The sequence below is a fragment of the Molothrus ater genome, chromosome 5 (genome assembly GCF_012460135.2).
Source record: "Molothrus ater isolate BHLD 08-10-18 breed brown headed cowbird chromosome 5, BPBGC_Mater_1.1, whole genome shotgun sequence".
In the NCBI taxonomy this organism is placed as follows: Eukaryota; Metazoa; Chordata; class Aves; order Passeriformes; family Icteridae; genus Molothrus; species Molothrus ater.
Window position 1 is genome coordinate 24,217,603 of NC_050482.2, and position 262,809 is coordinate 24,480,411.

Genomic DNA, 262,809 nt, shown 5'->3' on the forward strand with positions numbered 1-262,809 from the left:
TCAATGTGAAAAATATTTCATTACCAAGCCCCTATATAGATGTTCTATCTAAGTGCTAAGGTAGTTACCACCTTCCTGAGAGTCACCCTTCTTGGCAATGAGTTGATTAACCTCCCTTGCAGTTTTATTTCTACAATTACAGAGTAAAGGTCCTCCTGAAGCTGTTTCATGTGCTGCAACCCTGAACATGGCACTGAGCTCGCAGTGAGATCTCAGAACAACAGGAGGGTTTGGCAGGGAGGACAACCTCCACTATGTGCACTGGCATTCCGATTCCAGGTGAGTTTTGGCAAGGATACAGTGGTCCATTTTTTAGTGGTACAGCTTCATCTACAGAGGAGGGTATTTAGTGGTCCAATTTTATTCATAAGATGTCAGCACCATAAGGCAATTTCAAAATTAACCTTTTGTATAATGAAAATAAGCAAAAGCTAAAACAGTAGGCTTAGCAATCAATGGATTCATTATTTTTAAAAAAGAAGAGAAAAAAAAAGAAAAAAAGATGAGAGATTCTGTAATAAAGTGATGTAGTAGTCTCTGAAAATATTAATTTCATGGTGTGGTGATTTGTGGGCAAAGAGTTAAATTCCAAAATGAGGTAGTGCACTTCCCAGCACTGCAGATCACTGCACAAATCCTGCCAGTAAAGGAACAGACTCTTCCACCTCTGGCAATTGCAGCATGAATTCTCCTGCCTCCTGCCACTACAGCCAATATGATCACAGCAACAAGCATTTCTCCCATGTCCAGAAAAAAATAGTGGGGTTTTTGCTTGGAAGTGCTGATGCCTGTAGAAGTATATTAGTCATCATGCTTCTCAGGGAAACTGGTTCTGAGAATTCTTGATTCCTGTACCTTTATTGCTCCAGTTAAAAAACTTTTCTGCATTTCCTTCACATTCCTTACTGGTACGCACCAGTAAGAGAAGATGAATGAAAGAGAGAAATAAGATATAGATTTTACCTTTTCTGAATATTTTAATACATTTCCAGTTTGATAATTTTAACTGTTCTATACCTTTCTGGTATTTAGAAAGCTGTACACACTCCTTTTTTGTCTTGACAGCAAATGAGTTATTGTTTTTTTTCTTCCTCATAGGAAAGCTTATGTATTTCAACTCCAAGAAAATCAGTGTATGATCTTTTTGCATAACATAGGCTTGAAGACTTCTCTAAAATAAATGTTTCAAATTCATAAGCTGTACCCATTTTTAGTTTCCAGATTCCATTCTGGGCTCTGATTTCCAGAACTTAGGCACAGCAAACACTAAAATTTTAGATTCCATTTGGAGTGAGCTTCTCCTCTTCTTGTGTTAAAAGGATGTCTCATTTAGACTCCTTCTGCTCAAGGTTAACTTTTTGAATTGACACCCATAATTTTTAGATATTTACAGGATATTACAGTAATGGCAAAATGATGTTATTCAAGGCAAAGCCTCAGTGATAGCAGCTGTCTCTTCTTTTGTAAAAGATACTTGAGGATATTGCCATTTTGTTCTTTAGTATGATGTGAGGTTTGCAGTAGGCACTAAATACTTCATGTTATTTAAACTATTTACTTCATGTTTTAAACATTAAAACACAGCACATAAACATTCAAATAACCTTTCCTGAAATGTCAGTAATGCTGACACTCAGAACATTCTATTTTGATAGTTTTTCCCTTTTTTGTGCACTTGTCCCTTTCTAAGCAGATTGTAGACAGTTTTCAACACTCCAGACAGGTGAATCACATCACTAGCTTATACTAATATTCAGCACTGTTGAATTTATGCTCACAAATCAATCAGTCCAACACTTTCTTTATTAATTGTGCTCCTTCTGCATAGACAATTAAAGCCTCTCTTCTTTGAATGCCTACTGGAGATTCTATTTTGTTCTCAGTGTTTGGACTTTGCCTCCTTTTCACTTTTCTTTTTAATGTTACTTTAAGATCCCCAGAAGCAGCCAACATGCCCTCTAGAATATTGTCTCTTTTGCTATTGAATTTCACCTGGACAGTGGTGTGCTATCTTCCAGAGAAAGCAAGCTCTTTTTCACAAAACCCAAATCAATGGCTCAGAGTTATCCATGTGCTCTGTATTGCATATAGGTCACCAAACCCAAAGTTTCCTGAGGGAATCAGTGCAGTATTTGAATTATGTTGTTTGGCTTGGCTTGATGAGTCCTAGATGAGGGTGATGGAAGAAATGTCTTTAAGTTTTCACTGGTATGACCTTTGGGAAGATTTTGGTGATATAGTGATTAATTACTTTTTTCTCAGAAATCTAATATTCTGCAAAAATTTATCTTGGACTTCAACATCTCCTCCTTGCTTTAAATTCAGACGCAGGCTTTTTGTTTGTTTGTTTATAAAGGAAAATAAAATACTATTTTACACTTTTTTGTTTGTTTTCCCATACAAATGGTTAGTTGCAAGGCAGGAAATCCACAATACATTGTACAACTGAGACCCACAATTTGCTTCCCTGTCAATAGAAAACCAAGGGAGGCATTTTCTGTCACTGCAGTTGTGTGCCAATGGAGGGAATAAGCACCACTCAGTTCAGCAGCTGCATCCTGTAAGGTGTGGACACATTCCACTGCTTTGTGCCAGCTCTCTAATCCTAGGAAAGAAATACACTTAAGGCCTGTTCCTAGGCTTGGGCTTTTCTTTATGTTACTCAGGCCAAATAAAACTGGAACAGCAGAAAAATAGTTAATTGTATTCAGTTTGCCAGCTACATGCTAATAGTAATACAGTGAGCACCTTCCTCTGAGAGAAGCAACTCCTTTGCCTTACTGTAGTGATAAAATTGTCTGTAAAAGCAAAGGCAGTTTCTTCTCCTAGAAGGGCTCTGACTTAGACATGCATTAAAGAGCTGGTTTGCCCTGTACAATGAAGGCATTGAAATGACTGTGCACTATGACAGCAGTCATGAAGTCATGCTGTCCCTCACTTTGAAGTCATTCATAATGTGTGTAGATGCTGTGTTACTGTGGGTTTAGAGCCAGTTTGGGCGAGGATGCCAGTAGCATAAGAAAAATAACCAGAGAATAACTAAGACCTTGTCCAGTGATGTAGTAACAATCAAGGAAAAAAACATCTTCTGCTTTGAAGATGATCCCCAGTGTGAAAGTGTTTTTTGTGTAGCAAAACCTCAAAGACATTTGGACCTACCACCACCACTGATGACACAGTGGTTACTGTGCAGCACAAGAATCTACTCCCAGTAGTGATTGGCAATATCTAATTTGGATTTTAGTGCTCTCATGCCAACCATCAGCCTTGTTGCTGTCATTAGGGGAAAGATGGAAGAAAACACAAACATGCAGTATAGTCTCATATGATTACAAACATCAGTAATATTTTCAAAATGTTGTGATGATTCATTTCATGACATAAAGAAGAAACATAGATCACTCCTCCTTCAAAAGCATGTCTGTGATCTTTTTGACCATAACAGCAGATTAAACTACTTCCAGCACTTGGATATGTGCTGGATATTAGTTGTCTGGAGAGAGGCTTTTAACTGAAGTGTTGCTGGTCCATCTATTCTATTAATTTTTTGCTGGCTGAGATTGAACACTCCCATCTCTCTCAGAATTCATCCTAAATTTATCTTCAGATGAGGAAAGAGAGATCAGTTCTCAAGTCTGCAATGGCAAGCTATGACTAATATGATATTCATTGTTGTTTTGATAAATGTACACTTGGTAATTGATAAAATATCAGCTAAACCAGTTTATGATCTCAGCAGAGCAAGAGATAAATGGTGCAGTCTTTGCTACATCATTGCTCTGACATATGGCATTAAAAAACAGTATTTGCACAGTATGTTGTGTTCATGCTTTGCACCAACTCAGAGACACATAAGTAACTGTGAGGGACAGCAGATGATTCTAATGCAATAGGGAAATACTGGTTATGATAATAGTAGACAGGAATCACTAGGAGAAAAGATATTCTCAGGCAATTTTAAAAACTTTAGTATTTTAATCCATTTTAGAGAGGAGTATGACAGAGTTCATAGGAAACAAATTACTCTTGTTGCATTTCTTGAAGGCAAAGCACCAAATAATTTTCCAAATTTATATAAATAATAATAATGAGTAATGTGTGTTACTTTGCTTTCAGTAAAGAAGGCAAGCAACAATTTGTCCTAAACAAGTTAAATGGTATTAGAGTGCTGAGAACTGAGAAAAACAAGTTTTTTTAGGCTATGTGTCATCAGTGTAGCTTAGCTTCAGTGATAGAAGGGATGTGAGCACTCACTATAGTTATAAAAATGTAAAACTTGAGCAGGAGAGCTCATTTTCAAGGAGAAAGAAAAAACAAGCCCTAAACCAGAAAACATTTGTTTAACTGAATTTTATGTACTCTGTAGTGGATCCTATAAACTGCCTTCTTCTTGCTCTGTTCAGTGTGCATTTACCTTACAACTGGATTTTATTCTACTAATCACAGTTCCCCTTCTGGTGAAGTAAAGGAGAAAAATTTCATATATGGGTACATCCATCCTTAGGTACAGCATGCATAGAAGAACATGCTGACTTTGATCAAGGCATCAGCCCATTTCTGGTGCTGGTGTCAGGGGATTTAGTTCAGTGGACTTGAGGCAGCCTTGTGAAAGCAGGAGCCTGGCAAGGCTCAAAGGAGCCTGCTGTTGGTGGAAGTTCTATGTGGCTGCAGAGTAAACAGTGTTGCAAATTCAGCTTATATTAGATAAGTAGGTTCCACAGGGCAGTACATTTAGATTTGTTTTGGTGTAGGTCCCCCCATTGCTGGGGCAAAGCAGTACAGCAAGACCGTGAGGAACATCCTCTGGAGGGGGGCAGTGCAGGATGCTCCTGGGCAGGGAACATTAAGCTCAATTGCCAAAACCTTCCTCTGGAAGGAATCCTGAACAGAATTTGGCTTCAGTACCCACCTGGAATGGCAAAGGGCAGCCCCAGGTCAGGATGGGCTCCAGCACCGCATCTGAGAGGTGCCAAAACACTGGGCCTGGCTGAGTGTCCACCCTCACACAAGGTCTGAAAACATGCCTTGAAAATAAGGCAGTCAAGCAATGGCTGGCAGTAGAATGTTCCCCCAAACCTCTCCACAGGGGAGGGGGAGGGAGAGGTGACTCCTCCAGTCAGCACCCCAGCAAGGAAGAGACATCGTTGCCCTTCCCTCAAAGACTTCAGTTGGTTTAAAGGTCTCAGGGATCAGGTAAGCCAACCCACTGCAACTCCCTATTTTTTCGTCCCATCCACAACCTTTCCTTCCTTCTTCTGCTGCTAAACCACGGGGGTGGATAGGGAGGAGAGCGATGCGTGCGTGGGGCCCGGGTAGCGGTAGCGGGGACACTCCCCTCCGCCACCATTGCGCGCCGGCCGCCCGCGGCGAGGTCCCGCTCCCCCTCCGCCTGTCTCCGGGCCGCCGTATGGAGGACGGGGAGCGGGTGGGTGGGGAAGCCGGAGCGCCCGGCGGCGGGACTCGCTCGCCTCTGCCGGCGCACGGGGCGGCTCGGCTCGGCTCGGCAGCCCCGCCTGCGCGGCGCCGCAGGGGTTAAGCGCCCTCGCTGCCGGCGGGATCGCTGCCGGCGGGGAGCGGGTTAAGCGCCTGGCGGCGGCGGCTCCGCCACTCGGCTCCGCACCGCGCTCCGCGCCGGAGCCGATACAGCGGGAAGATGGCGACGGAGGGAGCGAGCGGCGAGCCCGGCTCTGGCGGGCGGGAGGACTCGGCGGCCACGGCAGTGGTAATCGGCCTGGAGGGAGAGGGGGGTGCGATCCAGCCGCGGCGAGGAGGGTTTCGCCATGGCGTTGGGACGAAGCGGTGCCCGGAGACCTGCCTCCGCCGCTCCGTCCCTCCGCCCTCCTTGTCCCCCGGGGCGGGACGGGGTTCGCTGTGGGACCCGCCGCCGCCGAGCCCCGTCCCGCCCCGGGCAAGAACAGAGAGAGGCGCGGGGTCTGCCTCGCTGCGGCTCTCCCTCTTCCCTCAGCGGGGGCGGTGGGTTCTCGCCCCCATTGTTCCTTCCGCTGCTCCGGCGCGGGGAACGGCGTGCGGCGCCCGTGAGGGGCATGGAGGGGGCTCCGCTCCCCGTCTCGCCTCTCCCGCACCCACCGCCCTTTTCCCGCTGTTTGGCACGGCAAGGGGGCTGTGCCCCGGCTCTCCGGGAGGGCTGAGGTGCTGACAGCGGCCGGGGCGGCGGGACCTGTCAGACCGGGGCGGGGGGAAATGTTGCTCTTTAACCCTTTGCCAGGCCCTCAAGGCGCTTGGCTTTCGCCTGCCTCTCGTGAGGCGTTTTCGGCGCAGAGGCACCGTCCTATTTCCCCGCCCCAAGTCCCTGTCCCAAGCCCCGGGTGTGTGGAGACCTCTCGGCTCCCAGGGCCCGAGCCCCAGGGGCAGGATCTGGCTCCCCGCTTCAGATATCCTCAGAAGCGGAGCAGAACGCCCTCCCTGCTGGCGTGTCCTCTCTGCGGGTGGGTGAGGCGGCTGGGAGGGAGACGGAGGGATGCGGTGCGGTGCCAGCCGATGGTTAAAGCGGTGTCGGGGGAGGCTGCGCTCCCCTGGGCCGGCCCTGGGCTCCTCTCTCCTGCTCCACACGCCCCCAGGCAAGGCTGCAAGGCTCGTCTTCTCGGGCGGTCTGCGCCTCTGCTGGGCCACGGCTCCTTCTCGCCCGTGCTCTGGCAGCCCGGCGGCTCTCCCTCTCCCGCTGCATCCCAGACCTGCCGTGGTCCAGCCTGTCTGGGGACTTCCCGGGCGAGCCAGCCCTAGGTACTCGCCTGGCCGACTGCCGCAGGTCCCGAGTCAGGCTGGAGCTGCTCGGTCTCCTAGCCACATGCGAAGTTCAGGGCAGTAAAACCGCGGTGGTGCCCGTTCTGATTGGGATCGTTCCTGAAGGCGATGACTCCCGAAGCTAGGGGCACTAGTTTCTCTGAAATTTAGGTTATTGCCAGCATTTTATTTGTTATTATCCACAGGCACTAGTTCTTACTGAAATCTTGTTCCAACTGTGTACATAATTGTCCTTGTGTGTCTTAAAATCTGCAGTGTTGTGGAAATGCAGTTTTCCTTTAAAAAAGCAAATCTTACACAGTGCATATTTATAACGTCACTGTCTATTAAAACAACGATATAACGATAAAATTAATATTAAGGTAAGAATTACTAAAAACAAGGTTAAATACTTTAAAGCCCAGGTTTTCATCAAAATTATTTATACTAAATTCTTTACTATATTCATATTAATACTGCCTTAATTTTCAGTTTTTAAATATCAAACAAGTAGCCTGTAATCAAATAACACTTCAATATTGCACTGTGAGGCAATGGAGTATAAGCCACTCATGCAATTTGGTGTTCTCGTTGTGAAAGGTAGGAGGGCTAGTTCTCTACTGCACACTAATTTTAAAATATGCTTTTAAAAGTGAAGAGATGCTAGGATGTAAACTGTGTGTTTCTCCCTAACAAAAATAATAGCTATACTTGAGCAATAACAAAATATTTTTAAATACTGCTTTCCTTTTTAACTTATCTTCAGTTATTAATTTTATGGTTTTTTCCTTACCAATATAAACATTTTATTGTTGATTAATTTTCTCTTGGAAAATAAAAAGAAAACCTCTGTGCAATGAATTTTTTAAAAAACAATACATTTATAATACCTAAATATTTATTCTGAAGGGTTAGTATAAACAGCTTTTATTTTCTGTCTTTAAACTAGAGATACAGAATTATTAATTGGATCATCTGGCTTACTTTTTGGATGACCATAATCATTCAGATGATTGTTTTATAAGTCACACTAAACTTCAACTTATAACAAAATATTGTTTTAAGTACAGTTTTAGGTTAGGGCTTTTTTTGGGGTTTTAGTTTTGTTCTGTTTTATAATTTTTTTTCTTCTAGTTCTCAGAATTCTGATTGCACAAATGGTGCAGTAAAAAGCTGTGAGCTTTCCTAAGCTTTTTCTGAAGAAACAGTATTTGTATTAGTAATGTGTTAATGTGTAAGTTTTATGCTGTAAGCAGAAGGACAGTACAATAGGGTTTCTTGATACTAAATACTGTTCTTCTGTCTTGATACACTATCAATAGCATCACTGAAAAGTAAAGAGTTTTTCTGCTCTTTTTAGAAGCACTGTAGAAAAGGAAGTGCTTTACATTCACCAGGGAATTTGACTGGAAAAGCCTAGACTGTTCTATAGTGTGTTGCATTTAGGAGCAAAGCTGATAATCTTGTTATTCTGAGTTTCCTAGGATAAAGCACAGCATTTGGTGAGCCCATCCCTTCTTTCCCACAGAATACTGGTATTTTTATGGTGGTAAGGATGACAGGAAGAAATGGCAGGGGAGTGGTTCTGGTCCTTTTTCATACCTGTTCAGCATGATTGCACTGAAGTCACTGAAATTGTGTTGATGCAGCTTGGACTAGAATTGAGAGAAAACATACGTGTGTGTTTTAAAAAATCTTTGAATGACTTCCATCTGCCTAATGTCTACCAATAATGATTATATAATAGCAAGAAATAATCCAATTTGACAGTCTTTTTGTTGAAACATTGAACATCAGCCTGCTGTGCAGAGAGGGTTGGCTTGTCACACACTTTAGCTTCAGTGTAGGTTCAACAAAGCCTATGAAAAGCCTGTTACATCAAACATGAAGTCTGTTGAAATTATTCAGTAAAATTTTTGGGTTTGATTTTGCTTGACCAGTGATCAAAAGCATAAATGTTATTTTCCCCTCAAAGACAGTACCTTCAGCTGTCTGTAAAGCTGTACATGTAGTGGATATTGATAGAGTGCAATCTTGACTCCACTAGAGTGAGTTAGGATATTGCTACAAAATTGCACTGAGAATGTGTGCATACCCCAGAGGATCACTCTGGGTTGCTGTGGGTCATGTAACAGTACAAAAAAGTTACACTACATTAAAAACCATCAATACTAAAAATGTAAACTGAGAGAAATTCCATGATACTTTGTGGTGACATTGTGGGGTATTTTATGCCTAGCTTGGTGTATTTACTATTTATCAATCCATAAGAATATTATTAGTAGAACTGCCATTCTGGTCAATATAGTGAAATGCTAAATTATGTCTTGATCATACCAATTATATAGGCTGATTTAGATCACTTGGAGAGATTCTTATCTGAAAACTACTGCAAGTAGTAGAAAATGAGACCATAGCCTTGAAAAGCAAAGACTATATCTCTTACAAGAGATTACATCATAGAAAATGGTCACTTACAAAAGGACCATTAGCAACCCTGTTATCATCTGAATACAAGTTTTCAGTGTTGCATTATCATTCAGAGGAGTTATTTTCTTCTAGTCAGATGTGTGATGCCATTGTGTTTCAGCAGGTAGGTGACATGCAGAGACAGCACAGTTCTGTCTGTTCTAGTTCTCCTGCTTCTCTGTGGTGAGACATTGGTCTTGATCCATCTTGCAGTGACACTTCAAACCTCCTTTCTTCCTCTCCTCCCCTTTCTCCAAACTACAGCACTGCCTTTTCTATGCCTTCTACTCCAAAACCTGCAGCACAACTTCTCTTCCTGTGTTGTGAAGATCTTTGAGGATGAGAAAAGAAAGCCACTGAATGCAGTCCACTTTGTAAATGTTCCTTTCTCTTCCAAGTGTGGACTGTCACACTGTCTGTCATTAGAGGTGAAGTGCAGAGGTGAAAATTCTGAGCCAGATATGTGAAAGTGACATGGGAGGTGTAAAGCTGATGGATGCAGTAAGTTCTGTTGTTTTCCCTACTGCTTTGACTTCATTTGTGTGAGCATTGTTTTGGCCTTAGAGATGATATACCAAGATAGGAATAGAGTTGGAAACTGGGACAGGAAGAAAAGATCTCAGGAAGACAGCAGTTTGCAGTCTGGTTGTGCCCCTACTCTAACCCAAGAAAAGGAACAATTGATTTAAAACACCTGTATAATCCTTGAACATATAAACCAGCTGTCAAGTAGGCTTAGGGGAGATGTACTGGTATGTACAAGTGATATATGAGTTAAAGCTTTCTTGGGCATTGTGTTTTGGTTCTCTCATAGCACAAAGTAAGGTGTAAAATTCTGGAAAACAGAGATAGCTTCAACAGTGTGTACCCATATCTGTATTTAACCATTTACTAATTGCCTTACAAGTGACTTATTTGGAAGCAATTGCTGAACAGAAATTGCCCATTAAATCTAAGAATTTAAACATGATTGTAGAGGATTTTTCAGCCTTGATCTTCATAGAAGCCTAACTTGCACTGAACTAAAAAATGGCAAAGTATCTTTGTGGCTTTTAATAGGTTGCAGAAATGTTTTAACAGCTGTGACAATATCTGGGTATGTATAAAGGTCAGTGTCTTAGTAATTTCGTAGGGGTTGGGGGCTGGTTGGTTGGGGTTTTTTTTGTTGTTGTTTCCAAAACAAATTTCCCAGCTCTGAGGTATATTTGTGGTTAATGTTGAAACTGTTAAAAGTTTTGCTGTTGGCTGAAGCCAAGAAAGCCCACAATAGCTAACCAAAACCTCCCCCACACCGTTTAAAGAAAACCTTCTGATAAACCCAGAAAGCTGGGGAGATGTGCTTGAGGAGGGCAGAATAAGTGGGTAACTTCTTGTGGTGAACAATCCAATAAAAATCATTGAGCTAATGGATGTTATAATTAAATGCATATACAGTACCCTCATGATCCCTTAGGTATGACTATGAAATTTTATGAGTCTTGAATGTTAACATCAGATGATATTCTCTTCAGCAAAAAATTCCATATTAGTTGGGGAGCAAATTCAATGACATTGCTTTTCCTTGGACGATATTTCTCTGCTTTCATACCTGTTTCTGTTACTAAGAAAATTTCCTAAAGGTTGTATCTTCTGAAGTTCATCTTGGATGTGGTGGGAAACGGACACATATTTTTGCAACAGATAATTTCTGGTGAAGCAGGGGATCACAGATTCTTACCCTAGTTTCAGACTAAAGAACAAGCCTTCCACAGGCAAAGCAATAAACTGTGGTTTTCCCTGAAGTATTCATGAGTACTATGTGGATATTATAACCACTTCTTTTAGCAGTCTCTCTGTTTGCAGTTTTCTTTATTAGAAAAGGGCTATGATTCATTTGACCACATACCCACTTCCTTTTATAGCTGGTGGAGTGAAGTAAGTGGCTAAAAGGAATAACCTGTTTTAGAAACAGGTTTGTGAACTTCACTGGTTTTGAGTGAAGTGACTTAGGCAGCTGGCTCTTGAAGGTATGGGTAGAGGTGTGAATGGGTTCAAAACACTTAAATTTAGGTGTCTATGTGTATGCACAATATTTAATATCCTATTAGAGTCAGTGGAGCCATGAGCAAATAGTTTTGCTGGTGGTTAGCTGAATAGCTTTTTTGTTTGTTTGACTGGGCTGATTCTACTCCATTGAAAATAAAGGGACATCAGGTACCTGGCTTGCATAGCTGGTACCTTTAGGTACCTCACTTACATACATGTGTACAAGACACACCTTTAGATTTTCACCTTTAGTGGCCTGTATGGGGTACTCTGGGGCAAACCAGCTGGACTTGTGCTACTAGTCCAGTTGGCATGGATGACTCTCCTAAGTTCTGCATCAAATCTGCCTGTCCCAGAAAAGCTGTCTCTAAGTCCTGGGACATTTCAAATCATAATAAGTAGTTCTCTATAGGAAACCAAAGAGAATTAGTGAAACCAGATATTCATACTTGATCAGATGAGTTGTACCTGGGAAACATACTTGGTGTTGTAAAGCATACAAACCAGGGTAGAATTTCTCTGGTGCAGTTGTTTCATGGGTCTGGCAGATGTGGGGTCATCACTATACTAGAAGTTGATTTTGTGTAGCCTAATGAGTAATAGGAAACCTTTTTAATTTTTAGAACCTTATCTGGGAAGTCTGCTATGTGAATCCTTAAGAGGATTCTGCTGTGTGTTGATGAGAACTCAAGTTAAAATATGTAATAAATGTAGATATGTACCTTTCCCTTCCCTTCTGAGAATACTTCCTTTTTTTACTTTTGACAGCTTTTCCCTATGTGTTTTCTTGTACACCATTTTTATTCTTCTCCCTGCCCCACTCCTGCCCTTCCAGCCCTCGGTTATGTTCCACAGGTTTCTTCCCCAGGTCTTGGATTATTACCCAGCTCCATCTTTTTAAAAGCTTTCTGAGCAAGAAGGAGCTTGTTTCCTATGGTCATTTGTGATTAATTCACAGTAATTTGTTTTTGCCTTTGTTATGTTTAGGGAAAGTACAAAGTTGTGGCTTTTACACTTTACCTATCTCTTCCAGCTTCTGCTGAAGGCAGCAGAGTTTTTAAACAGTTGCTGCGATAGCAGAATGAACAGCGCTTTTAGTTCCTCAGGTTGCCAGTACTATCCATGGGGTTATGTCAGCAAAACCAGACTATTAGCACTACCAATCTCTCACAATTTTTGGGGGCATTTTTTTGTTTCGTTTTGGTTTTTGGTCTTTGTGGGGTTTTGGTTTCTTTTTGAGAGTGGGGTGATGCATTTAACTGTAAAGACTTTTACCATTTCTACTCTAAATTGCTTTGCATGTGAGAAAGATGCCATTCTTTTCCTGTGCCTCATGGTGACCTTCCAATTTCATCTTCTTTCTATCTTTTCCAAAGGCAATGGAGGCTGGAAAATGCCTTTCCAGTTTGATCACTGCTCTTCTGAGTGGTCCTTCTCTTGTTCAGAATTGATGGATTTTTCTTCTTTTTGGCTTGGCAGAGCTCATTTTAGTCTTTAGCAATGCTGGTATCATTTTGCCTGTATGGTTTAAGTGATGTGCATGCAGGTAGTTGGATGAGTTTTAGCTAATTAGCAGTTTGCTCTATTGTTGGTGCAGGCAACATACACCCCTGACAAAACTAATCTGGAAGAATAACGTGGAGTTTTGGAGACAGAGAGAACTGAAGTAGTGTTTTACAGGTACTTTATTCTTATAGATCAAATAAACCAAACATTTTGAAAAATAAAGAGGTAGAGGAAAAAGTTCTATTGTGTTTTCGTTGTATATATGAAATATCTTTTAGGGCAACGTATTCCCATATCTCTGTTATAAAACCAATACAATGGCTGGCTTGGTTACATAGCTGTTAAGTTGATGGTTAAATTTTTACAACCTGGCACTCTGCCACAAGTGTTCTAGCAAAACCCCAGGTGACACATAAGCCATGAGCTACTAATGCAGTCTTTATTTTCTGGAGTTCTAAGACTTAGTGCTTCACTGGAAGATGTTAGGAAGATTACTTCTCTAGATCTAACCAGCAGTTTTTTCTATGACTTGGCCAAACAGTGCTGCATCTGAATAAGAACTTGTGGCAAGCCTGCTCTGACTGACATCTTGTTCCCCAGAAGATGGCATGGAGTGTTTAAGAGAGAAGATAGTTTTATTTCATCATATGCTTTATCTATTCAGGTCTTTAAGATGTTTTTACAACTGTTCTTGAGAATATTTCAGATGTTTAAACTATGCATTTTGGTCCAGTTGGGGTATGTTGCAGCTCTGTGAGTGCTGATTCAGGGATTTGTATGGGGAGAAGACATGGTAACATCTTCATGACTGCCATGCACCCTCTTATCCTGTGTGAATGGATTCGATGTTCTTATCCATAGTGAACAAGTTGAAGATTACATTAAAGTACTGGAAAAAAGTAGTCATTCCAATTTCAGAATTTGTCAAATAAAGTTGGGAGGAAAAAAAGCTTCAGTGAGCATAAAATTATTAATAAACAAGACCAGAAAAAATGATGTGATTCTCTTTCATCCTAAAAAGAATTTTTCTGTTTGTGTGTCTCTTCTGGTTGATTGTGGACAGTTTCATACCTTAAAATGAGAAGGCATCAGACAGAAGTAACTGACAATAAAGGTGGTGATTCTACACAAAATGTGTAGTTGTGCTATGGAATGCTGTGGATGCTAAAATTACATAAAGATTCAAAGAGGAAGGGGGCAGGTTCACAACAGATATGTCAGCTGAGGACTGCTATATACAAAATGACAATTTCTGGCTCAGAAGGTGAACAAGCTGAAAATTGCTGGAGGTTGAGAGACTATTTCTGGGAAGTATCATTATGGGCTTGTTTTGTTCTAGTCCTGATCTCAAGGCATCCCTTATTGGCTGCTTTTGGAGACAAGATGCTTGGGTAAGTGGGTTTTTAGCCTCATATGCTAGAGTCGTTTAGATATGAAGTGGTTTTGCTAGTTCTTATTTCATGTCTTTAAAATTAAAAATATAAAAATAATGTGAATATCTTATTGGAATATCTTTCTGTTAAAGTTTCTTTGTGTTTATTTATATCTAACCATAAATTACCAAAGAGCACATTTAACTGTTAGGTTTTGCTGTCTTTTTATGTTCTAGTTCAAGGTGTACACTTGAACAAAATTTATGTAATTGCTTAATCAGATGCTTAATTAAAAATCTCATCACTGCACCACAGTATGTTGAAGAATGTCTATGTTTTTTTTTAAGAATGTTTTCATTTATGTCTCAGGAAAGACTGCAGATATTAGATGTATCACCTGTGATGGAGAGTCTTTTGACAAAGATCTGCCTTTATACATGTGCTGTACTTTTGTGGGTGCCCCTCTATTACTTGCTTTCTATTAAAAAAAATATCCTGTATTAGTTTTCCATCTGAAAAATGGAGACTTTCTGTATGAAGAAACCAATTCCTATCCCTGAAGTATTAGGTTTTGTGAAGTGGTTTGCAGAAGAAGGATGGTAGATAAGTGGTCCTTGTATCTGACCAAATTAAATTTAGTAATTAGAAGTGCCACGTGTGAAAACTGCTGCAGCCAGTAAGGTAAAATCTACTCTACTGACACTAGATTACATGAGGAGCTGTAAAAGTTTAGTGACTTCACATTTTATATGTGTCCTTAGATCAGTGAGCATTGTATAGAACTGTGAGAGGCTGCTGCAGCATATATTGGAAAAAAGCCTTCAGAGAAAGCAGTTGTTTCTCATGATCCATTGGCATGGAGAGTAAGAGCTATTCTTTGGATTGCCGGAATAGTTGACCCAGGCAGCAAAAATAGAAGATAACTGTTGTTCAGGCTAAAGTTCTGGTTAGAATGGATGGCCCCATCTTCAAAACATTTATGCTTAATAGAAATAGGGTGACTGGAGCATTTCTTATGAGGACAAACTGAGGGAATTTTTCAGCCTTCAGAAGAGATGCTGAGAGGGGACTCCTCCATGTTTATCAGTATCTGAAGGGAGGGTGCAAGGGGATGGAGCCCAGGCTGTGCTGAGTGGTACCAAGCGGTCATAGGAGAGGCAATGGGCAGAACCTGATGCACAGGAAGTTCCACCTGGATATGAGAAAGAACTTTATTACTGTGCTAGTGACTGAGCACTGGAACAGGTTGCCCAGAGAGGCTGTGGGATCCCCCTCACTGGAGATATTCAGGATGCATCTGGACATAATCCTGTGCCGTGTGCTCTGGGATGGCCCCACTTGTGCAGGGAGGTTGATCCATGTTACTCACCTAAATGAGGAAACTCAAGCCAACATAAAGTGCATGTAAATAGCTAAAGCTCTGGCACAGAGTTCTAGCCATTTGTGCACCTCTGCGTGTTTTAACTGCAAAGTAAAAGTGTAACACAGTAATACTAACTCAGATCCAACTTTTTGGGTATTTTAGATCTATGGCCTTCTAGCCTAAGGGAAGAACAACTGTTCTGCCATCCACTAGCCTTGAAAAAGTAGAAATGGTATTGCCTTAATCCTTACTGGATTTTTCTCTACTGAAGTTATGTTCTGAGTAGCTGAATGTTAAGATTGTATGTGCTTTGGAGAAAATACAGTATATCCACATATATTGCCTAATCACCTAATTTGGTGACTACTTCACAGTAACAGCAACAGATTACTTCACACTGAAGATAGCTGAGTGTTTGCTTTGCAGGGCTTTCTAGTAAACACATCTACATCATAGCTAGGAGTCCAGTGTTTACCTTACAGGAAATAATAGCATATTGAAAATCAATCTGGGCAGCTGAATCTAGCACATGAAATAATTTTTTTTCTCTCCCTGAAAGTAATCCCCTTCTAAATTCATTAAGTGCCTACTTGTGTTAGCATTGTGGATGGTGAAAAACAGATTTGTATTAATTTTATCTACCTTTGTGATTTTGTGAATATTATAAAATTTTCCTCACCACACCTCCAAAATCAAGACTTCCAGCTTTGTAGTGTTTTCCCATATAGTACTTACTCCTTTTCATTCTTTTAGTTAGCCAATTCCACGCTTTTTAGATAAGACTTTATGCAGCAGTCCTTGAGATGTGGGTTTACCAGGGGTTTATATAGCAGTAAAAGGAGGTTGTTCACCTGTAAGTGAAGAATTATGTGCCAGCTTCCACATGAAATAGCTGTATCTGCCACTTCTCTGTCCTTTTTCCAGGCTATTTATGAAGAACTTGAACTGATCCCAGAGGTGCCCCCTGCTTACCTATTTCCATCTTGGAGTGTGGTTGTTACCCATGATGTTTGCTTCCTATCCATTACGTGTCTTTTATTCTTACACATTTGGAAAGGAGTTTCTGTATAATATTGGATGCAGAACCTTGTCCAAAGCTTCTGGAAAATTCAAATTCATTAGTGTCCAGTGGATTTACTTTACCATGTGCCTGTTGACATTGTTACAGAACTGCAGCAGTTTGTGAATTTGTTTTTACAGAGGCCGTGCTGATATTCCCAGTGTACGCTGAGTATGTGCTCAGTGATTTTATTCATCAGTATAAACCCATTCTCCTGTCTTGCTCAGGGTGGCAGTCAGACCTACACTGTTCTTAGCAACTGTGGAATGAAAAGACACTGCTGCTAAGAATGTTAGTGCCTCTTAAACCTGAACTGTTCCCTCCAGCCAAACAAATGAGACTGCAAATAAAGCATGCACATAAGACTTCATGTCTTTTCACAAATTATTCTTCAGAAGTTCACATTCAGCCCAGTGTGTGGTGGTAACTTGGTAGCTGTTTGCGCAGGTGCCTTAGGTGTGCTGTGGTTAAGATCCTTTCCCCCTTTCTTGCCTTCCTCCCTGTAGTGCTATTTCACATCTGTTCAATTGTTTCAACCTCTGTGAAACTGCACAAGGGAACAAAGTCACAAAGTTAGCTGCTTTACCATTTCACCTTCATCATTCACAAGACATTGCAGGACTGATCCCTTGCAACAATTTGAAACAATATAATATGGGAGAGCTTTAATTTCTTTACTTAAAAAAATAATCAGATTATCTGCTATTAATTTTGACTTTATATAGTACAAATAAAGACACCAACTTTTGACAACTGTAGATAAATGCTGACACATCTGTGTTTTACAGTAAATTACAGTAACTATTGTAGTCATTGTGCTCATCAGTGTTTTATTTCTTACAGACAAGAGAGTTTGATGTGGATAACCTGAGCAAGCCAGAACTGAGAATGCTTTTGAGCGTAATGGAAGGAGAACTAGAAGCACGAGACCTTGTGATCGAAGCCTTGCGGGTAAGTTACTTGGTTGTGGTTTTCTTTTAGGCTTTTTTTTGAAATTCTCTTTTGCCTCTTCCTTTACACTGTACATAGAATATTGTTAGTGGAGGAGTAAATTGTGATTTTTAAAGTTTTGGTTTACTAAATCTCAGTAATCACAAAATACGTTCTTGTTTAGTTGTAGCCATTTGATAATTCTGTGTAATTTTGGTCTAAAACACCAACAAAATTTCAAACAAATAAGTGAAAAACCTATGATATTGCTTGCTCTTTAAATTATTTTATATTCTAAAGTCTGTTATTTGTGAAAGAAAGGAATAACTTCAAAGAAAAATTCAGTGCATTTGTAATTTGTTCTGATGGGCTATATTCATTCATACACTCTATTCAGTGCTCTCATTTTCAGTGAGATGGAAGTAGGGACAAATATTTTTGTGGCTTTTTTTGTTTGCTTGCCTTTTTTAATATAAGAAATACAAGATAGATGCTCTTAACAGCTCTTGCAAGTATTTGGTTAGATTTTTATTGTTAGGCACATGTGAAGGTTAGTTTTCTGCTTCAAAAGATTCCAGTCTGAAAGGCAACTTAGTTGGAACTAAGATTGGAAATGTACAAACAAAACTAATTGAAATAGGATTTTTTTTAAATGACCGTATTGATTTTAATGTTGATCTGGAACAAAATAAAATTTAACAGAGCTGCCAAACAGACTGCAGGTTTGGGTGAAAAACATTATTCTATGGTTTAAAAATATTTATAACTTCATGCTTGAATAAGGAGAAATTGTACTCTTCAAGGTATTGAAAGTATTGTAAAGCTAAACATTAATGTAATGAAATACATCTAGTGCTAATTTTTAGTCATATGCATAATGATTATCAAGTAGTGTGGGAACATTTCCCACTTGAAATATCACAGTAACAATTTTAAATGCATTTTTATTCAGTTTTAAGTTGTTTTGTGATGGCTTCAGATCACCTGTTGCAAATGGAGCTTTAAAGTAGCTGACATTGATGTACATGAATTAATAACTGAAGGCTTTATAGGTATAAATCTCTCTTACAAAATGTAATTATCATTTTGTAATGACAATAAGACACTAGCAGCAATATTTTTCTGGTGTATTACTGCACTTTGAAGTTATTTTGTGTTTGGCCTTCAGTTATATGCTTATGTTGAAATGTGCTCCCTTTTCATCTAGCTGTTTCACAATTTCACAGTTCAGTTTCCTGGACAAGGAATTTTATTTTCCCTGTCTGCCAGGTAAAGTTTTGTAAAGTGAAAATGATGTGCACAGCACATCCAAAATCTCTTTTTTTTCTCTTCTAACTTTGAAGGAATGCAAATAGAATATTCAGTCCATTTTTTCTAGTAAATATTCAGGAACAAGCTACTATGCTACATATAAAAAAGTATATATTGAAATGGATCAAAATGGAGAAAAAAAAGGGGGGAAAATGCAGTAAACATTTAATGATAGTGAACATTAAATATTCAGAACAGTGCAGTCCCAGGAGAAAAAAGTCTATATCAAATTCAGATGCACCTGCTGAAATGGCTAGTATGTATATAGTGGGTCTTGATGATGAACACAGATAAATATGAAAAGTAGTTCAATTTCACATAAGGTATTTAAATGTTGAAAGTGGTGGGGTGGGATATTTTTGTTTGGTTGTTTTTTGTGGTTCTTTTCTCCTGCTTCTCAATTTCTAGTTTCTCTAAACAAACTCTGTGTATAACTCAAATCTTCCTGGCAGCTTGCCTGGTTAGCAGTATCAGTACTGGGAAGCTTGGAAGCCATACCTGCTGAAGAACTGTAGGCTGATATGTTGTAGCATGATACTTTTGGATCTTCTTGGGAAGCCACAAGTCAGCAGCATTAGTAGCTGGATTCTCTGAGCAGCACACAAAAACAACTAGCTAGCCAAATACAAAAGTGTACAACAAGAAAATTCCAGTGGAATTGTGTCAGATTTAATACTTTGATTTGCTGCAACAAACAGGTATACATAGTTTGCATATCCTTAAAGCAAGAAGGAAATTGTTTTCATATAAGGAAAAAGACTAACATTTCAAAAAGAGATGATGGTCTGTTTGAAAATTAGTAAAAGTTTGTGAGTGTGTTTTTGTGTGATGGAGAAGTTGGCCTGTTGTTGGGTTTCTGTAATCCTAGTAGTAGCTCAGGGCTGTTTCAAAGCCCAATTTCTGTGATAGATCAGAGCCTGATAATTTCCAACAGTATAGTAGAGAATGTATTTTTCCTTCCTCTTAAGTGAAAGGCCAGCAGTTTGAGATTATGTGAAGAAATTAAACATCCTGGGGGCTGGGATGGGGAGGGAAGATAAGTTTAGTAGAGTGTTGATTTTTATTAAGGTAATGGAATTTGTACCACATGATAAATTAGAAAGAATCAAACCCAGTGTCACGTATAACAATTAACGCTTTTTATTATGCCTTTTATTCATCATGTGCTGTAGAGTTTCCATTGGATTTTATATAAATTTTAGATACCTTGATGATCACTTTTGAAACAAAACCAAAACTTCAAGAAGAAATTGGTAACAAATATGCAGATGTCATCTGTTTACAAATGATTCCTGTGTGAAATAGTTACAGTAATTATCAATCAGGGCAGTTTAAGTTGCTGGACAAGTTCAACCCTTTGAAAACTAACAGACTTGGAAAAATAATGCTTAGAGTCAAATTTCCACGTTTATTCTCCAAGTCATAACTTAATTTACTGTGGAGAAGAGCATCAGGATTCACCTCAAAGGATCTTTGTGTAAATCTTTCTCACTAGCGCTCTGATTTTGTATAACCACTACACCAAGTGATGAACATGATTTCTCTTTTTTTGAATCTGTATTTTCTGTATTTTAGTAGCTTCATGATCATGGTTGTTGCTACAATTAAAATTAGATTACCATTTAAATCATTAAAATTATTCCATTACTGAGAAATAACTTGCTGATTAATTGCTATTGAGTGTCCATATAGTTAAAGATGGAGGGAGACTTAACTATAGCTGCTGCCTCCATCTGTCTCAATTATCCAAATAAACTGTCTGCCTGTAATAAGGGGATAATTTATTCCTAATGTGCAGGTAATGTGGCCATATAATCAAAGTACTGGTCTGGCCTCCCACAACTGTGATCTTAGATACAATGTTCATTTGTTGGGTTTTTTCCCCCAGACAAAAAGTGGTTGCTGTGGCTGCTTATTTTCTAGAGGATCTTTTTTATGTGCATTGACCCTCATATGAGGAATTGATGTGGTAGTAATAGCTATCAAGAATAGGATTGTAAATACTAAATACTGCTTTTTGTAGTAAATGTCTCATAAAGTTAAATCATTCGTAGGTTATTTTTCATCTAAAATTTTAAAGCCACATTCAGTTGGGATTTCTGTTTATTGTACAAATACATTTATTTGCTTATGTAGATTTCATTAGGTGGTAAATGGTAAACTGAAAATGTATGCTGGCTTCTGTAGTATATGTTATTTAATATGAACAAAAAAAGACAAATTTTTACAATACTAGATTTTTTTAATATACCACATTGCATGGATTTAGAACTTTATTTGGTTGTTGAGAAAAACCACTAGTGAATTAAAAAAAATATCTAAAATAACTGCCAATACCAACAGTGGATATATTTTTGGTTAATTAAAATTGACTACAGTATCAGTGAGCTTTTTTTCTGAGCTTAAGTGGGCTCCAAATCAACAGATTCTGTATATGTGCTTGGCTGAGTCAGGAAGACAATATGTGAATAGCAACGTGAACTTGGTTATAGGTGTTTCTTCAGTGTTGGAAAGCCCTACTCTGTTTAATTTTTACTCTAACTTCCTAAGACATGAAAGCTTATTTTCTATAGATGTTTTGGTACCAACATCTGTTTAATCTTTCACGCAGTTTCTGAAAAATCTGACAAAATGCTAAACATTTCAAAAATAGGTAGTGTCATAAAACCAGGCAGCTGAGTAAGAAAATTTGTACTTTTTTTAGGGCCTTAGTTGAAGGGAAGGCAGAGATTTGTGTTGTCCTTTATTGAGCACTTTATAGGAATTGTGGAGTACAGAGCTAGGGAAAGTCAGACTTTGCTAATTTGACTGCTCCGAGAATTTGAGTTAGACTACCTAAATTTATAAAAAGATAATAAGAAAAAAATCGCTGGTGTAGAAGCTAGTTCTGGCTGAATTTTATCTCCCTGAATCTAAGCATTTTGTCAGGCATGCAGTTTAATCAGTGGAGCTACAAATAAATCATAGTTTCTGTATTATGTCCAAGTAGAAATCCGTGTAAGATAATTTGTGACTTGCCCTAGCAAAAGTATATGAGTTCTTGAAGAATTCCGTAATGAAGGTACAAATACTAATGTCATGAAATAGGTAGGTCAAAAGAAAGAAAATAATGCATGCTGTAACAATACCTGATACTCACATTCAAGTTTAGTCACCCATTCTGTTAGATTTATTTCAAAATCTTACAGTCCAAAAATGCAAGGTTTAAAAGGATAAACAGCTTTTAAGAGAGTATAGTGGTTACTGTGTAGATTTGCACAATTTTTTTTGACATAGCTAATGCATAGTATATTGACTGCCAGTTTTGAGGTTCCAGCTCTCCTGTTAATCATTTTAGAATTACTGGGATATCAGTATTCAATTCCATGAGAAATTCAGTATTTTAACAAAAGTCTTCCCAAAGGGAGGATCACAGAAGGCTCACTTGTTTTAGAATGATGAGATTTTTTCAGAAATTATGGGTAGCTTATAAGTATTAGAGTTCATAATGATAAAGGCCATTTTTTACATATCTGTTATAAGTGTGTGTGAATGAACTGCTTGAATGGACCTACCTTAGCATTCTGATTAAGAACATGCTTTTGAAGAAACTGTCCCCATTGTCTCCACCTAACTTTGCCTTGATTTATGCCTCACAGACTACTCTTGGACTGTGGCAGCTGAACTGACAGCAGCTAGTCCTAAGACTTCTTTGTTCTTCCAAAAAGCAGGGCCATGGCACATAAGGTCTTTTTCCTAATGGAGTCTTTTTCTTCCCAAAGAGTGGACTGCATTTTTTGCTTAAGCTAGTTTGCTTTCAAGTCCTGGACTGTGCATTGTGGAAGGCTTTTATTGGTAAACTTGTCTTTAAATTTTGATCCACAGTGATTAAACACTCAACAGTATAGTTTTATTTTAATCTCATTGAAAACATGAACTGTTTTGATGATAATTAGTAAAAGTAGATGTATTTCTATCTCACTTTTGCAATTCAGTAAGCATATGTATAGATCAAACAGTATTTAAGACACACTGAGTTTATCATAGTTTATCACAAGAGTATACTGTATAGTTATGTTAGATTTTTGGAGGGTAATTGGGAATGATACTGGAATTCCTTTGCAAAATGTGTGGCCTTTCATGCTCAGCCTTTGCATTTCCAGTAATGCATAGGCTGTTCTTTGGGAAAAAAAAATTGCAAGGAGAGCTGTAGATACTTGTAAGCTGTACTTGCCTACTTTGACATGTCTGCTTACCAGTGAGTCCTGTCTAGCTAAAGGGCTTCCCTCAGTTGGCCAAGACAAGACTTTTGCCTACTGTAGGCTGAGATTTTGGGTTAAAAAAATTGGATTTATCAGTTAGAGTTTCCATATCCTTATAATGTTATTTGTTGTCTTTTGCATCTTGTCATGGGGTGATACTTGGTTTTGTCTGTGCACTGAAAGTTAAACATTAAAATAGAGTTATTACCAACACAATAACTGTCAATTGTGTATGAATAAAGTTTTTTTTTATCCTGAACTGCTGCACAAAGTCAGCAAGAATTGTACTATAAGACTTAGGACTTCTAGAATTAGTTTTGGGGTTAGAGGGGAAGAAATATGAGAGATATCAGGAAAAATGGAATGAATCCTTGTTATTTAGTTGCTCTCAAATTGACTGATAGGGAGAAAAATTACACATATATTAAGTGTAATCTGTCAAAGGGAGCTACAAATACTATAAATTGTGGACCCTTACGTGCAGTAATTGTTCTAAGTTGGGAATCTAAAATGTGAATTTGTCCTATGCATATGAATCCTGTGAATCCAGAATGGAGTAACAGCACACAGAAGGTGGCTTTAAAGGTTTCTAGCAGCCAGTAAGGCAGCCTGTTTTGTAGCCAGGTGTCTTGGAAAAATGGTAACTCTGTAGAAGGAGGAGCAGAAGATGTTAAACCATGTGTGACAGAAGGTTATTGTTGTAGACAGTGTGGTGGCAGTTGTTGGTCTTGGTGGCAGAAGTGAACCATGAAATAGAAATCAGATAATGCCTTACTTGCATTGTCATTTTTGCGTATTGTAATTTCTTTGCATAAAATTAATTTGTAATAAATTTTTGGGAGCTAATAATCTGCAGATTGTCCTTGCTCATCTCTGCATATTATGTCTTTGCTTAGCTGTTAACTCCTTTTTATTTATTGAATTTAATGATGGTTGTGTATCCATTTTCTCTTCTCTTAAATATAGTTTATCTTTACCTGTCCAATGTGTCTGGTTATGCTTAGAATTTTTACTTTCCTAATAAGAGTTTAGTGTACTTTTCTGGATGGGTCAGTCAAAATCTAGTATTTCACTATTGTAAGCTATTTAAAATTGATTTCAAGGAAATTATGAAATAGAAATAAACCTCAAATAAGTTATTGGATGAAATTATTTGTTATAGTATTTAGTTTGAAACTGTTTCTACATCTGTTCATTTCAAATTTTAGAGTAATGAAACAATGAAGCATGCTCTTTGAACCTAATTGAAAAGGCATTGTTTATTACAGCCTTAATGTTCAGATTTTGATTTGCCCCTATTTGATCATGGTTTATATATTCTGTTACTTTGTATTGTGTTATATTTACTTACATTCATTTTTTTGTAGTAGTAATTGTGTAAGTGTACACTTTGTTATGAATGGAATCAAGTATCACTTTTTCCAATAGATGTTGGGCATGTGGCAGCAGCAATCCCTGGACTAAGTAACTTTGATGATCTGAGTGGTCCTGCTATTTTGACACATATAAAGGCCACTTCTAGAATTTATTGACAAAATAAATTTTCAGTCATGTTAAATCACTTCTTGTGGTAGTTATTTGCTGTTTACCAAAGGGGGACATTAAGCTTTTCCTAAACCATCTGTATCTGTGGTGCTTCACTACTCAGGTGGATTCCTATATTCCAGGCTCTCCTAAAGCTGGAGAACACAAGTATGAAACTCGGAGGCTTATTTTCTAGTGTGAAAACTCTATGGCCTTGCATTGCAAGCAGCCTTTTCACTCTTCATTCCAGCAGTGACTGTTAAATTGGTCATAATCTTCTTTTGTTTTTCACATAAGATCTGAATATCTTTATTGTTGGCAGGCATGATCCTACCAATTTACCTGAAAGTATTCTGCTGGTTTTTTATTTGGATATTCTTTTTGCTTTTCCCACTTTGTTTCTCCCACCCTTGTTTGATCTTTCTGCATAATCCAACATAAACTAGTGGGTAGAGATAGATGCACACATTATTTGTAATAATAACAATAATAATAAAATATCACAACATGATGTCAATCTGTTTCTCCATTTCTGTGATTTTGTGAATTATACAGATGTGACTTATTTTAAATGTTTATCTGTTTGCCATCATTACCCACATTACTGACAATGAAAAATGTAACTGGGTCATCTGTTATCTATGTTACATTACCCAAAATTTTCCATGTTCTAGTTCAGGGAACAGATTTTCCCTATGCCAATAAATGGAAAAGGTAGTTTCACTGATATCAACACTCAAGTGCAATTGAGTACATAACTTTTTTTCCTTGGTTTTTGTGTCTCTTCATGTTAGTGTTGCTGTAGAAGAAATGTATAAGGTGTATAAGTTTGTTCTTGGTTCTTCCAAAAAAATATGGTAATAATCTGTCAAAAATAATTGTGAGTAAGACAAGAGATTTGATTGCAGTCTTTTTCAGCACCTTTGAAAAGACACAGTTTAGATTACTTTTGTTGTGCTTGGGTGTGTATGTTCCCAGGAATTTCTCCCTCCCACTCTATTTTGATGCTGTTCAAATGGTGGACAGATCCTTCCACCTGCTGCTCTCACAGAGAGAGGCATAGGTCTTAGAAGCTCTGTCAATGTAGTAAAAATACTTACCACTAGGTCTCTTACTACAGACAGAGTTTCATTTTCATTAATAAATGAAAAATTTGAGAAAATAGAGCAACAGTGATTATGGTGAACTAGCACTGAGGTAGCAAAGTAAAATTTTAGCTACATATTTTAGAGATATAAGCTGTTATGTGGAAATTTTAAAATTGCTAACTGTAATGCTATTAAAGGAGTTCTAGCTGAAAAATTGCTTTGAAGTATTAAAAAACAGCATAAAATCCAAGACATCAAATCCAGTGTTATTTTAAAATGTGCCTTTCTATCAATCAAAAAAATTTAGTAAAATGTGTTTGCTCATTCATCTTCTTTGCTATGGGTAGTATCAATAATTAAATTCTTCTTGGAGGTAATACACCTTGCTCTCACAGTTTACTTTCCAGTGAATATTAAAAATAAGTTGAAAACACTGAACTCTCATAATCTGCCTCAAATAAATCTACAGTGTGAATAGAAGAGACTACTTCAGTTGAAAAGGATATGAACAATGATCATGTAGTCCAGCTGCCTGACCCACTTCAGTAGTGACCAAAAGATAAAGTGTGTTTTCAAGAGCATTGTCCAAATGCCTCTCGAACACTGACAGGCTTGGGGCATTGATCACCTCTCTAGGAAGCCTGTTCCAGTGTTTAACCACCATCTTACTAAAGAAATGCTTCCTAATGTCCAGTCTGAACCTCTCCTGGTGCAATTTTTGAACCATTCCTCTAACTGGATCTCAGGGAGAGAGAGTAGCCCCTCCCTCTCCCCTTCGCATCCTAGGGAATCTGTATAGAGCAATGAGGTCACCCCTCAGTGTCCTTTTCTCCAGATCTGATAAGCTCAGAGTCCTTGCCTCCCCCCTCCCAGGACATTCCTTTCAGCCCTTTCACCAGCTTTGTTGCCCTCCTCTGAGTGCATTCACTCACCTGCACATCTCCTTAAACTGCAGAGCCCAGAACTGCACACAGCACTCCCATTGAGGCTGCTCCAAAGCTGAATAGAGTGGGATAATCACCGCTTCTGCCCAGCTGGTGCTGATGCTGTGTTTGATCAGCCCAGGATGGGCTGCCTGGGCACACAGAGCTGACTCACGTTGATCCTGCTGGCAGCAGCTCCTCAGATCCCTCTCTGCAGGGCTGCTCCTGTCCTCAAGTCAACAGCATTTCCCAGTTTGGTGTCATCAGCAGCTTTGCTAATGGTGCATTTGACTCCTGCATCCAGATCATTGCTGAATGAATGTGTGGAAGAGAACTGTCCCTAGGTTTGAGCCCTGAGAAGTACTGCTGATGGCAGTCACCAGCCAGGTGTACACTGACTGGTGTACATCTACATCACTACAATCCTTCTGCCAGTTCTTCACCCAACTCTGAACCTACTCAATTCCATAGAGCTCTGGAGAACTTGTCCAGAAGGATGCTGTGAGGGACAGTAACAAAAGCTTTACTAAAATCCAGGGAAACTACATCCACTGCCTTCCCTTCATCTGTGAGGTGGTTGCCTCTGCACAGAAGAATACTGAACTACCTAAACAGACCTTTCCCTCTGTGAATTCATGATGACTCTGCCTGATGATGGCATTGTAAATAGATAACTTGCATACTTTTTAATTAAAAAATGTAAAGCTTGGTAATAGTTTAATTGCCATGAAGTAACACGGGATGGTATCTTAACTGAGGTTTTGATAGCTTGAAAATATGAACATCTCAATACTCAAACAGAAACACAGATTGATTTAGTAAAAGTTTTAGTGTTATGTCTTTGGTATCTTTTGTTACTGAGCTGAAGAAGCTTTGTTTTTAACTGCTAAGCATGAAGGTTAAAGTGCTCTATTTTGGTTAGAGATGAAGTCAGATTTCCTTCAGCACTTCAGAAGAATTTCTGACAGATTTCCATGTAAAGAATTATGAATTGATTTGCATGAATTTCAACTATAAATTTGAACATGCAAAAAAAGTCTAGATGACAAATGGTTATTTAAAGTAACCAGAGAGCACAAGTCTCTTCTATCAGCTGACACTCATTATCAGTATGAAAATCTGTATTATTTTCAGAAATAAATGTCTGGGCGGTTAGATAATCAGAGCATCAAACAGTGATACTTCCTGACAAAATATTGGCCTATAATTTTCAAATGTTTAAGCACCAGACAACAAAGCTGTCATAAAATAGGTCTAGTGTAATCTTTATATGGAATATCTAGATGGCTCTTCTCAATCAAAACCACATGTTGTTTCATGACTTGAACTTTTTCTTTTTCCTCATTTAGAAACTTAGTATAAGGCATGAATTTCACCTTTTACATTGTGTGAAGAATATTTTATATTCACTGCACTGGTTTTTTTCTTGTTGGGATAGATCTGTTAGTAACTGATCTTCGCCTTTTAGTATGGCATTTTCCTTTTAAAATCTGTAACCACAAAATAGTGAGTTTTTAGTACTCTAAGGGAGAAAATTAATAATGAAGAATTGGAAGCATATATCTATCTGTGCTGTCTGTCTGTACTTTTCCTTTCATGGAGGTTTTTGTCAAGTAACAGGGAGAAAAAGAAGGAGGTTGTGCTACTTATCAATATTGTGGTAATAATAATCTGGTATCACTGGATGATACTCTCCTTTTATGGAGTTAGACCCCTAAGAAAATTCAGGCTTGGTCATTACCTTCGTTGTATAATTCTATGTCAGTACTTGTCAGGATTGTTTAAATGTTACTTAAATGTTTGTTCTTCTGTACACAGAGATTTGAATTAATTTTTTGCCACTTTGTGCTTTTATCAAGAATGCTTTTTAAAGCTGAGAAAAGAGAATTATACTTTTTTGCAAAAAGCTATATATTATACTACATAGCTTTTTGCAAAGCACTATTATATTTGGATACTCGCATGAAACAGAAAATCTCCTAAGGATAGCAGAATAGAATAGCCTTTTAAACCAACACACACTCTTTTATTCAGAGCTGTCTTTTTACCTTGAAAAATGTTTTTTAAAAGCTTGGATTTAAAGCTATATGATTCTGAGAGACAGGCATACTTTGCAAATTGTAATTTTTTCTTTAAATTTTGTGTGTTGTTTTAAATGAGAGAATAATGCAGCTTTTGGATATTAGTTTCATGCTTGGGATAACTCTTATAGGAAAACTTTACATCTCATGCAGTTTACTGTAACGTAACAAATTTCGTTTATGTATTTGCATGCCTTATGACTGTTACAAGATAGTTCTCCAAGATAGGTTTGGATGCTTTTTATGACTATGTGTGGCTCACATTAAAAATTACTGAGTATATTTTCTTTTTTTATTAGCACCTCTACCAAATGACTTGACTTCTTTCATGGTACTGCTCAGTCATCCATATGTCCTTATAGTACAGAACAAATATTTAGGTCTGTTAGAGCATAATCAACCTGTATGCTGGTTTTGTTTAACTTGTTGGTTGTATCCTCCAATTTCTCAATTCTACTGTTTTCACTCTTTTTAAACTAGTGGCCTGTTATGATTGTCAGTTTTGTCCAGGCAATTTCCATTTTTCCATCCTTAAAATGGACAGACAAGTATTTTCTCTTATACTACATTTAACATAGAAACCAACACTTTGAATGTATTGGTAAAGTATTTTTCATATAGTATGGAGTTCATTAAAATTTAACTCCCTTGTAGATTTTGCATGGGTATGCACCATCACTGTGCTGAAGAAAGGAATTGCAGTTAAAATTGTAAGGAGAAATTGAGCATCACATGTTCATTGACAGAAATCATGCTGCAAGATACTATTTCATCAGTCACTGATGTTTACATTTCAATTTTTAATTTTTCCTGTACAACTTCATATGGAAGTAGCATCTTATGACACTTTGAAAGCATTCATTCACATCTGCATTAAAAGAGAGGCAACTAAAAAAACTAACAAAGCCCCCAAACTCAACTGTGTATGAAAATTGCTAACATTCTTTAAAGACTTATTCTTAACTCATCATAGAAAGGGATGATATCCTCCAGTCTGATATTTTACAGGTGTATCTGAAAGTACTGCTTTTATTGTGAGTATATGCTCATTGATAATTCTCTTTTGCTTAATTGAATAGCTACAAAAAATCACTTAAAGAAACTATATAATTTCAGTGAAGAAGATTTATAAACATGTTCTCTTTCAGACATCTTCCTCTTTTAAAAAAATCAATTACCCTTTTAGTTTTATTTAGAATGAAGGGCTCACCCTCATCTTTAACATAATATATAAAATAAGCTTTTACTACTCCTCTTCTGTACTGGTTAGTTTTAGAAAACTTTTTACCACTCCCTAATTCATATGTCGAGAGAAAAAATTAATATGAACCTGTCAACATCTGTTGAAACAATTATCGTAAATGTAGAAAAGGAAATTAATCAGAACAACAAATGCTCTTGAAAGGAAGGAAATTTTGTTGAAGGGTTCGGTGGCAACTTTAATTCAGTTCCGTTGTTCCCCAGCAGTGTAGGACATGCAGTCCTGGTTTTGATGTTTATCATGAGTTGCTGCATGGAAGATTTGGACCCATCGAGCTCGCTTAACTTGGCAGATAAACGAAGAGGAAACTCTGAGATACATAGGGGGAAAATACTGTATTAACCTTAAAAGCTCTGTTGCTTACATGAATTATGTTGGTAATTATGAAAGCTTATTTCAATGAATGTATGCAACTAATATCAACATAAATTATTAAGAATATAAAACTAATAATGTAGCTTATGTGATTATTTTTTTGGTTTTCATTATTTGGCTTATTTCTTATATCCATTAATTGATATTTCTTTTTCCTAGCTGTATGCTTTTAGCTGTAAGTCCACAGTAATAGGTATGCTATTTGAAGACCCCCTTGACCCCTCACATTCTTGTTTCAATAACAGGTGGAAAAAGTCTAATTAGACTTCATAATTCTCCATTTGGTTACTGAAAATGAATTTTTGTTTTCTTCTGAAGTGGAATGCAAGAAACAAATAGGTTCAGACCAGTTCTTATACTGGATTTGCAGCTTTACCCACAGGCCATTTTCATTTTGTTCTCTCCCTGCGCACCCCACTACCCATCTTCATTTGCCACTCGGTAAATGGGGTCAGTGACTGCAAAAAGGTCAGGTTAAGAAGTGAAAATTTCCATGAGGTAGCTTGCAGATAACTTGAGGTAACTTGAAAAAGGTTGCTGCAGGATGAATGAGGTGCCTTGCTGTATGTAGGAGGAGGCAGGCTCCCTGAAAAGTCATAAAAGAAGCAGTTTATCTTAACAGCCCGATCCTTCAGATTCTTGTTGCCTACAGATTTAGGAGAGCAGACTTGAGAATAAAGCTTCCCCTTGTATTGTATAGCTGCATAATCCCTAGGGATTGTTTAGTACTGATTTTTTATTTTTGAAAATATCCCAGACTTAAAGTTCTGTTTCCCAGGTCATAAAAAGTATTGTCTTGATCCAAAGCAAGATGTAAGACGTGTTCTTCCAATATTTGATTTTTTTCCTTCCTCTGCAAACTCATTTTCGTCATTTATTAATTGACAGGATTACCAGCATCTATAAGCTAAAATAAATAAATAAATAAATAAAATACATGACAGTCCTAGAAGAAATCACTTATTATGCAGTAATGTAGGTGTAAAGGCACCTGGAGAGATTGTTCAGTCCAATCTTCTTAAAGCAGGAGCAAGGTCAAACATGGATTGAGTTGCAGTTGGCTTTATCCAATCGATCTTGGGAAATCTTCCAATGATAGAAGTTAACTGTTTTCCCTGGGCAACATGTTCTGGTGTTTAGCTGCTCTCAGTGAAAATAATTCGTGTCCAACTCAAATTTGGCTCATTAGATCATGGGACAAGTGACACTTGTCCTGTCAGCCCGCCAGACCTCAAACACCTTTCTCCCTGATTGTCTCTGTTTCGCACTGAAAAGTCCTACTTCTACTAAGCTCTTCCTTGAAGAGATGCTATGTTGTACCTTTTGATCATTTTTGAAATTATCAAAATGAAAACATTGAAGATATTTTTCAGATCTGTTTTTTTGGTAGTCCAACCTTGATCTAACATAAGGTTACATATCATCCATAAAAAAAACTTTGAAGTTTATTTTTTTTAACTAGTAGCTTTATTTTAGTTTTATTTAATGTTTCAAGTCTTTCGTAAAGATTTAAAAGTTTTATATAAATGTGATGTTCTTACTGACTGAATTAAAAAGCTGTTGTAAGTTAGTTTAATCTTTTGCTCTATTGCCATAGAGAATTTCATGCATTAATTGTTTGAAGGGTTTTTGTCTTTGGTTTTATATATTTTGTTTTGATTTGTTTACACCTACTGTGACTTGTCATTAGCAGTTACCTGTTGGAGGGTTTACCTCAAATCTTAAGTCATGATTTTGCATACTACTGACATAGGCTGAAAAAGATATCATTTCCCATGGACATCTTATCATACTTCTAAATACTTGCAATCTCAGTCCTTTCATTAAAAGGTTCATTGCTGAGCAAATGAGTATGTGGAGAAAACTGAACCTGATGGTTTATAAATTCATATAGCACCTTTCACAATACAGTAATCCTGATGACCTCCTATAGTGGGTGCATATTCTATTTTTGAAAATATTGTGTTTGAACATTAATTCAGTTAATTATTCACAAATAAATAGTTTGAATATTATTTTCTCTATATATTGCTGTGCAATTGAAGTTATATATGAGGCACTGCTAATGCTGATTTAACACAACCAACAAATTTCACAGACACTTTTTTAAAGGAGTATGATTTTAGACTGTATATTCCACAGATAATGACTTTCCTGAAAAACAGATATTGTGATATTGCTACTAACTCTTAAGACTTGAAGTTCAGTAAAGAAAGACAATATAAGAGAAAAAAAATCTGATTGTAACATTTCTATTTCTCCCATCTGATGTACTTTAGTGATTTGTGAAAGGACAGAAGTATTATTTAGAGGCTAGAGGAATCCTGTAGAAAACCTCAGGCCTAGTTTGTGTTTCTGTCACTTTGTGCCCAAGTTTTAGGAAAATACTCATCATCTCCCTTTCTACCAAGTTTCTGCTTTGTCTTTTATTCTAGTACCTTCTTTTTAAATCATGTATTTTCAACCCATGAAATCATCCAATTATTGTATTGTATATTTATAGTCCTTGTATAAAGACATGGGAGCATTTGTTTTAACATACATTTTGTTCCCCTTTGAGTTGGAAGCATCTTTAGATGACTTTGCTGTCTATGGTTTGAGAGTTGCCAGTCTGATTTGCCCTGTGCTTGGGGTTATGCAGTTCCAGCTTCAGCCAGTCAGTCAGCCCAAACCATGTGCTGTTTGAGACCTATTGGTTTTTCCACAGTGTTTACCTTCCACATTCTACCATAGCCACTTTAATTCTGGTTTTGATTTTCATTCAGATGGAGCTCATCCCTACTATATATTTTCATCCTTTTCTTGGTTAATGAATCTGAACCTGGTCATCTTGCTATTTTGGCAGGTGCACACTGCGTTTTTTTGCCCTGCTATATTAATTGCTGTCCATGTTAGAAAACATTTCAAAGAATATATTCATATTACATGCATTTAGTATGTGCCAAGAGGACAGCTAGTCATGGGTCATAGAAAAAAATTGAAAATACACATTATTTCACTGGCTGGCAAGCTCTTTCTCTAAAGGCACAGGTTATGCCTTTGCCTCTTAGGTCAGTTAATCATCTTGGCTTTTCCTTTGGATTTAACAATGAGGGCTCTTGGTGGTCTTCTTTTTGGACTTACAGCAGACTTGCTACATCTATTTTTTCCTTTACTTTGACATCTTGCTTTATATAAACTAAGTGGCTTTTAAGTTGTTGATAATTTATATATGGACTCTCTATTATCCCTCTCTATTTAAATTCTTAACCTGCTTGGATTTATCATCTTGCTTGGCTGATTAGCAATGTAATCCCATTTATGGTAAGGGTTTTGGTTTTGATGGTTTCCTTTCCATGCAGGTTGAATTCCTAAGCTACATACTGTCCTGTAACTTCATCCTATAGAACCACAAATTACAAATACAGTTCCGCCTCCTAGTCCTGTAATATTACCTTTGGAACTCGCTTTTTTATTATATAAGTTATAAATTAAGGGATTAAAATACTAAAATGATTAGACTAATTGGGGGTTACTTGCAAAGCACTTTATAAAAAATAACTAGGTTCTGTCTATTATTTTTATCTCTTCAATCAGTCACTACCTGACTTTGTAAGCCAAACTAGACTTGAGGGCTGAGTAAAGTCTGTCAGCTTTTTCTGAAGTTATGTTTCAAAGACCTGGTCTTTTTAATAAAGATTTTCTATTTATACTATCACAATGAAAAACAAACTAGACATATTTCAAGCATCAAAATATGTAGGCCCACTTGTTTCTTTTCCAGACAAATTCTCATTTATGAGAACATTTCACTTTTGTTGACAAAATATAGAAAAAAGCTGGGCATTCACTAAGGTAATTTGTAGTTAGTCTTTGAGGGTTTTTTCTAACATAGTTCTTATGTTCCTCTTTGTTTTCTCATGCCCTGAAATGTGTGTTATCATTCATGAACTTTTCATATATTAAAATTTTAACTTCAAGCTTTCCAAATGATGTGCTAACCCCTTGGGTAAGTATTTGGTCTCTTTCTCCTCTTTTGTATATCAGAACTTTATTCTTCCTTTTTTTTTTCTTTTTTTTTTGTTTATTCTTCGAAACAGAATTTGAACAAAGTTGCAGAGAAATGTTTTCCCCTATTTTTGGATGATTTCTCTTTCTTGACAGTGTTTCTCTCTGCACTGTGGGTGTTTTTCTGACTTTTTGAGGCATATTTTTCTTTTAGAGGTTGTACATGAATACCTTAAGAAAATATTTTAAAACTTTGAATTATGTATATTGCTTTTCCTGTAGTGTAAGTTTCTTCTATGTGTGGATGTACTTCAAAGAATGCATTTTATTTCTCTGTTTTTAGTTTGCTTTTTTTTTTCTGTCAGGCCCGGCGCAAAGAGGTTTTTATCCAGGAGCGATATGGAAGATTTAATCTGAGCGACCCATTTCTGGCTCTTCAGAGAGACTTTGAGGCAGGTGCTGGTGATAAAGAAAAGAAGCCAATATGCATGAACCCTCTGTCCATTTTAGAAGCTGTTATGGCTCACTGCAGGAAAATGCAAGAAAGAATGTCAGCTCAGTTGGCTGCTGCTGAAAACAGACAAAAGAAGGTATCCTGCTGTTGACTTTTTCCTTTTCCCTCTCCTGCTTTATTCTTTCATGTCACATTTTTAATTTACATCTTTTTCATGATTAACATTACAAGTGTTAAAATTTTGCCACCTAATTTTCATATAGGGTGAGGTGCTGGTTTTCTGGTGATATTTTGTATGCACACTTTATTTGTTCTGTGATTTTAGCTCTATTTATGGAAAAAAATTAAATATAACTGGTACAAATTGATACAGTGGATATATAAGTAGATAGCTCAGTGTGAACTGAGCATCATCACAAGATATTTTTAAACCAATACTGTTGAAGCCTTAAGAACCTATTTTCATTCTAACCTGAATAAAGTAAATAATTTATTTTATTTTTACATCAGGTGGCTCTATTTCATAAATCAGTAAAAGTGTTTTATGCCTCTAAAATACTTTTTTGCATATTAAGAACATTTACTATAAAAAGAAAATAATTTTGGAACAATTATATTTTAGAAAAAAGTGCCAGATTGAAGATAAAACAGTGTCATTTTGAAAGTGAATGATTGGTTGGTGGCATGTATTTCACCAGTATGTAAGCCATACATTTCTTAAACATAGCTAAATATGAATATGCTGGGGAGGGGTTTCTGAGAGGAAAGAGATGAAACAGTCATATAAAGTCCTAATCTACACAAAGTATTTTGGAATAAATAGAAAAAAAAATGCTCTCTATGTGTTCAGTCATCTTCACTTCATATAAGATGGATAGAATGTCTACTGCTGTGATACAGGTTTTTGGTGACAGTTTTACATTGACTTAAAAACCCCAAACAGCAAACAGTCTAAGACAATTGACATAAAATTGATTTTGGTAATGATTGCTCTTTGGGAAAAAACATGCATTTGAAAGTGCTGGAAGTTGCTTAAATTAAACCAGCAAACATTTTTTTGTTACTTTAGCTCTGTTTTTTGTTTAGTTTAAGCATCATTTCTCTGTTAAGACTTCAGGAAAACAGATTATATAAAAAAGGATATCACTATGATATGTAAGGCTTCAAACAGTTTACTGTGGAATGAACTATTATATGTACCTCACACTTGTTTCAAAGAACTCTTAAGTATTAATTTTTTTTCTCTTAAGCTTTTTCAGTAAATATAAAAATAGGAAAGGGCAAGCAAGCTTACTTGTTCTGACTGAGAAAGGATATTGGGAGAAACCCTGATGTATCTGCCAGGACAGTGGAATTAGTTTCTTGTTTCAGTGCATGGCCACAAGTCTCTTCTTGTACCTAAATTCTGCATTTATCTCTGGCTTTTATTATAGGGACAGATACATGCACCTAAGATGGGCTCACATATTAAGAATATATCAGTATATTAATGTGTAAATTCAAATTTTGTCCCTTTTTTGTCTTTTTTTTTTACCAAAGTCTGTATCTGTAAGTCTGTTTGTACAGGAAAGGATGCTTTTGTCTTTTGCCTTCTAGAGGAATACATCAGCTTTTTTTTCTTTAAATCTTAATTTTAAGGATTTGAAAACAAACTACATGGTGTTGAGCAGCTGTGTGCATGACTGTCTACTGAAGTAGACCTTCCTCTTCTAATCTCCATTAGAAATGCTATTTGTGCAAGACACTCTTAAACTCCTTGGGTTTGTGGAAACAGATGATGTATCTCTCAGACATCTCAATGCATTCACAAACCTTTCATTCAGTGTTTTACCTTCTCTCTATTCCACATTTTTCTGTCTGTTCTTCATCTCAAATCCTTCTATTGAAGAACGTAATGAAGGAGATTTGAGGGACTTCAAAAAATGTTCATCAAGGTAGGATGACACAGTGCAAGGAAAGAAACCAGCGTAGGCAAATGTAACCTAAATACAAGCCAGCTGCTGCCCCTCCCTCCAAAAGTGGTTCCTCCTTCTCTAAATGTGTGATGCCTCTATCTTCGTGTTTGGAATTGGTTCACTGTCCCAATCTAAATAATGAAGTCTGTGTACAGCTGTGTTTATTTTCTCTGGGTATTACTGAACTTTAAACAGACTCAGAGTGAACTCTTATTCTGGGGGGAACTTGATATCTGTGAATATAATCACCTCAAAAGTATTCTATGAATAAAATTTTCATTTGATCACAAAAAACAAGGCATAAAAATATACCAACATGTAGAAAAATCAAGGAGGTGCACAAAGAACTGTAAGGCTTACCATATACAAACATCTCACTCTCAGGTGTTGTCTGCTTTGTGTTAAGTCTCCATCCTCTTCCATCTCTTTGAATGCTTTTCTTGGAGCTGCTGTGAAAATTACTTCTGAGTTTTCCTGGGAACACAAAACAGATCATCAAAATGACAGTTCTTGATTTGTTGAGAGTTTGCAGAGGAGTTAGTTTTGGGATGCATGCTCAAAGAAAGGCAAGCGTGGGTTGAAAAAGGCCTGTTGGTGTAATTTATTCTAACCTTGTGCCTAAAGCAGATTATCATCATCATCAGTACATCTGGTCATCTGTAAATTTGTCTTGCTTAGTCATGAAAACCCCCAGGAATGGCAGTACTGAATATTTTCTGCACTGGTGTCCTTGTGAAGAACTTTTTTCTGAGACTGAGCCTCTCAAAGGACAAGTTTTCTTTTCTGTAACCTTTTATTATGGAGCCCCACCTGCCATTACCAAGATGAATTTTACTCTTGTCATCACTGTAAGGGCCCTTCAAAAGGATGTTGCTGTTAGGGTATCTCTCTGTCTGTTTTTCACTAAACTATCCAAGCCAAGCTTCCTCAACATTTTCTTACAACGTATGCTGTCTCTCACCTCTGAAGGGCCTTTGCTGGTTAATTGTTTGTGGGACACTATATTTTTTCTCAGTATCCTTTTTTACCCCTTTTCAAATCCTTCTTGAACTCATTTCCAGATGTTTATATTACTGATATGATACAGTGTAAGCATATAGTACATTTTGCAAAAATCAGGTTCTACTTAGTTTGTAAATTCATAAATAATTGCAGCTAGTTCCAAATCGATCATCTAAAGGGAAAAATACCATGTAAATATTTAGAGGCTTTTCCCTATTTGAGATGATGCGGCCAAAAGAACAAGAGGGAGGGAGAGAGAGACATAGGAGACAATGTAAAATGAGAAAATAATGCTGCTTTTGTATATTGAAATCAAATAGAGGGTTTACATTTTTATTAAGGAGTTGTCCTTTAGATGCAATGCTTACAAGTAAGATATTATAATAGTATGGTAAGCTGATTTCATGGCAGTTAAATATTAAAATCTGTTTGTAATTATTTGGAAGTAATATAATTTCACAACACTCAATTTATAGAATGAGAAGCTCATCTGAAAACAAAATAGCAGGATAAGAAAGTATAGAAAGTTTGACAAAAAATATTTTCACTATAATACTTATACATCTCCAAGCTTTAGAAATTATATACATTTCTCATGATCTTTGTACCTATTTTAACAAAGAAAATAAATGGTTGGATGCTCCCCTTGTTTTGAAATTCAAGTGAACCATGCAAATTCTGGATCCACTGAAACACAGTGAAATCACTGAGGAGAAATAAGGGTTTTTTTCACTTGTAAACTATGCTTGGACCATTCCTAAATACAGTGTCATTATAATATTTTTTAAATTTAATTTGCAGCTGTATTTCCATTAACAGAACTGAAGAGATATTACTGCTAATACAGTTTGTTTAGCAAGGACTGATAATATCATACGTCATTTTTCATGTTTAGCACTGATTTTTGGGGCTCTGAGCAGCCTGGTCTAGTGGAAGGTGTGCCTGCCTGTGGCAGAGTGGTTGAAACTTCAAGGTCCCCTTCCAATCTAAACCATTCTATAAGTCTGTGATAACATTTTTAAGAAAGAGGAAAGAGTGGGTGTAGTTTTGTGAAAAGCATTGTGCAGAGTGTCAACCTGGGATTAAGCTCTAAAACCCCAGTGCAGCCCCTATGCTGCTAAACTGGTTTTGAAGTATTTGAAACCAAGATGATCTTTAAAATGTAGGTATCATTTGCCACAATGATTTCTTCCTCATAGGTGTTTTATAAAACGATGTATTGCCATAATTTTGCAGTGCTTTTCTAGAAAAGGGTCTGTGAATAAAAGCGTAAACAGTAGCCAAAATGAATTAGAGGCAATGGTTATCTGAATAAGGGGAAAATTTTTTCTTATCTGTTATCTGCATTTTAGTAATAGCAGCTTGTACATCACTGATGTCAATGAGACTTTTTACTATTAGTAAGTATAGGAAAATATTTCTGCCTGCCTGTGCCAAAAAGTTGTCTTATTTATAAATGTTAAAACAAGATACAGGATACCAATTATGTTTATGATGGACTTAATCTCCTTCAGTTGGAGGAAGAGATAAAACCTAACCCTGTCATTTCTGTCCTCAAAGATCTTTTGCAAACCTCATCTCTTACTTGTGTATGGTTCTTTTACTAAGATGGCTTTATGTTATGTCTTATGTCAATTTTTTGGAGAGCAGGTAGCTCCATCACTCAGGAATCACAAGCATTAAACAACTTTGGAGAGTCTCTCTCTTGTCAATGGAGGAAATTAAAAGAGTTTACTTAGTTTCTAAATTGCTCTTCTGATATGGCTCTCTTTCTTTTGCTTGTATAAGATTATATGCACTTATGCTAGATATCACAAATCACCTTCCTGGGTTCATTTTAGTCATACTCTCAAAGATTAAAATATCAGGTTAATACTAGGTTATTATGAAATGAGAGGTGTTAGTGAGAATTATTTTCTGTCTTCTTACAGTTGGAAATGGAAAAATTTCAGTTACAGAATCTTGAGCTGGAGCACAAAAAACTATCTGCTCGCCTTGAAGAAGAACGTGGAAAAAATAAGCATGTAGTATTGATGCTAGTGAAAGAGTGTAAGCAGTTGTCCGGCAGAATTGTAGAAGAAGCCCAGAAACTGGAAGAAGTGATGTCAAAATTTGAAGAGGAAAAGAAAAAGGCTGCTGAATTGGAGGAGTTTCTTGCAGCTGAGAAACAAAGGAGTACACAAATGGAAGCTCAAATGGAAAAGCAGCTGTCTGATTTTGACACAGAGAGAGAGCAGTTGCGTGCCAAACTTCACAAAGAGGAAACACACACCAGTGACCTCAGAGAAGAAAGAGATAAAATGATCAAAATGATTGAGCAATTAAAAAAGGAGAATGAAAGTAAAGCCAGTCTTTCTCAGAAGAATAGCGATAGGAGTCTTGTTTCTATTTCAGTTGAAACAGAAGAGCCGAGCTCAAGAACTGTTGCTTGTCAAACAGAGACTGTAATGATGGACAGTAGTGTAGAAAACGCTAAGAAGTTGCCTTTGACTGTCTCTATAAAGCCTTCTACAGTGAGCCCACTAGTGTCTGGCAGTACAAAAATGAATGTGTGTACCAATGCAGCATTTGTGAAGCCTGTCATTGATAGGCAATCTTCATCTAGTGAACTTGTCCCTCCCACAACTCCTGTTCTTGCACAGAATCAAAACAGAATTGAAGAAAATGGACCAAGTACAGGCATATCCCCTGATTTATCAAGTAGCACTTCCCCTTTTTCAAATAGTAATTCCCTTTGCACCCCTACCACACCAACTGCCACAGCTCAGAACTCCTCACTCTCTTCATCTATACACAGTTTGCATTCACCATCTGCCAACACTACTGGCCATCCAGGCCTAAATCCACGAGTCCAAGCAGCTAGATTTAGATTTCAGGCAAATACAAATGATCAAGACCAAAATGGAAACACAACCCAAAGCCCTCCCTCAAGGGATGTATCCCCCACTAGTCGTGACAACCTTGTTGCCAAGCAGGCAGCTCGGAATACTGTTACCCAAGCTCTTTCAAGATTTACAGGCCCTCAGAGCAGTGCTCCATCGCGGCCAGGGACGTCACATTCAGGGGAAGTTGGCACTTACACCCCGGTTGGTAAAATTACTTTAAAGACTCCAAGTGTATCAAGAATTGACAGAGGAAACCCTCCACCTATTCCTCCTAAAAAACCAGGGCTTTCACAAGCCCCTTCTCCACCACACCCACAGCTTAAAGTTTTAATGGATAGTAATCGATCCCCAAATACCAGTGCAAAAACTGACAACAAAACCATGACCTCACCTCTTTCAAGTTCACCACAAGGAATCAGGGTAATAAATGAGGAAATTATTTCTAAGTCCTCACCTCAGCTGCCACCAAAACCTGCTATAGATTTATCTGTGGCACCTGCAGGCTGTGCCATACCAGCCATAGCCTCATCTCAGGTGGGTGCCTGGCCTTCCCACTTTCCTGGACTGAACCAAACTGCATGTTCAGAAAATTCCTTTGTCATTCCCACCACCATTGCCTGTAGCTCCTCCATAAACCCTGTTAGTGCTTCATCCTGTAGACCATGTGATTCAGGCAGCCTCCTGGTAACAGCATCAGGTAAAGGGATTGATATGCTAAAAACTGTCTCCCTCAAAAACAATGTTTGGTTTTCTTATATGTCTTGTTTGCTTTATTTATCTTGTAACTTTATCTTTCTTACTTTCTAAAAGCTAAAATTTTTGTTTGTATTTTTTCCATATTCCAGGGATATGGGAATTCTTTCGCTGATTTAGTAATGTTATAAATAAGTTTGCTTCCTCAAGGAAGTCTCCATATAAAAGGCTTTTTTTAAAGAAGATTAATGTTTAGAGTTAGTGAGCTGCAGATTCGAGTGTATTAAACAAATTCCTTTAAATTTTTTAAAATTTATTTTTTGGTTAATGCTAGTATTTTGGACTTCAAAATGCTTTCTCAGTCTGAAATGATGTTTTGAATATTACTTCTTCAGGGAATATTCTATGGAATATGTATTTCAATTCTGTGTGAATCTTTTAAAGAACAGGGGATAGCTGGGGCTATGGTATTCTGCTATGTCAGTAGATGGTTCACATTAAGACATGTAATTGCCTGTATAACAGTGCACTTTCCTATATATCACTACATGCCTATAGAATATGTTTCATTTTTATTTCTGTTTTTCTATAGTTCGTTTTTTGGTTGTAGTTAATACTCATGCATGGCATCTCACAGGTTTACTTCAACAGATTTGGGCACAAGTTTGCTGTTGGAAAGTTAGAATCTAACTGTTGATAATCTTAAGTCTGGAGTCAATGTGTCTATCTGCTACTCATCTTGTGTTTTGGTGGGGACTTACTGGTGTGTCCAATGTGCCACCAGCTTCAGGGAATCTTCTTGATGGTATTAAAGTGAACAAAGACAATACTGATCTACATTTCAGTGAACTGTAGATCTCCTATAAAGCTTTTTATCAATTTATTTCCCTACTGGGATCAGTAGCACTAGAACATTAGGTAGAAGCTCTTCTTTAGCTCAACTTGCACTGCAGTGAAAAAAAAAAAGAACACTTTCTTTAGACCTTCATCAGCACTGAAGAATGTTTGAATTGTCTCAAACTTTCAACAGCTAGTTCAGTTATGGTACTGCAGTCCCTCATAACTCTAGTCCCTGCATCATCATCTGTAGGGCATAAAAGCCTACACAGCCAATCTGCTTCCAACACATAACCAACCTCTTTCTCCTGGTAGCTGCACCACTAGCTAATAAGTGAGTTGAACTCGAGCACCAGTCCTGGGGAAGCCACTCCAAAAACTGTGTGTGGCAAAATTGTGTGAGGAGATTCCAAGGTTCCTGTTATTAAGCAATTTTTATTCTCATTCCACTTCATTGAAGATTTTCTACATGTATCAGGAGTAACACACTCATCCTTTTAACATTTGGTTGTCACACCATACTGTCAGAATCGTCTCTCCTTTCTGAACTGTGCCATAAAAGTATGAGCTCAGAAATCTTATCCTTCTCTTTGTCTACTGCTCCTCAGTCAACAACATTGGGATTTGATGACTGCCTATTAGTTTGCTGTTTTTCATATAGATGTCCTGAATTTTTATCTTAAATTCATATTCCAAGATGAGTCTGATTGCCATGTCAGATAGATTATTAGTCTTCCAGTGTTTCAAATATTTTCCAAACTTAATTTGCCTTCAAGTGCTATTAGGCTCCATAACAGAATTTTCAAATTCTTAGGAAAAATAATTAAGATTTTATGAACATAGAACAAATAACTGGAAAGTCAGCTTCCAAGTGAATAGTTTTTGTAAGCAAGAGATTGTATTCCACAAATCCTATCAACATGAATTAGGTGTATGTTACAGTTAGTATTACATTATTTATCTGATATTTGGTAATCACTTAAGGTAGTTATTGAATATTCTTTAGAAGAATAAATCCCATACCTTAAAAATGAAATTACCAGTGCTTTTCTTCATAATTTCATATATTGTTTTTGCTTTAGTTCGTGCTTTGAGGTACTAACTTTTTTCTTAGGAAAACAGTAATTCTTTTCTCTCAGACTGTGCCCCCAAATATTTAATTTGTGTTTCTTATGAAATGTGTGACCATTCTCAGAGAAAATTCTCACAGAGAGGACTTTTTGTCAAAAATAGTTAGATTTTTTTAATTTTCAAGGTTTCTTTCTTTCTCTAACTCCCTTCACTTTTTTTTTGAGGAAGCATGGAAATATTTGTTGATTTAATTCCATTATAATCCTTGCTCTGAACATTTCATCTTAGTGCTTTGTGACACTGTTTTTCAGTAATATTTGCAATTGCAGATGGGAAAGTTCTCTAAGAAAGATTGCTTAAACTCTACTTAGCTGTATGCTATTTTATTTTACTTTATTTTATTTATATAGAGATGTTATTTTAGTATCTCCTTTACTGGCTACATACGGGCCCAAAGTACCTTAATAACTTGATCTGTAATATTCACATAAATATTCAGGAGGTTTGTGTTCCACCCAAAATAATGCGTATATTTTATTGCACTTATTATCCAATCTCATTTTCTTTATGTTTTTAAGGGAATTTAATCTGTTTTGGCCAAGTGTTCTAGCAAACTGCAGAACTAAGTAAATTTAGAGCAACGGATATTATGCAAGTATGGAAAACATTTCCTTCAAAATTATATGCTAAGAAAAAGATAGATTTTATAAATATATATGGAAATAGAAAGAAAAACCAAATTTAATAACACTGGTTTTGTTAAGATAATGTGGTCAGTAATACCCGAATTCATGCCACTTATTCGCTTTTTCAGCCTCTTTTTTAAGTATGACTTTCTTTGAGGTGAGAAACATCTAACAAACTACAAGTACTGCTGAAACCTCCTTCCCATATCTGCATTTGTATGTCCTCTAGGCACAGAATCAGTTAGTTTTATTAATGGTCTGGTTGATTTTAATATGCTTTATTTAATTTTTTTCAGAAGATGTTTAGAATTTCAGTTTTGCATTCAGTTAAAGCAGAACATGGTTAAATCTTATTCATTTTATTGTATAGTAAGTAGTGAGCTTCAATCAGAATTCTTTAATAATTTAACAACAATGACAAAAAATGTTACCGTATTAAAGGACATTGGCAGAATCCTTCATTTTTATACTTTTTTGTTGGTCAGTAAATTCATGCTTCTTTCTTCTTACCGTGGTGTCAGGAGAATTGATAATAACCTAATCACTAAAGTATTATATTTATTAATTTTAATAGAGTTTCCTAGTGAGCTCAGATTGATAAAGGAACATATCAACAGCCTGATTTTCAGTAAGGAAATGTCTTGGTTCCAAGAAATGAACTCTTCAGAGCAAACTTTAAATGGGAGCTCTGATCAATCACTAAGGCATTCTGCTAAAGTAATGTGACTGTACCTTCTTTTAGAGGTGGCTATTGTACCACATGTTGTTCTTTCCATCCCTGCTAGGAAAAGACATGGGCCTTCATCATTAATGTTAAGCAGACTGCACATAGAGACATTACAATGCACATTTATGGCCTGATTAAAAATCTGTGGCAGTGTTTTCATTAACTTCAGCAGGCTTTGAATCAGTTCCAGAATGCTTCTGCTCTGTTTGGATTTCTGCAGTTCAATGGCTGTAAGACTTCAAAATGGAAACAAATGTAGGCGTTTGGATTGCCATATCCCTGGGATTTCTGCTTTCACTTTCTTCTTACTTTTCTGCTTTCTGTGTCACTCTTGAATGAAATCTATTTTTTTTATTTTGCTCATTTCTCTAATGATTGATTTATTCTCTCTTTACAATTGGCTTTGAAGATAAAAGTGTGTGTGGCGGGGGGGGTGAAGGACTGATCTAGGCTCTGAAATTAACCATCTCACATTCTGAAGCTGATGCCAGAAGCTGTTTTTGTCTGTCCCTCTGCCCTTCATCACTGCATGCCCTACAAGCTTTCACAGATGCTTCACATTTCCTAACTTTTTGAGTCTGTAATGGTGTCCCTTATTTATTGTTATCTTTTAATGTTGGTGCATTTTTATTGGATGAATTGAATTTTATTATACTGCTTCACACTGATAAGAGAATGTAAAGTTATGTTATTACTTATTTTTGTATCTTTATCGGTAGAAGGTTTTCATTTAATGCTAACCTAGTATAATTAATTTCACCACTGAATTGCAACAACATATTTTTCTTTTCAAGGAGCTGAAATGAAAATTAAGATATGACATTAAAAAACTCCTTTCATTTTGTCATTTCTCTTAAGGATGCCCCAAGAGCAAGCAAACAAACAAGCAAATAAACTACATCCAAAATTGCATTTTTTTTTAAAAAGGAAAGGAAACTCAAAATACTATTCATATTACCAAAATTCCAGTGTTACTTGGATAAACAATTTTAGTAATGGTAGTGCCACCTTAACAATATCCACTATCAGTTAACTACCACAAGAAGACAGTAAAAACTACAGAAGTACTATTTTAAAAACATTCATATATGTATTCATACATATTTAAAATATGTACTATTTTAAAAACATTCATATATATATAACAGCTGCAGCACAGTTAGTTTCAAAGAATAACAAAAGGCTGGAAAAATAAAGCCACTTTCACAATGGAAAGGAATACTACAAGTTTTTCTTTGGACCTTCGGAATTTTGTAAGAGTTAACTGTTCTCAAATGATGGAAGTTGAAGATAATGTATTTTTTGCCACTTAAAGGATACAGTTTACTTTGTATATTGCTTTTTGGTTTTTTTCTTATAAACTTCAGAAACCCTCAAAACCCTCTGATTAAAAGTATTGGAGAAATAAGTATTACTAAGAGTAGTAATAGTCAGAAGGTAGCTTCAGAATTGAAGTTATAAGAAGATGTATGAAGTTAATTTTACAATTTATTTTTTGTTTAAATTTCAAATTTATAAGGTAATTTCATAGCTGCAGTGATGGCTTCTTACAATGAATATAAAAATAATTTTAATAATAAGCTAATAATATTGGGAAAATACTAAAAATATGTTTATATGTTTAGATACTTCACTAGTAAACTTAATTTAAATTTAGACTTTATTTAAATTTAGCTTACTTTAGAAACAAATATGAAAATACTCCAAGCATTTTTTTTGTTGTTTTGGGTTTTTTTTAACTGGAATCAAACAATGTATTCTTCATTGGTGTTGCTCAGATGATGAATTCTTGTGTAAGTCTTGATGTTAATTAAAATGTATTAAGATCTTACAAGGCACCCAGTCCATTGTTTCTGTAGAATTCTCTTGGGAATTTCTGTATTTCATTTTGTTTTCCAAAATGTGGAGCAGACCATCCCAGCATGGCCTTGCTACTACCACATACTTTTTCTAGTTCGAGATGTTGGATAGCACCAGCTTGAACGGAACTGAAGCTAATGGCCTGGAACTCTTCTTCAGTCTCAGGCATTGCAAAACTGCATTAAAAGCTGCCTTAACTTGCTTTGTATCAAATTTCAGCCTCATATAGTAGCCTATTTGTGGCCATAGAAGACAAAAGTTATTTATTCAAGAGATAAATACAATGTGTATTTTCTAAAGGTAATAGTGAAAATATATATTAAAAAAAAAACAGCCTTTCTCCTATTTTCTCTTGCAGTCTTTGCTCAAGGAAGGATGCATAAAATATTCCATGCCCTATGCAGCAAACTTCATATTCTTAACAAAGTGCCTACTTAAGCTGATGAGTAGGCAACAAAACATTTAGCCACAACTGCTAAACTTTCAGAGTTTTGGATTGAATATTCTTTGTTAATGGAGTGACTTGAAAGCTTTCATACATAAATTTTGTATAACCTGTTATTCATTCCCACTGGAGCATTTTATAATGTTTAAGTATCACAGAGTAAAAGGAACATTACCTTAATGGAGAGTTCAATAATAAATATATTTTTTCTGTATTATTTGTGTAAAGGATTTCTACATGTTTTTTCAAACTTATTGAAAGGTACCTGAAGTCAGTAAGGGCTCTCTATGCAATTAATCTTTATAACTACATGTGAGTTATATAAATACCAAATATATAAATACTAAAGTTTGCTCTAAGGAGGATAAAATTACATATGAAAACAAGTACTTCGTTTTGAACACTTTTCTATAGATACTTAAAAAAATCTTCCTGGTATATTGCAAATAAATTAAAACTTGTCTAAAACTTCTGTTAGCTTTGATAATATAATTTTTTTTGAGATATCCACATGCTACTACCATTCACAAGTTTCAGATTGACCTTTTGTCATGAGGTCCTGTTCATTTGTATTAACAAGTGTCACCCCTCAATGCAGTTTTTATTCTTCAGAATACCTTCTAATGTGTAGACAAAGAACCATCACAAAACTTTTGCTAAACTAACAAATGCAGTCATTTTGAAGATACTCTTTAGTATTTAAAAGAACACAGAAAATGCAGGGCTTATTTATGTGTCTCTAACTTCTGTTGCTTTAAATCACAGGCTGGTCTTCCTCCCTAACCCCTTTGTTAACAAGTGGTGGTCCTGTCCCCCTGGGTGGCAGGCCCACCCTTCTTCACCAAGCTGCTGCCCAGGGAAATGTCACTTTATTATCAATGCTGCTTAATGAAGAAGGACTGGATATTAATTACTCTTGTGAAGATGGCTATTCTGCCTTGTATTCTGCTGCTACGAATGGACATACAGGTAAATGATACTAAGATCTAGTATGCCATCCATGTAAACTAGTGAAAGCTTACTTTCATAAGTTTGTAATATTCAATTAAGTCAAATGCCTTCTTCTTAAAAATATGAAATTGAAAGTGGGATATGTAGATTATATGACCAAAATCATGCTATAGCATATATATAAGCAATGCTTCTTGGAGCAGAACTTTGGAACTCAGAAAGCATTTAAAAAAAAATTGGTAGCATTCTGCAGGAACAGCCATTCTAATTCTCCACTCCCTTCATATAAAAAGGTACCAGATATTATCACCCCATATTCTGTGAAACACTAAAGATCTTTTGTAGCAAGAGGAGCTTGAAAGAAAGAACTTTACAGGGAATAAGCAGCAAAGAATAGGTTGTCATCAGGGTTTTGATCTTCTGCAGCAGCAGTGAAAATGATGGAAGATAGTGTCAGAATAGTGTGGTTACTTGGGAAATAAGATGAACTGTCTTTATTTTTGAACTAAATGAAATAGCCTTCATTTCTTACCTAAGCTCCCCTGAGAAAATGAAAAGATTTTTTTTTTCTTTCCTCATGACCCCAACCCTCCTCGGTATTAAGTAATAAGCATTTCTGAGCCTTTCAACCATCTGTCTTCATATTTTATGAATATATCTATGAAATGCAGCAGGTGTGTTACCAACAGATATGAATTTCATGGATACAAACTCCTAGCAATAATTTTCAGACTTTTACCACAAGGCTCTCAAACAGCAGTTTGTTTTAAAAGTCCAGTGCACATTACTATAGCTTTTTCTACCTACATAAAACCCTCCAGATTCTTACATTGCAAGTGGTATCATTATGCTGTTTTGGACACTAATGATGAAGTCCAGTAATACCAATGGCAAATATACCATTAATTTTTAGTCAAGTCAGAATTTTATTTCAGAGTAGAACATGGAACAAAGTCCCATTAAAGCCACTGCTTTCAAGAGTACTTAGTGATTTTATTTAATGAAATATTTATTAGTGACACAATTACAGACCCTGATCACATGTTCCAGATAGTACATAAGCTATTTCATAATTATTTTGAAATATTTTAAAAATAAAACTAAAGTTAGGGTACAAAATCTGCAGCTGAGCAGATAGTGTACATTTTTCTCACATGTTCAGGGTTAATTTTGCTACCAGGCATAGGGAAGGAGGAATTTTTATTTTGTTCAAAATGGTATATTTGTCTTTGCTTCCTAGGTGCTACGGTTGTTCTTTTTTTTCTTTTTTTGTAGAAACATCTGGGACTTTTCACCTGAGTTTCATTCCTATTGCCAAAACCTTTTAAATAGTGAAAGAGTACTTTTTTTTTCCTTTTGGTGATTTTTTCCTTTTTTCAACTTATCTGCAGTATTAAGAATCCAAGTTAGTTATATTGTGTGGTTTTATTATTCTCCCCTCACTGAATGGATGTTTGGTCTATTCTTCCAGGCTTACATGCAGTTATCTTTGCTAATATTTGTGGGAGATCATAATTGACTCAATTCTTCTTTATTCATCTTCTATTCTAAAATTGCATCAAAGCAAATGATTTTCAGTTACTGAGCAGCTCCTACTGACAGCAAATGCAAAATACAAAAATTCCTTGTTTTATTGTCAAAATTTCAAATAAGAAAGGCACTTGACAGAATTGTGCAAACACAATAATAAAAGCAAACATGTGCATATGCACCCTGTAATTGTTTAGTATGTTTTAATTTTTGAGATAAAAACTGTATTGCAGAGGTTATAGTGTTGCTCTTCTATTTATAGTTGACAGGATGTGAAAAATACTTGGTTGTACAAATCATCACATTTCAGCAACTAAATGGAGTGTATGAACTCTGAATGAGAGAATCACACAACAGCAGTGTTGATGTCTCCTTAATAAATTATATGAAAATTGAAAGGTATAGATCTATAAAAATGTTGGAGAAAGATTTTTGTGCTTAACTTTATTATATAATAATATATATTATATATTTTATTATATATATATATGGTCCTTTTTCATTACTTGTAGTTTGTTCTCAAATGAATGGATATATGTAGCAATTCCAAGTGGAGACTTTAAGGTTTACTTAAATTATATAGTCTTAAGAATGGATGTATAGAAATAAATCTTTTTAAAAGTCCTTTCTAATACCTCTCCTTAACTAGCCAGGTGGAAAGAAATTATACTGCTGTCATTTTAAGGATAAAATAATTTATTGTTCAAATTTTTCAATGTGTTGAGTTGTGTTGTCAATGGTAAGTTTCTGTTGTTTTGGGTTTTTTTCCCCATAGAATCTTACAGTCAATTACATTGGAAAAGACCCTTAAGATTGTTCGGTCTAACCATAAAACTAAACACAAGCCTACACTGGTGGGTGATCACACCATTATTTAATTTATTGAGAATATTTTTAAAGTGGATTTATTGACTAAATGGATTTTGAGATTTCTGAGTCAACTAACCAGATGTTCCTATTTCTCCTGGAGAAGATTTCACGAGAAGAAAAGAGTAACTTTAGACCTGATAAAAGCAAGCATGAGTACCTCCCTTCAGAAAAACCATGTTTCAGAGATTCTGGGAAGAATGGAAACTGAATGATCCCTACACATTTTCAGTGCAGAAATGCAGTATTTGAGATGTGGAAGAGCACATTGTAACCAGCATGGTGGCAGCAACTGTTAAATGATCTCAGCCCATTCTGTAGAAAAAATTGAGTTACACAAGAAAAGAGCACTGAAATATTCTGTCCTAGTCTATCCTAATTGCAAAATGTGTAGCTTTCCTGTTTGGAAACAGTTGCCTTTTGAGAGCTGCAGCAGAGGGTTTTTGCAGCACATGAAGTTAATAGCAGATGCTTTGTTTCCAACACACACTGTCCCTAATTCTGTAGGTCTGAGAGAGAGAAATTCACCCTAAAAATACACAGTTTCTTTGTATTTGAATGGACATGAGGGAACTGTTAATTTCATGATTTAACCACTAGACTGGGATAGCTGAACAGGTTGTTTTGTCAGTCTGCCTTGGCTTTACCTTTAGCAAAGAGGGAACCACTTCAGGTCTATTGTCCACTTAGTAACAGCAGTTCTCTTAGCTAATAGATCTACATAGCTGTTTGGTGTTGCAAATTGTGACCATTCTCCACCACAAAGAGGTGGAGAAGGACAGAATGAAATAGTAAGAGTTCCTGAACCTGAGAGATGTGGAGAAAATAATATCCTTTGGACTCAGCTGTGTGCTAATCATGTGCATTTACGGTGTAATTGATTCTCTTCTATCCCTGAGTATTTGGAGGCTGTGGCACCCTGATTGATAGAAAAAAACTGGAATGGTGTGGGAAGTAGAAAGGAGTGAGGTGCAGAGACATACAGCTACATGGAGTCAGCTTTGTCAAGCCACGGATGTATCTGCATGATGTTTGCCATCACTCTGGAAGAACTAACTACCCAGCTGTGGTGGAGAGCAGTAAAATCTCCAGGTGTTTATCTTAATTTGCTTCCATGTTTTGCTTTTGCTATGACCAAAACTTATAACTTAGTGACACCAATGTCTGTTTAGTGCCTGCCCTTCCATCCAGTACTCCCCACTGCTTATTACTTTTATGGCAGACCAGAGTGAACCGGAGTGAATGAGCCTGGTCTGACCCAAATTACCCTTCTCAAAATCTCAGTAAAAGTCCATCCAGAAGACCCAGGCATCTTGGAGATAATTGCTCTTTTACTTAATATGCCACCAGAACAGGCCATGTGGAGCTTACTAGCTCACATGTTGTGCCTTATGCAAGTAGCTCTATTTCTTCATGGTCACACTTATCCCTAAGAATAAAAAGCTGTTTTCAGAAGCAGTATTTTCACAGAGATAAGCTTCATCAGAAACAGCATTTATACACATGTAACCTACCACCTGAATGATCTGCCAGTCAATTAGTGTGAATTAACCATGCCTTTCTAGACAGGTAGTCTTGTTCTGTGTGTTCATGGCTTTTGCATGGCTAACATATGCTTTATGAATAAACAGCAGAGTATTCTAGCCAAATACTTGAAACTTCTAGATGAAAATTTTTTCAACATCCCTCATAAACTTTAGAAATATCTTAGGATGTCAAACAGGAATCTGTATTTTCAAGTTAATAATTTAATATAGGACCAAGTTTGACAATGGAAAGAAGAAAAAAAAAGATAGGTCGTTCTTAGCAGAGTATTTTTGTGTTAAAAAGTGAATGAAAGTATAATTTTATTTTAAGTGGTGCTATCTTACAATTGGAAGGACTTGGTAAGTTAGTTAACAGAGAGCTTCTTTATGGCTCAAAAAAATTACAGATCAAGTCCTGGTAACTTACCAACTTACAACCAATGAATGAAAAATAATTTCACATCCGATTACTTACTTCAAAATTAAAGAATCCTAATTTACAAAACAATAAGTTGGAGTATTTTAAAATCGTGTTTCTTAATTTTAAATTATTTATTTGATCAACTATACAACATCAGTATTAGTATTTGAGAAAATTCTTACTGGAGTAAATACAGTGAAATATGGTGTAGACTAGTCAGACTGATATGTAGTTCTTAATATATTTTTCTGATATCCAAGTCATTCTTAATGTGCATTTGGTTCTGGTACCTAGAGTTAAACTTCACTAACAAAACTTGACTTCAGGATTTTACTGAGTGCCAGAACAGCATGCATTAAGCTTGCTCAGAAATCAGGTCAGGAGTTTGTAATTGGTGTTGTAGCTGAGCTTATTTTCCAAGTAGTAGTTTCAATTACAAAAGACTTGTTTTATTTTGGTCTGGAGCCAATTTCAAGAATGAGGAGCAGATCAACTGTTTTCTTCAAAGTTAATTGCATCAAATGATATTCCAATTTGTGGATGAAAAGCAGTCTAATTACTATGTAATTAATTATCTTAAATTAGCTGTAGGGATGATGGAATCAGGCTGGTACTATTTTTAGCATGTGGTTTCGGAAATATATGAATGGGAATGGTTTTGAGAGGTTTGAGTTTTTCAGCTTATTTTATCTGTCATTACAATCACAAGTCAGTAGCCCTAAAATAGACTGGCCAGTGTGTTGCTTGAGGTCTGTGTGGTTTGTGAACATCTCCCCTGTGGCTGTCATATTTGTCACGACTGCCAGTAGGCAGTGATGCCCTTAGGGATTCCTGGATAAGTCAGATTCCCCACTTGGGAGGTAGAATAGCTAATACTGTGGGAGTTGCCTGCAGTGGGCATGTGTTAGAATCCCAGCAGAACCCAACCCAAGCCGTTTATGCAGAAGGGTGGTGATGCCCATGGGAGGCAATTCTCATTTCCTGTAAACTTCTTCTTGAGCTTTTATTTCAGTCCCCTAAGGTGTGATGTGCAGTCCAAAAAGACTGGCTGATTGTTGCCCCTTGAGCAGACTTTAGCCTCTGACAGTTTTAACACTGATCTTGTTGACTCATTCCATGGTTCTGCTCCATTTATAGATTGTGTGAGATTGCTGCTGGCTGCAGAAGCACAAGTTGATGCTGCTGATAAAAATGGCTTTACACCCTTGTGTTCAGCAGTTGCTCAGGGACATGTCAAGTAAGTGAAGCCTTTAAGACTTTGCATGTCAGCTGTTACTCAATTTTATATTATCTTTACATTATATACGTTTTCATTACATTATTGTTGCATTCTTATGTATAAATGTATTTAACTATAATTTATTGAAAGCATCTACTTAAATTCATATTCTTATGCCATTCTGATTTTAATATTTTCTATTTGTTTTCTTTCTAATTTCAGCTCTTAAGGTGGCTGAGCATGTATTCTTAGCAATTACAATGTGGTACTGGGCATCGTACCACTGAATTTCATAATTTTCTTTGAGTTATCAGCCATAGTATAGGATTAACAGAGAAAGGAAGAAGGAAATTAGTTTTGCACTGATTTTTTTTTTCAGGCATAGAAAACTATCATATTCAGAGGCAAATGAACATCTGAGTTTTCTCCTGAGTAATATATTATCAAATACCTTACACAACAAAACAAGGTTTTTTAAAGCTTTAATTTTTTTGTATTCATATTCTCTCACTGAAATAAATATCTTAAGACTTCACTTAAATAGGAAGTTGTTTATTTCCCTGACTTACCCTCACAACACTTTGCTATGTATCATCGGCTGTGTTGTGGTATTGCAGACTTCATACTCTTTTTATCTTAGACTTACTTATGTAATATGACATCCCTAAACACATTTTTTGCATTTTTTAGATACTAAACATGAGTTGAATTGTAAAATTGAGCATGGAATGACAGGGCTAGCCAAAAATGTCAGAAAGACTACAAATGGTTCAGGCTGTTTGATTTGTTGGTCTCTTCAAAGTTCAGGCACAGAAAAAAAATCTGTAGTAGGTGGAATTTGGGGCAACAGTATTGTCTGTCTCCTAATGTGAGGTTAGTGACAGCACTAAACTGCTCTCAGTTGCACAGTAGGTGTCTGTCATAGACTTGATAACCAGTCCCCTGTGACATCTTCGTTAACCTTGTTCCTGAGCTAAGACAATACTGTTGTTCTAACCCTAGTTATGTAATCAGAAAAAAATTCTAGTTTTTTGGGGCTGGTCCAGTAACTAATTTTAGGAGAAACTTCCAGAATCATTTCCCATGTGGTCCAGGCCATGATGACCCTGAACTTGAGGTGGAAAGTCGATGTAGCTTTTCAAGATTCATCAAATATAATGTAAAAGTATCAAACCACATATTTCTAACCTAGCAGAATTAAAACTCAATCTTGAATTGCTCTCTGGAAGTGTCTTGTTATGAGCCTTTTTGAAGATGACTTTGTGATTGTTAGGTTAGGATGTATGCCTAACGTTTGTTAAGGCAGACCATTACTTTTATTTGTTTTTTTTATTTTTTTGTTCAGTTGAGCATTTTTGGAAAGCATAGATAAGTAATTTGTATCAATGCTATCTGTTTTACTCTTCTCTAAAATGGTGCATTTTACCTTGAACTTAATTGATTTTCTTACTGGATAAAAATGTATCAAAAACAATTTTCTTAAATACTTGTGAGTTTTTTAGGATTTAGTTACTTACATTCTTAAATTCTTGCTTATATACTTATGTATTATATATATACCTTACATTGGTTTAAATATTTTTTCACAGTATATTGTGTTAAGGTATGGTCTCTTAATCAGTAGTTATTTGGCATTGCACTAACTGCTTTGAGGCTTTATTGTTGATATGCTTTTTATTTTTATGGACTGATAAATATTGAGCTAGAGAGCTGGGAACTTATCTTTGTTAACAGTGCTTGTTTGAACTGCAGAGCGAATTGACTGGCATTAAGATTTTAGGTCTTAAGGTCTTAAGTGTTGTTGAAAATCTAGGCTGGGGAAGGGAAAGGTAGCCAACTCTGACACAAGAACTGGGAACAAAATGGACCTACTACTATAGGGCTGTGAGGAAGTACAGGAGCTTGGATCTGAATGGCAACTGCAATGAATTGCTCTTCAGCACTCCTCTAATCTTCCATCCTCCATAACCCTGCTAGCAATACACCCAAGCCATCCTTGCAGAGTAGCCTCCATTCAGTACCTGCTGAATGGCAGGTACTGCCATAGCTGTTTTGCTGCCCCCACCAGGTTACTTCCCTAGATGAGTGTCCATTTTGCTGGTAAAGCTAATCCTAGTCCTTCATTTCATTTTTTCCCTTTTCAATTCCATTTTAAATATCAATAATCAGAAATGTCTCTCTTTTGCTCAGCTGAATGTTTTTCTTAAACAGCTGTCAGTCTTGTGAAATTGAGTGGTTTACATTCACAATTTTTAAATGCAGCCACAGTGGTTTAAGATTTACTTTGAAGTAGCCTGTTTTTATACCTATGTACAAAATTATCTTTTATACTTGTGTATATGGGTTGATCACAGGTAGATCTGTATCTGTAAAATCAATACTTTATTTAAAATATTTAAATGTCTTAAGTTATAAAGAGGTGTTGCATGTTTAACATAAGACAATTTTATTGCTTTATTGTTTGCTGTAGATGTGCAGAATTATTAATTATGTATCAGGCTGATATTAACCATGCTGCTGAAAGAGGACAGACACCTTTGTACCTGGCCTGTAAAAATGGAAATAACGATTGTATTAAACTATTGTTGGAAAGTGGAGCGGATCGAACAATAAAAACCAGTGTAAGTTAAAACAGTACCTTTTATAGTACTGAATATTGACATTAAAATATTTATTTAAACTTTTCTTTAAATCTGAAATAAACCATATAATTTGAAATTAGTATTTTGTTATTTTCATAATAGTTTCTGGGTTTTTTTAACTGTAGATTGTCTAAAATCTCCTAAGTGATGTGACTTTCATACCATTTTACATATTTCAGATTCCACTGGCAATTTGCTGCAACTTTTCTCCAGCACTGGATTTGTAAAATGCTTCCACTTTTTACGTTAGCATGCTTTATTGTTGTCCTTGAAGAGACAACACCCCAAAACCTTCTTTCCAGTATTGTACAGTCTTATATATCACAAATGGCAGAATATGGCCAATAAAAAGTCAAATCTAGAGGAGAAGGGAAGGAGGACTGTCTCAAAATTAGTGCCTACATAATTGCCTTTTTCAGGAGCCTTTCTAAAGTTTTTTTATGATTGTGATGTCAGTAGATTCTTATGACAATAAATGTGGGTTATAGACTGTTCCAAAATACAGCACAAAGAGTAGTAGCTTCACAGAACATTCTCCTCCTCATGTAAATATTACACTAAATCTTTTATCATTCATTTATTTTGCAACTGGAAAGTAAATATATTTGACTTGGAATGAGAGAAAGTTGTGATGTCAAAACTGTGAAACTGACTCATAAATGGAATAATGCAGCATGAAACAATATTGATAGTTGGAATAATTTTTGTTTGATGCACAGGAAGGAAGCAGTTTACTAGCAGTGTGTAAGCCCTGTATCACTTAGACTTTTCTAAAAATTTTGAAGATTTTATCTGTTGGACTGTCCTTGGAGAAAGCTGTAAAGTTTTTTTTCTTCTACATTTACTTCCCTCTCTTCCACCCAAAACACATACAAGCAACTCTTTTTCTGAAAGGATTATTATGTCACTCTTGCTTGTCTTCTTCATTTCCAGACAGAGCCTTCCATTCAGATTCTTTGCTGATCTAAGTCTGCAAACAATTTTCTGTGTGTTTGGTGGCAGTGTGCTTTTTTATTGTGGCTTCTTTTTTAGGATGGCTGGTCACCAATTCATGCAGCAGTGGATTCTGGTAATGTTGAAAGTCTCAAGCTCCTTATGTACCATGGAGAGCCGAACAATGGGAACTGTGTGATGGATGCAGAGCCTAATTTAGACTACTTTGATTTGGAGAAGAGAGAAGATGACTATAATAGTAGAGTAAAGCCTGTTGTTTCTGCAGATCTTATCAACCATGCTGACAAAGACGGTTGGACTGCTGCCCATATAGCAGCGTCAAAAGGCTTTAAGGTTAGTCCGTGTGAACAAGTTATGGAAACCTGATAGAATTTAAGCAAAATAAATACTTTCCTTTTATCTTTGAAGAATTACAACTTAGATGTCAAGTCTAAGTTTGTTACGTAGTTTATATGCCAACTTGATTTAACAGAGACAGAGATAGACCTCCAGAGGACAATTTGTCCAAGAAGCCACGGGTCAAATGGAGTGAATTATCATATTTAAATGTCTACCTCTTATGGGACATTAGTAAAAAGAGGAAACATCATTACTAGAGATTTTCAAAGTTAAGGTGAGATGAATCCCACCCTGAATGCCAATTCATTGGATGTCATGTGATTATAGATATTAGATGGACATAGTTTCACTAGGAACAATTTTTCCTCTGTGAAGGAGGGGAGTAGAAGAAATTTGAGAACTAGATTTGTGCAGACATAGATTGTTTTATTTGGTATTTTGAGCAGGCCTTTTTTGCAGGCAATGGAACATTTTTGTGAGGTTGGCATAACTGATGACATGGAGGATGACCAGACAGTTCCTGCTGATGACAAACAGGAGATTTCTGGAAATTTAATATTACTTCTTGACATCAGAAGCTGTACACTTCTAACACTGACCATTCAAAGGACTTCTTTTTATATGGTAGCTGTCAGTCAGATATCACTGGGAAATTTTTTACCCAGGAAGAAAATAGAGGGTGCTAAACACAGAAGAGTGAATTTTAAGAAAATACAGTCCAAGACTTCAAAAATCAGCTTGTGTTTTCATGCCTAGTTCAATGCCTTCATTATGTTTGCTTTTATTCCTGATAAACTTACATTCAAAATAATAGATATGCTCAAAATAGACACAGATTTAAGATTCAGTTAAGGTTACGAGATTTTTTTAGGGACAGCCACTGCTTACTCAGCATTTTGCCTTACAAAGAGTCAGTGTTCCATTACCAATGTCTGTTAGGCAGATGCAGATTCTCATTCCAGTTTCCACTCATATGAATTTTAGATGGAGTTTAAGATACTTGCTGTATTCTGCAAATACCTAAATAATGTGCACTATGTTGGCTCTTTCAGCAATAATATAATCCTCAGGAACTTTGAATTTAGGTTTCATTTTCTGTCTAAAACTACTTTGACTAGTGATCTCCCTGAAAGGTCTGACACTAGAAGTCTTCACATATGTCTTTCATTAATAACTCCAGGGTTTGAGTTTCTAAGCACATTCTAAGTCAACTGCTTAATAAGATCTCCATTTGGGGTTGAGGGGAGTCTTTTGGTGATGAAGGTGATACACAGCTGGCAGTCAGATTCCTGGTTTTGATGTTGCAGAGACTATAAAATTGTACTTGATTTGATGCATTTATTGATTTGAGATATGTTTGGGATATTTAAAAGCTAAAAAAGCTTAATAGCCATCTCCAAGTGCTGTTAACACTTTGACTTTGTGCTCTAATCCATTATGTACACTGCATGTCATTCATTCCAGTGCATGATAGCTGCATTCAAGCAGTGCTGGCACTTGCATCCTCTTAGTTTGAGATAGGTAGGGGCCATTCTTTACAGATTAATTCTGCTAGGACATCTTAGCTGTTATTTTCAGGCAGCAGAGACAACAAAAATCCTCATTTTACTAAGGAAATAAGCTTTATTTCTTTGTTCTGTCCCCACATCTTCCTGCTTTGCTTCTCATTTTCAGCCTCATAGTTCAGTCCTCAGCCTTCTGCTGTTTTGCTATTCATTGCTTCTATTTGAGAGATATTGTTAACAAACTAACCTGTCAAGAAAATATGTGCTTTTTTTTTGCTTGGTATCCTTCTGGCAAGCTTTGTGAGCTAAACAATTTTTTAAAGTACTTCTAAGTGCTATAACTACAGCCTGGTAAAATTTCACCTCACAGGCAGATATACCTTGAATGAGTGCTATATTTATGAAAGGTCTGACAGTGTCAGATACACTGACAAGTTAGAACAGCTACAAAATAGTCAACCTGCAACTAGCCACTATTCCACATCAAAACACTCAATAGCTGCTTCTCTGTGTTTTTAAGGTTTGGTTTCTCTGCTATGGTTAACCCCAAACATTATCAATACAGTATTAACTAGTATAATTTCCATTAGTTTCATTTTTTTACAATATGGATGTGTCTTTAAAAGCATATCTGAGATGAAAAAGTTTTCATGGTGGCTGCCTGCTTTATTGCAGAATGATGGTCATTAGAAACAAGGACTTGATCCTTTTTCTGATTGTTGATCAATCAATTTGAATATGGTTTTATGAGAACTCTTTTATCCCAGACATATTTGGGAGGATCTTTATAGTGAATATTTTTTCATGTTATAGAATGATTCTGCCAATCCAAATTTATATGCTAATAGCTTGTTTCTAATTTCAATCATTTTCCCTTTTGTTGAGCATATGACATTTTTAGAGGGCATCATGTTGTCATCCACAAGATGTCTGTGCTCTGACTTAATAAAAATACATTTTTATATCACTGCATTCTTAAGATGCTTGCAGAATTTCAGGTTTCTGCTTGCAGAAATTCTGCCAAAGAAGAGGCTTGCAAGGTGATTTAAAATGATTCCTTTTTTTGTGTTCCACTCATGTGTCAGTCATGATGGAAACTCATGATGCTTGGTGAATTACAAAGTGGAAACTGATTTTATGGATTGTTACCTAAATAGATTCATTTAATAGTCTGTACTAAGCTTTAGAATTGCTTATTTAGTGTTGCTTGAATATTGAGGCCAAGATGTTCAAACCAGGATAATAGCTGGATTTCTGTCTCCTTATCATTACCTAAACTTGTGGCCAGATGTAAGAATTTCCTAATTCAGGTAATCAACACTTGATGCTTAGAGACTGTAGAGCCCTGGCTCTCTGTGTTCTGCTTTTTTATAGTCATTATTTGAGACTTTAAAGTCCTCTATAAAATATTTTTACTCCTGGCTTTCAACTCTGAGAAACATCATTTTATCTATAGAAACTCTGTAGCTGATTGTCTTTGGAAATGCATGTGTAAGAATTTTAATTAGGAATCTAACTACATATTGGTAGAATGCTTTAGTGCAGCAAATGGACAAGTAAATAATACAGTTCCTACCTTTGCAGAACTGTCTAGAAATCCTTTGTAGCCATGGTGGACTAGAGGCTGAGAGAAAAGATAAGTGTAATCGAACATTGCATGATGTTGCTACTGATGATTGCAAACATCTCCTAGAAAACTTAAGTAAGTAAATGCTATCAGCACTACATAAAAATGTTTTTAGTAAAGAACTTGTGGGGCAAGAATGAGAAATATGATAAAGGTAGTTGTCACTTTGTGGCACCACAATATTAAGTTACTTTGATCTAGCAAGTTTCTAGTCTCCAGAATTTGCAAAAGCATATGATAAAATTTTGTTGGAGGTTATTAAATTCCTCATGTCTTTGTTTCTAAAAGATGATACATATTGTACATTTGCAAATGTCCATATTCTCTTAAAATTTCTGAATTTAATATTAGTAATTACTTTTTCAAAAGCTGTTGCCCTCCTCTTATCTTTTCTTCAAATTCTTGCAGTCACTAGTGGTGGGTAGCTGTCAAATTCTCTCAGGCTAAGACGATCATCTGGTCATATCTGAATTTCTTTTTAGAGCATAGTTTATTTTGTCACTTATTGGTGAGGGGATTATTTGTTTGATTCTTCAAATACGTCTTAGAGACAACATCAAAGAACCTCTTTTTTCCAGCATCAGTAACTTCTGTAAGATTGCTCTTCTGATGAAACCTGTCACCTTCTTCCTTCTCTGTAAGTTTTCTCAAAACTCAGTAGAGCAGGCTCATCTGTGCATTTCTTGAGACAGAACTTAATTCATCCTCTCACTAGTTTTGTGGTTTTATATCATTGTATAAATCTATATCTATGTGTATCTACAGATACAGAGAAAGATATCTAAATTTCTCTGCATGGTTAAAATTATGGCATTTGTAGATCTGTATGCTCTCTATTTTTTCACTCCTTTTTTGTGTTTGTCTTCTGGAATATAGGGATGTGGGTGGTTAAGTTCACTGGTTATCAACAAATTGAGGAAGTTTTCTGTCTGCTGCTTCTGATTTTCCTATTCAGCTATTTTAAATCCCAGTTTTCTTACCATTTTACTGCAGGTTCAGAGGGGAATACAGCTCACTTTCTGATAGACACTCCTCTATAGTCATCTTTATCAGACTGAAACAAATTTCTGATGGCTGAATCTGCAGCCTGTTAAATTAATGCTTCTATTATTTCCATCAGTCTTATTACCCTGTGACTCTGGTCATGCTTATCATTAGTCCAACAGCTTTTATCAGGTCAGAAACTTTGGCCTCCCATTCTCTTCTTCTTTATACCTTAAGCCAAGACTGCATTTTTGAGTAAGGTGTCTGTGTACCATCCTCTACCTTCCTCACACTCCAGGAAGGTTTCCACTGTAGGACAGGAGGATCTGTGCTCTGACAGATGTGAAGGACTGGGCCCAGGATTGCCCCCTATGCCTTACAGGTCACATACATTGAAGTTTAGGCATATCCTGTACCTCTGTCCTAGGGGCCTGTTTCCTTGTGGAGAACACTCTGTACTCCTTACAGCTCATTTCCCTGGGGTCCTGCCATCAGAAGGGCAAGCCTTTGATGCATTTCTCACAATTCCACATCTGAAAGATGCCTCTGAGTAATCTTTTCCCATTGGTAGGCTAGTGGGTTTAAATCAGAGCTTTTCTGACATCAGGAAAACTTCACTGGTTTGTATCAGCTGGATACAGTTCTGGACACAAAAAGGAAAAAAAGATCATGTTGCAAGACTTCATAATAATTTGATATGGGTTGTTTTTTATGGCATACTTTTTAAAATATAATTTTAATTTAATAACTTCTGAAATATATTGTTCAGCATGAAAATTAGAAGATAGTTTTCTTTTCATTTTTAGTCATCTAAATGATCCTCAGAGACTGTTGCTTCTGTTGAGTTGTATTCCAAAGAGTATGATTTAAAATACTTCATAGTTTCTGGAATGTGCCTATAAATTTCCTTTTTTAACATTTTGTCAATTTACTCTATAGCAAATCAAATATACCCTTTCAAGTGCATTTTCTGTCTTAGCTCTTAGCTTTTTATTTAAATATGTTTGGCTCAGCTGTTTTCCACTTGCGCACTAGTGCCAGAAAATTATTTCCTACATTGATAAGAAAAAAATGTCCATAAACGCAATAAACTGAAAAATTAAGACATTGCCTACCATCTGTCTTAATTTATAAGTAATTAGTCTATAAAGAGGAAATATAAGATTAAGTACATTTTTTTTGTTTCCTGTTATTTAAGCATAATAATACTGAACTGTTTTTTGTAAAAAATTATAGATACCTTGGTATTTTCATTTCATTTTCATTTCACTGCTCTGATTTTGTGATGGCGATCTGTGCCATTCTTTACCATTTGCTTCTTTGTAGCAGGAGTTATTTTGTAGCTTTCCTTTGTAATAATGGATGTTATTGGTTGATAATAATGGGATTATTTTGAGTTTTACGGTTTTTCTCATAGTTGGTGTTTTGTTTTTCAACAGATGCTCTTAATGTACCTGTAAGGATTTCAGTCAGTGGCATTGAACCAGTCCATTGTGGTGCAGAGGAATTTGATACAATATGTGCTTTAAATATCCGCAAGCAGACGTCATGGGATGATTTTTCAAAAGCAGTGAGTCAGGCAGTGACAAACCATTTCCAAGCAATCGCTTCTGATGGATGGAGGAGTCTGGAAGATCTGTCATTTAATAGTGCTGCAGAATCTAACATTGGCCTCAGTGCAAGCAGTATACTTTCTGTCAAACTAGGTATCAATATTGGTGTTAATGATAAAGCAAAATTTGAGGGTGTTCTTGAATTTGTGAAATCTTCTAAGATAAAAATATCTTTGAATTACTGCATCTTTTAAAGTGTAGACTAAGAAAGACTAATACTAGATATGAAACTTTGAACAGTGCTGTCATGAAAGCATTCCTTACTTTTAGCTGTGTGTATGGAACAATTAATTATGTGCTTTAATATAATCTTGGAGATCACAAGGCCCTATGTTAATTAGTCTTTTAGTACTTCTGGTACTCCAGAGGAGAAATCCATATGTCAGGTGAAACTAAGTTCTCACCCTGAGTGCTGTGTGCAGTTTTGGATGCCACAGTATATGAAAAAGCAATTAGGAAGTGTCCAAAGGAGACATGAGGATGGTGAAAGGCCTTGAGGGGAAGCCATGAGAGGAGTGGCTGAGGTCACTTGGTCTGTTCAGCCTGGAGAAGAGGAGACTCATTGCAGTCTGCAACTTCCTCCTGAGTGGAAGAGGAAGGGCAGATACTGATTTCTTCTCTGTAATGACCAGTGACAGGACTTGAGGGAATGGCCTGAAGCTCTGCCAGGGAGGTTTAGGTTGGATATTAGAAAAAGGTTCTTCACCCAGAGGGTATTTGGGCACTGGAACAGGCTCCCCAGGGAAGTGGTCACAGCACCAGCCTGACAGAGTTAAGAAGCATTTGAACAATGCTCTCAGGTACATGTGACTCTTGGGATGTCCTGTGCAGAGCCAGGAGTTTGAGTTTTATGGTCCTTGTGAGTCCCTTTCGACTCAGGATATTCTGTGGTCCTACAAAAACAGTTCAAAGCCTGCATTGCTTCTTTACAGTGCATCCAGAATATACAGTAAATCCCCAGCATAGGTAAACAGAACTACTGTTTTACATAACTTCACTTAGAAAAGTACAAAAGAGAAATCTTTAAAATTATGCAAAATTAGCCAAAATGTGGTGGTCTTAGTAACAGTTGTATAGGTTTCTGAAAATCCATGTACTTCATCTTAAATCTCCTTCCTTCCTTCACCTTCCCATCAGCAAAACTGAACCCTGGTCACATTAGACAGGGCAAATTATTCTATTTTACATGTAAAGATAAAAAGACAGGCTAACTGTTTAACTTGTATCTCAACTGGCAGAAGATAGTAGTGACTTCAGTTGTATATCAAATAATAGCATGATTTAGTACATCTCATGGGACCGGTTTGTTTGTCAAATTTGTCAGTGTATGCACATAATCTTTGTAAGCAAGTGAATATGCTTGAGTATAGGACACTTTATATACATACAAGGGATATCTCTCTCTTTATTTTTTTTTAACAGGAAACATTACATGGTCAACAGGTCAGATTTTTTCCCAGCCACCATGGGACTTCTTGAAGAACAATAAAGCTGAGCATATCACAGTGTTTTTGTTTGGTAATTTTCAAGTCATAATTTTTCAGTTTTGAATGTTAAGATGAAATACATTTCATACTCCATATGAAATACATCATTTGAGAGTCATTTGCTACTGGTTTTGATGTTCATTGTTGCTTGATTCTCAGAGACATCATATCTGTTTAGTTGTTCAACTAGATTTTAAAGTGTCTACAACATTTTTCTGGTATTTCTGCACCAGAAAGTATGCTGCACATAAAAGTCTTTCTGCCTTTTTCAGCCATGCAGTAGTATATATATTGCTTATGTCATGGATACCCGTGAATCTGTGGTGCTAGATAAATGTCTTTCATTTACTCAGCATTTCAATTTGCGTAGCCTCTAATTATAAAAGGTAACTGTAGAATACTGCATGAAAATCATATGTATCAGTCATACATGCATGTAAACATGAGAAATTCACCAAAGTCATTAGTATGTCTCATTTTAAGGACCTCAAGAAGGCTGTTTAAACAGTGTGACTTATGCATCCATGATCCATCTTCAGACACTTCAGAATTATCTCCGCCTGGTCAGTAATAAGCTTCCTTCTCTCTGCATGCTACTTGTTTGTCAAAATACTTCTGTAATAGTGTTGACTAAAAGTGGGGTTTTTTTGCTCTGTGAAAGAACATCAAGACTTCTAAAAAAATTAAATTGGATGAAAGCTATTTTAAAATAAAGCTCCCCCTAAATTTACCCTTAACTTTAGTCTTGTGAGGGCATTAACTTTCTTCTTTAAATAGCTGCTATCTGATTAACTGAATTGCTTAAAAATATATTAAAAGCTCTCTGATGTCTTAATTGCTTTCCAAATTTATTTTATTCCACTTTTGGAAGAGAAAGTAAATTAGAATAACATTTACGTAAGCAATTATTTGAGATGTGAATTTTATTACTAGCTTATGTAGAAATCTCCTGTAACACACCTTATTTAATACCACAAAATGTAAGGATGATTGAATAATATGAGATAACTTTCATAGATAATTTCTTTTAACATTGCATCAAATCAGAACTAGTTTAGAACCTGCTTAATTTCTGCTATGTCCTTGGATAGTATTTTATGTTGTCAGGAGAATGTGCCACAGGTTTCTGCTGTATTCAACCATATTGCTGAGAGATTGCAGAGATATGAGTATATTCTCTTACTGACATTTTAGAGGTAAAACAGAGTTTGATTTAAAAAAATTGTTCTACCATACTGATAACATGAACCCATTTCTCCTGCAAATAAAGTCCTCAGTCTCAATCCTTAACTTAGTAGTGACTTAAACTGATGATTTTGGCATCTTTCTGATGTATATATTTTAATTCAAGATCAAGAAAATATTTGTAATTACTAAATTTATTCTTCCAGATGACTGTTTTAAGTTTTAAAGTATGTTGTAACAAAATACCTTGCTATGTAGTTTTACAATTTAGGATATAAATTTATCAATATATTTTGAAGATGTTGTATGCAAATAATGTCTACTTTGAAACTAGTATAGTAAGGATTACCAACTCCAGTAGTGAAATCAAACAGTTTTGTCTTTTAGGTGCTGATTGTGTCATCTAGGTAAAAAAAAAAAATCCAAGTCTGAACATCCAAGAATAATTTATTTATTAAATAAATATTTATATTTATCTGTCTGTAGGTTGAACAATACCGTAATGTCATTTTCCATGGTCCAGAAGGAAGTCTGCAAGATTATATAGCATATCAGATAGCGGCCTGCATGAAGGTATTTGCATAAACATATCAAGTGAATTAGTCCATAAACCAGAGTGTTCACTATTTCACCAAATATATAAATTTTCATCATAGCAAAAGCAAGAGGCTGCAGGATCTACATGTGAGATTGTTAAAGTGGAAGTGGATGCTGGTTTCTCCAAGGAGCAACTTGCAGAACTGTTCATCAGTAATGGTAAGGTTATTTCAGAAAGACTAGTTTTGGTGATTTGTAGGAAAATTTTTAATGATGCAAAGTAAAGAAATACGTAAAACCATTTTGCATAGTGGATGGCATGTTTTAATGGAGCCCAGTTTTTCAGGTGCTTGGGGCCAGTTGTCTGGGTCTAAACTGAGGGAGAGCTGAGCACAAAAGAGCTCCCAATAAGGAGCTCTTTCAAAAGTTCATGCCATTTAAGTAAAACCATTCGTTTTAAAGATTAATTTCTGTCTCATTCTTTTTTCCCTTTGTTTATGATCCCTTAAAAGTTGATGGCTCTGGTTCAGATCTACTGAATCAGAACTGAAGGTCTACAGTGTGTGCTCATGAACAGAAGCAGAGCCATCCTGTCAGGTTGTACAATGCCATGCAGTGCACTGTTCTGTTTGTTCTTGTACTGCCTGGTCTAACTTCAGTCTGTGGCATTTTCCTCCTGGGAAATCCTGGTCACAGTTCCCAGGATAGCTTGTGCCAGTGATTATTCCCACATGTCACTTCAGTGCCATGACATTGGTGGGAGAGAAGAGACCATTTAGTCAGAAGTCAGCCAGGCTTTGGTGCTCGGCCTGGAGGCAAGAATGTCACTCGTAGTTTGGTTTGTTTACTGGCCACTGTCTCTTAGGAAAGCTGCTTCTTTTGGATGCTTTATTCTGTGTCAGCAACACACTTTTTAATAGTCTGGTTTTGCAGTTCAGTGTGTTGCTTCTGATTGTGTCTCTCATTTTTCTACCAGCTTCTTTCCCTACTGTTCTGCTACATCTCCTTTCCTAAGAGAGCATTTCTCCTCTAAATGAATCCATCAGACACAGAGAGGGTACCTGTCCTCCCTCCTTTCAAGCTGTAGCCTCTTAGTAAAAGAGGGCAGTAATAGTCAGGAAACCCCAACTAAATAGCAATGATCAGATACAATCAGTTGCTGTAAGTTTTGCCTTATTACAAGTCAATTTCTTTAATGACCTTTGTTAGTACCACCTTCAAAAGGTTGTGAAACAATGCAGGGCACAATATATTCAAGTGTTTATATTTATGTCTGTGTTACAGAAGCATTCACCTGGGATTTAGTGTTGCAAGAACACTTGCAAAGCTGTGTCTTTTTTAAGCAACAAGATGTTAAAATCAGGAAAATCAAAGGAAAATATTTAAAATGTTAAAAAATACAGAGATGTCATTTTAATGCCTATTAGGTTCAGCTGATACTAGGTTTGCCTCATACTAGCTCTGATTATTTGAGTGATTCTTAAAGATATTGAAGGAAGTTTTGAAGAGAAAACTCTTCTACTATCTTTTGAAGTTTTGAAGAGAAAACATTCTACTATCTCATAGAATGATAAAATTTCTTACAAATGTGGACTATTCTTAAACCTTTTATCACTACATGATATAAAGAGTACATGTTAAAAGTTTAAGCTGTAGTACAGCAAATGATACAAATGTTTGAAGATGTCTTTGCTATCTTTTCCGTTGTATTTATATTCAGCGTACTGAAATCTTTCCTATCTATGAAGATCCTATTATAGGCATTTCAGGAATTTATTTTAATCATAGTTTTCAGGTTTTTTCTTAATATATACAGTATGATATTCTTTCTATTGTTTGATTTTATGCTTTCAATTTTGAACTTTGTCTGGCCTGTAAATAAGTTAAAAAGGAAAAAAAATTAAAAATCTTTCATTGCACTAGTAGCAGTAAATTCTGTATATATAAATAGAAGTAAATTTTCCTAAGTATGCATTAATAGGATTTTTTTATTTCAGCTTGTCTGATCCCAGTGAAACAGCCTTCTGTAAACAAGATAACAATTGTGATTTTAGAAAATCTGGAGAGAGCTTCTTTATCTGAATTACTTGGAGATTTTCTAGCACCTCTTGAGAATCGGAGTTCAGAAAATCCCTGCACTATTCAAAGAGGTATTTAAAGAATTTGGTTTGCAGAGATGTTTTTACTACAGTACCGTTTAATTGTAATATATGGCAAAAAGGGAATGGGAGAAAAATGTAATTTGTTCAGTTTTTATATTTTATTGTAAACAGTTGTCCTTAACAAAGATACCATATTTTCAGCTAATTTAAGGTGTTTTGTGGGTTGTTTTTCCTTTCTAATTATGTCACTACTTCTTGCTTCTATATGAAATCATGTCAAAGCTTTGAGTATTTCAGTTAAGTGTTTTATGGTTCCTTTTTAGCAAATGGAGTTTCTGGTGCTTTTTACTTTCATGAGAACTGCTTTTTACTGGGGACCATTGCAAAGTGCCATCTTCATGGCTCTGACCTGCTGGTTCAGCAGCATTTTCGTTGGGTTCAGCTTCGGTGGGATGGGGAGCCAATGCGAGGCTTGCTTCAGAGGATTTTAAGGAGAAAAGTAATAAACAAGGTAAGAACTCGAATCAGTTTCAGCAGTTATGTTCATCACCAGTCTGTGAAATATGGATGATGGTAATGCTGAAAGCAGAGCAGATAACTTGTTTCAGGAAAAAAACATTTAATTCTGGGAAGATGCAGGCTGTGTATGTGGAAATGTGCTTGGTCTCACAGAAAGGCTTATGGTCATGGCTAATTGGCATAAAGAGTTGGTTGGTTGCCTGTCAACTGCATGAAACATCCTTCATTATTTTTTTTCAACATCTTCTTTCATTCTTCTGAGAATTATAGTAAAAATCAATTCAACAAACATACATAGTCTCTTCTTCAAAGAATTTATTCTCAATATCTAAAATAAGATATTCAGATGTGTGTTTTGTCTAAGTTTTAAGCAGAAAAATATTTTCTATGATTCTCGGATCAAAAGGGGGCAAATTATAAAATTAGAAAAGTTGTTTTGAGCTAATAGATCTGCTGAAGCTGGAACAAAAGTTCAAAATAAAATAAGGATGGGAAGTCTGTTTTAAATTAATAAATAAACAAAAATGGGAAATGAAAATAAAGATGTAGGTAAAAGAGGAATAGTGGACTTTCAGAAGTTATTTGGAATACCATTTGTGTGATAGCAGCTATTACCAACAGTCAGGCACTGTTAGACATTGGCAGAGAGAGTTTAATCAAAACAGCTGCAAAGGAAAATAATCTTGGCAGCAGTTTTGAACAGGCTTAAAAAGGGAGATTGTTCTAGGAATAGAAAAAACTGCCAGTAATAAAGAGTCCTGTTATGGAACAACAGACCTACTGTCAGTTTTGAGTGTTCAGCTGGATGTGTCTTGGTTATCCTTGGGGATGTCATCTCCTGTACCCTTTGCCACAGTTCTCATCTCTAAAGGCTTACTGATTCAAAGAGATCCTGCAGAGGAAATGTGTGCTATTTGAACATTTCAGCCAGGATAATGAGGAAATTTAGAAACAAAATACTGAATAGAAAAAAAGAACCATGGGAAATCTATGAAACTCTTAATAGACTACTTTTCTTAGATTATATTTTTTAAGTTATGACTTGTTCGTAGTCAAAGGCTGCATGAGACTTACTCTGCCAAACTGGTTTGGCTAGAAGAACTTGCAAACTTGCAGCATCAAATAACAGATGTCATTTTCAAGCTATTTTTTTAGGGGCTTGAAAGAAATCCTTAGTCTAATAGGTTAGAATTTGCTATGTAATAGGCTCCTACCTCTGACTGAAATTGAACAGAATTTGGGTACTAATCTCTTAAAGTTTAATTTCTCTCAAGCATATATGCAGATGGTGGCTATTTGGAGAAAAAAGCCAAATGTTTTCCTGGATCTTCCTAATTAAATATTGAAATGCCCAGTGTGGTAGCACATTTTTTGAAATACATATATGTGCCATATGTAAACTCAAATGCCAGTTGGTACAGGACTTAAAATAGTAGATTGCAAAGTCAAAAATAGAAGAAAGATTAATCTGTTGTAAAACTCTAAAGCAAATTAGAAACACATGTATTGTGAGAACCATGGACTATTTCAAAGATCATTGCTCTGGACTATGATACCTTGTTTATGCTGTAATATTAATGTGTTCAGGTGAAAAGGTCTTTTTTGCTGTTAGTTTGAACCATTAGGTTGCATGGGAACAGTTTTAATGTGTTTCTACTTTAAGTTCACCTATAGACTCTATCAAGAGACTCTGGCTTCAGTGCTGTCAGTTACTATCCCTCATGCATCTTTTAATGCTTCCTTTAATTTAGGCTGTTACAGAGGATAATCATAGGATTAGGATGATGAAGACTGTAATTTGAAGTCAGAGGAAACAGGAGATTTTTCTGGCACTAAATATTTTTCCCTTAACAAGGCAGACTAAAAACACAAGTCTTAGAGGAAGACATCTGTTCTTCACTGCTACTAGATCTAAAATCAATATGGAAATCCACTGGGGGTATGTCTGGATAAATACAGGAAATCAATATGGAAACCCATACTGGGCATATGTCTGGATCAGATATTCTTGTTCAGTGGAATTGGGCATTTTTTAATAATGCCTTATTGGCATCATATACATTGCATTGTATATGGTACATATCTCTTGTAATCCTAATCTTAAACACTGTAGAAAACCACTGCTACCAAATTTTCTGCCTTAGTTTCCCACAAGAAAGTAAAGGCATGTCAGTTTATTGATAAGGATATATCTGTTAAAGTGTAGTTGGGAAAATAAGTTTTAATACAGCAAGATGTCAATATATTCTATAAAAAGGTTTGACTTGTTCTTGACTGTTCCTGATCTATTAATAGCAACACATGCAATAAAAATAGCACCAAGCCTTCCTGGAGTTTCAAGGAAAGTGTTTGCAGTTCTGGTCTTATGCCATGTCAAACATATTTTCTCCCTGCAGTTCAGAGGCAAAGTGCCTCCTCCATGTGATCCTGTATGCAAGATCATAGACTGGATTCTTGCTGTTTGGCACCAGCTGAACTCTTGCTTATCACGTCTAGGAGCACCTGAAGCACTTATGGGACCAAAGCATTTCTTCTCCTGTCCTGTGGTTCCAGGGCACAGCCAAGCAACAGTCAAGTAAGATTTTTGTTTCCTGTTTGATGCTGTTCAGTACCAGCTAGATACTTATCATAAATGTAGTAGTTGTGTTTCTCCCAAAGCCCTGCTGACTCAGGAACCTTCAAAAAGCATTTTAATTTAAATTGCTGAAAGGTTTAAGCTTCTGTTGGCTATTTAATTACTAGAAGAGCAATTCTGAAGGACACAAGTGGGAAATGGGTGTCTAATACTGCACCAAAGTCAGTCTTCTGATCTTTCATTTATTTTCTGACACAGAGGTTAAAAGATCCAAGAAAAGTTGGTAGACTCTCCTCTTGAAGTTGTATAAAGGAAGTTTCGAGAATGATTTCTCACTCTTTTAAATACATGGTATAATTTTAAGACATATATACATACAGCTTAGAGATATATTATCTTAGTAAGTAGGGCAGTGTGGTACAGTGGGTTCAGTGCTGGTCAATAAGTTTAGTTAGTTTAGTATATAAGTTTAGTTACACATATGGCTAGCGGGCCAGTAACAATAAAAATATTTTAAAATAATGGAAATTTTGGCTTTTCTCGCCTACAATTGCATAAATATCTGATCACATTCCAACTCCAAATGCTAACAAATTATAAAAGAAATAATTAGAGAATTTTAAATTATATTAATTTCACACTAAGATGTTAGTTTTGGCTGTATCAAAAAGGTAATAAGCCTCTAATTAAGATTCAAACTTACTCAGAACTGAAGTATAACATTGATTTCTGGAGATGTGATATAACTTTTCTCACCAGTCAGGTCACCCCTTATCTGACCTGTTTCTCTTGTACTACTTCCTGCTGACCATTTTCCAGGCGCCTCTGCTTAACACACAAGGGAGGGTCCATTGCTTAGCATGTGCAGAGGCTGTCTCATTTTATGTTCTGTCTGCAGATCTTGATACATTTTGCTTGTTTATTTTCCTTTTTATTCTCAAAAAGTACAGGTTAGATACTAATCTTCAGAGTAATTGTCAAAGTCTAAATGTGGAGATAAGATTGACTTGAAATTGTATGGGTGCTGGGAAATAAAAAAAGAATAAAGCATGTCATACATCTATTTCCCATCTTCCTCGTCAATCATGTCCTCTGAGGTATTTTAATAATTTATTTATTGCAGTGGCATTAATAGAGGACAGAAAAACTATTCTTTAGATATCTTAGTTATACATTTCTGAGTCTGGATTTCTTCTCAATGTAACTGTGACTGGTTTCACAAAGCTTTATTTTGAGTACAGCCCTAAAATGCCCTTTATTGTAGTCATATGCCATCTGACTTCTCATTTTAATGTAGTTTTTGTCCACTAATAAACAATTAAAAAGCACAGCTCCAGTGAGCTCTTACTGGACACTTTTAGTTTAGCAGCATGATGGCTAACTGCGTGGTCATGTAATAAATAGCTTTCAATTAGCAGCTCACTGATTGCTTGCTGTTATTTCAGTCTAATTAACCACTCCTTTCCTCTTGCCCCTCCTCTCCACTGTGCTATTCTGCTGCTTTTTGCATTTAGTAAAGCTTCTCTGAGTCAGTCCAATTCATTAGGACAGCAGACAGCTTTCTACAAATTGGGTTCCCTCTGGGCTCAGTGTTAGCATGAGACAAGAGGAAGAAGCAGCAGCAGGGCAGGCAGAGAGAGCGTGTGACAGGAAATTGTTCCCTGCTGCGTGTGTCATGTAGCTTCACCTATTTTGGTGAGTAGAGTGAATAAATGAAGAAAAATTTAACTACATTTTTTCTTGGTTTAGGGAACTGAAGATGATGTTCCAACAGGAATGACTTTCACTTTGCAGCCCTTTTTGAGGGGCTGGGGTGTGTTATACCCTTCCTAAGTATCAGCTATATCAAAGAATGGGGGACTTGATCAAGATGAGCACAAATTTAAATTGAATTTAAATACAAGGTTGGAATTTTATTTAGAGAGCACACCCATCCATTGTTAATTAGATTAGAATGGCCTCAATTAATTTTATCTTTGCAGTGTTCATTCCTGACCATTTATACTGGCAGAATTGCAAAATGTTGAAAGCTTACATAGGCAGAAATTGAAAAGAGAGAGTTCTTTATGACTAAATTACAAGCAATTGTTTATTTTGGTAGCTTCGCTAGCAGAAACAGACTGTAACTAAATGGAATAATATCTACAGCATTATGCTAAGGAAGCTCAAGGTCCTTCAAGGACTATCTGCAATACACATTTTACATCATATTTTAACAAATATACTAATTATTTTTCTAAGTACTGTAACTTTATCAAGCTTATAAAAGCACTTTGAGTGTTTATATATCATAAAAGCTCAATCTTATGCTTCACAACTGTCAAAAATACGTCTTTCAAATAGCTCATGCATTCTAACTTTTTTAAAAATGGAAAAAACAAAACCAAACCAAAACAAAAAGTCATCATAATATTTTAGGTAATGGGATGGCTTCAGTGTATCAATGTATCCAGCAAAATCATCCATTTAAGGCAAACAGACATTTTAGCCTTTGTGTTTTCTGAATGGATTTCTGCAAAGCTGAACACAGCATGATAGTCTATAATTTCTTACAGACCTTTAATATAAACCATCTGACTCAATCTTAGTATCTTCCTTCTGTAAGAAGATAGAAGAATAAACAAAAAGAGTTGGAGTTGATCTAAAAAGATTGTCTCATTGTCAGGTTGTAGATGTGAGCTGAGCCCTAAGTCTGAAATTTCTAGCCTTTATCCCCAGAGAACTCCTAAGTTATGAGAAATAGCATTTATTTTTCCCTAACAAAAATTTTTCACTTCTTTGCTAATACAACATAATGCTTTTCTCTTAGAAAAGCAAAAGTCCCAGAAGACCCTTTTATCAAATTTTGAATTAAAAAAATCAGACCCAGTCTCTAAACCAGACAATCTGGAATATCCACAGCATCCTGGAAACACAGTTCACCATAGATGAAGTAAACAAAAGAGGTGTAAAAGCAAGGCAGCTGTATGAATAGAGATGTCTTGTAAACTGGACAAGTTTGGAAATGGAAGAACACTGGAAAGGGGTACAACCATAAAGTGAATACCTCCTTCTTTTCCATGCTGGCAGCAAATAGGCTAGTAATTAACACCTGCAAGCATGGAAATTTCTCCAAGTACTTTAAAAAAAAATTGTATATATATTAACATGCATCTTTCTGGGACATTTTTTTAGCCTTTAAATGAAAAGGATCTTTTATATTATCTGAAGGAGGAAAAGCATTAAGTTTGTGGTAAGTTTGTCAAGGCGAGCTAAAGAAATTTAGATCAAATATTTTAATATAAAACAACAAGTAAACCCTTCCTTAAATAAAATCAGTCCCTCTCTGAAATGGGATGCTTCTTTAAAAATGCAAAATCTGATATGTTACCAAAGTATAAAATTGCAGGTTTTGGTAATTGCTTTTGAAGTTAAAGGATTGGTTTTGTTCCACAGGTGGATGTCCAAGCTATGGAATGCTGTGATAGCTCCCAGAGTACAAGAAGCAATACTCTCCAGAGCCTCTGTGAAAAGACCATCTGTACCAGGACAAGCAATAGCCAAAAAAAGTCCTAGCCAAGGGCAACAGGCTGTTGTTAAAGCTGCTCTCAGTATCTTGCTAAATAAAGCTGTTTTGCATGGCTGTCCTCTACCCAGACCAGGTAAGAGTGAACTATCTGAAAGCCAAGTAGCTGTGCGTTGCTGAACTGGGGCTTTTTACTGCTTCCTTCCAATTTTAAAACTTCCACAAAACATAGCTCTAGTTCTGAAGGGAGGTGGTGGGGTTAAAAGTATTTACTGTCATTAAACTAAGTAGTTGTATAATGTATTCCAAGAAGAACCATTTGCAACAATCAATTCTTCTTAACACTGTTTTACTTTTGTTTCAGAGCTAGATAATTATATAGCAGATTTTAAGGGAGGAAATTTTCCTTTATCTGTAGCTTCAAGCTACAAAAATTGCAGTAAGAAAAAAGGTGAGAATGCTTCTTGGAGAAAAGTGAGCACAAGTCCTCGCAAAAAGTCAGGCCATTTGTCCTCCGAGTCATGGAATAAGCAGGAGACAAATACTGAAGGTAAATAAAGCTTTTTATTTTCAGTTCTGAAAGTTGTGTGTAGATGCAAATCAAACGTTTCTCCTACATCATGAATTAAAATTTTTCAATTAAATGACACTTATATTTATGTTCACCAGTAAAACACTGTTTATTTTTTTCCCCCCAAAATTACTTCTTTGTGACTGTGAGGTGTCCTAAGTAAGTTTGGTTGTTCTAATGCCCTTTCTGTTGTTCGATAACGAGGCAGGCATTGGCTCAAATGGTGCAATTATAAGCAGTGGTTCCACCTCTGAGTGTATGGAATTACACTGAATCAGTTTCTTCTCCAATACCAAATGAGAGAAAGCTTCATTACTTTGTTGGTACTCCTTAGATTTGCTCCAAATTTACAGCATACATACTTCTTTGAGTTTCCTTACACTTCCTTTCTAACTTCACTATGATAATTACTACCGAGTGAATCCAGGTAGAAATAAATACTCCCCAGATGATGCATCCCTTTTTCAGTCTTACTAGAAAAATTGAGCAGAATAATCTAGAAGCCCTGCAGTGGAAGAAAGATCTTCAGGTGTAAATTGAAGATTTTGAATTGATTTTCACTTCAATTGCAAAAAATAAATGTAACTAATTGTGTGTAGTCACAGATACTGTAAGGTTTTCAATCATCTTCAGTATGTTGTTTGATAAAGAGGGCTTTATATAACTGAGTCTGTGCATCTGTATAAATGTGGAAGGTATATTAGTGCTGATGCTTTTTAAAATTCTTTTCACCTCAAGATCATAAGTCATATAATAAGCAGTTTTATTACACAGATAATGTATGGATTATTAGAGAAACACATTATTAGAGATAATGATAGATAGTATATAATGATATATAGATCTATTCAGAAGCAACATAATTCTTCTAAAGGAGACATATTTCTAGAAGGAAAACTTGGTATTATTGTAACTAAATACAATATCAAACAGAAAAACTTCAAGGGGAATAAAACCAAAGTACTTGCTTTCTGAAAATAAAGTAACTACTTTAGAGGGAAGATTTAGGAAGAGAGAGAAGGCTTACACACACATACACACATACACAGACACACACCTTTTTGGAACAGTAAGATTCTAGCGTAAATTACCTCATATACAAAGAACCAAAATACTTGATGCTTGCTACTTTGCAGCATTAAAATGAGCAATTCATTTCTTCAGCCCTTGTTCAGAAAGAAGTCTGCTTTTTCTGACTGAAACTAATGTCCTGATTGCCACTTCTCTGTTTGAATTGTGAATTTATCTAATCCCACTAAGAGGATTTAAGAAATAATGAACATGTTGTTGTGTTTTGTACCTGAGAATGTTCTTGGAATCCAGTTAATATCGCTGAATATAAGTTATAAATGGAGCAGTCAATTAAGTTTAGTATTCTTCTATTTTGAACTATCAGAATCAAATGCTGTTGCTGTTTCCAGTAAAGGTAAATTGTTTAATTTTATGTCATGAAGAAATTTCTCTTGGGAAGAACCAGTAAGGGTTGTTCAAATGCCTAACACAGAAACCTCATGTTCTCTCTTTCACGAAAGCTTAGACAACTGATCCCCTATTTCCCATTTCAGCAGTTCCTTATGCTACCCTAAGCATTTTCAAGGGATGTATTCTGATCTTGGACAGACCCTGTTGATGTAATTAGTTAGTAAATAGGAACACATTTTCCCTGTTTATCATAGATTTTAGAATAAAGAAATCAACACACATGGTAACACACTAACAAGTCAATCTCTCTTTTGTTCAGGTATAAAATCTAAGACTGTGTTGCAACCAAACTGTAAGAAAAGAGCTTCTCTCACCACAAAGTAAGTTTTAATTTCTGGTATTTGTAACACTTGGCAAAAAATAAAGATGATAGCATTCTGTGGTAAAGCAGTGCACCATAAGTAATAGATCAGTAGTTTTTTGGTAATGTTTTGGTCCCATATCTGAAGAAAGGAAGTATTCTTAACTTTTCATTTCTAAGAGGAAATAAAATTTATATACTTTGATATAATTTTAGAATCCATTTCTTCATTTGAAGCCTTGCAGCACTACATGTCTTTTTATGTAACAAAATAGTCTATGACTTAAGACTATTATGTAACACTTACTCTGCCTTGAAAAGTTGACCGTATGCTTTTATCAACCTGCATTATATTTTAAAAACTCCTCTGGCTATTTCAGCTTGCTGAATGGCAATTCAAGATGGAACAGTACATGCACTTTAGTCCCACTGATACAGAGTTTCCTTGAGAAAGTGTACGAATTAGCTAGAGGGAACTGCATTTGAGACTTCACTTCAGTCTGAAACCTCCGTTCTACCTTATTCACAGGCACAGAGAAAATAGAATATTTATGCTTCAAGTACACCAGAGGTTTTTCGAAGTGTTTGGAATTATTTCCAAAAAGCAGAGTGGAATGAAATTGCTGCATCTTAAAAAGAGAGGAGTCTGAAAATACTAGAAAGAGGAATCCTTTGTTAGAGTTTCAGAATAGAGAGACTATGTATAGAAAGATCTATTATGAGATAATTATTGACAACTACTGCTGTCAGTTCATCAGATGTTATTTTGGTTTTGTTTGCAGTAGTAAAGGTCATTTGGGGAAAAACTACTATTTTTGAGGTGTCTGTAATATTTATTTTTAAATTCTGTATAATAGCTTATTTTAAATGTTCTCTCTGATTGTTTGTTTGGGTTTTTTAACCAGATCTTCGGAGAAGGATCATTTGAGAACATTAAATCTGGAGCAAAGGCTCTCTGTTGGTTCTGATGATGAAGTAGATCTTGTGCAGGAACTTCAAAGTATGTGTTCCAGCAAATCTGAGCCTGATATAAGCAAGGTAAACACAAGGCTTTTAAATAATTTACTACATTACCATATTCAGTTGGTTTTTATGTGTTTAAAATAAATTTTTGTTTTACAAGCCCTGCTTGAACTGAAGAAAATTATTAAATTATTTGGGAATAAGCCAAGTCAATTAATGTATGACACATTTGAGGGTAAGTGTTCTGGTTTAACATACACTATTTTAAATTGCACCTTCACCAATTTTTCTTGTAAAGATTTTTGTAGTGAAGGATGAAATTTCTGTAGAATCACAGAATAGCCTGAGTTGGAAGGGACACACAAGGATCATTGAATCCAACACCTGACTCTTCACAGGATCACACTGAGAGTCGTACCATGTGCCCAAGAGCATTGTCCAAAAGCTTCTTGAACTGTCAGCGACCACTTCCCTGAGAACGGCCATCCCTGCATTACTGTTCCCTTGTTATCTTTGATGCTCTCATTGCTCCCATTGGGAAGCTGTTCCGTAGTCTTAAAGACATAGAAAGTTTTCCCTAATATGCATTAAACATTTGGTTTAATACAATCCATCAGCCTTCACAGAACTGGCTCAAAGCTCCTCTGCTCCGTAGGCAAAATACAATTTACTGCCCCAAGCAAGAGAGGGTGGATTGGCCTAGTTCTTTAACAGAGGGAAAAGAGGGTGAAGGATGCTTGCAGGGCTCATAGTTTTGGGCTAAATTCTATGTTGTGGATGTTTATGAGAGATCTGTTGAGGTTGAGTGTGGAGCTGTGGATCTCTAATTTTTTCTTTTATACCGATACCATGCAGCTTTCCCTGTGGCTCAAGCTATTTATTCTTTTTCATCTTTCCTCCTAGCACAGCTGATGTGGATGGCTGTGACAGCAGGCTGTGTTCACACTGGAGCAGCTGTTCCATATCTTTTGAAACATGGATAGAGTCAGTCTTAGGCTATTGTCCAGTCAGGCTGTGCATGACATCCTCTTGGATTTCCCTGAACAGCACTTCCATTAGTTTTGTTTTTTTAAGTATTCTGTTTATTCTTAGAAGACAACCAAGTTTTTATTAAAAAAAAGAAATATTGTGTTTGGGAAGATTTTTCAACCTGTTTATTGGAACCCTTTATTATAGTGTTTTGTTTTGGGTTGTTTTTCCTAAAGTATTTACAGTACATGCATGAGTCATATGCACCAAGCTAATCACTAGTCAGTTAGCAGGGATTTACTATAGCTATCCTAAAAAGAATGGGATGTGCTTAAAGAAATGGCAACCAACTTAAAATTGTGTTTAATAACATGCAAAGTATAATAGCTTGTTGATGACAATTCAAGGAAATACGGGTTAGATAAGGAAGGAGATAGATGTCAAGTCTTTTGTTCAGTTTCCTCACCATGGGTGGAACCATCCTTGGCTGGAATTTCTGTTGTTAATTCCCCAGATGCCTAGTAGAGCCTTGCAGAAGTAAGGGTGCTGTTGCATGCTTTCTTTGTGTGATGTAATTTCAGGATGCCAACAGAATAAGTACCTCTGCTCTTTAATTTGCCCTTTCACACGAATATATTCCTGTTGCACTCACTGGGTTGGGATTGAATATTTTTGCAGAATTGAATTGGATCAGGTTGCCCCAGGATAAAATACCTAGTTTTCAGTGAGGACAGCATCTTGAGTAGGCTCTGTTATTTTCTGGTCAGGAAAAATAGAAAAAAGGGAAGGAAAAATAGTAGGGAAGAAACATGGCAGGAGAAAGAGAAAACAATCATTAATTTCTCTGATGTTCCTGGGGGCTCAGTAAAATTTGATGGGATACTGCCCTTGAGCTCCACTCTGGAGAGTGGAGAGCATTCCACTCTGGAAATGCATGCTTAATCTTCCTCTGATTGTAGTTGATATGAAATCGCCATCTCCCATCTTCTAAAAATGCACTCAAGAGTAAAGAAGAGATATTTTAATTGGTCTTTGGAATACTTATGCATTGCATTGTATAGAAACCATGAAAATAAAATCAAGCCTCCAAAAATTGGCAAATTTAAACATAATCTCTGTGAATAACTGAAAAAAATCACTGTTTCCTTATCTTTCTTTAGATTGCAGATTCTAAGGATGAGTTACTGATGTTCAGTAACTCCCAGAACATTCCTGTATTTTCAGCAAGTGGTACTAACCCAAATAAAACAAGAGCACAAAAGGTAGGTGAAATGAGTTTTACAGTAGGATAGGAAAGGTGGCTTGAGTTTTTCCAAATCTGAATTTCTGACTGGATCCAAAGAATTAGTGCCCTGTTTATTACAAGAAAAAACTGTCATTATTCTTAGGAAACTTGCTAGACTACTATGCCAAGTTTCTTTCATGTGTCTTAATAAAAGCTAAAGATTTATTAAAACAATGATGTACTTGCTTTCAGTTTTGGCTTTCTACATAAAGCCATCTCCCCAGGCCAAGTATTTTTGACATCACATTGACATTACAAGTTATTTCCATCAGATATGAAGAGAAATAAAATCTGGGTTTGTTGTTTCCTCTCAATTAATGTCATTCAGTAAGTTTCCAGAAGTACCACTTTTAAAATTCTTTTAAAATTCATCAGAGCTGGTTGCTCTGATGTCAGAGCTCTCAGGGGAAAAAATATTGAAAAGACATGATATTACCAAATTTTGTGAAGAATAGCATTTTTTTAGAGGTATTCAGTTCCTATTTTTGACCTAAGTATTTGCTGAAATATACAGTCATCTTGCTATGTTATATATGTAAATAAACTTCAGTGATTTCAGAGTGGGAAGATAAGATGAATATTATTGGAAGATATAGTAAGTCTATTATCATCTTCTTTTCAGAAATTTTTATATTGTTTGGGGGCACTGCCATCCCCACTAAATACAAAGATGAAATTATGTCCTGCTTAGTTTTCATTCTTTGGAAAATTATGTTTTCTCTGTTGCTACATTTTGTTCCCTTTTCTTTTTTGCTCTCTGTACTTGTGAACATCAAGAGAGCTTCTGAGCTCAATTAGTCTTAGCCAGGGCTTAATCTGTGATCTGTGTTCCCTTACCAGGCCTTCTGTGTTCCTTTGATATGAGTCTTTTGGAGGCCAATCCTGATGTTTTATCTGATTGCAGTAAATTGTTTTCTAGAGACACCATTTTCTGCTGATACAGTGAAATTCCTGAAACTAGATTAACTAGCACACCTTAGCATTAAAAGACCTGACTTTCACAGACCACCAAATATTCTGAATATGAAGGTATCCACAAGGATTTTCGAGTCCATTTCTTGAGTGATTGACCCATACGAGGACTGAACCCACAACCTTGCTGTAATCAGCACCATGCTCTGACCAGCTGAGCCAGTCTCAGGATCAGATGAGTTAACAGCCTTGCAATCATACTTCTTTGTATCCAAATATTCAGAAAGTCAGAATACTTACTGTAATTTTACTTCAAATCCATAGAACAGTCTCCAGTAAAAGAAATAATTTTAACCCTGCAGATCCACAAGTAGGTGTACTCCTTTTGAATATTTCTCTAAACACATTCAGGCATCCCAAATCAGAGCTTCACCCAGTAGTGATGCCTGGATAATATGCTAAGTCAGTACCAATAAGTCAATGTACCAGTTTCTACTGTACATTTCTCCTAGTGATTTTTTTCTTTAAAAATTCCTGCTAACAACAGAAGGCGTTACTATATTGACTTCCAATAGACAAGTTTAGCTACTTGAGAGGTTTGTAAAAAACTTGGTAAAAAGCTTTCATACAGAATTAAAAAAATATTTTTCTGGGGAGATGTTGGCCGAAATGAAGGAAACACAACCCAACCATGTCAAACAGTGATGCTTATTTATACACAAAATGCTTTTTTTCCCTTTATTTCTAGGATGGAATGCGTCCTCTCAGCAGCAGTCGAACTGTAGAAAGCAGCAACAGTAAATCAAAGACAGAGTTGGGTGTTTCAAGAGTTAAATCTTTTCTTCCTGTTCCTAGAAGCAAAGTCACCCAGCCTTCTCAGAATACTAAAAAAAAGCAGCAGCAGTAATACAAGGCAAATAGAGGCAGATAATAACACAAAAGGAGAAATTTGGAATTTGCACAAAAAAGAACAAATAGAAAAATCCAATAAATAAACCTGCCTATCTTACAATTTTTTGTGTTCATACAATCTCTATTGCAAAGAACCAAGTACTTAAATATGTAAATATTTTTTAAAAACAAACTATTACCCTGCAATGTAAAGTTTGTACAGGACCACGGTTTTATTTCTATGTACATCAGCTGGAAATTATATTGATTTAAATTTCAGAAATGGGCATTTGGCCTCCTCCATAGATGGTTGGGTTTTTTTCTTCTTTTAATATGAAAATTACTTATTTAAATTATAATATTCAGGGGTACCTCCACAGGATTCTGTTTGTGTATATACTGTACATAAATATATTCTATTAAGTTCATATGTTAACCTGCATTCAGATCAGTTGCACAATATGTACAACAATGGCTTAAAGCTATTGTTAATGCATTTTAAAGACGTTTTATCTTCACTTAATGAAAAATTAGTGAATGTGGCAATAACTGAAATGTTTGGAATTGCAGATCGATTACTTTCAGCTACAAGCCATATTAAATACTTTGATTTTGTCATCATCATCTGCCTGCTGAATTGTAATTTTGTTTTTCTCAAGCTTTTCTTCATCTAAAATGTAATGAAATTCCTTTATAAATTTCATCTCTCTAAAAAGGAAAGAGATTGAGAAATTAAAATGCAACAGAAGTTATTTTTCTCAGACTCTTACTCTTTGATAGAATTGAAGAAAATGTGATCATTTATTAACTTAGTTTTTCTTGTATACTGTAAAAACTTTTATATGCTTCATTAGTGTTTTAAAAGCATCCAAGAAATAAAAGTGTTTTACAAAAACAGATTTTACTGAAAAGGAATTTGAGCAAAAGCTTAACTACAGTATTATCCAAAATAATGTAGTAGCAATGAGTTACTATGTAATTATCAATTTCTGTTGTGGATTTAAGATGTAATTGCTATGAAATGATACTTGAGTTGCAGTTAAAATTAACTCTTTGTCATTTTTCTCTCCACCACTGAGGTAGATCATGGTCCCATGAGGGACAGTTGCTATGCAGGGCATATTTCCCCAGCCTCTTTCTACAATAGTTGCAGTTAAATCCTTGTGAATTGTAGGAGTGTGGAAATGTGCGCTGTTGAGATAGCTCACCTGTTAGGCAGGGGAAGGTGCAGATTTTTCTGGAGATCAGATTTTGATGCCTTCTGCTGGGTTAGCGGGAGATGGTTTAGAGAATTTGGACAGTAATATGCCTCTAATATCCAAAAGAGCATTTTTCTCAAAATAAGCCCGGAGGAGGAAAGGATTAACTGTTTCCTAACACTTTGTCTTTGTATATAAAACAGTTATCCCAGACTCATGTCAATAAAATCTTTGTATGGCATATTGGCTTTCTTTCTTTGAGTTTGTGTGTGTGTGTTGGTTCTATAGATATTGCTATTAGAAGCTTATTTCTGAAATCATTTCCTGCACAATGTATTTAGAAAGTACCTTGGTTTTAGGCAATTGCTGTTTCACTAAGACTTCAATTTGCTGTGTGATAGTAATGTGTAACCAAATACAGAGCATTTCTCTAGAGATTGATTTTTCCTTTTTATATTTTTTATTCATTTTTGTGCTGAAAAATCTATGCTGCTTTTGCTGGTGGTTCTTAGCAGAATGAGTCAGCTGCCAAGCACTGCAGGTTGGAGCAGTGAGTCTCAGCAAGTAGGATCCCTGATGTGCTGAAGCAGTGAGCAGTGGTATGGTAGCTTGTGTGAGAAGCTCAGGTATGGATTTCATGGCCAAGGAGGAACACAAGTGGAAGACACTATTTGTCAGGATCACATAAATTTCAACATCAGAATTTGCAATAACAATTTTTTTTTAAGAGCTATAAGAAAAGAAAAATCCTGACATGCTTCTAAGCCAGGTTTGTTCTGTGTTTAAAATACACCTTGGAAATGTCACACTCATTTAGATCAAGTGTTAACAGTGTGCTTCTGTGTAGGAAGATACTGGGCAGTGTCCTAAAGCATGCTCTGAGTTATATTTTAAAACTGCATATTGTCTGTGAGAGTAAAACTAATCTGTACTGTACTGTGCATGAAAATCTGTGGAGGACAGAGTAACTTTGGTCATGGTGTGAAAGTTAGGTCTCTTGCTAAATTTAGCATTGCTTTTCAACGCCCTCATTATCCTTCCTTTTCAGCCTGCTGTCCTAAACTCTCCATCTGTGTCTTTCACATTTTTGACTTCTGTCTGCTATAATTTTGTTTGTCTGTCTGTCAGTTCAACACAGTGTGTGATCTCCATGCAGCTTTAATCTCACAGTATCTTGCAGATCTCCTAATTGGTGGTTCTCTTCTGCACTAAGTGCTAATCTCTCTTGTTAGGCCACAGCAGTTCCTGCCCTCAAAGAGTGAGCACCACAAAACTGTGACACAGTTTGCTTGTGGACATGTTGACTTGTCTGCTGGCTTATCACTTGGTTTGTGTAGGTTGTGCTGAAGCAAGGCCAGGTTCTGTTCATGAGCTCAGGGTTTCACTTGTGTCTTCAGGTTCTTCCTGTGATGCTACAAACAACACTCCTCATGCGTGACTTGTCATACCAGCTACTCTCACTTTGGGTTTGTAATGGGCAAAATCCTTTCTCTTCCTTGCTTCCTGTGTTTCAAGCAGAGAGGATTGGAGTGTGCTGTGGTGAGCCACACCCATCCATGCTGCATCTGCTCCCAGCTACTACCCCATAACTTTGAAAGAGGTGAGTGAAGAGAGGCCCCATCTCCATGGAGGAGTATCTCAGAAGGTATATAGAAGGTATATATTTGCCTTTTTTTTATTGGGTTGCTGAGTATGAACTCCAAAATTAAACCATGAAGAAACCTTTTCATTTAACAAAGGCAGCAACATCAGCAACAGCAAAACCAGCAGACCTGAGGCACGTCTCTTCCTGTAATACTCAAGTGATTTACAAAATACATCCAAAAGCCTCCAGCTTTCCAGTAGAACTGGAGAAGCAAAACAGCCTCTGGTGGTGGAAGATGCTTGAAGAAAGGATGAAGGATCACTTTCTTGGTCATAACTGGCTAAAGTGATGTTTATGTTGCTCAAACCATAGGTAAGAGACCTGAGAATTACTAAGTGAGCTATTCTTCAAGAAACTTGAAGAAGTGACTTTAAGAGAGCACAAGGTATGGTGGTACTGGGCTGTAGTATCACTCAGAAACCTCTGGCTGCATTTTACAAGGGGCGTATTTTAAGGTTGAAGTGAGCCCTGGGGAATGAACTTAGTATAAATATTGTTTATCCTAGGAACAGGAAATTGGTTTTAGAGAACATGGGGGTTTGTAAAGGAAACGAATTACTGTATTGCATTGTATTGCTTAATTTGCAAGATGTTTTTAGACAGCAACTAATGGTCCATTAATGAACAATTGTACGTCAGTTCTAAAGTGGTGTGGGTTTTTTTCCAAATGTTAAATCATAGCCAAGGAATTATAAACCAAAAATACCAAATCGATAATAGAAAAATGAGGAAAAAAAAAATCACCAGAACATTGTTTAGGTAAATAAAATGGGACAAATTATGTAGTTCTGAAATTACCTCCAGCAATTAACACCAATTAATACAGGAAAATGCTTTAAAAGGCCTAAAGTTGCTAAGAAATTACTTAAGCATGTTGCTTAAGCAGGGTAGATAGAATTCAAAAGTGTAGATGCCATCAGGTGTTTAGCAGCTCTGATGTAACAGCCTGAGAGATTTGAGTCTTGTAGAACTGGAGGAGGTGGATTTTTAGAAAGACTTTGGAAATGGATATTTAATGAATAAAGCACAGCTGGTAAGACACCAGTTAAGCAACTGTGAAAACAAAGTTGTTTGTTTGAATAGCTGGCTTGTTTGACTCCAGTGAGATACTGAGCAGTTCCCACTAATGACAATTATCAAGCTACTTTGTGCAGTTATTTTGTATATAAGATTTATGAAATGGATAAGTGCGCATAGTTCAAGTTTGTTTAGGCTATCCTCTTAGCCTTTGCTCTCCCAAGAGCTTCTTAGTGCTGTAATAGCAGTGTGGACACCCTTCTACATTGTGCTTAAGGACAGCTACAGAATCTCTTTTCAACTTTTTTTGTTAGAAGGCTGCAAAATGAGATCTCCACACCTAGTATTAAAGTCAGCATGCTCTTCTCTGTGGCTGTATGTTGTACCCACCCACATTTCTGTATAGGTGGTTTTAATGAAAAAGTGCTCTGGTAAGAGTATTTTTTATATCTGTTTTATCAAATGCATGCAAAGCAAAGCACATGAGAAGAAAAATTCCCTTAAGTACAGCTCAGCCTGTGTTTATGAAGGTCATTGTTTGTTCTTCCACTGTTTATGGCCTCATTTGCTTCTTTTTTATTTTCTCCCTTCTCTCTTGTGTTCCATTTTCCATCACAAACAGCATGTGCAACTTCCCAGATTAGTTTCAGGCAAACATCCCTGCGAGCTGTCACCCTCTGACAGCAGGTACAAGAACACTTACTCTAGAAGGTAACGTGCTCTGCTCAGCCTGTGTTGGGAAGGAGAGGCTGTGGCATCCTCCTTATGGAGGCTGGTACTAACTTACCTCCTGTTCCAGCCTGAACTCCAGAGGAGCTGAAGCAGTGGTTTGGAAAGAAATAGCACACTTTCCTCTCAGTTGCCCTGAGAGGGCAGCATCTTGCCTGGGCTCTTTGGGACTGGCAGTGTGATGGTGGGAGCTGGGCACTGATGGCAGAAGCTGTTTTCAGTGAGTGTTGTAGCCCAGGGTGGAGGCCATCAGTCAACTGATTTCCTTTTTCCTTCAAAGTCCTCCTTCTGAGTGTTTGTATCAGCAGCTTCTATGTGTCCCATCTGCTACATGCTCCTGCTTCATTTATCATTTTCTTTCCTGAAATGTATCCTGGTCTGCTGAATTCAGCTTACCTACCACCTTCTAACTCTGACAACAACCCAAAACATGAACAGTTTCGCAAGCTCTGAAGCGTGCACCAGTTCTAATGACAGCCATTCTTTTCTGCTGATCTTTCTGACCATCTTGTTTATTTAGATTATAAATTCCCCCACTTGGTGTGTCTGCTGTAACTCTGAGTAACATCCTGAACAAGAGCGACCCTTGGCACGCCTCCTTAGACTTGGCCACACTTCAGCAGCCCTGGCCTCCCAGCCAGCCTTGGCCATATACTCTGTAAAGACTTGTACAAATGGAGAGCTGACTATGTCAGAAAAGGGACAAGCAGTGTGAGGTGAACAGTTTGAGGGGATAAGGGGAGTAGAGATGGGATTCAAAAGTGATGCTACTTCAATACACAGTTGGTTTTCCATTGTTATGAATCAAGCAGAGCTTAGTGGCAAAGAAACAGTGACGAAATTGAGACCCAAGGGTATGCAGAATGCTCTGTGAGCAAGAGGCATTGCTTTGTGGAGAAAATCAGGCAGCACAAGGTGTACCCCACAGAAAGAAAGGAAAGAGACCCAGGTAAGTGCTAAAGATAGACAAGCATAAAAGTACAGTATGAGTGACAGGGCAGGAAAAAAGCCGCCAACAAATATTTGCAAAGGAAATGCGTAGTGAAGGCCAGAAGGTATGCAGAGGGGGACAGAGCTAGAGGGAAACCAGCGGGACGCAGGGCGAGCAGCTCCAGAGTGAGCCCCGGTGCCTGCGGGCTCCGCCGCACCCAGCGCCGCCTGCAGCAGCGCCCAGCCGGGGGCAGCCCAGGCCAGCTGCTGCTCCAGGACGCCTGTAGGAGTTTTGTCCAAGCCTGAAGGAGTTCAGTCCAAGCCTGAAGGAGTTCAGTCCAAGCCCTGCCTGTGCTGCCCTTCGCAGCTGCAGGGCTCGGGCTCTGAGGGGCAGCCGGGCCTAGCGCAGGCCGCGCCGCAGCGTCTGAGCCCCGCAGCACCACCTAGTGCCGCCCGGGCCGCGCTTCCAGCCGCCGCCTTCCCGGAGCAGGGAGCTGCTGCTAAAAATTAAGGCCGTGTTTGTGGTAGGCAGCAATGACTGAAGTGGAAGTAGCAGATTCGGTGTCCAGCGCCTGCCCCATTAAGGGGGGCAGAGAGAGCTGTAATGTGTCATACAGGCAGTTTCTCTCTTTAAAAATTTATTTAAAGAAAAAAATAATCTAAAACATCTGTATATCACTAGAATACTTTAGTGCACAAAGACAGCATTGGACAGTACCTGGCCAAACTCTGGGGCTGCCCTCGTTTTCAACAGCTCTAGCATAATGAGACATCAAAGTCTAGTAGCAAAATATCCCTGCAACAATCCAAATATAAAACTTTTTGTACAAATATATTTTTCTTTATAGTACGTAATCACTCTTAAAATACATAATTTCCTTAGCAAAAGTTTGCAACAATATTAAAATAAATAAAATATCCTAGAGAACATTCAGTTCCATAATAAAACTGCAAACCAGAAGAGTATAAAAATTAATTTCAATATTAAAGTCTACTTATGAGAGGTTTCTTCCCCTTTTTTTTTTTTCATTAGGCCAAAGTAAAAAGCATATAAAGATGCCAGACCTATACAGGCTGTTACAGATCCCCTGCCAGGAGTCCTACCTTTTGCTAGATACTGATGTCAGCCTGCACTCATCCAACTGTGAGTGTGTGCAGGGTCAGGTTAACAGTCTCCTTGGTTTTCAGAGGAAATACCAATTCTCCCTTAACTGTGGAGACATGACAGATGTTGATTGGCTTCCAAGACAATATCCTCTCTTCCTTCATTTTCACCTATGCATGTGGCATTTGGCCTTTCCTGCTAAGCTGAAATTACAGTCGCTGCATGGAAAACAAAGAGGAGGAAGTTTTCTGTGTGCCTTGCTGATATTGTCCCTTAATTCAGTTGCAGGAAGTGAATCCACAGAAGTTTTTTACATACTGATTTTTCTATTTTCCACACAGGTTTGATTTTTTTTTAACATTCTTCCTGCTATCTAGTCCTCTCAGCAAGAACCTTTCTAAAAGTTTTCTGAAACAATTATGTCAGGCTAGGCAGGTTACTTCTGCTTGCCATCTCGTTTGTATCCAATGAGAGCAGCTTTCCAAAAGAAATCTGGTTTCACCACTATAAGTGGCAAAACCTCAAAGAGTGTGCTAACTTGCACATGATTAACCACAGAAGGGAAGCAATTCCCACATGCTCATGCAGTCACTTCAGTAAACACCTCCTGGAAGGCTGAATTTCTGCATGGCTGAGGCAGCTTCAGAAGTGCTGGGTCCTGTCACGATGGGGCACTGCTGACCGTTCACTCCACAAAGGTCTCTACACAGTATCTCACAGTCTTGTCTCCTGCACTTCTTCTTCCGTCTCCTCCTGCAAGGCAGTGATTTGGGGTCGGGGTTTACGTTTGCTGGAGTTTCTGTGGTGTGCCGGCAGGAGCTTAAGGCGCTCAGCGTGACTGATGGCCTGCCTGAAGGAGCTCTTCTCGTTCAGCAGCTTCTGAAGGGATTCGTACTGCCTCAGTTTATTGTCCTCAATCACCTGGAGAAACATCACTCTGTTAGATGAGCAGTGGTGGTGCTGACAGAATTCAGCTAATGGAGCAGGGAAGAGACATGAAGACAGGGCAAACATCTTCTAACAATTTCTAATTTCTAGTCTAATTTCTAGTTTCTAATTAAAACCACAAAAACATGCATTAAAATTTGAACATGTGGAAAAGGTGTCTATTGCCCAAATTACAAAGTGCTGCTGCACTGGCTGGTTTCTCCTTGAGACTTGGTTTTACCTCTGAGTCCCTTTATTGAAGTCTCCCGGTACTTTGACATTTCCCTGGCACTGCTAGACTGCCCAGCTAAGAAAGTGTTAATTTTTCTATCACAAGCAGAGAGAGAAGGCTGCCAGCAAGGTGCCAGCCTTTCTTTGCTCTCTTCTCACTAAACAAGGAAGCACTGCTCACCTCTGTTTGAAGGAGGCAACAAGTTTACCCTGTAGGGTTGTGCCAGTCTCACTGTGAGGCAGGAGTCAAGGAAAAATCAGGCTCCTTCACTGGCACTGCAATGTCAGCTCATCTTTGGTAAGGGCACAGGTCTGACAGGAGAGAACTTTTAGCATCTCTGTTGCTAAAATGTGGTCTGGAGGGTGGGAAGCCTTTTCAGAGGTGAGGCTGCCTGCCTGCTGGGGGCAAGGCTGAGTCCAGCACATACCAAGGAGCAGCACATCCAAAGGGATGTACAACCTGCCTACTGACTAGTCTGCTTTAACTCCAGGCACAGTTCCTCCTGCTGTGCTAATGCATCCAATCAAATACACATCAAAAACCATGTTTCATTCTGCTAATAAAATTTATATTCCCTCTCACAGAAGAGTGAAAAAAATACAGAGAGAAGAACCTTATTTTTAAGAACAATTTGCATAACTTGCTTTTTCTTTACTAACCATTTTTATGTAACAAAGGAAATACTCCAGGACTCTGGTAATTTGTCCCCTTGATTACATGTGAAAGCAATATTTACATGGCTTGTTTAAAGAAGTCAGCAATTCTGATCATCATATACTAGGAAACTCCTCTTCCCCAGGCAGCCTCCTATGGCTCAAGTGTAGCTGATTCTGCATTTGCAATTGTAAAACTGTGAGATGCTGAGATTTTTCTGAATCTCCTGAGCCAATCAAAAATATAAGGCACCAGCTGCTGGATCAGCAGCTGGATAATCTACACAACTTTCCTTCTGGTTGAAACTTTCCTTCTTGCTCCTCCAGAACATGACCCAGCTCATCTGTCACAGATCAGGTGAAGGAGCAAACAGGAGCCTGCTGCAGTTCTGCCAGTGGGTAGGTTGCTTAACTGCCCTGAATGACCCCCATCAATCCAGAAAACATCATTTCCACTTGGTGTGTTTTGCATGTTCATCAAATGTGGTGAGAGAGCAGTAAGTGAGCCCATGAGAAATGCTCACCAAAAATCTCTGGCATTCCAGCATTGCCTCCAGCCTGTGCTCGGAGAGTATCACCGTGCAGTTGGCAAACGCGTGCTTCAGGGTCTTCCTGATCACTTGGGAAGTTCTGAAAGGCAAACAAACAATGCAATGTGCATGCCCATAACTGCACAGGCCCATAACACTCATGTGCAACAGCCTGGCTGTGGGTTGTAGAGCTTCCAGCAGGGACACAGCTCTGTGGTGCCTCAGCTGCATCTCTGCTGTTAAAGAACCTATCAGCCATAGAGTAAAGGCTGTAGCCAGGCTTCCCTGGCCCCTGCACAGAATTACCAACATGCATTACTGAAATCAGGCTTAGTAATAGGCCACACAAGTTACAAAAGATCTCCTTAGATGGTGCTGCCTCATGGGTTTTCCTATTCCATATTAACAGAACAAAACAGAACAAATGAACGAAACATACACAGGGTCCAGGTGAGCGCTTGGTTCATCGAGCAGCAAGATTTTAGCTTTGCTGAGAACTGACCGGGCAAGGCACATCAGCTGCTTGTGGCCATGGCTGAGGACACAGCCTCCATCCACAAGAACAAAATCAAGCTTGCCTGGAAATTGCTCTATTACAGACTTCAGCCCAACCTGCCAGAGAAAAAAGGACACAAAAGGTTGGCAAGACATAATTACTGCTGACTGTGGTAATCATTTACATCATTCTAAATGCTACAGAAAGCAATTTTTGAAAGGAAAACAGGCTTCTTTGGTTAGTAGGAGTTTAAAAATAAATGACCAAAATTTATATACTACATTATAACAACAGAAAATAACTCCAGTCACCATAGCCGTTGTCTCTACAGCTCCGACAGTGTTTCCAGGTGTTCCTTTTGCTGCCCCAAAGGTCTTCTGCACTTTGGTTATACTGCAGGCAGGAGGGGGCTTCCCTCTGGCACTGGTGACAAAGTGTTTAGAGAGGTGCCCATGCCAAGTGAAGCTGCTGCCTTTGGACCAGAAATCAGAGTCCAGCCCAGGAGATGTTTTCTGACTGTTTCTTCCAGTGCTCCTGTTTGCTCTCCTTGGGAGATTTACACCTCCCAGCAAAGCTTTCCATCTTCCACAGATCCAAACCAACTATGGTCCTTGGCCTCATCAGCAGAGTTTCAAGAGACATTTTTAAAAAACATGAAAACTAGGAAATATATGTGAGTTGCATGGCTCTATAAAACACTATAAAATGTAATGAAACTCCAGAAATTTATAAAGGCCAGGTCCCTTGGATTTTTTAAATATTACTGATCTGCAACTAATTTGCATCTCAGGGAAAACAAAAAATTTTAATTTCTACAAAGGGGTTTCACTTTGCATGGAAACAAAATTAAACTGTAGTGTATAGGTATATGTGTTGTGTTTCTGAAGAGCTCATGCTTTGATTTTTATGCAAATTAAGGCTAGTGTTTTGTTCCTTGTTCTCTTTTTAACAAGCATTGTGTCCTTAATGAAATTCTGCATTCAATGGATGAAAAAGGTCCTTTCTTCTTAAAACTGCACAAGGTCTCTCCATGTACCCGTAGGGTTCAGACCGCTGACTGCAGGAGTAAGACTTAAGCTCACAAGTCAACACAAGTCTGACAGATTCAGGTGCTGAAATATGGGAGCAATAAAAAATGCATCAGACAAGGCCTTGTTCTCTGCAGCTGATTGCAAGGAGTGTAAAAAGCTGATGCTGATCTCAGGAGGATCCTCTCAATCGTCAGCAGTCAACATGGGTCTGGAATAAGCTGACAGCTCATTTCTGTGCCGTGCTCCCAAAGTTACACTGACTCACTGCTGAGCCAGACTTCAAGAGCATGAACTTGGTAAACAATCCAATCACTCCTAGTAAAAAGCATTACAGCTCTTTCTTTTTTTATTTGCTTTACATTCTTGCCTGTGCAATGAAAACCTCTGTATCAAATACAGATTTGCCCAACTCCTTAATGATAAACACTTCAAAATAATTTTTTTTCACGCCATTGTAAATCAGGTTTAGCTCTTTAAAATCACAAGCTCAGTTCAAACACACACTAGAAACAATTCTCCAAAGCAGGAGAGCTTATCTTCTTCAAGAAAGAGGATATTGATCCACACTAAATTTTTTCCTGAGCCTCAGAGAAGCAGAGAAACAGCACTGAGCACACTGTTGCCTCCACCAGGGCTGTCTGAAAAGCTGCTGTCACACAATCTAAACAAAAATGTCATTATTTTTTCATTTGACAGTAAATTACAGAACGTGTCTGCTTTCCTCTTTTCCAAATATAGGGAAGAAATTAGAAAAACCCAAGAAAGCAAGCAGAGGCAGAGTTAACCTCCTGGATGGGAAAGGAGGAAGATTTCAGATTAAGTCCCACACCTGTAAGCACTTTTTGATACTTGAGACTTGTAGCGAAGGAAAGTGGCACCAATGTATGGTTAGGTCTGTATTAATTAGGTCATCTGTACCTTGGGAAAAGGTACCCACTTTCTGGGCTGCAGCCCCTTGCCTCCTGTAATGCTCACCTGACTTTTCCTGGGCATTACAGACACCTCTGCAACCCATGGAGCACTGTCAGAGCCAAGAGTGGCACCTGACACCTGCAATGTGTGGCACCAGTGCAACATGGAAACAGAATCTGGCCCCTAAGCTTGGGAATTGGAAAAAAAAAATGTTGTGGAAAACTCAACAAAATATTAGAAGACAACCTTCAGGTTCAGAATTCTAACATTCCATGACTCTTATTTTCCATGGCACAGGAAGCTCCATGACACAAGCAGAACAAAAGCCTGAATGCCGTGTCAGAGAAGAGAGCTCCTCCCAGCTGGCTTCCCATTGGCCTGAGAAGTGAACTATTTGTATAAGACATAATAGATATGGTTTGTGGCACAGCATGACCTTTCCCCTGCCCTTGTTTCTTAAGATTCTACATAAATGTAAAATATGGCAATCATTAGACCTACACAGCACCCTGCTGCAACCACATCACCAGAGGGAGACAAATGACACTGAATAGCTTTACCTCCTCTGCAACTTTCCATATTTCTTCATCATTCCACTGCCCATAAGGATCCAAATTCATCCGAAAACTTCCAGAAAATATGAACACTTTCTGCAAGAAAAAAGACATACAGACACAGGTAGATAGATAACCTGAAACATTGTATAAAACATTGGAAATTGTGAAGCATATAGACAAAAGAAAAAACTTCTGCAATTACCAGATAGAGCTAACTGCAGGTTATTAATTTTTTTTTAATGCTTTCAAAAAAAAGTGATTTTGAAAATGCTTATTTATTAAGATTTTGGCAATTATTTTAACAAAATCTTAGCCAAATTTGCCTGAAAACCAGCAACCCCCAGATTTCAGCAGTTTTCAGAATAAAACATTTCCTGCATTTTTATTTTGAAATAAACATTTTAAAACTATTTTTGATTCTTGACTATGTGAAACACATTCAAACATACCAAAAGAAAATTATCAACCTAAAGTGTGTGTTCCCACAATTTTTCTTAGAGAGGAAAAACTAGTGCTTATTTGTCAAAATTCAGGGACATTGTCCTAAGCTGTTTTCCATCAATGAATTTTTTTTTCTAATAAATTGTAGCCAAACGCACATCTCAGCATCATTCTGCTCCCTGGCATTTCACCACGTCCCAGTCCCTGTCCCACTGTCCCACTCTCAGCAGCCCCAGCCCGCCGGGTGAGCTTTCCGTGCCGGACACCGTGGGCTGTGCTGGCTCCTGCTCTGCCCCTGCCCTGCCCCGGTTCCGCTGCAGGAGAGGAGGAGGAGGATGCACATTTCCTGGCACTGAGAGAGAACGCGCCCTTCTCCAGCTGAAGTTTGCCACTCCATTCTGCTTTCCCCATCAGTTCAGGCAAGCAGATTTCGGCCATCATACCTCAGATACACATTTTGTAGCTCAAGAAGCAGTGACTCAGACAAAATTAAATATTTGTTGAATCTCTTTTTACATGGGGTGGATTTCTGAGAGAAATTAGATTCTTCAAGGGACACTCAGACTGTAGGACATTTAAGAAACTGGTTTTTTCCATGCTGTAAGGTACACCCACTGCTTGTAGTGGGGAGAACTTGCCTTCAAAGAATTTAAGTGCCTTCTTGAGAAATATTACCATTTGCTTGCTCTTTCTGTGTACGTACACAACAAATACCAAGGGGAAAAAATTGAGACAATTATTTTCTCCTGTCTTTCTAAGCAAATTATTTATTAAGAGAAAATGTGTTGAAATGCCAGTGATTCACAGCCACATAGGTTCCTGGAGTCTTGGTAGTCAAACACTACCAAAAGCAGAGAAGGACTAGCTGTACTAACAGAAAATAAGAGAGAATACACTTAGCAAGTGCTCTCCCAGAGTTTGGCCTGTCTACCATGATTTCCACCTGACCCAGCCTGGGAACTTGGCATTCTTTCATCAGATTTCAAAGTGATTTATACACACATTTACATTAATCATTTAATTATTATTAATTAAAAGTGTAAACATTGCAGAGGAAAATAAATTACATTAATTAATTTGCTAGATTAAGATATGCAAGCCATTGCCAACGTATTTGGTTTAAAAGAGAAGAAAAAACTAATTCAAGAAACCAGAGGAGAAAAACAGCTGCACTGTGGTGCTGTGCACTCAATGGGGTGGATTTAAGTGCAATGATACCTTCAACACATGGCAAACAACACACTGACAGAGCTGCAGAACCACACTCAGCTAAAAATTAATCACTGAAGTAATTTTTGTAGAGACAAAGGGGAAAGAGTCCCTTATAATTGTTCTTGTTAATAACAGTGAAAGCTTCAGTGAAGTACAGCACAGTCCTTTTCCCATGCCCTGCACCGGTTAGGGGGCATGAGTGGGGTGACATATTTGCAGCAGGATTAGGTTCTTCCAAGGAGTGGGTGTGGTGGAAACAGCAGTGCTGTGGAAACAGTGTCAGACGTGGGTTTGCTCACACTGTGAGCCCCATACATTTAACTAATGGAATGCATGTTTTCATTTCTCAGCGCTAAAGAATAGTTGACTGAACAAACCAGTTCTAAAGAAGATAGGGCTGAAAGACATTCCTGCTGAAGTGCACCAGGCAGAGCAATAAGGGGTACAACTTTCTTCTCAAGCTCCTGCTCTTTCTAATAACTGTGCTTTTAAGAAGCAGGGCACTAAAAGCAAGCTATTCCCAAAAGCAGGGTTGGATTTTCATCCCCACAAAGTAAATATTTCATTGTCCTGAATTCTGGTACTTCTCTCTCCATTTCAACACCTCCTTCCTCCCGGCTCATTAGAAATCATATAGGGTTCATTTAAGTAAATACCATATGAGTCACCTGGGCAGTTAAGGGTCTGCTTGAAGAGAAGCAGAAACAAATCTCTCCACATTCTTAAAAACTTGAAGTCTAAAGTGAAACAAAAACACCCAAAAGTGAATATGAAGGACTTGCATTGTTCATAAATATGGAAGAAGTAGAAATAAGGAGAGTATTGGAAGAGTGAATGGATGGCTGGGTAGACTGGCAGCAAATCTGAAATAATTTCCTTCTTCAAATTCCCACAGGATGACAGTAGGTGTGATTATACAACAAACAGTTTCTTAGACTTGACATCCACCCACAAACAAAACATTCAGAAACATAAATATGGTCATGTTTATGTTCTGACCACCCCAAATATTGCAAATCAACCCTTCTGAAGGGCATAAATACTCATTGGTGGCTACAGCCTCTGTGTATTGGTGTGTGGGGCAATAAACTTCCTAAGCAATTTATGTGGTATGTGGAGAATCAAGACCCCAGAGTACCTAAGGAAACGCTTACAGAAGAGTTAAGGATCAGCTGACAAGAGGCTGTTAAGGAGTAGGAGTGTCCTGGCTGTGAGTAGCTGCTGCTGAAGCCTGTGTGCAGGTCCTCAGCAAGACCCATGGACTCTTCTTCCCACATGCCCCAGGGCTGGAGGACAAATGTGCCTGTGTTATAACACCAATATCAATAAGAAGTAAAATCAAGTTACTGTGTGAATGCTTTAGCTGCAGATGCAAAGTTAGAGGATTTGTTTTCATAAGTGTCCTTTAGGGACAAAACATCTGCCTCCCATAGAGCTTTCTGGTAAATACAAGTGCTGTGCCCCTGGCAACACTGAACCTATGATGTATGGGTTCAACCTGTATACTACCCAGAATGAGCATGAGGGGTTGTTAATTAACATCCCCAGCTGCTCTGTGCATGGGTCTGATGCAGCAGACACTCCCCACCATGGTGATGCTGCCTCATCCCAGTGCCCTGCAGGATCCTCTGTGGGAGCACCTTGGGAAGTGGCCCTGCTGAGCAGCTGCACCAGGCAGGAGTGTGCTGGCACACCACAAAGCAGCTATGACCTCCAAAAGTAAGCAGGCCTGAAGGGTATGAGAAATAGTGCTGGAGACAGACAGACAGACAGACAGACATATACAATGAATAGAATGTGACAGCTGCTGAAAAACTGGAACTACAAAGATAACAGTTGCAAAATTTCACTTCTTCAGTAAAATAAAAGAGCAAAGCAACTTTTTTTTGTCAGCTGGCATTCCTGCAAACTCTAGAAAACTTTTTCTCCATGTTAAGCTTGATTTTAACTCTATATGGAGTATTTACATGTAGAAAACTGTGCGATCCACCAGGATGCATGAAATAACACTAAATAAAACATCAGAAGTCATGCCCTTCCTCAGAGCTAGCAGCACCTCATGGGTCTCAGGTCTCTCATCACTTGTTTTAACTGGAAATCAACTGCAGGTCTCCTGTTCTCCCCTCAAACACAAATTTCTGAAGGCATGTCCTCAATCTGACTCCATTAAATACTTCAGGATGCAATCTGCATAAGGACCCAGGCATTAAAGCCTTACTGTGTTGAAACCTAATTCAGCTGGAAATCCTCACTCTGGAAATGTGGTGGGCAAATACCCGCAGGAGAATCATCAGAAAGGCCTGTCCAGGAAGAAGAGATAATGGGTGCAAAAGTACAGCCTGGTGTGAGTGGAGCAATTGTTTCTGGGAGCATGACAGCCTGTAGGAGCAGTGTTGGGCAGGCTGGGCTTCAGCAGCACAGCCATGTGAGAAGCTACAGCAAGGAACTTCCTTGTGAGTGCTTCAGGAAATATGTTTTATATCATTTAACCCTTCACACCTCTACAAGGCATGACAGCCAGATTTAAGATACTGAAAGAAACAAGGGGTTCCCCTTTGCTTCTGCTCAGTGTGATCCCTGACCACCCTGCAGGTCATTCCAGCACAGCCTGCATGGAGCAGAGAGCAGAGTCTTAGGACTCTGTGTGTGCCATGTGGTGGTGCTTTAGTGAAGTTCCCACACTGGAAAAGCACTTATTTTCTATTAAATTGGGAAACTTAGGGTTAAGGAATGAAGGAGAGTGTTGGAAAATTTTCAGGAGGAAGCATGCCTCCGGTAGAACTCCATTCTCCTTTTGTTGGCGAAGCCTCTCCTGGAGACAGTGAATATCTAGGTGTTGCTGTAGGAGAGCCTCCCAGGAAAGGAAAGGCAACTTTTTTTCCATTCTGAAGCTTTAGGTGAATGGCAAAGAACAAAAGGCTCCCTTTGTTCTGCTGGGAAAGGCAGGGTGGCATATGCAATTTCTCTTTCCTGCTGGGAAAGGGCTGCTGAAAACTTCATTTTGTTCTGAATGTGGGAACTTTTGAGGCATAATGTGCAGTTCTTTGCCAAGGCTTTGGGACAAGTGCTGTGAGCTGAAGCATGCAAACAGGCTGGCAACTCTCATGACCTTACAGAGAATGGAGGGCTAGGATTATTTGGCATTGATCCATGTATCAGGGACTTCCAAATGTGAACTAAATGTGTAATTTTAACAATGAACTAACAATGCACCTCGCTAGCAGAAGGGCAAGTTATATGCTCATGTAATAAATGTCTCTTGCATTTTGCTGATGGCTGCAGAATGATATTTTCTATACCATTAGTGACTGCTCAGCTATAAGAATTATCCCTCATATTTTCACTGGGACAATGAGACTGCTTGTTACCAAGCATTCAGATTACTTCTCAGTCCATGCCTTCCCAAGGACAGCTGGAGATGGAACACAGAAATTCTGGTGGGCAACCACATCCCAAAGGGCAAAAGGCTGAGAACAAAAAGATGACTATGAGAGAGATAAGGAAGCCCCTTCCAATACAGAAATGTATACTTGGCTGTATAGGAAAATTTTCCAGTGCAGACATACCTTACTGGTAAAAGCATCCTTCATCCTGTACAGCTATGCTTCAGAAGACAGCTGTATAACATACCTGTCCTCTAAACTAATTACAAGCAGCTGCACATGCAATTCACTGCACAGCTGCCTTGATCTGAATGGGGGATCTGAATTTTTTCATACTCGCAAGCAACAATCACTCTGCAGAACTGAACCAGCTGTAATAAAGAAATAAAAGTTTAAAGGAATAGATAGATATGAAAATGTTGAAGAGAGGACAGAAGTGGTGACAAGAGGTCAGTTATCAAATGGCAGCTTGCCAAGCAAGCCTCAGCTCTGCAGGCAGTGTGTGACTGGCAGAGCTCAGGTAAGAAATGAATGCAACACGTGGACTCAACACCACTCTGTTAGGCTTGGTTTGTTAAGGGTGTAATGTGGCAGGGAAGAAAGGGTCTGTTCTGACCAAGGCAAAGTGCTAAAAAATTGCTGCCTCTAGAAAATTTCAGAGCATGAAATGCGCAAAGAAAAGAGAGTTGGGCCTGCTTTGTATGCTGACTCTAAATAAATGGCACTTGGGCTACCATGGAATAACATATTTGAAAGGGAAGCCATCGAAAAATTGAATTCTGAGTCCTCCTTGTGTTTGCAAAATCAAGGCCATTTTTCTTCTAGCATGAATATTTCAGTGTCTTTTAACAGTGACAGCTGTAAAACTTAAGGCATTGTTATGTTTAACTGTCTGGCTGTCCCAGAGTCTCTCCAACTATTTTAAAGTCCCTCATGTAGTCACTGCAACAACAGCTTTATACTATCCACACAATCACCATCTTTCTAAGACAAAAACCACCTTTCTCAGATGGGAAACTATCTGGGACCAAATCAAATCTTTACAGCAACAAGATGGAAACAGCTTTACTGTGGGGACAGGATGGGGAATTGCACAATTAGGGTTTGACAGCTAACAGCTAAAAGGGGCTGCTTGGGCACCTTGGTTGGCCCACTCCTTTGTGGGTGTGTCAAGGAGCAGGTCATCCAAGGTGACTGGGGATCAAACCAAATTTTTCAGTCTCTGGGGCTAGTAGCCCCCCTCAAGGATGGATGGATGGATGGATAAAGGCAGGAGAGGCTGCATGGCCCCTCCCAGTATGGCAGGCTGATCTGCAGTCAGTCTCCCACTGCCGCCTGATACAACGAGCGACTCATTGGTAAGATTGTCATCAAGTGTTACTTGAATTAGTCTGCCACAGTCACAGGATTTCCAAAGGAATGAATACTGTTATGGAAAACATTGTGTATGTTTGGAAACTGAAGAACTATCTGATGTATAACTGTCAAAGAAGAGATGGTCAATATGTATTACTCACATATCAGTGTTGTTGGTAAGGATAGACATCAAAAGTACAAAGGAGTTAAAATTCTGCAGTTCATTCCATCAGTTTTCATTTCTACCTTTACAGTGAGCAATCACATTTTAGTGTTACTGTATGCAGACAATATAGTTCATTTTTCAGACAAATACTCCACAGCTGTAACGGATGCAAGATGCTGTGCAGTGGCAGGAACATTGGCAAGAGACTCAGAAGCCCTAGGTTTACATGTTTGCTACCAGTCTGCCAGGGAAAAAACGCAATGTGCAGTGTCCACATGTTAACCATAATATGTGATGTAGAGCTTCAGAAAACAGTAGCTGAGAACACTGATTGTATTTTTTTATCTTCAGGTAGCAGTATCTTATCCTGACTCAAAATGCAAACTGTCTCAGAGAGGCAGGGATAAGGAGGCTGGAAACACTTCTGTTTGAGCCTGCTGTACCTACCCATTTCTAGAAGAGTTCTTGTGGGAGAGGCAGAGAAACCCTAAAAATGCAAAGTTTGCTGTGAATCATTGCATCCTTCCACCATCCATGCCACTCCCCTTTTCACAAAATCCATGGTTTGGTTTTTTTCTCAGCATACAATAACTAACATTTTAAAAGCATGCATGTACATACAGATATAGAACCAACGAAAATAAAGGCACAAAAATATCCAATAATCTCATTACCTGAGGAATCACTCCAAATGCTTTTCTCCATTGCTGCACGCTGACCGTGTTCCAGGAGACTCCATCAATCTGGATATCCCCTTCTGTATTCAGCAGTCTTAAAAATGCAAAAAGTAAAGTGCTTTTTCCTGAACCTGTTCTTCCTAAAAGGCCCACCTGCAATGCAAATCATACAAGCAAGCATTTAATACTCTTCACATATTAATCACAGACTAAGGCAAAAGCCTTTAAAGGTCTCAGAACTGAAGAACAGTCCAGATGGATCTCAATGGGATAGCAAACATCATTTATGTGGGAATGATAAAAGCCTACAGCAAAGGAGGAATCAAACACTGGGGAGACTATTCTTTGTTTTTTTAGAATTAACTAGATGAAAAATATTTTAGCCTACCCTTAGCTAAAGGACAGAAATTTGCTTGTCTATTATCTTGCACTGATCAGCCCAGCTCTTTGGGCCTTTTCCCTTCACTTTGCCAGGAAGCCATCATCAGCAAAATCACATCCAGAAACCAAAAATAAGTAGGGAGTGCATTTGGATCACCCTAGTAAACTACTCCATTCTCATATGATTGAAAATAAAGGGTCTAACTCTGATTAGTGGGGTAGTTTGGGGCAGAGGCAGTGGTTACAGGAGATATCATCCCATTGGACACCTCTAAGCATCTGTGCAAGCCTTCAACCTGCCCAGTTGATGCTGATTTTTCTTATCTCTAGGGTGTAAAGAAACATAGTTTTAAAACATAGTTTTAAAACAGGTTTTAGGGTTTTTTTAAAGTTGTGTTTCCCTTGTAGGGGAGCTGACCTATTGCCAGAAAAAGCAAATATTTACAGTAACCACCAACAAACTCCAAGATGCTGCTTACATCTGGGTTTACACAGCTAACATTGTCCTGTCTGAGTGTGGGCTGCTTTTGTAGTGTGACCATACTGAAGAATGGCTGAAGGCTTGTAGTGAATGGAGCTACCTCTGGCTGGTGACTGCCATCAGCAGTACTCCTCAGGGCTCAATCCTAGGGACAGTTCTCTTCCATGTATTCAGCAATGATCTGGATGCAGGAGTCAAATGCACCATGAGCAAAGCTGCTGATGACACCAAACTGGGAAATGCTGTTGACTCTCTTGAGGACTCGAGGCCTCGCAGAGAAATCTGATAGTTTGAAACACTGAGCAGTATTTAACTGCAATTGAACAATCCAAATGTCAGATTCTGCACCTGGGATGGGGCAATGCCAGGCACAAGTATAAACTGGGAGAGGAGTGCTGCAGAGCAGCCCTGCAGAGAGGGATCTGAGGGGCTGCTGCCAGCAGCATCAACGTGAGTCAGCTCTGTGTGCCCAGGCAGCCAAGAGGGCAAAGCCCATCCTGGGCTGATCAAACACAGCATCAGCACCAGCTGGGCAGAAGGGGTGATTATCCCACTCTATTCAGCTTTGGAGCAGCCTCAATGGGAGTGCTGTGTGCAGTTCTGGGCTCTGCAGTTTAAGGAGGATGTGGAGGTGAGTGAATGCACTCAGAGGAGGGCAACAAAGCTGGTGAAAGGGCGGAAAGGAATGTCCTGTGATGAGTGAACAGGAATATGGGCTTGTCTAGTTTGGAGAGGAGGCTGAGGGGCAGCTGATCTCTTTTCCCTGGGATCCAGTGAGAGAACATGTGGAAAGGGTTTAAAGCTGCACCAGAGAGGGTAAGAATGGACATTAGGAAGCATTTCTTTACTAGAGACGGTGGTGAAACACTGGAACAGACTTCCTAGAGAGGTGATTGATGCTCCAAGCCTGTAAGTCTTAAAGGGCTTGATGATACGCTTTAACTTCTGGACAGCTATTAAGTGGTAAGGCAGTGGGACTAGATGATTATTCCATTCCATTCCATTCCATCCCTCGGCAGAGGAGAACTCCTGTTTCCTTCTTGGTGTACTACCTATGCAGTAGAGACAAATTCTTTCCAGTTTAAGGAGCATCTGACTCCAGGGTTGATCACAAAACTTGAATCACAGCCCTTGAGAAAAGGATTTTTGTTTTTACTGCTCTCCCCCCCTCTCTGTACAGTACAAAAGTGTCTTTCATTTTCCTTACTCTATTGCTTCAAGGGATCTTCCAGGAAGAAAATCTACCAGAAAATCTTCCAGGCGTCACAGGTATCTCAAAGGCAAAATGCCTTCAGGATGGTGCTACAGGAAGTCAGAACTCTGGGTTCAAAATTTTGGTGCCCTCAAACGTAGTAGATGAAACATTCAGTTCATGTAAACCAAGACAAAGCTACCAAACCTGGCAAAGACTGGTGCTATCCAAATTAGGAGTGAATATGTGCCTAATGTCAAGGCCAGGGAGCTGTCACTGAACCTGTTTTTACATGGGACAGTTAAAATCTCCTCTTCCTCTGCATGCCTTCAGCTCAGGATATCACAAGCCTTTCTTCCCATCCCACCAAGGATGAGCCTTTAGCATGAACTTGAAGCAAAGTGTTAAACTTCTACCTAAGTGCTGTCCTGAAGCTAAAGCCCTTTCTTAAACACAGCCCCAAACACACGTGAGGATTAGAGAGGTTTGTCAATCCTGTAAGAATAGAGCTGTTTATGGTGTGCAGTACAATAATTCAGGGTGGCACAGAGCCCTCATGGAATGGGTGAGACGGCACCTCCACGCTCCGGCCGCTGGAGCCAGCGGTGCGTTACCCTTGGCACGGCACCCTGTATTCTTCTGTGCCCTGCCCCATCGGGTCAGCCTGTCCCCAGCACCTGCATTCACCAGCAAGCTTCCCTCTCCACAGCAGCAGAATTTCAGGCACCGGAATACAGCTTGGGAAACTGTTGCACATGTATTTTATCCTAAGTCATTTCTGTTCTTTGGTTAGTTTAGAAGATATTTTGTTTTGGAACAATTTCATTTAGGAAATCTGAGAGGACTCAAAATCCTCTGGTCATCAAATAGGTTTATGACAATTTTATACTTAAGCTTAATAGAAGTCAGAAAAAACCACAATAAAACAGTGTCTTACCCTCTGCCCTGAACTTATTGAAAAGGAAATGTTTTCTAGTACAGCAGGTCCACCTTCACCGTATTTGGCTGTAAGGTCTTTCACAGTCATTTGGCCCCCAGATGGCCAGTTCTTCTCTTCCTTCACATGCCTGTTTTCAATTACAAGGGCATCTGAAAACTGATTATTCTTCTGTGGTTTAATGCTTTTTGTCTCTTCTGTTGGCATGTCAATGAATTTAAATATTCGTCCGACAGACCGCATCTGCAAATCAAAACAAACAGTATTCTAATTGTAATTCATACTAAACTATCAAAACAAATGAAATTAAATTGCTCCTAATTCCTAGCCAGGACAGTGAATCTTTTGTGTAAGCTACTATCATGAGTAACCCAAAACTTTATTGTACCATGATATAATCTTCAAAGATAGGCTGCTTCTCATCTAAAGCTCTAGAATCCGTTGCACTTGTACAACTGACTTTGGTCCAACATGTGATTCCTCTTGCTTCCTTTGTAAATGGACATAGTAGCTCCTTGTACCTTAAAAATTGTATTTTGAAATGTGATGACTTTTATCTAGGAAAACAAAGTATAATCATGAAAACAACATGGGTCACTTAAACTCTTTCCAATAGGAAGGTTTGGCGTTGCCCAAAACCTGAGGTTCTTTGAATAATGACTAATCTCCAAAGATCAGTAGACTGCATGGGATTTGAAAAGTGCAAAGCTGCAGCATTAAGTAAAAAAGGAACAATCATTAAACAGTAACATTTGAATACTTATGAGTAATTGTAGTCTAAAAAAATTCTAGGAAGTTCCATGATAATGAATTTTTTATCAGTAATTATATATATTAGGTGAAATAATAAAGTCTTGTAGTTCATGAACTTTAGACTGAAATTGCTAGTAGCAGTCTTGGAGCATTTTCAGAGGAACATGGGACTAGAAAGGATCCTCTTGATCTTTTTATTAAATGGGTCAAGGGTCAATGAATAATTAATCTCCTTCACTATAACTTCACTGCTCAGGTGGTCAGAAAACATATTTTTTACTTTATGGACAAGTTTGCTGTTATAACTTTTTAAATTTTAAAATCTAAAGAGCTCCTTTTGCTAGCTGCTTTCCCCATTCATTTATGGAGGGACACCTTAGATCCTATCACCCTTTGTTCTCCAGGACTAAAGAAAATCCAGGTTTAATCCTCTTAATATATGTTCTCCAAATTCCCCAGTTCAAATCAAGCTTTCCTGTCTGACCAGAATGCACACAGCATTTTGGATGATATTTTACCAGGACATTATACAAAGGCATTGTTGCTTCCCTATCTATACTAAGAATATTTGCATTAACACATGCTAGGATCATACACTATTTTCTTCAGTCACATCTTACCATCAGCCTTTGAGTGAGGGGTGGTCAGCCAAGTTTTCCTCCATTTTAGCCATTTCTAACCAAGATCCTCACTTACAACTGAGGTTATTCTTTGCAGTCCCTAAGTCCAAGCCTTTGCACTTTTGTTACTGAAACCTATTTAATATCTGCCATTTGAGGTCACCTAATATATTTAAAGTCCCAGGATCCTTTGTACCCACACTGCCTTTCAGCTTTGTGTCATTGGTGGATTTCTTCAACACTCTTTTACTTTGTTGAGAGCATTTTAAAAAGATTAAAATGAGCTCAGTCAGCAATCTAATCTTTGTTGAGTAGCCTCCCTACAGGTTAATACTTACAGCCTAATGACATTTCCTTTCTGACCAACTCATTAACTAGTTTACAGTTCTTGTAATAATCCTGATAACCTTCATTTATATAATTCCTGAAACAGAGCTATAATCAATGCTTTCCTGAAGGCAAATGAGATCTATTACATTACTTGTGTCTGGAAAATAAATCATCAGTCACAGTTATGAGGTCAGTGTGATGCAACCCTAATGTCAGCAAACCTAAGTAATTCTAATGTATAAGCATCGCATTTTTAATTAATTCTTAAAAATAGTTTCTAAAGACTGTTGCTATCACACTAACAAAACACCACTGCCTGCTTGTTTATTTATTTGAGGTGGCCATTATAAGATTTCTAGCTTCCCAGCCAGTTCTTCCTCAATACTTGGATGTGAGGTCTGCTCTACCTGGTATGGATGGCATTGTTCCAGTCTGGTTGCACATGTTTTAGGGAAATGTCCAGCTGCAGAACCAAATCACCCCTAGCTGAAGATTCTGATTTTGGATGGACTGACTCACAGGTGGTCACAGGTGTGTGTCCCTCCACAAACTGTACAATTTAGGGAGACCAGGATTCTAGCTGGTTTGCATGTAATTTCTACCTCAGATATTATAAATCCCATTTCTACCTTCTGTTCCACTTTCAGGTCCACAGATTAAACACTGCCTTTTTAGTGAAAATTAAGATCAAGTATTTATCCAGCTTTTGAGCCATTTGCAAGCCTAACTCTGATTTTGTCAAGTTTCTCTTCTCTATCTGCTTCTTGACCTCCAACACACAGCTTCTTTGGGTTAACATTAAAGTCCATTCTGTAAAGGCTGTACTTCCTAACATACTGTCAGAGAATGTTGTTCATGCTGGCAGCCTTAGAGTCTTCAAAATGTCCTATTTTTCTCCTGTTCAGGAAAAAAGTTTCAGCTCCTTACTTGAAGAAGATGTGACTTCCCTTTACATTCAGGTACCTAAGTGCCCCAGTCCTACTAATGAATTAATTAGATTCCTTGTTTTACAAAAGCTTGTTCCTGTAAACAACATTTGTTCTCTAATAGATTTCTGTTTAGTGGTATCATGGAAAACCCTTTGTACATCTTTGTTTTACTGCTTTTATATTCTTTCTGAAAAGTGCTTCTCCTTGACGTATGCAATACAATTTCTTTTTGCTCTTCAATCCCAATGGAAGTGCTGTTAGGCAGATTTTCTATGTGGAAGCTAATGCAAGGGAATACTGGGATCATAGTTTATAGCTCAGCATCTTGAAAAACAATTGTGACAGAAGTTCTAAAAAGCATGCTAACACACAAGCCTATCAATTCTTATTTCCATCTCAACCACCGTGCAAGATGGAAAAGCATGATCATCATCATGTTCATATGTATATATGCCAGCTCTTTTTGGTGATACAAACAGGAAGAATCAGGCTGACAATTTTCAATCAGGCTTGAATCAGGCTGACGATTTTCTCCCTGTCTGACTGACAATAGTAAATCCTGCAATGACCATGCAGTTATTTTAATTGGTGTTTGATGGTACCTTTGTCTTCAGAAATTTTAGCTTTATAGAAATGCAGTCCTTTTAGAAATGCAGGTCTTTCCTGGCTTCATCAAGAGCGGTGAATATTTGTACAGGCAGAGATTCCACATAACTGCCCAAGGGGCCATTCCACTATACACTGTTTAATGTCTGCTGGGAAGCCAGCTGGGTGAAAAGCCTTTCTCTACAAAAGAAAATTTCATCCCAGTGTCCTAGCTCCCCTGACAAATTTATCAGTTATTTATTTTAGACAGTTTAATAATTTTAAATCAATTCTGAAATCCTTGTTCTATAGCTTGAACTATGATTTAAATCTGGGCAGAATGTAGCATGTCAGGAACATTTGATAAAAATATCCATTCTTCCTTTCACAGGTAGAAATGTTCTGTCATTCATAATGACAGGTATAGGATAGGAGACAGCAAGTTTCTTATCTATTATTCCCATCAGTACTGTGCCAGCTATCTTCATGTTCTTTAACTAGTACTTTTGAATAAAGGGGTATATTTACTATTTTCATCTCTAAGTCTATAGCATAGTACACTATTTTAGCCTTGCCTAATTGTATTTTACTGAGATTTTAATAACACTGCACATTCTTTTATTTCCTCATTAACATCACTTAAACTCTTCTTAACTTTGAAGAAGAATTCATAATTATATAATTCATATTTCCAGAAGATGGAAGAAGTAGTTCTTTTACAAGTAAGCTAATAGAATTAATTTAATCAGGCTCTGTGTTTTCTTCTACTAAAAAGAGAGTAGTCACCCTTTTCAGACCAGACACACATGGTATTCAATGGCTGAGTTGCCAGACATCACCTCCTCACCAACACTGCTTGGAAGGTGCACTGTGCAACTGGGGGATCTGTGAGAGATTGGTCCAAATGGTTCATGTTGGAAAAAAATCTTGTGCATTAAGTCACTGCCAAAACTGGTTCTGTAGGCAGAACATATGGTTTTACTGAGGTTCCACATCATTTGCTATTACATATTGTGTGCACTTATAGGATGTGTGCTTCTCTTCTGAACTGCAAAAGTGAAATACCTAGCTCATTTAAAACTTTTACTGATTTTTTTTTTCTCTTTTTCACACTGCTGTGCAGGCAGGCAGAAAAGAGAATGTTCTAAAGATTTTTTCTTCATGATGTTGCTTTCCAGAAGACCAGCACCTCACTTTGAGGACTACCATTCTGACGCAGATTTTACTCTACTTAAACTTGTGTTTAAGTGTTCTCAGATTTTCTGCCTACAGTAGTATAAACCATATTAAGATCATGTCATAGATTAAAAAAAAAAGTCAATAAAAATAATCTGTAAGGGCACCATTCTTTTTTACAGCTGTACTTTTAAATTTGGTCCTTTTCTTTACCCTGTATTACTTTAATTCTTCAGCATCCTTGTAGAGGGTGAGGCGCAGTGACGTTTAGAAAGTTGGGTTTTAATGTCTCCTTGGGAGATTCTTTTTGTATCTCCTTATATAAGTAATCTTGGCAACAGTAAAAGCACGACATTTTCTCTTTCCCTAATAAAAGGAACTTTCCTCCACAGTTGAAGCAGTGCTGCTGCAGGATATACATCAGTGAAAGAAGAGGTTAGAAAGCATTAAAATAGCCCACTGGAACTATCTAAAGCTAGTGGTGCTATGAAAGCACCACTTACCGAAGAAAAAATATTTTCTATTTCCTTATGAAGGAAAAAAATTCAAAACACTACAAGACTGCCTAGAAGGAGAGGAAGAAAAAGACTGTAAACCAACTAAAGAGATATTAGCAGAAATGATCAAAGTGAAACAATAAATCTAGCCTAATTTGTAGCGTTAAATGAAGCAATGGATAGCTGTCAGAGTGACCATGTATGTTTGGAGGGAGGAAGGGGGGTATGCAGGGTTGTTTTTTTTTAAATAAAGGCAGAGCAGACAAGGTATCAGGGCTGTAGAGAACGAAATGCCAAAACCATTAAACCATTATGGGGTATTAGGAGACAATAGGGATTTTTAATTTGAAGCCAAACATGTACAACAAAAATTGCTTCAAAGACAGTATCTGTGTATGTAGAAATAAAACAACCAGACTCAATCTGTGTGCCAGTGTCATGGAAAGCTCAAGATGGAGATTGTGCGGAATAAAGTCAAATTTGCCACCTATCCATCTGTTTGGCCAGCTACTCCTTTGGCTTTCAACCACTTGCAGAAAACTCCAGCTTATATGACAGCCAAAGACTGCTACCTACAAATGTGCTATTCACTCAGGCATGCTTGTCTGCAGGCTTGTAAACACAGACATCATAGCTGCTCAAGGAAGGGCAAGAGTGATGTCAACTAGAGTGGTGTGTGCATATCTGTAACTGGAGACGTCTGGAGACGTGTCAGTTCTAGTCAATCTGGTCCTGAGGGGAGCTTCAAACTACCTCTAGAGAGAAAAACAGAGTAACTAACTAAATAGGCTACTAAGGTAACCCTCTGCAGAACATCTTTAGCCAAATAATTGTAAAATACTTTGATGAGGGAAGTGCTAAATGCAGAGACTACAGAGTAAGAAATAATACATCTGTATCACCCTGTGAAGCAGTTTTATTATCTTGACACCATTAAGCTATTTATATCTGCTTGTGCACAGCAACAGCTTTTGAATGTCAAGAAAACCATCCTGCCAGCAATATCTATTAGTTTCCCCTCTGGGATACCTAAAACTTCATATCATGAGGGTGAGCAGTTATCCACTGGCAAATGATGTCCAGAGGATCCACTCTACAACCTGATGGACCTTAGAAGGCTATCAATAATACAATGTAACACATAACAAAACCAGTGCTCCAGCACAGTCCTTTGTCTCAATCAGAGCAAAGTACTCAGAAGTGTCTAGTGCAACCTGGGACTCCCTTTCCAAGGGACTCCTTTTCCAAGGGAAAGGGAGTTACTTTCTTATTGCTGCTAATAGGTGACATTTTAACACAACTGGACTTTTAATAAGGAGAAGTTCTTCTTTATTGAATCACTATTGTGTCCAGCACCCTCTGGGGAAGTTCTTCTTTATTGAAACACTATTGTGACCAGCACCCTCTGCATCCTACAGTAGGACTTCCTGTTGCTCCTGTGAAACACCTTCAGTTTGTATTAAGCCATGTAATACGCACACATTATTTGTATACAGATTTTTATACTTGAAGTGATCACTTGAAGTGATCATTCTGCCTTACAGGGGATGGAGTCTACAAATGAGAGCCAAGTGAATTAACATGGTTGTTGCTGTTGTGGTTGTCTTGGAGGGGGCTGACCTACTGGAGAGCAGCTTAGCAGAGAAGGACCTGGGAGTCTTGGTGGATGACAGTTTGTGAGCTGGCAGTGTGCCCTTGAGGCCAGGAGGGCCAGTGGTAACCTGGGGTGCATCGGGAGGAGTGTGGGCAGCAGGTGGTCCTGCCCCTCTGCTCGGCGCTAGTGAGGCGACATCTGGAGCGCTGGGTTGGGTTCTGGGCTCCTGAGCACAGGAGAGATAAAGAGCTACTGGAGAGGGCCCAGTGAGGGCCACAAAGATCATTTGGGGTCTGGAGCATCTCTTTTATGAGGAGGCACTGCAGCAGCTGGGCCTGTTTAGTCTAGAGACCACTGAGAGGGGATCACATTAATGCATAAATATCTCAAAGGTGGCTGTCAGCTGGATCCTGTCAGGCTCTTCTCAGTGATGCCCAGTGACAGAATGACGAGGAACAGCTATAAGCTACAACACAAAAAGTTTCACCTCAACATAAGGAAGAACTTTCTCACTTTGAGGATGAAAGGGCACTGGAACAGCATGGAGACCCTGGGGGGGAGGGGGCATTCCCTGGTCTAGGGAGACACAAGAAGCTTCCCTCAAAAAGCTGTTAGACCCCATCGGCTCTTTCCCCTGTTCCTATGTCTATATCTATGTTCCTGAGCCACACCTTCCCTATTCCCTGATTGGCCCTCAATTTGTACTGCCCTGAGACCAGGATCAGCCCCCAGGTCCCTGTAGAGAGACAAAGTTAGATTCTCTGGGTGTGGGTGCTGGGACTTGAACATCTCACTACATGGCTAAATAAAACATCTGTGGATGTTGTGCAAAGGTCCTTTTTGCTTCTTTACCCTGGACTATGCTAGCAGCAATTCTGACTGCAACAGAGCAGGCTGCCCAGAGAGGTTGTAGATTCTCTCTCTCTCTGGAGACATTCAAAACCCACCTGTGGAGAGTTCCTGTGTCACCTGCTCTAGGTGACCCTGCCTTGTCAGGAGAGTTGGACCAGAGGATCTCCAGAGGTCCCTCCCAACCCTAAAAATTCTGTGATTTACCAACATTGTATTTTATTTCATTTTTAATCATGTAACTGCTATTCAGCTAGTCCTGCAGTTACAGCAATGAAGCCCTCTCACAAAGCGCTTGCCCTTCAAGACAGGCTGTTCATAACAAAGCAAAGAAGGAGCTAGCATGAAATGTTTGGTGGGTGGGAATCACTGCTGAATGGCCATCAGCTTTCTCGACTATCAGCAGTCAGATGTGCAAACAAGAGCTTAGATGCTGTAAGTGGTTAATTCCTTGTTCTGAGGCTCTTATGATTTCTATCAGGGTGAATCTAGTTGAGTAATTATTTTTTAAAAAATTAACATTAGACTTGCAAATATTACTTCACTGTCACCATCTGCCCCAATTATATATTTTTAATATGGCAATTAATTTCAATTAATCAGGATTTAAGGGACTCTGAAATCTGCTGTAAAATTTTGTTTTCCAATACTGAAATGGTTGGGCTTGAGAAGCTGATTTAGGGTTCAGAGTGGGTAAGACAGGATTCTTTTTTCTCAGAATTTTTTTTTGTTTGTAAGACAACAGTATTTTGTTACACAAATTCTGTCTAAAATAAATCCTAGCATGAATGAAGTGGAAAGAGATCAGGAACTATTACATTTTAAAACAAAAGCTAAAATTTTCATACATTTCAATTAATGTATGATGAAAAGTGTAAGAACAAACATATTCTTCTATGAGCTTCCTGTCTGCTTCACATATCTCAACAAATAGGTGATGAGAAGCTAACCTTGTGAAATGGTCTCTTTTAAAGCCAGTCCTACCTATGAAAATTATGCATGACTGCAAAGTCTTATGTCAGAGGGCATTTTACATAAAACCAGAAAAAGACTGCCAGGGAAGTCAAGGACAGATTTTAAAACCACTATTGATAACAGGTGAAAGAAACTCAAAAACATCCTTTGTGATCTGCTATGCAAAACTGTTAAGTAGACCAAGGAAGATGTATTTTATATATATAAATACAGGAAATATAACAAAACAGCCCCAAGCCTTTTTGAGGTTTTCCTATCACTGCTACATCTGCAATCTGAATCCTCAAGTGCAAGTATTTGCTGTTGCCTATTCCAGGCCAGAAAAACTTCTGATCATGTAAAAACTTTGTTTGTGTCATCCCAAAACCAGTAGTTCGCTATCAAAGGCATGAGAGAAACTTTTCTGACATTTCTGCATAATATTCAACTCTGAAGATAATTCACTGCACAACCATAACCAACAAAATAAGGCAATTCCTCAAAAGAAAGCACAGCACTGTGCATTTTTTGCTTACCAAACTATCAACATCTATGCTTGAGTTTACTGCCCACTGCAAGGTTCCCATGATGTTCATAGCTAAAGTAAGAATAATTCCAGCTGTACCTGGTCCTTCACCTGTGGAGAGAAAAACGCATTCAATTTTTCTGTGCAAATAAAAAGCCATTAGAAAACAGAAAATTAGCATGTATATCTTAAGATGCAGGTTCATACTCTTGCCTCTTTTACTTCTTGGAGAAAACATGGATTTGTTAATCATAAGAAGGACTAAGAGCTAAATCGCAGTTTAACACCTGGCTTTGGTGCTGAATTCACTAGAAACCCCAATCTTGCTTGGCAGAAGAATCTTGGTACTTAAACTGTAAACAGAATCAGGTCTCTGCAATCTTGATTTGACTTTCCTGTTTTCAACACACATGAATCTGTGAAATTACTCTTATCTAACCAAAACATAGGACACAGCTAGCAACTCTAAAATTCAAAACGGCTTACATTTTCCCTTCTTTGACAAATAGAGGATGTTCTCCTTAGTGTTTCACAAAGATGCAGATGTAAATTTTATAGCTTTAACTGTTAGCTGTTTCAAGCATGGGATTTTCCAGGGATTTTCCTTTATGACTTCATACAATACAATATAAGCATTTAATCTACCACACTGTTGATTTTTCACCTCACTATGTGTGAATGGAATAGAGAATTTAAGCCAAATACCTTACTATGATTTCTTCATTCCTTATATAATTTTCTTCAATAAACCTCCTGTTTTCTTATAGATGTCTCATTACATAAGTAAATATAAAAGTAAGCAATAAAAGCAAAATATTCCTCATGAAAGCTGATAAATTAAGATAAGGAATCTAGTGTTGCTCCAAGGGTCTATTATTTATAACAGTAAAGGTTATAATAGTCCCAAGATGACACATTTTAATATTTTTTAAAAGTGTTTTAACTCCTTCTTAAGTAAAACATACAGGACAACTAACGCAAGAAATTATTTTCCTAAAAACCCCAAACTACTAAGAACACAGAGTGAGAAATGAGAAGGTCAACAGGGAGCATTGTTTCCCATGAATGGTAAGGGAACTAGAAGTCTCCTTAGTAAGAAAAGAACTGTAAGTGCCTATTTTCATACGGAAGTATGTGTGTCGTGTCTCCATTTGTAAGGAGAGTTAGAGCTCCTTCTACAAGAAATATAGAATAGCATTTCATAAATTGTACAATATTTGATAAATTGCAAGCTCTTATATAACTCCTTTTCAACACTGAAGTATGGCTGAAAGAAATTTGAATATTGTTAGATTTAAAAACCTCCTCCATAAAATCATCAAACTCTTGTTCATCAGTGACCATAGTACTGAAACTGCATACAGATCCTGCACACAAAGTTCAGTGTAAAACTTGGAGAGGTAGAACCATGTCCAAACATAACAAAAGCAAAATGAATAAAAAACTGTATTTGAAGTTATCTCTAGCTGAGTTTTTCCACATGAATGAATTATTAACATTTATGGGACATCATACTCCTAATTTTTTCTTGTCTGAGGCTGGCTACACCTGGCAAGTCATGGGCACCACTTCAAATACAAGTAAGGTATAGTGTGATTCTCATTCATATACTGTGTTTACTAGGAGTCGTGAGTAATTTTTCTGGGGATTTTGAATAGAATTTGCAAAACTTCACATAGGAAAATGGGCCAGTTGGTTGGGAATTAAAGAACTGGATGACGATTTCTCCTAATGTTATGGGCTTTAAAAGATTATTAACATTTTCATGTCTTAGCCATTTGCAAGTGAGAGGAACATTAACTTCTATTTACTAAAAATCTTTGAGCTATACAGGTGTGATCAACATCCATTGTTGGAACAGTAATGTGGGTTCAAACTCATGAGATTATTTTACAGCAATTGCTATCAACAAAATAAAAGTTTTGTCCCTTCAGTTATTATTTTCAGATTAATCCCTTTAATGAGTCCTCTACAATATCAGACTGCAGGCAATAATGGTGTTATTTCTATTTTAATTAAATTGTGTTTACTACTATGACATACTTAAATCAATGACTCCAGTGTATGCTAAATTCCACAACAGCTTATTTCTCTCAGAATTTTCTAAAGCTGAGCCATTAAAAAGAAGCAGCAGAGTTCCATTTCAGTTTTTGGGTAAAGTTACCATACCTGTAGTTATGATAGAGATAAATGCCACAGCAACAAAAAAGACAACAAAAATAATTTCTATCCTCATCTGGAACCAGCGCAGTGTTGACAGGTAGAGGAACCAGTTTGCCGTGTGTAGGTTCAGAGCTTTGTGAAATAAGGTCTCAAAATACGGCTGCCGCCCAAAAGCTCGCAGTGTCCATAGCCCTTTTAAGCTTGTAACAAGATGGGTGAAAATTGGACTCCGAGCTGCAAAGTGTTTAAATCAGAACAACATAAGCATGCATGAGGAAATGCCTTTGACATAATGCAAACACCCCGCCATGCTCTACATCACATCAGCGTAACCACTGCCAGTGTGCAATTCACATATGTTGTGAGACTACATGACTGAAATAATCCTAACAAAGGATATACAGCAACAGTCCTTGCAAGAATGGGTTGAAATTGCATTCAGTGTATTGACAGGAAGGGATCACAATAACTCTTCATATTTAACACATAACTATTTGTCTCATATCTACTTGGAAATGCTCCTGGCCTTCTGTAGGATGCCACAAGAGAAAGGCTGCTCCTCCCCAGCCAAAATTAATTCCTGCAATTTTGAGAACTCCAATATATGAAGCTTTCTTAGCATAGACAGAGTACTTTAATGCTCCAGATTCAACTGCACTGACATGGTAATTTTAAGCAAATCTTGCATTACATAAAAAGTGTTGAGCCAGTGCTGGATCCCTGTGAACATCAAAGAAATTTAAATTTAGGTCTGAGGAACTCCAGAATTATATTTAAGTAAAAGGGAAGAGGATCACCACTGTTGAAAATTCAGGACTGATTTGCCAAGGATCTGCCCATTTGCTGCAAAGCCAGGCAACAGTGCATGGTGTGCAAATTCACACTTCCAAATGAGGCTTTCAATTTTATTTGGAACATTTTAGTCTCTTAATGGGGAGAGAGGAAGGCAATTTAATCAAACAACTTATTGAGAAATCAGAGCTCTTTCTGATTAAGATACATCCATTGAAATTTTTTCTCACAAAGAAACAAACTCAAAGGGTACATACCAAGTCTGACCACCATTTTGCAAGTTACATTTACTCTCAAGAAAACTCTGTGTGAGGACTTTATTTCTTTTCAGCTGCAGTGGTGATAAAGCCCATCTTTTAAAAGGCTTTTTTTATTGCTCTTTGGCAGCAGAGCACTCAGTATTGGCTGGATCAGTAACAGCCCTGGCTTTAAGTGATATGTGTTCTGCTCCCAAAGACAATGTCATCTTGCAAGAGAAGACGCAAAAAAGAGGAGAAAGAGTGAATCACTTCTCAATTGATTTGTTGTGGATTTAAAAGTCTACCAACTTTGCTGCTCCTACCTTCAGATTCCAGTTGTTTCAGCTGCTGAGAAGTGTGGAGGAAGTATGCCCTTAACAGAATAAAGGCTGCTATCACAGGCACTGATGCCAGGAAGATGTAGGGTTCTAATATTGAGACTACTGTTATAGCGCCAATCACAATCAGTATTAACTGTAGAATGAAAGAAAAATACTATTGATAAAGTAAACTTGTCATTTTATAGACTAGAGATTGGTGATGAATCTCCTTCCTATGGCAACTACATATTGTTTCAACAAACATAAAGTGCTAACCTAAGAAGATTTGCAGCTGAGAACATACCTCCATGAAAAGATAATGAATAACTTGGACCATATCCATAACCTGTTGCAATAAGCTGCTAGTTTTTCTAATAGATGGAAAAGTGTTTTCTATAGTACAGTCTGTATTGCAGGCTTCTAAAATATGAAGCCACACAAAAGCAATGGCACTCACTCTCCACTTAAAATATAAGAATGACACTTGCAATATCTGCAGCCACCGACCAAACCTACCAGTGCTGTCCTTGTCTGGACTAGGTGTGCAAGACTGTCAGGAGCTAAGTGACAGCCTCCTGCAGGTTCTGGGCAAAGCAGTCTTGCTGAGGATCAGAAAAAGAGGGAAGTTGCACTTCTTTGGTCAAGGGACTGTAACTCATGCATGAAACTAACACGACTGCTTGTCCTGATCAGAAGACAGGAAATAAATTGTACAAAAATCTGTGGTATGACAAATCAGCAGTTTCAGGAGAAATAAAAAGGTGTTTAAAGGTGTCAGATGATAAAAGGAACAAAATTGTTTCAGAGTTAATCTATTTTAACCTACTAGAGACTACTACCATTTTAAGATCTCATTCTCACTAGCTCCAGCCAGATTTAGCTAAATCTGGTCTTAATCTTTACTCTAGAAGAGTCTTAAGCAGATAGACTGCTTTTTTCTAGTGTCTAAATCTAATCAAGTATACCAGTGTACATAGAATAGCAAAGTTCTGCTTTGTATCAGGGTGTTACTTCTAACACTAAACAACTACTTCAAGCTGCAAACTTACCAGCATAAACCAACTGCAAATGGACAATTTGGGGCAAAATTATGAACATTGCATTGAAACATCACTGCAAATGACCAGTCAACAAAGAAACAGATGAAAACAAAACTTATTTCACATTAGGAAGGAACCTGCAGTGGGTGCTTTTGCTACTACATCCACATAAATTCAAGGCAGGATTTAAATTCCCAGTATTCCAAGTTAGAGGTCATTCATGAGCAGGTAAGCATGTTCTAAGTTTCCTATAACATTTTTTTTCATCAGAAATCTGAGCAATGCAATAGCAGCATCACATTATATGAAAAAAATTACATTACAGTTGAACTAGCTAAAGGAGGAATAGCTTTGAACTGAAATAGAGCAGGTTTAGATTAGGTATTAGGAAGAAATTCTTTACTATGAGGGTGGTGAGGCATTGGAACGGGTTGCCCAGAGAAGGTGTGGATGCCCCACTCCTGGAAGTGTTCAAGGCCGGGTTGAAAGGGGCTCTGAGAAACCTGATCTCATGGAAAGTGTCTTTGCCTTTGAAGAGGGTTTGGAACTAGATGATCTTTAATGTCCCTTCCAGCCCAAACAATTTTATGATCCTGTGAGCTCTTTCACTATTTTCCTCATTTCTCTTAAAGGAATGGTGATATATGTGGGTTACACTTGTGCAGGCTGTTTAGCACTGGTCTGCAGCAATACAAGAATGGATTTGTGTTTACTCATTACTTCAGACTGCAGAAATTAGTAACACTTGTATCTCTCTCTAATTGTTAAGAAGCAAATGAGCTATTCAAGTGATATTGAGCCAAGTTATACAGTTCTCACATTACTTGAGGATACAGTCACTTAGTGACTGTTAAAATTCCCATTTCTGTCATTTACTCGAATTTTGTAAAGGTCACCATGATGTCATACTGTTCTAACTGCTGATCCCACAGTCATTTCACTAAAAAGTTGAATATGAAAATCTGTGTTATCTCATAAACTCCAAAGTAAGCCTAAAGTCAGACAGAAGATGATATTTTCTCTAAAAAGGCAGAAGCAAAAATCTAAACCACAAGACAACTGTATTGGCATACAGTTGAGGAATGGCAGCAGAGGGCTCATGCAGCACAGTTCAGTGCCTCAGATGCTGAGCTTTCAGCCCTGGGACAGAGGCCAGACGGGAGACATGTCCCACTGTTTCCCAGTTTGGAAAATGCAGATGGTAGTAGACAAAGCAACTCAGCAAATGTTCAGGGTGGCAATGACTACAACAGCCAGTTTGATTAACCAACAGGAGTTTATCATTTAGGGGAAACCAGTCCTGATCACAGGCATGAATGTTCAGTGAGTTCACTATGAACTTTTGGGTGAGACATATTAAACCTTAGGGACAAACATATGTGCTATCAGCATCTCACAGGAAGGATCTTCAAGAAATGAGGACTGGCTGATAGAACTGGGTTTAACCTTAAGACAAGGGTTAGGGGGATCTCATCACTTTGTATGACTATATACTGGTATTCATTATACTTATATAGGTTATAATTGATTCCATATATACAGTTTTTTATTATTTATATAATTTAAAATATATTCTATTTATATAAATAATAGTAGGTATTTCTTGTGGACCATATGTGCTTGAACCAAATTCTTTTAAAAGGCACACAGTGGGAAGATAAGAGGCAATGGGCACAAGCTAAAATGCACAAAATTCCATTTAAACATAAGAAAAAGCACTTTTAGCATGGGGAACGTCAAATACTGGAATGTGTTAGTCAGAGTTATACAAAACTCAGCTTGGCCTTGAGCAACCTTCTCTAGCTGAACCTGTTTTGAACAGAGGGGTTGGAGGGGTTCCAGGTTCTAGGTCCACATATCCCTTCCACACTCTGTGGCTCTTCAACAATCATCAGAAGGGAAAAGTCCTGTCTATAACTTCTCTGTATCTTTCAGAGGAATCTTTGTTCCTTAGCAGAGTTCATGGAAGTCTGAATCTATGGAGGACCAGAAGAAATTGGTTGTGAAGGAATAACTGTTAAAATTATTCAAGACAATGAGTAGGTTCAATGATATTCAGCAGAAGAACCTGGAAAGACAGGGCAGCTTATCATGCATGTCTAGAAGCCTCTGCAGCTGAGACTGAGGAGAGAGAGGTGAATCTGTGGGACAATAGGGTATAGCTAAACCTCTGCAAGGCATCAGAATAGAAAAGCCAAATATTGGGATTTTCCTTATTCTTGAAAACATGAAAAACTAGGCAGCTTCTTGTAGAAAGTTTGAAATGTAGAGACAGACTAATTAACATGCTTCTGGAATAACACCCCCATGGCAGATCCAAAATATCTGAAACAAAACGGTCATATCAAAAAAGACAGTAGTGACTGCTGTTCACACTGAAGATTGCACTGTTGATTCAGAGAGTCCCAATGTCCATGTTTGCTCATTCAGCAAGTCCTCATGACATCAGCAGGACATGAAGTAAAGCTTTAATATACTTGAACCTCTTCATGTCAAGCTGCACGGGCCCCTCTGAAGTCATGAGTCAAAGTTATCAATTCCTTACAAAGATATAGAGAAAGAAATTCTGTCTTTATCAGATAATCATGTTGGTAGGGACTATAAAGCACGCAAATTCACAGATGGAGACAGGCAATCTGTACAGCAGAGTGTTTGGGTTGATTAGGTTGGACCTGTATATCACCTTAATAATTTTGAGAGGAACAGGAGCACCAGGAAAGATTTTCTTCTGTTTTTAAAATGTTTTGGGAACAAGTTCTCTCGAAGGAAAAGCTGACATTTCCATAGAAGACAAAGGAACAGAAAAGTCAAGAATATATTCAACAGAAGAGAAATAAACTAAGAGTGATGCTAGCAAACTGGGAGCAGAAGAGCTTAAGGAGGGGAAGTTATGAAAGTGACTGAATACAATAAAAGAATAGCATTAAAAAAACAGTTAACTTTACCCAAGATAACAGAAAAAACTAAGGAATGCCCTTTATGACTTACAGTTGAATCTGGGCAGCAGCAGGGATACTTGTCCTGTAGGGGTCTGCAGGGCAAAAATATTTCTGAGCCCAAGTAGTAAGAGTGGTTTGCATAAACAGTGGAGGTAAGTACACACAGAGGCAAGCACTCCAAATGAAGCAATACAGTGTAGGATAAGCAGCTACATAGATACATAGATTGAAAAAAAAATCATATGATTTCCTTTGCAAGATGTAAAGCTGAAATATCATATTGCTATAAGACAGCAAAAGTTACAACTTTTATTCTACAAACCTGAATGAAGTCAAATACTGTAAGTGGAAGTATGTCATCCAGTACGGCCGTATCTTTTGAGAATCTGTTAAGCATACCACCTATGGATTAAGGAAAAAAAAAGTCAAACATTTTAGTACCCCCCCCAAAATCCCACATTTACTACTTTAACAAAAGTTACAACTTTTCTGAATGCAAAATATTAAATACAAGATTTTTTTTTTTTTAGTATAAGCAATTCCATGACAGTTTAGTGGAGCTACAGTTTCTGTCTCCCTGGAAGAATTCAGCTGCTCAACTTCTGTTTCAGCTCTTGGGGAAAAAAAAACCAGGAAAATGTAATGTAAAAAAAGAAACAACTAAAAAGGGCAGAAATAGAGGCACAAAGCATAAGGTACCCCTTATTCAGCAGGCCCTCATGATACACAGGTAATTTGCACATCAGCATTTGCCTGGGTTTGTAACCTGTTTCTTAATTTTTGAGTAGAATTACTGTATTAAAGATTATGTAACAACAAAGTTAAGAATATAAGGGAAAATTAAAGAAAAGCTCATTGTTGTGTCATCATTTAGCAGTGTCTCCTGTGATCTAGTACTTATCAGTAAGAAACACATGATATAGGAATTTCATGTTAAATCGGAGATGGAACTTGTTGCACCAGTTATATAATGAGCTTTATATCAACTCCCAAGTTTGAATATGCATACCATCATTCACACTAACTGATGTTTTATGCCATTTTAGTAGGACTATTCATGAAAAAAGCCCTATTTATCATCCACATCTGATTCCTTGTCACTCATGACATAGCTGACAATATGTTTTCTATTGCAGTTTTTGACAAAGTCTATTCTTTAGAAGTTATTCTACTTTTATTGCCTAGAACAGTTAATGGTTTATTTTCTCCAAATTTCTTTCTTACAGGGTGATATTTGAGAATCAGAATTGACAACTGAAATATGTCACACTTAAGTGCAATCAAGTTTCATTAAAAGATTCATAAATTACCTTATGTGGCAAACTTCTAACATTCCACTTGACTGAAAATGTAAATGGAAGGTAACACTGTCCTTTATCAGAATGAAAACCATTAAATTGAAATTAAATGCATAAGTGAGTCAATCACCTCCCAGTTCAGTTACCTGCTTTCCAGGAGTTGAAGGCTGACATAGGTGCATGAAGAACTGCATGCACCATCTTCTGATGAAGAGTTTTAGACACTGTTATAAGTGTATGCACAAGGGGCAAACCTCTGAAGATTCCCATGGCAAGCAGAGTATCTGCCACACCCACATAGATGTAAATGATGTAGTAGCTGCTAGTGTCAGTGACAATCACAGGAGGCTTGTCAGAGGTGCTGTTTTCTGACTGGGTTGAATTTGCCTTCAAAGCTGTGCTGTGTGATGGAAATGACAAATAAATGCATTACTGGGAATTGTGTGCTCTTTTATTTGCTAAACAAAACCAAACAGTACTACAGTGTCCATTTGCTTTAAAACCATGCTAATGGCTATAGATATTTCCAGTCATTTTTAAAATATTGTCATGAACATAAAAAATATAAATTATTAATTGCTCTGGTAGTCTCTTGCAAATCTGCTGCCTATTTAATCACTGACACACCTAACCTAATCCAGGAAAATACACCCACTTGTTTTAAACAGAAAAATTAGTTTGAGTCTTAAAAAAACTGAATTACTACAGAAGTAAAATTCTTTAGGTATACCATAAAAATCAAAGCCCTTAGTGACGATGGAAATTGAAATCAACATAAATCACTCCACCTCCAGTGAAACCTATGTCACCATATGCTTCTATACTCACACACACTCATTGCTGCAGGACAAAAACAGGGATTAAAAGCATTAACCCAGGAAAAGCCACTGGCTTTTCTGCTGCTCAGTACATTTTAACCTACAACTGCTGATCCTATAACTTCTGGGAATTCTTCATAGATGAGCTGTAGAAATTTTACAAATGGGGGTCTTACAGAAACTGCTCCCTTGAAATGTTCCTAAGCAAGTCTTACCAGACCTCTGAATCATGGTATACTGAAGATAATCAGGTCCCTTGATCCCCAGAGTGAGCTGACCCAGGAAAATCTTACATACACTGTTGTGTACTCAATAACAAGGCATAAACCATTCAACTGTTAGCACTTAAAGAAGTACCAGATACCACCTACACAACGTATTTAAATCATCCATCTATGAACCATTTTGTTGATTATAAGGTAGTGACTATCCACATAGAATTCTGGCAGAATTTATTCATTCTTTACAGAAAAAAATAATATAAGGGTTACCCCAGTTTCTCAAAAAATTATCTCCACTACTTACTTTTGAAGAAACCATACCCCACCAAGAGAAGCAGCTACCTGTGACCAAAGAAAAGAGTGTCAGATTTTGGTTTATCACTTTATGTAATCTTTCTCTTGTATCTTTTTTCATTGACTTTATACCTGTTTTTAGAGGGAGCATAACAAATGGGTGGAAGTCAAACCTACTTAAAGCAAAAACCTTGTAATATCTGCTTCTCTCTCCACGGAAACAATTTAGTGCATCCCACCAGGGAAGCTACATTTAGACTTGTATTACAATCAGGCTCTCAAGTGCCCCAGAGATTCTGGAATTCTAGAAATTCTTGTGTTCTATTTTACCATACTATTAACAAAGGCTTGCTAATGTCTTCCTACAATAACTGTATGCCTTTTAAGTTTTAAATATTAATATTGTTTATGACCCTGGAAGAGTAAGTCTCTTAGTATCTTCAAAGGCATCTATTCAAATATGAATGTCATACCTTTAACATTATTATTTTTGCATTGTTCTTCTTGCTAGCTGATATCTACATTTGGTATATTCATTTGACTGATATTGTTTTGCTGCTTTAGGTTTTACATAATTTTCCACATAATCTATTGTAATATTTTTTAAATGTAGGATTAAACCCTATTTATTGTGAGATGGTTCGGTGCTCAACAAGAATTTAGTCTGTAATATATTCTTGTCTGTCTACCAAGATACTGGAGATCTTAATCTAGTCTATTAGATTTTAGTTTGCTCTGTTCCTGACTATGATAATTTTTCTAAGGGTTGAAACAGTTTTTACATTTTCTTCCCATACATTTTTATGTCACTGTGATAATACCCCAACTGATACACATAACTGAAGTCTTCTCTATGGCAGCCACCAACTTCTGCAGGTCTTACTCAAGATTGACCATGATGGTCCTGAATTTAAGTATTTGTAAGAATCAGGCTTCTTTCCAAATAATATTTTTACATCTCCCAACAGAATTCTGTTCTCATCTTGACTCCTCACAACAGAGGAGTTTTTTCAGCTGTGAAGATGATGCTAGGTAATATTGTCACAGAATAGTTTCACAAAGCCTTTCTCTGCTCTTCTTGCAGTTCAGCAGCCCTAGTCTCTGGGTATTACATCCATGAGACACAGTTTTGAGCTGCTTAAGTGGGCTACACAACGCACACCACACAAACCTAGGAAATAGGTACAGTTGATGCCCTATTTATGGTGACTGTGTGAACTCACCTTGGAATCTGCAACAATCCATTCCAAAGCAATCCATTCAAATCTAAAATATCATTTCTAGAATTTTCAAAGTAGTCCCACACAGATCTGAACCACCAGTTTCAATTTATTTGGATGTTCATCACTAGCCTGTCTTCATTATCTCAAGTTGGAAGGGTACAAACTGTTAGCACAGGACACACAGACACTTGGAATGGTATTTCAGCTCACACACAGAGGTTTGCTCAAGACTGGGCTGCAGCTGGGTATTTTCCAGCCCATTCATTTAGCAATTATAGTCACACTGGAAACTTTAAATTGTATGGAAACATTCTTTGTCATAAGATTTATTTTTTTTTCAGTTACAAGATGAGGTTTTTAAAACCATTTAAAAATATTTAGTCTAAAATAAAAGCAAAAATGTGTAATAAGCATTTAGAAATATATGCTGAATATACAGGAATAAATCTGATATATCTTAAAATTTAAATTTCCTTTGCCTCTAAAGCTCACCTTCAGCTTTGCTGTTCTTTACACAGCCATTTTCCACAACCATGAAAACAAAACTTACAAGAAGAGCTATGCCTCTAAGTACAGCCTTGCTGATGGAGTTCGTTTAAAAGTTAAGATGTTAAACTAGATTTAAGCTCCAGGATTTATTCCTGGTCCAAGAGAAGTAACTTAAATCACCTGCAATATATCATTAGTGTAAATTCAGAATACAGATCAGATCAGTCACATCTTTCTCCAGCTATTATGATACTAGAAGTTTGAATCTCACCACAGAATTGCTAAAAACCCTTTGCTGACAATCAGCCAGAAAATAATCCTAGATTCCTAATGGATTCTTCTCTTTATTCAGTTCATGTTGAAAAATACCGAGAATTGGCACAGTATTTTGTAAGTTGACATATGAATACAGTCTCATTGATTTCTCCCTATGAAACTTCTTCCTTCATTTTAAAAAATACTTGATTTAGGATATCTACTATAGAAGAGAACATTAAGAGGTTCTATAATCTTAAAGTTTTTCTAAATTGAGAGACAAGACAAAAAGCAGGAAATTTCTGATATATGAAAAACAGTCAAATGTCTTCAAAGAGCCAGATGTTCTTCAGTATTTGTTCTGGTGTTTTACACCATGCTTGGAAAAAGTCTTCTCTGCATGCTGCAGGAACACCCCTTCCATCTTTCACTGCCACCACAGGCACTCAGCACTCTGCCTTACTCACCACTCTTCTTTCACTAGGAGCAAAGCTAGTAACTCATTTTCAAAGCAATTTTCCAGAATTTATCTATGTGGTCATCAAAAAAAAAAAAAGGCAATTATTGTTGTTAACTGCCTAAGGCTATTCAAAGGTAATTTTTAATGAAAAATGGAAGATTATTCACCTGTGAACAAAAGACTTGCATAGGGTAATAATTCTTATTTGTGGTACCACATAGAGAAAATAACCTGGATAATTTGAGAAGATGGGTCTTCTGCTGCTGTGCACTAACCACTAACTTTGATGAAGAAGTGTTCATCTAAGCAGTAGAAAAGTCCCTACAATTTAATTTAGCAGCAGTTTTCAATAAGTGATACATACAAGAGCTTATGTCTTGATGCTTTATCCATTTTCACAAAGAACAGTTTGAACAAACATCATATGTTGCAACATGACACCAAGCACAGATTTTCTTACCTCAACTAAGAAGACAGTCACACATAAAATCAGAACAAAAATCAAGTTTTTGTGGATAGTAACGTATCTGAAATAGGTATTCCATGTAGTAACAGTACCCATGCTTTCAGCATCATCACTGAAGCACTCCTGTCAAAAAAACAGTAAAATAATAGTAAGAATGCTAATAACATCTCTGTATGAGAATTTCTGACACAAGAATGCTATCATTCTTTCTGCTAAGTCACTGCAAATAATTGAGCTGAAGCATTAAATTGGCTGATAATGGCTAGAGAGGAAGGTACTGACCGGTTGAGTCACCTTTGATATAAAAACACAATCAAGAGATTATTTGAAATTTTCAGACAACAATGACAGAAGCTGAGATTTGTCTAGCACTACCAGAATCAGAAACTATTAATCAATAGCTATTTTCTTTCAATGGAGAATTATTATTGTCATTTTAGAGTAAATTTGTAAGCACTTTGAGCTTTTATTTTTTCCTTTGAGTTCAAAAGGAAAAAGGGGCAGTGCTTCAGCAAATATTGAATTTAAATTTTCCTTGGACATCTGTTTCCTCCTAGGAAACTTCCCCAGAAAATTTTCCTATCCTGAGAAAATCAGCTGTCTGTTTTGAAAATGAAAGTCATCCATCATGACTAATTGAAACAATCAGAAAAAAAGAAACTTTGGTCCAGTTTTTGGTATAAAAACCAACCTTCTGGGGTTTTTTGCACATCCATAAAACCAGAGTAAAATCAGACTTCCTCCTCCATTCATTATTTGCATCAGGACACAAGAACTAAGCAGTCTGACAAACTTATCAAATTTGATCAAATTCCAGTTTTAAAAACTGTGCTAGTACTTCAAATGTATTTTATTTTTCCTATGGCCCTTTAATGTTTCAAAGGTGAATTTTACCTAAATGCTTTAAAACAATGTTTTTTCAAGTTATGGTTTCAAATATTATTTTATCCTAAGTAATCTGAAAGGTAAAGTGCAAGAGATGTAAATTCTGTATTGAAATTCCCTACACTTAGCACTGAAAAATGAATGAAAAAATAAGGCAATATAATTTTTGAGGATTTCAATGATTTTGAGATGATACTTGAGTTTAAAAATTTTCACAGGTATTCAAAACACATATTCTGCAGAGAAATGCTGCATTAGGAAGGAAATATTCCAGCAGAGAAATAGATGAGGAGTATAATACACTAAACCATCACCATAACCAAACCCAAGGTGAATTCAAATCAACACACACCTTCAAATCCTCTTCACTGATTTCATCAGTTATGTCCAGGACGCTGTCTCGAGACACGCGCCTGGTGTAGATATCCATCTCAGAAGACAGGTTCGTCTGAGGCACCATGGACATTTTCCGAAAGGTTGTGCTTCCCTTCTTGGCGAAGTTTGGTCCGTAGTTGACAGAGGTGCTCGTCATGAGGCTGAGCACTGACTGCCTCCTGCGCCCCTGCAGCAGATGGTCAGCCTTGAGCATCCCACTCCTCAGCAGAGCCACGTCCCCCTGCTCCACGTCGGGCACCAGTGAGACCCTCCTCTCCAGCGGGTCACCTGTGCCCATCCTCTATCCCATTGACCTGCACCCCGTTCTTCTGCACTACTGAGAACTTCCTATTTGCATTAAGGGGGTTAATAATCACAGAGTTCTTCCTCTTGTCGTTCAAATCTGATTTTTGTTTAAAAGATTGCTTCTTTATTTCATTGCGCGATCCCATGCCTTCTCCTTCAATGGAAAATCGTCGGAGAGTCTCAGTAAGGATTGAATTTCTTCTCTCTGCGCTGAACTGATCAAAAGAGTCAAATCCCATCAGCTCTGAGCTGAAGTCTGGCCGTTGACCCTGAAGTTCAGAAAATGTTCCATAGAAATAGCAGCTCCCTTCATGTAAGATTAATATTTTGTCAGCAATCTTTAAGTGTTCCAATTTTGAAGTAACCAAGATCCTCGTTTTATTTGCCATCAGCTTGCACACACAGCTGTAAAAGATGGAAGTGTGAACATTTAGACTTTTGTGTTCTCATGATTAAATGATGATTTATCCCTTTCACTTTCAATATGCTTTTACCTGCCCTGCTCCCAGTATGAGCAGTCTTGAGTGCTACCTTAGACTACAAGGGAGGTGGTAAAGCTGAGATGTGTAAAGAATGAGTACTTTATTGCAGGAACCAAAAAAGAGGTAAAATTTAATCATGTTTGGGTCAACCCAAAAAGCACACTTCATCATGAAGTATTTCTTTTCATCTTAGGGTTACTCAGATCTGTTGATATGAGACTTAGGAGTATTACTCAAATTTCAAAACTTCAAAATTACAGAGGCTGAAAAACTCATGGATGACAGTGATGGATGAATTCCTTACTGATTTCATCAAAAGGCCAAGCAAAAAGTCTCTGACTTGGGCCAAACTGCGCCAATCATCAGCAGGCAGTTTTAGGTGATTCAGTGTTCAGTGATTAGAAATACAGGTCAAAATATAGCTTTTTGTAAAAAATTATACTTACACAGCAGGTAATTGTTTTAAAGTGAAAGACGTGTCAGATGTAAAGCCACACGCACTGGGAGCACGAGATTACAGCAGGCTCAAGATGTTAAGGTGGAAGAGGGAGCAGTAATGCTCGCACTTGTTCCCCACACAGTGCGTTGTCCTACTACTAACAAAAAATACTCAAAAAAAAAAAATATAATACTACAACTTAATACTATGAGAAACCCTAAAAATGAACATCCTAATAGGCATAATTTTGATCACTTCAGTATTTTTGTATTGCTATTAAAAACTCTTCCTTTTACTTTGTGCTGCTCGGTGAGATTCTTAAATACTGTCTGTCAAAACATAAAATACCTTTCAAATATCTCTTTTTCTGTAAAAATGTCTAGGTGTCCAAAAGGAGAATCCAGGAGATACAAATCAGCATCTTTGTACACTGCCCTGAACAGAAAAAAATGGAAATGACATTAACTTTCACATCTCTTATAAATTTAAATAAATATAAATTAATAAGAATGCCTCAAATCTTTTAATTGATAGGCTTTCTACAGCATCCATATAGAGCTGAAGCTTAACATGAAATGTGTTTATAAGACATCTTTTAATTAAGCCTTTTTTTGCTGCAGATCACATTACAAACTAACTCAGTTTTCCATTAATTTTGGTGCAATGAAACAAAGCTGTCTTTTACACAGGTTACTCTGTGTAAAAAGAAATCTGTTTATGGCCTGAATCTGACAGTCCCCATCAATGCACATTGACCATTTCAATGGGAATTTAATGTCTACTGTAACATCTACTGCTGCCTGAGGGAATATTGCATATGTGTGAATAAACATGTGAAAAGACATGTCTCAGCACTTAGTTTCAAAGGTACTTAGAACAAAATGGTGAGTAAATAAAGGTGTATTAATGAGGCATTGTCTTGCAAACATCATTTGCTATGGGACAGTACAATTTTTGGGTTGAAGACATCAAACAGGACCTTAAGCTGTATGTACCTGGACATGGCTCACTGAGACCTAAAGCTCTGGTTAAGAGGGTTCTTTAAAAAAAATTTGAATAGAAGTTCAAAAAGACTCCGTGCCTTCCTCTGTGGGAATGAAAATCATTATGTGATATCAATCAGAGTATAATTAATAAAGAAATCCAGCCAGCTGCATTATGTATTTTTTAAAGCATGTTAATCAGTGTGAAAATATTTAACCACAGAGGAAAAGCCCTCAATATTAGCTCATTATGTTAATAAAACCAGCAACTTTATTGAAAAATCCTCCAACACAATGGACTTCACATTTTACATTTTTATGATGTAGTGGCTGCACAGCAACAAAAATTCACTCTGCTCTATATGCCTTTATCAGCAAGAAGTTTGCAGGGTTTTATTGATATAATTTGTGTGTTACACCTAGTAGCTACAAAGCTGCTGGCTTTAGGGTAGCAGGCCAGCAAGCTGACTCAAGTCCAGGACATGCACTGTTTTTTTCTCTTGGTCCGTCCTTTCCCCCAGTTGCAGGTGCAGGCAATGGAAGTGCTCTGTAAGAAAGGCTCATGCAATCTCCACCTTGTCATGATGGCTGGTTGATGTCACTTCCATCACAGATTCTCATTTCACTTGGCCTTGCACAGACTACACCAGGATAGGTTTATGCAGCCAGTCCAAGAACATAATGTCCAGTTTATCACCAGTTTATTACCTAGGTACAAACCAGGGCTGTAAACCTAAATTTACACCCCTAACTTCTCAGAGCTTTGTCTGCAATACACACACACCTTGTAGCACACTGAGCCTGGACTGGAGCCCAAACAAAATCTATGGCAGTCACATGTAATTGTTTTAAAAATTACTATTCTACAGCTGACAATAAATACCTAAGTTCTGTGAGCCTCCAGGAAACAAGTTGTGACCATACAAGAAGTGTCAGATGTGATTATCCATAACATCTAGGAAACAGTCCGTGTATATGTTAAATTTTAAATTAAAATCTTAGTGAGATTACATGCTTTGAAAGCTTTGCCTGATCTTCCCCTTCTCTTTCCTCTTACTGCATAAATCAGAACCACTCATATGCCTCTTCGTTCTCACAAACCACGCTGAAAGAGTCTCTATTTTAATGATCTCATCTTTTAGCCTCACTCAGATGTGCGCATCTTTCATGGGATGCCAGTACGGATCACTATAATGTGATTTTACTTCTACGCAGCGTTTCTGGGCATGGGAATCAACACAATTTGCACTTGGCACAGAAATAAATGGGGCCATTTACACATCAGAGCTGTCATTACTGGATTTCTCACAATAGCTAAGTGATTCTGCTGAAACACATAGCTAATTTATAAGACAAACACCTATGTTATTGTTCCGTAGACCTTCAGAATTACTTACTAACATTGGAAGGTCAAACAGACAAGGCAGTTATTCATACATACTAACTAGCCACTACTTTCTCCTTTTTTCTTTTTCTTATGACAGAGAGAAGCCCAAAGTGTTGGCACAAAATGTTTTGGAACATGGCTGCTTTTTTTTTCCTTCATTTACCTGCAGACAGGCAGTATGTCATTGATCAACATATAAAACACTTTGAAGAAATGTCATAGCAGGGAAAGGTCCTGGAATATTTATTTATATCTTTCTATGGGGTTCTTCAGTACATAAAAAGCTACACTTAAAGGTCAGAATTTCCAAAGACATCTTGCATCAGGGAGGGAAAGAATCATCTTACGCTAAGCCATAGCATTTGTCTGACATCAAACTTTTAAAATTCAGTAAATTAATATGCAGGTGCATCATAAACAAAATTGCATAGCAGAACACAGATTTCTGATAGTAAAATCACGTTCCTGGTATATCCGGAAGATATTTATTCAGCAGGACATAGTCCACGTGTATTTAAATGCTGAGTCATAATACATTCCATATCTGTGAAACAGTACACTACTTTAAGAGCAAAACACTCACCTTGCCAGTGAGATCCGCGCTCGTTGACCTCCACTCAGAATGATTCCACCTTCACCCAGCAGAGTATAATCTTTTTCTGGGAACTTGGAAATATCCTGTTAACAATTGTTTTTAAGAATCAGTATTTTCAATATCCAAGAAACTCAAGCTGCAGATTTGATGGAAACATAGTGTACAATTGTCTACAGACAGGTTGGACAGCAGTTGTAAAAAAAAAAATCCCACAGAGGTTTTTTTTTGTTTCATTTGTTTATGTAAACAGAAATGATGATAAGAGAAAACATATCATTCTATTCCAGAAAGCAATCACAAGCTGCAAGATCTCAAGAACAAATATTTGTCCGAATAGTTAATCTCCATAAAAGCAAGGAATGTACCTTCATGCAATGTCAGTCCAAGTCATTAACTGCTGAAGGGTTCTGTCAAGTAATGATAAATGCACTTGCTGCTGAAGTTAGGGAAAGCAAAAAGCAAACTCTGTTTCTGAGCTCTTCAAAACCCAGAGAAATATATACTTCAGGCAGGTTCATTAAAAAAGGTTTGACAAGCATTCCTAGCCAGGAATGCTCATGGTTTGCAAAAGGTTTGGGAACCAAGTTCCACTGCTTGAGCTGTAAGTTATTTAGAACTCATGACTATGTTAAAAATGAATCTTTAGACAGGGATAAAAGCAGAAAATACTATTTCACTCTCATATGAGACATAGAAAGGAGAAAAGGACACTCTTGTGTCCCACTGGCAGGCAGAAATTTTCTTGAGAGGAGTATTTAGCACTGAAAATGATGATCTATGTAAACCACAGAAATTCATGGAAGTGGATACAAGGGGAATGGCTCGTGTGCCTGAAGGTTTTCTAGTTTTTCTACTTTTAGAGTTGCTCTAACAAGAAATATTAATTCTGCCTTCAAGCCTTACCTGACCTACATCCGTGAGCCAATACAGTGACACAACTACCACTGTGGTGGGTGTACTTTCAGCAGACTTTTCCCCAAAACACAGGCTGGATGAGCTTCCTGTGCCTCATGGCACCCAGGCTTCCAGGGGATACAATCTCAGGGCAGTTTGCCATGCAGTGAGTGAGCATCCCTGTCTGTGCCAGGAGCTCCCAGTGCCTGTGCTCCCTGCCCAGCAGCACCACACTGCCTGTGCTCACCTTCCTGCTCCCAAGGCAGGGATCCCCTGCAGCCAAGGAAGCTGACTGAGGCATCCAGTACCAGACAGAATCAGCTCCAGTGTTCTCATGCACCACACATATTTTCCTTTCAGGGCAGCTTCTCAGGGAAAAAAAGGTGCATGATCTCTCAGAACCTGAGCTTCTGAGAGGGATCTTTAGGCTGTGATCTGGAAGGGGTATCCTGGTTTGGGGTCTCATCCTGCAGGCAGCCAAGAGGCAGGCAGGAACTCAGCTGTCTGCATGCTCACTGCAGCACCCACAGAAATCCTACAGCTTCCACACTGCAAGGCACATGAAGCACTATCAGGGCAATACTGTCTGGGATTCTAAGTTGAGCTGCTCTCTGTAAGCTCATATTTCATACAAAGACATGTACAATCCAATTTTGATGGCCCCTGCTGTGATTTTGATGGTTTATCACTCTCTGTTGGGCAACCTATTGCCATTCCAGACTTTTGAGGTTTTGCAAAATAAATAAATTAATAAATAAATAAATTAATTAAAATCCTTCCAAAAAATGTTTCCTTCTTCCTCCCCTGCAAATTGCCCTGACCTCAGGAACAGAGTGAACAATGCTGTTCAGACTTGGAACAGTGACAGATGAAGGGTCCAGCCACTCAAGAGCTAGAAATTGACTGCCTGGTCTGTCAGGAAATGGGAGATTCTTACAACTCTTTAATTTGATAATAGCATTTACTTCCTGACTTAGAGGATTCTGACCTTAAAATCAAGATGCTCTTATGTATGGAAAATCTATTGCAGGTGATTTTTAAATTATTGTCACATTAACTAGTTCTTTCCCTCTCATAAATGGAGTCACACAAGCAAATCTCTGGTATTAAAATATCAGCTCAAGTATTTGCAGAAAGAGGAGGAATGTGAAAAACAGTGCCAGCAACAGTTTTAGAGAAAAATTTTCTGTGACAAAATCACCTTCCTATAAGTCTTGAAGTATTTTGAGAGAGCATGTAAAATTCTGGCATAAAAAGTTTTTTGGCATTTCTTTGAGACAACCCGGTCAGATCACTTGTGGTCTCATTATGTATGCAGGAGTCATGTTGACCATCTGTAAATTTGGCCTTAACATAGGGGTTTGCATGATTAAATATCCAGATCTCCAAGCTGATTTAAGCTGTTTCCCATTTCTACCAGTACTGCAGCCTGTAATGGTGCTGGTGCCCTTGCTGTTTCCTGATTCTACTCCTTCCCAAAAAAACCCAGGTGAAGAACTGGGCCCAGCATGTCTTCTCCTGCAAACAGGGTAGAATTCCAGCTCTACTGAAATTCATTCTAGGGTTCCCATTGCTTTAAAGTTTGTAGGATTTCATCAGATATATTTCTTTGCAGGTGTGTCAACATGGAATTTTAATCAGACTTTTAATGAGTTCCCCTTCTGCTCTCCTCTACCCTTCACCTCAAAATAATATATGGCATGGAGCAGACAAAGAACTTTTCAAGCTGTAATTATCATAATTAAAAAATGTTTAGTAATTTCTTTCAAAGGCGTAAACAAAGCAATGAAGTCCAATAGACACACAATGCTATTTGTTGGAACACTCATGACCTATTGTAAAAAAGTACATAGGGCTGGTCCCAACACATCCTTGCTGTCATTTTGTGCAGGAAGTGAAATCAAGCCAGGGACAAACCTAATGTAATGATGCTGAACGGCACAAGACTCAGCACATTAATGAAATATGAGCCAGCCACTGGATTTTCTTTGACATAGCTATTTCTAAATGCTTAAATTGAGAAACAGGTTGGTACCTATTCATATATGAAAAACCCTACAGTTCCCGCAGACATTAATTACTTTAGTGGATGCTTCTAATATCGGGAGCTAAAAAGTTGCACACTCAAGGAGAAGGCATCCTTTTTAATAGCTATTTGCATTTTTTGCAGTGCAAATGCCATATTCATCTACCTCAGCAGCAAAGGAATGCCCTCATAATACCCTTGGGCTTGGTAAGGAAGAATACAGCCAGGACAGGTTCAGGGTGAACAGGAAATACGATCTTGCTATTAAAAAAGGAAACCTCAGAATGGACTTCACACTCCAAGTCTTTTCTGTAGAGATTAATTGTTATCAGAATCATTTGATAAATCATTAGCAACAATGAAGATAATAAAGCATGACAGAAAATAGTCTCTAAGAACCAAGAGTTGATTAATATGTACCAAGTTCCTCAAACTACTAATGCAGTTCTAATGATAGAACCTAAGTATTTTACTTATGTGACTTCTTTTTCTCACTTAAATTTGTCCTGATGGAACAGAGCAGCAGTCTTGACTCTCTGCATTTCATCTTCATTCTATTTCAGTTCTCTATTTACCTTCTGTTTTTATTATAGCCACCTGTACAGTAATCTTTATCCCTTCCTTTTCTTCATTCCCTATGCTTTTTTTCACAGTTCCCTACTCTCATTGCGACTGAAGTACTTCCTTTTTCATTGTCATCATCTTTTGAATTTTTAAAGTTTTGAAATCAAGACTTGTGTTTCAGACTCATACCTACTACAGAATACTTATATGAATTTTTAAAATATGAAGAATTTTCAATAATTTCTTGTATCTTGGCTTTTAGGTAACCAGTCTGAACATACTTGAATCCTGATTTTCCTGGGAAAAAGCCAGAAAACCAGATTTATTTAAGTATTTCAAATAAGATTTTTAAAAAATTATTTTTATTTAGGTAACTCTCTTTTCTCTCCCCATGATTTTGTAAGCCAAAGCTTTTGTTAGACTTTAGCTGAATCATTTATGAAGGATTTGTGATCCAAAAGCATAGGCTTTGTTTTTGTAGCAGTTTGTAACCTCAAACAGAGTGTCAGGCTCACCCAAAACTCAGACAAATGCTGGCAAACTTACTTTCTCCATGGCAAAATATTTCCATGGAACAGATTTTTGAAATGTGAAGCAGTCAGTGCACTGCACGTGGGTCGGTTAAATGCAGGGTAAGAGAATTAAACATGATTCCAGAAAAGACACAGAAGATAGGACAACATCCAAGGTAATCAGTCCAGAGCCCTGTACCTAAGATGGGGAAAGGGATGGGGAGATCTATGTTTACTGAAACCATTTTTTTAACTAAATGATATCAAAATTGAACATTGCAGGGGGGGGGACTGTTATACATGCTTATGTGATCACTGATAAACTTCTTGAAGTCAGTGCTTTTGGGAGTTTGTCTCTAATCAAGATGTTCCTCTGCTATAAATAAACTGTGCTAGCCTCTTACCTTCCAGTTCCCCCAGAAAACTCACTGTCTGCAGCTTCACAGCTGATCTGCCCATGATTTTGGGCCACAGATAAGAATTTCAGTTAGAGCAGTCTGTGTAGGCCAGCAGATCACACCAGTGAGGGATGGAAAAAGCAAAGGCAGACAGCTTTGGGGGCCACATGTCTGGGGTGCAGTGCTGGAAGTGGGAGGTTTGACACGGTGCTGATAACACCCAGGTTGTGGGATCAACCCCCAGATGGCCTTAAGAGCTGGCTTGATGGTCATTGTGGGTCCCTTCCAGCTCAGGAAATTCTGTAAATCTGTGACATATTACGTGGACTTTCTGCCTGAAAGAGGCATTTATACTCCTTTAGCTGTTTGTATTAGGATGTGATAAACTTCACCTTGACATGCCAGTGGCTCTCCCCAACTGTGAAGACAGGTTTAGTCACTTGCTGTCACATAATTTACACCATAGACATGTACCTGATTAGATAACCAAGCTGCCATTTAATACCCTCTTGTAGAGAATTACAAACCACAAAGCACTGTTCCACACTTGAACCCCTTATTGTTCCTCTCTTCCACACAATTTGTAAATTTGTAATCTGCCCATTTCTCTTGTGAAAACAAGGCTCAAAATCACGGCACAAAGTGTTTCACTCAGTAACAGAACTTCTCAACACCTACTGATTTAGTCATGTGACCAAAAACAAAAAAAGCAAAAACAAACAAAAAAACCCACAAAAAAAACCCACCACCAAACCAACGAAACAAAAAACCAACCCAAAATCAGCACAGATAAAAGGAGATGGAGCAGTACATGGGATGCAAGGATGTGTTTCTGTTTGGGAGCATTCTTAGCACTGCAGTGAAATTCTCCCCCAGGGTGGATTCCACCCTTTGCAAGGGTTGTTGAACGCATGGGAACGCAAAGCTGGGCTTGACCTATTGAGTGTCTCTTTCTATAGTTAATCTCTCCACAATCTAGTTATTAAATGAAAATTAATCTCCTGCACTCCCAGTAAACCCAGCTCAAAAGCCTACAGAATCTGACCACAAACTGCTTTCACACTATTATGGAATTTAATTTCACATGGAAACACTTCCTCTATTTGCATGCCATGTTAAACATTACATTCATGAGCAGTTGGTGTCTCTCAAATCAGAGCATGTGTTTACTTAGAGAGTGGTAATCTCTCAAAGGTAGCTTGCCATTATGTGTTTATGGACTCTTAAGTAACTATTGAAGGATCACATGAATTAACTAGGTGGGAAAATATCTATTTTACATAACAAAAAGGTAAAACTGAAAGTTATGGAAGTATGGCTTTAAAACTCATGAACTACTGGACCCACTCAAATGTGATAGGATGCTTGTTAGTTTTTAAACACGAATAACTGTAACAGGCCTGCTTCTATAGTCTTGACTGGAGGAATGCCTTCTCTTAGGATGAGTTTGTTCAATGTTAAAGCATTTAAACATGAAAATTCCTGTTTCAACTGTCCAGAGGTTTTACCTGCTTAACTTTTCAAGTTATTACTTAAGTTACTATGATAAAATCAAACAAAAATCCCATACCCTGCATATGTCAGACTATTAATGCTGATTTTTCAATCTAAATATCTGAAAATCAAGGTCTCATTATTTTCCCATTTTTTATAACATGAATAAAAAGGATTTTGCAAACCCACATACCACCTACAAATTAAATCCTACAAATTTCAATTTGTATTCATGTTATCCCTGCCATTACATTAATACAACCTCCAATTAATGCAATTCTTAGGGAAGTCACATTTTTAGAATTACTTCAAATTTAGTGGCAAGTTTCCACAGACATACAAACTTTGGAAGTTCACATCTCTCAATGGAAGAATTTCCATCTCCCTGGAAGTTCACATCTCTGAAGTATATTTTTACAGTATACTTGATGTGTTTAGCAAAAGTTCAGTCTCTCTTGCTACAATTTTTATTATGGATGTGATGAAAGGTACTTGAAAAAAAGGTTAAACCACTTTGTCAAAAGTGCTGTTGAGGCAGCACCAATTCATTTCATCTTACTTTTTGAGTTCCTTTAAACTTGCCTGTGGGGACTGCCTTTGGAAAATGTGCTCAGAATCCATACTAATTACATCTTGTCTACTCTATTATAGCATGCCAATGTAAGACTTCAGAGGTAATAGATATGAGGTAACACCTGCAAACTCAAAAGTACTCTTATTAGAACAATTCATTTCAAAAAAGCTCCTAAATAAAGGACAAATTGTAAGGACTACTGATCCGTGCTGGAATGGTTTAACCTAGGAGGTTAAAACCTTCACCTTCTTATTTGCTTACTGGGACCTTAATTTTAGAGAGCCTATTAAATTAGGCATGCATCCTGCTTTCTTGCTTGCTAAAATAATCACTGTTTCCAAGAAAAGGAAAAGAGAGCAAGAAGGTAGTAGAGAAGGAACAGGTAGCCCTTTTCCTATGCATCCTGAAAACTTTTTACTGTGATTGCAGAATGTGTCGTGTAATTTAAATGCATTGGCATTCCCTTGAATTCAGCATCACACAGAAATCTGGGCAATGTCCACACACAACTTACATCTCATTACAGTCATATTCAGTGTGTGCCAGGCATTCAGAAAGAAATTTTTGCCAGTAAGGCTGTTTCTTTTGGCTATCAAGAACACTAATGAAACTCTTAATTACAGTCCCTTTATCTCAACTCCAAAGCACTCATTTTTGTTCTTTCACCTTTTACTGCTTTTCTCTTAACCTCTTCCCATTTACAAACCACAGTAATGAGAACATTGTAAACATGATTTTAACTCTTCTGATGCCCTAATTACTCTCAAAGGAAAAATATAATCAGGAAATATAATTGTAATCAAGTTCTTAATAATTTTACACATATAAAACAGGCTACACTGCCATAAAAAATATACATTAAAAAAAGTTTAAAAAGCATCCTAGGCATAATTTCACTGGTTCACAGAGATGCAGTTGAGAACCCTTCTCATGATTCTTCAGTATTATGTACTGTACAGTGACATCCTGAAATGATGAGAAGCAGTGGTACTTAGATCTGACAAACTTCCCTGTCTGAGCCTTCAAGACGTGCCTGTCTCCCACTATGGCTCATTTCAGCAGCTCAGATCTCGTGCACTCAGGCTGCCTTGCACTGTGGTGTCCCTTGCCCTTGCTCTCCCCACGTGCCAGAGAACACTACAGAGAAGAGCAGTGAGGACCAGGGACCATGAATGAAACCTGTGACACTGCCCTGCTGTCACAAGTGTCATCCAGTGGTACCACACTCCAAGGAGCACCACTAAAACACATCCTTCCCACATGTGGACTCACAAAACTGTGCCCACTGTAGGAGAATTCCCTGCTCATCAGTCACACAGCCGTGTCAGAGGCACTGGGTGGGACAACAGCCATGCTGTGCACGAGAAAAAAGGGTACTTGAGAGACATGTACACACTAATTAAGCTTGTGACCTCAGGCACAGACTGACATCCTAGTGCATTGTGCCCTACACAAACACACTTTGTCAAACTATCTTGGCATAGCAGTTCTGAGGTGTGCAGATCTCCAATACAGCATAACAATTTTCTTCTTAATCTTCATCTATCTTCTGTTTCACAGTACATCATGAACAGGTATAATGGCACAACTGGAGGGTAGGTGAATTGCATCAAGACAAAAAGATGAAGAAGCTGAAGGGAGAAATCTCTTAAGAGAGTTAAGGAAGTACAAATGTAGCTACCAGAATTACTTGGACAAAAAAATGCCCCATTTCAGTGCTCTAAATTCCTATAAACTTATGTAAGCTGAGAAAAGAAATAAAAGAAAATCCTTTGTTGCTTGTAGTTTCACTGCTATTTAGTAATATTTAGTAATATTTTTTGTGATTAATCAAAATTACCTGGAGAAGAAATAATCTTTTTAACCTTCCTTTTGATGGTTTCATACACAAATAGAACAAAATGCAAAGCTGTGAGAACATCTTTTAGAGCAACATAAAAACTGCTTCCCTTCCAGACAAACCGACCAAAGCAAACCTGCTGTTTAGATAATGGCTAGCATAAACCAGGTTTGCCATTCTCTACAACTTTACAGAATCTAACATAAGACACATTCTAACTTCTGAATAAAGATCTGATTTCCCATACAGGGAAAATTCTATTCTTGGACACCTAAAAATATGGAAAGCTCTGGGAAATATTTACTTGCACCTTCCATCTTTCATAGTTGCTTAGAGATAAATTTACTTTGCATACTTAGCAACTCTAAAGAGGTCTAAGTGATACCTCCTTAGTAAATTAACTACATACCAAATCAAAAAAGTCAGGCAGGAAAATGTAGCACTGAATTTTGTGAAAATTCTCATGCACCCCAAATTATGTGAGTTACACTTCTCTAATACCATTTTCATATCTCTATAGACCTAAAACAAAGTGGAGACACCTTGTGTGACATCATCTGGCTTCAGCATCCTGTCCTGCAGCAGACAAGAACAGACTGTGTGTGGCAAGAACAGGCTTCCCTGTGTGCCTGGGAGCCTCAAACCCACATAAATGGATTTTGATGTGACCCACAAGAGTGACCTGCAGTATTTCATTGGCACTAATAAAGAAGGAGGGGAAAAGACATCAAATTTATGAGCTGGACTAGATCTCCAGTTTGCTTTCTCTATAGGTTGATGGTGGAAATGGCAAAGTTAAAAGGGCACTTCACAGGTATATTACTTTCTACCCTACTAACACATCTATTTGCCCACTGGGTCAAAGAAGATGTCTTTGTATTCCAAAAGCCTTTTGATGAGGATAGAGCTTGGAAATAAATGTGACTTAGCCCTTGTTAAGAGCCCTGTATTAACTGACTTGGAGCATATGCACAGTGAGGAAATAAACTCTTCTTTTATCACCAATCCTTGGTTTCTGGAGGGCTTCACATAAGAACTGGACTCAGCAGGCCTGTTTTCAGGTGGAATATATAACTATCTAGGAAGGTTTCAGAGAAAGGGGCAGAGTGAATTCAGTTAGGCAAAACTCCCCTGGTTTTTCCTTTCTGAAGAACAAGAGCAAACACCCACACACAAACTCCAATGCAAAGCATTAATATAATAAATCCCTGAAAGGTCACACTTGGGAATAAACAGGGAATTAATATTTGAAATCCATCCTTCAATCTGCCATACTGAGTCTTGTTTGGTAACTAATACATGAAAGCTAACAAGAAAAGAAAGCATAATAATAGCAATAAGGTAATGCATTTGGCTTCCTTCCAGACCATTCTGCCTTCTCTTCAGGGCAGCCCAATTTATTTAGTCCAGGAGGAAAAAAAATGCATAAGTATCAGACCTGATCTCAAATAATAAGCCCTGCTAGGAGGTGAAGCATATCATTCAGAGCTGCACCAACACAGATCAAAGCTGGCTTGATTGAGCCTGCCTGGAGAGAAAAGGAGCTGCAGCCTGCTGAGACACTGAGCCATGCCACGAGCACGGGGACCCCAAGTGTGCCACCAGCCCTGAGACACTGAGCCACCAGCAACCACCTGCTGCTCCAGGAAGGGCCTGGCTTGGGAAGCCTCCTGGAGCAAGGGCAGGTTTGAAGTGCTGAAGTCAGCTGTTTCTTGGAGCTTTGGCATGAACTATAGCTTTCACAATCGGGGTTAAGGACAGCTCTACGGAAAGCCTGACACAGAAGTTACTAATTCTCCTGTCTTCAGGAGCTTCCCAAGAGATTGCCAACAACCAAATCAAAAATCCAAACATAAGCTGAAATGGCCAGAAACATACAGGGAAATATTAGTTTATTGCTTTAATGAGCTAAAATGCAGTAGTAACCTTATTTTTAAACTGACTGACTACAGTTTCTTGCTGGACTGGTGCTAAGGAAAAATATGTTTCACTATGTGGCCAAAAGAAAAATCCTGTTCAGCACAGTTAAATATTTACTGTTTTTATTTGCATCTTACAGACAAAATCTTAAGCCGTAGCCGATTTTGCAAAGATCTCAAATGCTGGCTCTTTTTGTATCTTGCCATGTGAAAAATATATTTTCCTATACTACTCTCTGTCAACATCAAACATATATAAGAACATTTTAATGTGATTGTACTCATTGTGGGCTACATGTCACATAGGGATCAATCCTGCAATTATTTCCAGTCTAAGAACTTTTAGTGTATACATAGGAAAATCCCAAATTTAGTCAAGATTTTCTACTAAATAATTCAGATTTCTACCACAACATTCCAGTTATCCTTGCAGCCATTTTTGAAATGCAAAAGAAAGGAGAAAAACAGATTCATTTCCAAAACTGTAAGGAAAACTTCTTTATGTGGAAGAAATATGACAAGAAAATTTAGGAATAACATATTTGTACATAATTTCTTCAGCATCAGTATGTTTACTCAGGTTTTTAACTAGCAAGTAAGGCTGAGAAGGCAGACACAATATAATATCTGAGCCAGCTTACCCAGCTTCTGTTGTGTAAACTGCCAGAACTGTCAGTGTATCTCCCAGGCAGCTGGCAACAAGGTGACTTGCAATTCCACAAAATTGGGAGGTCAAGCTGAGTTCCTTAAATATCAGAAATTTCTCACTTGCTTTAGGCCCCATTCCCATACCTTTTCTTTGGGGTTTTTCACTTGGGTAGGGTCACAGGTCTTAAAAGTCCTAGATGACTAACCTCTTCTAGTTGGCAGGCTTTGATGACACTCCTGTACCGGTATTCATCATAGGATACACCAAAAATTATGTTCTCCTTTATTGTTCCAGGCATGATCCAGGAGACTTGAGGTGAAAAGGATATCCTTCCACTGTGTTTAATCTTACCCTGTGAAGGCTCCAATTCTCCCATTATCAACATCAGAAGAGAAGTCTGAAAAAACATGAACACTTGATTAATACATCAGAGATCTGTACAACAGAAAGAAATGTCGCACATAGTGAGAGTCACTCTGCTAAGTCACTTAAATTTGTCTCATCAAGAGTGTCCCTTTAAGTGACATTTAGGGCAAACTGCAATTAGTGGAGATTTTCTTGATATGTCTGATTCTGAAAGACCTCTAATATAAGAGAAACTTAATTTTTAAAATGATAAAAATTGTGTAAGGTATCTTGTAAAAAAGGCATGCTGCTGCAAAAGTATGTCATTTTAATGAAGCTATCAATAATCTCACAAGGTAAAAATCTATCTGTGAAACACATACAGACATAAGGTACTAGTGTTTATAGAGAATTCTATTTGATTTTCACATTATCAGTGACTATGTTTGCTCTTTGTACAACATAATTCAGTGACTATTTTGTTTGCTCTTTGTACAACATAATTAATGTTTATAATTTTGCTAGTGCTTATAGGTATTTTATCTGTATTGCCTTGAGAAATGCAAGTTCTCTGTATAAGTATATACAATTGCTCAGTATGGTCTGAATTTTCCTCTGTAACTGTTAACTCATTTACGTGAATGCATGACCTAAGTGTATTTACTATTTCCCTTCATAAAAGAATTGATTGCAATTTCAGTACTGACATGTTATAATTTCAAAGTTAATCAGTAGCTTGTAGTAACCTTGTCACACATCATTGGCTACTAGATCAAAGAATAGAATTGAGAAATACACGGAAAAATTTGTTACAGAGCCATTGCAGTGGTGTTCTTATCACTGATAAGCAGTCAACAAAGTTGGGACGTAACAGCCAAAGATCTAAAAAATCTGTCTAAGTCACAGTTTCATGCTGTCAAGCCCAGAGATCCTTTTGGAAGTTATACAATGTAGTGGGGGAGTCTCATGAGATTCCTTCCCTTGTACCAGAATGTGACTTTTCCAAAATGCTGAGTAAGAAGTTCCCAACCTTGCAAAGGACAGCTGTTTGGTATGTTTTGTACACTGGATGTTAAACCACTGCATCTTGCGCCATATAACACAAACTAAAAAACAAAACAAAACTGAAACAAACTCTATCTAATACTGAAGAAATATTAAACAGCTGATGTCAGGCTTCATACCTGTTATAGATTAAACAGTTAATATAGATAAAATTGTGCAGTCTGTTTCATGGCCCTGATAATTGAGTTACAGCCTCAAGCACCATCCTTACATTAAGAATGGAATCCTTACATTAAGAATGTGTAAAGGAAGGGCAGCATTTTTTGGGAAGGGGTGGGTGGGAGGTGAACGTTATTTTTGGACTTTTATAATATTAACTTTTTGAGTTAATGTTATAAGGCTTTTGTTTTTATTGCTTTGGAAAGTGCAAATTTTTTTAAGTATGTACTCACATAGACTGTTCAGTATAATCTGAATTTTCCTCAATTTCCTATGTAGCAGATGAAAGGAGATATAGATACATCCTTCAACATTTTCTAGTTCACATTTCTACATTACAATTGCCAGCATTAGCAATAACAATAAACTATTCTGCTAATTCAAAAGTATCACACTAAAATGCACCTTAACACATCATTTTGTGGACAATCTCATGCTCTGAGTCCCTTGCTCTCTCTTGTGGGATCATTAATGAAAAATAAGAAGCCTTGATCATACTGAAATTGATGGGTCCTTTGTCATTGACTCCAACAGACCAAAGATTTTACCCCTTGCAAGTAAAAGAAATTTTCACCTATAATTTATTAAGCAGGAAAAGCATAATGAACATTTGTTTTAACTTTCACATTTCCTCAAAAAACGCAGTGAAGATGAAAGACTCATCAAGACTCATCTAATTACCAAAGAGAATAAGAGTATCACAGTTCAACTCATTTTATATTAATGATGTTAATTGGATGTGTCATCTGCAAACTAAATGCATTGATAACATTTTGGGGTAGTAAAATGATGAATAATCTAAACCACAACTTTTCACAGGAAACCACCAGTTCCAGCAGCATCTCCCCAGGCTTTCACATGGGTCTGGAAGCCCAAGTGAGGCACTATAGGAACCAGAGCTGAGGGATCAGGACACCACAAGTCCAGGGCACACATACCTGGCTATATTCCTGTCAGCCTTGTCAGGTTACAAACCATCTTGTGTTCAGTTTTTTCCTTAAAATGTTAACAAGGCAGGGGAAAAAATTCTTTCTAGCACACTGAGCCATCACTATATCTATTCTATATTCTTCATTTTTTAAAGGCCAGGAGATTCTCACCATGAGCCTTAACTTTAGGTTTCAGTTTGCATTACTCCTGTAAAATTTCCTTTTACTTCCAAAGGGGAAAACATTTTTTCATTAAATTGCTATTTCCTTATAATTCTGTAACCTTATATTACAAAAAATATCCAGCGAACTCTCAGAGTGGCCACAGTACAAAACTTCAAGCAACTATTTCAGTGAAACTTGCAGATTATCCATACTTTTTCCTGCAGCCATCATTTCTGCAGCAAGCACAGCATAGCAAGAATACAGTAAAAATAGAGGTAGCAATACAGGTAACAACACAATATTAGTCCCTATAGTTATTAGGACTCTAATTGGACCAGCAGAAAGAGAAATACCTTGCCTGCTCCAGTAGATCCAGAAACAGCCAATAGCTGCCCCTTCTCAATCTTGAAATTTATATCCTGAAGAACAGGAGATGCATGAAGGGGAAAGTTATTGAAGAAGAGATTGTTGTCAGTGCTAGGAGCTTTGCTGTTGTTGTTTTCCTGGCTTGCTTTTACAAATAGCTCTCCAATTCCCTGCAACGATATATATGCGATGTACATAAAAAATAAATAAAACATGCATATACAGAGTATACATGTACAGATACACATCATGTATATCATACTATGGATTTAGGAAAACATATGAACTTACTTTTCTCATGTTACTTTTCCTATCAATAAAATACTGATTATATTATTGAATGTATTTTTTTAATGTTTGTATTGGACTTATGCCAAAATTTGTGGACACAAACAAAATTTGCTTATTATAGAACTGTTTTCCAATGTTTATACATGACATAGCCTGATCCTGTTTTCAGGCTGGCCAAAGTCAGTAATAATTACTTATTACAGGCCTTAACACTTATTAAAAGGTTTCTTCCCAAGTTTCTCAATGTGTATAATTTGATATCATGCATTACTTACTTGCCACATATTCCTTACCTGCTGAAAGCTGAAGCTAGTTAAAATGAAAGAGTGTAGGCTGCTCTTTTTAGAGAGTGTCACGGCAAATATTTAAAAAAATTAAATACATACACTCTGTGTTTTAATATAGTTTGGGTAAAAGTACCAACCTCATCCCAAAAAGCTGTTACTTTGTCCAGCTCAACCCCAGTGGTTGTTAGATTATACTCCAGAGCTTTATATTCTTTTTTCAGCAAGAAATCCTAGAAACACCATGAAAGCAGATGAAACAGTAAGGGACAAGGTCATATTGCACAAAGCAGTCTATATTTGCCTACACAGAGCACTAATATTTCTGGTGGCACTTTTGCATCACAGTGCTTTCAGCAAGAGGCATAAATATAAATTATACAACATTTTTGGATGCAGAAGGAAATGTTTTTGAAACTACCGATTCTTTCATTGCTAGTGAAAACATAGCCATAAAGGTATTTGGTTCTGATTTAGAAAGAATATCGAAACTTGGCACTTGTTTTGCTTTCAGGACTTGTACCTGGCAAGATCATCCCTCTGAGTTTAACCCTTTGTAAATGAAGCTTTGGTTTTGGAGTAAGATGTAGAAGGTTGCACTCTGGTAAACAGTGAAACAAAGCAGCTGCATGCTGGTATCTCCCTTTTCCAAAACTGCAAGAGTTTAAAAGAGTTGGAATGATCTTTCCACCAACAAAAATAAAAGGCAGATAATGATCCTGGCAAGTGCAGCACTGATGCAGTGTAATTTCAAATGACACAAGTTAGCAACCCAGTGCTTGTGTTGCCTTTTGGGATAGCATTAGGAAATAAGAGTAAGGCTGTGATAATGTAGAAAAGGCAGCCTCTCTATTCCATTATTTTATTAAGGTTATATAGTCTGTAGATATTGTCTCCTCCAAATTCTATTTTTTTTTAATTATATGGAAGCAAATAGATCTACATGGGCATTACAATGGAAAACCTAAGCAGACTCATGGAGAAATCAGTTCCTAGCAGTACACTTGCAAATTTCCCAAGTAGAACAAGAAGGGGGGCTCTGTTGACATAACAATTAGGCAGCTGATTGAAAGGGCAGGAACTGAAAAAGCTGGAAGGCATGACACACATGATTTATGAAAAGAAAAAAAGCTATGCTTTCATCACAAAGGGGTCATCCAGTGGAGCTCCTGTAGCAGTGATAGTCAGAGAGAGCACACTGATTCTGAAATGTCATGGTCTAAAAAACACGTGAAAATACAATAACCCAGGGGATGCACCTGGCCCAGTCAACTCTCTAAACTGATGTGGAAATTAAATCAGAGAGGTGTGTGAGTGGCTTACTTTTCTTATTTATGTTTCTCAAGACTAGTAAAGGGCTTTGGTGTTCTGGGACTCTGTCCTGTCTGTCTATGGGGACTATACTGAACCTGCCACAAAGAGATGATTATTTATGGGTTCTGGAACACCCATTTGCTAATATCTCCAAAGAAAAGCAAGCATTCAATGAAGTGAGGGCAATGATGTGACAAGTGGGCTTGCCAGTTCTGTGACTGTGTCCAGGCCACTGGACACACTCTTCCAGGAAACAGGAGAGACAGGATACTTCCACTAAAGCCTAGGGAATTTGAGAGCACAGGGAAAGCCTATAAAAGAACCTAACAAAGCAGCCCTCTGAATGTCAAATGGAAAGGTTTATGGCTAGATTTCTTGAATTTTCTGCCCAGTTGAAATAATAAAAATCCCACACCTACTTCTTATTCTAGACTGAGGTTCAGACATCTGATTAAGAATTTTAGGTCCTGTATTAGTTATTTTTATCCCACTAAAAATGATAAAATCTATGTTCTACAAAAAACCCCACATCTATAAATATGCAATGAAAAAGGTCTAAGATTTCACCCCAAATAGTGTAAGAATTCTCTTCCTAGGGAGTAATTTCAGAACAGCAGGTAAAAAATATAGAGTTAATGAGAATCCACCCTGATTTTACTCTGCAGATAAGCCTCTCATGCTGGTACATGAGCAGTTGATCTCAGTAGGTAAGGTGGATAATAATTATTTGACTGGTATCTTAATTATGTTTGCTACTCATAATGAATGAGATGCACATTTACATAAAATGCAGAGTTTCCTGCTGCTGTTGTCACAAATGTCCAGAAAAAGAAGATCTGTGACTGCAGCTCCTGGAAGCCATGCTATATAAAACATGTACTAATTTTGAACTTCCTTTTCTGAAGGAAAAACGTCTCTTAAGCACCACAAGTCATGATTTTATTAAGTTTCTTGTTCTGCAATGAGAATAACTAACTAAATATTGTGGTTTAAAAAAAAGCAGCAAGCTGGTAGCATGAGACTTGTGTGGTTATGCTGCCTGGGGAACAATATCAAGATTTATAATGACACTTCATGGTGTTTAGTCAAAGCAACATATATTCAAAAAGTGTGCATAAATGCTGTGTGCTTTTGCTGATCAGCTGACAAGATAACACGATATGAAGAATTAGCTTACGTACTTGGGAAGATTTTAGTCTATGCTCTGTACCTGTATTTTGTTTATTGCTCCAATAGAGTCGTACCAGGTCTGCACAGAGCCGGGAAACTGCCTGGTCACTGTCATTCGAAGAACAATGCAGAAGGAAATGGTGGTAAATATTTTTCGGAGAGTAATTCCTTTAATCACAGCATATGGAAGCACAGCCAAGAACACCACAAAAAAGCCTGAGAAGAAGAAGGCTGAGCTGTTGAAATATCTCACATAAGCAGCTTTTCGGGTAAGCTTCAGTTCAGTTCTGTTAAAAAAAAAATTAAAAGTACAAATAATTAGTGTAGGATTTCACAGTTTACAACTTACAAATATTTTGGATGGAACTGTTGGCATAACAATTAACTCAGAGGCTCACTCATCCTTCTTCTTTTCTAGAATTGCAACTAAAAAGTAAGACTCCAAACTATTTCTGGGCCTAAAATATCATTAGAGTCAAATTTTGACATCAATGTTCAGAGATGTCAGACAAAGTAACAATAATCTGTCATGATTTACATACAGAAAAAGCCACATGCCTCTACAATTGCTGGCACAACCAACCTCAAGCATCTAACACTGTGGTATGTGCTGTACTCCCAGAAGCATCATCCCATACTCATTTAGATGCATAACTCTTATAGAAAAAAGATACTATGAAATGCCAGATTTGCTATATGTTACCATAAAAATCCTAACAATAGACAATCTGATAGGTCATCTTCTTTTCCATGGCAAGCTACTAATGGCTGTGAATTAGGATGCCACTTAACCTCAGTTTGAAGAGGTGGAAGGCAGGGAGTCTACTCTCCACTCTCTTTTCTCCATGTAAGCTCACTCTACAGAGAAGCTTACTGACTCCTGTGCAGTCAGGAATGCAATCAGTGATTACTTCTAGCTGTTTCCACAAGGTCCATACATCTTATAGCAAGCTATTAAATAAGAAGATAAATAATCCAGGGGATATGAGTGATTTTCTGAGTTGATAGCTCTAACTCACAGTGCTGCAGATTTCTGTTGACTGCTCTCATTTTGATCCTGTTCAGTTCACATCCCCCAGGTGCCCTGCAGCTCAGTTTTACCTGGACAGAAGCACCTCTGCTGCAGTAATAGAGCAGTTGCTCTCCTGCAAGAGCAATTAACTGGGGCTAGAAATGGTACAAGCCCCAAGATGCCCATTCACTGGGTGAGTGCTGACCACTGGAGTACAGTGCAGAAGTTTGCAGTCACATTGCTCATGGCAATATCTGGTGTTGCAAGGCAGAGCACCACAACCTTTATGTGTCTTCTGATATTGACCCAGTGTCTGTATTTCTTGTTAAGTCTGTATTTCACAAGAGAAGCATGAATAAAGTGGCCAGATGTGCAAGTCACCACCATGATAGAGTTACTGCCTGGGAGAAAGGGCCTTTTAAGTCCCTCCAGAGCTTGTATTAAACTGCCAGTGGCAGCACAAACTAGGGATAACAAAGATTTTGGGACTTGGTACTCATCCATTCACACATAAATGTCTGGCGAGAAGCTATCAAAAAACCCCTCCGTTCTGAAGGGCACAGCCCTACTCCAAAGAGGGAGAATGAAAGCACTAACACCTTTTTCAGCATCCCAAGCACCAGCGACAGACTGATGCAGCCACAAGCAAAAGTTTCCCAGAGGTGGTTCTGTCTGTGATACAGACTTGAAAGCTCTGTAGACAACACACTTACTTGGGACAGGTCTTCCTGATGCAATGTGGGTCTTTGAAAAGAGATGTAAGGGACCCTAAGAGCATATACAGTGTGTAGACCAGTGTAGGCCTGGTTTTGGAGTGGTGCTGCAGGAACCAGTACTAATACATAAGCTTGAGATCCTTTGCTTAATATAAAGATGTGTCTCTGCTGGCAAAGTACAGACACTTAAAAACCTTCACCCTCTCCTGGGCTATGCTACGGTTCAGAGGAACAGTTTGGTGGGGTGTTTTTTTTTACTTCTCAGAATACATTGCACAGCCCATAAGAGTGCAGGTATGTTTATTCAGGCACCTGTTATGAACAATTATTTTCAGTGCAGACTTAAGAGGGTGCAGAGCAGACAGCCTGTATTGGTGTCTCTGAAGCTGATTAAACTGACTTGTATCAGAAAATGCCAGCATGCCAAAATGGTTTTGTGATGACTGAGTTGTACACAGTCTAACACTGCCTAAAAAACAGACATGGCTTCAAACACAAGGTCTTGTTTCCTAGCAGCTTAGCAAGCCAAATGACTGGGAGGTCCTGGAGAGCTGATTCCACAAGCCAAATTCAATTGAAATTCTGATATTCCTGGGTTGACTTGCTCTGGTGATTTCTTCACTGAGTGACCTGCTGGATGACTTTAAAAAAGTATGGAAGAATCATGGAATTATAAGATGGTTTAGGTTGGAAGGGACCTTAAAGATCATCCAGTTCCAACCCTCCGGCCATAAGCAGGGAGGCCTTCCACTAGAACAGGCTGCTCCAAGCCATATCCAGCCTGACCTTGAACACTGCCAGGGATGGGGCATCCACAGCTTTACTTGGCAACCTCTGCCAGTGCCTCAACACCCTCACAGGGAAGAGTTTCTTCCTAATATCTAATCTAAAACTACTCTTCTTCAGTTCAAAGCCACTCCCCTTTGTCCTATCACTATGTACCTTGCAAAACATCCCTCTACTAATTTCTTGTTGTCTCCCTTCAGGTACTGAAAGGCCATAGTAAGGTTTACCCAATGCCTTCTCTTCTCCAGGCTGAATAATTCCAATTATCTCAGCCTCTCTTCATAGGAGAAGTACTCTGATCTTGTAATATTGCTTGCATTGTCTTTCAAAAATCTATGCATCATACAGTAACCCCAGCATTACAAAATTTACTGTAAATCATTATAGCAAATATAGCTAATAAAATAACAGTCCAATTTCCAGGTTTCTGTGACCAGTTTGTGGACTAGAATTTATTTAATTAATTTCTAGAGGATTTGATAACATGATGTGCTCTCAAATTTCCTAAAAGTGACTAGTGACATCAGGAGAATAATAAACTAGTTCCATCCTTGAGCTAGCACTCATGACCTGGATTCAGACTGAGTTTCTCTGATTGTTTGTAGTAAATAGTTATAAATTTTAATGGTAAAGAACACTTCACTTTCCCTGGATTGTCTTTCAGAAAGCAGCTGAACAAGAAGGTGTTTGTGGAGCAATATAATTTTATGTCTGTTATTTACATGATAATATGACACTTATATTTCTTTTATTTTCCCAATCACACACCTGGCACAGAATTTTATTTCTCTGTAAAAGACTAAACAAACACAGAGGACACATGGGAGAGTTTTCATGCAGCGTCACCCATCAATAAATATGTCACTTCTCCTCCCTCTCTCCTGAACTCCTTGCCGATAACAAAGACTTCCTTCTCACAGGTCTCAGCTAACTTTTACCTCCTTTCTCCTTCAGGTCTGGTAGTTACAGTTCAATCCTTACATTAATTGAGAAGATAAGCATTCTACAAGGCCATCTACAGACAATAAATGTTAATGTAAATGTGCAGGATAAGTACATGGATCTAATTTACTCTTTCCACAAATTGTATGCAAATTTTATAGCCAGCTTTATTGCATTTCTCAGAAAATGGCTGCACAGGATTCATACTGTTTCCTCCACCACAGAATAGGGACGTCGTCTGTTAAGCCTTAAGTAACCGGCACAAAAGGGCTTTTTATTTTAAGATGAGGACAGGGCTGGCCAGAAACAAACACAGATCCCACAATTGTTTTACCTGCGCAAACTAACCACTGAAACATCGTTATAACAAATGAGGAAGTAAACAAAAAAAAAATTTTAAAAATCTCACCTCCATAGTAAACTTTAAAAAAAAATGGGAAAAACCCCAAGCTGCAGTGTGGGAATGCATGGTTAGTTTATTGAGGATTAATAGTTGTTGCTTTACTTCTTAACTAGTATGACCACAGATGATGTTCATAGACACCTAATATTTTTTTTTTCTGAGCACATAAAAAATTTGTGTAACAAATGAGTACACTTACTCACGGATGTTTTCAATCATTTTTTCCATTGCATCTTCCCAACAATAGGCTTTAACTGACTGTATATTTTCAATTATTTCTGAGGTAATGACAAGTCTCTCATTGATCTTTCCTGCTCTCTTATTCCTACAAAGTAAAAAGACAGTAGGTCGATCTTCATCTTTTTCATCCTGTATAGGTAGCTTGTATGCCATTATGTCATATGAAATCAGCTTCTATATATGCCTCTGCTTAAAATGTTTACTTTAATAGAATTATAATGGAGAATATAGAAGAAATTATTAGAAATCAAATAACTGTTTTAAAAGGAGAAAATACAAACTCTAAAAAGAATGGATCAAGTAATGAACAAGAACTTTTAACTCTAAAAATTCTAGATTTAGTGCTAAATCTAATTTTAACACTATTTGCTCCATGCTAGATTTTCAATTTTTTTAAGTTTAGACACTTGCTCCTACAGAAATTTTGTCTTAACTTTCCCTAAACAGAAAACACTCTTTGAACTCATCCTACGTAATGTCCTAACCAGAGTCCCTTAATCAAGCAGTATAAACTTCTTAAAACCAATGTGTTTCAGGAAAATATATTGAAATATTTTAAAACATTCTTGTCACCTGTATTTCATCATCATTTGTCCCAGCCAGGCTTGGAATAAGACCATGACTATTAGAAAAGCAAGTCCAGAAAATGCAGAAGCTTCTAACATATCCCAGAGCAATCCCATCAGCAGTGCCACTTGTAATGGTGCAATCCATACAAAATGAGCCAGAGCAAGACCCTATGGAAGGCCACAGTAGAATAAAAATAATGAAAATTAGAGGTGTGCTCTGAAAACTACATGAAAAGGAAGTAGTCAATAAAGTGACACTTTGAAAAATACAGTGAAGAGTGGTACAAATATTTCCAGTAGAAAAACAAGTTTATAAAGGAGGACTTGTGATCCTGAGTACATAGCATTCTGGGTGTTAATTATGATGACAGTGCAACAATACATATACATTTCATGCCTAAACTTTGATTTTTCTAAGGCAAAGTTCAATCTGCAGCAGTCTCTTTGTTATGTATATGCATGAGGAAAAGTCACAGCTTTGTAAAAGTAAATGGAATTTGGCATCAATGCTGACTTTTTCAAATACTGTAAGTTGAAAAAAATACTTGCAAGAATCTTCTGAGTGTTTTAATCTGATATAGAAGGCAAGTATTACTTTAGTGAAGAGATGAGTGTTGTATGAACACAACTAGTTCAATGCAGTTCCCATTCAGGAGATTTTGGAGTGAACCCCGTGATCAGGTGCACCAGGTGTGTGTCACCGCAGCTGCACTGCTGCAATGACAGACCACTTGTCTTGACTTGTGCAGCACCAGCTGACATTACTCTGTACAGTCATGCAGTGCTTCATAAATGCACCCTGCAGTTCCAGCCATGTGTCTATAGCCTCTCTGATCTTGTGTCTTTCAAGGGAGGCAAATCTTATCCTACCAAAGGGCTAATTAGGCACACTCAAAGAACAGAAGTTCATGGAGTTTCCAGTTTCTAAAGCATTAGCAGGGATTTGCTGTAGTCTCTAACAAAAAGAAGTTTTACAGAAGACTCTCTAAGGCAGATGTCTAAGACTTCCTAACAGTCTTACATGAACAATCCCTTTTTAGTGGACTGGGTAATAAGAGGAGCAGGAGGTTAAACCTCATCGCTTGTTCAACGACAGAAATGGACTGAATAACCTTAGTCAAAATATACAGTCATCAGGAAGTAGGATGTTAGGATTGAACCAGCAAGTTCTATGAAACCAACTGTTTAACAACAGTTAGTCTCACTGGACTGAAGAACAAACACATTTTTATAATGTAACTGCTTTTTAGGTTTCCTCTTCTAATCAGCATAGGAGATAAAGTATCAGAATGAGAATTTCTATGACTATGTGCTAACACATTTTCTTAAGGTAACGAATGAGTATTTAGTCTACAATGAGCACTCAGGGCAGTTCTCCGTTTATGCTCCTTCCTTCCTCAATATGTGTCATGAACAGCTTGACATTTGTATTTGATGGATCATCAAGTGAATTAAACAAATGATGACGCACCTCATCAAACTTGTTCAGGTTGTTGGAAAGAAGACTGACCAATTGTCCAGTACTTATTTTATCTAGAACTCTGCTTGACAGTTTTAGGATCTGTAAAAGAAAACAAAACCATAGAAAATTGTCATCTAAGTTATCTCCATAAAACACAATAAATAAAGATAAAAATAATAAGCAATTATGCAGCAGTATAAGTAATAATCCACTTATTTGTTTGTGCTATAAGGAAAGTCTCATTAAACTTGTTATTTATGTCACTTGAATTCAATATAACCATTAAATTGCTTTAAAAATATTGATGTATTGACCTAGTCCTTCTTTTCTGTTGAATATTTTATGGATATAGATATATATGCAAATGCAAGTTTTAATTAAGCACACATGCTGTGTGCTGCTGTGCATCCTTAAAAATCTCCTACTGTTGCCTCTCTTGAAAAATATTTTTTAAAGATGCTTTCACAGTGAGCTTTATACTAGAATAACTAACATGCTTGTTTAAATTATCTCTTTGGGTATTGCTGAAACAAAGAAACTTTAAATCTTTGTATTTTTGAGCATGTGATGTATATATCTGTTGACTTTTCATGCTATAATGATGTTACACAGTATAATTCAAACTCAATCTCTTCAATGACACATTTGTTGTTCAAATTTTCACCTTTCATTCTCTTTTGAAGATATTCTTTGGCCACCAGCATGTTGTTCTTCCTCTGCAGTACACATTTTTAACAGGAGCACAGTGGTAAAACAATTAAAGCATCTCACCACATATGCAGCAAGTCTGAACTCATGGAGGCTGATTTCAGTCCAACCAGCTGTAGACAGCTATTTAATTCTTTGGAATGGGAAATTGAGAGCTGTCAGAAACTGTTAGCCACATTATTCTTCCGTGTACTTTGTGTACCTTAACAAAACTATCAATCTTTCAACCAACTAGTCTAAAAGTTACATAGAATACAGACAGAGGCTTGGCTTTGGGTGTACATGAAACAATTACCTTCTTATAAATCAAGCTAAACATAGCTATCCTCATTTGCATTCCAATATGATGAAGACCGAATATAGCAGGATGGATGAGCAGCGTTCTCACAACAAAGAGGAGGCACAAGCCAATGCCCAGGTAGTAGGCTATGGATCTTTCATCAGAGTTGTCTGGATCATAGGAAGCTATTATTCTCCCCAGCAGAAGGGGCTGCACAGATTTGGTGACTTCCTGTAGAGAGAAACAAGAAAAGTAATTTTGGTCAGCAGTTGGCTCATTTTTTCCAAAATGTTAAACATTTCAATTCAGAGTCCCACCAAATGAGATTTGAAGTCTTATGTCTTAAATGAGGAAGTCAGGCCCGTTTGCTCTGCAAACCACAGAAAATTGCAGTAATTGCACAGGAGAACAGACAACTCACTGCTGTCTAAGCCTGTGATGCTTCTGCAACTGCACCAAAGCAAATCTGGCTCGTAATTTTGTTTAATCATTTTCTACAAAAGTGACAACTGAGATTAGCTTCCACATTTACTTTACAGAGTTGTAATGGATTAGCCATATCATATGACCGAATCTAGTTTATCAGGCTGGACCTCTGTTTTGGCCCTAGGGAGCCGTTCTCACTGCACTTTACTGGACTTACAGGACAAGGGAAGCCTCAGAACTACCAAAATGAACACTACCATTCTCACAAGACAGTGAGAATATAGCTAAAACCAAAAACATAAATGGAAACTGGAACAGAATAAAAGTATAAATAGGATCATCTACTCAACTCTAGACACTGTATCCAGTTTTGTAACAAAAGCAGGAGGAGAGGAAGTAAATGGTAGGGGAAGCAAGTTTAATAAAGGTGCCAGAGAGAAAACATTGGAGGTCCCAGCACTTCCCCTCCAGGGATGAGCAACAGGATAGAGAACCAGGGTAGGAGAGGAGAAAGAGGTAAGGTCAAACCACTAAACTACAAGGTATCCAAATTACTTGCTAAAGCCCTGACTTTAGTCTGCTATTACATTTGTCCTCAGACTCCTTTTCCATTGTAATAAACCCCATCAGTGTTACCTCACCTTTGCCTTCCATTTCCCTCCCTGCCTCATCATTCTCATACTTTCACTCCTCTAACCTCATTTTTTCCATCTCTGCCTCTTGCCTTTCCTTACCCAGTCTTTCCCAAAGAACTGCAAAAATCACCTGTGTGCTGTGGTTAACCTTTTGCTTCATCTACTGCATGAGCTTCAGAAGGACATGAAGAAGTATGTGCCCCTTTGCTTCACTGTTATGATCAGTTTAAAAATACATGGTGCTATGAACTTGCATGCATCTCCTTATTCTTCTTTCTGTAGCATTGCAGCAGAAAGCCTGTGATACTTCCAAAGTAACAAGAAATTACTAAATTCTTCTGTACAGAGATGTGTTAAATTCTGCCCAAAAGTTGCCAGTACTGCCTTCCAGATGAAAACCACACAGACCCCCATAGAGACTCAGAGAAGGGAACTGGTGAAGTTCAGCTGTAATTAAAGTTCTACTATGATAAATAGATTGGGAAAATCCCCTTAGGTTTTTTTCTTTCTTCTCCTTTGGGTTCTCTTATACAAAATCAATCACAGGTACTTCTATAACCTGGACTGTAATCCCTTTTGAATGTCACTATTTGTGGAGCTGATATTAATCACTCACTTTTTCCACAGAAGAGGTAGAATTTTATATCTTTAACAGCATACCTGTACTACGTGCTACATTACCCAAATTACCCACTCTGCTGTGTATCTGGAGCCAGCTTTGACAAAGACTTCAGTGTTATTAGTGGGCAAAGGGAGGAGTGTTTATTAAAAAACACATGACCCAAGCTGTGCTTAGACCATATGCATCCCAAAGCATCGAACCAAGACTCCCCAAAACTCATAAAATACAAAACAGTCACCTCTCAAGGACAATATGGTGTTTTCTTATTCTGGGAGATTCCAAGATAAGCTTTTCTATATCAGCTTAAAATAGCAACATTTTTTTGTGTGTTTACTTTTATTCCAGTGAAAATTACATGTTCTGCTGCTGTGTTTGTTGTGACTATAAATGTATTGCATACATTCCAAGCTCACTGGAAAAAAAGATTTACAGACTAGAATAGTGGCTGGCAACAAGCAAAGTCATACACTATCTCATGGGGCATAAAAATCCACTGGTTTACAATAGAGATTTATCAGCTTGCTTACCAATTATCTAGTCTACATACAAATCAAAGCAGAACTGCCTGGTTTTCATTTCTCCTTTTGTAAATTGCAAATTACCCACTGATATAAATATGAATAAACTGATTAAAACAACCTGCCTAAAAAAAAGAATGGAATTTGTACACCTAAGAGAAAATTCCATTTTAAAGATTCATATTTTGCCTTTGCCTGTCCTTATTCTGTCCTCTGCATTCATCATAGGCCACTGAGAAACCCGTAAGTGTCCCACTCACAATAATCTTAATTAAAAGAGTAAAGATCTGAAGAGAAATGAGATTATGACACCGCATATTGTGCTTATCTGACCTGGTGTGATTATTCTTATGCAACAACAACTTTTATGTTACGTGTATCCCCCATATGTTGAAACACTCTGCATTTGAAGACAATAATGCCCATCTCTTCTTTGGCACACGGCCAAGGAGCACTTCCCTCCCTGCCTCCTCACTCACACCCGTGACCCATTTGTGAGAACTTCAGGAAATCCTCATTAGGGTCCCTTGGGATATGATACTAAAACCACTTCTAAGTTAATGTTAGCAGCTGTTGTGCCTGAGTGGAAATATAAATTTCATGGCAATATATATAAGACCAAAATACAAACAGAATCAAATTGATCCTCACAGCAAAGTACCTAGCTGGCTAATTGGTATCAAGATAAAAAGCAAGATTTTTGTTTCACCACCATAACACCTTTTCTTTATATTGTAAGACTCATATTCTGACAGGGTGAAGGATGGAAACCTCCTCAAACAGCAGGAGAGCAGATACATTAAGTGCAGTAACCCAACATGCCTAACATAACAGTATTTATGAGGGGGAGTTGTAGTGCTCTAGGGGGCCAGAGCACAAGTGTCCACCCTGCAAAAACATCATTACCTACAGAGCATCAGGGACAAGGGAGATCTGGAAAAAAGGCTAGACTTAATGAGAGCAAAGCTGTGATGCCAGCTGAAAGGACAACTCCACAAACAGCAGGGATGTCAGCACACTTTAAAACACAGTCCAAGAAAGATGCCATGAAAGTGGCTCAGAGATTAGACAAGCAAAGAGCTGAAAGGAAAATGAAGTTCAAAAGAATACACAACTTGGTTACACCTATGCCAGTACGGCACAACATCCTGTCCCCTTTCAAATTTATGGCAAAGCTCCCATTAATTTCCGTGAGCAATCCTGCAAAGAACACCAGCAGCTTTAGGAGCAATTTGGTTTTTTTACAATTCCTCTTTCAATAAAATGAAGTCGCTTTAAATAAAATGAACATGGTAATGCAATCAAGAATTTAAACTAAGATTTAATCTTTCCATGTTCATTGTGGAAGGTGCAGATTCATTTACGACATGTTTAATTGCACATATCTGTGATTTCTTAAAGAAATTTAAAAAAAATAATCACACAACCAAAGAATATGACTCAAAAATCCTGCAGTCTTGTTCTGTCCTCACCCCATCTAAAATTGTACTCCATTAAAAAAGTGCATAAGGAGAAATCAACCCTGCGTGTGCATGCCTACACACATTGCCTAAACTTTGGGAAAGAGTGTTATCCTCGAGGACTCTCCTCGAGAGTGCCTGCAAAAGCAGTGTCTGAGGCACTGCTTAAGCTTATCCAGTGCCTCAGACACTGCTTAACTTTAGCAGGTATGCATTAGTGCAAATTTCTGGCTGGCAGACTCTGCAGGAACAGTTGTTACTGCTCATGGTAGTTACATTTGTAGAACCGTTTTGTTGTTGGTGGGTTTTTTTAAAAGCAAACCCATCATGAATAAGGAGTTACTGGCTTGGTGAGTAAAAGAAAATCTAAAGGCAGTAATGAGATCACAGGAACACATAATAGACATGATTGAGTAGGGGTCTGCAAATACAAGTCCCAAAGAAGAGCTGACAAAAGTGATAAAGGAGTAGAGAGAGAACAGTTACCATGCAGCTCCTTACATAGCAAGAGGCCCCCCTGTCCCAGACAGATAACTGCCTTACCTGGACAAAGACAACTTAGGGTTCAGTACCCAAAGGGTACCTCCTGACATACCCCCTGCATCCAGCAAAGAATGGAAACTCTCTTAGCTTTCCTTTTGCTGCCAATTTATAGAAATTGTTTGGTATTTTGTTGGTTTTTTTTGTTGGGTTTTTTTTCTGTCTTAAACTGCAGTGCTCCAATTAGTTACAATTTGGCTTTAGCCCTTCTAATTTTCTCCCTACATAACCTCACAACATCCTTTTAGTCCCAGATTGCCTGCCCCTCCTTACAGAGGTGAAGCACTCTCTTTTTTACTACTAAATCACAGAAATTTGTAAGCAATGCAGATATTTAATGTGCATATTGCTTAACAGCAATTTTCAGATTTACAGTCTGGCTACGCATACCTAGTGAGACACCATTAGCAATAAATTATTTTCATAGTTCTTAACCCCAGTGATAGGATTGTCAAACAAACAGGTGGCATTTGGTAAGTCAAGTTAATCCTACCTAACATGTTGGAAAGGTGATAAACATAATCAGTTCAGGCTTTCACATCAAGTTCCCGATCACACACTTGGGAGCACTAACAGCACTAGAAACACTAGAAACATTTTGAAACTATTAATATGTATCTTTTATAGATATTAAGATATTATCAGAAAATATCTTTTTTAATGAAAATACATCTCTGTATTTATCACCTTTGTAAGCAATACACAGAGGAAAAACCTCTAGCTATTCACAATACTCTCTATTAATTTAGCAGTCCCTAAAACGTGGATCTATGTAAGGAACACTAAAAGCTTACTGAAGAGGAGAACAATTCTTACCGCCAAATATAAAATTATTCCATAGAACATAAATTTCCAGAAAAAGCATCGTCGAAGAGCATTAATGAGTTTGGGTTTCTTCTCTGAAGTTGCCAGCTCTCTGTCCCATTCTCTGAAAAGGAACCAAAACCAGAACTATTACATTGTTTGAGCAAACACATGAGTCTATGGCTGTGACATACTTCAATTCATTCAAATATATCCAAGGAGATTTAGCCAAGGTGGCTAAGGAAAGAAAGCTTTGCAGAGACCCCAAGATTCTGGCCTTCATAGACTTGATAAATCAATAGAAGTTCAAACCCAGTTCAGCCACATATTTGGTAGTTTTAAATACTTGGTCATACATCACCCTGCAGGGAATTACTTCATGAAAAGGTCACATTGTATGTTTTAAAGAAACCTGCTGTACTTAAAACCGGAGTACAATAATAGGCAAATAAACGTTTTGGAGCTCTTCCAATGTGCAAAAACACACCAACAAAGCATCAAAAATGTGACTTTTCTATTGCACAGCACTATTTTAAACCTTGTTGCTGGGACAATAACTTTCTTTTCAATAATAAATTGTAGACCAGAAGTAATGCTGTGTGCAGAGAACGTATGTTTTGTCAAAATTCAATTCACAGATTTAAACACTCCAGAGAATATCCTCAACTAACTATTTTATCAAATTTTCAACAGAATATTTGATAACCAGAATATTTCATTTATAAACTATCAGAACACATTTAGCATACCAACGTTCTCTATAAATTCCACTGGTTGGTATCAGTGATGGAGAGACAGGGACAACTGAGTTGGATCAGAAGCCGATTTTTATTGAGAATACAAAGTGTTTATAAATGGTTTAACAGGTATGGTACTTATATAGGATTCCATTTTTGGTAACAATTTCCCATTGGTTACATATTCTTCAGGACATCAGTTACCTGGTAATCATGACAAAGTTTCATAACATGTCTCTTGGTCACTTCTACCCAAGGCAGTAGTTATCTCTGTCTGTCTCGCCCATGGTTTCTGCTCGATCAGGCCTAAGATATCAGGCTGCTTGATCAGTTCCATTTTACCCTCTGTCTTATCTCCCATAGTTTGGAATACTTATGCCACACTGCAATTAAAATTGACTGGATTGGCACAACAGTGCAGATGTAAGGTGCCCTGGAACATCAGTGAAAGCTACAACGTCAGTTGGAGAAGGAATGGGTTTAGGCACCTCTATTGTAAGAGTTAGTCACAAGTGCAGCACATTTTCTAAATTAAGACCAAACAAAATTGGGTAAAGAAGAGTGGAAACCTAAATGAGGAAAGTCAGAGTATGATTCCTGCAGAAACAATTAGTCTGTCAAGAGTGGTATCAAAGGAAATTAAGAATGTTATTTCATTGAAGAAAAAAATAAACCAAGGTTTAACAAGGTTATTTTCAGGAGAAAGAACAGCATTTCTGCTGTCTCCCTTTTCAGTGAACCAACATTGATACTCTGAGTCTAGCCTTGCTGAAATTGTGCAGGATCTGTTGCTCCAGCTCAATCCCTACAAACCTATGGTGCCTAATGGAATCCATTCAAGAATCCTCAAAGAGCTGGCTGGTGTCAGCAAAACCTCCCTCAATTTTTTAGCAGTCTTGAGAATCTGGAACAGTCCTAGCTGACCAAAAAACACTGTGCCTGTTTTCAAGAAGGGCAAGAAGGAGGACCCCAGAAAATACAACCCTGTCAGTCTCACTTCAGTGCCCAGAAAAATTATGGAGAAGATTATTCTGGGAGGTATTGAAAAACACCTGAAAGAGCGCAGTCATTGGTTACAGCCAGCATGGCTTCATGAGTGGAAACCTGATTTCCTTTTATAACAAGGTAACCCCACCCAGCTGACCAAGGGAAGCCAGTTGATGTAATCCCTTTAGATTTCAGCACAGCTTTTGATACTGTCTGTCACAGGATCCTTCTGGACAAAATGTCCAGCACTCAGCTGGATAAACACTTTATGTGATGGGTGAGCAACTGGCTCATGAGTCAGGCACAAAGGGTTACAGTGAATGGGGTGACATCAGACTGGTGACCTGTCACTAGTGGGGTTCCACAGGGCTCCATCCTTGGCCCTGTGCTCTTCAACATCCTCATACAGGACTTGGACATTGTACAGGAAGGGGTTCTGAGCAAGCTCACAGACAACACAAAACTGGGAGGAGTTGTTGACTCCTTCAAGGGCAGGGAGGCCCTGCAGAGAGACCCTGACAACACAGAGAGCAGGGTAATCACCAGCCAAATGAAGTTCAACATCAGAAAGTGCCAGATTCTGCACCTGGGATGGGGCAGCTCTGGATGTATGGACAGACTGGGGAATGAGAGACTGCAAAGCAGTTCCACAGAAAGGGACCTGGGAGTCCTGGTCAATGGCCAGTTTAATTTGAGTCAGCAGTGCCCTGGCAGCCAGGAGGGCCTCCTGTGTCCTGGGGTGCATCAGGCACAACATCACCAGCCAGGCAAAGGAGGGGATTGTCCTGCTCTGCTCTGCACTCCTGCAGCCTCACTTGAAATATTGTGGGCAGTTTGGGGTGCTACAATATAAGAAAGACATAAAGTTATGAGAATGTCCAAAAGAGGACAATGAAGATGGTGAAGGGCCTTGAGGGGAAGCCATGTGAGGAGAGGCTGAGGTCACTTGGTCTGTTCAGCCTGGAGGAGACTGAGGGGAGAGACCTCATTGCAGTCTGCAATTTCCTCATGAGGGGAACAGGAGGGGCAGACACTGATCTCTTCCCTGTGACCAGTGACAGGACCCAAGGGAGTGGCCTGAAGTTCTGTCAGGGGAGATTTAGGTTGGATATTATGAAAAGGTTCTTCACCCAGAGGATGGTTGGTCAGTTGAACAGGTTCCCCAGGGAAGTGGTCACAGCACAAGCTTCTAACTCAGCGTATTCTGTGATTCTGTGATCAATGGCAGATATCACAGGTACCTGTATATAGTAATTTAGACCATGTGGGTTGTACATCTGGACCAGGGATCACAGTCATGTCCAAAGTACAACTGTGTGCAATCAGCTTGTACCCGACACTATTCAAACATTTCATCCAAAAGCTTTGTAATGAAAATTGCATTGTTATTCCTGAAACAAATTTATTTAATTAACCATTCATACCTTTCCAGTTTTTCAGAAAGATTATCAGCAGAGTCTGCAGAAGGGATTTGATAAATATCTGAGAGCTCCAGCCGTCGTCTGTAACCCTTTTTCAAAATTGGGTTTGTCCATCTAAGCAAACATTGAAAACAAGAAAGTTAGAATTAAAAATATTCTAGCATTAATTCTGGAGTTGCCTTTGTCTCACCCTGTATATTTTCTCCACAGCATCCAAATATATCTAAGTGCACATGCATTCACATGCACACACATATATGACACAATATAGTGCAGCCCTGAATTATATTTACAAAACTATATTGACAAATATAATATTAAAAGAATAATTGTGAAACTCCTGCATTTTATAAGTTTTGAGGTCAGATCATGCCCCAAACTTCCTACTGAGTCCACAGGAGACAAATGAACAGAAGATTGAAAGCTTTGTACTCTATTTCCAAATATGCTATGTGCTGTGTCCATATAGATGAATAATAAATCAGAACTGTAGTAAAGTGGACATGTACGTTTCATTCCCATCTGCTCTGCTCTGGGGAGATCCCTCCTGGAGTACTCAGCACAGGAGGGACAGGAACCTGCTGGAGCCAGTCCAGAGGAGGCCACGAAGAGGATTAGAAAGATGGAACACCTCTCCCTATGAAGAAAGGCTTGGAGAACCAAAATAGTTCACCTGGAGAAGAGATGGCTCCAGGGAAGTCTTAGAGCAGCCTTCCAGTACCTAAAGTGGGCCTCCAGGAGAGCTGGAGAGGAACTTTTTACAAGGCCATGTAATGACAGAACAAGGGGGAATGGCTTTAAACTGAAAGAGAGCAAGTTTAGATCAGATATTAGGAAGAAATTCCTTACTGGGAGGATAGCCAGACACTGGCAGAGGTTGCCTAGAGAAGCTGGGGCTGCCCCATCCCTGGCAGTGTTCAAGGCCAGGCTGGATGAGGCTTGGAGAAACCTGGTCTATTGGAAAGTGTCCCTGCCCATGGCAGGGGGCTTGGAACCTGGCAGTCTTTAAGGTGCCTTCCAACGCAAGCCATTCCTCGATTCTACGACATCTTACACTGCAATACAACACAAATCTTGCACAGGACTCTTCTTAAGATCGTCATTGTGTCCATTATATACACATATTTTGCATTTGTTTTTTCAAATGTCATGTTTAAAATTTTACTACCAATTTATAGGGCATGCTGAGACAAAACAAAGCAGGAAAAGGCTACTCCAAATGGCTACTCTGTAGAGAAAACCTTTATAAGTAAGGACTAATTTTATCAAACAATTCAGCTCCAAAAAGGCCTATGAATCCCCAAGGACCAACTTATACTAAATTTTTCACCAGATTCTGTTCAGAAATCTTTTTGAAAGCAAAGGACTAGATTAAAACATAAAAACTGTTTTGAACTAGTGGTGTATACTGATACTAATGGTGTATTTTGAAACTACTTGAATTTCTGCTTTACTGTCATCAATGAAAAATATTTCCTTTAAAAAATGAAGTGCCTGCAAATTAAGTAGCTTGTGGTTGATTGCTATCATACTTCCATATGTAAACCAGTGTTTGTAAAACACTCAGCATGGTTCGTGATTATGATAAAATTCAGCAAATCCTCAATCATTTTGAAATTTTTGTTTTAAACTGCTTTTGTATACAACAGCTAAAAACCACAAAATATTTGCAATAACATTTTCCACAGTCACTCAGAAAATGCAAACAGCCTATTGGACATGCTTACCTGTATGCCTGAAAGAACATATGTCACACACACAAAGTAATCCACATTCTCAATTGCAGCCTCTGACGGTGCAAAGAAGTTGATACAAAGGTAAAAGTACATCATTGAACACTATAAAAGTGCAAAAGGGCTTTAACACAACAGATGAAAACTGCTTGTGTGCAACTTTGCGTACACACATGCACACTAACATTTACTTTAGTGAAGTTATGAATTGCATGAGATACCAGTCTATAATCCCCATAATTCAATAAAGCACCAAGATATTTCCCAAGTGCATGGTTATATCACACCCACTGCAAAGAGAACATGCTCTAAGAAATTGAAGGAATACCCTTCATTTTTTCAATTATAGTATGGTTTCAGATGAATCATATGACTTCTAGATCAGTCTTTCACACCATTGTGGCTGAGAAATAACAAGTGATTCATGGTACATTATAGGAGGGGAGTTAGGAGAGTCCACTTTGGAGAGTCATTGGACTCTTGTTTTACCATTTGGAGATGACAAAGCATCCATAAAATTTACAACTACTGGAAACAGGAGCCAATATTTTTCAGAGATAAAATGCATTAAAAGAAAACCTTTGAGTTTCATTAAACACTTAAATGAAAGTCTTTCATGATTACTGCAAATGGAATATCAGATATTGATTTTTATTTTACCAGCTCCTGAAGACAGAAAGGACCAGTCGCTATTGGCTTTGTGCATATCTTGTGGAGAACTAGCTAATCCTTGTCATTCAGGAACAGAAACTCTCATTAATTTCTGTTCTCAGCTTCCCCGATGTCCCGTGTATGTAGATATTTCAGTAATGACAGAATGAATACAAGTTATGGGACACAAAACCACTACTGCAGCTAATGCAAGGAATTCACAGTACTTCCTAGGCAACTTCTTTAACTCACAACACTGTAGCTAAGTAATAACCTTCCTAAGCCCCTTAATAATGCTTTGAGACTGCAATAAGCAATTCCCAACCTGACAAAAGATAAGTGCTTTACAGTTTCACTTTGTATGTTTTGAGAAAACATTTTTTATTGCACTGTTTCCCTCCACATGTTTGATTTTATTTATAGTTTTGATTAGCACCTACCCTGGCGTTTTGCCACAGCCTGAACTAACAAAATGTGACTGCAGTTAGAAAGAGAGCTGAGTGGCTGTATTATCATTTGGGGAAGGCAGCACGCTTAGCAGATCTACTGTACCTCTAGAACTGACTCTTGTTGTACTCTGTGCTTCACTCTGTGTTAACCAGGTGCATTTATCATTGCCATCAAAATTACATGGTCCCTGAAGTACCCTCCCCTCCCAAGTCAGAGTTTGATACAGCCTTATGCAGTCCTCATCTTCATCTCACTGCTCATCACAGTAGCTGCAACTGTGCTAGATAAACTCCTCCAGCCAGCTAGAGGAGCAGTGCTGACTTCTGCCCTGGGGACCTCCGAGTCTGCAGCCAGGTTCCTTCTGCAAGCTGCTGCCAGGGCTTGCACAGAGAGGTTCATCTCCCAGCTGCCCTGGCCTTGCTTGAAGTCCCACCCTAGCTAGATCTGGCCAATTTGTGTGCTGTGCCAAGTGGCTTCAGGTTGGAGTGGTAATCATGGGAGGAGTCGGCCTGACATGTGATGTTTGTCTCAAGGTGGATTTTCAACAGCTGCTTGAGTTGTGCAGTCAAGAACTGTGGGAGACAGTTTGTGTTTTATTGAAAGGACTATACAAGACCTAAAACAGACAAATATCTCATGAAAACCAAATTTTTTGCCAGATTCCTATAACATTCCTATAGCCATTATGTTCTAGATTCTTTGCAAAGATTTGAAATGCAAAATGACTATGAATTTCTTTTAAGTGGCAATATAATCTGTAGTTATCTATGTTTCCATAACACTAGGTGACATAGCTCAGAGTTTGTCAATGAATATGGCTCTTCTATTTTTTTGGCTTATTGGAAATAATTTGTTAGAGTTAATGCTGAGGTTTTTCCTGAGGTTGTTGAGAAATTTATTCTGAAAGGAAGAGAGCAAGAAGGAAGGGAAACAGATTGGCTTTACAGCATTATGTTAGCAAATGCCATCGGATTACTTGCTGGCATTTAATGAACCCCTTCACAGAGAAACCTGTAGTGCTGGGAGAGTTTTGCCACTAACTAGGAATGTTATTATGGGTACACACATGTGAAACCCCAGCAGGGAACAAGTTTCAAGGATGTACAGTAGGAAAGAAGAAGGCAAGTTCCATGTCTATTATCTACTGCCTGTAGTAAAACAAACATGATGAAATTGATATGTAAATATCATGTATATAACATACTGTTTGGTAATTTCTAATGACCCTTTCTTTGTCATTTACTTAAGCAATATGCAACAGATTTCTTATTACAGCTATTGCTTTCTACTGCATGTTCAGACTTCTCCCACTCAAATTGTATCAATAGGACAGATGTCTTTGGCTTTCCAGAGAGTATTAACACAGACAATTTGTCAATAGGATTTAACTCTCCCTTAAGGCTGCTTTACATGTCACTGAAGACAGGAGCATCTGTGTTGCTAAGCCAACTGCCCAGATCTTCTTCCTGAGCAGAGGAGTACCCATCAGGCTCTTCAGATCAAGAAGCACAGTTTGCTGAGACAGTAGCAGAACAGTGGTCTTGGTGCTGGGCTACCCAAGAGCAGCAAAAGACAGCAGTTTTCCTACAAGGATCACTGATCAAACTGCTGCCATTTCAACAGGTTCTCTGTGCACAACACAGCAACAGCTACTGAGCAGTGCAGAGGTCACCAGGGTTTCACTGCCCTCCACAAAGCATTAATACCTGTGCAAAATATAGTTAAGCATAGTGACTGCAACTTCTAGGGAACTGCACCTAAAATTCCATGGAGAGAGCAAGAAGAATGCCTCTGGTTTTAACTTATCCTTCTTCCTAACAATTAAGGGTGAGGTGGGGAGAGGCCAGGGAAGAAGGAACATCATCAAGCTGTAATTATGATGCTTTAGAGCCTAAGTTTTACAAGATATTTGTAGAGCCATGAATTCTTACCAACTGCAAGAAAAGGCTGAGGTACCATGTAGATCTCAGACATTCCCAAAGAGTCCCTCTGACCAGATTATGTCAGAGGCTCTGCACTCCCCTCCTCCCACAAAAGATACCCATCCCTCCATCAGCAGCAAATTCTAATTTGTTGCTTACTTTATACTGGAAGTGGCTCTGCTACACCCAATACTGCTTCTCCAGAAGTGTCTGCACCTCCAGCTGTCCTCTCTGAGTATCCTATAGTGCAGCTGTAAAAGGTGACCCCAGCTTTTTGTGATCCTTGCTAACAGATGGGATAAGCCAGCATGCCCATGGAGAACAGCAGCCTTATTCCTGCCCCTTGATTACCCTCAGCAGAGTAGGGTTGCAGATATTTTGTTTGAATAGTAACCTACTGAAATAGCATGTTATGTAGTCTGACAATTATATTAACTTTAGCATGTCCTCCTTTGTAAACAACAGCAAAAAAATGCAATATAGTTTAATATTTAAATATAATTATTGCAGGGTGTCAACAAAAAAGGTAAATGCAGACCCTACTGATTTCTGGTTTTTTGTTGTAGTTGTTTTCCCCCAGATCACAAAAATTAAGATTTTAATTTCTTCACTAATAAACAATTCTTCCCCATGAGAGGTTATTTGTCATGGAAAGTATTTAGCTGCAATATTATTGACTCTGCCACTAGCTGTGAGCATCACCATTTTAAGAATAATCAATGTTCTGCTGAAACCCCAGGATTTCAATAGCAAATCTTAATTAGGAATATGCCACAGAGATTCTTGGGGAAGTCTTGTCTTTTATGCCCAGTTTTTGTGAAGTGACACTTATTCAAATTATTATCTAATTGCTAATTTATTTTTTTAACAGAAATCAAGTACTTTTTAATATTTAATACTTAAATATTTACAATTAGTAAGGTAGTCAAAATATTTCAGTTTGCAGAAGTACTTGAAGATATTTGAGAGAAAACAAAGCACCTCAGGGGATAGGTTGTGCAAGATGGAAGGACAGAATATATTATTGTATTGCAATCTGTCAATTGTTTAGGTACCAAAGTCAAGTGTAAGATATGCTTCAAATATTTCTTTATGAAAGCAAACAAAAAAGCAGTGGTGATGATGTGCTATGAGCAAGGTTTGCAAGGCTCTTTCAGCATACACCTACAGTTAGACTGACTAGGTGAGGATATTCATCCATCTTCACTCTTTTTCTCAATTATATATCCCTCAGCAAGAATAAAAGAAAGATTTCTTTTCTCCTTGTCCTTTGTAAGAACGAGGAACATAACAGAAAGTTTGCACCAAAACTGTTGAAGAGCAATGATATTCATGATTTAATTGAATTTTAAAACCTTCCGGAAGTGTCATTAAGTGACAGCAACATATTTCACCTAATTTTAAAGATTTTAAAGATATGTTTCCTAAACAAATAACATAGAGTTGTGCATCAAGTGCAATGGCCCTTTCCAAAACTATGATTTGTTCCCACCCCAATGACTGATATGTGGTCAGGTATAAACAAACAAGTGAACAGAGTCACATTTTATTTAATTTTAATACCAGGGGTCAAAATGTAAATTACCATTACAGTAATATGGAATCAACCCTGAATTAGGTGTTGCTTCTCTTACTACTTGCTCTTTGCCATTTTCTCTGTATCCTGGTATTTGATGATGCTACTCCTTAGCATGATACTGGCAAATTAATGAGAAAATGCCTCATATCCTTTGATTTCCAAAACAGTCTTGGGCTTTGAGCAAAGCAACACTGGGGGACATTTGTGGTTTTTGTTTTTTGTATTTATTACCTATAGAGAAATAAAAGCATTCCTGAACTTACAGACTAACTTTAAAACTAGTTAAGTTGAAAGTTAAAGTGAGAGATCAGAATGACTCCAATACAACAAAGGTTCACATCCTTTATTTTAAAAGTTGGGGGCAAAAATAGAGGATAAATACCAACATTAAAATATGGGAATGTACCTAAAACCAAGTACCTTACCAGCTGTCACCTTGGATTTTCTCTTTCCAGTTTAAAATGAAAAGCTTCTGGTTTAGGCTTCTGAAAAACAATGCTGTTTCAAAATATGTGTCAAATACCTACTTATTCTCTTCTAATTTGGGGAGTTTCATGACAATACAGCCTTGGATTAGCTACTTGCTGACTGAAAGAGCTCATGCAGATCCTTTTCCTTCTAAGAGAGGGGCTGATCCATAAACAGCCTCTGAGTTCCTGCTTGTCTCACCCAGGCCTATCCCCATTCTCGTGGAAGGCAGTTGAAGTGCATCTACAAATTCACATGGCAAAATTTGGCAGTGTTTCAATGTCTCCTTATATACTAGTTAATTTTCACCTTCAACTTACTTATTTCAGAGGACATAATGTTTTCAGGGGACAGGTTATTACCTGGATGTCAAGTTGGCACCATCCTGCCTCCACAACTACACCTACACATGTATGCTGCAAAGCTGGAGGGTGGGTAAAGAGAAAAAACATAAACCAAGACAACAGCAACAGGTAGAAACCTCTTGCAATAAATCACACTATTCTCACCACTTTGAAATTTATCCAAAAATGTAGACATTGAGAGACTCAGATTCTTCAGGATGAAATTGATGGTGATAATTGTTCACTGCAGAAATATTCTGAAATAATTTTGTCACACCAGAAATACCCTTGTGCAATCAAAGTTCTGGACAGGAGATTTCAGGCAGATTGCACTCACTCCAGCACATGCTTCTAGGACAAACCACAATCGTTGTGTACCCCATTTTTTCTCTAAAGTATTAGTAAGGAAACTTCTTTTTAACACATCCTTTGTGCTATCTGCTTAGACTTCAAGATCTTCAAAACATACTTCCTTATCAAATATTTTGCTTAGTACAGAGGACTTCAAATTTCTGTCAGTGCATTTAGAAGCCTCTATAATACAGATAATAAATCTACTAACCATGTCATTGCCTACAGTATTGAAAAAAAATCAAGGATTTGGATGGATTATTTCTATCTCACCAAAATTAAATAATCATGTAGAAAATAACAAGGTACTGACAGGTCTGCAAATATTTCAAATGCTTGATAATTTATTTTGAACATCAAGATAGTAAGTCTTCTTCCTGCAGGAAGAAAACAGACTTTAAACACATTTCAGAAGTCAGATGCAACTTGATCTCAGCATCTGTGCTGTAGAGGTATAAAGCAGCCAGAGAAGATCCCTGTGCTACACAAGGTTTGCCTTTTTGGTCATTAGACCAAGGATACAGTAATAGGCTGAGCCAAGGACACAACTTAGCCTTATTTTTAAAGAAGGTATTCCTCTGACTGAAATTACTTGAAGTGTAGAATACTCTGCATCCTTTCTCCAGTTCACTTCAAGTTTCATACTTTACCTTGGAAGCAGCAATAGAAGTCAGATCTTCAAAAGGAGTCCAAAACCTGCATGCACATCTTTGAATCGTGTGACTTTCAGAAACTGACACCTTGCTGGTTTAGACAGCTCTGCAGGACTGGCACACCAGCAGGTCTCCAAGGACCACTTGTGGCAGCAGACAAATGATCAGGCAGCCTCACAGGGCCATAACCTGGGCTGCAGCTGCATCTGTGCTTGGTTACCACAAACAGCCAGGATTTACAATGCCTGGGGTCAGTGCAAGGCAGCTCGTCAGGGCTAGTGGCATGCAGGGCCTTAAGAACACACTACAGAAACATTGCCCTGTAGAAGTGCCTAAGGTGGCTGCCCCAGAAAGTGAGGCATGACACTGTGCCATTCATCTGCTGCTGCACACAGAGGCTCCTTTTTCAAAGAGGAAAGATGACCAAAGTGCTATAGCTAGGTATTGATAAGGGAGGGTCCAAATATATATTGGTTATGACAATTTGCATACACTTGCCCTCCAGAGTGAAATTTATAGACATGAGTTAGGCATTTAAGCTTCCTATACAAAATTTGGAACATTTAGGAACTCAAAACAGTGTCAGGGCAAATTTTGAGTTAAAATTTACACACTAAATGTTAAACTTTGCAAGGAAAACACAAGATTTTTCAATTCAAGAATGAAAATCCTAAGTAACTTGTCGCTGAATTCTAAGATCCGCAGTTCAAGGATAGAGCAGGGACTGCCCAGGAAAGGGCTGGCTTTAGCTCCTTTTTCTGAAGGGAAACAATTTAATTTTCAGGAAAATGCCAGAAACTATCTTGTACAAGGCACTCTTAAACGTGAAATTATGACTGAATTAAGCTACAAAGAGTGATAGAATAACATTACTGTAGCGTACGGGCTGAGTACTTCCAAAACTTAAGTCCTGAATTTTCTTATCCACACTAAAGGTTATTAGCAGACTTCATAAGAAGCTCACACCAGGAATTAGGACCTGCAAAGAAGTTTTTTATTCAGAAGAGTACACAGTAATTCTTGATTTATGCTCTAAAAAGTAGCTGAGCCAGAGATAGAAAACTAAAACATCTTCACTGCCAAACGATGCTAACATTTCCTAGAAGAGGTGAGGTAGGGAATTGAATTCCTTTTCCTAGCCCTCACAACACACACAGGGCAAAAGAATGAATCCAACATTTATCCCATACTGGCTAAATTGTTCTAGCAACCCCTGGACAGCTGTGTAAATGTACAGATGCAAGAAGCAACCAGAGCAGATCTGATTGACTGAATCCATGAGAAGACTTGACACAAAAGCTGGGTTAGTTGGTATTTCTCATTTGTATTTAATAATGAATCAGGTACTAAAGTACTCGGTCTTGCCAAGTGTTGTCACGTTTGACAGGTACCAAAGCAAAGGTATGTGTTTAAAGAGTTGGATACAAGCACAAGGATTACTTTTTGAGAATTTGTATTTTTACATCTAAAGTTGCTTGTAAAAGAACAGTAATAAAATCAGAATTGTCTCACAGTTGCAGCCATTTCTGAAACTCCAGCAATAACTCTGTGCGCCAGTTCTCAGATAAAAATTGATTAATTAACAAGGCTTCCTGATCTCAGTAAATTTTGAATAAAAACTAGGTGATTGCAAAGTAGTCTGATATTGTTTGTGACAAAAGATATGGCCTTGACTCTGAATAACCCCAAAACTCCAAAATAAGTAAGTAATGGTTATAAAGACAAAAGTGAAGCTTCACAATGAAAATGAAGCTAAGCATATGATGATCTGGCTATTCTGCATAAAACTGTTTTCTTTAAACAAGGTCAAAAGTTGCCCATGAACAGAAAGAATGTTTTGCGTGAGGTAGGGAACAAAAGAGATCAACTCTGAAAACATAATAAAGAAAATACAGCAAAACACAAAAGAATCCCTGAAACCCCAAACTCTCAGTATCTAGTGTTTTCTGTTTTCTAAAGTGTCCCCCTAATGGAAGATCTCAAACCACTTGTTTTCACATTTGTTTCTTAACCACTAAAGCTCAGTTTTTAAACCAAAACTATTTAAAATTTAGAGTGAAAGTCAATTTCTAATTTTAAATACTTACTATCATGACCACTCCTAGCAAATTTTTTTGCCCCAGTAGTATCTCTATCACTAATACAATAAAAAGATAACACTTTCTATAAGATACTACTCTTTGTATACCAAGATATTTTCTCACTTTTTTTTGTATAAAGAATTAAGAAAAAAGGTCCAATCAATACTGAAATATGTATAAACTATTCAGTTATGAGCAGAGAGATACATTCTGACTTTAACACATTAAACCTGTCTCTCCTACCCAAACAGGATAGATTATGAAGCAATAAAACCTTGCCAATATGTTTACACACCTATAGCTGATAACAGCTTGTACAATATTAAATAGTAATATATTTATCAGCAAGATTCCCTGAATAATCATAGCTAATATTTTAACATCACATGTGCTAACATGATCTTCAACTTATCACATTATATTCAGATTGGTACTTCACACATAAATGCATTGCAGACTCTGATAAAAATTACTTCACTGAAATATGTACTGTGTTGTACTTGACAGCATCTATCTCATTGTCATTGAAAAAAGCAATCTCTCTCCATACACCTTTTTTCATTTATTTACTCTAGTTAATATTCATCATTAAGATCTCCTTAACTTCACATATTTTATTATTATCACTTTGGTTACAGACACTTGACCAAATGCTGGTATGGTAAAATGCATCATGCATCCTAAACATGATTAAACCAACATTCAATTGACTTAAACACTGTGATTTAAAAGATGAGCTCAGGCCTCAGGATGGTTAATTATGTACTTAATGAGCATGAACTGCATCTGGTTTCAAACATGGAAACTTGCACTACAGTAGGAACTAGACATGTGTTTTCTTTATCTTATTGGGTTTTTTCCTTCACACCTTCAACACCCTAGGTTCTAGGATGATAAATTTATAGAAGTTTATAAATAAAAAAAAATTGAATACAGCAAGTGGCCCCTTCAAGCTAATAAATTAGATACATACTTATTTCCTACAGATTTCTGTCTTATACTTCACAGGAGCACTGACTGAAGCATCATTTATGGAGAATTTATAATTGCTTACATCCCTGTCATGCATATCTCTGGTTCTAACAGTATATGGCAGCAAGCAAGGCTTCTTTCCCACTGCAGCACCATTGGAGAAAACGTATAGGATCACTACATTTACCTGGATGTTTGTGAAACTTTAGGAACAGATTATATTTGGGATTATTCCCCTCTATCATATCTGGCTAAAATGAGCCAAAGGAGGAGAGACAGGCAAACAGTGACTCATACAGAGTCCCATTAAGAAACTTTTAAAAACATACAGACCAACCTGCTGAAAGCTATCCCAAAAGCATTTAAAAGTGAGCCAAAAGCCCTCAGTTTTTCAGGCAGAGACCTCATGACAATGTTATAGTTTTACTCCATGTGCTCTCACTTTAGTCATCATGTTCACATCTTACGCATGATTTCCTCCCGCCCTTCCTTGCCATGCAAGAGACCCTCCAGTAACAAAAGGGGGAACCAGCACTCTGGCAAAACCAGTGCTGTGTGGGCCAATGCCAAAAAGATTATTTGTTCTTTCCAGTTCACAGTGTCATTTCTAGTGATGTCACATAAGACATACTCAGCTTCCATATTGTCTTACAAAGTACATTGTGCCCAGGCACCGGTATTGGCTCCTTCTCCTTTTATTTGAAGTTTTTAGAAGGAAAAGGCACTAGGGAGTTAGTTTGTAAGAGAACATTTTCAAGGCTTGCAAGGAATTGTTTCCAGTAAGATCGTATATTGCACTTGCACATTGAGCAAATGCTATACACTCAAAGAGCAAAACAGAAGGAATCCTTGTTCTGAGAGCATTTCCCTTCTGCTCCCTACCACCCAACAATGTTCTCAAAGTTTACATGAAATAACAGATTAACTAGTTGAGCAACTACCAAAGGTTGCTCAAATTATGTCATAAATTCATCAGTTCGGGTCCAGCAAAGGTTTATGACACCTGACGGAGCCCATTCCCGGTGCTAAAACCTCAGCAACAACAACAAAAAAGAGTGATCTCATCAACCAGCGAGACTCCCACCGCTCTCCCCGCAGACCATTCCAGAGCTCACGGGCTCCCCGGTGCCCGGTTCCCCTCTCGGCGGAGTGGGCTGGGCTGGGCTGGGGGCGCGGAGCCCCCCTGAGCTCCCTGCCCGCCGCTGCCCAGCCCGGGCCCGCTGCCCCCGCCCGCACGCGTCCCGCACCGGGGCTCCCACCTGAAGAAAAGTTTGGAGAAGATATTCGCCTTCTCCAGGGGAGACCTCTGCATGGTGAGGTGAGGTGCGGTGAGATGCGGTGAGCGGGGAACCGGAGGCAGCCGCTAATCGCTGACGCCTCGCTCGCCCACTCCGCTCCTGCGGCTCTCCCACCTTATCCGCCCGGCCGCTCTGATGTCACCGTCCGCCTCCTGCCCCGGCCCCTCTCCCCGCCTCTGCTTTGCCCCGGTTCAAAGGCGGGCGGGCTGGGGCCCCAGCCCGTGCGCTGCCGCCGCCGCCGCTCCTCCCCCGCCTCCCCGCCGCGCCCGGCACCGCGCACCGGGCGCGCCCCTCCGCTCCCCCCGCACCCTCTCCTCCCCGGCTCCCCGAGGCTCTCGCCCAGCCCGTCACCTGCCGACTCAGCTTCCCGAGCCACCCCACCACGGTCCCCAGCCTCTCCCCAGCACGAATCCCCTCTGCTGACCAAGTGCCGAGGTGGGGAAAGCACCCTTCCCGATGGGCCTTCTGCCCTCTGTCCAGGGCAGCGGGGACAGCGCAGCGAGGACAGCCCCGGCGGGGCGTGGACACCCCCTCGCCCTGCCGAGCGCGCAGCTCCTCACCGCGGAGCCCGTCCCGGCACACGGGGCGCCTGTTGCAGCCCACCGAGACCCGCGGGGGCCGAGGCGGCTTTTGGCCTCGGTGGGTATCCGCGGCCAGGAGCCCCCGTCCGCCGCCCCTACGCCTGTGCGGGCCCGAGGGCGAGCGTGGCTGCACACGGGCACAAGGCAGAGGGAGGGCGGTCAGCCCGGGGAAGGGTGCGGGGCAAGCGCGATCATACCCACTTTAAAGTACACTTGGTTCAGTTTTTCGAGTTCTCTGTCCGGCCCGTACCTGAACTGAGACGGTGGGAACTGAAGTTTTATCTTAGTAAGTTATATCTTTATTAAGTTATATCTTTAGTAAGTAAGTAATCAAACGCCCAGATCTAAACTAAGGCTATTTCTGAAGCTTTATATGTGTGCCATACAAACAAAATCACTGCTTTAATGGCACACAACAGAAAGCATACTTGAGAGAGACAAAGATGACAAGAAGCAAGAAAAAAGAATATGTGATTTAATTCTGTACAGGATTTTATTTTATTTGCTGCTTTGTTTTGATATTTACACACTCCAGTGTCCTTTCATTTCTGTAACTTAAAAAGATACTAATGGAGAAGATCATGCTTTCTTAATCATGCAGACGCTGCCCTCTAAACTGGCTCTGTAAAGAAGCGAACGAACTTCTCCAGGGACTTATAGCTTGCGCTACAATTTAACCAGCTGTTACTCTTTCCAAACTTCCAGACACTTTATTTCAAAGTTTCTCGCTACATCCCGCTGTGCTTTCCTAAAGGATTTCACTTTGCCTTGACATTTCTTCCTCGTAGATCGCGGAGCCAACAAGTGCCCTCTTACCCTGTCACCGCACCGGGCTCCTTTGTGTCTCAGACCTCCCTCGAATCCTTCCCGATTCTGCTTTATTAATGACAAAACCAGTAAGAAACGCGGGCAGGCAGGACTCCAGGAAACTGTCCGCGTTTTATCATGTCCTCAGACAATACGTAGAGGCAGGGCTCAATCCGCCCAGGCTCCAGGACAGCAGCGCGGAGCCCTTCGGCATCCTGCCACCTAGTGGAGCCGGGCCCGGAGCGCCAGCGCATCCCGCATCGCATCCCGCACCGCAATGCACCCCCTACTGCACCGCACCCCGCACCGCGCACCGCAATGCACCCCCTACTGCACCGCACCCCGCACCGCGCACCGCAATGCACCCCCTACTGCACCGCACACCGCACCGCGCACCGCAATGCACCCCCTACTGCACTGCACACCGCACCGCGCACTGCAATGCACCCCCTACTGCACTGCACACTGCACCGCGCACTGCAATGCACCCCCTACTGCACCGCACCGCACCGCACACTGCAATGCACCCCCTACTGCACCGCACCCCGCACTGCGCACCGCAATGCACCCCCTACTGCACTGCACACCGCACCGCGCACTGCAATGCACCCCCTACTGCACTGCGCACCGCACCGCGCACTGCAATGCACCCTACACTGAACTGGGCACTGCATCCCGCACTGCACCGCGCACCACAATGCACCCCCTACTGCACTGCACACCGCACCGCGCACTGCAATGCACCCCCTACTGCACTGCACACCGCACCGCGCACCGCAATGCACCCCCTACTGCACCGCACCCCGCACCGCGCACTGCAGTGCACCCTACACTGAACTGGGCACTGCATCCCGCACCGCACCGCGCACCACAATGCACCCCCTACTGCACCGCATCCCGCACCGCGCACCGCAATGCACCCCCTACTGCACCGCACCCTGCACCACAATGCACCCTACACCGAACTGGGCACTGCACTGCATCCCGCACCGCACCGCGGCAGCCGGGAGAAGGCGGGATCAGCTCCTCCGGGCATACGGTGCTGGGCACCTGAAAGGCACCTCCCGCCACAGCCTGCCAGCCCCCAGCCCCTCCAGAGTTCAGGGAGCTTAAGTAGGAACATGAACCAGGATTCAGATTCCCCCTCTGCGTGAGCCGGGGCAAGGCTGGGATCGCACATGCTCCATCGGCTTCTGAGAGAAGTTCTTTGGGTAGGCCCTGATATGCAGATCACCTAGATCTACCAAATTTTTTCACTTCACTAAAAAATGGTGAAATGTTAATTTAAAGACAGAATCAGAGAATCAACTTTGTTGGAGAAGACCTTTGAGATCAGCTGGGTCAGACTGGAAGCCCATCCTTCGAAACAGTACACACTAGCCTGCTACAAGCTCTTCTCCTTCCAAGCCTTTGCATCTCTGGCACAAGTGAATAAAGCAGAAACCTAGCAGGGGATTAGACTTTTTTTTTAATTTACATTAGAAAGTGAGGTATGTCAGTCATTTGAAACCATTAGTAGATCAGGTCCAAACTAGTTAAAATGTCAATTGGTAATGAAGTATTCTTCATAACAGTATCTCCCTGTGGCTATTACCATAAGAGCTGATTTGCACACAAGTAGCAAATTTGGGACTAACAAAGACATCCCATCAATCATCACTGATTATGTAATTTTTCTTACATGAAAAATTCCACGAACTTTCCCTAATTTTGAACACTTCTTTTCTAAACTTAGAATATTTCTTTGCCTACTTTCTTAAGTACCAGCTATGGTTCATCAAAACCCATGGAGCGATGACTTCCCTGCTCTGTGATCCAAAAGTTTTGCAAATAAATCAGATACTTTCACATTCACACATCCCTCAGTCAAAAACTCCTAAACCCTTGGTTTTGTTTTACATATTTATTGTCATTTTTCTCTCACGTATCCACAAAGCTTCCACTGGTACATTTCCTTGCTTATTTCAGAGTCCTAACCTTCCCAGGGATCTTGAACATACTCAGCTGACATGAACGTAAAACTTGTCATTAGCGTTACTGTGAGTAGGAATAAACTGTAATATTTCTGTTCTTCTCTAGGGACTGAAATACCTCCAACTTAAGTATTATCTATGCATTTCATTTAAATGAACTTCTTTCACTTTTACAGAAATGCAAATTGATACAACAGATTCCTTTAGATGTATCCACATCCACCATCTATTGGACTTTACTTTGAAGAAAGCACAGTGAGGCTGAGTTAGACAGCCAGGCACGAGAACGGGAGGATGAGTAGAGTTGGCTCCCTGTGCCATCCCAGGCATGAGTATGTGAGCAGAGCTGGCTCCCTGTGCCATCCCAGGGATGAATAGTGAGTAGAGCTGGCTCCTTGTGCTATCCCAGGGATGAATAGTGAGTAAAGCTGGCTCCCTGTGCCATCCCAGGGATGAATAGTGAGTAGAACTGGCTCCCTGTGCCATCCCAGGGATGAATAGTGAGTAAAGCTGGCTCCCTGTGCCATCCCAGGGATGAATAGTGAGTAAAGCTGGCTCCCTGTGCCATCCCAGGGATGAATAGTGAGTAGAGCTGGCTCCCTGTGCCATCCCAGGGATGAATAGTGAGTAAAGCTGGCTCCCTGTGCCATCCCAGGGATGAATAGTGAGTAGAACTGGCTCCCTGTGCCATCCCAGGGATGAATAGTGAGTAAAGCTGGCTCCCTGTGCCATCCCAGGGATGAGTATGTGAGCAAAGCTGGTTCCCTGGCTCCCACACTTGTGCAGGGGTAACTCAACCAGGTGAGAACCAGCAGGCTGTGGGCAGTCTGAAGTCACACACGTGGGGAACAGACTGGCTGGTTAGGGTGCTCCCATGTTTATGGCAACTTAAAGTGATTTCTACCCTGGGAGCTGTACCTTGACCTCTCTCCTGCCTTTGGGTACATGTTCCCATTCTGCTCCAAAGCCACCAGACTCCATGTAAAGCTGTGTAAGGCTTCTGACCTAGCTGAAAGCCCCACAGAGTGGTGCATTTTCACTGGGATCTGAACTTAGGAGGAAGAAAACTTACTTAGCACTTGGCCATGGTGAGTAAGGGTACAAACCCATGGCAAGGGGAAAGGCAGAGAAAGGCAGGGCATGGATTTGCTTTACATGCCATGAAGTCACCAAAGGAGCTTTGCATTCCCTTCCCTTCCCTAGGTACAGCAATACATTGGGGCTCTGGGGCTTGTTTGTTTTTTAATTCAACTGCTGGTTTTCAAGAAGACGAGAAGAAGATGATTTGGTTGATTGGTGGTGATTGTTCAAAGATTCAGCTTTATAGATCTTGATGGTCTTTTGCAACCATAATGATTCTATGATTCTAAAAAAATAATTATATTTGGATTTTTGATTAATATCACTGGACAAAGGGGTAGAAATTTTTAGTAGAAAGCATGATCATATGATCATATTAAATACAATCTCCGCAGAAAATGAAGCTAAAGAGCTGTCAAAACTAACACTTTAAGTCACTGTTTTTCTGTTGTTGCTTAAAATGAAAAAGTTCTTTGTTCAGTCTCTTAATCCTGATCTTCTGAGAGAAAAAGTTCAGCACTGACCTATCAATCACATTTCTAATCAAACCCGCAATTTTTTTCTGAATTTTTAATTAACTAGGAGCTACTTTTTTTTGTAAATAATTTTGTTTTGCAATGTCTCATTCAACCCCAAAGAAGTCTGATTAATTTTCTTTTTTTTTTTTTTAATAAAAGCAGAGAACTCTATCCACAAAGCTGACACTGGTCTTTATCTCAAGCTTTCCTGTACAGTCAGTTGGACCTGGGTTCCCTTCATCATTCCAAGTAATTTCAGCAATGGTGGGAAGCCTTACTTCAAATCCTTTTAAAAGAATGACCTTAACATATGGATCAGGTATAGGTCCTCATATCTCTTAAACTGGGAAAGTAGTCTGGCCACTTTTCCATAGGGCAGGGCTTTAGGGCTTTACCCTACAGTTGCCAGTTACAAAAAACCAATTACTCTGTCTCAGAGCTGCTTGCACACATTAATAAACTACTCAAAACAAAGCAGCAACAATGAAAGAACTCTGTCAACTACAGTTTTAAGTAAATGTATAATTTATTATTCAGCACAAGCATTCTACCTGATGACTTATGAATATCTACTCCTAGTTGCTGAGTCCTCAGAGTATTCTCTAGCTATGGACAAATTAGCAACATCTTACTTTACATACTGTTTGTCAGTTTTGGCTTATACCACTATGAATTCTAAAGAGCTTCTCTATTCCCAGGAAACATATCAAAAATTGAATCTTAACCCAGATAAAAGTTATAGCAGCATTCACTTGAAAAGTAAACTATTCTCAGATATTTACCAGACAAATATTTTTTGAGTCCACATTCATAATACTTTTAGAATATAGATGGACATGAAGAAAATGCCAGACTGACAGCTGTTGGATCCACTTCACAAGCAAAAACTGCATCCCAGTACCTTGTCTTAAGTACCTTAAAATTGATTCAGCCAATGCTTCAAGTATTAGCAGATTAACATTTCTAACCTTGGCACACTGGATACTTTTGGCAAGCAGAGTTATGTATGCTTCACCAGTATCTATGTTAGTTCAATACATGGTCTCAAGAAATATGGAAACCAGTTTAATATTCCAGAGAAACGAAACAGATCTTTTATGAGGCATGTGCTTCTGTGCACAACATATGCAGCTGGGAGGTGAAGAACCATGAAAGTATCAGACCTTTCATTCTGGACAGGCAAAATGGGCAGATCCCATTTTGGTAAGATCTTACATGGAAATAACAAGAGGGAAAACAGTGAAGAATACAGCACAGGCTTGATGATAGAATAGCAGAAAAGCTGTGTGTTGGTGTTCAGTATGGTGCAACTCATACTGGATTTGAGGAGGTTGATTTTTCAGGTACTATGCAGCAGCTTCTTCAAAGCACTTCAAATTGCACACAATTTTCAACAAAAATTGTAACATCATACTACATGGAATCATCAGGCAAAAGTCAGATATGTTCATGTGCTGTCATTTGGTCTATGGAGTTAATAACTAGTACAAGAATACCTTTTTAAACTGGAAATTGTAAACTTTTGAAATTGTAGACACACAATAAGGGAAATGCAAATGTATTCTTTCATTCAGAAACACATGACTCTGTGACAACCTATTTCTATTTATCTATCTATTTATGGATGCATCAAAACAAGTATAAACTTTTAGACCTACTGATGTGTCATTTTGTTCTGCTTTTCTGCATGATCTATCAAAGTACTGACTGAAATCTTGCTGACTAAGTTTATGTCAAATAAAGTCCTAAAAGACCTAGAATCTGAACAGAGGTAGTTCAGACTTTGGCCTTGATTACATAAGAAAATTATACTACTAATTTTTCTAGAAGATTTCTTAAAATGGTGAAAACCCTCTGTTAGTAACTCTCATAATATCAAGACTTGTGGTGGGTTTTAACAGTTTGTTCACAGCTTAATCAGAAAACAATAATTTTCCTGGCAGATAGGATATCTGCATTAAAATAAAATTAAAAAAAAAAAAAAAAAGAGAGACAAATTTTGACAAACATTGAAGCTAATGGAAAAAACAACAGGTACCAAATGTAGGGTACATTTTTTCACTTTACACTTGATAAAATATATTTGGTTCTTTGGAAGTTGCAGTAGAAAATAGTTTTCTGAAAACTTCAGGGTTATTTTTGCTTTCAGTCTAGAAGTAGTGAGGGGAGTTAAGAGCTTGAAAATCCAAGTCAGACAAGCTTGCAAGGTTTATGTTTCCAAAGATAGCTTAAACTTCTTCCTCTTCATACTGTCATGTAATAATCCCAGAACAATGGTATTATTGAAGTTAAAAGGGCAAAAATCCAAGACTGATACCTTCTGTGACTCAATAAAAGACACACGCTGGCAATTTTAAACAGCTGAGCAACAAAGATTATTGAACTACCTAGAGCATAACAAAAAGTGCTTAATTATTTACAACTGCTTAAAAGAGAAAGGGCTTGAGTTCCTGTCAGAGCCCTGAGACTGGAATCATCTTTACTGGAATGTTACTGCAAAGATCGTGCAGTATAAACTCTACCATGTGAATCCATGCAGCACCATGGATCCTTAACCCATTTCTTTTTGAAAGTATGCTTAGTTTGCTGTATGCTACTCTTGCCTAAAACAACTCTTTGTGGGTCCAAATATTTTCTGAACTTAATGGAAAAAGTTAGAAGCAAGCCACTATTATTCCAGTTGCAAAAGAACTGTAAGACTTCATCTTTTTTTCTAGTAGTCTAAAATTGCCTCTGCAATTGCCTCTTCAATAAGGAAGTTGCCTAAATACTCAGAATAAAAAATAAAATAAAAAAAAAAAAAAAAAAAAAATAAAATAAAATAAAATAAAATAAAATAAAATAAAATAAAATAAAATAAAATAAAATAAAATAAAATAAAAGTGGGATAACTGCTCCTGCTAAAGATGTCCAAGAATTTTGAGATCACTGTGTGGTTAAAGGGGCAGACAGGGCTCCACATGAAGACAAAGGGTGGGGCAGCATACAATCCCCTGTTTTCAATGCACTTGTCTCAGCCTTCTCAGCCCACGTCCAGACCGTTTCCAGAGGCCATGCTGAGATCCAGGTTTGTAGGTTAAAGCCCTGTATTTAGTCAAGCTTCAGAAAACCAATAATCTTTTCAAGTACAAAAGAACAAGGTTTGGGTCACTGACTGACACTTTCACAAAGGGTTTTCTCCAGCCAAAATAAGAAGTGATGTCTTTCCTTTTTCTTGTTTTGGGTTTGGTTTCTTTTAATGGTAGATGTCAGCAGAATATCATGAGTTACTGAGTTTAATCAACAACCTTTCACAGTGGACACAATGAAAAACTTATATGAGGTTAAAAGTTTCTCTTAATGAGATCTTGAAGCTACTTGTGCTAAACCAAACAGGTACAGCTGTATTTTGAATAGTTGAGAATTTCAAGGCTAAAAGCAAGACTTCTTGAAATTGTGTAGATTTATGTCAAGCTGTGATTTACACAGGGGACAGCAGGAGAAACCCACCATTGTACAGCTATGGATAAAACTCCCTTTTCCCATATTTATTCACTCTTTATTTACAAACTACCTTATGACTTTCCTGCGAGTAAAAAGTTCATATTTCAGGATAAGGATCATGTTAGATAGGATAAGAATCATGTTAGACAATCACAGCACAGTGGTGTGTGTTATCAATGACAAAGCAGGTGTCAGTCTTGAAGCTGTCCACAGAACTGGTTGATAAAAATGCATTCCTCCACTTAGAAAGGAATTCCTGAGATGTAAGTAATAATCTTTTAAGATGACACTTTTTAATAAAAATTGCTAAACTGACAGAACATGAAATTTGATCATCAAGACCAGTCTGCCACTGTTGCAAGTAAACCTGCAGAGCAATTCAGTCCTACACACTCCCAGGTGATCCAGACCAAAAAATACTTCCCAGGGCTGTAGGCAAATTAAGGCTTATTGTAAAATACTGGCTATCATTGTTAACACTGCAAAAAATAAGGGAACAGGCAATATAAGGATATATAAAGCAACTCAGGTTCCTGACTTATGACTTATTTACTAAAAAGCCCCAAACTTTACATACTGATATAATAACATATGTAAAGGAATGAAAAGCTGGTCAACAAAAGGCTGAGACACTTTACAGAAGCTTACAAAGTAATGATGAAGTTCATGCTCCACTGAGTTCTGCCCATGAACTAGTGCCACCATCTCCCATGTCTGGTAAGAGACCTACCTGGATGATAATTCTGAGATGAGTTTTCTGAGTTTGCTCTGCTAAAGCTATATGACTTGAAGACAGTCAAGCACCCAGCCATGAGCTGCTTTATGGAACCCAAATTGCAGTCCTTTATTTGAACTCTATCTTTCAAATGAGGGACAATGTGGGATTTTCTTTTGGTGGTTTTGTTTCTCTGTTGTTTGTTGGGGTTTTTTTCCTGAAAGGAAAGTTGTTATTTGATAGAAGAAAAACAAACAAACAAAACCAACCAACAAAACCAAATACATCACACTTCTCAAGTGTTTCAGTTTCTTCCCACAGAAGAATGGGAGAATAGATAATCTCTTTTCTCTCTTTTTTTGGCATGAGAGAGAGATGGTAATAATGAGTTCTGAGAGAAAATAAGAAAAAATGGACAAATTTAACAACACTGCGCACTGAAATGATAAACTCAAGCAGTTCTGAGGAGTTATCAGAGAAAGCATTTTCAGATTAGACTCTAGAATCAAAAAGGCTCTTTTAAAAGTTCCATTTTATTTCCCTACACAGGGGTTCCTATAATTAACTAGCTACAATTAGGACTATTAAATTGGTCAGTGTCAGCACAATACTTTTACAGCAGAGTTTAAAAATCCAGGTATACACAAAACCCCTTGTAACTAACAAACTGGGTTTATTTCTTAAGAAAGGGGAAATATTTGCAGTTTTATTTCTAACTGCATTTACCATGGAAATTAAAAACAAGAATTTAATACTATACCCTTACATAGACATCTCCCTTGCTGGCTAACAAAAACTTAATTTACACTTCCCTGTGCCTGTGTGGAAGGAAAAATGCAATCTATTAATGCACACTAACAGGTTATAAATTAGTATAACCACTGAGGGAAAAAACCTTCTGTGGGTCTAATTGTAGACAGCACAATGAAAGAAGAATGGACAACACAAGGTGTAAGTTATGAGATAGAAACTAATAATTAAAATATTGAATTATATTGTACAGAAATTAAATGATTTCTCATCAAATATTTGTTTCAGTCTCATTCATCTTTTCTCAGAACCATAGCATAGAAGTTAGACAACATTGAAAAAATTATGTATTTGAAATAATAATCAGGAAAGACAAACAATATCAAGACTTCTGTTTACATTTTTGCATAATACATGAGTAAAGGGAAATGCTTTTTTATTTGATGCATAGTTAGGCTGTGAAAGTCAAGGACCCACAGCTTTGTTAAGCTCATAAGGAGTCAGGACACAAACAGACACGGACCCAGGAAGGGAAATATTTAACGCATTTACAATAATTATTTATTAAAATCTGAAAATTTTAAAAACAATTAAAATCTGAAATGCCTTTTTATTGAGACAATCTCTATTTCTGTGAATTTAGGAGGCAACATCTGGTATATGTAGTTTATCACAAAACATCTCTTACTACAGCTTTACTTTTTTTCACTGTCATATCTCAGACAGGATCCTGGCTAGGGTAGGCAACCACAATAGAGAGGTCTGTCATATAATTTCAGCAGCAGGAAATGAAATAATTTTTTATTGACACAAATAAAGACAATTTCATTCTGACAGAAATATAAAATGGCTTTAGACACTTCTTTTAGAGCTGGAAAACAAGGAGCAACATCTGAGTACTAGATGTACAAGAAAAGTACAAGTACAAGAAAATGAAACAATATGAACAGTTATGTGTCTGTTTGCTGTAAAATAATTTCATTTTAGAAATCAGAAATAAGAGATATTTTCTGTTTATTTACTTTATTACTTTGTAAGTTTTTTTCCCTATTGTTTCAGTGCTACCTAAGGTCAGCTAAATCAGGATTCTAGTCACTCTCAAACTGCTTTCATTCTGAAGGTAAGATGCAACACACAAGTGAGACAAACTTTTAGATAGTGAGAAAACCTGTAAAAAGAAGAGTCAGCAACATGCATATTGAAGGCTCTCTTTCACCCTTAACCCAACCTCAGCTACCTTTCTGCTTGTCTCAGTCAGGCAGACCAAGCACACTTTTGAAAGAGCAGGTTCACCCAGTTATACCTGGGTGGGAAGAAGGTGGGCAGGGGTTTATAAGTGAAGAGAAGTCAGAAAGAAAAGTAGACATTTATGATTTTTAGAAAGAAGTAGTTAAACAGAGGTGTGGTGAGATTCCTAACTCCCTTCCTTAAGAGATGATTAAGAAGATCAATAAAAAAACCAAAACTAGAAGGTTGTGTTTCCTGAATTTTAGATGCTAAGTTGAGAGTAGAAACACTGGAGACTAGAAAAAGGGAGTAAGATAAATAATTAAATTTTATTCTTCAAAGACTAAGCAAGGAAAGAAAAGAAGAAGAGAACTTTTAAATTGATACCATGCTGAAAAATGCAGATAGAACCACTGGTATGGCTGGCACACCTCATTTTGTGTATGTATCAATTAAAAAAATATAGATTTTAAAAAAGTCCCAAACACCAAAATGGCAAACAAGACATTTGTCTTGAGATAAGTCACAGGAATTCTGAACAGTGAGAATATGAGGAGGCAGCTTTTTGAAGCAATGGGACCCTTCTAGCACCTTTTTGTCTAACTATAAATATGCCTTTTCTACTACAAATGCCTGAGGAAAAGTTCCCTCTCAAAACAGAGGCTAGAACATCAAATGCCTACACCCAGTCGAGCACATTGTTCTATATCCAACGAGCCTGAGTTGGTAGTTAGTCACAAATAGTCTTCCTGGGCAGACAGGAGCAGCAAACAGATTCCATTGCAAAAAGGCAGCCTTTTAAAAAGGAAACACAGAAAGAGTAACCTACCTCTATCTGGACATAGCTGACCCCCAGCAACAACCTTGTTTACATCAGAATAAAAGGTGATCTATAAAACAGTGAAGAATAAATATCCTTCATATAACAGAGCTCATGAGAAGGGGGTGCTAAAATTTTCTTTGTAGGTATATAGTTATACACACATAGAGACCAATTCATTCCCACTTGGGGTACCTCCCCACGACATATTCATGAGAAAATAAATTAAAACTGGTGTGGACAGTGCTGCCCCAACAAGGGAGCAACTACTTGGTGATATTTACCTGCTTTATCCATGTTTATCAGGTACTAAGTTTCTATTAAAAAATAAATCCTTTGTGTTCTTCTAGGAGGTTGGCATTTTTAAAAATCACTCACCCAAGCCAGGACCCACACCTGTCACAGGCTTGCAAAACCCAGAATGCTTCAGATATCATTTATCTAAAAAGAGCCCTCAGATCTTACTTCCAGCAATTATATATATATATATATATATATGTGCTAAAAGAATGAAGGTAGAGAAAAGTAAACAGTAGCCCAACCAAAGAGAGTAGGATGTTCCTTAAGTTTCTGCTGCAACTCAGTAACAGATGAAGCATGTAATCCATCTCTCTGATCAATCAAAAATCTTTTTTGCCTTTTAATCATCTCTGGATCAATTAGATGTACTACTCCCACATGCTATGCTTATGATTAAATTTATTTTCAAACAGCAGTTTCAATACCATTAACTGAACACTACATTACCAAATGCCTTTCCTTGTACTTAATCCAGTGTTCTCATTATGCTTCTGTCATTGCTGTTTTGATCATTAACTGTATCACTAGAAGTGGCTTAATAATTACTCATTGCTTCTAGAAGCCTTAGTATAAAACTCTTCCTGATTCCTCAGGTTTTCTGGAAAAAAAATTTCTTTTTTATGCTATTACCTGTTAAAAACTTTTAACACTATTTCAAGAATAGTTGCAGTTTTTAACAATCTCCTAAAAGAATTGCAACAAGTACAGCAGTGAGAGTAACAGTTCAATAGAGCAATTGGATATTCATAACACAATCATTACAAGAATCCATCTGCAATAAAAAGCAGTCCTTCTCAGAAGTTCTCCCAAATAACAGTGTAATGAATCACATGCTATTACTGTTTTGCAAAAAAACTCCCCAAGCCAAGATCTGTATTTATCATATTATAACAAAGATGATCAAATTTAACACTGTTCCTCAAGACTTGCTGGTAATAGATTAGACAGGTTCCCAGGTTCTGAACTTTTTCTACCATTACTCTAAATTTCAGAGACATCTAGATGGAAAGAATTTGTATAGGAATTAAAGTTATGTGCCTCTGTGTGAAAAAGGCCACTCACTTGAGCAAGACAAGGCAGAAGACTTCCTGTTGGCAGTGTTCAAATAAACTAAGATATGTCAGCAAAAACTACAATCAAGAAAGCTGTCCTTAATCCAAAAAGACTGTTCATTGCTTTTTCTCAAGTAAAAATGAAAAGTCTGAATTTAGACAGTGTGGATACTAGAATCAAGCTTTCACACTAGAAACCATGTAGGAGCTATTACTTCAGAGGGATCCTGCCCTTCAAGCACACACGTCAATCATAAATGCCTTGCTCTTACCATGCCTCTGTATTCACTGTACCACCTTCTGTCTCACAGATCCTGAGAACAGATGAAAGCAAAATATCTTGGTACCAATTCAGGAAAGCGCTTCTGACCAATCTAAAGAGGCATGCAAGAAGTGGTTTCAGTGACTCACTGTGAGAATATCCATTCTCAATACCTACTTGTAGCACTGTGGTCCCGGAATTGTCTGGGGCTCTGGCCAGTTCATTGCCAGTTAATAGCCACAACACAACATGATGTGACTCTGCTGTTGACTGTGATACTCTCTTCCACACAGTGACTCACAGCTTTGTAATCTCAAAGGTGTAATGTTTGAACACATTGCAAAATGATCAGCGGTGTCACAGGCAGGTAAAACAAGACTACTTTGCTAGTGCATACAAATAAAGAGGCTAGAATAACAAATAGATGTTAAACAGAAGTTGTATTTACATACCAAAAGTAGAAACAGTGCAAGCAGGAGAAAAAAAAAGTTCTAAATTATTTGAAAGCATAGACAGCCTTAACACTGCTTCCAAATGTAATGAAGAAATCGAATTCCCTTTTTTTATCCAGACTAATGCTGCTCAAGATAAAATATGCTTAAAAAGTCGCATTAATTCCTTAAAAAAGTAGTTTCAACAAACACTGCTGTCTACAGATTTATTTGTAAATACTCATGCTATGCTCTTTAGGTAATGTGGATGAGACTTAGATGAGGTTTGTCCTATTTAACACTTCTGTGAAAACCTGTTTTCCAGTCATGTATTCCTTATATAGAATATCAAATATACATATAAAAAATTACAAATCCTAATTTAAACTGGTCAAAAAGAGTCCTGAAAAGAGTCAAGGCTTATGGAAAAATAGAACTTTCCCATAGTGGCCACCTAAACCTATACATAATGTGTAATTTCAAGTGTGACTTTCAGCACTAAATAATTTTTGCTACAAAGAAATTATTAGCCCAAGAACATAACAAGTTCAATAATGCATTTTCTTTCTCAATATGTCTTCCCCTATCTCTAAACAGGTACATTGATAGTTTTAATAGTTCGCTGTTCAATAGAACCCATACTTAAAAACATGGGACAGACAAAGAGGTATGCAACCATAATATTTCTATCATCACAATCTATGGAATATTTTTAAATGTTTTTTCAGTATTGTATTTCTTTTAGTGCTTGTTCCTGTAAAAGATTTGATGCGTAAAGGCCTTCTCAGTTCAGTATAAACACAGCTTAGTAAAACATTAAAATTCCATTTTTAAAGTATTGATCTCACTTTATTGTAGCCAAAGCAAAGCCTAGAGAGGACTGTTGCATTTTTAATGGTATTTTGTTAGTTAATGATGTAACAGAGGGCTCAAGGAAAAAGTGATGACTTGTTAAAAAATGAGAAAGTCTCAAAAGGTCTTCCAGACAGCCAGCACTTCTGAGCTGCACAGTTTTCCTTGTCCACTGGCCTGCTCCTGACAAAAGGAACTTTCTCTGCTCTCAGTTTCATAGAAATCACAGGTTTACCTACCTCCGTGATGAGTGCAAAGAGCAACTTACTTCCCATCCCTACCCTGTCTTTTTTCCCCTTTGAATAAGTCTTAGTGCAAATTTAACTGATATTGTATCATTAACATAGCTTGCTTTTTTTCTTGCTGTGATACTTTTAGCTCCTGGTAAAACTAAGCAAGATCAACTGTAGAGGCAGCAAAATCTTCCATGTAAAGGAGGAAGTATGCCTTGTTCTTCATATCTGGAATGGAATAAAGAAGGTTAAAAGTAGGAATAACAGAAAAGAAGGCTAGGTAAAAGCAAGGTGAAAGAGCAGTGTATTTGTATCTCTGCATAAGTCTTCTGATTTATTTTAACTGTTTGTATATATGGTGTTTGACTTTGAAAAATTCAAAGCCTAGTAAGAACTAGAATATAAGCTCTTCTAAAACTTGTGTAGTAAATATGCGAACATTGCAAAGAAAAAATTCAAAGAGCAAGCACACTGAATTCCTTTTTATTTTTTTCTCCACAGCATTATGATACAGCCTTTACTTGTGTTGTCACTTCATCTAAACCTGTCCATCCCATTCCAGGTAACAGAAACCAAGTAAGTCTAACAAATAGAAAATCAAATCAAACAAAAAAAAGATGTTAGCTAGAACCATTGATTTCCCAAGGACTCTCCTAAACACAGAATCAGAGGTAAGATATCCTGACACAAATTTCCATGTACCGGGAAAATCTTATTTCAAGCACGCTGTCTTTTGTCTGTTCTTCTAGATCCTGACAATAATAAGAATCCCATCAGTGTCACTCCTGCAAGTTAATTCTATTATATCATGAATTATTTAAGTAGAGATATTAGCAAATTATGAAGCATGTTGGTGGGAATATTTGCCTGTTACGAAATCCTGTCAGCTTGAAATGACCATTCAGAGCTGGCTGCCAAAGGAGCACGTGGGGATCTTGCAGAAAGTTAGTCAAAGGGTTAATTGGAGGTTTGTTACAACTGGATGATGTGGACAAGGAAACCTATGATCATGGCTCTTTATTGCAAGCCATGTGGTCCATTTTCCCCCCATATACATCTGGATTTCAGATATATTCCATGATGAGTTTGGATGATCTGGTTAAAGAAATGGGTATTTCAAGGAAAAGCATGGAAAATAACTATATGGACAGAGGCAAATTTTTTTATTGCCTCATAGGCAATTGGGTTTCCAAAACTTAAGTGCAAGTTAAGCTTTGTAGGAAAGCATTATGAGAAAGAAATCTATATCAAACAGCTGCTGGCAGCTTATATAGCTGCATTAACAAAAAAGGAGCTGTCTTCAATAACTTGGACAGTTCTGGTATATAGGATGATTAGGACTCAGGGAATTTTACAGAATCAAAGTAGATAGGAAGTGTTGAGTATTTTACTGCACCAATTAGACAGAAGGTATCTTTTTTCATATACTAGTGCCTGTTGATTTAATGTACTGAAACTAATGAGGTTTTTGTAACAAGAGAACTGTTATATCTATGGCAACAGCAACTTGAATGAAGCAGTTATGTCAGTGGTTAGAGACTTAGGAAGGAAAAGCTGTAGATACACACACAAGATCCTATGTACAAACATGATTCTATATGAGCACACAGGAGGCTGGACTATGGCCATTTAAATATTAGGGATTTATTAGAGGAAAGGAACCTTTTACTACTAGCTCAATAATCATTGCTTTCGTAGCATGGAATTATTACAGTTGGAAAAGATCACTGAGTCCAACCATTAATATAGCACCGCTATGTTTACCACTAAACCATATTCCCAAATACCACACCTACATGCCTTTTGAACACTACCAAGATGGTGTTTCTACCACTTCCCTGGGCAGCCTGTTCCAAAGGTTTTCCACCTATTCAATGAAGAAATTTTACCTAATATCTAATCTAAAGCTTCTCTGGTGCAGCTTGAGGCCATCTTATCTTCTCATCCTATCAGTTACCTGGGAGAAAGATTGAACCTCACCTCACTACAACCTCTTGTTAAACAGTTGTAGAGAGCAATAAGGTCTCCCATGAGCCTCCTTTTTCCAGGCTAAGCAACCACAGTTCCCTCAGCCACTTCTTATAAGAAGAAGTGGTTTCTGGTCTGGCTTCTGCCCCAGACCCTTCACTGGCTTTGTTACCCTTCTCTGCATATGCTCCAGCACCTCAATGTCTTTCTTGTAGTGAGGGGTCAAAACTAAACACAGGATTTGAGGTCTCACCACTTCCAAGTACAGAGGGACAATCATTGCTCTAGTCCTGCTGGCCACATTATTTCTGATCCAAGCCAGGAAGCCACTGGCTTTATGGCCACATGGACACACTTCTTGGTCATGTTCAGTCTCAGTCTGCTGTCAAAGACTATCAGGACATTCCCAGTGCATACCTGGTCCCACATGCCCAATAAGGAAGAGTTATGGTTTCCTGTTACTTGGACCAGGTGTGACAGAATAGCTCAAATTATCATAAAAGTCTCTTCCACACACTTCTGCACATAAGTTTGGAGAGTAGAAATGAATGCAAGTAAAAGATGGCTAGAAAACGATACAACATCTCTGAATGGTTTTCACACACCTTGTTCTCATGACTGAACTGTTGGCATTTGTAACAACTTTAGTTTATACCACTGGGGATGTGGACAGTATCACAATTACTCTTGAAGAGAAGACCTTAAAGCAGATGTAAAGGATATGATGACTTTGCTGGAAAAGATGGATGAGATTAAAGGAATGGGTAGCAAAGTCCACTTAGCACATCCTAGGAATTCAGTGAGATCACTTTGGAGAGCCAGAATAATAGATCATAACATAAAATACCATCCTGACTTAATAAACTCAAACAAAATAAGTCTAAAAGACAATTTATGTGTGGGAATTCTCACAATGCCCAGAGACTACTGGTGGGCAGCCCCAGCAGCTGTAAAAATTCTCACAATGCCCAGAGACTACTGGTGGGCAGCCCCAGCAGCTGTAAAAGTATGAGATAACCAAACACTTAACATCCTATTGTAAACCTATGATAACAAGGCCATTCAGTATGAAGACATGACAATTAGGTTGTATGCTTTACTAACAAAAGAAAAGAAAGAGAAAAAAAACAATAAGAACCACCAAACATTGATTCAAAACTAGTCCCTTTTCCAAGAAGCCATGTTCCTTTTGAATTGGTCAAAGCAAAATAAGAATGTGGCAGCCAATAAAAGTACTACATATATGAATACACTGAAATTTGTGGATAACCTTCAATCTTGATAAAAGTGGTAAGCCAAAGTGAGATATCAGAATAAAAGGTAAACAGTGTAGAAAGCCCAAAGCAGCACTTGATCATTATAAACTGCCTTTAGAAAATTCAAACATTTGAGTTTCTAAGAGACAGGCAATACTAATACAAGTGGTTGCCTGAGTACCAGCAGAGAGTCAACAGGCTGAAACAAGAAGGTACTCACCATGATAACGAAGTGGGAGTACTGCCAGTTTAGATTAAGGGGACGAAACAGCATAGAACAGACTAGAGATAGTGAAGGAATGAGGAATTTTTAGTAGAGAGGTTGCATCTAGTAATATCAGGAATTGTTCTGACACGGATTTGCTACACAGACCACAGCTTCTAGGCTATATGAAAAGAAGCTAAAAATCTGCCTAAGTGACACTAAAATAAAAGAAAGTATATCCACCATTCTAATTCTTGTTCTAGGTTTTTTTATACATTACTGTCATAATAAGATATATTTTCACAACAGGATTCAGATTTACATCATGTCCATGAATTCCCCACTAAGTATGGGGAACTTTGACAATGGTTTAATGCTTCTACCAGAAAACAAATTTTGCAAATAGAAAACCAGTTGGTATACAATTTATGCTCATGTGTTTGGCAGCAGATTGAAAGTTTTATATCAGGTACCATCCAGATAGATTTGGTAAAGTGGACAGGAGGAGCACAGCTGTAAAAAATGAATTATAAGCAAAACAGATAAAATGAAATGCTTTCCATCTTTTAAAATCCATTAGAATGACGACTGAAATAATTATGAACAACACAATTTACTGCAGTGCAGTATCTAAACCAAATTTAATAATGGCAAAACTAAAACTGATTTAACACTAAGGGTGATTTCAGCTCACCAAAAGAACACAGACCACTTAAGTGCTTTTTAGAGAATAAGTATCCATCTTTATACTTGAAATACCTTAAATATAAGACATGCTACAGCTATTTACAAGTCAGCTGAAAAATCATCCAGGCCAATATACACTACTTTGTTTCCCACTTGCTTCATGAATGTGACCTGCTAAACTGCAATCACTTGTGCTACTTTTTGAACATTTACTGGTAATTTGTCAATCCTGTAGACCCAGAGTTACTAAGCCTCTGAGAATGAGGATCTCTTACAATTTTCCCAGCTTGAGCCATTCTATAATCACCTCCTGCATGTAAAAGGAGTACTGCACAGCAACAAGGAAAAGATGTTAGGAAGTGTTCCTACAGGAGTAAGTAAAAACACACTGATATCTGGCAAATATGGATGACAGCCAGGACTTGCCATACTATCAACCAAAATAAGTCTGCCTAGCTGAAAAATCAAGACAGACTTCAAGGTCACAAATAAGCTGGAGTAAAAAGAATGTGAAAAAGGAGTCTGCATCAACAATAATGTCTGATTTACAGTACCAAGCAAACACAAAAGGAGAGATCACCTGCTACCAGCTTCTGTGTGATTGTGAAACAGCTATAGGCTACACTGGCTGCAAGGTTCTTCTACACTGTGAGCCTTTGAAAGGAGTTGGGATTTTTTCTTTTAACACTAGGTACTATCAGGCCTGTTACTGAAAATGACCTTCCTAGAATGGTGCCCTTTGAGAAAGCAGCAGCAGCATTTCAAGTGTCTGTTGTGACATTTTAATTTGGATGGGTTATAATGCAGAGAAAAGGCAAAAAAGAAAACACAAACAAACCAAGCAACCATCTCCAAATCTCAAACCTGAACCAGTACAAATAAATCACAATTGTCAAATACTAAGCAATTGGTAGTGTATTAAAGGTAATGAATTTATTCATAGTATCAGCACCAGTTAGAAATAACTCTCTTTGAACATGTGATGTCAATTGTAAAACATCACACCTAGTTGTCTTTAGCTACTGGGGATATAAGTTCTACTAGCAAGTCCATCTTCTGTAACACAGCTAAGCTAAATGAATAATAGTATGGAAGCTTGATTCTGGTTATGGTTATTATAAAGTTGAGTACTGGTAGAGTCAATACACATACAAGGAACCTGTACAAAAAAGGCATAAGTACTACTTTTCCTCTGCACAAAACAAGAAATATTCAGACCAGTACTAAAAATCCTGAAAACTTAGAATAAAAATTAAAATTTTATAAGAACTGTCATGGCTACAACACCACTCTATTATTACACATGTTAAACAATATATCTTCATTACCAAAATATTTTAAACTGAGATTAAGTGTATATAGTTAAATAAAAAAATAAGCATATAAAGCTAATCCTTCATATAGAAGCATGTATTACAGTTGAGTCAATTTTAGAAACCTTTGCTCTGAGGAGGCTGTGTGAAAAGAAGGGGGTTTGTATTTCTATCAAGTTTCCAGAACTGGAAGTTTCTCTCATGGGAGTTCATTTAAAATGTTCACTTAGTTCTTACACCAGAGTTCCTCATTGTTAAGAATCTGACTTTCATTATACTCTAATGCAAACAGGCTGTCATATTTAACAGACAAGCAAATAAAATCCAGAAAATGCAGCTATTCATAATGTCAAGTGGGCACTATTGAAATATGCAGACCATGCAGGCTTCTTTTTTAATACGTGCAATTTTTATAGCACTTGGTATGTTCTAAGCATAACTATAGCTAACCTGCAAATCCCAACAAAGAAAAAGTTGCCCTACACATTGCAATAAGAAATAAAAGTTAAGCAAAAAAAAAAAAAAAAAAGAAAAGAAAACTTTCACAGACACCTTCTGTTCAAGATGAGGGTAATACATTTTAATTACATTTTTACAGTGTTATGGGCACAAGGACTACACTTATCATTTTGTACTCTTCTCGAAGACCAAAGTCCTCTTCTGTCAGTGGATGCTCAATTTCATTTCAACCTGGGGCAAAGTCTGAGATGAGGTCAAGGAGCAATGATGCCTGTGCATGAAATGCAGAACGTCATTCCTCGTTTGTTCTTCAAAGAGTTTCACACGAACCTTGTGATGGATGAGACATCATTATCGATCATTAGAAAGAGCTCTAACCACAGCTCCGGAACTTAAAGCAATGCCCTCTGTAGCCAGGCTAGAGGTCCAAAGTCTGGCTCATTACTCGCAGCTGCTGTTCAGCGTTCCCACGCGAGTGTCCCCCCGGCAGGCTGGGGCCTGTGACACTGCGTGACACACGCATAGGTGACCTCACAGGCTGCTGCAAGGTGAGGCGGGTGGAACGAGCATGTTAATGACACCAGCAATTAAAGAGGGAAAGCCGTATGTTTTACCTTGAATCCACATATACAGAGCAGCCACACATCTACAGACACAACTTCACACACGGCTCTGCTGCTTCTCCCACAAAGCAGCGGAGCCACGAGTGCGCCGTGTCACAGCCCCACGTACTAACAGAACCACTGTCACTGATTCCTTGTACCCGGAGCCGTGCCGCCGTGCCCGGCGCGGAGCGGCGCTGCCCTCCCCTCCCCGGGCACAGCGCCCTCCTCTCCCCTCCCCGGGCACGGCTCCCGCCCCCCTCCCCGGGCACGGCTCCCGCCCCTCCCTCCCCGGGCCCGGCTCCGCCCGCGGGGCTCCCCTCAGGCCGCGGGGCGGGGCCGGGGCGGAGCGCGGGAGAGCGGCCGCCTCGGGCACGTGTCCCGGCTGCGCTGAGGCGAGGCGCGCGGGAAGGGCCGGCATGGCCGCCGTGGTGTGCTCGTTCCGCGTCGTGGCGGGCGGCGACGAGGGCAGCGACAGCGATGACGGCGACTGGGACATTGGCGTCGTGCGGCGGGAGCCGCAGGTGAGGCTGAGCCTCCCTGCGCCTGGGGAGCCGTGGCCAGGCGGTCTCGGGGTGGGGGGCGGCCTCGGCTTGGAACCGTGAGGGGAGCGGGGCGCGGTGGGTGCCAGGGGAGGGTGCGGCTGGTGCTTCCTCTCAGGCTGTTTCCTACCAGGGTACAGTGTACCCTCAATTCAGTTAATGAAACCTGGACTGTAGGGGTTTATCTTATTACCAAAACCCTTAATGTTTATTTGAAAGCTCTTTCTAAGTAGCAGACCCTAGTCCTAATCATATTTCAGCATGAGAGTAAATTTGAAAGTGACTGAAGGCCTGTTAGGCTGTTTTATATCTTAAATCTCTTGAGACTGTTTCTGGCTAACATGAAGATTTCAGTAGTTATATTGCATGTAACAGGTGTGACGGATCCATCAGTGTGAGGTGGAGGAGAGAAGCCCTCACCATCTGTGAGGGTTTTTAAGTGTGGGTTTGTCTCATGACCAGAATTGAAAAATGGAAGTATAACTGAATTCTTGAGGTCTTAGGCTAAAGGTTACAGCCAGAGTTTAAGAGGCCTTGACCTTTATGTAGATATTCCTATCCAAAGATGTGTGTTGTTTGAAAATTGTTGCCTGAGTAGAATAAAAAAAGGGCTAAATTGTTCTGTTGACTGTTTCTCACCTATGGTTCTCTAGACACTTTTGTTAGTCTTTACAAAAGTTATTGGAAAGATGGGCTACAATGTGCTGTGAAGTTTGAATATTTCTAAGTTATAAATTGGGAGTTAAAAACTTATAATAAAAGACAACTTCATTTCATACCCACTTCTGTCTCTAAGGAAACTAGTGAATAATCAGTCCTCTGCTTACCAGTGTATGTAAATGTTTTGTACACTTGATATAGCTCCAGCACCAATCTTCAGCTGCATCTGCAGCTTTAATAGAGAACTAATCTATGATGCTTTTGAAAAGAACTTAAATTAGGTAACTGTCTGATGTGTAAACCAGTCTTTTGGTCAGTGCTTTTTTCAGCCAGAACGTTTATGATGCAGCACTACAAATGCCTCAGTCATCACAGAATTAGCATGACAGAGGAACTGTAGCCCTTCACAGCAGTGGACTTGTGCTGTTAGGCCTGCCAGTTAGTCACAGGTCCCCTGACTCAAACTCAAACTTTCATATCTGTTAGTTGTATTTTTTAATGTTGTACTTCACAATGTACCAAAAAAAAGGTATATAAATACATCACAAATTTTTTCTAGGGTCATAAGATGAAAAAGAATCTTAATTGAAATCAAATTATGGTAAGTAAAATTGAGAGCAGCATGATAGCAGGTCTGTTGAGAAAGAAGAGAATGGGACCTCTCGGCAAAATTGATTTTAAAACTTAGGCTTTATAGTAGAACCAGATCTATGAAGATGAATAAACAAAAGTTCTGTGATGCTTTTTCCCCTCTTCTTCTGTGCTGTGTTCTGTCAGAGATTATTAGTGCTTTTGTGCTGAAACCAAGCTGTATTGTTTTTGCCTGGAAACAGTCTCCAGATTTTGACTTAATTTTTCTTTGTTTATCTAGCAGTTGGATCAAATGTTGCAGGCAGACAAGAACGAGGCGTTAAAGAAGGCTCTGTTTCGTGGTGATGTGTCACTAATTGAAGAACTCTTAAACTCGGGTGAGGAAAAGTCACTTACAAAGTTGAACATTTTTTCTTGAACTCAGCAAAAATTTCAATTCTCATTTAAAAAAAGACTTTATATCCTTTACTGGAAACATTCACGTGTTCCTACATGCACTCAACCCATTATTTTGAAAGATTAAATTACTTTTTCAGTGACTCAGATTCAGTATTCCAGCACATTCCTTCTAATTTATGTTTCTTTTGTCGATCAGGAGACCTGAAAATTAAGAAGACTCTGTTTGAACTATGAAATAACATGTTTCTTTGTTTTCAGATGCATCTTTAACATGCAAATAGCAATTAGAAGCACTGAATTAGAGGTGGTTTAAATTGAGGGGAAAATTCAGTGGGTGGTCATTGGTGTTGAAAGTTGTACAGCATGGGGTAAGAAGGGGAGGCTAAGCTTTTTTATTTTCATGTTTCCACAGTTTGTAAATTCCTTTTCCTCTTTTTTTTTTTTTCTCTCCTGCAAAGCACTGGTAAGTGTCTGGTATGTGCCCTATGTAGAACTGCTGTCCTGGCAACATCAGCTGAAAAAAGATTTTGTGATTCTGAAAGGTCTAACAGGCTTTTTGTGGCATTTGTCACTAAACAGTAGTCTGTTTTAACACTGAAAGCCTTTTTCCCTGTTCTGTTACTCAGCATTTGTCTTTAATGTGTTTGTTAATCAGTGTTAGGAAGATTGGATCACTTATTCAAGCATCCAGGGCAATCAGAAACTGCATAGCTGAGTTGACCTGCCTAGTGATAATTGTCAGCAAGTTCTGCTTCAGCAAGCAAGGAGAATATAGTAACCAAGAGTTTGTTCTCTGAGGAAAATTTGTCTTAGGGAAGAAAGTAGTTTCTTGGTTAGCAGTGGTCTTTTTCTGAGTTTTGAAACAATGACATTATTTGCCCTTTTAGAAGCCAACTGTTTCTCACCACAATGAGGGAATGGTTTTCTTTTTAAATTAAGCAAAACTACTGCACAGACTGAAACACAAGAAGTGCAGTACAAGCATGAAATACATCTGTCTTGCTTTTAGAAAATATATTCTTATTTATGAGTAGAGTTCTAGTGCCTCAGATTGCTTATTTGTTTTCTCCACCATCCATTTTAAATTGTTGTATTGCAGTGAAACAGCAATAGTTCACTTTCTGTGCTGATGCCTGCTGCACAGTGGACAGTTCTGTGGTGTTGGAAGATGATAACAGGTTTCTGTAAGAGCACAGGTTCAGGCCTAGGATTCATGCAGTCTAGTTTCCTGTCTCCTGAAACAAACAAGGCAGTATTATAAAAGAATATGTAATTTCCTTAAAATGGCCCCAGCAGTACATTCTGACCCATCCAGTACTGCTCTGCAAAGCAACACAGTGCCTATTTGGAGGCCTTCCTGAAGAAAGGTAACATTGTCAGTCTGGGGATCTGTGCTCAGATTAAATCTTTGCCACCAGCAATACCTTTAGTGTAGAAGAGCTTGTAGGAGGCTCACTACCTGCAGTCAGCCAAACTCAAGGTTTTTGTTGGAAGCGGATTTCCTAGCAAGACTTGGAGCTATTCCTTCAGGTAGAGTGAGACTGTGTTGTTTTCTGGCTTGGTTAGATGTTGCCTTAGTATTTTTGATGCTGCAGCAGTTTTACAGAGCTTCTTTAGGGGATGGACAAGCACAATGTTTTTCCTTAGCACTTCTGTTAAATGGCAACTTAGGAAAAAGTTTCTGAAGTACATGTCGCAAAAAGTAATGCAAACAAGTAGCACCTTCAAAGATGATTTGGACATTTTGGTTTGCTTCAGAAGTAGAATGCTTAACACCATGTGTTCCATTTCCTAAAATGGAATTAGAAATTACAATTCATGACAATTTAGGCTGATTAAAGATACAGCTACAGTCAAATCCTCCGTTTTCCTTCAGCAGTTTGTTCCACTTATATCTTTGAATGAGTGCTGGAGCTCATCTCATATTTTGTGAGCCAGTTCAGGGAATTATAAGTAGTAGTAAACAACAGGAATGGGAGGACGCCCAGTGTGTGAGAATAATTTTTCAGCTAGTTTAGGACTCTGAACCCTGAGTCAGGTGACCACCATAGCTGGCCCAGCAAAAGGAGACATTAGCAGCTCTAAGAGGACTCAGCTTTAAGGTCATGTGGGAGCAGACCTAAGTGCAGACAGACTTAATACTTCTACTGGAGAAAAGTCTTAGAGAAGCATTTTAGAACTTCCCCTCTGGTAAATGATGTCTGAATGTGAATGGATTCCAACACTGAGAGTTGTTCTTTAACTGAATGGAATTATTTAGCAGAGTTAAATCCTTCTCTTTAAAAACAGCCTTTCTACTATAGCTATTACTAGCCACAGTCAAGAAAGTATCTGAAAGGGTTATGGGAGATACAGTAATAATCACCAAAAAAAATTTCTTACTTTGCTGTTCTTTTGCTTCACTATTATTCATATTCTTTACATGGTTTCTGCTATAGAGTTTGTCTGTGGCCAGAATGTGTTTATCCTCTTTACTGCTTAAACAGGAAGATATTTATCTGTAACTCAAATTGTAAAGAAGAATGTTGCATCTAGTTTGTCTCCTAGCTGTAATTTGTGGGGCCATGTAACTGAAAAGCTCCTCTGCTGATACCTACAGAGGAACACGGATAATGGCAGGTGGGGAAGTCCAAATAATGCCATGTGTCTGTGATGCCAGCAGCTGGAGGGGATGGATGACATGCTGATACTGGTGCTGCTGTGTTCCTAAGAGTGCTCTGTTTGTCTGTGTTGATCACTGTGACCAGTGGTGTGTGTGTGTGCCCCTGCTAGGAGTACACACTCAGCATTGATATGGGTTGGACCTGCAGTTCTGGAGTGCAGCAGCCTCTCTTCTCCCTGGCTGTTGGATCTGGCCTGATTTTTCAAAAAAGTTTTTTCTGGGCTTCACTGTTCTCTTGAGAAAATCTCAAGGGTCATTTTAAATGCTGAACTAACACTGCTTACTTCAATAACAGCTCATGTAATGTGAGTAATAACCTATTTGAGTAGTCATCAAGGTGAGACATTTCTGGTTCAGTCAACAACTCCTATAACCAAGCAGCCAAGGAGCCACATGACTGTTCCTGTTTCAGTTGTCCTTTCTTTGTCTTCCTCTGGGATTACAGCTTGTTTGCATTGGGATCATCAGTACCACTGAGTGGTACTTCAAGACAGTCACTACCAAGATGGTAGGAGGCTATGCAGGACAAACAGCATATTGCCAAATAGATCATTCTACTTCTAGAACTTGGAAAAAGCACCAGCATCATAGCAGATACTGGCTGGTATCCATGGACGAAAAGCATTGAGGAAAATGCCTTCTCAAGTGTTTTAATAAGCCTATATATAACTGCCAAGTAGGTCGTTAGTGTTGTTCTGATGTGTCTTAAAGTAAAAAGTTCTAGATGGGACTGCTTTTCTTCTCACAAGGAAAAGAGACTTAAAGACTGACAGGGTGACAGTTTTTGGGTATTTTTTTCTTCCTAGTATTACTTCAGTGGGCTGTTGAATATCAGACTTGATGAATTCTTGAAGTGACTTACTAGGAAGTACTGATATGACTGCTAAGGAACATTTGCTGGCTCCCCTTGTAGAACATTTGTGGGCTTCAATGAAAAGTTTTGTACAATGCACACAGGCCAGTGTGCTAGTATGCAGCTAGTATGTGTAGGCTGCTAAGGAGATTTGATTGTAAATTCTGTGACTTGTAGGTGTTACAATGCTTCAACACATGGCTTTCATTGGAATGCTACCTCTTTATTGATTCTGCAATTCCAGTGATCTTAAGAAATTAAAGAATCAATCCAAGAGCAGTGACCTGTTAGTCCCTCAGCTCTAGTGACTTTATATTGCTACACTGAACACATTTTTGATATAGTACCACGACAGGGAAAGTACACATTTTGCATGAAAAAGTATGCATGTAGCTTAACTGTCACAAATTTCTCAGGATAGTTTTGGGGGCTTTTTTTGGAGTGTTTTTTCCCAGAGATGTATTTTTGATTATCCATGGCCAGTCTAGGAGTAATATAGACCCAACTGATGGAAGCTTTTCTAAAGGAGGTAATATTTGTTGAAGGATTGAAAAATGCATGCAGGTGTTTAATAGAAAGTTGTCAGATGAGTCTGTCAGTCTGGTACTTGCTTCTCAGTGCATTTGGGCAGGCTGACAGGCATGCTTCTAGCCGTTTTAGCCATTCTGGCTGATACGGAGAGTAACAAACAATTCTGGTGATTGTGTTTGAACCTTGCATAGTCTCCTGTTTTCTCTTTTTATTGAGATAATATTTTGTTCGTACCGAACATAAATCTGCTAGCTAACTGTCTTTTAGGACAGAGAATAAAAGGAGTTGTGAGGCAGGAAACCCTAGTTGTTGTGATCCTAATTGCCTGACAAGCAGTTCGCTTCCACAGCAGTCTTCCTGCCTTGGCAAGAGTCAAATTTTTTCACTTTGATTGAAGAAAGCTAGAGGTAGAGAAAACAGATTCTGTGTGCTTATATGAAATTACTTTTGCAGCTAAATGTTTGAGGTTTTTAGTGTAGTCTTTCTGTGGTACTTAATTCCTTGGATTGAGAACTGGGTAAATAAAGATGTTTTATAAAAAAGAAAATGCCATAAGAGATTTCTCTCCCTTGTTCTAAATGCAAACGGAGTGTAACCTTTGTAATGATAAATACTGAGAGTAAGTTTTATAAAAAGCATGTTTGTAGTGATGCAGTTTGATGATTGTAATTTCTTCAATTTTGACAGGTATCAGCATAGAAACCAGCTTTCACTTTGGATGGACTCCCCTGATGTGTGCAGCCAGTGTGGCTAACTTTGCAGTAGTACGTCTTCTTCTGGACAGAGGTGCTAATGCATGTTTTGAAATAGGTAAGATGGGAATGAAAAATACTGGCTGGTAATGCTCACTACCAGACATTATCCTTATCCTTATTCTCTTGTTTATATGTTTATATAGGGAAAAAAAATCTAAAGTTCAAGCAGAACTGAGACCCACTCGACCTTTCACAGTTTTGAAGGAAAAGCAGTAGTTTTGAAGTTAAAATTGTGTTCTTGGAATTGATCTGGAATCACTTGCTGTGTTTTCTTGTTCTTTCTCTCTCAATTCCACTTTCTCCCACACCTCCCAAATCCCAAGTACTTTTTAAAAAAGTGTTTGGAAGTACGTGCTCAAAAATTGTAGTATAAAGTTGTACAGGTAAAACTTACTGTGTTTGATCCTGTTATGAAGTATGTATGTGCAGAAACCAGATAGCATCTCAAACATGAATAGCTTTCCAGTTCATGGGAAACTAATGTGGGCCTTTCTAAAACTAGAGTGCAATTTTTCTATTAAGAAAACTGTTCTTCATTGTGTTACTAAATCACCTTTTTCTGCAAGAGTTCAGTGTAGCTTTTAAGTAATATCAATTCCTCTGTCAATTTTATTGGCATATTAATAACTCCTTTTTGACTTAAATTGTGGTTATTTTCAGTCTCTTCCGTTGCACTGGAATATTTATCCCACAGTACTGCCAAGTATGTGAGAGCAGTAATCATATTTTGCAGTAACTTGACAGTAGTCGCAGTAGTAGCAGAGTGAAATGCAGATGGTACAAATCTGATTCTGAAAATTTTCTCTAACCTCTTAGCAGTTAATCAGAGTATGAGATTAGAGTAGATTGCCTGCACCAAAAGCAACCATGCCTTCTTCTAATCACTATCCTTGTAGCCATTTTCAGAATTTCTGTGTCTGTCTACAGCTCGTACCTGTTACTTTTTTATGTCTATAGAAAGCTATAAATGGGGCAGAAACTGCTATGGGCAATAGTTTATGCTGACCAGGTAATCAAATGCATTTTTTCATGTGTGTGATCAACTATCCTTGCCCAAAGTGGCACTTTGCTAGGATCATATTTCTTGGTTTGTTTCCCTGTTAGACTGTGTAGGGAAACTCTAACTAGTGCATATGGGCAGCAAAGTACAGCCAGGAGCAATCTTGTAAGTCATTGATTTGGGTCAGGTCATGTATGTTCAGTATAGCTGTGCTATCCTAAGGGGTACTGAATCTCACCAGCCCTCTTGCTATTTTTTACATCAGCAGGCAATCATAGCAAGTGATCCTATAACAATAACCCTTTAATGCCTATAATCCTGATAAACAGCTATACTGTTAATCACCTTGAGTCGCTCTTCAGTCAGTCTCTATAGCTAGTTACTTAATTTTACCCTTTTTGGTAGTCCACAAGAACTAATATATCATTCACTGTGTGGTGGGTTCGAAATCTTGCATCCTTGAGGAATAATTTCACCAGAATTACTGGTGTTTTCATCTAGTCTGAACATAAACTTATATTTTTGCAGTCTTTCACAGTTATTCTCTGTAAAAGAGAAATCTAAGAATTCCAAGGTGTTTCTTCCCTTTCATCTCTTGCTCACATGTATGAGCTATAGGTAGGCTGACAGAAATTAATTTTCCACTTTATCTCTGCCTGAGATAATGAATACAAATACAACTGCAGGTCCCTCCCAAATACCATTCTCAGACTAACAGTGCTTTATTTAATGTCCTGCCATCTTTCCATTCATGTTGTAGTTGATAATCAGGTTAAAGATTTTGAGTAAAAATTTGTCAGCATATAAAGTAATTTCTACATGAGGCAATTGAAAATTAAAAGATAGTATATTAAAAAAACAAGTTAATTTAAATGTAGAACTGAGTTGTAGAAGTGGAAGACAAGAGGTGGTAAGAACAGTGGGGGTAATGTACATAACAAACTTTTCATGTCTAAATATAATGAAATCTGACCTCATTGAAGAATGAAGATGTTAATTATACACAGTCTTAAAATTTCTAAAAGAAAATTAGAAAATATGTTGTAACACTTGATAGGATATGCAGCTAATATAGGTGCAGCTAATATTATACTTCTTAAATGGATGAAGGCATGTTGGAACTTGTGAACAAGTTTGTGCAATAAACAAAATGGGCAGTTACTCAAATGGCAGTGTTCTAAATGACACTGGGGCCAGCTAACACATAGCACCAGCTAAGGTGCTGTGTTTCCCAGATAGAAACCATGGTAATCATGGGAAGGGAGGTCTCCTGTGTTCTGTGGGCAAACTGCAGTTGTACAGTTTTGATTTGTGAGCCAAGGTGGTATGTAACACCCAGCTGATGTCAGAGCTGGACAAGTAAATATGCTGGTATTCCTATGGACTGTGTAGATGCTCTTAAAATCCATATCTAAGCCAATACTTGTAATACTTTTCCTGCCACTACTGGACCATAGGAAGTTAATAAATTTAATTCTTTCTCCTTAAGGCCTATCATGAAGCCCTTTTGCTTCAAGTGGCTTTTGTATGGACCTCTGTTCTCCCCAAAATTGGTGTCACTATGTGTTCATAATATATTTCGTGTACCTTTTTCTATCCCTTGCAGGTGTTACTTCCATTTACTGGAGAGGAGGAACAGGGAGTAACTCTACTGGTGTGGAATGTATTTTGAGAAATAAGCATCTATAGTTAAGCTCCAGTTGTAGCTTTGGGGTACTTTCAAGCTATTTTAAACTTCAGTAGGAATAAATGCTTTACTGCTGTGATTCACTGTCATGTTCCTGAGTATCTCCTCAGGTGCCTTTTTCTTACCTGATCATTCTAGTGATTTTTACAGACAGGAAAACAAGATTGTTAGCCTTTTCCAAATATCATAGAGTATCAAAGTCTCAGTAGCAACTCTAGCAAATTTAAAGACTTTTAAAGGAGCTTCTGGATTAGCATGGTATTTACATTTACATATGTAATTCCCTAACTGCAAATTTCCAAACAGATAAATACACCGTGTTGATGGCAGCATGTACTGCACAAGCTTCAGAGGAGAACATCTTGAACACTGTTGAACTGCTTTTATCAAGGAATGCTGACCCTAACCTCACTTGCAGGTATTGAAAACCCCACATCTGTGAATACAGTAGAGAATTTAATATTATTATACAGAGACATGTTTATTGACATAGCTGTTGGTGGTATGTGTGAAGTGTACATACTTGTAATTTCACTGCTGTTTGTGTAAGAAAAGATTAGTACCCAGATATTTACACCTGTTAGTACAGTTGTTAATCTGAGTAAATAAAATTGTGATCAGCTTTATCAAATTTTAAGTATATTCTTCAGCTGAATAAAATAAAAATTAATCTTAATTATTCACTTGACTGAAGTATAAGTGTAATAGTGTCCTTCTTCAATTACAACTTTCTGTCTCACCGGTTTGAAGCAATGCATTGTGAGATGTCTGTAGTTTTACAGTCTGATGAAAGATTTCATTTCACATCAAAAAGAAGTAAATTCTGGACTGACCCCAGGATAAACTGTCTAACCTCTGCTAAAAAAATACTTCTTAGGTCAACTAGTTTTCAACAGTGTGGTACATTTTTTTGTACCACACCCTTTTCATCACACTACCTGGGATGTATAGACTGAGTAGCTCTCTAAAAAGAATAGAATTGAAGGCCTTTGGTTTTCCTTAGTAGAATTCAATTACTCAAGGCCCTGGACTTCACTATGAGCAAGTACTGATAGACAAGGAGGAAACAGAGTTCTCCTTAAGTGAAACTGATGTCTGGTACCAAATTTAAATGCTATTCTTTTATTCTTACCTGAGAGACTAGAAATTCTTCATGAGAGAAGAGAAAGCTACATACTCTGAAATAATTACATATTGTTGTTGTCAGATACCTGGGTGTTAGAATAAACATCCTGCTTTAAAAAATAGGGGAAGTCTTTGCATTATTAACTTTGTCTTGGGCATTGGAAATGGAACCAAGAGTGCAGAGCTGCAGGTTTGTATTTGGACAGGCCTTTTGCTAAACTTTGGCGGAAGAGAGTGTGAAAACTGACACAAGAGGTAGGAATTCTAATTTTTAAATTTTATTTATAAACTTGGGGTATATTTTGTATGGTTGATCTTTATATACAAATATTTATTTACTATCTTTTTGTGTACTTAGACCTTGTGGCTAACATGACCTATTCATGCATCCAGCAGATATGGTTGTGGCTTTTTCGGTTTTGCGGTAGTAGTCTTTCTCAAATGAAAAGATAAATTAAGTGACAATCAGAAATGTCATATTTGTGCTAAATAAAAGCAGAGACTTGAAAAATCCAGACCTTTTAATCTCAAACCTTTGAGCTGCCTTTATGCTTTTCCAGTATTTGACATATGTGCATGCCACTCCATCATTGGGTCTGCTTAGACAACAGCTGCTGTTTCTCATGGACTTCTTGCTCTGTGCTCAGAAATGAGAATAAAACACAATAAACTGCCTTATGTGATGATAAGGGATCAAACAGCCCCTCTCTGTGGCACTGCAGTCCCATTCCACCTGTTTCATTAGGGCAAGCAGGATGTTCTGTGGGAGTGATCAAGAACTGTCAGTGAGTTGAGATTATTGTGAAAGTACTTCCTGTGTGATCTGCTTGCAGCAGGGGAAGAACTAAGGTTCTATTAGTCTCATGGTTTTCTTAGCATGTAAGAACCAGAATGATTCTAGGAAGCTTCTCTTTTGTCCACCAGCCACTGGAGTGTGTGTGAATGCAAAGCAGAATACTTAACCTTCATGTAAGCAGGGTTTAATGTTTATCCTTTCTCTTTTGCTCCATCAGGGCAACCAGAAGGCTCTTTTATTTAATGACATCTGGAGGTGATACACAGAAACTTGGAGGGAGTGGGTCTAATTTATGAAATGTCTGTGGAGTGGGGAAGGACTAGGGGAAAGACACATGATTTTTGAAGTGCAAAGAAGGGAGGTGAGTTTAGGAATGGGTAGGTAGATGGTTTCTTTGCAAGGGGATATGGTTCTGAGCAGAAAGTATTCAGTAGCGTAACTTAGGATATTTTTGATAAATCAGAATTGGAACCTGAGTACTGGTGGCTGTAAAAACACTATTGTTGATGAGAATGTAGTGTATCAAAGCGTAAGTGCTAGCATGAAGTGTTTTGAAAGTCAAACAAGTAGAGTAATGGCTAGGTGAGACATGAAGGCATTGTAAAGCCTGCTCTGAATAGCCATTTTGGAGTACTACAGCCTGAATGCTTCATTTAAGTGAGTGCTACCTTGAGAAATTTGTTTTGCTTATCTCATGTCATTCACCTTCCTCTTGCTCCAAAATGTAAATTATATACTTTATCCCTTTGTAAGGCTTGGAAATCTTTAAGTAGTGCTTTTTAATCTGCAGTGCTTTCCTAAAGTTATACTAAAATAAGTTCTTCCAATATTACTTATTATATAGGATTTCCCACTTCATCACTAAATGCCACTAAGCCAGAAAATGGGCAAATAGATTATATTCTGTCACTGTGAACACACTGTTGCCACTTAATTTCTCAGTTCCTGGCTTAATGTGTAGCAGTGGAGTGGGGAAACTGACTCCAAAAGATTCTGAAGATGCTTCCTGTTTATCTGAAGAATTGTTCAGTTTACAGATCAATAGAGTAAAATAGTGTCTTGCAGCATCATTTCTTTGCTTGGGGATCTCAATAAGAAAAGATTGAGACTAAACTCTGGGTTAAATTGTTTTCTACCTGCTGTATTTCTCTAATATTATTGATACACTGGTCTACTTAATAAAGATGTATCCAGTTACAAGGCTTTACTTAAAACTCAAGATCACTAATTTGAAATACTGAATTTTTATAGATGTCCCCCCAGTGGAAAGAAACCTGTGTGTAAATAGGAGACATCTCCTCTCCTTCCTCTTACGAAATTTTCCAGGAAGGTGAAGTTTGTTGTGCTTGAGATTGTGATCCCAAACACAAGCATGTTTATTTGTCAAGAGCAGTGAATTCTGCACCACAGATCCAGTTTAGTGACTTCTTTAAAGCTATTCAATACATTTTTGAGTCAGATGCTTGCCATCTAGAAGGCAGAACTTTATTACCAGTTCTGTTATGGCTCTTGATTATCCACGATAGACAGCTTCAGGGTAGTAGGTCTGTTCAGCTTGTTGTCTTATGATATAAATTTTGCCTCATTTTTTCCACAAGGTTAAGTGAGCCTGTAGGAACTTCTGGTGGTATCTATGGGTACATGTCACATACAAAGTTTGAGATGGCCCTAAAAACTAAAAAAGCTTAAATTTTTGTGGTTTTCTTCAGTCTTAGGATAAAAGCAGGGAGACTTAGAGTGTGCAGCTGTGTTAGAGGATGTTTACGTTGGATATGAGGAAAAGGTTCTTTTTGCCAGAGGGTAGTTGGGCATGGGAACAGGGTCCTAGGAAAATGGTCATAGCACCAAGTTTGACGGAGCTCAAGAAGCATTTGGACAATGCTCTCAACCAGGTGGTGTAATTCTTGGGCTTGTCATGTCTGGGGCCAGGAGCTGGACTCTGTAATCCTTGTGGGTCCCTTCCAACTCAGAGTTTTCTGTGACTCTGAAGATAAACAAACAAACAAAAATCTCTCTTCATTTCACGAGACCCTGCTTTTTATATAGGCGCTGCAAAACTGGAGGCAAACATAGTGCTTACTTAATAAATTGCTTATATGCCTTTTAAGATTTTATTTATTTACTGACTATGAAATGAGTATCATATTCAATATGGAAAAATGTCGTGTGGCAAATTGTGTCATACAAAAGGATGTAATGGGTGTTTGGACAAGAAGGTCACCTGCAAGCCAGACTGCTGAAACACAGCAGTTCCTCAAAATTATGAAAGGATTCTTAAGATCTGTCTAGATGATTATCACTACACTCTCTATGAACATTTTTAGATTACACCAAGATGTACCAATATGTTTAGTTTCTCTTCAACTTAAGCAGGAAACAGTGGATTTGCCATGTTAAAGCTTGCTGTTGTGGTTGTGGAGGTTTGTTGCAGGGTTAGGAAAACAAGGTTTGTTTTCCCCAGTGCTCTTGTCTCCCTCCTGTGGCCGTACATTTAAATGGGTGCTGCTTTCATGGGGTGGCTCACGGCACCCTCTTGCACCTAGAGGTGTAAATTTGTGCAGCAATGCATGTATTTCTATCCTGTAACAGCTTTTTCCCTTTGAAATTAAAACTCAAGCATTAAAATTGAATGCTTGCAGTACTAATTGCACAATGATGTTGATAGACCTTTTAAATGTTGTATTTATTGAGTTTTACCTGCGAATTGAGCAGTTCTTTTAGTGGCTTTAGTGTCATTGAGTTTTTGCATTGATTTCTGGTATCATGCCTGTACTATACAGCTGTAACTACATCAAATTCTTTGGAGAAAAGACTATTCTGTAGCCTCAGGGCTTTTGTTTAGTTTTTTTTCCTTTGTAAAAACAGAAGATAGTTGTGATGTAGTATCAAAATTAAAAAAAAAAAAGGTTGAGAGTGAGAGAAATGAAAATGAAATCAGGTGTGATTGGACTGGTTTTGCAGTCAGATGTAAGTGGTAAATACTTCAAAGGTGATGGCATGGCAAGTTAGTCAAAGGCTACCTACCACTGAAAAGAAAGAAGCATGGGAGTGAGTGTCCATGTTGAGCAAACAAGTTTGCATTTTGTGGCTACAAATTATTAGGTTATCATCAACTTCTGCTCATTCTTTAAAATACAGATTTCTGTGTATGTCTTTGTATAGACAGCTCTATACAGATCTATAGAGATAGCGAGATATATGGATATCAGTTATTAAGTTGAAGATGGAGATTATAGTCTTTCTCTATTTTTATAGTAATCTCCATAGGGTAATTCATGTCAGAAGGGATTTCAGGAGGTTTCTAGTTCAACTTCTTTAAAGCTATGTCTGCTGTAAAATTGGGCTAGGTTGCCATCTGGTCAATGAGATTGGAGAATAAAACATTTCTCTGAGCAGCCAGTTCCACTGATTGGCTGTGCTGCATGGTGAAATGTCTCCTCATATATAGTCAGAACTTCTGCTTTTGTAGTGTTGATGAACTAAGTTAGAGACTAGTTCTAGAAAATAAGAAATAGAAAATAGCAAGAAATAGAAAATCTTATTTTCTGTTCTAGATTGATACAAGTCTTTTTGCTTCATTACCAAGTTACTTTAGGTTGTTGACTGTATGTCTTGAAGGTCTGGTTACCTTTCATTTTGCTTATCTCTGTATGATTGACCTTTTTCCCCTAGCATAAGGTTGTTTCAAATTTGTAACGTTACTGGATTACATTCAGTACAATTTTAACTGTGTTTGCATAAGACAAAACATTATCCTTGTATGAATGATCGAAGCCAAAGAAAGATGTGCAATGCCTTAGTTCTAGCAGTATTCTCTGGAAGGAGGCAGAAATTTTAAGGCAGTTGCTTTAAGACATGAATTTGGGGATCCCTCTAGTGGCTGATGAACTTATTAAGAAACCCAGTATTGGGAAGAACAGTCCTCCCATCAGATATATCGTAGCACAATAGAATAATCTTTAGAAAGCAGATTTTTGACATGGAGCTATACATTACAAGCAATACATAATATTTTTCATTTAAAACTATTGCTTTTTAAAATACAATATATTTTAATTAAACAACAGTAATAAAATATTTTACCTTAAATCTTATTACTTAGTAGCAACCAGAAACTCTATAATCTTTTTCCTCCAATACTGCCTTTTTTTTTTCCTTAATTCTGCAGTATTATTCCACCAAAGAATGTGTTAGGCATCTCAAAGGTACTTTGCAAACAGAAGCTTTTGAGAAATATTTCGTAATGGCTTCATCTTGTAAGCATCTCTAGAAGTGTAAGATCATGTCTTGGTTTGAGACACTTCAAAGGAGAGCACTTTGGAATGAATCATCTCATTTAAGTATTCCAACAATCCCTTCCCACCAATAACAGATGAATAATAATAGATGAAAGAGAAAAAACAGTGGTTTATTAAGAAACAGAATGCCAAAAGGTGCGGGGGAAAAAATAAAAAACTGCTAGACCTCATACTCTTCTGCAACAAAGAGAGACTCAAAATGGTGGAAACTATCTGTTCCCAAAATGAGCCTGGTAGGAGAGTTTCAGGCTATGTAGAACAGAGTGCCAAGATGGTGTGAGAGCCCTCCCTGGAAGGCAGGAGCCTCACAGAGCTGTTCCAGCAGCAGACAAAGAGCTTCCCCATGGCAAGGCACTGCGAGTGGGCACAACAGGTGAAACAGCTGGGCTGGAGCCACTCAGTGCATCCTCTCCTAACTGTCACCATCATCTTGGGCTGGAGCAGGGTGGCTCTGCTCCACTTCTGCCAGCATGGTGCCCCCCTGGATTTTCAGACAGGCAGCTGCAGAATTCACCCTCAAGGTAGCTCAGATATTGCTCCTGCAGCTTCTCTGAGCCAAGGGGGAAAAAAACCAAACAGAATGGCCATTACCTGAGCAGAGATCAAGCGGGCAGCAATGCAAATACCACCCTGAGAAGAGACCCAAAAAACCTCACTGGAGAGCTTTGAAAATCTCCAGCATAAAAGCAATCTCCACACACACACACAAGGCCCCTACTGCAGGGTCTTTAAGATACAGGTATTTTGCTTACACTAATTCTACTAGAGAGAGTTTTACATTTATGAACATTGTTGTTATTTTTAATATTCTTTCTCTTAAGTATTCAGTTGTGATTTACATCTTGCCCTCAATGAAACTGCACATTTTTTCCAAACTTTGGATTGAAATTGTTCTGCATGTAGAACACATCACTTAGGTAGTGTATCTTAAAAATACATTTTTAAAATGAAAATAGAAGTGTGCCAACTTTCTTTTTTTTTTGCCTTTTGACATACTTGATTTCACCTGGTGCCTTTTCTTTCAGGAAACAAATGACTGCACTGATGTATGCAGCTAGAAAAGGCTATCCTCGGGTTGTTGCTTTTCTTGTTGCTCATGGATCACACATAAATGCCCAAGATGAAAATGGATATACAGTAAGTGATTTATTTTGTGTGTTGTATTTAATGATAAGAAATTTTAAAAGTGTGTACCCACTATCTTGTTTCAAAGTACAGCTTTCTGAGAAATATTTCTCAGAATTTTCCCCTTTAGCACTGCTTTGAGATCCTCTTGCATTAATTGTCTTTGTTTCCATATTGGCTGTGTTTTATTGATTGAAACTGTTGGGTTTTGCTTCATAGGTAAAATTGGTAAAACAAAGTTATTCTTTGCAGGCATTAATATGGGCAGCGCAGCATGGACATAAAAGTGTAATTTTGAAGTTGCTTGAGCTAGGAGCCGACAAAAATCTACAGACCAAGGATGAAAAAACAGCAGCAGACCTAGCAAAAATCAATAAACATTTAGAGGTATTTAATTTCTCTTAGAAATGCAAATTCTGTGTTTTGTGTCAAAAGTGTTTTCAGTAATCATATAATTTTTGTAGAAATATTACTTTAATAACTACATAATAGCAGCTAGTTGAATACTAGTGAGGTTACATTTATGTTTATAACAAACTATTTTCTGCTATAACACAACTCTTCACGGGTCTGTAAAGGCTATATTGTAGTGTTTTGGAAACATTTTTTCTTTATTCTTTCAGAATCATTGACTTTAGATGTAGAATACAAAACAAGGGATTATTCATGTTTGCAGTGTTGATATGAGAGTAGAAAATGTGTTTTAATCTATATGCCAAAGTATGTGAGAGAATGCAGATATAATAAAACTGATTTGTAGTGTATAGCTTCTCATCGAGTTTGGAAGTGAAAAGGCTAAAGCCAAAAAAAAAAAAGTAGTTGGTAGTGACCATTTTCAAAGTCCTTTTTCTGGAGGAAGGTGTGAAGTAATGTATATTGGCCATCAGATCATGGAAAGAGCAGCTGCTAATTACCAGTATAAAGAGCTACTGAAGACAGCATGTATTCTCCTAAAATAAATGTTTACTGCTGTTATCAGATGATACATGGTGGATCAGTCAGACCGTAATCCTCTGTATTTTGAGCTGGTCTTATCAATGATGTGGCTTTATACACGGCCTCTTCAAAATTGTATAATTCACTCTTATGAATTGTAATTTACAGCTTCTTAACTCTTTTTTTTTTTTTTTTCCCTGCCAGACTCAAGGGCTAGGCAGGAGCAAAAATAATAGCTATGCACAGAGCTGTCAGTGGAAGCTAGCAAGATCTGTGTCTGAGGCTCAGTGATCTGCTGGCTCAGGTTACCAAGAAGGGTTACAAGTGCCTTCTGCCTTTGATAAACAACTTGTTCAGCAGGTTGCAGCCATAGAATCTTATGAGATGACTTTCTCTGACATGGAGGGAATACAGGCTTGTCACACTTGAGAGATGGCTCTTGCCTCTTGACCTGAAGTGCTAACTTTCACACAATTGGTGCAAAGTCTTGCAGGTGGTATTGAGATATTTAATGGTCATGAGCTTCTTCCAGCTTCAGGGTCTGCTTTCAGGCTGTTAACAACCCAAGGGGCTGTCATACAGATGATGTCTGCAGAAACTGTTTCTGGGAGAGAAAATATTTTTCTTTTGTATTATTCTGGATATGACTGTGAGTTATTTTTCTTCCAAACAGCCTGTGTGGTGCTGTGTTTTAGGATTGTGACCAAAACAGGGTTGATAACGTACCAGTGTTTTAGCTGTTGCTGAGCCTGTGTTTGTGCAGAATCAAGGCCATCTTTATTTCTCACTCTGCTCCCCATCTCTTGCAAGTAGGCTGAGAGTGAGAAAGAGGTTTGGAGGGGGAACAGCCCTGGGCTGCTCACTCCAGCTGACACAAAAGGGTATTCCATGCCCTCTAACATCATGCTCAGCAATAAAATTGGAGAGTGGCTGGGCATTGGTCTGCTGGTGGGAGGTGGTAAGTGCCTGCTTTTGCATCACTTAGCTTTTTAGCTTTTGGGTTTGTTTTTTTGTTTCCCTTCATGTATCAAATTGTATTATCTCAGCCCATGAAAAGTTTTCTCACTTTTACCGTTCTCATTCTCCCTCATCCTGCTAGCCTCAGTAGGGGCTTATTTTCCAGCCAGGATCAACCCACATACCTGTATATGTGTATAAAACTGGCCAGTCCAGTTTTAAATTCTAAGCAAGTGGTTTCACCTTTTTTTTTTTTAGATTTATTGAGGTGCTACTTCTTTTGCTGAATTTTCTTGTAACTATCTCAAAACCCACACAGAGGCAGTTCAGCGTCTGCAATCCATCACCAGTGCGTAGTGATGCCTACCAGAAGGCTTCTTCTTTAATTAGTTAAAAGAACCCCTGTCTGTCACATACAGTTAACTTAGATTGTCAGTTGTAGATTGGTAAATCTTATGTTTATATATGCACTGGAAGTGGAGACATTAAAAGAGTCATGTGCCTTTTGTTCTTTAGAGAACTTACTGCACAGAATTCTTGTCTACAAGCAGCAAAAATTACTTTGTTGGTGTTTGGCTTTTTCTGTAGTGGCAGATTCTGTAGGGTTTTTTTTAGACAATGTGATAGACACCACTGTGCTCAGTGTTCATCCTTGTGTTTCTGAATTAACCAAATTCAGAAATGCACTTGGTAAACTCTTAGTTTAGTCTTAACTTCTCATTATAGATGTATGCTTTAGAGAAGTGGCAGATGTTCCATGTTCCCTGTAAGTAGTAATTGATTGTAATCTTACTCCCATGTATTTTTTATACATTTTGAGTTTTGATAATAATTAATTCATTTTGAATGTTCCAGATATTTAGTTTGCTCTCGTTGGCTGCAAATCACTTGCAAGGGAGATACCATAAAGCAGTTGAGCAAGAGGCTATCTGCAAATTTCTGACAGCTGTCTCTGACTACAGTGTTGGGTAAATACAGTTGTAGTGTAATTTTAGCTTACAAACATTCCTAAAATATTGTATTTGTTCATATAAATGATTAAGTTGTTCTGATACATAATGTGTGTCTTGTTTGGAGTGCTGCCAAGAGTCCACAGTAAGTATATTAATGTACTATCAATTTTTCAAGATTGCAAACTTTCTTGGCAATATAGACAAAGAGCATGCTCTAGATTTTTCTTACCTCTCATTTAGTGTAAAGTGTAGGAGAGCCAGGTTCTGATGTCAGTTCATTTCAGCTCTGTTAAATTTGTACGCTCCCCTGTTGCATACTTCTTGTTCTGTTCTTATATTCGTTTGATGTTAAATTTTTGATGCTTTCAGTGAATGCCTGTGTTCAGCTTCATTGCCACCAAGAGCTGTGCTCTTTTTTTTTCTTGAATCAATTGGAGAGTCAAAATTAAGTATGAACACTAGTTAAGCTCTGGAAGTTTTGGCAGAGTGTGCCCCTGACCCTGAGGCTTGAAGGTGCCCTGTGCCTGAAATCAGCACCTGCTTCAGCAACTTCAGAGATTTCTGATATGATTTTGTGCAAGAACTTGGTTAAGAAGTCCTCAACAAACCATCTGCTTGTGTCCTTCAGCTTGAGTTGCATGGTCTTAAAAAGACAGGTTGCACTGCCCATAGTCTCTTCTGATTGGTCAGAATGCCCCTGCTCAGGCAGTCCTGCTGAATTTGGAATGCTCTACTTTTGTAGCATTAGGCTGATGGCAGTTCACAGGGTAGCAGTTGACAGTGAGGTAGTCTCAGACAGAGTACTTGAGGCCTCACCCAATTCTGTTTTTAGAATCCTAGAATAATTTAGGTTGGAATACGCCTCCATAGAGGCCTACCCTTGACCAGACACTACCACGTCAACTAAACCTTAATGCTAAGCACCATTTCCAGTCATTTCTTGAACTCTGTGAGGGATGGAGACTCAACCACCTCCCTGGACTGCCTGTTCCAAGGCTTGACCACCCTTTCAGTGAAGAAATTTCTTCTGATGTCCTGCCTGAACCTCCCTTGTGTCAGCTCTTGTTTTGTTGCTAGTTGCCTGGGAGAACAGGCCAACCCCGCCCACCTGGCTACAGCCTCCTTTCAGGTAGTTGTAGAGTGATGAGGTCTTCCCTGAGCCTCCTTTTCCCCATGCTAAAGAACCCCAGCTCCCTCAGCCACTCCTCATACAACTCACTTTCTAGACCCTTCACCACCTCCACTGCCCTGCTCTGGACATGCTTCAGTCCCTCAATTTCTTTCTTGTAGTGAGGGGCCCAGAACTGGACACAGAACTTGAGGTGTGGCCTCACCAGTGCTGGGTGCAGGGGACAATCTCTTCCCTAATCATGCTGGCCACACAATTTCTGATCCAAGCCAGGATGTTATTGGCCTTCTTGGACACCTGGACACACGTTGGCTTATATTCAGCTGTCAGTGAGCATCCCAAGGTCCTTTTCTGCTGGGCTGCCTTCCAGACACTCTTCCCCCAGCCTGTGGCATTGCATGGGGTCGTTATTGCCAAAGGGCAGCACACAACACTTTGCCTTATTGAACCTGATACAATTGGTCTTTGCCCATTGATCCAGCCTATCCAGATCCCTCTGCAGAGCCTTGTAACCCACCAGCAGATCAACAGCTTGGTGTCATGTGTGAGCTACTCAGGGTACCCTCAATCCCCTCATCCTGATCATGGCTAAACTGTTAAACAGGACTGGCCCCAGCACGGAGCCCTGGGGAATACCGCCAGTGAGTGGCCACCAAGGGATGTAACTCCATTTGCCACCACTCTCTGGGCCTGGGCATGCAGCCAGTTTTTAACCCAGTGGGCTGCCAGCTTCTCCAGGAGAATGCTCTTGAAGACAGTATTGGGAGCTTTACTGAGGTCCAGATAGACAACATCCACAACCTTTCTCTCATCTGCTAGGTGGGTCACCTTGTCTAAAAAGGAGGTAATGCTGGTCTAGCAGGACTCATCTCTCCTAAACCCATGCTGGCTGGGCCTGATTCCCTGGCTGCCCTGTATGTGCCGTGTAATGGCACTCAAGATGCTCCTTCTGTCTTTGAGGGGAAGAGGCAGACCTTCATTTCAGGGCCTACAACAAGACAGAGCAAAGTATGTCATAACTCAGGATTTTGGCAAAAGATTTGTTGTAGCAAATACAGTAGTCCTTTCAGGATTTTCTAGGATTTGCTCTTCCGTTTAATTCTTTACATTACAGTTCATCTGATTGTTGAGAGCTACTTAGTTATTTTTCCTCTTATACTTTTATATCCCTTGGTAGAGAAGGGAATCAAAATTGGTATTTTATATTTGTTTATAAATGTTAAACTCTGAACTGACAGTTCAGTGTTAACTACTTTCTCAATCTACCTTCTGAACAGTAGCCTTCTGATGAGTTTCTTGATGGAGTAATTTCCACTACTTTTAATTACACGCAATCCTGTTTTCTTGAGAACCTCTTTTGGCTTAACTGGAATGGAGAGGGTAACAGTTGTGGACTAAGTCCAATTAATATGAATGCTATGTACATACTTGTCTTCCTTTACCCCACTTCCACATTTTTCAGGCTTTTGTGACCCAACTTCAGGGTTCATTTGGACTGTTTGTGACTTAAAGTTACCTTTATGTACAAAAGTCATCCCCCTTTGGGCTCAATTCAACTTATTAGACAGAAAAGACGTCTAAAAATTTTTGATAGATTACGTTGTATGCTTGTAAGGTACTTCTGTCATCAGGTGTGTGCAACTTCAGGTTCCTCCCAAGTGCTATGTCTGGGGAGCTTTTCTGGAACATTTTGTTATGGATGTCTCTTTTCTGTCTTTTTTTTTCTTTTTTTTTTTAATTTCCACTGTTTCTAACTTCATTCTCATTAATTATCTTTACAGTTCCTATTCAACTTTTCATGACATGGAAGTGTTTTTACATGGTCTTGGTCTAGAACACATTAGAGAATTATTGCAGGTAATTTTGTGGTATATTTGCTACCTGTCAAGTAATACATGAAAGTAAAATGCACCTATTGCATTAAAAAGAAAGTTATATTACCTTTAATATATTAATTAAAATAAATTCCTTAAACAGATTTTTTTTATATAAAAGGGGAACTTAAACTGCAGTGGACTAAATTGGTTTTTTTGATACATGCTGATACATCAATCTTTCTTGATACATGACAGATACATCAATCTGTCTAGTTTGATGTTTCTAAACTAGACAGATCTTTCAATGCTTCAATAATGATGTTTTGTAGCTGGTTTTGTTCCTGAAAACTGAAGTAAAACAGGGAAGAAAATCAGGTTTGAAACTGTTTTATTCTGAAATTCTTTTTGATGGCAGAAACCCCTTTGTTTTATACAGGAACAAGATATAGCTTTAAGACAACTTCTGACCATGCAAAAAGATGACTTAATACAGGTCAGTTTACTATTTTAGAATATAATTTAATTTTGTCCTTTTTTTTTTTAATGTTTTTAATGTCTTCTCATTATAAATGTCTTAACTTCACAAGAATTCTTTCAACATCTTCTGCAACTTCTTGAATTTTATTGTGAATATAGACAGGCTTTTTCTGAAGTATGTAATCTCACAGATCAACGAGTGATCATTGATAAGCAGGAAATCGTTCTAGTTTAAATGTTAGTTGTTACCATTTTTAGTTTTTAATTGTGATTTCTCTCAAGAGAAGTCAGTGCTAGGATAAACAGTAGATAATACTGAACAACTACTTTAGATGTGGTCGTCCTTTGTGAGGTGTTAATTTTTGGTGGAGAAAGAAGAGCTTTCTTACATTACAATTGCTTAAATTGTAGAATCTTGTATCCCAAACAGGTTTGTAAAACCTTATCCATCCCCCAAAAAGGGAGGAAATAGGAGATTTTGTTTCTTGCAGTTTACTGCAGCTGGGAAGGTTGGTCTTTTGCTGCTTGCAAAGGTTGGTCTTTTGACTAAATGATGTATTATTACAAGGCTTCAGTTCTCAGCTGAGATGTGGTGGTTGCTTTTCTTTATTCTTGCTGGAATTTTTCCTGTGGGAAAGGACTTTCTGTGCTTACTGGAGGATGCTATAATAAAATCCAATTATAGGAGCCTCATTGGAACAATAGGCTCCTACTTCAGTCTGCAGGATTCTTCTGAGTGCTTTATACTGGGGAACTCTGGAATCTCTGGTCTGGGATTCCAAAGAGACTTTGTAAAAACAGCCTCCTCAAGACTGCTCCCTGTACTGGAGCTAGTCCTTAGTGTCCCATGTTCTTAGTGTCAGCTTTTTTTCTCCTAGTCCTGGTACCAGGGAGGTGTGTGTTCTGGCAGCTGGATCCAACATTGTATTCCTTTAGAGTGGATGTCAGCATGGATTGATTTGCTTGATGTTTTGTCTTGTAACTGAGTAGTTAATTTTTCTGACAGAACTTGCAAGTAATTCTGTGTTCTCAGGGGATGTTAATGTAGAGAGCTTTGTCAATGAAGAGACTTTTAAGAGTTCATCTAGGGCAAAATATTGTAAGACATGTCAGTGTGTTTTGATGTTACTGCTTTTCTGAAGCCTCAGGATCATTGGACAGCATCCTGGTCTCCTGGGATTTTTAGAATTCTAAAGCCCCTGGTGATAGTAGTTTTGTCCTTTAAGGAGATTCTTGTGGATTTCCTCTCATTATGTGTGAGCTGCTGTGTTGGGCATGATTGCATTAAACTGTAAATCTGTCAGAGTGTATGATCATACTGATCACTTGCTTTTTGATATTGAAGTTATTGCTTGTTTTTCTCCAGTGAACACTGGGGGAAGAGGAGAGAATTGTGAACTTCAGTGAATGGCTAAGCTTTATGGTTCCCTCCCCAAAGAGGTGGAATTTCACTCAAAATCAAAGTTTCTGTTTCACTGTTCTAAATTGTTCGAGACTTGTTATTATAAAAGCAAAAAAGCTTTAACAAACTGAAGTAACTAACAAAAAGCTTACAACAAACAGGGATCAGCTGCTTCTACACAGGAAGATAATATCTGTAAGAATTTAATTGCTTTGTCTGTTAACTTTGCAACAGCAGGAAACAGTTCCTGAAAAATAAGTCATGCTTTGTGTATGCACATAAATTAATTAGTGAGTCTTCAGTTGAGAAGTTAAAAAATGGCATAACACTCCTGGCTTATTAGCTCTTCATAAGTTATCCAAAATTCTTTGTGCAGTCTTGTTTTAGAGCTCTGCTAACGGTTTCTCCCCACGCCGCTGATAGAAGAAATCTAATCTGTTTCCTTGTAACTTCAGAGTTGAAAGTTTTCACTGTGATGGCAGACTTTCAGCTAACAGCCAGCTGTTTTAAAGAGCCTGGATCTTATTACTACAAAGATTAATGATGACCTTTGATGGATGCCTCTGAACCAAGCTGCTTTGTATCCAGAGAACTGGGGAGAAATCCTGTCATTAACATGATAAGCTTTCTTCCATCAAACAATATAGGAAGATATTTTCTCTGTAAATACCTTTATCTGTATTTTACAACAGAGCCTAAACAATGAGTCTTTCAAGCTGAAATCCTTGCATTCCTCAAGCTTATAAACTGTTCTGTTCTGGAAAAAAATGTGTTCAGTATACTGGGACATGTCTTTTCAACATTTGGAGGTTTTTGCCTGCACTACTTATGACACATTTTTTATTTTGTTTTAAGCATTTTTCTGATAAGATAGCAACAGAAATAATTTAGCGTCTGGATGCATTTAGGACTAAAACAGTTTCTTTCTTACATTTAATTTAATTTAGAATAAGAGAAATTGGCATCTTGTTTTGGATTTGAGACTGTGTAATGAAAAGTTGACACATCAAAATTCAAAATATAATCCAGAACTTTACATAAGTGGATAATTATCTGGTCTATGTGCTTCTATATCACAGTTTCAGGACTCATTCCTCTGCCCCCACTCCCTGAAAAAAGCATTTAGTATTTGACAGAAATGTGTCAGATCTTGTCACTAATTAAAATTAGTGGTTACTTGGGCAAAGTAGCATTATTTTAAGAGTTTGTGCATAACTTCACTGGTTTTATCTGTGCAGTATATCATCTTTCATGTGTTGAGGCCATCTTATTCACCTCTTGTCACATTCATGCTGGAGTGAAGTTGGGGCTTGGATTTTGAAGGGCTGCCTTGTATGTATTTAAACAAAGAATAAAATAGATGTTCTTAGAGTTGATCTGGCTAAAATTGAGAGTGCATATAGTCTGTTTTACAGATATGAGCAAATCATTGTACAGCATTTGCATGTTCTTAAACATGGCCACTTCACAATAATACTTGGAAAATTTGGACTGCAGAACACAAGTGAACCAACATCAACTTAAAAATTCACTTATCCATCAAGAAGGGCTTATGGCACTGTGGTTGTTTCATGCATTCATTATTGCATGAAGAATCAGGTTTTGGGTCACTTCATGTTCTTGCAGAGATGATCTAGAAATTGGGAAGTAGTTTGGATTGATCTATCAACCTTCCATCTCTAAGTTCTGCACCTTTTAGCACTAAATGCAGAATCAGTGTGGTGGTAGAAGGCTTTATCTATCGTGACATTTATTACATTCTTTAGTTCCTGACAAATATTTTCAAGCTGTGGTGGTGCTCAGTGATCCATTTGCAGAAGAACAAAATTATGTTTTATTTCTAGGGGAACAAAGTGCATCTTCCTGATATGCTGGTCAGAAAGCTGCATCCTGATTTGCTGGTTTCAGGAATGAGAAGGTGGAGTCAAAAGCAAAGGCAGTCTTCATAATAGTTACTACTTTAAGCAAGATAGTTTTAATTTCTCAAGAATAACTGCCATTGCAGAAGTCTGCTTACTTATTCATGATAAAATGACTGCTGTAATGCTTTGTAAGCCTTAAGAAAATATTAGTTCATACCAGATAGGGCTCCACAAGGCAAACCTGAAATCTAATTAATTGAGCAAACTTACAGCTCAACACAAGTGGAGCAGATTATTCAAACAAAACTCAGATCTTTCTATCTTAAGGCTGCTAGTGATATTTGCTAAAAAGACTTCAGTATAATTCATTCAGGGACCCATGGAAATCTTCAAAAGTTTAACTTTTTAAAGTTCAAAAGTTCTTGACACCTGTAGTTAAATTCCCAATTAATCTTGTTTTGGATTTTTCATTACTGAAGAACTTACTTGTCTATAAACTTAACATGGTTTTGATATGTTTATGGGCTCACAAGTGTACATTTAATTATTTTTTAGCTCTGATTGGTGGAGAACCTGGAGGACAGTTTTATGCAGTCACAATGAACAATGAGTGTTATAACATTGGGTCTCAGAAAAAAGCAAGCCTTTCCCTAGAATGTCGATCTGATGTGGGTCATCAGCTGTTTGTTCAAAATTCTTTCCAACAGAAATCTGGGAGACTGCAAACACTAATATCTTCCAGATTTCTGAGGGTGCAGAAGGTAACAAGCCCACAGAATATCAGTGAGGGTCCCATGTAGTCTAGGTTTGGAGACTCTGAGATCCTTGCAGTCTCAAATGCAGGAGTGGTCTGCGCCTGTTGAGTCAGGTCGTCAGCTGGTGCCTTAGGAGCAAAGTCAAGAGGCTTTTCATTTGTGTGGGGGAGCATGTTAGGGCTGCTAACACCAGAAGTCCTGTGTTGCACAGCAGCCTGTCAGATGAGCAAGGGAAATACTGAATGTGGCACAAAAGCATTTATTGTTTAAAAAATGAACTGTTCTTTTTCACTAAGTGTTCTGCAAGAAAACTCTTAGTCTAGGATTTAAATGTGACTTAAAATTTAATCTGAGATGCTTGATGGATAGCACAGCTGCCAGTCTTTTCTGCTCCAGGCATCACTTGGAGAATCTGTTACATAGTATGTATCTTTTTTGTTTTCCTTCAGTTAAAAAGATGTCTTCCTCTAAAATTCTCCATTTGATGCTGATTTGATAATTTCCACTCTTTCTCTCTGAGTTAATGCTGAATCACCATCATGATGATTCATTATCTTGCTGTCAGAGATGACTCAGATCATTCTGAAATGGAAGGCCTAACATCCTAACAAGACAGGGGTACTTAGGCAAACTACTATTATTATTTTTTTTAATAAACCCTAAACAGGTTTTCTGAGTATCCTGTGCAGTTTCAGTTCAGCAGTTCCTCATCTCTCGTCATTTTTTTCTTCATCATTGAATATTTTCTGTGGTTTTATTTTTTCCTTTGTCACTTTCATGCATTGTAGCTGGTTGCAATAACTTAAAAAGAATTTCTTTTAAATCTTAATATTTAGAAGCTAGTGAAATGTGTTACTGTACTGTTCTGTCTAGTAAGTCTAAAAGTCAATAATATTTGGAATTACTCTTTAAATTTAGATTGGCATTACAAATCCTGGGGATCAGCAGAAACTCCTAGATGCTATTAACGATCTGCAAGTGGAAGAAAAAAAATTTGAAGACATCTCTGAAATTATGAAGCTGGAATTGAGGTATTAACAGTATATCTAAGGACATGGAAATGAAATGTTAACAATTTAAGGTGACTGTGTTATTTTCTGTGGCTCAAAGGTAAAATAGTCTCACTTTACCCATAATGCATAGCATTCATGAGAATATGCAAGTTAGTAGATTATGGGAGCTGGTGGTGGGTGTGTTTTGCACAAACAAAGTTGGAAGCTTAGACAAGGTAGGCTCTGTTAGTCTTCCAGTCAAATCTGTCTGATTTTAAGATGGAATAAAAAAAAACGTGGGAGGGAGAGATGCATATAACTTCTGCATAGGCCCTTAATTTTCAACTCCTAAAATTATATCTTGTACATGTGTATCTTAAATCATAAATGCTACTTCTGTTTAGATTCTAGATTTTTTCATTGTTTTTCTCTTCCATTGTAAGCTTAACTGGCTTCTAAAATATCTCTTTTTTTATCTTACCAATTAAGCAAGTTTAGAAGCTATTTTCCTTATAATAGATTATATATATCAGTAGGTTTATAGGGAGAATTTTTTTAAGAAAGGGCTACTCTTTCAGACTCTTATTCCAACTTGGTATTTTTTCCCATTATGGTATTAAGGCATCAGCTGTGCAACACCTCTCATACTTTTAGTATAGTCTTGTGCAGTACCATAGAAGCCAGGCCCAAGCTGAGAGGTGTGTTCCTTAGCAACCTTATTAAACTTGATAAGTTCCCTAAGCACTGCTAGAGCACTCCACATCCAGCACAAAGTGAAGTATATAGTAAGTACAAGGGAGCCGTAAGATTTCTAAAATCTCTTATCTTTTATGTGTAAGTAATTTTTTTTCCTGGAAGACACACCTAGACCTCAATTTAAATTCCATGCTCATATTAGATAGTAAAGATTCAGTTCCTCTTTGAAGTGTGTGTATTTCCCTCTTGACTAGTGATCTCACAGCTGTGCTAGTACTTACATAGATATCCCTTCCCTCTCCAAAATGCTGGGGAGAGCTGTCTGCACTACTTGAATGCTATAAGGCTAGAGTCCCTGTTAGTTCTCTTGTTCATCGGCCCAAAGAATATGCTTGGGTTCAAATTCAGTCTGTACATGTCTCTGTGCTTTGGAGGAAACTGAATTGCACTGACACTGTGCATTAGCAGTCAAGTCACAATGTGATTCTGGCACGGTGTTGTCTTTAGAGTCCCAGGTCCATGAGACTGTCCAGTATGTCTTCCACTCCCAACCAGTCATTCAAACACTGATTGCTGCCAGTGCTAGTGCTGTGCTGGTACCTTTATCCATTGCTGTGTTTGTTAAAAGGAGACTTTGTGGCCTGCTTGAGGAACGTTTTTGCATCACAATGCAAAGTTTGAGCTGTCAGACTTGGGAGGATGTGCAAGGCATTTGAGGAAGCTCTTGAACAGCTGAGATGGGCTGGAAAAGCAGAGAGCTCATGTCCTGATAGGACTTTATTGTTTCTTCTGGTCTGTGAGGAGATTTCATTCAGGGACCACTCAGAGATAAGGAATTGGCTGAACATTCACACTGGGCAAGAGTGTTGGGCAATGGCTCAATGTCCAGATGAGGACTAGTGACAAGTGACACTCCTCAAGGGTTGGTGTTGGGACTGGTGCTGTTTAACATCTCTGCTGGAGACAAGGAGACTGGGATTGAGTGCACCCTCAGTATGTGTACCAATGACACAGGGCTGTGTGGTGTGTTGGAGGGAAGGAATACCACTCAGGGCAGACCTTGACAGCCTTGAGTGGTGTGTGCATGAAATTCAGCAAGGCCAAGTGTAAGTGTCCTGGGTCAGGGCAATCCCAAGCACCAGTACAGGCTGGACAGAGAGTGGATTGAGAGCAGCCCTGAGGAGATGGACTTGGGAGTGTTGGTTGACAAGAATTACAGAAACACAGAATATCATGAGTTGGAAGGGACCCACAAGGATCATCAAATTCAGCTCCTGGAAAAAGCTCTACATGACACAACAACTGTGCACTTGCAGCTGGAGTGGCCAGCAGGTCGAGAGGGGATTCTCCCTGTCTATTCACTGTCATGATACTCCACCTGGACTACTGCAACCAGCTCGAAGACCCTCAGCATAAGAAGGACATCAGCCTGGAGGGAGTTCAGGAGAGGGCCACAAAGATGAACAAGAGGGCTGGAGCACCAGTCCTATGAAGACAGGCTGAGAGACTTGGGGGTGTTCAGCCTGGAGGAACTTTTACAAGGGCATGTAGTGATAGAACAAAGGGGAATGGCTTCAGACTGATGGAGGGCAGGTTTACATGAGATGTAAGAAAGAAATTCTCTGCTGTGAAGGTAGTGAGGTATTAGAATAAGTTGCCCAGAAAAGCTGTGGGTGTCCCATTCCTAGAAGTATTCAAGGCCAGTTTGGATGGGACTTTGAGCAAGCTGGTTTAGTGAAGGGTGTCCCTATCTATGGCAGAGGGGTTGGAACGAAATCATCTGTAAAGTCCCTTCCAATCCAGATATTCTATGGTTCTTTAATTCTCCATCAAAACAACTGTGTACTTTCAGAAGAGAATCTTGCAAATGTGTACATGTGCTGCAGTACTGAAGTACTAAACTTCCAGCATGCAGGAGGATATTAACCAGTATGATACAGATACACCATAAATCCTCTAACAGCATCTAAGCCATTTGTATTAAAATAGAGGCTTTGCTGCTGAGCTGAGGTGGTAGACCAGGGATCTGTTGGGTGCCTTTGGAATGGATGTTGACTCTTCAGCAAGCAAAAATTAGCTACAGTTTAAGGGGACTTTTCCCAGTTTAAGCTTTAGGCATTTTGTGTTAAAGTGTATGCTTTTTTTCAGATTGTTCCACAGTAGTGTTTAGTACGTACATTCAAGCAGAGCATCTTAAAAATCTGAACAGAGGGAGTAAGTAGAGAAATAAAAAAAAAAAATTATCTATTCACTGTGTGTGGCCAAATACAATGAAATACCCACACGGTATCTGGTGCAGTCTCACATACCAGTGACATATCTTACTCCTAGTATAGTGTGGGTTTAGATCATATGTAGTTCTCAAAACCAGAAAATAATTGATTAATTAAAGATTGAAGTACACAAAATATGACAGCACTTCAGTTACAGCAGGCACTGCATAGTTTTCTAGAAAATTGCCTGACATGTATTCTAGGCATCTGACCTTTAGACTAAAATCTTAGGCTATGTTTACATGCTATTATATAAAGATTTTACTTCCCACTTGTTCAAAGTCATTCTGTGAGAAGGAGAATCAGTCATCAAGTCATAGAAAAACTAACATAGTAGAAAATCTTGAACTGATTGATTATAAACTTACGGAGTGTCCAGCACTGCGTAGCCACTGATGTTTTGACAGCCATTAATTCTTTTTTAAAGTGATAATTTTTTGAAAACATTATTTCCATTTCTAAATATAAGAGCATGTCACCACAACAACAAGTATAAAATTCTATGAAAATGGGGAGTTTTTTAAGAGCTATGGTGTAGTGAAATAGTATAATAGAATAAATGTTTTTCTTTTTTCCCCCTCCCTAATTCAAGCCTATGAAAAATACTTTGTATTTACCAAGAATCCTTCCAGAATTCTGAAAGATAATTTCCTTTGTAATGAAACACAAAAGATGCCAGCTAAAAAGTTATCTAAGTAGAAGAAAGTATTTATGACTATGGCTTGACTGTAGTAATGTGGGAGAAGCTTTTAGACTATCTCCAGATGTTTAGTGTTTGGGCTCTTTACCTGAAATACTCAGTTCAGTTACATTGTTCTGAAACAAGCAATAGTTTATTTTATAGAAACAAACTAATAAGTGTTTGTACTTCTCCATCTTCCTGAAAACCATGTCCACTACTGGTTTTAAACCTCCAGCATACCTATTATGTTTCTTTATATTTCTGTGTTAAATGTTAAAGTCTTACCAGTTCAGCACTATTGCAAATCACAGATGTCCTGAGCAGTGGCAGAAATTTTACTCACTAATGATCCTGTGCCCGAAGTTGGAGGAAGGCACTCTATGGCACTCAATGACCTAAATTCCATCTCCATTTGGATACATGCACTGCATTGGTGTGTAGCTTAGTTTAGCTGTTTGACAAATTTTATGGATACCTTTTTGACCTCAGAGGAAAGAAGCAAGTGATGTGAGTATGTTGCATTTAGTTATATGTCTGCATTTAATAGCTGATTGCCTAGGGAATGGAGGAATGCTGAAATCTGAGTTAGTTTATTCAGATACTATGGCTCTGCAGAACAAGAAGCTCTGCAGGAGGAACTTGTAATTGTCTCTTGTTTTGGCCCTGCCTGTTATTGACCCAAATATCTTAGAGTTAGCAGAAACTTTCCTACTGGAGATACAGACACTTCTCAGGAGTTTCAGGGTTTGAGAGCTCACTCAGTAAAAGCAATTGGATGATCTTCTTCCTTGCCCTCTTTCCTTCTTCCTGGTGAGCAGCAGCAAGTTTCTGGCTGGCACCATGACTTATGACTAAATTTCTCTGACATTCCAGTAAAGTTGAGTCAGTGTCATGTGGAAGCTTTAGAAACTTAAAGCTGAAAAGAATCTGTTAATTTTTTATATCCTTCTCTCCACTTTTTGGAGACATGGGTCAAACTAAATTTTGAGAGTTGACTTCCTGCTTGTGTTTGAGCACCAACTAAAAATTTTCTTGAAAATAGATAATGTCAGATATTTTAGGCTCTGAGGTATATGTTTCCAGATCCAAGGGCCAAGCCAGTATTATTGAATTCTTGTTTTCTTCAACTCTGTTGGAGACTGTGTTACCTTAAACCTAGTATGATTTGTCTTAGCTCCAAAGTACAAACCAGACTTTTTCCCTCACATCTACCTCAGAAATGTAAGCTGCAGGTCAGAAGTATTGTCATTCAGAAATAAGGCAGGGGAGGGAGGGGATGGGACAAACAAGGGGAAAAAATACCCAACAACTTGCTAAGATGTTAAATATCTCACACCTACTCACTTTTAAAATGATACTGGGTTTTTTGTATGTTATGAAACTGCATGTCTAACTCACTAGCCAGTGTTGAAAATTCGTATGTGATATTCAGCTTGCAAGAAGTTACAGCATTTGACAAATAACAAAATATTTTATCTTTCTAGTGAAGATGAATTGCTCAAGTTTCTTCAGAAGTTGAATAAAGAGTGTAGTAAGCTGATAATTCCTGTGCAGACCATGAATAACCATTTCCTCAAAAATTCTCACAAGGTATTCAACCAAACAGAAGATTGATTTAGTGTGCATTATTCCACCTTGTAAAATAAAAAGTATGAATATTCATCAACCATCTTGGTTGTTATATAGTTATAGAAAGCTGTCCAGTGCTCTTTCTCTAAAGGACACTTCTTAAAAATAATATATTTCCAAGAGTTGGGCCATACAACTAAATGAGATAGATTTGTTTCTTCATGTTTCTACTGATAGGAGAGTTAAGGTGACAAAGTTTCCAACAAAGGCTGCTAGGGAGTAGTAGCTTATTGTGCATAAATCATACAATTAAAACCCAGCATAAATGCAGTTCAGTTGTAGACCTTTTCTGGCACTGTCTTTTGTGATACATGAACTGTAGAATACTAAATTAAGATCTACAATTATGTAATTATGGCAAATAACTGTAATTATTAACAGATGCTACTGCAGTGGGCACCAACTAAATGTTATATTGAAGTCTGCAAAGATGTGATTTGCAGTGTTAAAAAGTTGGAAGAAGAAGTTGACAAACTGAAGGACCTCGTGGTGGAGGTGGGTGTGTGTGTGAGGCTGTTAAATACTGTGTACAAGTTTCTGATGCAACCTCAAATGTGACATATGTCAGGGTAATGTTTCATACCTTGGTCTGCCAAAGGCTGTTTAGCCTTAGCTTGGACATTGCATCAATCTCTCCCCCTTCCACCTTTTCATGGACAGAAAGAGAAATAATCTCTAATATTCCATGGAAGTGTGGAAAATCTCCAAAAGAAAGCATAATCTACTTTTTTCTTTCTACTGCACGAAGGAATTAATTGGAATGTGTCCCTGTACTCTTGGACAACCACTGTGGCATAGAGGCCATGCTGAATACTTACACTCTTACTTTTTAATTAAGGAATCTTTTGTTTGGAATTATTGACTCACAAGGAAGATACTAAGGTTTTATGGATTGAATGGGAGGCATCCCAGATAACTCTACAGAGTGACAAAAGAAGAGGGTGGGAGAGGTCAAGGCTAGATGTTAGCACCACATCAGTCATTCTCAAGCCAACACAGTGACACTCTCTTGTCAGATGGGGTCATTTTAAGTAATAGGCTGGTAAAATGAACGGCCGCTGGGGTAGGGTAAATGGAGCATCAGTGTCAGAAAGGAATCTGTTGCTGAACGAAGCCATGTGGAACTCAGACCTTGAGTATAATGCTACTAATGCAATTTCCTGTAGTTTAAGTAAATTTAATGTAATATAACAGCCTTCTCCCAATAAATCACTTAACACCAAATATATTAAGGGGTAGCAACTGTGGCAAAGAACTTAGTAGCTATTTATTCCTTTTTTTGCATATGCAATCATCAATTGTGTATATATTTGCCTCCTATATATGCAGGCCAGTTATAAGGGCTGGTAGGGTTCCAAGTTTGGTGCCACTTGACTTTATCTGTATGTAAGGTTTTTATAGCTATCAAGACAAAGCACAATGTCTTTGTATCCTGCGTGAAACAGTCTTCTAATTACTTCAAGAAAGAAAATCCTTCTTTTTAAAATCCTGTTATGTTTTATAAATTTCACTTATGAATACTTTAATACAAGACATTTTTGTGCTACTTAATTTGTGATGGAGCACTTTTGAATGTAGAGCACCCGAGCGTTTATTGTGAACCTGTGAATCTTAAGTGACACAGTTTACATAAAAGGTTTGTATAAATTCCCTTGAAGTTTTCAGTACTGTTTGCTAAGCTTAGTCATGACAAGACTTTGCCAGCAGTAAATGTCTTAGCATATGATTTTTGAAAGTATGGTAAATGAGACAGCCTTCCAAGCATTGTAACTAAGGTAGGAAATCAGAACCTAACCCTGCTGTCCTTTATGACAAGGCTCCACTCAGGTTCAACATGTATTTGAGAAGGCATTTGTTAGGTACTTTCCACTCTCCCTGTAATTTTGAGTAAGTCTAATCTGTTACCTATTTAACTTTCTTTTTAAATAAACAGGGTTTTTCTAGTAATTAAATGGCAGAAGTTCTAGCTAAAACATTTGACAGTCAAGGTTCAGTTATTTTGTTATTTGATTTTTGGAGCATCTAATAATAGCAGTGGTTTACTCCTGAGTAATTAAGTTTGTAAACGAACAGTTTGTTTTTCTTATATATGTTACAGAATAATTGAACATCAGATAAGGTGACCGTTTACACACATTTATTTCAAATTAAGTAGGACAGAGACAGAAAGAAGTAATATCTATCCTAGATGCATGCAGATTCTTATGACTGGGTACTTTATAATCTACTTAAGAAGCTTTCACACTAACTTTTTTTTTTTTTCTGCACTTTTTACATGGATTTAACATCTGTCTCAGTATGAAGAAAAGAATAAACCTAAGCAAGTGAAACTTCCAGAAAAAGCAGCCACCTTGGAAAAAAGATTAGTAAAAATGGGAGTGGTAACATTGCTTGGATTTGGTTTTTTCTTATGTGTAATTAAATTAGTAGCAAAGAGAACCTGAATTTAAGTTTAGTGTTGTTTCTCATCATATCTGTAGTAATTGTATCTAGTGTGTACATTTATCTAAAAATAGAGTTATTAAAAATTAAAACAGTTACTTAAGAGTATCTTAGGGTTTTATTTTGAAATTCATTGTTGGTATAGAATGTAGGTCTAAAATCTTGTCAAAGCTGCTTTTCATTTTTTTGCATAAAACTGTGATTATTGCTTACTAATTATTAGTTTTGTTTTCTTGTTTTTACCTGTTCAGAGGTGAATATAAGCAAATTCTGATTATATATCACATGTTTGTATTTAAAATTATAATGAAATGTATTTTGGGGGTTGGCAGGATTTAAAATATTTTAAGTATCACTTTCAATTTTATGTTGATAAAGATCTTTTCTCTTGCAGAGAGATACATGTATTTTTTTTCTTTTCACAATCAAGAGAATTGTGGAGATCTTGTTGCATTTTGTCTAAAAAGTCATTTCCTATTGAATTATGATACTTATATTATGCCTGAAATCTGCTTCCTTAGGGATACTCACCTCGATTAAGAGTTTCATCACATCTATTAAAAGGATTATAATAGTACTTTGCTGTAAGAATGCAGACAACTTAGAAAGTTTTTCTTGGTCTGGTCTTTCACTACAAATTTTTTCTTAATATTTTCTCCACTTAAAAAGGTGTTTGTAATCCCACAGTGAAACATTTGTAACTGGTTTTGATCTGCTTACTAAACCAGGTATGTTGGGAAAAAAGGAAGTTGGTGTAAGTGAATTCAAACTAGTTATGTTTTTGTAGGTTTCAGTAAGCATCTGTAAAAATGCTGAATATTTTGGAAGGAAAATTTTTCTTTCAAAATGAAACAAAAAGAGTCTAAAAACCATAAACCTGAATGGGTGTGTGAAACTTGGTCTCTAAGTTTTCAGAATGTTGTCTAGAGTCTTAACCTTTGGTATTCCCTCTAGAGACTAGAAAGGAGAAGATAACAACTTGGGTGCTGTTCCAATCATTGTTACTGCTGTTTTCTGCTTTTCTTAGAGAATTGCATTGGGTGTTAGTGTGTTTCCTTGTTACTGCAATTGTTTTCCCTCCTTTTGTCCTTCGATGCCAGGAACATCCTACAGAGTGATGAGGCCAGAGGTAAAAACAACATAAGCTGGGTTCTTTTTTTCTGCTTTCTTCTGCTCCCAAACTGGTGTCAGAAGGGATAAGCTGTGTTCACCACCACCACCACCATCTACCAGAAGTGAAAATGAGCATTCTATCAGCATGAACAAAGTATATAAAAGGAAATACTTAAAAAATAGTTCTCTGGTTCTTCATATTAACTTAAAATTAATCCTAAACTAACAGGGCATGTATTGTGGAAGGAACATCACCTTTTATATACACACCACTCCTCCTCTAATTAGCTCAAAATACAGTTCAAATGCAGTTGCTCAGTGATGGGTTGGCTCACAGGTAGTACTAGAACTTTGACACCTAATGTCTTATGGGAGTTTCTGTTGGGTGAAGGTGTTTTGGGGTTTCTGGGGTTGGTACTGGAGGGGGAGTGGCCAGGCATGTTGTACAGACTGTTTTCTACATGTACTTTTGCATTATTTAAGTGGAATTATTTCAACTGCTCATAAAGTTTCTGCTCTTCAAAAGATTCTGCTTCTTAGCCCTTACTTCCCCATTTAAGTGACCAATTGCATAGGACACTTCTAAGGACACTGAATATAGCTTTCATTTCAAGAGATGCATTTCCTGTCACTAGTAGATCTTGACATTTGAGACAACAAAAATTCAACTCTTTTCCCATCAATTTGAAGAAAAGATCTGGTCAGTTGGAGGCCTTTTAAGCTTAACTTGGAGCTCTTGCAGTTGAACCGAAAATCTGCTCCAGAGAAGTTTTATCAGTATTTAACTAAATTATTATGGCTTTGGTGTAAAATACTTAGCAGAGAAAAAAGTAATGCATGATAGTTGCTGGCAAATTTTTTTTTCAAGTGTGAGCATTATAATAAAGTGGTTTTTGCAGAAGGGAGTCAAAGGTCTGAACTTCAGGAGATGATGTCCATGATACATTTGGAAGAAGCTGGTCTTTTTGAATTATCTTATGGATCACCTGTTTCTGGTGCTTATAGTCTTGATTGCAAACACACATGTGAACATCATTTGAGTTAAACATAGGCTTTATGCCAGCAGCATCCTGTACTGTTTAAGTAGAGTGTTCGAAATTCCATAAATCACTCATAAGAAGCAAGGGTCTTAGAGTAACCACTTTAAGCTGTTTTCATTAATTGGTCAATCAGAAACTGCATTGCATGAGGAGGACATTTAAAGGGCCAAATGAACAAAGAATATTTTAACATACCATATAATTTTAAGAAAATGAAATTGCATTTACCTTCTTGGATTCCAAACTTGGGCTTAGATGGAGCATTTCAATATCCTTTATTCACTTTCATATTGTTGCATTGCCTCTTTCAAATTCTCTGACAAGGTGTCACAATATGGTAGTGATAGGGCAGGAAGCAAAGAAAAAGATTCCTTCAACGTGTGGCCCTTGAGCTACACTTTCAGAATTCTTACCCCACCAGCACCTCCTAAGGGAGCCTTCATATGGAAACGGCCTGCTGAGAGGCCTCCTTCTGCAAGCCATCAAATTGCAGTATTATCCCAGAACAGTAAGAATACAATGATTTGCACATCTATGAGGGGATTGGAGGAGAATGCTAAAGAGCTTTGCATGTATTAAGCAGGTAAACTTCGCAGCCCTGCTGCTTTTGTTCTCCTCCTACAGTAGTGCAAATTGGGATGCTGAGGATTGAGTGAATTGGACCTCGGGCCAAATCCTCTGGGATACCTGGTTGCTTAAAGATGCAGTGAGGTTCCTACTTGGAACTGTCATTGGATACCTAACTTGTCTTCATAGGGATGATTATTCATACCAAGGCCTTTTCTGAGTCTATAGGCTGTTGTGTAAAATTAGGGTCTTGGGTGATCCTGTGGAGATCTGAAGGAACTGCAAGATTTTTTTTTTTTTTAATTTTCCTGTCTAAGATAGGCTGTGACTTGTTTGTCCTATGTCTCTCTTCTGTGCTTTGGGATTTGTCCTGCTCTTTATATTTGACTTGTGCAGTACCTGGTCTTTTCTAAGACATCACCCTTAATTATTCCTGCTAGCCAATTACAAGTAATAAAGAGCATTTTGGGGTTTTGTTGTATTGCACGGGTCTTACAGGGTATGTGTGTTCTTAAATTGTGAAAGAGTGAGGGTGTATTTCTGCTATATTCTCCACTACCCTCAGCATGTGTTTGGTTTATCTTTTATTTCATCCAAGTGCCTTGATGAGGACAAGACTTAAAATGTACAATTTATTCTTCTATCTTTTGTTGTCTTTGAACCTTTACAGGTGTTTCCCAACACCTCTCATGAGCAGATGATTGTTTGCATTTGCCTTCTCTATTTCACCAGTTCTGCAAAAGCTACATTTGTCTTTCTCAAATAAAACTCAACAGGTATCTGAACTGCAGATTTCTGCTTTTGAAGACATGTGCTGTCATTTCATTGTTCTGGAGGCGGGGGGGAAGTGTGTAGTTGAAAATTTTAATTCCCCTATTCCAGAAATAGGAATTTTCAGGTAATGGGGCTATAGTGAGATCTGAGTGAGATATGACAATGGGGTATCACTGACATGAAATGAATTATGTGATATTAGCAGGTTTAATACCTGATCAATTACTTCTAGTTTTTATCCTGATCCAAATGGTGTAGTTTCATATATTATAGAGCCATAGTCCCTGGAAGTGGGACTTAGAGAGATACCTCTGGGAAAGGATTTTGAGTTCTTTTAAGAGGTGCTACTGGCTGTAGCATATATGGGAATATGTGTTCTACTTAAGAGTTTGGTGGGGGTTTTCTTAAAAAAAATTTCAGATGAGCCTTCCATGCCTTCATCTTTCCTGAAAATAGTCCTTTTTTGAATGTAGAAATACAGGTTTAACTACATTATTTTCATTACTGTATTGAAAAACCCCAGCTCGATTCCAAAAGGTATGCACAAAATGGGGCTTTCTGTGCTCTGGCTACTCCACTGTCACCTGTTTTGCATGTGGCATGATTTCTTAGCTGTATGAGAAACTCTGCACATAATACTTGTTGAAGACACCTACAGATTTCTAGATTCAATCTTTTCTTGCAGCAAGGGAGGCCAGCAGCCTCTCCAGGCTGCATCAAGAACCAGCCCTCCCTCTAGAGAGACAGTCCTCCATGAACTTCTTCAACTTGAGTCCTTTCCACAGCCTGCAGTCCTTCAGGAATAGACTGCTCCACTGTGGGTCCCTGTAGGGCACAAGTCCTTCTATGACCCTGCTGTACATGAGCTTCCTACAGGGTCACACGCTCCTTGAACCCAGTGTGGGGTTCTCTGTGAACTGCAGGTGGATCTCTGCTTCACCATGGACCTGTTTCGGCTGCAGGAGGACAGCCTGACTCACTGTGGTCTGCCTGGGAATCTGCCCTGGCAGCTGGAGCACCTCTCCCCCTTGTTTCTTCACTGGCCTGGGTGTCTCCACAGCTGTTCTCTCATGTTGTCTAACACACTTTGGCACAACTGCTATTGCAGAGGGGTTTTTTTGCATCATCAAATAGTGGTCCCATACGTGCAACTGCCATCACTGATGGGTTTGACCTTAGGCAGTGGCAGGTTCATCTTGGTGCTGGCTCTGTCAGACATGTGGGAAGCTTCTGGCACCTTTGCACAGAAATCACCCTGTGACCCCCTGCTACCTGAATGTGGCCATGCAAAACCAGTGTGGTTCCCCTGTTCCTTTCCAAACTTGCCTGTTTTGTCATTCTTTATAGTGAGAGTGTGGTTGTTAATGGATATAATGGATCCAAGGTGAACTTCTGTAGGGCTGGCACAAAGTGGAGGGATCGGAGAAAGAATCTGAATAGCAATAAAGCTGGAATGCAGATGGGGCATATGACTAATGGAAGGGAAAAGGATATGTTGATAAGTACTAATGCAGTAGCCACAGGTTAAAGGAGCTCCTGTTAATACAGAAGGGTGTGAGAAATTCTGAGAAGTCAGCTTTTTACTGCAAGCCCGAGAAAACTGGTAGCAGGGAGGATTGTACCTTTCTTTGTATGGGTCTAAAATACTGCTGGAATTTGCTGTCCTCAGTGGTGTTTTTCTGCCCCAGTAATTGACCCAAAGTGTATTGTAAATGTAAGAAATAAGTTGGCCAGAAGCTAAAAATTGGAGTGTTTTTACACTGGTTGCATTTTATCAAATAGATACTGAATGCTCATCTGTTGCTTTTAAGACCTGCTGGAGTTAGTAAGAGGAGCTGTAGTTGCCTCTGGGCAAGTAAAGTTGTAGAAGCATTCATGTGTCCCAGGCTTCAATTATTCTTACTCGAAAGTCTTTGCAGTCTAAAGATTTTGAAGTGGTAGTTTGGTGTTGATTTCTGAGGATTGTCTGGGGTACTTCTTTCAGGTTAAGTTAGTAGTGGGTGAATGTCAGCACCTCAAAACTTTACATAATTCTACGTTTTCCATTTTCTTTCTGAAATGGTGCCTACATCTAGTTCAATGTCTGGAATCTTGAGAAGTTCTACTGAGGAACACGAGAATGGCTGTAATATACAGCCTGAAGAACAGCTTTTAAAGGGTGCTTCCTTGCTTGCTCTTCCAGGATTTTCACCTGGAGTTAACAACTGCAGGCTTCTTTTAGTAACAAGAGCTGCATAGTCCCTAACTCACTTAGCAACCTTGGGCATTTATTTGTCCTTTTTTCAGCCAACGAAGGCTGTCTCGGAAGTGGGGCATCTCCAGGTTGGTAATGAGGGTTCGTTGTTTGAAATATGTGTTAACCCTGTATTCGCTGTGCAGAAATGTTACGAAGTGAAAAAGTTGCTAAATCCCTTCTTGTCTTGGCTTCCAGCCCCGGCTGCATCTCCCCTCTTTCGGGCGGGGGCCGCCCGTCGCCTCTCGGGCCGGGGAGCGGTGCGGCGGCGGTGGATTCCCCCATGCCGGGATTCAGGCGCGATGGGGCGCGTAGCCGGTCCCGGTGTCGGAGCCCATGGGCCGGGAGTCCCCGCGGTGCGGGGCTGCGCAGGGACGCCCGGGGCGGGGGCGCGCCGGTGCACGCGGAGAAGCCGGCCCGGCTTTGCGGGGCCCGTGGCGAGGGGAGGCGGCCGGGCAGTGTCCATCCTATAGCGAGACTGCTCTGGTTCTCTCCTTCTCTGCTTGCACCGCATCGCGGATCCGTTCCGTGCTCGGTGTTCGCGGGTGCGCGTACCGAGCCATGAATTGCCGTCGTGCCAAACCCCGAGAGGTGCCAAGTGCTGCCGGTCTGTAACAGCCTGCCGGGTTCGCCGCCGGCTCCGCAGCAGGTCGCGTAACATCTGCTGGCGGGTTTGAACTCACTGTCTGCTTGTAGGGTTATTGGAAAGCAACTGGCTCCTCGGGATTCCTTGCCTAATCAGAGGTGTTACCTCCTCCTCTTCCCCCAGTGTCTCTTGACATCATTTCATCCATCAGAGTTTCAGAGGAAAAAAAAACACCAACCAAAGCAGAACCCACCCAGTCTGAGAGCAGCCCACACCAGCCCCTCAGTTTTGCCGTGACTGCAGGGAAGAGCTGGATCGGGGCAAATATGAAGGATGGGAGCGGGGCTGAACTCCATGTCCTGAGGGATTTGGTTCAGGGCGAGCCGAGAGGAATCCAGAGCGTTGCACCAACTGGCATCCCCCGTATCCCGGCAGAGGATCAGTAAGCTCCGCGATCGCGCGTAGGGATGCGAAGGTGCTTTTGACCCACGGGAAAGGTAGCCCTCAAGCTGCGTTTGCCCCTGCTCGTCCTTATTGCTCCATGGGATTTCTTCTGCCCCCCGCAACTGACCTGATGTGGACCGAAGCCTTTCTAACATGAACTTTCTCCCTGGGATCTGGTGGTCTCTTCCCTTGGTCTTGGTCTGGGCGACCCCACCAGTCACCTCCTCATGGTGGTAAGCTGTGCAATTCCAGAAATTTTTATTTGCTCTTGGGGAAGGTGGGGTCGGATTAATTGTGATTTAGGGAAGGTGGGGAAGCCTCTCCCTCTTAGTCTCGCAGAAGCAGAGCTCGCTGCTCCCAGCTGCTCCGGTCCAGAAAGTCCGGGCCTTAAAGCGAGCGGATTTAGACGGTCCCGGCGGCACCTCCTTCCACACCCCGTCCGAGGCTCTCCGACCTCCTCCTCCGTATAAGCACAGCGCAACTGCGGGGCTACCCGGGGCTTTCGGCAGCGGTGCGGGGGTCCCAGCCCGGCGGGAGCAGCGGGCACCGCCCGGGGCCGCGCAGGGAGCGGGAGGAGGGCAGGGAGGCGGAGGGGAACCCGCCCGAGGGGCGCGGGCGCGGGTTGCCGCCCGCCGCTGCTGGCAGCCGCCCATCCGCGCCCCGGCGGCGCTGGGAATTGGCTACAGCGGCGCTACTTTTTTATTATTAATTTATTTTTTCCTTCTTCCTCGCCCTCCCCCGCCCCTCCCTCCTTCACAGTCCTCGCTGAACTGCGAAGTGCCAGAGCAGGGGGCTGAGAGCCCGGCGGGCAGCGCAGGGCCCGGCTTTAAGGGATAGTTGATGTCGGCGTGGGGCGTCTCAGGCAGCTCGCTGCAAAACGCCTTAGAATGGAAACACAAACCTGCCCCTCAAACTGGGGACCCCAAAAAAGCCCAGGCTGGAAAGTCTTGGTGTAGGAGAGGAGTTAAACCCCTTCTTGTAATCCTGGGGAACACATTTAACCTTGACTCTGGCTGACGCGCGATCAAAGGCCGATTTATGAGACTGGGCATGTTTGAATAAAATGACTATCTGTGTCCTTAGTCGTATAAACGTTAATTATTGTGATGGCTTTTTGTCATGGTGTCTTCTAAATGCGACTTAACTATATATTTTTTGGAAGTTACGGCATTAACGATTTCATGATCGTATAAAATAATGAAAATTCAAGAAAAGGACATTTTCTTCTGTTTGATCCCTTCAAAAGACACCTATAGAGGTTTGGATTTTATGAAAGGTACCTTTCGAAATGTTTCAGGACTAATAGAGACCATCTGGATACAGATGATGTAATTTAATTTTTTCAAGGTTTGTTGTTTTTTTTTTTTTTTTTTAAGTACTGCGCGGAGCTGCAATAGCGGGGCTTGGGGTTCTCCTGAATACTTCACGTTATTAAAAAAACACAGGGTCGATGACTAATTGTAAAGGATTCCCACCGAAAAGGCAGAGGTGGCTGCAGCTCGGGACCCGCCGGAGGAAGGCTCCGGGGCGCTGAGGACCCTGCTTCCCTCGGGGCCGGTGCCCGGGGGTCGGCGCGGCCCCCCGGTGCTGCCCTGCCCTTTCCCTCCCGCAGGTACATGGGCGCCGTGGGCTCCTCGCGGGTGATGTGCGACAACGTGCCGGGCCTGGTGAGCCGGCAGCGGCAGCTGTGCCGGCGGCACCCCGAGGCCATGCTCTCCATCGGCCGCGGCGTGGCCGCCTGGACGGCCGAGTGCCAGCACCAGTTCCGCCGGCACCGCTGGGACTGCAACGCCCTGGAGCGGGGGCAGCGCCTGCTCGGCCGCGTCCTGCTGCGCAGTGAGTGCCGGGGCCCGCCGCGCTGAGGGAGGGGCTGCCCAGGGCTCGGGTGGGGCCTGCAGCCCGCGGCCCGAGGGTAAAAGGGGCTTTGGAGAGTCAGCGTGACGGTACAAGTGTTCCTCATAAGGGTAACGGGGCTGTTTTGGGGCTGGCACCCCCTGGGCAGTGTGCGGGAATGATGAGAAGCGGTGGCCGTCCTCGTGTATCCTTCATCCTTAGCAAGGGTGAAGCTTGGTTTTATGTTTCAGGAGGAAAGGAAGAGGACATGCAATGTTATTTTAGGGTCTCACGGACAGCAGAGCAGCATATATGATGACACGAAGGTCTGTATTTCTTAAAAACCTGTATCAAATCAGGGAGACAATGTGGAGTTTTGGCATATTAGGAGCTAGCTCTGCAGCTCCCAACTTCTTTTTTTTTTTTTTTTTGGTGTGGATATCAAATCCACATATTAATGCCTACAGGGAAATTGAGGCATCAGAATGTGGCAGCAGGACAGAAGACTTTCTTTCTATCACAGCCCAGCCTCAGGATACCAGGACTCGGGATGGGGCCTGCTGAGAGGGGGCAGCTCAAGTGCAAACAGAGCCCCGTGCGTTGGGATGGCAGGAGACAATTCCTCCTGCGGGCCGATTCCCGCTGGGGCATTTTGCTGGGGAAGGGCAGCAGCAGGGTGCAGTGCCTCCAGGGCTGTGCTGACTGCGGGGGTGAGCCCATGCTGGGGCATCACTGCCCTCCAGGCACTGCGGCATTTCAGGTCAGGCTCCGGGAGAGAGAGAGAGAGGCAGGGCACACATCTGATAGAAGTAAACCGGGCTTGTGCAGACCTCAAGCAACTGAGGGAGCAACATTGTGCTTCCCACCCTGAGGGAGGATGGTTAAGCAGGGAGGTGTTGTCATCTAAAGGTCGGAGTAAGGCATTTAGTGAGTCTTCAAATATCAGATGTGGCCCTTTTGACCCTAAGAAATGACTGGGATTTGTTACAGTGTCAGAATGTCCTTACCCGCGGGATAAACCTGCTGAGATTGTTAGTGACTGCAGCTCTTGTCACCAAGTGCCACACCCTGTGCACATGGCCTTCCTTGGTGTGCAGCCAGTGCACTGACCCTGCCCTGGCACTTGTGTCCCTGGAATGTGCCCTGCATCATTCTAAGCTGTGAGCAGCATGGCACCTGCAAGGAGAGGAGTAGGAAAGTACCCTGGGACCATTGCCCCACTGGCAGGGACAGAGAGGAGAATGGCAGACACACTGACCCAGGCAGCGGGATTTTCACTCCATGCTCCGTTCTGCTGCTGGTGAGCCATTGGTTCCTGTAACCAGGTTCATGTTCCCTTAGCAATTATTTGTGAGTAACCAGTAACGTCACCCATAGGCTGAAGTTTTCAGTGAGGTTTGTCTGATATTCAGGAAAACATGTCTGGCAGAACATAGCCTAATAATGATGAGGCTATTTAATAAAAAAAGTAAAAATGCAGTTTTTCCAAAAGTGAAGTTTTCACTGTTGGCTCATGTGAGAGAATGACAGCATCAGGCTTCTGAGCTCTGCACTGAGCCTGATCAGGCTGTGATTACCATGGAAATGTAGCATGATAGTGGTCTAATAAAATTGATTAGTTCAATAAGCTCAAATAAACCTTTTCTCTTCCAACAATATCAAGTGTTGCTTTTTAATTAACACTTTGCAAATTTTTGATATTTCTGAATAAGTTTTCTCAGAAATAAGTCTTCAAAAGAGCGTGATTTCTAACAAGCCGTGGCAACTCCTGCCTGATTTTGAAGGCAGGGTAGGGAAGGCATGTTTTGCCCAGTTGCCATTTGCAAAAGACTTGCACAGCATGTGGCAGTTGAGGGCCCATTTGTAAGTTAAGCATATTGGTGCTACTGCAACTGAAATACTAAATATTAAATTCTATGGTGTAATTCTGCCTCTACAAAAAAGTCACTGTTAACATTTGTCTTTGGGATACTCTTTTACTGTACTAACATTGCTTAAGGCTTACAAGCTCTGCAAAGAGGTCTCTCTCACTGCAAGTTGTCTTAGATATTGCACAAAAAATCTACTTGTTATTCTTCCTATGCTGAAAACTTTAAAAGTAGGAAAATATTCCATTACCATAAATAGATTTGTGGCAGTGTAATGTAGCTCTGTATTGTAAACTACTGCATCTTAAAATAAAAGCAATTATTGCATTGAAATATGTACCTAATTGTCTATGAATAGATATAGTCTAGAAATTCAGATAATCTTTGGTATAATAAAGTATCTTGGTTAGGAGATGGGAAAGCTGCCAGAGCAGCTGGCATGAAGAAGTCACAGCTGCCAGACCAAATCCTGCCTCAAGCATGACACAAGCGGTGCCATTGATTTAATGGAACTTATTTGTGTGAATTACAGTTATGGGCTTGATTCTAGTCAGAAAACATAATATTAACTTATATTTTTCAGAAAATAACACCCAAGTTTTCTCCCTAGCACTGTTTAAACAGGAAAGTCTATTCCAAGAGCTTCAGGAGAGGAAAGTCTGTTTCAAGAGTTACTTGCAGTATTTTGCAATATGCATGTTGTTTTAGTGTCCCTATTTAATAATTTCTTAAACTTATCTCTTACATAGCACTTCATATATTCTTCTAAATTCGTGAAACATGATAGGAATACCAGCTGTCCTATTCACATATCTGTACAAAACAACTGATCCATGAAAGTATATGAACCAATATCAAAAGCAAATGTTTAATGTTTTCCAACTCTAACACTATATTGATGAGCTTTTACCAGGGAGGGGTCCAAGCTTAAGCCATGACTAATTCTGGCTCCAGGGAATGTGTATTTGTGTGATTTCAGCCTAGTTTATCTTTTGCTCTGCAAAAAAGTCCAGTCTAACTGTCTTGGACATAGGACAGCCACTCATAGTAGCTACCCCAGTGATATTTAAAGTGACTTTTTTTTGTTTCAGGTAGTCGAGAATCTGCTTTCGTACACGCCATCTCTTCTGCTGGAGTTGTTTTTGCCATCACCAGGGCATGTAGCCAAGGGGAGCTGAAATCCTGCTCTTGTGATCCCAAGAAGAAAGGCTCTGCCAAGGACAGCAAGGGCCATTTTGACTGGGGTGGCTGCAGTGATAACATTGACTATGGCATTAAATTTGCCAGAGCCTTTGTGGATGCCAAAGAACGGAAAGGAAAAGATGCCAGGGCACTGATGAACCTTCACAACAACAGAGCTGGAAGGAAGGTGGGTGTCCATGGAATAGATGCCTAGAGATGGTCTTGGACAGCTCTGTTGTGTTTGGGGCAGTTAATGCTTGGCTCTTGCTGTCTGGTCTCAGCAGCTGTGGAGAAATACAGGAAGAGCAGCAGCCTGAGCTGCTGTTTTTATCTTGCTTGGAGGTTCAGTGTGACAGAGATCTACAAACAGACTGATTTCAACTGCCCAACAGTACTCCTGTTGGAGTCACTTCAGTCACTCCTTGTGTGAGAAGTTAAGCAGGAGTCTAAGCTCAGGATCAGTTTGGATGGAGGTTTTATTTTGAGCCTAGATCTTATATAAGCAGGAGTTTTATTTTTTCATTGATACAGAATACAAATTCCTAAGAGAGGCTGAAGATCACACTGAAGAACAGGCTTGACAAAGAGCAAATTCAAAATAACTCTAGAGAAAAAAAAACATTCTATCCATTTCTGTATGTATATGGTAAACTTAATCACAAAGTGAGCAGAGATTTTTTTAAAGAAAAAAATCCAAAATACACACCCCTCCAAAAGGCAATGGCCTCATAGCATGACCTGCAACCCCTTTCCTAAACATTGTATGAAAATGCCATTCCTGAATTTCAGCTAAAAAAGTCTTTACCTTCACACTGAAGGTGAGTAGGAGGAGTAGTTGCCAGGTGTATTGCCCACCTCTGATGCAAGGGCTGAGGAATAGCTGCACTAACATTTTGTGGTGGTAGCAATAAAAAGAATGGTGCATGAAACTGGAATATGCTGTTTCATTTTTAAAAACACGTTAAAAATTTGCCACTCCCATGACATCTGAAATACAGAAAAAAACATTTTATTGTGCTAAACCAAGCACATCTGCAATTATTTGTAGAAACTTTTTATGTCTTATCTTTATGTATATTTAATACATAAAATCTTCCTTAATGTCTTCCTTAATGTACATTTAATAGGAATTAAGTTGTTTGTATTCTGATCTTTTTTTGTACTGCAAGTAGATGATTTTCCTGAAAAACTTTTGTTCTTCAGCATCTTTCCTCCACCTGCCTGTTGCCAGCAGGTGTAATTAATATGTAATGTAGGCAGATGAAGCTATTCAGATCAATGATAGGCACATGCAGTACTGTGGTCATGTTTCTGCTACTGTCCAAAAGAGGCTGAAGTCTACAACGCAAAGATTTTTGTAGGGTTGAATAAGTTCCATGATGGGGGAAGTACTTTTGTAGTATTTGAGCATCTTATTATTTTTAAGTTTTAAAAACACCTCTGCCAAATACTTAGGTAGTACTGGTAAGGTAGATTTTTAGAAAAAGATAAAGAAATTTTAATAAATATATTCAATTTAAAATAATGAATATGTTCTCATATGCTCTAGGACCTGCTTTATGGACAGAGACATTGTTTTGTATTCACAGTAGAGGTTTAGCTTTGCAGGGATCTCACCACCTCAGCTGCCCAACAGGGCTGGCATTTTGACCTGGGTAAGACCATCTGTGCCCTTGGCTTCTTCTTGCCCCCAAAAGGGGTGTTGATATATCTCTTTTAAAAGTATTCCAAAAACTATTCCAACTGTGCTAATGAAAAAATAAATAGAAAAAATATGAATCAACATAATGTGCTGTATATCAGTTATAGGAGCATTGCTGACAAAAAAGAGACCATATTCCTATGTGCTTCTTACATTATTCCAGAAAGTTGTTTTAGACATACAAGTAGTTAAATTGATTTCTGCTCAGATAATTAAAACCAAGCATCTGCTTAAATCCCAGATTTGTGATATGGCAATGAAATGGGGCTGTGGGAATGCCAGTGACTTCTTTGAAGTATTCATATCATTTACAAGTTAGAAAGAAAATTGAACATCCTTTGGTTTTATAATACATTCTCACTTTATTACTAAGTGCTTGACTGGAAAAGGCTGCCCCACTGTGCATCAGTCTCACTTCTAATCATGGAGCTTTCCTCTCTCTTACCTTCCTCCCATGATGACATTCCTCTTGTACAAACTCTAAAAAGTTCATATTTCATGAACCCTTAGGCATAATATTTATAGATCAAATATCCATATCTACATAATTAGGAATGAATTATTTACTGTCTATGAACCCATCTGTTGTTCTCCAACATCATACAGATAGCTTAAATGTCTGAGATGAAGCTGAAATGGCTTTAATACTATCCAGATGTTAAATTAATGATAAGGGTGATCTCTCCAGTGCAAACTAATGAAGATATTATCCTAAAATGTTGGTTAAAATCTGTATAAGCATTTTAAGTATACTGTATTTTAAGATTCTGCATAGGTCTGATGCCTAGCACAGGTACAATGCTTTACACAGTCTTTTAAAAATAATTTATATATGAATTTCTGGGCAATATTTGAAATGCTGTTCAGGGTAAAGGGCAACTTTATGGAGATGAGCTGGAGAGGGTCAGAGTGGTCAGCACGGCGATCCTGCAGCTGAAACAATGGGGAAAGGGGGCACCTTCACCTCCCAAGGCGCTGAATGATTGTGGCCATTTCTGATTCTTTGCTCGTGTCCAGTCTGTGTCCTGGCACTATAGACCCCCCGATCCTTGGGCTGACTGGCAGGAGCAGGGAAGGTAAGCCCACCAGGAGGATTGTGTGCACGGTGAGTCAAGCAACCAGAGCAGAGCAACCACATGGGGATGACTTGATGCTACCAGTGGGTGTCACTACAGACCGTAATTTGGAGACCCATCGCAGGCCTGGCACTACAGGATGGCTGGAAAAGGGCTGAGAAGCAATTAATTAATTACACTTTGTTTTACCTGTGTATATTTATATTTACCTGTGCATTTCTAAACAGGCTGTGAAGCGGTTTTTGAAACAGGAGTGCAAATGTCACGGTGTGAGTGGATCCTGCACCCTAAGGACCTGCTGGCTGGCCATGGCAGACTTCAGGAGAACAGGAGATTACCTGTGGAAGAAATACAATGGAGCAATTCAGGTGGTCATGAATCAAGATGGCACAGGTTTCACTGTGGCTAATAAGAAATTTAAGAAGCCAACTAAGAATGACCTGGTATACTTTGAAAGCTCTCCAGACTACTGTATCAGGGACAGGGATGTAGGTAAGCCACTATCATTACATGTGAATGCCTTTATTTAAGACATTTGTACTTCAAAGGTCAAAAATTTTAATTTTATCAAATGTGTGTATGTGTGTATATACATATACATACATATATATAAAAATAAATCCATGCATGTAACCAGCAGGAAACAGCAAAGAAGATGTTTTGGAAGGACTCACTACAAGAACAATAGTTCCTTGATGTCCCTAGGTGTACAACAGGCAGTTGTTCTAATATAACTCAGCAGTTTCTGCCAGATGCTATGGAGCCCTGGAGATGCTGTAAGGCAAAGCTGCTTTCAGTACAAGTTGAGTTGTGCTAATGAGACAGGTCCATACTGGGCACAGCCACACTCACTCTTGTGCCACACAGCTCATTCCAGAGCTGCCTCCAGAGGTGCCTGTTGATGCCACCTCCTGTTGCATTGCTTCCTTTCCACGTTGTTACCTTACCACTGCAGTGCCCTCCTTTATCTGCACCTTCCCACAGCTCACTGTGACTGTGGAGCCTGGTTGCAGACACGCCTGTCCCCATCTAATGTGGGAGGCACAACCCAGCCCTGCCTGCACCAGTCAGGGCAGCTGTGGGTAACGGGGGTGAGGCAGCTGAGCACGGGCAGGTGGATGGAAGAGAAGAGGTGGGTGGGACACAGCAGGCTTGGCTGAGTGACACAGCTGTTTATTCCTCTTTATGAGGCAATGCTGGCTCTGTCCTTGACAACCATCACATTTTCTGGAGAGTTGTGCCAGCCCCTGTGGGAAGAGATAAAGTATTGGTGCTGGTGTTAGCACTGGATTTTCCTGCTTCAGAGGTTCAATAGAGACACACTTAGCAGTGTTACAGAATTCAAGGCACTGCCAAGCACCAGGAAACCTGCTAACAGCTCTTGACCCATGTACAGTATTTTCTGATATGGCAATTAAAAACTAGCAACTAGAAAACCAGAAATTTGGAAAAGAGAGGCAGACTGAGTAATGTATGAGGGAGGTTGTGGAACTAATTAATAGGTTGTATAATGGGCCAGATTGCAACCCAAATGACAAATCTGTAAGTATCTGGACAGCAATGCAGCTCAGCTCTTTTTGGCACTGCTGAATGTTTACAATCCAAGTTTGCTTGGAATAAACATTGCAAAACAGCTGTACTTAAATAAGAACAATATGTGAATTCCTGGTCATGTACTATTGACTTCAGTGAATGCAGAATTTCATCCAGTACAATTACATTGGACACTGTTTCTGGTTAGTTGAGTTGTCAGCATAATTTTAAATGTTATTTATTATTTTGGCAGGTGATGTTTATTACCTGCATGAGCACATACCATTCCTTGAATAGTGGCTGATACTGTAAAGTCTAATCCAAGTGAATAAATGGACATATTGTGGCATCATGCAGAAATAACTTTGCAGACTAGGATTTTTTCAAAACATTTATCTCTTGGTGTTGCTTCATTCATTGTAAAAAACATTATTTTTTTCCCCTGGTAGAAGAACTTGTACACTACCGAATTCTATGTCAAAAATCCATTTAATCATCTCTTTGTACTAAGGCTAATCTCATCTATCAATCTTGTTATTGTGGAGGAGAGTGGGCATTTTTCACCACGGTGTATTATGTGTGTTTGCCAGACACTGACAAGCCTGCCCAGAGATGGCAAAGTCTGATATATTTTTTTGGCTCAGCTCAATATAAGCTGCAGCTGAGGTGGTGTTTTTTTGTTGCTCAGAATTCAGAGAATGTGGTTGTTTGGAAGAGCATATTTTTAGAAAAATGCAGTAAACCTTTGTTGGTATGTGGGATGCCCTGCTGCTTGCATGGAGCAAAGAAAGAACCACACAAACAAAATCTGATCTGACTTTTAGGGAGATGATTTTGGCAGCTGCACCACATTTTTTTGGTTTGCCTTGTTGAGCATTGCAAAGTGGCAGTCTTGTTAAATGACTGCAAATGAAATGAGATTATGGAAGTCAGAGTCTGGAAATAGGTGGGGACCATCTCAGTGTCAGCTGAATCTAATGCCACAATGTTTTAGTATGTCATTCAATACAGTTCTGCCTATCATTCTCCAGGGAATTCAAGTGATTTAGGGCTTCAGGGAAAAAAATTAGGCTGATTAGTGTTGGAGCTGAATGAAGGATTCACAGAGAAAACCTTATGAAGCATCATGATTTGACCAGGAGACAACTTCACAAACTAAAATGTCCAAGCCAGTGTGCTCTGTGGCTTGATTGTGCTAACACATAGGAACCAGTGAGTTAAAAGTGCTCAAGGATTCTGCCATCAGCAGCATACCCAGGAAAAAAGCAGATACCTTCTCTTCCCCCACTGGAGCTTCCCACCCTGGGTCTGGCATTCTGTCTGAAGGGGGCAGCTGGACATGCATACATGGAACACCCCAAAATGTAGTTTTTTGGGGGGGGGGTTGGGTATTTTTGGTGGTTTTTTTGTTTGTTTGTTTGTTTGTTTAGGGTTTTTTTGGTTTGTTTTTTTTTTCTAGAAAGGAAAAGAGGGGTAATTGATTTCAGGAGGGGTAAAATATGGGAAATCACTAGTAGTAACTCAATGGCAAGATAATCTAATAACCTGACCACCTCTTTCCTTGCCTTAAGATTTCACAAAGGACCAAATGAAGATTTTTCAGAAGTGTTCAGAATTCATTTAACCCTGCACACATAACTCTCCTGAAATAATTTTTACTCAAAATTACATACTCAAAATTTGACAGAAACAGAGATAGAACATCCCGAGAGCTTTTAAAAGTCATCCTAGGTAAACTGTTGTTTTTATCAACTCATGGCCATCTCTTCAGTGCTGGCTTGGGAAATCCCAGCCCCTCCAGACAGATCTGTCTCCAGAGAGAACTGCCTGTTCTCTCCAGCCCTACTCTACTGAGTGTTGTCTATAAGATCCAGTAGCTCTCCAGAGTTGCTTTTCTGTGAACCTTTTCTTTCAATTGTTTTTTCCCCAAGAATACTTGTGAGAAAACTATCATTGGGAATTTCACTGTTTTTTTTGGCTTTTGTTTGTGTGTTTGTGTATGTGTGTGTGTGTGTGTGTGAAAGTCTAATAATGGATGTTATTGCTTGACACCAGATTTTAATCAATAGAAGTAGAAGGAAAAAGCTCTCATTATATACTAATAAATACATTTTAGGGCTTTAGGGATGGAAAGAAAATATTTTTCAACATAACACATGTTGACTTCCAAAAATAACTGTGCAAACTGAGAAGAAAGGACTTGATGTGCAGGCTGCGAAGTTGGCAGTATGAAAAGCTGTGGATGCTTTGGCAGGTAAAATGTGTGTAGGCATGGAAATTCCAACATTTGAAATAAAAACAAAGAGGTTGTACAAAAACTTTTTACAAGTTAGAACCTACTCCTGCCTCATAAGTGATGAGGAGGCGCATTGCAGGTAGCAGGCAGAAAGCTCTGCCTTATTTTGTGCAGTGTCTTCTGCTGCCTTCATCACTCAAGCCTGCCAAGGAGCTCAGTAATTTGTCTGGCTCCTTACTGTTGGTTATTGGTCTTTTCCTTCTCACTAGAGAAGCTGCAGAGATTCTGAAGATGCTGTTTGAACTTTAAAAAAAGGTTGGTTTTGCTCAAAAACTAAGCCTTTATATGAGCTTGTTTTCACTTTTGTCACAATCTGTGACAATTAAGTCCCCTGTTGTGGTCATTGTAGTAAATGTTGATGTTTTGTGGTCAGCATCAGATGATACCAGTTTCTGACTGTCTGTTAGTGGCTGAAATAATTTTGGTTTTGAAGCTGGTGGCAAAACTCCTGTTGAAAGCAGTGGGTGCATCCTGCTTAGGTTGTCCTTTAGTGCTGTGTGATTTCCCCTTACATCTGGAAATAAGAACACTGAACTTGGAAACTACCTTCTGCCTCAGCTGAGGAATGTGGTCAAAGCTTTCTGGGCAGCTCCTGCTGGATGTGGGGGAACAGGGGGTCTTCCTTCACTTCCAGCAGCCAAATGACATGACTCACCTCTGTTCCTGGCTGGGAGCTGTGCTGAGGTGGAGGGCAGCTTTGCTTTTCCTTCACTGGTGTGAATTCCTGATACAGAATGTTAATCATGTGGGTCACAAGCTTGGCCTTTGTAATGTTTTTTGGTCTGAACAGAGAGAGCAGGACAAGTGCTTTTAAAAATTCTTCACAGAATCAATTAGGTTGGGAAAGACCTCTGAGATCATCACATCCAACCTTTAAGCAAACACCACCACATCAACTAGATCATGCACTAAGTGCCACACCAAGTCTTTCCTTAAACATCTCCAGGGCCAGTGATTCCACCCCCTTCCTGGGAAATCCATTCCAATATCTAATAACCCTTTCTGTGAATTTGGCTGTATTTTGCACAGTCTGGGATGTGATGGATATTGCTGTGGGCTGACACAAACATCAGAACTTACATTCAGGTATCCCAGCTCTTTGCTCAGCATAATGGATGGAGGAGAGTGTGATGGCTGGGAAGCAGGATCTGGCTTTTCTTCTGCCACAGGCTTCCTGTGGGACCATGGGTGCATCATGTAGTTCTGCATCCCCCTGACTCCTCAGCTTGCCTAGACTGCGGGCACTGGAGGCCACTGGAAGTTTCTCTTCCCCCATCATGGAGTGATTCCTGACAAAAAGATCTGGGAGAGGCCTCTTGGCATCACTGCTATGCCTGCTATGCCAGTTCCCCCGGTGCAGCTGGGAACTGCACAGCTGAGGGACTGCTGGGAGTAGTGTGTGCCCATGTGGGTCACTGCTGGGGCCACCTCTCCTGCGCTCCTGCAGGGGATCCAGGTGCCAGCACTGGCTATAGGGACAGTAGCCAGGAGCAGGAGTTGTTGCTGGTTTCCTGGTGCAGGGTGTGCCTGAGGCACCACATGGCTGATTGTTACAGCAAACTGAGGTGCTCTCCCAAATATCAAAGGTTTACTTTTTACTTTGAAGCGCTGTTCAGCCATCTCCCCCAGGACGTTATGCAGAGCATTGGTCCATAGGCAGCAGCATGAACATGCTCAGACCCCAAGGAGATTTGGGATTGATCAGGCTGCAGGTGCAGGAGCCTGTTTCTGGCTCCATTTTGTGTGGTTTCTCTTCCCTCTGTCTGTTCCCTCTGGGGTGGCTCAGCACATCTCTGCTGGCTGGGGCAGCAGCACGTTTGCAGCTCAGGAGCCTTGGGCAGGGCCAGGCTCAGCAGCTGGGAGCAGCTCTGGGGTGGGTCCTGGGCCCCTGTACTGAGCTGGGGGCTGGTGGGCAGGACATGAACCAGCCCTTCCATGGTGATGCTCTCCAGGTGTATACCTCTACCCAATGCATATTTAAATAAGTACAGGAATCTAGGCCATAGGAGGGAAGCTGAGATGTGTTCTAGGGGCTGAAGAACTTCTCCAAGACAGCAGTTGAAGACTGTCCTAAGTTTGATAGAAAAAGAAGAAAATTGGCACCCCCATGGCTGAGAGGCTGGATCATGTGTTGGTCCCATGAAAAAGCACAGTTTGAGAAGGTGACTTTGATCCAGTTCCTGAGACCCCTCACTGCATTACTCATTTGGGGTCAGCCCCCATTTAATATGAAGTCTTCCTGATGCTGGGAAGGCAGAAGGAATGGAGAAACAGTAAACACTTGTATGTTATAAACTGCTTTGAGACAGCAGCATCACTGCATACAACCATAAATTCACCATAGGGGGGAAAAAACTAAAATTGGAATTCATTCAACCTAAATTATTAATAATTACAATTTAACTGCAGTTTACATTTTATTAATTAAGATTGGTTTGCTATCCTGGCTTATGCAAATTTTAATTAATGTTTGCATGTATTAGTTTTCCTTAAGAAGGTAAATTGTTCATGTTCAGTGTGCACCTGCAAATACACTTTGTAAAATAATTCCAGTTAGTTTACTGACTACAGCCATTACTTAGGGAGTATCACCTTGCCCAAGAAGAGAATGGAGTTGCAATCAGGTCTATGGAAAATGTCAGAAGAATGTTAATTTTTGAATATATCTCCATTTGATTCATAATAGCAATACACAGGAAATTAGGTGAGGCAATTAATTTTTATGAAGTTTTCAGTTTGGTGGTAATAACCTGTCAGCAGCTGTGGTATTGATCCTAAAATGTACCCTAAAATCAGTTTGTGTTAGATGAACAGTGGCTCCTACGTGGTACAGTCACTGTTCAGACTCAGACATGCCTTACAGAGCCATTTTGTGCCATATAGGCACAGGCATTTCAGCCACTCCTCCTGAGTGTTTCAAGAACATGACAAGGTGTGGTATGGTTCCTCTCCCCCTTGCTGTCCACAGCAGGCTATAATTTAGTTTCTTCTAATCTTATCATGAAAGGGGGGAAGAACCCTTGGTGTTAACCCACAGGGATGAGAGGCACACAGAGCAGCAAATCTTCAGCTGCCACCTGAACTGCTGGAATGGGGCCTATGGGTGGACACAGCAGCGATGCCAAATGCCCGGGCTGCTTCTGCTCTCACTTCTGCAAGACTTTTAATCACAGGCAGCACAGTTACTCTACCCATTGAGTCCCTCACAGCCACCAGATTCTGTGGTCTTCTCTCCTAGCCCTCTCCTGCACACCCAGAGCTCCTCAGCAAAGCTCATGATATCCTGAGCACCATGAAGATGCTCCACCTGGGCATTCCATTTCAGACAGTCCCTGGGGGCAGATACCCTTCCCAAGGGGAAGAAAGTTCCAGGGAAAGATGAAGCAAAACATGATGATATTAACAGAATCAGGCAGACCCTTAAAGCATTTCATCTGTTTTCTTCCTCCTCGTCTCCAGGCCTGATTCCTAGGGGAAATATGGGGGCAATTTTACCTTTATAGGCATTTTGCTGGCTTGATATTGAATCCTGGGTGATGTGATGTTAAAGTATCTAAGTATCATACCTATTTCCATATGCTTGCTGCCTTTCCTTAAAATCTGCCTGCTGACTTTAGGTGCGTTCCCTCTGCAGGGTCCCTTGGGACAGCCGGTCGGGTGTGCAACCAGACGTCGCGTGGCATGGACAGCTGTGAGGTGATGTGCTGCGGGAGGGGCTACGACACCGCCCGCGTCAGCAGGATGACCAAATGTGAGTGCAAGTTCCACTGGTGCTGTGCTGTGCGCTGCCAGGACTGCCTGGAGGTGGTGGACATTCACACCTGCAAGGCACCAAAGAGCCCTGCCTGGATGGCCCGGACATGACCCACAGGCTGCTGGGGCTGGGGACCACAGCCTGTGCCCTTCCTGGTCTCTGCTGGGGACCACAGCCTGTGCCCTTCCTGGTCTCTGCTGGGGACCACAGCCTGTGCCCTTCCTGGTCTCTGCTGGGGACCACAGCCTGTGCCCTTCCTGGTCTCTGCTGGGGATCACAGCCTGTGCCCTTCCTGGTCTCTGCTGGGGATCACAGCCTGTGCCCTTCCTGGTCCCTGCAGGGAACCAGAGCCTGTGCCCTTCCTGGTCCATGCAGGGAATGCATCAGAGATCTTTTTTACTTCTATGCCTGGTTTGCCTTTCTTGTTCATTGCAGAGATGCTGCTGAAAAATTGACATAAACCCTGCAGCGTTTACTTTGCATTTCTGCATGACAGTGTTGCTGCAGAGTTGTCTCTGCATAAACTGATGCAGCTCTGGAAGGATGTACTTATGCCAAGACTCTTCCAACCACCGTGTAACTCTCCCCCAGAACCCTTGTGGCAATTCATTCCTGCCATCAGGAACACCAGAAGATACAAAATATGGCACTTTTACAAGATCACCATCACCAACTGCATTGGCTGGGCTTGCTCAAGAATCTTCTGAAGGATCTTGGGCAGGTCACAGTTGAGCCCTGGATACTGAATGGCTCAGGAGTTTGAGCACTGGTTGGTGATTTCCCCGTGAAAGAAAATTCGTGGCCAGATTGGTGAAAAACTTTACTGGAAGGGTGTTTGTTCATCCCTGCTGGACTGGAGTTTCCAGCAAGGTGGCCACCTGAGGCCATCCTGGCCACCTTTAGCACACGGGGGCTTCCTGTGTGGCAGGAATTGGCCCATGGCCTAAAACAAAGGAAATTGCAGGAGATCTATTCAGCCACAACACTTTGATGAACTATTAGAGTCAAAGCAAATGTCTTAGTTATATGTTTTTGAAAACTTGCCTTAAAAGCTTCTAAAAAATAATTAATATTAACTGCTGAGGATTTTTTTTTCTGACCTGAAGGACTGAAGAGAATGGTTTTTCACCCTCGTGAAAGCTGGGTACAGGACACTCAACTACCTAAGGTTAAGGTTTCCTCTTTTTCACATACATAATAGTGGAAAAATGATTGAGACCAGTGATGGAGAAGGAAATGCCTTGCCTCAGTAATGACTTGGATTCTAAAGAAATTATCAGCTTCTATGTTCTTTTAAAGTTAATAAATCTATTAAATGTGCTCAAAATGATACTTTCCACTCAGATGGGGGCATCCAAATTAGATTTTTTTCTGCATATTTTCTGCAAAACTGCCTATCTATGATTTGGAGTGTATTGGCTTGTAATGGAGGCAGTTACAGATTGTGCCAGGTCAATATGCTGGGCTGGGATCAGCCCAAAACAACAAGTTGCTGTAAAAATGTGCAGGCATATGAGGCCCAGAAATTGCAGCCTTGGTGGAGAGGAACTGGGTCAGAGAGGGACCAGCTGCCTCTCCTCAGGGCAGAGATCAGCAGCATGAACCAAGAGAAAAATGGATTCTGTGCCAGTAAGTATAATGAGGCTCTGAAAAAGCACCCACGAAGAGTAAAGACAGGAAAGATAATGAAAAAATAACATAGGAAAAGGGGGTTGAATGAGTGATAGAACACATTGTAGATGAAAGTACAAATGAAATAGACTGAAGAACCCTAGCAGGTACAAACAGTGCAGGAAAAAGTAATATCCAAGTAGCTAACCAAGGCAATAAAGGGAATACTCTGGGTATGTTTTGCTTTTGGAACTTTCTTGAAAGACTGTTTAAAAAGAAGGGGGTTTGGCATTAAGTGGTCTTGAGGGAGCAGTCATTTACATCTGCAAGGCTTTCAAAAAAGTTTGTATCATTAAAATGGGTAATTCATCTCCAGAAGGTACAGCTGGTGTTAAAAGATTAGGAGGCTCCAGAAAGTTCTTTATTGGAACAATAAGATAAGGTTTCAGTTACTGTATATGGAAATGATCATGGCTAGAGGTAACAATACTCACACTTCTGTCTATAAAGCAACTGCTGGTGGGAACAGCCGTGCCCACGTGCACGTGCAGTGGATGTATGAGATGTATGAGATGTATATATGTACCCATGGGCAGCTCAGGGGTTATACTGCTGGCCTCTTCATTGCTGCCAATCCTGGCTCTGGCCTGGATAAGGAAAATTTCATACATAATTGTATTTAAAGGTGAGCTCCAAGGAGAATTTTTATTGGGATTTCACTGTGAAATTAAATCCACATGTAGTTCGTAGCCTCAGCAATATTGTACTTTAAGCCTTAAAGAATTTAAAAGCAGTATAATAATTTTTAACCTTTTAGAGCCGTTTCTTTTTTAAGATTTAAAGAGCCTGAGTAGTCTAAAAGATTATCTATTTAATAAATCTGAAAGTATTTCAATGTTCTGGAAAAAAAGAAAATAGGCTCATTGTTACAAGAGAACTTGTTCTAGGTAGTCAAATGAAGGGTAATGAAATCAGATCTCTTCTTAAATCTGTTATTTGTTTAATATTCCAGAATATCAACTCACCTGAATTCTGCAGTCTCAGATAAAGTGTTTTAGAATCACTTTGTTAAAAGTGTATTAACTTTTATTCCCCAACCTCGTCCTCCTCTGCTAATGCACATCTTCCTGTTCCAAACCTTCCTGTTCCAAACCTTCCAAACCACAGGTCAGAGGCCTGTGGTTCCTGAAGGCTGGTCTTACCAGTAAGTCCAGGAAGACTGGGGCATTGAGTCCCTTGGCATTTTCAGTGTCCTTGTCACCCTGTCCAGCAGCAAGGCCACCCAGGTGTGCACAGCAGGCTGATGTTCCCACTTTGGGCACGTGCCATATCGATAAGCTGTGATGCAATGCCTGCATCAAAACCACTTCAGCAGAGGAAACACAGAATATTTCACAGCATGACAAATGGGTAAGTGCTGAGCTGGCCACTTAGTTGATGACAGTTTTTTCTGCATTTATGGGGTTTTCTTGGTTTTTTCTTTAAGAGCTCAAGGTAGACTTCTCACAGTTGTAGGCATTTCTGCTGCCTCTTCCACAAAGAAATGCACTCCTAGAAAATTTTGCCATTTCTTAGTGGCAAAAGACACTCAGAGATGTAAATATTGCTAGGAAAGGAGCCTCCATGATCTTCTGCAAATCCAAAAAAGAATATAAGAGGGAGGGGAAAAAAAGAGAAAACAAAAAAAGAAGAAACATAAATAGGCATGGCAAATGAAATAATACTGTAGTTTTGTTCTATGGAATAAATTTACTCATGTACTTAGTCATGAAGAGGAAACAGCTGTCTCTAGGTAGACACTTTAATGTCAGAATAATGTTAGCTGAGGCTAAAGGTTGTAGGATTATTTTTTTAAATACGCAGTCCAATTTTCTTGAGGGAGTTCCCTTTAATTTGCTGCATGAACTCAGGATCTAGCAGCGCCCTGAAACACTGTTAGCCTGCCAAACTTTTTGGGATTGCTTCCTCCCCACTATTTTCAACAAACTTTACCCTAAAAAGTGTGTTGTGCTGTTATAGGTGAAATCTCATAAAAAAATTTAATTTTCTTTTACCACATGGAAAATGAGGAATGACTTAGGAATGGTGGTGTATATTGGGGCATGTGGGCATTGAAGCTTAGAGATTGCTGCTTTTTCTTCTCCTGGAAAAATGTCTTAAACAAATTTGTGCATCTCATCCTGGCCTCCTTTCCCTGTGTGCACTTCTTTGCAGATGTGAATTAGGAAATAAGATGCTGCATTTCTGGTACTGCACTGCACAGCTGCTGAAGAGCATCCAGCCTGCCTGCCCAAACCACAGCTGGGCACTGCCTGCAGGCCTCATGCCCAGCTTCTTGTGGGGCTCAGTGCATGGGGGCAAGGGGGAAGGGAATGTTCAGGGATTAGTGAAGAGCTGCATCTGGGGAGGGTGCTTTTGCTAAGAAAAACCAGCTCTTACTCCAGTGAGCAGCACAAAGTGAGGGAGAGTACCAAGATTCTCTCTCCTCCATGGCGTGTGCCCCACACTCTTTGGAAGGGCTGCATGCAGGTGGTGGCTGCCTCCAAGGGCAGAAGGGGTTCTGTGGTCACATGTCACAGCCTGCAGGTTTTACCTGCCACTTCAGATGATAGAAATGAACTTATATTATCAGAAAGACAGAGACAGCTCATGAGCTGTAACCACAAACGTGATTTTGGGTTGTTACTTTTGTGCAACAGCTCATTTGCCTGGGGAAATGGATGCAACTTCATAAAGTTAAGATCTCTTGTGAGAAAGAAGCAAATGCATATGAGTCAATATATTGACAGCTCCCTCTGTGGTGGGAGCTGGGCAGGAGCCCTGCTGGAAGCTGGGCGGAGCCAGGGGCTGCCTTTTAGAATCTGCTGTAACTAGAGCCACTGTGGTTTTCAGGGCCACCACAGGGTGACAGCCACACTGGGTGTGAAGGGGTGCGTGTGACATGTGCAAGAGGTGCAGCTTCCTTTGGATGTTCAGCTTCTGCAGTTTCTTCACCATAGCAAAACTCCTGATAATTTCCTTCCTTTCTGCTAGGGTAAGGACTTCCATGCTCTGAAAAAACAGTCTGTAAGTACAGTGTACACACCAAATGATAAAAAAGAGAAAGCAGCAGCCCTCCCCTTGGTGTAGCACTCCCCTCCCTGAGTGCAGTTCCTGCAGGGAGCAGCTGTTACTCTACCCAGTGGGAGGCAGGGACAGAAGGGGCCAGCCTGACTTGACACTCCTGGGGAGGTCCTCTCCTTTTTTGTTCTATGCAGGTTATAGTGTAAAGAGATAATGTGCATACAAATTCTATTAAGTTGTTTAAAAAAAAAAGACAACAACTAAGAACTGCTAACATTTGGAGTTAAAAAGCTTCCTCCACCCCTGAATCTGAAGATGAGTTATTATCTGAACCAGATTTCCACAAGGCTCATCTCTCCACTAAGCCAGAGGCTTTCCATCATTATAATCATGGGCTGTGTTTGCTTTTTGATCTAAGCTATACTGAACTTCACAGGAAACATGTCAGAGGCAGCAAAGCCTAAGGCAATAAACTCTGCCCAATGAAAAAGAAAATTCTTTTGTTTGTTTTGCCTAGTCTTCCAAATGCCTAGAATTATAATTAAAGAGAGATTTTCCAGATACAAAAATCCATGGCCCATTACTGCTTATTAGGGAGATAGATACTAGAAATAGTAGAAATTGCATAAAGTTATGTTTGAATTCCTAAATATTCCCCATAGTTCAAGGAAAGGATGTGATTCTTCTAGGAGTTAAGCATTCTTTTTTATCAGAGTAATACAGATAGAAACTCCCACACAGATCATAATATCTTCGAATAGAAGGCCAAACTACTACCTCAGCTGCTGACAAACATGGAGATTTGTGCACAGCTGGTATACACTGATGTGCAAATGCAAGCACATTTCCATTTAGAGCTGTCAATCACAGCAATTTATTCTTTTGAAATGTAGGGTATAGGTGGCTGGGAATAAGTGATACAAAGCAGCACAGGACGAGAGCTGACTATGCCCGATCCTTCTGATTTTCAGCAGCCTTAAATGATTCTGACAGAGCTTTTGGAGGCAAACAAATCAGTATGGTTATCCCCATTTTTTCAGCTGGAGATACACAGCAGCTCCTGCCGTGAGGGTGTTTGCTGTGGCTACTCTAGCAATTCAGATGAAAATAGGAGAACTCAAATATTGGTCCATTTCATACTTCCACATGCTTATCCACTAGCAATCCATTACCTCTAATCTGATGCCACATCCTACATTAACTGCAGCCCAGACTAATTTCAACATTACAGTGAATTGTTTTGCAGGAGTAATAGCCAGAGAAGATAAACCAGTATGGAAACCCCCAACAGCCACACCAGGTCTAACATTTGTCTGTGGGGCTCTCTGCTCCTCCAGACCTTGGGGCTTGCCCAGGTCTCACTCTTACAGCTGATTTCTCCTGGCTGAGGCTGCCTTTTTTTAATCTTGTAGCACAGCAGTGTTTGCATGGTACTTCTGCTCACTTGAACAAACATCTGTCTTCTACTAGACTACTGTGTCTGTGATCAAGTGAAATAATGTAATCCATCTTCTATTGTTAAGAAACACCTTCCTTTTATACCTGTTCTAATACTGAGAGTTTTGTCTCTGCTCACTCATTTCCTCATTGATAAACAAACTTATCTGCTAGTGATCACAGTCCCTTAAACTCTTCAGCATTTTAAGAGTAACAGTGAAGTTGAAATGGTAAAGTGGCATTTTTGATCCACTGCATTAGGGTTATGCTTCCTTATCTGGAGGGGAGCTGGAAAAAAAAATCCTTGAGGCATCTGTAAGGATGCACTTCAAATTCTTGACAGAGAGGACTACTTCCTTCAACTTCCAGATCAAAATCTTCATTTTAGAGCTGGTCTCAGAAGTTTCCATCAACAGTGGCGAAGTCATAAATGAATACTTAGTCTAAACAGTCACAGCACAAGGATAAGGTTTCCTGAGGTGAGCACTAATAGTGAAACACCAGCCTCTCCATTAATTGTGCATGAACTAACACCCATTTTGCTAATGAGCCTTCAGAAGGTA

General features: G+C 38.7%; 4 protein-coding genes across 4 annotated transcripts; 3 read left to right on the forward strand and 1 right to left on the reverse strand.

The window, feature by feature from the left end:
• The first annotated feature begins 5,422 nt into the window (after positions 1-5,422).
• On the forward strand, positions 5,423-83,775 carry CTTNBP2 (cortactin binding protein 2). The gene is given in 24 exon segments (XM_036400220.2): positions 5,423-5,722; positions 17,381-17,488; positions 34,624-34,848; positions 39,601-41,251; positions 47,639-47,842; positions 53,306-53,405; positions 55,858-56,008; positions 57,062-57,316; positions 60,412-60,529; positions 62,878-63,144; positions 64,474-64,569; positions 65,022-65,101; positions 66,210-66,296; positions 66,380-66,479; positions 68,258-68,410; positions 68,686-68,873; positions 71,278-71,456; positions 74,892-75,097; positions 75,326-75,511; positions 77,274-77,334; positions 78,221-78,353; positions 80,408-80,509; positions 82,193-82,335; positions 82,337-83,775. Coding segments are annotated over 24 exon segments (4,965 nt in total). The 5' UTR covers positions 5,423-5,653; the 3' UTR covers positions 82,440-83,775.
• A 4,767-nt stretch (positions 83,776-88,542) lies between these two features.
• On the reverse strand, positions 88,543-176,560 carry CFTR (CF transmembrane conductance regulator). The gene is given in 28 exon segments (XM_036400189.2): positions 88,543-89,881; positions 91,297-91,402; positions 91,742-91,914; positions 94,302-94,391; positions 101,531-101,686; positions 104,525-104,767; positions 113,348-113,448; positions 115,507-115,734; positions 116,855-117,005; positions 121,153-121,232; positions 122,275-122,528; positions 123,472-123,509; positions 126,349-126,477; positions 127,592-127,903; positions 127,905-128,325; positions 129,190-129,276; positions 131,795-131,889; positions 142,882-143,073; positions 145,693-145,875; positions 146,421-146,513; positions 148,805-149,051; positions 152,823-152,948; positions 153,437-153,600; positions 154,904-154,993; positions 155,898-156,113; positions 160,900-161,011; positions 164,036-164,146; positions 176,496-176,560. Coding segments are annotated over 28 exon segments (4,458 nt in total). The 5' UTR covers positions 176,549-176,560; the 3' UTR covers positions 88,543-89,674.
• A 21,967-nt stretch (positions 176,561-198,527) lies between these two features.
• On the forward strand, positions 198,528-234,450 carry ASZ1 (ankyrin repeat, SAM and basic leucine zipper domain containing 1). Its single transcript, XM_036400636.2, has 13 exons — positions 198,528-198,632; positions 200,182-200,278; positions 205,034-205,156; positions 208,095-208,206; positions 215,033-215,144; positions 215,385-215,519; positions 217,881-217,993; positions 220,889-220,964; positions 221,361-221,417; positions 226,339-226,451; positions 231,548-231,653; positions 232,074-232,187; positions 233,990-234,450. The coding sequence occupies exons 1-13, from the start codon at positions 198,528-198,530 to the stop codon at positions 234,134-234,136; spliced, it is 1,410 nt and encodes a 469-aa protein (XP_036256529.2). The 3' UTR covers positions 234,137-234,450.
• Positions 234,451-240,936: 6,486 nt separating this feature from the next.
• On the forward strand, positions 240,937-256,245 carry WNT2 (Wnt family member 2). The gene is made up of 5 exons (XM_036400999.1): positions 240,937-241,124; positions 242,504-242,727; positions 245,684-245,961; positions 248,780-249,044; positions 256,016-256,245. Exons 1-5 carry the CDS (start codon positions 241,045-241,047, stop codon positions 256,243-256,245), a joined length of 1,077 nt encoding a protein of 358 aa, XP_036256892.1. The 5' UTR covers positions 240,937-241,044.
• Positions 256,246-262,809: the final 6,564 nt, after the last annotated feature.

Coding starts and splice junctions, on each gene's coding strand:
- ASZ1 (XM_036400636.2), top strand. CDS start 198,528: ATGGCCGCCGTGGTGTGCTCGTTCCGCGTCGTGGCGGGCGGCGACGAG. Junction 215,145..215,384: donor AAGATGAAAATGGATATACA/GTAAGTGATTTA, acceptor TATTCTTTGCAG/GCATTAATATGGGCAGCGCA. Junction 220,965..221,360: donor ACATTAGAGAATTATTGCAG/GTAATTTTGTGG, acceptor TGTTTTATACAG/GAACAAGATATAGCTTTAAG.
- WNT2 (XM_036400999.1), top strand. CDS start 241,045: ATGAACTTTCTCCCTGGGATCTGGTGGTCTCTTCCCTTGGTCTTGGTC. Junction 242,728..245,683: donor CGGCCGCGTCCTGCTGCGCA/GTGAGTGCCGGG, acceptor TTTTTGTTTCAG/GTAGTCGAGAATCTGCTTTC. Junction 249,045..256,015: donor TATCAGGGACAGGGATGTAG/GTAAGCCACTAT, acceptor TTCCCTCTGCAG/GGTCCCTTGGGACAGCCGGT.